At 37.7% G+C, this 269,232-nt stretch overlaps 4 protein-coding genes, 1 non-coding gene and 1 pseudogene across 13 annotated transcripts; 2 read left to right on the top strand and 4 right to left on the bottom strand.

The window, feature by feature from the left end:
* Positions 1 to 22,402: 22,402 nt before the first annotated feature.
* Positions 22,403 to 49,856, bottom strand: OGDHL (oxoglutarate dehydrogenase L). The gene is given in 24 exon segments (XM_016140959.2): positions 22,403 to 23,150; positions 23,610 to 23,764; positions 23,916 to 24,079; positions 25,437 to 25,509; positions 25,611 to 25,736; positions 25,821 to 25,898; positions 27,461 to 27,639; positions 28,563 to 28,690; positions 29,832 to 29,982; positions 31,029 to 31,157; positions 31,656 to 31,758; positions 32,325 to 32,477; positions 32,768 to 32,947; positions 33,850 to 33,978; positions 34,221 to 34,292; positions 34,295 to 34,411; positions 36,880 to 36,970; positions 38,981 to 39,127; positions 39,967 to 40,121; positions 40,269 to 40,384; positions 40,783 to 40,885; positions 44,454 to 44,624; positions 46,361 to 47,544; positions 49,752 to 49,856. Coding segments are annotated over 23 exon segments (3,129 nt in total). The 5' UTR covers positions 46,646 to 47,544; positions 49,752 to 49,856; the 3' UTR covers positions 22,403 to 23,026.
* A 9-nt stretch (positions 49,857 to 49,865) lies between these two features.
* LOC107508902 lies at positions 49,866 to 51,801 on the bottom strand (annotated as a pseudogene).
* A 27,291-nt stretch (positions 51,802 to 79,092) lies between these two features.
* On the bottom strand, positions 79,093 to 194,325 carry PARG (poly(ADP-ribose) glycohydrolase). Of its 3 annotated transcripts, none has more exons than XM_016140948.2 (18): positions 194,088 to 194,272; positions 188,422 to 188,488; positions 186,651 to 187,634; positions 185,561 to 185,744; positions 182,198 to 182,320; positions 182,000 to 182,083; positions 177,445 to 177,519; positions 149,125 to 149,217; positions 144,866 to 145,023; positions 133,845 to 133,924; positions 130,069 to 130,129; positions 125,945 to 126,020; positions 117,901 to 118,048; positions 104,769 to 104,847; positions 103,256 to 103,364; positions 93,149 to 93,254; positions 81,030 to 81,158; positions 79,093 to 80,408 (listed from the first exon to the last, which is right to left on the bottom strand). In XM_016140948.2, exons 1-18 carry the CDS (start codon positions 194,131 to 194,133, stop codon positions 80,254 to 80,256), a joined length of 2,757 nt encoding a protein of 918 aa, XP_015996434.2. In that variant the 5' UTR covers positions 194,134 to 194,272; the 3' UTR covers positions 79,093 to 80,253. The 3 variants fall into 3 exon arrangements, with proteins under 3 accessions (XP_015996434.2, XP_036079441.1, XP_015996433.2); XM_016140947.2 differs by having other exon boundaries at positions 79,206 to 80,408; positions 193,811 to 194,325; XM_036223548.1 differs by lacking the exon at positions 149,125 to 149,217 and having other exon boundaries at positions 193,811 to 194,275.
* A 38-nt stretch (positions 194,326 to 194,363) lies between these two features.
* On the top strand, positions 194,364 to 211,182 carry LOC107508919 (mitochondrial import inner membrane translocase subunit Tim23). Of its 2 annotated transcripts, none has more exons than XM_016140957.2 (7): positions 194,364 to 194,607; positions 196,490 to 196,548; positions 197,687 to 197,780; positions 197,995 to 198,079; positions 200,457 to 200,515; positions 202,327 to 202,437; positions 210,670 to 211,182. In XM_016140957.2, exons 1-7 carry the CDS (start codon positions 194,502 to 194,504, stop codon positions 210,783 to 210,785), a joined length of 630 nt encoding a protein of 209 aa, XP_015996443.1. In that variant the 5' UTR covers positions 194,364 to 194,501; the 3' UTR covers positions 210,786 to 211,182. The 2 variants fall into 2 exon arrangements, with proteins under 2 accessions (XP_015996443.1, XP_015996444.1); XM_016140958.2 differs by lacking the exon at positions 194,364 to 194,607 and adding an exon at positions 194,660 to 196,384.
* LOC118604423 lies at positions 199,720 to 199,923 on the top strand. The gene has a single exon (XR_004951731.1). It is a non-coding gene; the product is annotated as a small nucleolar RNA SNORA74 (small nucleolar RNA).
* Positions 211,183 to 211,947: 765 nt separating the features above from the next.
* NCOA4 (nuclear receptor coactivator 4) lies at positions 211,948 to 236,468 on the bottom strand. 6 transcript variants are annotated; one of them, XM_016140952.2, is made up of 11 exons: positions 236,359 to 236,468; positions 234,258 to 234,363; positions 219,711 to 219,862; positions 218,384 to 218,524; positions 218,109 to 218,197; positions 217,706 to 217,814; positions 217,083 to 217,172; positions 216,425 to 216,574; positions 214,384 to 215,391; positions 213,813 to 213,953; positions 211,948 to 213,459 (listed from the first exon to the last, which is right to left on the bottom strand). In XM_016140952.2, the coding sequence occupies exons 1-11, from the start codon at positions 236,359 to 236,361 to the stop codon at positions 213,454 to 213,456; spliced, it is 1,995 nt and encodes a 664-aa protein (XP_015996438.2). In that variant the 5' UTR covers positions 236,362 to 236,468; the 3' UTR covers positions 211,948 to 213,453. The 6 variants fall into 6 exon arrangements, with proteins under 6 accessions (XP_015996438.2, XP_015996437.2, XP_015996441.2 ...); XM_016140951.2 differs by lacking the exon at positions 236,359 to 236,468 and having other exon boundaries at positions 216,425 to 216,571; positions 234,258 to 234,357; XM_016140955.2 differs by lacking the exons at positions 234,258 to 234,363; positions 236,359 to 236,468 and adding an exon at positions 233,055 to 233,078.
* Between the last annotated feature and the right edge of the window lie 32,764 nt (positions 236,469 to 269,232).

Genomic DNA, 269,232 nt, shown 5'->3' with positions numbered 1-269,232 from the left:
TTTATGTCTAAACATTGTTAGATTCTGGGCCCTATTCCCATGCTCTGATTTAATGAGTCTAGGATGGGACCCAGGAATTCTTCATTTTAACGTGTGTCAGCTGATTCCAATCACATAGGCCATCTCACTCTGAGAAAAGTGGTGTTAGGGCAAGACTATGTCCCTATAGGGAGAGGTGGAGATTCCCCCATAAAGGTGATGTAGTTACCCTCCCTTGGTCAGCCTGGGCAGAGCTAGGAAGGCTGTGACTGCTGAGATGGGATATTTCTTCCCTCTGGGCCCCAGTGTTCTTGAGCCTGGATTCCAAGGAGTGTTGGAGGGCTTGGAAATCCCCCTGGGGCATGAGATAAACTGGTCTCCAGAGCATGGAGGTAGGTTGGAAGTTAAGCTGGGAAGTGTCTGTGGCTATTACCCCATGAGGGTGAACAGTTATCCTAGTGCTTCCAGCAAGCTCTTGACATCTGAATTATGATGTAAGGACTCAATGTGCCTACTCTTGGGTTAGAAGGAAGGACAAGGGGGAAGGAAATATGCCCACAAAGTGAGCAAAGAAGCAGCAGAGACCTTAGAAGGCAGTGGCCCTGGAAGCTGCTGGATTTGACTCCAGGCAATACAGACAAAAACTTCAAAGAGGCCCAGAACTGTGTGGGAGACCACAGAGGTGCACCTCCCCTTACACTCCTGTAAGGAGGAGGCGACACATGGAAGAGTGTAGACTTTTCCTTAACCGTGAGGGAAGACACTTCTGAATAAAATTTGGCTTTTGTTGCTAATCTTCCATTTGTACCCATGAACCCAGAACAGTCAGGCAGCATTTGGGTTATACATAGAAAAATTATTTGCCTTTCTATAAATATCTCTTTATTAAAAACATGCACTTATATTACTAGGTCTTCAACTTTGGACAAAAATCAATCATCCTTACTTGGCAGAATAGTCTGGCTGCAGCCAAGGGGGGTGATGGAGCAGTGAGAGAGGGCACAACTCCCCAAGGATAGATCAGTTTTGGGCCTTGTTCACTCTGCATGCACCTTCTGTGGTGACTGAGATATATTGTCCTTCCCTAGGGGAGTGAGCCTGCGGCTAAGTGAGCCGCTACTACTGATGTGAACATGAGTTGAATGGGGAAAACCAAGTTGAAAACCACAGCTATAAATTTTTTAGAAGCGCTTCTTTTTTCATTAACTTTTGTTTTAAACTTAGAAATATATTCCTAAACTACTATAACTACTGAACTAAATGTTGTTCCTCCAATTTATTATGTTTTTTTTCATTCTTTTTAAATCCTACCACTGACCTAGACCATATTCCGCATACATACAACCTGGTTACCCCAAATTTCTCACAGTTCCTCAAAATAAACCACCCTTTTCTTTCTTCTGCCTTCTCATGATGTTTTCTTCTCCTGAAATATCTGTGCTGTGTGCTCTAGCTGCCAAAATTTTGCTTAGCCATCAGGGCCCTACTCACCTGTCAGGCCCTTCTTGCAGCCTTCCCTGTCCCCACCCCACTCCTGCCTATAGCATTAGGTAGAATCAAATACAACTTTACCGGAGCTTCCTACCACATGGGGTTCCATACTAGGAATGCCAGCTTGCTGTTCTCTCCCACTCCTCTGCATGAGGAGCTCATCAATTAAGTCACTCTCTTTTCTCTGCCTGCATATTCTGCCTGAGTAGAATCACGTTCAGCAGCACATCAAAGGAAGATCCAAATAACAGGAATTGAAACCAATTAGAAATGCAAAGTTGTAATAATTAATTTTATGTGTCAACTTCACAGGGACACAGGGTGCCCAGATATTTGCTTAAACATTATTCTAGGTGTGTCTATGTGGATATTTCTGGATGAGATTAGATTTGCATAGATTAATCTCAGACTAAGGAAAGTAGATTGCTTTTCACAATGTGGTCCAGGGCCTAAATAGAACAAAAGTCAGGGTAAGGGAGAATTCACTGTCACTTAATATTCATTAGGGATCCAGCATCACTGGGAAAATGAGTTAAATGAGCTAAATATTACAATTCACAATGGAAAAGTGTATCTGAAACTGCTGTTGATTACTGTATTTCTGAAGCAACCAGTGGAGCGGCACTAAAGACAGGCAGCCCCGTGGCATTTGAATCTTATGTGCCTTTTTAGAAACTGTTTGCAGAGACAAATCTATTTTCCTTTGTTTTGAAAAATGCTTCCAAAACATCTAATAGTATCTCAGTGGTTTTTTGGAGAAATGAAAAAAAAAATGGTAGCCTTGTTGTGTTTTTAACTGTCTTAAATACAACTTTCTTAATGTGTTACAAACATTAGCACTGTATAAGAAGGGTCCCGGTACTAGTGCTGTGAAGTTATTTATAAGTGTTTCTAAATGTGTTTCTGTACCAGCACCCCCATATTGGTTCACTCTGTGGTTCTTTCCACAATCATCTTCTCCATGCACACTCTGAAGTCATATCCACAGCTTTAGCTGTAATTTCCCAACATTTTCTCCAGCCCTGATTTCTTTGCTAAGTTCTAGATTCTCAATCCCAATGTCCTAGTCATGAAATTTCCATCTTCAAGTAGCTTAAGCCAACTGCAACTGGCTAAGAAAATAAGAAATATATTGGTTCATCTAACTGAAAATTCTACTTACAGCTTCAAGCTTGGCTGGATACAGGTGCCCAGTCAATGATAGCAGAACTATCTCCATCTCTTGAAATTGAGTTCTTCTGTATTAGCTCACCAAATGTAGTGACAAGATGGCCACCAGTAGTTCTAGGCCCTGGTAGAAGGAAAGTTTTACCTTCCCAACAGTTCCACAAAAGTCCCAGGGCCTGATCTTCATTGGCCCAGATTGAGTCAAGTATCCTTTTCTGAATCGATCACTGTGATCTGGTTGGTCAGGCCTGGATGACATACTTACTTTTGGAATTGAGAGGAGGAAACCCAATCCTATTAGAACCAAAAGGACAGAGTATAAAACAGACATTAATTTCCCCAAAGGAAAATAGAGTATCTTTTTCCAGAATAAGGGAGAATAGATGCTGAGTTGCCAAAAACAACAGTTGTGCTGAATCTCCTGAACATCTCTAGTTGGCTGTCCCACAGACTACCCATGGGAAACCCCACATCTGCTCCCCATGTTAAAGTTGGGATCAATGGTCTACTTACACAGTTTGAAAACTTGGAGACAGCCTATCATTCCTTCACTATCTTTTCTTGTTTTTCCCTCTAAAATATTGCTAATCTGACCTTTCTTAGTGAGGTATTTCAACATGTCTTGCCTAGAGTATTTCATTGGATTCCTATCTTGTTACTCTGTCTCCATTAATTCCTCCTGCAAACCACTCTCTACATTGCTACTAAAATAATCTTTCTAAAGTATAAGTGGAGCCTTGTTTCTTCTTCCCTGTGCATTTGTTGTTTATCAGTTGTCTTCATCATGTTATTCTTGGGGACCTTCCCACATCACAGGTCTTGATGGAAGCTGAGTCAAGGAATCCACACTTGGTCTGTTGCACCTGCTCCAGAGGCTGACTCTTGAGCTATTGGTCCAAAAATAACCAAAGAATGGAAAACGTGTTCTCTGGCTCCAGCTATGGCAGCTATATCCAGTATCTGTGGGCAGCCAGGGCAAACTCACCAGCTCTGGCATTCAGTATCCAATGAAGCTAGTAGTACATCTGCTATTTCAGCAGCCATGACCATAGGGTCCTTCCAGGCCTGGTTTTGTGGTGTGACTTAGGCTCTTCCTCTGGCTTCAGAGCCATTGTCCCCATCTTTTATCTAGCCTGCTTCCCCAAACTTCCTGTCAGTTCTTTGAGTTCTCTGGTTTCCCTTCAAACCATTTCTTTTTAGCCTATCTCAGCCAATCGGCTCTGTTGCTCACAGCTATGGACCCTGACATGCTTCAGGGTGAAGTCTAATCTCTTCAGCCAAGCATCTGAGGCCTTTTATGATCTGGGTCTCATTCACCTCTCCACTTGCTTACTGTCTATTCTGTAGCCTTAAGTGATCAAAGTGGCCCTTCACATTTACAGGCCTGTGCCCTCCTGTCATGCCCTACTTCACCTGGTAAAGTACTGTCCAACTCATTTGGCTCCTCTGGACATAGTCTTTACTCATCTTTTTTTTCCCCAATGGAACAGTTGACCTGCTGGAGAAAATTGTCTCCCTAGGTGCTTGGGGGCTGGAAAATCTCTGGAACTCTAGAGCAGAGAAGACTTGGTTCTCTTCTGGCCATTGTGGTGGACAGTGGTTGTTCACTTCTGCTGCCTCCTTTCCATCTTCTTCTAGGAACAGTGCTGTTGTCTTAGGGACCCTTCCCCCTGCTCTGAGTCTATCTATGTGGTCCAACTGGGCGGCCATGCTCTGCCCCTGCGGAAGCTGAAACTCATGTCTGTCTAATTAGAGCACAACACTCCCCAGACACAGTGATTGGCTTTTCTAAGGCAGTATGAGTTAGGTTTCCTATCAGTTGGAACCAAAATGTTTTTCACTATAGCAGCCACCAAACAACAGTGGTGCTCATCAAGTTAAATCTGCCACTGAGAGCAGCTGCGGGGTCTGGGCCACCCCTCACACCAGGAGAGCTGGGACACCTCCCTGCAGCTTCCGGCATACCTGCTCCAGTCTGGGACTTGAACCACCCACCCACCCTTGCAGGACCTGACTGTTGTCACTCACCCCCCAATAAACACACTCATCTAGAGGCAGCCCTGCATAAAGTAGAATTTATAGAAGCTTCCCTAGGGAATGAGGAGAGGGCTTTTATAACATACTCCACAGCAAAGGCTTTGAAAGTCCTCATATTTGTCTCTTCTTCTCAAGTCTCTTTGTCTCATCTGGCCTAGCACAGCTGTGCTTCCTCCTCCTCATTCCCCCAGGGGCTCCAACTCCTCCCCACTCCTTTTGCAGAACCAAACACTTTCATATTTTCTCAAGCAGCAAACTCCTCACCCTTGTCTCAATTCCAGGCAAAAATGGACCACAGGCTGCAAGTCTTCAAAACAGTATTACCTGTTTTGAGCAAGGAAGCTATGACGCACACTTCATGTATCTTAATAAGTTCTTAACAACCTGTGAGCTAACAAGCCACAGTAGCTGAATTCTTGAAAACTGTGTTTCAGAGAGTGAAACAATTTGCCCCTGGCCACAAGACTGGCTGGGAGTTGAGTCAGGACTCAAATCCAGTCAGCCTTCGTGACCCAGATTAAGGGAAGAACCAGTGAGGACAAGTTGTGTGCTGATGGATAAGGGAGAGAGGCAGCGGAGGTGGACAAGAATGCTTGGATTCACTTCATTAGATGTAAAGAAGTTGTCAGAACATGTTAGGGCTTTTGGCAAAAGAAAAGAAATATATATTATAAAGTTTTTCCTGAGAAAAATGATTGTAACGGTGATATGTTTAAGAAAATCACCCTGTTTCCCTATTTGTTGTTCAGCTGTCACTGCGATTGTTTTTCAGAACATGAGTTATGCCTACCCTTGTGTACAGAGTCACAGCATGCATGGTACCTTTGCTGTTCAGAGCACGCATTTCAATAGGCAAACGTGCCTCTCAACTCCCTTTCCTGAGCAAGACAAACTTGGGCATATGTACGCCTGAGAAAATGTTTTGAAGGTTGCTCAAATAGAAGCAAGTGTGTCAATTTATGGACAGGGGTCATAGAAAAAAAAAGATCAGCATCGCAATATGAACAGTTCAGAGTGGAGATTCAGAACTGGGGTTTAAATGCTAGCCCCTTTCCGCAATCTGTACAGCTGAAAAATTACTCAATCTCCCAATTCTCAGTTTTCCCATCTGTAAAATAGGGGTGGTAATAACAGCTTCCTCATGCCATTATTATGAGAATAAAAATGAAGCAATATAATGAGCAGAGCCCAGATCCTGGGACACTGTTAAGCCATCAATAACTGTTCATGATTATTATGCTTTACTGTTATCCTGAGTGTCTCATTTTTACGTAAAGGACATATATTACATTTCCAGTAAAGAAAAATATGAAGTTTGGTTTTTATGATCCTCTACAATAAAGCAACAACATCTATTTTCTTTGATCTTTCTTTGGGTCTGGTGGTTCTGAGAAGGAAATGACCATGGGATATTTCCATTTTGTACTTTGACTGAAAGGAGAGGTGAAAAACATCATGGGGAAGCAGTTAATTTGTAACACAGTTCAACTCTGACCTCTAAGGTTTAATAGTCCCCTCTTATTTATGAAAGTTTCCTTAGGTATTCAAAGGAAAAATAGTTCAAATCACTTCTCACTCCCCACATATGGAGAAAATCCAGTGAGCCCAAATCAGATCCATATTGACCAACCTAGCCAGACACTGAATGATCACCATGGCTGGAGCGCTATGTCAGGTACTCTCCCTGAACTACCTCACCAATTCTCAGTCAACATAAAAGAGAAACACTTGAGTCCAGGAGCAGTGTGACTCAGTGGCTCAGGATAAAAACCCTACACCCCAACCAAGTGGATGTGAATCCCAGCTATGTGACTTTAGGAAAGTGTGAGGCTCTACCCTCTGAGCCTCAACATCTTAATCAGTAGCATGAAAGTAACACATGTTTCATGGGGTATGGTGAGGATTTAGAGGTGTTATTAGGTAAAAGAGTATGCAATTGAAAGTACTTGAAAAATATTGTTATTATTGTTCTTTACTTAGCATCAGAGTGTGTAGAATGGACATTTATAGTTTTTTTCTGCCCAACATGCATGTTCCCATCTTCTGGAAACAACACCCCAATTTTCTTTTGGGGTTCTCTTCCATTTATCACACAGTCTTGGATAGTCTATCAATCAGATTACTACAAGAAAGACATGAATGGCCCAAGAAATGCCAGTCAGATATTCCTTCCTGGAATTTGACTATTAAAGACAGTGACAAAATGACTGAACACAATTAGAAATTTAGGAATTAATCTTAGGAACAGCTCTCCATTAGTTCCTGCTGTCCAGATCCCCAGATCTATTCTGGTCATGTCCCTGCACCCCACGAGCTGCCTCCCAGGTTTCCTATATACAAATTCTAGACATCATTTCTGTGGCTTGCAATGAAAGAACTCTGAGACATTCTTCAAGAAATTGCCCTACTTTAGCACAGCCCTCTGCTCCAAATACATAACAATGACAGGTAAAATTTTGAAAGAGGAGCATTCTAACATATTTATTGAGTAGGCTCAAAAAAAAAAAAAAAAGATAAATCTGTTTGGCACCAGAAATGGAAGAGTAATGCAACATTGTAGATGGCACAATGCTGAGCATTAGAGTCCAAAGCAGGCAGTATTCCTGGGAGCTTGGTTTTTTCACAGGTAAGAGGACTAAAAATATTCCATGTGAGGTGGAGGACTGGCTCCAATATCTCTGCTTAAAGTCATGTGTTGATTGGATTCTCTGGTGGTGAAATAGGAAAATGCAGTGCTTGTCTCCTCCCATGACCACATCAAAATTACAACTAAATTATAGAATAACTACCCTTGAGAACCACCTGCAGACTAGCTGAAAAGAACTCTTATAACTAAGGATATAAGGAAGAAACCAAGTTGAGACTGGTAAGAGGGGCAGAGATGTGGAATGGGTTGGTCCCACATCTATGTGTAGTGGTTAAGAATTGGTAGGATATTTTGGCTGCAGCAGTCTCTCCTGAGAAGCAAGAGGTTCCAACTCCACATGGGGCTCTCCAGCCCAGACCAGCAGGGCTAGGAAGAGGAGTCCCAAAGACATATAACTGTTAAAATCAGTAGAAATTGTGGCTGAGTGAGATGGAGGGCTGCTGGAGTCCCCAAGATTCCTCCTAAAGGGCCCATGAATGGACTTGCTCACTGATAGACCTACTCACTCTTACCTCCAGCACCTCCAGCAACTTGAAAGATGCCAGGAACATACAGGGAGAAACTAAATTGTCTGGCTTCAGGTGTAAGGGCTGGAAGGGCAGCTTTCTCCCAGATGGAAGTGCGGGCAGAAGCCAAGTTCCTTCATTGAGCCCTTCTCCCTCCTGGAATGCAGACGCAAGAGGCCATCATATCTGAATCTCCATCAAACTGGCTAACATTGTTTGCCCTGCCCTTATAATTCCCTGAGACACTGCCCCACCCAATTTGCAGGTCCACTCAAGCTGCTTCCAGGAGCTTTTCCACAGAAATGAGCTGTCTTGGCCCATGCTGTAGACTTTCCTAAAATCTCTCAAACGTTCACAAACCCCAAACAAGCAGCATCTGGCCTTGGGCATGCCTTGTACATCTTGCTAAGCAACTCCAAGCCCAGCTATAGTGGCAGCCAGCCTTAGTTCACGGCTTAACCTCTCTCAGACACCTCCAAGTCCAGCACAAGTGGCAAGCATCTGCAGATTGCTTTATAGCAAAGTGATCCCAGGCAGGGCACAGGCAGCAGCTGAACTTGGCCTGCAACACAACCCCTCCAAAGAGGCCCCAGAACCAACACACCTGGTAGCCAGCTTCAGAAAACATGACACACCACTTCCACAAATGACACACCCAAAGGGCAAACTGGGAAGGCACCAGAACCCTGCTAAAGCAAATTCTGCTCTATGGAGTCAGCCCCTGAACAATAGTTCCTCCTCTGTAGTCACAGCCAGTCTTCACAACCAATCAGCCTGGGGTGTCAATCCTTCCCATTGATGTGCAAACAGCAACCAAGGCTCAACTACAACAGGAGGGTACACACAAACCACACAAGGGACATACCTGGAGCACCTGGCTCAAGTGACCAGGGAGACTCTGCCACTGGGCCCCACAGGACACCTATTATATAAGGCCACTCTACTAAGACTGAGAGACATAGCAGTTCTACCTAATACATAGAAACAAACACAGGGAGGCAGCCAAAAAGGGGAGACAAAGAAACATCCCAAATAAAAGAATAGAGATTCAGGAAAGAACTAAACAAAATGGAGACAAGCAATCTAGCAGATGCAGAGTTCAAAACACTGATTACAAGGATATTTAATGATTTCAGTGAGAATTTGTGCAAAGAAATAGGAAACATAAAAATTGAGATATAAAACATAAAAAAGAACCAGTCAGAAATGAAGAATATAATAACTGAAATAAAGAACACATTAGAGAGAATCAATAGCAGATTAGACAAAGCAGAGGATCGAATCAGCAATCTGAAGACAAGGCAGTAGAAAACACTCTATTGGAATGGCAAAAAGACAAAAGAAGTAAAAAATGAGGTTAGTTTAAGGAACCTCTGGGAAAACATCGAGTGTACAAATATTCACATCACAGGAATACCAGAAGGAGAGGAGAGAGAGCAAGGAATTGAAATCTATTTGAAGAAATAACGATGGAAAATTTCCCTAACTTGGAAAAGAGAAGAGACATACAAGCCCAGGAAGTGGACCCAAAGAGGCCCACACCAAGACATATCATAATTAAAATGGCAAAGAAAGGATCTTAAAAGCAGCAAGACAAAAACAGTTAGTTACAAGGGAGCTGTCAGCCGATTTTCAACAGAAACTTTATAGGTCAGTAGGAAATGGCACAAAATATTCAATGATGAAAAGCAAGGACCTACAACCAAGATTACTCTTCCCTTCAAAGCTATCTTTTAGAATCAAAGGATAGATAAAGAGCCTCTCAGACAAGAAAAAGCTAAAGGAGTTCATTACCACCACGCCTGTATTACAAGAAATGTCAAAGGGACTTCTTTAGGAAGAAGGGGGAAAAAAATTAAAAATATGAATAATATAATAGCAATAATTACATGTCTATCGACAATTACTTTAAATGTTAATGGATTAAATGCTCTAATCAAAAGTCTTAGGGTGGCTGAATGGATGAGAAAATAAGACTCTTACATATGCTGCCTATAGGAGACTTACTTCAGATTGAAAGATACAAAGACTGAAAGTAAAGGGATATAAAAGATATTTTATGAAAATAGAAATGGAAAAAACAGCTGAGGTAGCAGTACGTATACCAGACAAAATAGATTCGAAAACAAAGGCTATTAAAAGAGACAAAAAAAGACCCAGTAATCACACTTCTGGGTACTTATCTGAAGAAACCCAAAACACTACTTCTAAGAGACATGTGCATTTAATGTTCCTTGCAGCATTATTTATAATAGCCAAGATACAGAGGCAACCTGGGTGTCCATCAATAGATGAATGGATAAAGAAGAAGTGGTATGTATATATAATGGACTATTAGCTGCACCAAAAAGAAAAAAGAAAAAAATTTTGCCATCTGCAACAACATGGATGGACCTAAAGGATATTGTGTTGAGTGGAGTAAGTCAGACAAAAAAAAGACAAATGTCATATGATTTCCCTTAATATGTGAAATCTAAAGGACAACATAAATTAACAAACAAAACAAACAAATTCATAGAGACAGAGAACATTTTGATGGTTGCCAGATGGGAGGGGGCTTGGGAGACCAGGTGAAAAAGGGGAAAGGATTAAGAAATACAAATTGGTACTTATGAAATAGCCATAGGAATGTAAAGTATAGCATAAGAAATATAGTCAACAATGTTGAAGTAATTATTTATGGCGTCAGGTGAGTGATCACTTTGTAAGTTATATAAATGTCTAATCACTGTATTGTACATCTGAAACTATATTAGTTTTAGAAACTGTAATTGAAAAATAAAAAATCATTTAAAAAATTTTGATAACATTATTCTATTAATAGTCTTTTTAAAAAAATTAAAAAGACTAGTCATTGAAATTTTTAAAATTCACTAGAGCCACTTTGGAAGATAGTTTGGCAGTTTCTTACAAAATTTAATATAATTTAGCCATACAATCCAGCAACTATGATCCTTGGTATTTAACCAAAGGAGTTGAAACTTATGTTCACACCAAAAAAATCTGCACATGGATGTTTATTGCAACTTTATTCATAATTGCCAAAACTTGGAAGCAACTAAGATGTCCTTCAGTGGGTGAATGGGTAAATAAACTGTAGTACATTCAGACAATGGAATATTATTCAGCACTAAAAAGAAATGAGGTATCAGGTCATGAAAAGACATGGAGGAACTGTAAATGCATATTACTAGGTGAAAGAAATTGAAAATTTGAAAAGGCAACATGCAGTGTGACTCCAACTATACAATGTTCTGGAAGAAGCAAAACTATAGAGACAGTTAAAAAATCATTGATTGCTTGGGGTTGGGGCAAGGAGTGGTGGAGAGAGAAGAATAGGCAAAGCACAGAGGATTTTTAGGGCAGTGAAATGTTCTGTATGATAGTGATAGGTCATGTCACTCACTATACATTTCTCCAAATTCATAAAATGTACAACACCAATAGTAAACTCTAATGTAAACTATGGACTTTGGGTGGTTATGGTGTGTCAGTGTAGGTTCATCAACTGTAACAAATATTCCACTCTAGTGGGCGATGTTGATAATGAAGGAAACCATGCACATGTGGGGGCAGGGAGTGTGTGGGAAATCTCTGTACCTTCCCCTCAATTACTGTAAACTTCAAACTGCTCTTTAAAAGTTTTAATTTTAAAAAAAAACTCACTAGACAGGACAAACTCTACATAGAAATTAACTCAGTCCATTAATGAATTGGAAGATAGTACTTAGGAATTCATCCCTAAGAAAGATACAGAGAAAAATAAATTTAAAAATATATTTGAAGAAAAAGAACAGTTATGAGACTTGAAGGCTACTCAAAGATATTCTGATGACTATCTAATAGGAGTTACATAACCAGAGAATGGAGAAAATAGCAGGAAATACGTATCTGAAGAAATAACGCATGAGATATTTCCAGAATTAAAGAAAGCATTCTCAGAGTGCACTATGTGTACCAACCAGACAGCATAAAGAAATATAAACCTACACCCAGATAGATTGTAGCAAAACTGCAGAACACCAAGGGTAAAAAGTTTCCAGAGAGAAAACACAAATTTCTATTAGAACAGCAATTAGACTAATGACAGATTTTAAATCAGCAATGGTGAGTGCCAAAAACAGCGGAGTATTATCTTCCAAAGGGCTGAGGGTAAATAACTCAAATTAGGATAAAGGGATTTTTATACACACAAAGACTAAGGGTTTACCACCTATAGAATTTCACTGAAGTAATTATTAAAGGTTTGTTTTAAGGGCACAGGGATTTGTTTTACGCAGGTGTGGTAAAACACAAAGACATGGAAATGAAAGTTATAAAGGAAGTTTTCATACTCACAGATCCCTAAAAACGAGGGGTCCTGGCACACCACATGGGTGGGCCACACTGGGAAGCACCAAAGTCAGTCAGGAGGCAAAGAGAGTGGGGAAAACAGGCAAGAGTCTTTACTGTGGTTTCTGCAGGAAACCACAAGGGAGAGTAAGCAGGTTTAGGATCAACTAGTTAGAATGATCTTGATGGACTCTGGGGCAAAGGGGCTGTCCCTAGTTGTCTGGTACCTGCTTGTTGAGTGATTAAGGCGAGGGGGGGGGTGTGGATAGTGGTTCAGAGTGGAAGAGTCCAATGAAGGAAGTAGCGTGGGTGTGGGTTCCTAACTGGTTGGTTTGCATACGAAAGTTATGTTTAAGGAGGAGTCATTTAACATCTCTATGAATTGGCTAGCCCTAGAAGAGGCAGTCCCTCCAGGGCAAGCAAGAAACCAGGTGTCAAAACATCAGAAAATACAAAAAGTAAAAACACAATAATGCAAGGTGTATTTTAGCCCAAATTAAAATGAACCCAGAGGGAAGTGCTGGATACAAAATATAATGCCGAACACAGGACGAATAAAACATAATTAAATTTAATTAACAAAAAATGGAAATATAGTTCTATTAAAATAATGTAATTTCTGTGTTTAACAATATTGTTTTTAGATAAGAAAACCAAAATGAAAGTTACTCATTGGGTAGTTAATTTTTTCGAAGTTCCTTTTTGATGAAGATGTTAGAAATACTAAATAACTCAAGTATTTTTTAAATAAAAGCATACCCTATAGAATGCATACTAAAATGAATAAAAATATATATGGCTGCCAAACCAGAGGAAGATAAATTGGATTTTTAACATTTTTAATGTTTATTCTACAAAAGATAGGATAAATGAAATGGAAAGATAAATTAAAATTTGGAAAAGGATATTTGTAACACATATGACTGCCAAGATTAGATTCCATAATTATAAACTCCTAAAACTTAAAAGAAAAAGAAAAACAAGTTTCAACTTTGTTAGGTTTTATTATCTTAAAAATACATAAAGCATGTATGACAAAACATTAGAATTTGATCAAGATAAGTGGTTGATGGGTATAGTGATGTCCGTTCTCATATTCTCTTTATTTTTCTGTGTATTTTAAATGTTTTTTTTTTTTTAAGAATTAGAACCATAAATGTTATAGCAGGATTAAATACATCCCCATTTTGATCTCCAAGTTTTTACCTTCACACTAGAAAGCAAATGCTCACTGTGCCCTCCCCAAAGCACTCTCGGCTGAGACCAGAAGTCTGGGATGGTGGAGGAAGGGAGGTTCTTGGACATGGCTCTGCCAAGTAGAGATCTTTGCCTCCCTGCTGAAGGGACTCCCTTTTTTCCCACTGTTCTGAAGAAGGTGAAGATTCCACGCGGATGACAGTTGCAGTCCCCCAGCTGGTCTTGCTCTGGAGAATCCAATCTCTTTTCGTGTGGTTTTTCCCACCAAGACTCCCATGTGGAGTCTGGCAACAAGGAACCACTGGCTACTCCACAGGGCTCACAAGGGGTGAAAGGACACTGCTGTCATTTCTGCTGCAGGAGCCTCATTTCCACTGACTCCTCAGGACTGCTCACTCCCCTGCATTTCAGGACTTTTGGAATAGGAATTTCAATACAAGAAAATCCAGTTTAGCAGTTAGAAAGATAAGTAAACTGGAGTAAGCATTCAAGCCATGGGATATTTCAGATGCCACATTCTACACATTTTCCAGAGAATTTAAACTTTGAAGATACAAATTTTATATAAGTTGCTCCTTAAGTGATAACTTAGGAGTCCCATGTAGCCAGAAACTCCAATTTAAAGTCAAAAAGCATGCCAGTACATTCCATTTTTTAACCCATAGTTGTCCAGTTTTCACTGATTACAAAGAACTTATCTCTTAGAGCAATCTCAAGGGCATTCTGCTAAAAAAAAAAAAAAAAAAAAAGCCAATCCCAAAAGGTGCCAAACTATATGAGTCCATTTATATGACATTCTGAAAATTACAAAATTATTAAGATGGAAAAGAGATTAATGGTTGTTGGGGGTTGCCAGGAGATTAATAGGGCGCAGGGACAGGAAGTGAAATTTGTTACTATAAATGAATAGCACAGGGGAGATCTTTGTGATGGAATAGCTCTGATTTTGAATGCAGTGGTAGTTACACAAGTCTATACCTGTGATAAAATAGCATAAAACTATCTATGCGCACACACACACACACACACACACACACACACACACACTATACCAACTGCATCTCCCGGGTTTTATATTGTACTATAGTTATGTACAACGTAACCACTGAGGAAATTGGGTGAAAGGTACACAGAAATTATCTACTATCTTTGCAACTTCTTGTGAATCTATAGTTATTTTAAAATTAAAAAAGAACTTACTCGGATATAGTTAAATCTATAGACTGAGGGCCAGTAAGCTATGAATCACAGGCCAAATCTTGCCTACCAACTGTTTCTGTGTGAAAAATCTATGTGTACATGTGTAGGAATATCTTCAGGATAAAAACTAAGAAATAGAGACATTTAAATTTTTAATAGACATTGTCAAATTGTTCTAGGGAACAGTTTCTGATAATGGGAAGGCGCGTATATCAAATTTTAAAATGCTGGCAAAATGTAAAAAGAACACTGGAGATCAACTAAAAGCTGGAAAAAATTGATGTGATATGACACTTATAAAAAGAGAATCAAATTGAGAGACACATTCAATCAGCTTTTCCTCCGAGGGTGCCCCCTTAGAGAATAGAGCCCAAGTACTGTCTTACAGAGCTGAGGAGTCAGAAATTAGAGTTTAGGGCTGCCTGCTAGTAAAGAACAGAGCTTTCTACAACTGCCTGGTATTGGGGAATTGGGAGTTTGGAGTTCAAATTCTACAACTTAGAGAAGCATAGTAAACTCAGAATTTCCACTGATATCTCAGAAGGATCACAACTTACTAAGGACTAAGTAAGGACTATACACAGAGAGTATTTCTCAGCTTTTTTTTTTATCATTATCTCCCTTTTTTGGCCCTGCTGAGGAGAAAATTAAATTTAAAGTTTCCCAATGAGAAAAATTAAATACGAAAAAATAATATTTTGTCAGGTAGAGCTGAGCTTTGGAGGACCAAAAACCATTGTGATATCTAAGATATTTTTCACCTGCACTGAGTACCAATTTTCACTCCTTTGGGGGAGATATTGCTCCTGTTCAGAATGCATGTCCTGGGGATAAGAAAAAACCTAAAAAATCTCAGTTAACTAAGCCTAAAGCCAAGCCTTCACTGGATCAAATTGATCCACCAAAAAACTAACTGCTTGGTAGATCAAAACTCAACCCTTCTTTATAGGAAGATAATAGAAATCAGTCTCTACAATATATCACCCATTATGTCCAGTAAACAATAACTTTTAAAACTTGCTAGACATCTGAAGAAGCAGGAAAAAAGAAATCTATGACCAAGAAGAAAAATAATTAAAAGAAGCACACTTATAAACAAGCCATTTTGGAATTAGCAGATGTAGACTTTAAAAGAACTCTTATAAATATGTTAACAAACTTATAGAAAAAGATAAAAATGACTGAAGTAATGTGAAATTTCAAGAGTATGAAAACTCACAAGAAAAAAAATGACAATTCTAGAACTGAAAAATACAATATCTGAAGTAAAAATTCATTAGAAAAGATTGTCGGCATGTTTGGACACTGCAGAAAAATGGATCAGTGAATCTGAAAGTCAATCAAAAATAATTCGTAAATATCTATGCATCCCTATGTTCATATATACAATGGAATATTACATTGTATATATGGTTCATATATACAATGGAATATTACTCAGCCATAAAAAAAATAAATCTTATCATTCACAACGACATGGATAGACCTAGAGGTTATTATGCTAAGTGAAGTAAGTCATAGAGAGATAAATACCATATGACTTCATTTATATGAGGACTCTAAGGAACAAAAAGAAGAAACTAATTCGAAAACAGACAAATATAGAAGAACAATCTGGTGATGGCCAGAGGGGCGGGGGGTTAAGGGACTGGGAGAATGTGTGGGAGGGTTAAAGAAATACAAATTAGTGGTTGATAGATGGTCACGGGGATGGGGAGCACAGCACAGCGAATGCAGTCAGCAGTAATGTAATGGCTAGGTGTAGACCAGAGGAGAGAAAGAGTAATCGGGGTATTATTTAATAAACTATTTAAATGTCTGACCAATGTACTGTAAATAAAATTTTTAAAAATTTTTTAAAATGATCCAAACAGAAATCTAAATAATAAAATGAAAAATGAAGTCTCAGTGTTTCAAGAAATGATATCAATTCATCTAGCAAGAGAGATGGATAGACCTTGAGGGCTTTATGCTAAGTGAAAAGTCAGAGAAAGACAAGTATTATATGTTCTCACTTATATGTGGAATCTAAAAAGCTTAACTCATAGAAACAGAAAACAGAATGGTGCCAGGGACTGCTGGGTGAGAGAAATGAGGAGATATTGGTGAAAGGGTATGAGCTTTCAGCTGTAAGTTTCAGGATCTAATATTCAGCATAGTGACTATAATTAACCAGTATTGCATTATATACTTGAAAGTTGTTGAGAGGAGATCTTAAATGTTATCACCATACACACACAAAGGTCATTATTTGAGGGGATGGAGATAGTAACCAACCTGATTCTGGTAATCATTTTATAATACATACATGTGTCAAATTATCACATTGTACACCTTAAACTTAAAATATATTAAATGTCGATGATACCTCAATAAACTTGGAATAAAATAAAAGCTAGAAATAAAAGGAGAGGAGAGAATATGGTAAGAGAAAATATTAGAAAAAATGTTGGGTAAAACTTCTGCAAATCTGATTTAAAACATCAACCAACAAGCCCCCCCAAAACCCCAGAAACTCCAAGCAAGATAAATGCAAAAAAGATCATACCTAACTTTAAATACAACTTTCACAAGTTGTATTTAAACTTGTGAAAACCAAAATATATATATATTGAAGGCAGACACAGAAAACAACTATTGACTTCTCATCAGAAACAATGGGAGCCTAAAGAAACGTCTTTCAAATCCTAAAGGAAAGAAATGTTAACAAAGAATTCTATGTCCAGTGAAAATTTCTTTCAGAAATTAAGATGAAATAAACACATTTTTAGACAAAGAAAGCTGAAAACTTGTCACCTTGTAGTATAAGAAATGTTAAAGGAGTACTTTATGCAGAAGGAATGTGTTAACAGATGGAAATTTGTATCCAAAGAAATAAGAATGCCAGAAATGATGAAGAGATGGGTAAATACAACACACATATTTAGTCCTTTTAAAACTATATAAAATAATTGAATGTTTAAAACAAAAAAATGACAACTATTAAAATGTTTGACCAAATCAGCACAAAGAATAGAAGGGGAAATGGAAGTATACTGTTGTAAGATAATTAAACTATGTCTGATGTGTTACAATACTATTTGATGGCAGACTATGAAAAGTTAAAGATATGTATGGTAAACCCTAAAGGTACTACTTACTAAAATAAAAACAAAAAAGTATATATAGTAAGTCAATAGTGAGGATAAAATGAAATATTAAAAAATAATTCAAAATAAGATAGATTAAGAGGAAAAGGGGAAGAAATGTTAGAAAGAAAACAAATAGTAAGATGACAGGTTTAAGCCCAACCACATCAATAACTACATTAAATATGAATGGTTTACCAGTGCTGCCCAATAGTATTTTCTATGTTGATAAAAATGTTCTGAATCATGCCATCCAATATGATAGCCGCTACTCATATGTGCCTGCTGAGCACTTGAAATGTGGCTAATATAACTGAGAAACTTAATTTTCAATTTATTTACTTTTAATTATTTTAAACTTGCTACTCTATTGACAATGAAGATCTAAACACTAATTTACAGGCAGAGAAAATCAGATTAATTAAAAATAAAAGTCCAACTATATGCTGTCTACAAGAAAAATCATTTTAAGTATATAATGATACAGATAGGTTAAAAATAAAAGACTAGAAAATGTATACAATTCAAACACAAAACAAAAAGAGCTAGAGTAGCTATATTAATATCACTCAAAGTAGAATTCAGAAGGAATCATAACAAGAATAAAGAAAGATACTGTGATGACAAAGGGATCAATTGATCAAAAATAACAAATTTAAATATGCATGCATTTAAGAGCAAAGTTTTAAAACATATAAAGGAAAAACTGATAGAATTGAAAGGAAAAATAAACTAAACCATAAATATATTTGGACATGTTGACACACATTTGTTAATTGATAGAACAGACCCCCAAAGTAAGTAAGGATCTTAAACACTTATCAATCAACCTGTCCCAACTGGTATTTCTGAAAAGCCCACAAAATAACAGAAAAACAAACATTATTTTCAAGTTCACATGGAACATAACTGAGATAAATTATATCCTGGGGTGTAAAACATGTCTCGGTAAACTTGAAAAGGATTGAAATAATAGAGCTCTATTCCCTGACCAAAAAAGAACTAAACTAAATATCACTAGCAGAAAGATATGAAAAAAATACCCAAATGTTTGGAAATTAAACCACATGTTCCTAAATAACCCATAAGTCAAATAAGAAATCACATAAGAAATTAGAAAATATTTTTCACTAAATTAAAATAAAAATACAATCTTAAAATTTGTGGGATGCAATTAAAGCATTCCTTAGATGGAAATGCATACCATTAAGTATTTATATTAGAAAACAATAAAGGTCTAAATGACATAGAAAATGAAAAAAAAAAAAAGAAATCAACGAAACCAAAGCATGTTCTTTGAAAAGATGTTTTTTAATTGAACTTTAGTCAGAAAAATAGGAGACACAAATTGCCAAAATCAAGAATAAGAAACATCACTACAGAGGCTACAGACATTGAAAGAATAAAGGTATACAATATTACAAATGTAATACCACTGCACTGTGCATAATTGTATTAACCAATGGTACTCCAATAAATTTAATTTTTAAAAAGTTTTTTTAAAAAAAGCACATGGATGAAAATTTCCTTAAAATATATAGTTATATAAAATAGGTATTGGGTTTTTCTTAGCCTGGCACGCATGCGCACACATACACAAACACAAACACACACACACACACACACACACACACACAAATAAAGACGATACTGTGAATAATTTTTTTCTTGTGGTGAAATACATATAACATACAGTTTACTATATTAACCATCTTTAAGTGTACTGTGCAGTGTTATTACATTTGTAATGTAGTACATTACTACCATCCATCTATACAGAACTCTGCTCATCTTGAAAAATTGAAACTCTATACCCATTAAACAATAATTCTCCCATTTCTCTTTCCCTCCAGCCTCAGGCAACCAACATTCTACTTCTGTCTCTTTGATTTTGACTATCCTAAGTACCTCGTATAAGTGGAATCATACAGTATTTATATTTTTGTGATCGGCTTATTTTACTTAGCATAATGTCCTCAAGGTTTATCCATGTTATAGTATATGTCAGAATTTCCTTCCTTTTCAAGGCTGAATATTCCATTGCATTTATATACCACATTTTTCTTATTCATCCATTGATGGACATTGAGTTGCTGTCATATTTTAGCTATTATAAATAATGCTCCTATGAAAATGGGTGTACAAATATCTCTTTGAGGCCCAGACTCCAGTTATTTTGAGTATGTACGCAGAAGTGGAATTGCTGGTTGGTTCTATTTTTAATTTTTTGAGGAATTGCCATACTGTTTCCCAAAGTGGCTATACTATTTCACAGTACCATCAGGAGTACACAAGGGTTCCAATTTCTCCACATCTCTACTGGCATTTGTTATTTTTTTTTTATAGTAGCCATCCTAATGAAAAAAAATTTCTATTAATTAAGCCACCCAGTCCATAGTACTTTGCTATGGTAGCCCTAGTAAATTAATAGAGCCTTTCAAAGAATTTATTCATTTCACTAAGTTGAATTTTGTGGCATAAAACTGTAAAGTTATAAGAATATCATATATTCAATGTACAGGTCTTATATATCTTTTCACATTGTTGATGCTATGCAATTGACTATATATACAAAACGTGCCAAGTTAATTCAATAAGAGGTAGTCTTTTTAACAAAACGTACAGGATCAATTTGGTATCATATAGAAAATGCTAAATTTTGACCCTTACCTCATACCACATGCAAAATAACTCAAAATGTATGTTTACATACGTAATCTTAAGAGTTAGAACTATAAACTGTCTAGAAGAAAACATAGGAGAAAATCTTTGTGCAATTATGTTAAGCAATAATTTTTTACTTAGGATACAAAAAAATTCAAACTATTAAAAATGATAAATTGGACTTCACGAGAATAAAAATCTTTCTTTTAGAAAAAAATTAAAATATAAGCCACAGACTGACAATATTTATAAAACATATACATAATGAAAGATTTATAACCAGATTATTTAATGGACTCTTACAACTCAGTAACAGGAAGTGAATGATTCATTTTTAATTAAAATTTTATATTTAATTGTATATTTACATGCAGTTGTAGGAAATATATCTCATGTTGCAGTTATCCAATTTCTCCCAATAATAACATCTTGCAAATGTCACAACCAGGATATTGACATTGATACAATCAAAAGACAAACTTCATAAAATTCCCTCATGTTTTCTCTTCCTGGGATTCCTGTTACAATGCATGTCACAACTGTGGTATCTATATGCCCTCCATGTCTCTTTAAAGAATTTTTTTAAATACATCTTTTCTCTTTGTTCTACTTTCTTAGAATTCCTAGGCCTTACGTCCAAATTTGTTATTTCACACTTCAGCTGTGTCCATTCTTCTATTCAGCTCATTTTTGAGGTTTTATTTTGGTAATATTTGGTATTTTCTAAATATCTTATTAATTTTTAGTCTGTTATTGTTTCATAGCAGCAATGTCCTTCTTGCCCTCTTAAAGTTATTAGAGTTCATTTAAAGTCCTTGCTCCATGAGCTCCATTTTACTTCCAGAGTTAGTTCTTATGTGTGTAGAGTTTGCAGCCATCTTTTCATGTGATTGGTTTTCCTCATTTTGGTGATCTCAGCAATTGGCCTCTACCAGCCCATCTGCAGCCTTCTTATATGAAAGTGAGGAAGGAGCAATATGTGCTATGGACAACCATTCAACTACAGAGCATGAGGGCTCTCTAGCCAGCCCAGGTGCCTGCTTCCCTGCCCACTGCCACAGCCCATCTTCAGGGTGAGCCCAGACAGCTAGCTCTTGACGGGGCCAGGAATGCATGAAATGGGAAGAGCTTATTTTCCAAAGGAAAGAGTATGGTCTTAGGGATAGAGGCCAAGTCCAGTTGGAGAGTGACTCTGGGCAAATAACATTATGTGAACCTTGATTTCTTCATTTATAAAATGGCCATATTTCCAGCATGCAAAGCTACAGTGAAGGTTAAATTGTATTCAGTAACGTATGCAAAACACCCAGCAGAGGGCCCAGGGCACAACAGACACACTGTAAAGGCAGCTGTAATTATTTCCATTTTATCTCACTTAGAACAAACACTCCTGGCCCTGTGATTCAAAGCGTACCCTAACAAGCTTTATTTGAGGCTGATGGAACTTAACACTGTTCTCCAACTTTAGGCTGATTTTTCCTTTAGGTTGCCTTATCCCAATCCTGTGGCCAGATTTCTGGGTCTGCTCCAAGGAAGGCTCATCTCTCCTGTGTTCTCCTGTACTACTCTTCTTCCTTCAAACACCACCTCCTCCAGGGCACCTTCCTGGACTTCCACAATCCTCTGCACTTACCTCCAACATAACTCATAATTCAATGAATAAATGTGTTTGCACATCTTCCCAGTTGGACTCCTGAAATGGAAGAGCCAGCACACAGATGCACATGCCTTTCACCCTGTGCCCCCATGTCTAGCACAGAAGAAATGCTCTGAGAAAGGGATAAATGAATAAATGATTGGCAAAAAGCGAAACATCCCTCCTGTGCCGCAGCTCCCCCAGCATCTTTGCAGGGAAGCAAAACCAACCAAAGGCTTGAGAGTGGAGATACCAACAGATCTGCAAACATTGCCTGGTGATCAAAAGAAAATCTGTCCAATAAAGGCAAATATTTTATTAACTACATATTTAGTTTTTTCTTCTCTCCCTTCCATAGCCTCTCTAAATTCTCTACGTCTCCTCCCAATTTTACAATAGGAAATGAAAACAGAAAATCTCTCTTAAACATTTTTTTTTATTTCTGTTATTTGGTTTTCTAGTTTGGTGTACATGAGCTGTGGCTGTATTTCACACAGAAGCTGACATATCTCATTATGAAACGCCCCATAAAAAAGAGCACATATGAATCACCTGACATGGTTTTGCTTCACCTGGTTGTTACTGCTGAAATCTCCATTTCTAAGAGCACAAAAGAGAAAATCCCTTGAATCAACAGATATAACAGGACAGGGTGAGGGGCAGCCTGATCTGCTAGAATAAGAGAGAACAACCAGGGGTCCTGGGTGGCTGTCTGCAGAGACATGAATGACACAGATTGAAAAGCCACACACAAATTCTAGAAAGACTAGGACAGCTGGGGAAACACTCCAGAATTAAATCCCATCTATCACCCCCTCTGGCTTTCTTGGTCGTAGCGGATTCTGAAATAAACACAACGGTCCAGGTAGCATAATACCAAAGCCAGCAGTGGCTACTCTATAGCCTCAATCACTGAATGAGTATGTTTTATCCTGGAGTCCCCAGTAGAACTCTACTGTGCAGGACCACTGCCCATCCCCTAACCAGATCCCTATATTTCCAGCTAACTCCATGGCCAGACCCAGGCAGGCACTGCCCAGCTCTAAAATGTCTTGCCTTCAAAAGCCTGGAAATTGAAGGCAGTATCCAGAAACTTCTTCAGAGACACCAGGTGAGTGTTCCTGTTTCCTGTGGCTGGTGCAGCTGCTGGGTCACGGCCAACATACCTGGGGGAGGAGAGACAAGATAAGGGGAGGGCTAGACCTGGCTTAGCCACTACCCCAGGATTGCACCTGGTCTAATCTTTATCATTGTCCTGCTGTAGAGATGAAGAGCCTGAGACTCCAGGAAGCTAAGTAACTAATTGGCCTAAGATCAAAATTAGGAGATTTAAGACATGCAGGAGGTTCTTTAGTTCTGTTGTGGCTACAGAATAAGAACAAAAGTTTGCTCTCATAAAGTGGTATTGACTGGAGCCCCTGATGGAGAAGGTGACCTGTCACTAATGGTCACAGAGCCAGTAGGGACTGTGGTTTCCAATGTGGCCCAGAGAAGGGTAGTGACCAGTTCCAGGTCATGCAACAATGGGGCAGGCAAAGGCAGAATGGGGCCTCAGGCCCCCAGAGCTCTCAGACCCTGCAAAGGCGAAGGGCAGATGACAGGCACCCCCACACTCAGCCTTGTACCATATGGGCCGTGCTCAACTCAAGATGGTCATGAAGCGCGGGCTGATGTAGTCATAGTAGCCCATGTTCTTGTGTTCCTCCTGGCACCACACCAGCTCTGCACTTGGGTACTTCTCTGCCTCTTGCTTGATCAGGTCAAAGGGGAATGGAGAGATCTGGGGCAAACAGGGAGAAAGGGGAGTGTAGCCAGGGGAAGGGGAACAACAAAGCTCCTCTTGCAGGCCCAAGACCTGGCCCTGCCTGGCACACTGCCCAGGGCCATGGGGCTGGCAATCTGACCTTGTCCATAATTCTGACAAGGCTTACCTGCTCCAGGCGTGTGATGGCCACTTGCTCCTCTAGGCCCTGGCTGCTCCACTCCTTCACCAGGTCATAGTATACTTTTCCTGTGCAGAAGATGAGCCGCCCCACCTGTTCAGGAGCTCGTGCCGCGGCCCCATCCTCAGGAATCACTCGCTGGAAGCTGGTTCCTAGGGAACCGACAGGGTATGGTAGAGGTATCGGCTCCTAGAGGAGCCAGAGAATCTTGGGAACCAGGCCTGCATCCTTGGCAACTCCAGGCTCTCCCTGGCCACTGAGACTTGCCCCGGGTTTAGATCTAGGCTGTACTGGGCATCTCCTGAGCCAAACGATATAGAAGGGGACAGATGAAACCTGAGATATCACAGGCAGAGAGTTAGAGTCAGGGGATAGAGCCAAGGGCAGAGCTCTGGGAGGATCAACATTCAAGGTAATGTGGAAATATGATAGGAAGAGCCCCTGGAAGAGCCCCTAGCAGGGACAGGGAAGGTGACATCACAGCCCCACCTGATGGCATCATTGTCTGTCCCAGTCCTGCTCCCCATACAGTTGCATCCACCTCCTTTGTACACTCTAGTCACCCAATCAAGCTGGAAGGGGAGCAGCTGTCTCAGAAGATCACTATACATTCCTCCCTCCCTCAGTCCCACAGTCAAGCCCCCATCTTCAGGTTCTACCCATTTTTCCTTCCTGAGCTCTCATCATATGCCAGGTGCCAGGCCAAGCATGCTGTAAAACTTCTGAGGAAGCTACTATAGTGTTCCCACATCCCAGGTGAAGACAGTGAAGCAGAGAGGGTAACAGGCTGCCAGTCTCCAACAGAGAAAAGCCAGCACCAGGCATCCAGCCCAGGCTGTCCGGCCCCAACACCAGAGCTCTGAACTGCCGGCTTTGCCACCTGCCCATACCCGAGGGACACCCAAACACACACAAGTGAAAGACAAACGCCTGCCCAAGCTGAGAAGGCCCTTCCTGGACAGACTTGCCCTTCTCCCAGGACCATTTTCTAAGACAGCTTTGCTTTGCCTCAGGGCCCCACACCCCTCACTCCCTGATCCTCCATTGACTAATGCCTCAATTCCAACACCTGGTGCTTTATCTGATTGACCCCTGAGTTCCAGGTAAATGAGACTGAGAGCTCCTGGAGTGAACACCATGTCCCCAGGGACAGTAATGTCTATTTGGCTCATGAGTTAAAAAACAAATGTATGACTGAAGAAATGATCATCAGTATCCTGAGAACTAGGCAGACCTCAAACAGACCTGCCGCCTCTACACTCCCCTGGCAAAGCCAGTCTGGCCCTGCTGGGGCCAGTACACTCCTCTGGCTCTGGCGCTCAGCCCATGACCCAACCTGGTCCAGGCCAGCTGGCTGCAATGCCAGCCTCCCAACCTAGACCAAGTGGGAGTTGCTGCATGGCCTGCAGAGCCACAGGCAGAGGCATGGATGGAAGAGTCCCAGGAGAGGCCAGGCCAAAAGTGACCAGGCCCCACATCAGCCACCCCCCAGCATGCCCAGGTACATACCATACACCATGTGGTCAAAGCTGGACTTGGCCTCTGGGTGCCTCAGTAGAGATTTGGGTGTGAAAATGATCAGCTGAAAGAGAAATGTGCCCAGCTGCCAGCTGTCCCTACCAGGCCAGGGCTCCCTGCATTTGGCCCCAGCACTACTAGTGGCAACCAGGGAGGGTGGCTCACCGGCTTGCGGAAGGGCAGCAGGATCTGCCGGTGCAGCACATGGAAGTAGCTGGCCGGAGTGGAGCAGTTGACCACAATCCAGTTGCATTCGTAGAGCTGGCTTACCTCGAAGTCCTCGGTGAATGCCTGGAGGGACGGCGTGTAGCTGAGAGATGGCCCACCTGTGGTACCCAAGCGGTGGCCTTACCTAGCACAGCAGATGCAGGCAGCACTCCCAGGGTAGGCATCTGAGTCATCATTGGTCATCTCCAGGAACCTCTCAGGCCTCGCTGAAGAGTGCTCCGGACCCTGAAAGCAAATGGCAGTTGGCCCAGGCTGGCCTGAGTAGGGAAGAGGGGTGGGACGTCACACAGGACAGACACCTGGCATTGCAGGGTCCCAGGTCTCAGGAAAGAGTAGGGACGGATTCTCAGAGAAGTTACCCTCCCTCTGAAGCCTGGAAAGAAGCAGGAACATGGGAGAAGAGTAGGGAGGGCATCCTCTGAGGGGGGTCCAGCCAGAGCCAGCACATTTGAACATGTGGAGTGGGAGTAAAAGGCAACCAGGACAAGCTGAGAGGCTCTTCCTCTATGTGCTCTGACCTACAGCAGCTGCTGTTCACTGAGTGCCTGCTGTGCCTGCTGTGCACAGTTCTACAGACCCCACACACAATATTTGCTGAGGTCTTGAAAGCAGCCCCGTGATGTAGACACACCCTTCCTCACTTCACAGATGAAGAAGAGATTAAGAAACAGCCCCAAGGTCACTCAGCCAGGGGCAGATGTAAACCCTGGAATGACTCTTCCTCCTGTCCTCGCCCACATGGGCTGCTATGTTCCACGAGAGCAGAAAATCCCATGCTGACCTCCAAACTGGCTCCCCGCGCAGCAGGGGTGACCTACCCCACAGCCACCACCTGCCCCTCCCAAGGACCCAGCACCACAGGCACCAGCCCAAACCTCCCCACTCAGCCTGGCTCAAGCTCCATCAGGGAGAAGGTTTTATAGCTGGTGACCCTGGGCAGGTCACGCTCCTTCTCTCCTCAGGTGTGAAATAAGAACAGGACCAATGCCCAGTTCTGTTACAAGGATTTCACCGCATGTAAAGTGTTTTACACATGTAAAGTGCTCAGCACAGAAAGTCCTGGCTCTGCAGTCATGACAGTGCTGGTCATTCCCTGACTAGATGACTATTCATAGCTGAGTGGCCTTCGGGGACATCTTTGGCAGCCCGACCACCCAGGGTGGGGAAAGCCTTGCCCCAGGTCACACAGACAAGCCCACCCTGCTCAGTGCTGACCCTGCAGCCAGCATAGCCCTGCCCAACCCCCCTTTGGTCAGGCTGCATGAACACTTGGGTGGCATCTCAGGATGCTCTGCTTCTCCTCTTCTCTCGCATACTGGCCTACATAACTCCCCTCCCTCCATATATATTGCAAATATTGCAAAGGTTGGTCATCCAGGAGGGGACTAGAGGACAAGCAGTACTACACAGATTACGTTTAAGTCCAAGATACTAGCTATGTGACCTTGGACAATCTAGTCTACCTCTTTGTGCCTCAGTTTCCTCATCTGGAAAATGGGAACTGGACTTACTTCATTAAGTTATTATAAAGATTAGAGGAGCTAATACACAGAGCCTGGCACATAGCAAGCTCTGAGACATGTCAGCTATTTCTATTGCTAGTAATAGTAGTGTCATCACCTTCAGCAGTGGCAACACAGACCTGTGCAGGTCCCACCCTAAGCAGACCCATGTGTTCCAGGGGCCCAGAAGATGCATATGTTCCAACCCTGCACATAGCCAAGGGTCCACCCACTCTTTCCCAGGCCAGACAGAGCCCCAGGCCCTGGTCACCAGGCAGCCCTCACCATGCCTTCCATGCCGTGGGGCAGCAGCAGCACAATGCCATTGTGTCGAACCCACTTGGCCTGACCGGTGCTGATAAACTGGTCAATGATGCACTGGGCCGTGTTGTGGAAGTCACCAAACTGAGCCTCCCAGAGGACCAGGGCATTGGGGCTGGCCATGGCATAGCCTAGCTCAAAGCCTACACAAAAGACATCAAGACAGAGCCTGCCACACACTGTCACCAAGTACCAGTGGCTCCAGTCAAACCCAACCCTTCCTCATACACACTCCCTGCTCTACTCATACCTCCCAGCAGGCCAGGAGAAGCCTGGGGACTCCTCGGGGCTCAAAGACCAGGATCTTCCTTCCTGGGAACTAACAACATGCCTGAAGAGGCCACCTCAGGCCTGACCGCATGTATGGCCAGCTTTGGCTTTATCCACATTAGGAGCCAAGTCCAAAGATACCCGGGGAGGCAGCAAAGACTGCCTTCCAAGAAGGGGCCCCAAAATATGTGCAGAGCTACTGAGTGGAAGGGGAAGGAACAGTTCTCTTGGGGTTGCTGCTTCTGGGAGGAGGCAGTAAGGGAGGACACAGGCCAGCAAAAGATCAAGGGAGTACAGCAAAAGAGGGAGAGAGTACAAAGGGACACAGTCCAGGTAGCTCTGAGCCTGGGGAAAGTATGTCAAGACGGGGATTCTGGGTGCAGAGTAGTGGAGGCAAGATAAGGGTCAGGAAAGTGAAGTGGGCCAGACCAGGCTTAGGACCACTTGGTGGCTGTGTCCACAGTGGATTCTATTAGAGTTTTCTGGGCCCACTGAAGCTAGTTCCCGGGGACAGGGTTCTGGTATCTCAAGAGCCCCTCTCAGGCAAGTTACCTGAGAGGCCAGATGAGACAAGACCTCATCTCACATGTAGCCTCAGGTTGGGGAAGCCCAGCTACCACCCCTCAAGACTCAGGTCTGCCCCAGGGGCCTCTGAGCCTCTTAGCCCCTGGCTCCCTCCCAGCCCAAGCCCAGTCTATGGTCAAAACAATAAAGACAGGACACCTTAGGATATAAGCCACTCTCCTGTCCTCAGGTGTCTCAGGCCCTGCCCGACATGTGGCAGAGTCTGACCTACCCGGAACTCCATATTCCGAGAGGGAGCTGTTGCACACAGTGTACGGGGCCTGGTCAGGCCAAAGATGGTTCATGGGGATGCATGTTCTCCGGTCAATCTCTTGGTCATGGAGAACATGGTGCCGGTGACTGGAGAGAGACAGACCAGGAAGGGATGGAGGGCAGGTGGACTGATACCTATTCACCCAGAGCAGGTGGGCCAAGTATCAGGAGGCAAGCAAACCCTCATCACTGTGCCAGGAATCCTGACAGAGTCCCAAAGGACACCAAGAAGGTCCTGAAAAGCCAGAGCAATCTCTTCCCTCCTTTAGACAGCCTCCCTCCCAGTGATACCCACACACCACACACTGGGGGTCTTGGAGCACAGACATGAGAGTCTCAGCTTCTCACCTGTTAGAAAGGAATCGACTAGACCTGCCTTGTTGACCCCCAAGTGCTGGGTAGAATCTGAGACCCTGAGAGCCCATATGCCTGGGGCACTGTCACCCTGCCCATCCTGCTAACCCCTTCACGACCTCACTTGCTCTGCCCAGGTTCACAGGAGGCAGGAACTGTAGAATGAGGGGGACCACCTGGTTACACCCCATGCCCAATGAGGACTGACATGCAGCTCAGTGTGCAATGGAACAGCCCCCTGTACCCCCAGTTGCAGCAGAGCCAGTAGTGATGAGAAAATGGGACTTGAGAAAGATGGCTTGTCAAATCCTGGATGCTATGGCACCATGACTCGCTAACATGGCAGTGACCAAGTCAGGATCCAAAACATTTGGGGTCCCAACCAGAGGAAACATGATGGAGATAACTGACAAGTATAAAGTCCTTCCTTCACTTGGACTCAAAAACTCAATGCAAACAAGAAAGATTTGGGAGGGCTGGCTTGACAGCGCGCGCGTGCACACACACACACACACGATCATGAGGACCACAAATGACCACAAGGCTTGATATCAATCAACAGCTTGGGCCTAGCAGTCGGTTCTGGATGCTTGTCCTGTGGAGGTGAGAGAGGTGGCCCAGTGGCCCTCTGATGGCTTGGCCCAAGGGTTGGGGCTAGAGATGCTTATGGGCTTACTTATGATTACCTCAGCCAGACAAGGGCCCTTCATGGGCTCTTCAGACAAGGGCTAGGAAGAGGAAAAAAAGGACAGCTCCATTCCAGAGCTCCTGAGCTAATTCTAGGAGAACCCAAGTCCAGCTAAGGCCTAGCTCCCCCTTGGGCTTTATAGGGGAAAGGTTAATGTGCACAGGGCCTGGAGTCCCTGATCCTCACCTGAACGTGCCCCTCTCCACATCCTGCCCACTGAGCCGCACATGGATACCCTTCTTGAGCAGGGAGCCAAAGGCCATGTATTCTGCCAGTGCCCAGTCTACGGTCCACTTCTTAGTCATGTCTGCACGGCTCCGAAGGATTCGAGAGAGGCCTATAGGAGGAAAGGGCCAGCTTGAGCGACCCAGGGGCTTGGCCACTACTCCCACCCCAGGACAGCCGTAGCCCCAGAGACCAGGGCCAGGTATGTATGTACTCAGTATACACCCTTCCCACAGAGCAGGACCCAGGCCAGATATCCCTCCTCCAGTATTGCCACTCTGGCCAATACAATGGGCTGGCCTGAGCCCACCATCCTCAGTGGCCTCCTTCCCTGTGAGAGGAAGGAGCAGGTACCACTGAGTAAGCACCTGCCATGTGCACACACTGTATGCACTGAGTTGGGTACGTTCCTTACAACCCCATGGAACAGACTGTTCCCACTCTCTAGATGAGAAGACTGATACTCAGAAGAGGGAAGTCATTTACTCACAATCACACATCTATAAAAATGCTTGGATCTAAACTCAGGCATCCAAGTCACGTTGGGCTGCTGTTGGCCCTACATCTGCACAGACCCCATGACACGCACACAGAGTAGGTGCCCCAGGACACATGAGTCTCCGTGCACACCACGGAGGATCCCCCGGGAATCCCCACAGGCTGGTAAGAAGGAGCACAAGTGCCCCACTCCCACCATGGGGGCTCTCGAGTCTGCCCAAACAGAGGTCACAGCCAAGATTTGCAGCCAGCAGCCATCCACTAGCCCAGACTCATCCAGGAGAAGCAGGGTCATCTACTCAGAATGCTGGCAAGCCCAGCACTCCTGTCCCACCCCCCCCCCACATTCTAGGCCCAACCACTTCCTCCATGAGAAGCCCTTGCTTCCCTGCTCTCCTTCTGCCTGATCCAGGGATACCATGTAAGCCTGGACTCCAGAATACAGTTGGAAGTGTGGTATACACATCTGCCCATCCTGAGAGGAGCTATTATCACAGTGACCTCATGGGGCACAAATGAGGCTCTGAGAGCTCAACTGACCCACCAATGACCAAGTGGAAATGTAGGCCAGGCCTCCCTGACCTCTGATGCCATCTCTCTTGGGGCACAATGTTGGATCAGAGAAAGTGGCCCATGCCGAAACCTGTACAGCAACCTCACCTGTGTGGATCCTGAAGTCCTCCAGGGGCACAGAGCTGGCCACATCGCCAATGTGGGTCAGCACATCCTCAGAAATGCCTGTGGCTGGGCACGTCATACTCTTGGGCTCTCCATCCACACTGAAAAAGCCTGAGAAGGCAGAGACTGTGTGTACTTTTGGTTGGTAGTGGGGCCTCAGATTCCTCATCAGTCTGCCTCCCCAGGACTCAGGGTCTACCCCTTCCTTGACCCTACCCAGCACTCAAAGCCTGAGTTCATCCTTGGGACCTGCGACAGCTGACAGCCACAGCCACAGCCCCAGCTCCTACACCTACCCAATATCCTTGCCTGGCCCCTTGCAAGAGCTACTTCCAGGGCCCAGGGTCAGAGCCATCTAGTTCTACCCCAGGGAGACCCTCTGAGCACCTCACCTCCCAGGCTCTCCCCACTTTGGTGTTCACCATGGCTCAACCCTCCTAGAAATCAACTGGTCACAGATGCTCTGAGGCTAATGCCATCTTCCCTCTATCCCAGACTATCCCAACCTACATAAATCAGCCCCCCACAGCCTCGGGGGTCTCAGAGATGGTCTGGAACCTCTCGGCAGGGCCCGGGTGAATCACTTGGAGCCACTTGCCACTTGCTCACCGGGCCAGGGGGAGTCCAGCCAGTGCTTTATATGCAGGATCTTTTTATCCTTGGACTTGCCATATGCTTCCTCACAGATCCGGTCATATTTGGCATTTTCTTCCTGAAATCAGGGTGAAGGCATAGTGGAGGCAGTAATGCCCTGGGCAACCAGAGGCGAGGTCAACCTGGGCTCATAAGTCCCGGTCGCCCTCACCATGTTCTAGTACTTGCTGTCTACTGGCCTTCAGGGACCTTGCAGCCAGAGACCAAAGTCTCAGGGTTCAGGGGGATCCTAGAAAGAATTCAGAGGGGATCCCACTCTACAAGAGACTTGGGGAAGGCTCAGGAAAGACTCAGAGTCCTTGGTTTCAGAACCCCATCAAGGTGGGAGGACAAATGCATCCACAGATAATTGTGAGGACAAAGGTAGCTGAGACCCACCTCCTATAGGAAGCCTTCCTGGACTCCTGCCTGAGCCTGGGCTTCCTCATCACAGTATTTGTTGCATCCCACAAGGCTTTAATTGACTTTGGTCTTCTGTCCCCCTTGATAGCTGGGGTCTATTGGGAATAAGGACCATAGAGACTATTTTAAATCCCAGCATTGGGCTGGCAACATCAGCAACCACCCCAGGGTCTTGGCTCTACAGAGATTTATCCCAGGTATTCATTAGGCCTGCCCACCCACCTCAAACTCCTGTAGGGTGACCGTGCCCTCAGAGATGAGCTTGTCTGCATACTTCTTCAGCACAGGCACTTGTCTGTGGATCTGCTTATACATGAGTGGCTGCGTGAACATGGGCTCATCCATCTCATTGTGGCCACGCCGGCGATAACAGACCTTCAGGGGCCATGGGGGAAGGGGACTCAGTGCAGGTGTAGTCACTGCGCAATTGGGGCACATCTGGCAGGGCACACCCTTTGAGGCCCCTGAAAGACCCCCACTACCACCTCTCACTGAATATACCACCATCCCCAAGCCTTTGTACAGATTGTTCTTGGTAGCACTAAACCTTCTGTCTAAGAAGGAGTCTAGCCTCGACTGTCAAAGACACTGCAGACCTGACATGCTCAACACAGCAGGGACAGGCCACACATACCCCTGCCCTGGCCTCAGCACTACAGACCCACCAAGTCCACAACAACGTCTTTATTGAAGGTGTTCCTCCACTCAGCTGCAACACTGCACACATATATCACAGCCTCTGGGTCATTTGCGTTTACATGGAAGATGGGAGCGTTGACCACACGGGCCACATCAGTGGGGTATGGTGAGGAGCGGGCCATTCGGGGGTCCGTAGTGAAGCCAATCTGCAGAAGTAGAAAGAACTGGCAGTGCCTGTTTACTCAGAGCTATAACTATGGATCAAGAATGGGGTGTGGGGGCATCTTTGCCTCGAGGTCCAGGTGGCATGTGGCACATGAAGGGAAAATGGATGAGTGGCCTCAAAATCAGACATAGCAGCAAGTCTCACAGGGATGGCAGCAGCGCCAGGAGATTGTGCCTGCTCCTTCTCCTACAATCACTTTACAGTGGTTGCGAGGAGCGCAAGTCAGTCTCAGTCCCAGTCCCATCAGTTACTCACTGTGAAATCTCGGGCAAGGCACTTAAATTTCCAAAGCCTCAGTTTCCTCATCTATCAAAGGACTCATTAAATTCCTAGCTTACAGGGTTATTCTGTGAAGATTAAATGACATAATGCAAATGAAGCAGTTAACCCAGGACTTCATAGGCTCAGAAGAAGGGCTGTTATTGACCACAGCTGCCTGAAAAGCAAAGGCCTGTAAGGGTTGTATTCTGAGACTGATTCACATGGAACTAAAGGCAGCAGCTAGTTACATGTTCAGCCTCTGTGCTAGTGACACCTGTACTCTGTCCTTACAACTTTCTCCATGATGATAGGTGATGGATGATTGATAATAGAGGGGGGGAGGGAGAGAGAGAAAGAGAGAGAGAGAGAGAGAGAGAGAGAGAGAGAGAGAGAGAGAGAGAGAGAGAGAGATTGAGAGAGAGAGAGACGTTTACATCTCCTGATATCACAGGCCAGGAGACTGAGGCTAGGAAGAGCAGGCATCTGGCCTGAGATCATGCACTGGGACATGGCAGAGCAGTGGGATTAGGATCAGGACCATTTCATTCTTCCCCTTAAAGTGCTGCCTGGATTTAAGGATTGGTTATGCTGACAAAACCTGGCATGCAGCCAGGTCCTCACCTGGTTGTTGACGATGACATGCACAGTGCCACTGGTGGTATAAGATGGCAGGGCACTCAGGTGGAAGGTCTCATAGACCACACCCTGGCCAGCGAAGGCAGCATCCCCATGGACTAGGATAGACATGACCTGCAGGGCAGGGTATGAGCCGGGAGGAGCCCCCATACCCTAGCCTATGCAGCCCGGCCCTGCTCCTTGCAGTGTGAGCCCACTCCTCAGAGCCCAGGTCCTCAGAGCTCAGGTCCTCAGATCCTGCCCTTCTGAGCTCACCCCTCAGGGCCCAGGCCCTCATAATTCACAATTCACCTTAGATCCAGGCCCTCAGAACTCAGCCCCTTGGGGCCCACCCCTCAGGGCCCAGGTGAGTTCACCTTCTTGCCCTGGGCATCCCCACAGTAGAACTGCTCAGCCTTGGTCTTCCCCTGCACCACAGTATAAATCAGTAAGATACAGCTTCCAGGTGGGAGGGGCTGGCCACAAGTGACAGAGCAATGTTTCTGTTCGTGACCCCATTGATCCTCTCATGGTACGTGCCGAGGTGATATTTGACGTCTCCAGAGCCCTGGAGATTGATGTGGGCTATGATAAACTTGGCCCTCCCATATCAGGCAGGAGGGCAGATGGGCAGAGAGATGCAAGCCCACAGTGGGGCTGGGGCAGACTCTGGATTCTGCCCCCTGGGAAGGCTTATGCTGCCCCTGACCTATCCCTTCTTTCAGCCACCCCTCACCCCTGCACACTGCCCCTCCTTGCCCTCCAGGCTGGCCTGAGAAAGGTTCAGAGGCCAGACCAGCTAACCCCTCATCAGAGCCCTTCTGCATTTCAATCACCCTCCTCTTGGCATGAATGATCAGAGTGGGAGAGGGGTAAGACACCAGTAGGAAGGGGCTAGCCAGTCAGCAGCAATGAAAGCAGAGAAATGAGGATGGCTCATGAGTGGTGTGGAGACCCCTGGCCAGGCCTCTAGGCAAGCACTGGAGCTGGGCCCCTCCTACCTCCTTACACCAAAGTAATGAAAAATGTACATGTAGCTGATGAAGCCATAATATCAGAGGAAAACATGGCATTTAATGATCTTGGAGTAGGGAAGGCCTTTCTAAACAATGTACAAACCTCAAAAGCCATAAAAAATAATATAGCTAAAATCTAATAAATTTGTCACAGAGGAAACAAATCCGTGCACAGTGTTAGGGGGGAAAAATCAAGCTGAGAAAAATATTTAGACATATGCAAAGGGCTAACTCCCTTAATATATAAAGCACTTTTATAAATCAGTAAGATACAGCCCAAAACTCCATAGAAAAATGTGCCAGAGCTATGAAGAGAAATGTACAGAAAAGAAAATACACTTGGCTTAAAAACATGGAGATATTCAAATTCATAACAATATGTTAAAATAATTTTGCACCAATCACATTCATAAAGATGAAAAGATTCGACGAAATAAGGGAGGACGAGGGCCCTCACACACACCATGAGTAGGCTTGCTGATGTCTGCAAGCTCTTTGTAGAGTAATTCAGTCCTACTTCCTTAGCTCCAGCCACAGAACCTCTCACATACCAGCTAACAATGCACTCGCACACTTGTGCAAAAATATTCATTCCAACAACCAATCTTAATGCCCATCAATAGATGGTGTAAACCAATGGGATGCTTGAAGCTCAAGCTCGGAGAGCTCTGAGTGCTACTGTGAAACAGTGACAACTTACTGAGAGGTAAAAACAGGGTATGCAAATTGCTCCTCTGGCCTTTTACAAATAAGGCTGTACTGGACAAATATGCGTATTTGTAGCTGCATGGAACATTTCTGGAAGTATACATCTTAACAAAACAAACACTGGCCACAGTGGAGCCTCTGGGAACAGAAAAAGGGGCTCACCAAGGAAACTTACTCTCATTATACAAGCTTTAAAAAAAAAAAAAAAATCCTCAAATTTCTTTCTTAGTGGGGGAAAAAAAGAAACTAGTAAATACTTTTTTAAGTATCTTTTGACCAGGCTTTACAGTTTACACACATCACCTCTGATTTCTTATAACCACCCTGGGGCAGGTGCTGCTATCTCCATTGAACAGAAGAACAAACTGAGGCTCAGAGAGATGAACATGACTGAGCAAAATGAACAGGACCACAGAACAATTCTGGGCTGGAAGCCAGCAGATGTGGATTCCAGTTTTGCTCTGGCCTAATGTGCTGGTGACCTTAGAGCAGTCATTTAATGTAATTCATTTTAACAAACCAAGCACCTGTGCTGGGTGCTAGGGCTTTGGGAATGAGGTCCCTGTCTTCGCCCTGCTACCAGCCTGAAGGGGAAAACAGATACACAAACATATACACATACATGTGCACAGACTGGAGAAGGCCAGAGTAGAGATGATCTGAGAACAAAGGGGGTCCAGAGAAAGGGGTGACAGGCTCACTGCCTGGAGGACCAGGAGAGTCACCAAACAGGGGAGGTAAGCAGCACTGTGAAAAAGGCAGGGAGTAGAGGAGAAAGGAAGGCCATTTGGACTGAGGCCTCGCATGGCAAAAGCATGGGGTATGAGGCATACATGACATACATGCATGCTAGGAATGGGGTGTGAGCAGAAAAAATGTTTCCTCTGCTCATCAATGGGCACAGGAAACTGTCCTGACCTCCTAAGGCTGCCCTGGTCAAACAAATGACTGACGCCCTTCTGGGCTGGTGAACAAAACTTTGGGCACAGAGGCATGGCCCACGCCAAAGTGAATGGTTCCAAGACTTCCCTGCACCTTTCTGGGGCTCAGTTTCCTGAAACTGAGTTAGCCGAAAACAGGAAGGCTGGCCTAGATTAACAGGGAGGGCTCTTCCAGCTATCAGAGACCACAGAAGTTGCTCCAAAATGCCTTAGTGGCTTCATGCAAATATCCCCAGCCTCTCTCCCACATTTCTGCAAGTCTGCCCATCTCAATGCCTATCCAAGCCTGGAAACTTTTGGATCAGTTCCTCCCCAGTTCACCTCCCAAATACCCTGCTCTCCAGGGGCTCTGACCTGGACTTGGTACTCACCTCATCCGCAGCCTCCAGCTTTGGGTCAAACTGGCAGAAGATCTGCTCCAGGTCCTTGCGGATGACATTAGCCAGCACATTCAGCCTGCCCCTGGAGCCAAAGGGGAGCAGGCTCTCATCTGGCACAGAGGCCACCTGCCATGACAGGGCCCAGCATCACCATGCTCCCTGCCTACCCGGGACCTATCAAAATCAGCATGGAGTCTGAGGGAACTAACCTTCTCCCTCAGTGTAGCCTAACAGAGGCCCCGCTCTCTCATCCTGTCTCAGTCTATAAGACATGTGAGCAATCCTGGCTGGTCAGTTCTCCCCAGACAGATATCCCCACACATCTCAGACTCAGGTGGTTTTCATGAGCAGGGAGCCATCACCCTCATGGCAGAGTGATCGCTCTCCCCACCTAAAAGTTGAGTGCAACCCAGTACCTTGGCCTCAGTCTGCTAATGCATCATAGCAGTTCACACACAACCTCCCACGTTAGCCCAACAGCATCTTGGAGCAAGATAGGGAGAAAGGAACTAGAACGACCCTAAGATCAGGAGTTACCAGAGGACCTGTCCAGGGGAACTGAGGTCTGAGGGACAGGGGGACAGGAAAGCAGCCAGGGGCCAGGGATTTTTCAGAGATTTTCCTGACCCTCCCATCATGAGGTGGTTTATTCAGGGGTGGGCACCAGCTGATAAGGGCACAGCCTATGACTCAGAACTCACCCCTCAAAGCCCACCAACAGATGTCAGCCCCAGGCACACACATACCCTGACCTGACCTCCAGTCTCACACAGCCCTGTGATGGAAGCGCAGCCCTTTTCCAGGTGGGCCTCTCTCTTGTTTGTGGGTCCATGGAAGCCAAATAAACAATCTTTAACTCCTTTGGGCAAAGCCCTCCAGCTTCAAAGACGCCTCCTTGACTATGGAGTCCTGGCCCAGAATATTCCTCAGCTCCCAGAGGCCTCCTAAGGTCCAGAGCCAGTCCAGCACTACCACACAGTCCCAGAGCTGCCCCTGACCACCCAATGCCATCCTATCTCACAGGTCCATGCATCTCAGACCATGGAGCCAGCTCTGCCTGACCCTCTGACCAGACATTGGGCATTTCCAAGCCCCTCACAGCATTAAGCCTCCAGCTCCTGGTAGTACAGCCCACAGGATGGGGACCCTCTTGCACTGCATGGACACCTGGACACTCCTCATGCTGATGCAGTCTGAGGGGCTGGCCTCACCATGAGCAACTAAAAATAGTCACAGAAAACGCTAGGGCTTTGCCAACCGCCAACTGCTCAGCACATCCTCTTATCAGGACCCCTGGCCACCTTCATTTGTCCTCGGGCTGTATTCCTCATTAGACCATAGGCTCTAGCTCAGAAGTAACTGCCCAGTTGCCAAGCCAGTCTCCTAAGTCTTTACCAAGGTCACAGGGAAATGTGCAGTCAGCTTGCAGCCAGAGGAAGAGACCCTCGGTTCACCTTCAGAGATCTCCTACTAGGGCACTGGTCTCAACCTTTTTGGCACCAGGGACTGGTGCTCCGATGAGAATCTAAAGCCTGATGATCTGAGATGGAGCTGAGGTGTTGATGCTAGGGATGGGGAGTGGCTGCAAATACATATAAAGCTTCACTCGCTCACAGCCACTCATCTCTTGCTGTGTGATCTGGGTTGCTAACAGGCCACGGACTCGTATCAGTCTGTGGCCCAGGTTTTGGGGACCCCTGCTCTAGGGGATGCCAACCAGGGGTCACCTGCCCAGGCCCTGCCTGCACTTCCCTAGCTTGTACCCCTTCACATCTCCTTGTCCACAGGAACCTCAAGAAGCATGATACAACCCTTTTCTCAAATCTTGACCCTCCTGGGGACAGCAGCAACATGGTAAGGGAGAAACTGAGTCTGAGAGACCCTTGTAGTCCCTGGTTCTATGTGGCTTTGGCCAAGTGCTTAGCTCTTTCTGTGATGGGCAAGCCAGGGCCCAGGGACTCTAAGGAATTTCTAGGCCACTCTCCCTCAACCCTCAGGTCCCACCAGCATCCCTGCTCTGATTTTGATTCTCTCCTTTCCCCCTAGTCTGCTAGGCCTGGAGGAAAATGGACAAGGCTGTGGAGGGGCCTACCTGTGTGGCATTCCCAGGATGACATTCTCAATCCCCATCTCACTGGATTTGTCAATGATGGTCTTAAGGGCAGGTATCATGACCTCACAGCCTTCCAGGCCACATCGCTTCTCTGAGGACCACTTCCTGGCTAGGAAGTCTTCAAACCTGCTTGGGGAAAGAAGGAAAAAGATGGAGAATGGAAAGGATGGAGAAGCTGGGGAAGTTAGTGAGGGCTCAGAGCAGGGTGCCCAGAACAGAGGATGTTGTAAATTCATCTCTCTCCACATGTCCAGGACCTTCCACGGATGCCATAATGTCCCCACCAGGTAGCAGCACAGGTCCAGGGGAAGTTGGGGTCCTCCTAGCTTAACCAAAACCTCTGTCTACACCTGTTCCCAGCTCCCATCTTCTCTCCACCTTCCAGTCAAACTGCTTCTAGGAGCCATCTCCCCTTCTCCCAGCCTACTGCCCTCTTGCACATGCACTGCACATAATTCTCTCACCATACCCCCAAAGACCTCCTCACAGCTCAACTCAAATTCCCGCTCACACCTCACTGTTCAGGGATCTACTCTGCACCCAATGGCTGTTGCAGGTGATCCTCCAGACCCTTGCAGCCCTGAGTAGACCTAGTTTTAGAGAAGTCAGTAGGCAGAGCCAGGTGTGTCCACCAAAGGAACCCTGCTATCCTCACTACACATGGATATCTTTCTGCTCAAACATTCCCACAGCAACTTTTTTCCACTTCTGTCCTTGCTCATTGTGGCCCTGCTGTCATGTCCTGGAGCACCATCCCTGCCCACCTGACTAGCTCTTTCTGAGCACATGGCCCCATTGCTCCTCATAAGGGCCTCCACAGGCCAAGGGGGGAGGCCCATCCAGCCCTGCCTTCCCTTGCCAGGCATCCTCCTAGTTTCTTAGCCAGGGCCAGGGACATCTTATACAGCCCTGGAGCAGGCCCCTCCAGCCGCTCGAGCTGTCCAGGGTGGTGCTGAGGACCTGACCTCATGGAGCGCACCAGCCGAGCCAACAGGGTCCGCTTCTCCTCACTGGAGAATCGCATCACACCAGGGGTCTCAAACTTCTGCCGGATCCACTGGCACTGCTCCACGTCATTGATGAACATAAACTCCAGGCCAATGTGCTGGCAGTAGGTGCTCTGGGGGGACAGGTGGGTACTCTTTGAGAAGCCAGGAAGAGCTACAACTGCTGTGGCATCTGTAACAGAAAAGGCAGTGCCCTCCCTCCCTCTAGGAGGCTCCAGAGAGCTCCATCACATATGCCCAACACACCTGCCTGTGCTCACCTCCAGGCCCCGAATGATCTCCCGCAGAGAAAGGGTGTGTTCAGAGCCCCCGATGAAGGTGGTTGTGGGCAACTGGAACTCCTTATCTAGGTCAGCCTCCCGCAAGTCATAGAAGGCTGAGAGGCACATACAGCAGAACCCATGCAGCAGAGAGGAGGGAGGGCTCAGGCCCAGGTGGGGATGGGCAGTATCCCCAGACCTCCCACCAGTCCCCCCAGCACCCTTCCACCAGGTCCAGCCTAAGCACAGGGACCCTATGTCTTCAGGGAACAGATGGTGGGAGTCAGAGTCCAGCCTGCTGCCACGAGAGCAGGCCTGGACAAGTCTCTCAAGCTTGGTTAGCATAGTGGTCCAGCTAGGGAAGATGGCGAGGCAGTGCAGTAAAAAAGGCCTCCTGGGCTGCTTGCAGGGCCAGAGTACCCAGAGGCACTGCTGTCTCAGAGCCCCTCACTGGGGGCAGGCACCAGCTGGCTCTGGCGTCACCAGAACAACAGGAAAGGGTACCGACTCTCACCCAATTTATCGATGGTTGTGATTAAGTCTGAGGGCACAAAGGAGTCCAAGTCTGCATCCAAAATGCCCAGGGGGTCCAGCTGCGCCACATGGTGGCCCCGGATCTAAGAGAAGGAGAAAAGGTCAGGGTAGGGCTAGGATGCAGCTGGACAGATCCTCACCAAGAGTGAGGTTCTGGGCCCCAGCTCCTCACTTCTCACTACAGAATTTCAAGTTCCCACATGTCTCCAGCACCTAGCCACTTTACAGGTCCCACCATGGCCACTGAGGCGGCAGGAGCTCAACTCTGTTTAAAAGTACAACATGCAGCTTTCAAAAACAAGAAAGGATAGATACATACACAAAAATAGTTACTACAGTACTATTAGGAATCACAAAATTCTAGAAACTTCCCAAATGTCTATCAACAGGAGACTAGCATATGAATATGGGAAATCCAAGCAGGGGAGTACTAGGGAGCTGCTAAAAGAAATGAAGAAAATCGCTATCAGCTACTATGAGGTAGTCTCAACAAACAAATTATAGAGAAATGTGTGCGGTAAACTACCATTGTCTATGAAAGGGGAGCTGCAAATAAATATATGCCCTTGCATATATTTCTAAATACACAAATAAATATATGCATTATAAGAATAAATAGTAAAATAAGGAAAACATAAAATATGGAAAATTATTTATGGGAAAAGGACAAAATAGGGCAGAGTGGCAAAGCTAGAAGCTAGACTTTTAAGAATATCTTGTTTTGAAGATTTGACTTTGGAATCCTGTAAATATTTCATATTATTATAAAACAAAAATAAATTTTAAAATTGAAAGTAAAACAAAACAAATGAATTAATGAATCTATTCAGGAGTATAACTCATAGAGAGGAATTATTCCAACTGACTAATAGAAAATTTTCTAAAGCAAACTGAACTGCAGGAGAAAAGTTCATAAATTCATTTCTATAACGAATCAGTAGTGCTAGTGTCAGAATTGTATTCTAAGATTGTTGTATGTGGATTATAGGCAAAATCAAATAGGTCATTGTATTGCTGTCTTGGAGAACCCCTGTTTTTAGCATCTTTAAAAAGAGGTGGTGACATAGATTGATGAGGTCAAGGATAAACCTTAAGAATCACATTTGACACATATAGAAGCATCAGTATAGACCCATAAAGTATGTCTGTCAGCTTTAAAAAAATACATACGTCCAGTCAATAGCAGTGAACACTGTCAGCACTCCCTGGAGAACTGGCTGGCCCCGAGGCTGAGCAGAAATGTACAAAGACAAGCTCGGAGCACCTTGTCATAGCAGATGGTAAAGGGGTGCTCAAACACAGCTGGGGCTGGGAGTGAGGGCACATTATGAGCAACGATGAGGATAATATCTGTAGCAGATTGAAACTCATCAAATATGTTTAAATTCGTGCATTCGCACCATAAAAAGAAAAACCTTCACTGGTCATCTTTGGATGCTGGAGAATCGACTCATAATTTTGAAAATTCATCAAGAAAAGGAAAAATCAAACAATGATCCTGTCTTTCCTGTACAATTTGTACCTCAGGATAAATGGAGCTGACAATGGGAAGTTTCTCCTGATAATTATTTCAGGTAATAAACAAAGAAGGATAGAATTAGAATATCACCATTTTTTTTTATCACCCCTAATGAATTAATGTATCCAAGAAGTAATCATCAATAGCTGCTAACTAATGAAGTGCCATCACCACCAGGAAGCTGATTTTGAAACAAACAAAAAACCCAAATCTATATTGAATAATGCTTCTAGATCTAACTACAGAAACTACATGGGACAAAGGGACAGATGAAGTGACACCATGGGGATGCAATCAGCAAAAGCCAGACTCAGGAAAATTCAACAGGACAAACAATCTGGTTTTTTCCACACAAAAATGAAAAGGAACAAAAAAAGAAATAGAGAAGAACCCACTGAGAACAAGAGATTTAAGAGTCACATCAACCTATCACAACCTGTGGCTTTATTTGGACAGGATCCAAACAATCAGTAAAAAGAAATCATAAGACAACTAGGCAAACATGAATACCAACTGGATGTTTGATGACATTAAGGGTTATTGTCATTATTTTAAGGTGTGATAATGCCATCGTGGTATATTTTTTAAAGACCCTTTACCTCTAGCAATACATGCTGAAATGATTGATGCATGATATGATGTCTGGGATTTGCTTCAAAATAATTGGTGGCCAGTGGGTAGAGCTGGAGGTGGGCAATAGATGAGTCAAGACCAGCCCTGTGTTGATAGGTGTAGGGGTTCACTACACAAATTTTCTACACTTCATGTTTGAAAATGTTCATAATAATAAGTTTGGTTTTCTTCAGTACTGTGTACAGATGAGTCAAACCAGAACCCTGCCTCCTACCGGCCTGTGAGGGGCTGCAGCCCCTCCACTGCCCACCCCCCTCCCCCCCCCCCAGGGGATGCTGACCATCAGGCACAACCTTTGGCGGATTTTTACCATGCAAATACAGAGTAATATGCCTGAATCCAGAGACTACCCTGCTGGAAGGCCTCTCTAGAGTTTAGTCTTACCTAGTTAAAGAACAAATAGAAGCTGAAGAGCTGAGAACTGTGCTTAGGAGATAAGTCCCTTAGGCAGCACTCTGAACTGTTAACTTGTATATAACATAGAGTTTTATATTCTTTGTCTTTGTTTTCAAAGTCAATGGTTAAGATCATCTTCTTCTTTCAGCCACCCAAGAAAACACAATTATAAACTGCCGTTTGCTCCCAGGTGGCCCAGAATCCATGAGACCTCAGGCCAGCAAAGGAGCCTAGTCTTGCTCGCATCCCTCTTTCATCTCAGCACAGCTGGTACACAAGGAATGCAGCTGCCATCCCACAGAGCGCCTCACTCAGAGGCCAGGCACCGTTTCCATTTGCTAAGGCCCCCCCACCCCTCAGCTCCTGCAGTGGCTTGCTGCTACTTCTCATGAAGTCTCTGCCAGGGGATCCGGGATGCCCTTGCCCTTCCTTCTGTGTGTCTGTAAGATGACTTTCTCTTATGAAATACCTTCTGCCACTGATTCCCAGAGAGATCCCAAATGACACACTTGTTTTAGAGTGAACACCCAGACAGCCCTCCAATTAGCCCTGTTCAGTCAAGACCAATAATGTGGAACATTACCAAGACTCTTTGGCAGGGCAGGGGCCCAGCCTAGGGACCCATTGGGAAGAACTTAAGTCTTCAGAACAGAGCAGCTGATAGAGAGAGAGCTGTTTAACAAAATATTCATTCATTCTATAAACACTAATTAAGCACTTGCTGTATATCAGTTCCTGTCCTCTTGGAATCCTTAGTCAAGAGAAGAAAACATTCTACTTGACTTTCATTCAACATTTGCTGATATTGATTATTTACTAAGTCCTCCTCTAGGTACCTGGGGCACAGTGCTGTGTGAGACAGATAACATTCCATGAGGAAGACCACATATAAAAAAGCCCAGGGGGTGGTAAGTGACACAGTAATGTGACAAAGAGTAGCAGGAGGAGTGAGAGCCACCTGACAGAGTGTCTGGAGAAGGGCTCTCTGAGGAGATGATGCTGGAGCTAAGCGAGTTCCCTGAGCGAGTTCCCTTTCCATCAACACCTGGACATATCCCAGGAGTCAGTCCAACCTCATAGCCTGTGCCCTCCCAGCTGCTCACCTGATAGGCCCGGATCAGGGACTGCACAGCCAGGTGGTCCTCCACCAACTTGCTGGTCTTAGTCTGGCTTGAGACTGCTGGCCTGCTCTCAGGGACAACAGAGGAGAGCAGTGGCTGAGCTGGGACACAAGAGCCTTCTTCACTGGCTTTCCGGAAGAAGTTGTCCCAGGACTGAGCAAGGCAGAAGCAAGAAAACAGCCAGGTCAAGGCCAGGGAGGAGTGGGGGATGGCTTTGGCTTGAGCCCCAAAGGGTGTCATATGTTCTTTCAACACCACAGTTCTCAGAGCCTACCCACGATCATGCCAAAGACCCCTCAAAACCAGTCCAGGACCCCCACCCAGAGCCAAGATCTCTCCAGGATCCAGCCTGGTAGTGGGTAGGGGAAGACTTCTAACTTGTGACCCAGAGGCTTCAGGTGTGAAAGGCGGGGTTTCTACCCCTGGGAGAAATATGCCCTCACACACAGTGGGTTGGAGGAGGCCTTTGTGGAGAGCAATTTGGTGGGCAAGCCATCAACATTTTCAATGCATGTATCTTTTGAACTAGGAATTCCATTGCTTATAATTTATTCTAGAAATATACTTGTACAGGTGTGTCCCCATGTATGTACGAGAATGTTCCCTGCAGGACTGTTTATGAAAACAACAACATAAAAACAATTTAAGTAGTAACCAGGAAGAAACTGGTTAAATAAAAAATAATTTAGATTCTGGAAGATTATGTAGTTTTTACAAAAAATATAGCACATTTGTTATTGTGGATGTAGATATATTGTAAACTGAATAAAGCAGAAGAGGGTGTATGGTTTGCTACTATTTGTGTAGAAGCAAAAAGCATACATGCTATATGCACAAGCCGTTCCATGTTCTAGCAGAACACATAACGGGGCTTTTTTCTATATACTCTCATATAGTACTGGTGGGAGAATAAGGTGGTACAAACCCTGTAGAAAGTAACTTGGCAAAAACCATCAATATTATATACACAAATACTCTTCGACACGACAATTCAACTTGAAGAATTTATCCTACAGAGAGCTGCACACGTGCAAGATGAGGAATGTACAAGACTGAGCACTGCAGCACTGATCATGACAGCCAGAGAATGGAAATGAGCCAGGCTGTATGGCTGTGGAACATCCATACGATGGAATATTATGTAACTGGAGGAAAAGAACAATGAGACTCTGGACATCCTAACATGAAAAGATCTTGGAGATAGATGTATACTAAGTGAAACAGCCTGGAGCAAAACAATGAACCTTAAGTGTTACTTTTGTATAAAGGGGAAATCTCGAGTTGTGTTTACAGTAAATTTACCTAAATAAATTCTCTGAAAGAATACAGAAGAAGCTGTGAATAAATTGGAGGACAAACAGGTGGGAACTGAGCAAACAGGTGGATTACTGTCTAACTTTATACTTTTTGTTTTGGATATGTGAATGTGGATGATCTTGGCTCTGGGTGGGGGTCCTGGACTGGTTTTGAGGGGTCTTTGGCATGATCGTGGGTAGGCTCTGAGAACTGTGGTGTTGAAAGAACATCTGACACCCTTTGGGGCTCCAGCCGAAGCCATCCCCCACTTTTACCCTGTCATCTAAATCATTAGCAGGTATTTATCAGTTCAATACATACATAAATACTTATGTGCCTTACTACTTAACAGAGGGCCACGTAGAAACAGCACAGCTTGACAAAGGCGGAAGGGGCAGGTCTCAGACCAGGTGTGGCTGAGCAGGGCATTGGCAGGGCTTCTCAGGCCAGCCTACCACCTGCTGGCTGGTTCAGCAACAGGAAAGCAACAGATGTTCTTCATCCAACATGAGGATAACTTCTCCTACTTCACTCTCCTCTGCTCAGCCCCAGGAGCTTCCCTCCCACACAGTAGGCAGGGTCGGGGTACTGACCTTGTGGACACTCTGGGGGTTTTTCAGCCAGGCAAAGTACATCTCCTCCACGTAACTGCAGCTGCCTCCACCTCTGCTGCTTGAGAAGGTGGCTGGTGGCCCAGATGACCCGCTGTGCCCACTGAACATCTGGACATTATGTGGGGTCAGAATCCTCATGGCCTGTGCCTCCAAGTGGAATGGCAGCAGCCTCAGCTGACTCATTCTGGACACAGGCAATGCGGGAGAGGCATAAACCACAGGACCAGGACAGAAGGAGGCTCTGGCAGCCAATCCTTTACTCATGTGGCATTTGTTGGCCCTACTAAGCAGTTGGCCCTAGGCAAGGCAGTGACAATACAAAGGAGAAGGGGAGAGTCTGCTAGCCCTCCTAGGTTCACTGCCTAGTGGCAGATCCTAGCTCAGATTCCTGTCCAGGCTGGACAGGAATGAGAACCTGAAGTTTATCTCACTCCCATTATGTCACCTGCTCTTACTCAGGGAAAATTTCTGAGTAACAACAGGGAGCTTCTTCCACTCTCCAGAGGATTTGAGTTCTAAAAGTTCCCTCCAATCCTGAAGAGCTCCCAGGGCTCCCTATTAAGGTAGGCTAAGGATTGACAGGGTCCACTGAGGTTCCTGCTGCCCCCAGACCTGGCCACCACATCCTACACAGGATGTATAGAGTAGAACCTCTGTTCTCCCCACCTCCACCACCATTATTGTGATCAGAGCCCTATCCTCTGCCCCAGCCCAGCAATACCTGGACACAGAACAGCTTCCACTGCATACTTACTAATGTTCTGCTGCCCAGAGAATCCCAGCCTGTGAGTGGGGTACAGAGCCAGAGAAGATACAGGCAGGATGGGGCCTGCTTCCCCTTGTATAACTCAGTCCCAGAAAATGTGCCTTCTGGAGCATAACTGGCTTCCAGGTCCTATCTGGGCCAGGCCCTGAGCCAATGCACCTGTGGCCTGGTGTGCTCAACCAATGGGACCCGTCCCCTACCCAATCAGTTCAACCAAGCCACCAAACCATCTGGCTGAGACTTCTATAATGTATCAGGTCCCCAAGGCAGGACAGAGCAGACCCCTCCCAGCCTGCCTACTCTCTCTGTCCCTCTAAACTCACGTGAAGTGAAAGGAAGGGGGGAATGGTCTCCTTAAGCCAGGGAAAGTGGACTCCTCAGGCAACCAGCAGCAAGTCTGAACAGAGAAAAGTTAAAAAACAAAACTACATTTCAGTGCAGAAAGGAAGGAGGTGGGTTCAGCTGGAACTTCAGCCCCAAGTGCCCCAAGCCTCTTTTCCACATGCTCAGAACCTGAAGTTTTTGGACTACATGCCCAGCCCTGCCAGTCAGTGATGATGCCAGGACTACTAGGAGCTGGCTCTCCCTTGAGCAGCCATCTCTCCAAGTGAGAGGTGGGGGCTCGAGGCATGGTCTCTGGTGTCAGAATGCCAGGGTTCCAACCCCTCCTCTGCCTCTGACTGGCCCAGAGGCCTATGCAAATACAGGGCTTCCTTGGCCCAGATAGCCACCAGGCCCAGGGCCTACTGTTCTGGGCTATCAGAAGAATCTAAACAACCCACGGAGCTCTACTATCCCCATTTTAAGGCAATAAAAACCAGATACCAAGACCATCCATCACAGGAATAAAAATAAGAGAATGCACAGCACTGATTCTGGGGCAGGCGCTGTGCTCATTTAACCCTCTCAACAATCTCTTGAGGTGGGTACTTGGATTAGCTCCACTTTATAAACAGGGAAACTGAGGCACAGAGAGTTTAAGCTGGTAAGTGATAGGGTTCTGTGTGGATTCAGAGCCTGTACTCTCTTCACTCTGGAGTCAAGATATAAACCCAGATTTCATTTAAACAATGCACTTTCCAACTACTGCCATCAGAGTTGTTCTTTGCCAGCACTACCCTCCATCCCCATGGGAAGGGGCCAATAAGAAAGCCTGGCTGTGTCCAGACTGGCTCGGTGCAGGGACACAGTTTTACACACACTGAACTGTCTGGCACAGCCACTGGGCACTACTGTGGCCTTCAACCAGCCTGGCAGGAAGTCAGTTAGCCAGCCATCCCTGCCCCCATCTCAGCAGAGCTTGAGGACCCAGGAACCCTGGAGGACTGGGGACAAAGCCAACCTCAGTATCTGGAGCCAGAGTCCCAGCTAGCTCTGCCAGGTGCTACCTACACGGGTAAAGACAGCAATGAAAAGTCAGAGTCAGGCACCCTGCACACCCCCTACCTAGCCCAGCCCCCAGGGCATTCCCAGGCAAGTTGCTCTGGGCAGCTCTTGGGAGGGTCTCCTCTCTAGTGACAAGGTCAGTACCATCTTCAGCCCCACCCCCAGAACCATAACATCCCTGGACACTAATCTTCCCACACACAATGAATGCCCTGTCTGGGCTGCCCTGGTAAGGGCTGTTCTGCAAAACACCCATTGTAAAAACCAGCTAACAGAGATCCCAAGAAAGGAAGGGCCCTCCCCAAAACCTAGAAGCTGGGCAGCTTCTGAGTCCCCACATTCTGAGAATTGGGTGAGCTTTTCTCAGGAATAAACCCTAATTCCAGATTGCTGAACCCAAGAGAAAGCCCCGGAGGCAAACTCCAAGGTGGAAAGCAGGATAGGGAGGGGATGTGCTTATTTATCTGGCAGAAATAAAGGGCCTGTAAGTGGGGCCTGTTCCAATATCCCGAGGAATGTGTGGGGAGGGAGCGCAAGGGTGGTCGGTGATGGAGGGGTGTCAGAGTGGGGCCCTTGGGATCCAGTCAATAGCCACTGCACCCTGCTCGAACCTCTGGTTTACCCGCACCTTCCTCCTCCCGCATCTCTCTGGGGGTGGGAGAAGCACTTCCCAGGCTGGCTGTAACCTCAGGCCAGTCTTGCCCCTCTCAATGCGTCAGTTACCCTATCTGTGAGTGGAGACAGTGTGGTTAAAACCATCTATAAGGGCTCTGCCTCTACGAGGTCCTGAGACACTGAAGCTGTCTGCGTGTCCCACCAGGCACAACACTGATCCTCCTCCTTCCCCAGTGCGGCTATCCGCAGCACCCACCCTGTGAGGGGGCGGCAACCAGCACGCCCCTCCCCAGACCACAAAAGATAGCTTTGACAGTCTGTAGTCTTCAGACTGGAGAACCCGGGTTGGTGCCAGAAACCCCACAGTTAGCGCTTCGCTTCTTTACGCAAAACACTGCCCTCGCAGGGTCGGACCTGCGCGAAGGGTTGGGGGCCAGCCAAGGGCGGAGCCAAGGTCACTTTCACTCCCCCTCCCATCTAGGCCCCGTTCTGGATTGTGGGCGGCGGCTCCCCAGGACCTGGGAATCCGGAGCAGAGGGGCAGCCACCAAGACGGTGGGAAAAGAGGCGCAAAGACCTGGAGGAGACGGGCTGCCGCGCTCACCCGGAGGGCGGGGTTCGGCGCCGCACGGTGGTCCACAGGCTGCAGGTCAAGGGTTGAGCGCTGGGGGCGTCCAGAGCGCTGTGCCAATTACCTAGGTCACGTGACACGATGGCGCTAGCGGCCGGTGAGCACGCGCCTCGGAGACTCCGCGCGTCGTGACGTGTCTATGGACGTCACGCCCCGCCCCTGCGCCCCGCTGGCGCTGTCCGCGGTGCTGACCGTCTGGGTCCGAGGCCCCTCAAACCAAGGGCAGACTATAACGCATGACGATTCTGTATAGCTGGGAGACTTGGCAAGCTGTTGAGCCCCGGAACCCCAGTGTCCTCGTCCGAACACTGAGGAGACGTACCAGAAATAAACAACAGTTCGTGTGTATGAGAGGACAGTCTCCGTTTTATCATCCGTAAAACGGGATGCTGTTAAAAGTCCCACTGTCTTAGGGCTATCTTGAAGAAAAGATGAGATAATGAATATAAAGTGCTTATTATAAAGCCTGTTATACATTTTACCCATCCATTGTCCCAGTAATGGAAACCTAGGCTGTCTTCATTTTTTTGTTGCCACAAACAATGCTGCAATAAACATCTTCCTACACATCCCACTATGAACGTGTGAGGAAATTTCTCTGTAATATATACCCAGGAACTGAATTGCTGGGTCATGGGTATTTGTATACAGTACTTGACTCAGAAGTGTCATATTGCCACTCAATTCTATACTCCCATAAACAGTACAAGAGGATTTTCAAGTCTTTATGTCCCAGTCAACAGTTGGCAGTGTTCAACTTTCTAACAGTTGCCAAAATAATGGATGCAATGTCAGGTTATTGCTTTAATCTGCATTTCTCTGATTATCAGCTATTCACATCTCATGTTCTTTGTTAGTTTGGGGAGGTTTCTGTTGTATTTCCATTGGGTTTTGGTTCATGTAGGAACATATTTATCTATGATTTAAACCACCATCAACTCTCCCATGGATTACTGCAACAGCCAACTAACTGGCCTTGCTTCCATACTTGCACCTCTGAATTTTATTTTATTTTATTTTATTTTATGTATTTCTTATTAATACAGTATTTACTTGTCTTCCCTCTGTCAAACCCTGAGCCAATTACTTTCCCCAGGCTGTCTGGGGTTGTATAGGAAAATGGACATACAATGCAGATGAAATGCTGGAGAAAGAACTCTAGGAAGTGAAGATGGCTCTTGCACATAGCGAAGAGGATGAGAAAGGCCACCATCAGGCAAAAAGCCCATGGCCTCTGAGACAGCAAAGCCCAGAATGGCATAGGAGAAGAGCTGTTGCTTCAGAGAAGGATTCCTGGCATAACTAATGATGAGGCTCCCAAACACAGTCCCAATTCCAGCCCCAGAGCCAGCCACCCCTACGGTGGCAGCCCCAGGCCCAATGAACTTCGCTACTGTGTCGAAGTCCCTTAAAATGGCTCTATTTTAGAAGCTGTGGCTAGAAATAAGTGACATCGGGGACATAGGGTTGTCAAGCTGCTGAGGCTCTCATCTGTCAGTGTCTCAGGTAGTTCCAGCACCACTGTAGACAGTGATTGGCTCAGCAGCTGAGAGGTACTCCTGACCAAGGAGGGGGCAGAGACAAACTTGGTGCAGGCATACATTTTCAAGGGATGAGGGACTATGACAGGACAGCTGCTCCTGGGGTAAAGAAGATAGAGTACACTCTTGAATTTTAATCTCAACATGGCAGGCAGAGTTTTCCTTGTAAAACACCAATTCAGATCATGTTGCCTCTTTGCTCAAAACCCTCGAATGACTTCCTATTCCACTCCAAGTAAAAGTCAAACTCCTTACATTTTCTTCTAAGGTCCTTTATCTCATTTCAACTACTTCAGGCAACCATGCTTAATGAAGACAATTAGGAAACCAAAATAAATGTGTAATGTAATACTCTTCATGTTAATTAAAAGCACATGCCCACAAAACTACAACATACATTTCACAAGAAAACATTTAAATAGATATCAAACACATTAATATGGTTGCCTATGGGGGGTATTGTGAGATGTAGAGGTAATTAATCGATTATCCATATCAATACTGATAAGGTGTCATGAATAGAGGAATATAATTAATTCTGCCCTTTACACCAAAGTCCCCTCCCCCAGAGTTGTTTATTTGGAGATATTTTAAAGTTTACATGGCTAAAAATTATCCTTGTTTAATTTACAATTGTATCTCCAGCACGTAGCATAGTGCCCAACTCATAGTATGTTTTCAGTAAATATCTGTTGAATTAATAAATAAATGAGTAACTTGGATCCAAAAAGATAAGTAAGAGTTTGTCTAATGCAGAAGGTTGGAGTTCATTGGGAGTACTTTGATTAAAAGCACAAGAAAATTACTTGGATAGCTTAAGCCAAAAAGGAGAGGACAGGTAGGTTGTCTATAGCACAACTCACAGAACCAGAGCAAAACTGAAGAATTACTCTCAGGAAGCAGGGCCAAACCAGAAACGGACTATCTATTAAAGGCTCTTATGATGTTCAAAATTCAAATTCCAGAAAAATAGAAGTGAAATAATCTGGTCTGGCCTGAAGCAGGAGAGAAGGGCATGGAACCACCCATTTGAAACATACTTAGACTGAGAAGCAAGGCAGATGATTTATAGGATGCTGGTACCACAAGAAATAGAAATGAACACTGGGGAGGAAAAATCAACATATGTGCACCAAAGACCTCCAGCAGGAAAGCATCATAGGCAAAGGCGGACTTGTATAAAGAGCTAGAGGAATGGAAACAGCCTGGATGTGTACAGGGGGCTGGTAGCCTAGGGCAGGTGGGACCCAGTTTTGTATACCATGTTAAGGGGTTTGGACTCTATCCAGTAGGCCATGGGACACCAGCAACATTTTAAACTGTGAAGGACATGTTCAAATTTGCTTTTTGGAAAGCTTTCTCTGGCAACTGGAGGGAGGACAGAGTGGTAACAGTTGAGAGCAAAGATGTATCCAGATGAGAGGCAAAAATACACTGGCAGTAGAGATAAAAGAGGATGTACACTTAGGAATCAGCTTTGTAGGGTTTTGTGGTTGACTAGGCAGAGTAGTGGGGCAATGATAACTCACAGATTTCTGGTTTCAGTGACTTTGGGGGATACTGAATAGAATCTCTTAGTGAACTGAGAAATAGGAAGAGAAGAAAGTTAAGAAAAACGACAGAAAAATTTACTAGTTGGAGCCCCGAATGAGCCACCTAACAAAGATGAAGTGTGTGACATGGAGCAGTAGGCAGGAAAAAAGCCCTAGCAAACCAAAAAGCCCCAGAGACTCCTGTTTGCCCATAGTAGTCTTTGGTCATGAGAGGAAACACGGGGCCATGGACAGAGAGAGAGAAAGCCACATTGGTTGAAGAAAATCTGAGTCACTGAAGGGACTGGGCAGGGCAGCCAAGGACAGAAGCCACAGCTGTGGGAGCCTGCAGGGCTGCCAGACCTTCCAACCTAATTGATGCTCTGCTAATTACACTGATTAAAGCAAACATTTAGGGCAATCAAGTCTCTCATGAGGTTAGCTGCCATTCTTAGAAGACTGAAGAGTTTGATGAATGACTGCAAAGATCTGCAAAAGATCTTCAGAAGCAGACACCTTTCTTTCCTTATGGGTGTGTGTCAGAACATGCAAGTTTGTGTTTATTCTAGTTGTCCAGAATTCAAGTTATACAGGACACAGAGCAAAAGGTGAAAAATCCCCCCTTCAAAATGCCCCAACTTCACCTTAGTTCTCCTCCAGTTGGTGGGGGACTACTGGCCAGATTGGCAAACATCTTCACAGAACTATGTGTATTTTATAAGTACACAGTTATAAAAACATATAATGAATCCACTAGAATATAGTCCTGCAATTTGCTTCTTTTATACCCTCATCTTGAAGATCTTTTTTTAAATCTCAGTATCTGTAGAAACACTCACTTTTTAATGGGTATATTGTATTTGTTTTATGTGTATAGGATTTGTATTTAACTTTTCTCCCGTGGAATAGACATTTAAATTCTTTTTGACATTTACAGGAGGAAAAAAGTCCTATTATGTATAGATCCTTTAGCACATGTGCAATTATTTTAGTAACATTGATTCCTAGAAGTTTAACACTGAGTTAAAAAATATGAATGTTGTAAAATTTTAATAGCTTTTGTTTTGGTAAGACCAATTTATGCTTCCCTGTTAGCATTTAAGAGTTCTCACTTCATTACATTCCTGCCAAGAGTTGTTATTATCAGTCTTTTTAATTTTTGCTAATCTGATAAATGAAAAAAAAATCTCATTTTGTTCCAGTTTGTGTAAAATTGATAAGTAAAGTTGAGAATCTTCTTACATATTGATTATTTTGTACTTCTTTTCTGTGAATTTCCTGTTCATGTTCTTTGCCCATTTTTCTATTGGGTTGTTTACATTTTTCTTATTGTTTATATAAACTCTATATATTATGGATAAAAATAATCTTTATATTGTAAATGTTGCAAATATTTATTTCTCTCAGTCTGTCACTTGTCTTTTAACTTTGTTTACAGATGCTTTAGCCATATGGTAATTTATGTTCTTCATGGGCTAAATTGTGTCCCGTCAAGTTTATGTGTTGATGTCCTAACACCCAGTCCACCAGAATGTGATCGTATTTTGAGATGAAGTCTTTAAAAAGATAATTAAGTTAAAATAAGGTCTTTTGGGTGGACTTAATCTAAAATGACTGGAGTACTTATAAGAAGAGAAAATTTGGACACAGACATCCACACACACAGAGAGCAGACAATGTGAAAACAGGGAAAGAAGACAAACTAAGGAGAGAGGCCTCAAAAGACACCAACCCTGATGACACTTTGATCTTTTCTTCTGGCCTCCAGAACTGTGAGGAAATAAATGTCTGTCGTTTAAGCCTCCCAGTCTGCAGTGCTTTGTTATGGCAGCCTGAGCAAATGACCCAGTGCTCTTGTTGGAGGCTTCATTCCTTGATTTGAGAACCATTCAGGACCCTAGGGTTTTCCCTCAATTCCAGCTTCTCCTGGGCTCAGGCTCCTATCCTCAGACAGTGTAAAACTGGTCCATTTTACTCTCTCAGACAGCTTCTCAAAAGGACTGTTTATAGTTTATGTGCACATTTTTTTTTTTGCTCTTTTCCTCTTCTATCTCATTATATTATTATTTTGAAGAAAGAGAGATCAAAGAAAGAGATCATCTTTCCAGAGACAAATACTGTTAGCTTTTGGAAAAATTTTATCTTCACTTTTTAAAATGAATCTTTTACACTTATAGTTGAGATAATACATTATTTACTTAACAGAATAATTTCTTATGTTATTAAATATTCACAAACCTGATTTTAATGACTGCAAGTGTATTTAATATACCTTTTTTGGTGCTTTCTCCAATATAATATTATTTACTTCTAACATGAGCTGTTCTTTCTCTGTGGCCTCTGACCAGACCTCACACTGTTGCTTAGCTACCATCAAGATTGCCACTCCCACCAAAGTGCCAGGTTGTGTGATAAGCACCTTATGTGTCTTCTCATTTAATCTTCACAACATTTAAGAGATGAGAAAACTGTCACTTGCAGAGGTCACTAGTAGGTGGAGGCAGGGTTATGCTCTATGAAAGAATAAAGAAATATCAAGGTAGAGCTCTGAGACTTCCGGCTCTAGTCTCAACACTCATTTAATGAAGTGGGAAGTTGAGCACCCATCAATGTCCTGATATTGGCATAGCAACACAGAAAAAAGCCAGATGCAGAAGACTGGCATCCTGCCTATCCATCCTGAATCTTTCCATACCCCAGTCTGCTTCTCATCTGCTTCATGTCCTCCTCTAGAGAAGGTACGACTCGGGAGACCTGAATCCTAAGGATTTCTGCAGACAAATCTCTGCCCCAGAAGAGTCCGAATTTCCATCTTCTCCAAACTATAGTTCTGGCATTTGGTGGGTGGTGATTTATAGCTGAAAGCTTCATTAATTCAGTTTCTAATAGATTAGAATCAGTCTATGACTGTTCAATCTCAAAATACATTCAAATTACCCTTAACAATCTATGCACATGGCAGTTTTAAAGCAAACATTAAAATCAGTGATATGGAAAGGGGATATTTTAAAAATTAAATTCTTATTTTTAGATGATTGTAAAAAAGAGAGAGAGAGATGATTGTATTTTCACTTGCAAATTGTTAGAAATAGAGATCCTGTGTACCCTATACCCAGTTTCCTCAGTGGTAACTTCTTGATACAGTTTTGATACATTGATATAGTCAAGATATATAACATTTCCATCACAACTAGAGTCCCTCATGCTGTCCTTTTGTAGCAACATTTGGTGTTATCACTTTTAAAAAAAATTTCAGCCACTTTATAGGTGAGTAGTGATATCTCGTTAAAGTTTTCATCAGTATTCCCAGTAGATAGCTAATGAGCATCTTTTCATGTGCTTATTTGCCATCTGTATATCTTCTTCAGTGAAATGTTTTCATATCTTTTAGCCCCTTTTCAATTTGAATTGCTTTTTAAATTTCTTTTAATGGGAGTTTTGAGAGTTCTTTATTTATTCTAGATACTAGTGCTTGGTCAAATATATTGGTTGTAAATATTTCCTCCTAGTCCGTAGCTTGTCTTTGCATCCTCTGAACAAGTTCTAGCACTAAACAAAAGTTTTTAATTCTAATGAAGTCCAACTTATCAATTTTCATTTTATGTCAGGCTTTTGGTTTCCAGTCTAAGAACTTTTTGGCTAAACATAGATCCTGAAGATTTTCTCCTTTGTTTTTTTTAAAGTTTTCTAGTTTCGACATTTTATATTTAAGCCCATCATCCATTTTGAGTTTATTTTTATACAAGGTGTGAGAATTAGGTTGAAGTTTCAGGGTTCACTCTTTCTTCTTCCTTCCTTCCTTCCTTCCTTCCTTCCTTCCTTCCTTCCTTCCTTCCTTCCTTTCTTTCTTTCTTTCTTTCTTTCTTTCTTTCTTTCTTTCTTTCTTTCTTTCTTTCTTTCTCTCCTTTCTTCCAACTATGCCCAATTTGCCAGCACCATTTGTTGAAAAAGCTCTCCTTCCTCCATTGAACCAGTTCTACATTTTTGTTACAACTTAGTTGGGCACATTTGTGTGGATCTATCTCTGAGTTGAGCTTTATTGAGATACAATTCACACACCATACAATTAATTCACTCATTAGAATGTACCATTAAATAGTTTTTAATATATTCCTAGAGTTGTGCAACCATCACCACAATCAATTTTAGAACATTTCATGACTCAAAAAATAAACCAAAAGGGGTAACTTTTACCATCTTAACAAGTTGTTCCAAGACCTATGGCATATTTAAAATTGTCTCTGGGTGCCCTGAAGGGAAGAACGATCTCCTCTGATAATCCTGTGATTTATCAGAAATCTGATCATAGGCCTGGCGTGGTCAGTTTCTTCAGAAGATCCCAGGAGTACTTTGACAAGCTCCACACAGTCACAGCTGCATCCCATAGGACTCACCTGCTCCTGGCATTGTACCTAGTCCCCAATCTCCAGAGTCAGGTGAGATTTCCATTCAGTAGATGGAACCCATGCTTCCAAGCATCTTCACTTCCAGCTGGACCTTTATACTCTGCCCCAGGCCAGGGGGGGGGCATGGAGCCTGTGGTGACCTCTCTTTGGAGGAGCAGGATCTAGATGAAAATTCAGCCCCCAACCCTCTGCAGCTTCCTCCCCTGAAGCAAATGAATAAGCCCACCTCCCAGAGCAAGCCACCAAGAGGGATCACAGTCCGACTGGTGGAATGAATGAAACGACAATCCAAGTGTTGCTCTCCCTCCATGCTCAGGCACCTGGGGGTGCCCTCACAGGTGGCTGTACCTCAGGCCCCTCTGCCCCAGTCCTCAGGCACTGAAGGATTTCTGCTCCTCTTGGACCTCTTCAACAAGGGAAGCTTCCCTCTGAGGAGGCCTGTGACAGTCCCCTTCGGGGGAGTGCAGAGAGGGCAAAGAGCTCATCAGCACCACAAGCAACAGCAGCAGCAGCAGCGTTTTCCTTTCCTGCTCCTCTGAGTGTGGACTCCACTCGACAGACATCCCGCGGGTGAACCCCGTGATCCCGAATGAGCGCACAGATACCGCTGTCTGCGAGCTGGCCTCGGGTGGGCCAGCCCATATCAATCGGTGAAATAGGGAGCTTGTCGGGTGGGGTGAAGATGGGCCTTCGGGCTGGGCCCTGAACCATGAGTAAGATTTTGCAGGCAGTGAACCAGGCGAGCGCAGGCGGAAGCAGCAAGAGGGAAAGCACTGGGGCGGTAACCTTGACTGTTTAAGGGATGCAGGGTCGTTTCCTGGGGAGCGTGTTTTGGAGGAAGTATAGAAGGGAGAAGAGGCTGCAAAGGTAGGTTGGAGCCAGACCCCCTCCCCCGAGGAATGTAGAGGGACCCGCTGCACGCGGGCGGAGCCGCGGGGATCTGCGCTCGCTGGGGCCGGCCTCGCCCCCTCCCCTGCCCCTACCCCGGTGGAGAGGTCCAGCCGTGCACTAGATCCTCCCCATCCCTCTGTTGGGTTTGAACCCAAGGTCTGGGCTAGAAAAGACCTCTCACGTATTTCCGCGTCCACACTTCCTCTTCCTGGCTCCACCTCCATCCAGCCCGCCTCGTGGGGAAGGCAGCTCTAGTGGGGCTCCAAGCCCAGGCCCCGTAATTACTAAGGGCGCGAAGCTGGGCAACTCACTCGGTTCCTGCCAGAGCTGGCTCGAAGCTGGAGGGCGGGAGCCACGCTGTTTGCAGGTGGAGAGTGAGGCGGAAAGGTGCCTATCGTTTGTGGAAATGGGCGCCTGGGAGGCAGACCCATGTCCACCCCTGATTGACTCCTTCAGAGAGTATCAGGGGACGATCCCATCCAGTCCCCTGATGTGGAGACACAAGGCCTGCGCTATGAGAAAGCTACCTCTCTCTTAAGAGGGGCCTGAGTTTCCTGTAAAATGGAGACACACAGCCTGATATCCCACACACCACTGAGCACTTTGGCATGGAGTCTCCTCCCAGGTAGGGTCAGGCAGCCTGACCCTCAAGCTTGCCCTCTTGGGCACTGGGGATGAGGACAGATGTATCAGGGAGGACTTCCTAGACAAGAAGAAAACGGCGTGGGAGTAAAGGGAGTGTTAGGGGCAGAAGCCAGGAGGGCAAGCAAGGGAAGAGGTTTCTCTGTGGCCAGGCATGGAGCGCTCCAGGGCAGGGCTTGGAGTTTTAGCATGGATACATCAGCCTGGCCCATAAAGGACCTCAGACATTCCACCTGACATTTGAGTCCTCAAAGCTCTGTGGAGCCTCTTTGGGATTTAAGTTGGGGACTTGTTCCGAGTTTATTTTAGACAAATCATTCTGGAGGTGGTGGAAGACTGGTAGGAAATAAGGCAGAGTCAGAGAGGAAGCTCACCATTTGAGGAAAAAGCCGATTGGGCCTACGTAAACTGCAATTGTATCAGTACGGCCGGGGGGGGGGGGGGGGGGGGGAGGGACCCACTGTAGAATGTTACAGAGGTGGGATCAGCTGGGATGGGGGCAGTTTGCTGGTGGTTCATGAGGGAAGAAGAGTCAAGGGTCCATTCCAGGCTCCTACAGACATGCCTAAGACACCTCATGCTTATCAAGGAGGTGGTTATCACCTTTAGGAAGTCCTACCTGGGGCAGAGCTTAACAATCTTTGAGGCCAAGAAAATTGTTTCCTCATTATCCTTGGAGAACTAATATGAGCTCAGTAGGGAGAGAGAGACCTAAGCAGTCTCTGCTTTCATGGTTTCATTACTTGCTAGGTTCAGCTTAGTTCCCGAGCCTTAAATTTCAGTGAATGAATCTGTAAATTTTGAATACAAACATCACTTGGTTTATTTGCCTTTTACATTATTACAGATGTTAAGAAACCTGGCTTCCTGACTTTTATTAATCCTTTTCTGCAGAATATTTAGGCAATCATATGTGCAGTGACTTAGAAACTACAGCAGTATAATTAACTTCCAGTGGGAGCAAAAAGGAAGTATGTGCTGAGGTTAGCTAATAAGATTGTTATAGTCTCCTGTATTAAATGGCAGCCTTTGGGAATAATCCATGTTATTTTTGTTGGGTTCAGATTGATTTCATAAGAAAGAACTGAGCTATTAAAAGATCATCGGATAGAGATGTTGTCTAATTATTTAAAATCCACCAAAAAAAAAATTTACATTATAGTCTCAGTGGTTGATCTAGGAGAGGGAAGAAGATATTCGTCATTATTCACACTGTGAATAATAATTAGGAAGAGGGTCTCTGCTGACCTCCAATGAAACCTTAGGAAGCAAGCCATGTGTTTTGAGCTCAGAGAACTGGAATATGGGTGCTTACATCGTCTAGAAACAGTTCCATCACTGTCTTTGTCTTGCTCTTCTGGCTGGGGTCCATAAACTATAAGAAGCGGCATTAGGCCCCTTGTTAACAAGCCCCACCTCAGACCTACTGAATGAGAATCTGTACTTAAACAGCATCCCCAAGTGATATGCATATTAAATCTGAGAAGAACTGTAACATTAAGAATCCTTCAGTCCTTTACCTTCAGAAAAATTATATGTTCAAGAATCTTTGCCACCCTGAACAAGCCGGATCCCATCTGATCTCGGAAGTTAAGCAGGGTTGGAAGTTAAGCAGGGTCGGGCCTGGTTAGTACTTGGATGGGAGACCACCTGGAAAGACCAGGTGCTGAAAAAAATTCCAATCTTTGAGAATGTATTTCCTTTTCCCCTTTCCAAGAGGCAATTATTTTTCTCTCAAGTGTTACTGGAGACTGTTTCCTACTATGACTTCTATGGAAGATACTAGGAATATGAAATTTGAGAGCCTTGCCTGTGTGTGAGTCACAGACCTGTCTTCTTAGGAAAGTTTGCATCATAATTTTGGTATATACGTTTTTAAAGTTTTTATTATTTTTGAGCATTTATGTCTGGTTCTATTTATTCTCTTTTGGTTCATATCATGGACGAGACCTCAACTCAAAAAAAGGAGCCCGGCTGCAGGTAGAGACATACAATCCCCTTGTTGAGGGCATGGGAAGAAACAAATCTCTGGAGAGGCTGATGAACTATGCTCTTAATTCCACGGAGTTAAAGATACACTGAACTTATCATCTCCAAAATATTAGAAGCCCACTTCTTTAACACAATTAATCAGTACCTTATTACTTTATCATAAGAGAAAAGCTACATAAAGGAGGTGACTGGAGACTTAAATCTAAAGCCCAGATTTGTCACAGAGTCATCCTGGTCAAGTCACATTCTCTAGAGTGTAAATTGTGGGTGAGACAGCCCAATGTGAAGTAATTGGCGTGCCTTGGGAGTGAGATAAAGGAGTGCGACAGTCTTATAAAGATATTATTTTTGGTCATTAAGATCTGATCACTTCTGCTATGAATAGCTGGCAGATTACAGTGGCTTTTACTTTGGTAAATTATGCTTTACTTTGCTATTTCTGAGAATATTATACCTTAGCTGCTTCTGAACACTAATACCAATTTACAAAATACATGAATAATCAAGAGACCAGAAGACAGAAAATAGAGCTTAATAAACTATTTCCTGGGTCAGAGCCTAATAGTATCCTTCTCCAAAAGGCCTTACTAAGCCTACAGCCCAACCTTAGTCAGTGACTATCAAAGAGGTCTGCATGTAAAATGCAAATACCACATGAGTACACTAAGGCTCTCCTATTCCTGACAAGTAGTTTCTCATGTTACTGAGCTCTGTTGAGTGCCAGATACTGTGCTGGGGACAGTGAACATGCTGTGATCCCTGCCCTCAAGAAACTTACAGTCTGTGTGATAGAGACAGAGAAAGAGATAAACAGGAAATTACAATGCAGTATGACCAGTCATGTCTGATAGAAAGTACAGGTCCAAGGGCCTGAAAAGAGAGAAGTTAAAGCTGAAGTTAAAGCTGGCATAATATGAATCAAGAGGAAGAACAACAATAGAAATCTTGAGTAAATACTAATATACCTAGAACCTAAAATAGGAAAAAAGAAAAATTATCTTGCAGAGGCCCAAAGGGGCCTCAAAGTCCCCCAGAAGAAGGAAGTATATTGCGGGGGACTGGCCTTTACTATAAGGTTCAGGAACAAGGGCTTCCAGATGCAAGAGAAGAGTCACTGATTTCTGGTCCTGTCTTGGATGTTCTTTTCCTATGATTTCTTTGACTTTAGTTTCCCTATCTGAAAATAGCTTTAAATCAGATGATCTCTGCAAGGTTTCCAAGTGGGACATCCTATGGTTGGTTAATATTTTAAAGTGGGGTAGAAGTATATCATCTCAAATACTCACTGCAACTCATCTGCCTGTATATGTTGCATCTTTTGATGATGTTATTTAGTTTCATTTATATACCTATTTTACATATTAGACAACAAAGGTGTGCATAAAAAAAAAGACAAGCCAGAGGAAAAGGGAAAAAAGAATGGTTTGGGGATGTGTTCTGGGTTGAAAAAATGAGACCTTTTTAACTCTTGAGTATTCATTATGCAAAGAGAATCCAAGACTGCCTTGGGGCAAAATGGATGAAGGCCACTCATCCTTCACAAACTTTATCCTTCTTCCACCATCTTCAAAGTATAACATCTAAAACTAGGATACGCATTAGTTAACTGGACTCTAATGAGAATGAAATCCAAGTATGACTTCCATTAAATCTTAGCCATAATCACTAAGCAATGACAAAAAACATAAAGTATGCAGAGTGAGAATAGAGCACATAAATGAGCACTGGAATCTTGAAGTCATACAGCAGAAGACGCTACAGACTCTTTACCTTAATAAAACCTGCTAGACCAGGTGATTTGGAACTTTTCTCTAAGTCCCTCTTTCCTGGGTTGAAAAGCAACCAACTTTTATTTACCTTAAAAGTAAAGTGAACACCAAAAATGAAAGTCCTGCCATAAAGAAAATGAAAAAAAAAAAAAAAAAGATAGTAGCTTCAAGTATCTATGAAGTGGTTGTAATGGTGGAGGAGGGAAAGCTGATGTGAGCAAGTGTCCCCATTCAACAAATACTCAGAGTAGTGCTGTTGGTTCTTCCCTTAGTGATCAACACTCAAAGGTGAAAGAGCCAGTCATACTGCTACAGCAGAAAGAGGAGACGCACAGAGACAAGAACAAACCACTGTGCTCAGAACTCTATATTCTTACCATTCTGATCTATGTTGCCATAGATCAGAAGCAGCAGAGTCACCTGGGATTTTGTTAGAAATGTTCCAGAATCAGAATATGCATTTTAACAGGAACTTCAAAGTTTTAGCAGCACTGATGAATATAGTGAGAGGTTGTGGGTAGCAGGGGTTTGGGAGGAGGAGAAATGACTCTGCCTGAAAAGATCAGGGAAAGCTTCCCAGAAGAAGTCACATTTGGGCTGTATCTTCAAAGATGAGTAGGAACTTGGGTAGGATATTCCAAGTAGAGGAAGGCAGCAGGCTGAGAGAGGTGAACTTGAACTAGCAACATGGGCTGGAACTTGAATTTAAAGATACTTATCCACTATATTAAGGAATTTATAGTTTTGTTTCCTAAGGGTGGAAATCAAGTAAAGAGGAAAAATATTCTCCAGGCCCCTGCTATTGTTTAATCAGTAGTAGTTCACTGCACATTACATGTATTTGATGACCTTGTTCACAGTGGGAATATGTTTTCAAGGGGAAAAAAATCAGGACAGACTTAGGTGGCTCACAGAGGGTACAAATGTCCACAAATTTGAAAGGAAACAGAAAATTTCCATCTAAGCATATTTTTTTCGGAAGGCAATAAAGGCAAGGAAATTATTGATTCCTCTAAATGGTATTAAACCAACACAGTGCCAAGAGACTATAAATTAATTTTTCTTAGAGGCACAGTAGCAAATATTTAATCTTTTAAACAACCTCATGAAAACCCAAAGCAGATAGAGAATGCTTGCCTTACTTTAGCTGAAACTTAGTTCTAACTCAGTACACAAAAATCTGTTGTTCTGATAACAACAGTCAGTCAATGTGCCAGATCAACTGAATGTTGAATCTTTGCCCAGGATCTTGGCTCTGGGTGTCATTGCCATCCCCAAGCATCCCCAGGCCTTCCTTCATTGTCCAACTGGCTGGATCCTCTCAGTGATGAACTACAAAAGGTCATAGGACTTTTTTTCCTACTCTGCTATTATAATGATTATTGATTTATTAAGTGGTCCTATGTATATGGAATAAAATAGTGCTTCAAACCTAGCATGGATAATTCAGACAGCTCCTGCTTTTATAGATAAACTTGTTCTGGCATCTAAAGGTGTCTTATTGTAGCAAAAGTCTTAGGGCCATTGGGGCTGTTAACTGAAGAGTAAAGTGCGTGAGAAATAAAAAAAAAAAAGGGCATTAACAGGTAGGACTAAATCATGCTGCAATGAGTAGAAGAGGCAATAAAAAAAAAGTGGAGACTTCGATTACTAGCACCCACTGTATACTGGCACTATGATGAGTGCTTTACAGTGTTCACCTATAATTTGTTCCATAGTCCTACAAGACAGCTGTCATCAACCCCAAATTCAAATGAGGAACTGAAGTTTCAGTGGAGGTGGTTGTTAGGGTCCCTACAGGAAGTCAGAGCTGTGATTCAAACCTAGGTCAGACTTATTGTTCTTATTGTTGACCACCACCCACTAATCTTCCACCTCTGGAGTGCACTACACTATCACTCAGAAGTCTCTAAGAGACCGCAAATTTGTTGAAAGTTTGTAAAGCCTTCAGAAAGTTCAAAAATACAAAACAGACAAAATCCACATATATAAAACAGATTATTGAGCAGTGATCGTTAAATGATATAACATTTTTAAACTGTATATACTCATATATAATGATAGTTTATTTTAAGAAGCTTCACTTTATAAAAGACTTCAGCATAAGTTTTATACATCCAACTTCTAAATGCACTTAAGATTATCTGTTTACAGATATTTCATGTGCAGTTTTTCCAGAAAACAGTTTTTCATGTCTCTGTTTTGTAGATGAATGGATATTTCACATAAATGCAAATCTGTAAGTCCATTTGGTTTTTTGAGGCACTAGTAACAGTAAATAAATAAACATTTATCTATCCCTTACTCCATTAAAGATGCTATGCAAAATCCTAGAAGAGAAAAAACTAAGCACACAGAGAGATACCTGTCCAGTAGGGGGATAAATCAAACAAGTAGAGAATTAAGTAAAAGAGTTGTTTTTAGTATTAGTAGCAATAGGGAAAAAAATTAAACACAAAGAGAGATAAAGTTTTAACAGACTAACATTCAGAAAATATTCAGAAAGGAGAAATGGGATCAGGGACAGGAGGGTTAGGGAAAGTTTTGCTGAGCCAAGACTTGTTGCTAGGTTTAGCAGGGAGATAAATGTTGAAAGGCAAAAAGATAATGTATTTATCAGGCCCAAACAAAAGTATAGAGGAAGATGTATTTAGGGAAAAGAAAGTGGTCTAATTTGAATTTGAAGAAACATTTGCAAATGGGCTTAAGATTGTTAAATTGGAAAAGGCAAGCTGGAGCCAGACTGTGAAGAGAACCTGAAAAGATCCATGCAGCAATTTGGGCTCTCTTTAGGTGTGGCAACCATCAAAGGTTTTTAAGCTGCTAAAACTCTTCTTTCCCAACAATTGGTGCTGACGCAACTGGATGTCAACATCCAAAAAAAACAACAAAAAAAATGAAGCTGGACCCCTACCTCATATCAAAATTAACTCAGAATCAATCACAGACCTAAATGCAATAAGACTATAAAACGCATAAGAAAAAAATAAAAGTAAATGTTTGTGATGTTGGGTTAAACAATTATTTCTTAAGTATGATGCCAAAAGCACAAATGATTTTTAAAAAATCAATAAACTGAATTTAACCAAAAATTTTTAATTTGTACTTCAAACAACACTATTAAGAAATAAAAAAGATACCCTACAGACTAGGAGAAAATATTTATAGTTATGCCTTGTTTTATCATGCTTCTCTTCACTACACATCAGAGACATTGCATTTTTTACAAATTGAAGGATTGTGGTGACCCTGTGCTAAGCAAGTCTATAGGTGTCATTTTTTCCTCAGGTGATGGTTAGCATTTTTTAGCAATAAGGTATTTTTTAATTAAGGTGTTTATATTTTTTAGATAATGCCATTGCATACAATAGACTATGTGATAGTGTAAACATAATTTTTTATGTACTGGGAAAGCAAAAAATTCATATGATTCACTTTATTGTGATATGCACTTTATTGGAGTGGTCTGGAATCGAACCTACAATGTCTCCAAGGTATGTTTGTATATGTATGTCATATATCCAATGAGGACCTTATATGTAGGAGATTTTTTTTTTAACTCTTACAACTTAATAATAATAATAAAAAATTTAAATAGTTAAAAGATTTGAAGAGACATTTCTTTAGTCATTAGAAAACTCATATCAAATCCACAGATGAGATACCACTTTACACACTAGAATGGCTATAATAGAAAAGAAAGTCAATAACAGCTGTTGGTGAGGATGTGGAGAAACTGAAATCCTCATATACTGCTTGTGGGATTCTAAAATGGTACAACCACTTTGAAAATTGGTTCCTCATAATGTTAAACATAGAGTTACCATATTTCTTAGAAAAATTATCTAAGAGAAAAAAAAATATGTTCATACAAAGACTTGAATGTGAATGTTCATAGCAGCATTATTTACAAGAGCCAAAATAGTGAAAACAAAACAAATGTCCATCAACTAGTAAATAGATAAACAAAATGTGATATATCCATACAATGGAATTTTATTCAGCCATGAAAGGGAAATAAGTAATAGACATGCTACGCCATGGATGAACCTCAAAAACATTATGTACAGTAAAAGAAGCCAAACGCAAATAGTATGTTTTGTATTATTTGATTTATATGAAATATCTAGAAAATACACATATTTAGAACTGGAGGTAAGAGTAAGTGGTCATGAAATTTCTTTTGGGGTGATGGGAATATTCTAAAATTAGACCGTAGTGATGGTTGCACACCTCAACAAATACACCAAAAATCATTGATGTGTACATTTAGAAGAGGTGAATTATGGTATATAAACTATACTTTAATAAAGCTATTTTATTAAAAAAAAAACTCTTCTTTCATTTCTCCTTTTCTCCCTTCCTTCCCTCTTTCCTATCTTTCTTTTCTTCCCTTCCCTTCCATTACTTTTCTTTTTCTCTTATTTATTTTTTTTGTGCAACTCATATATAAGTGAGAATTTAAAACATAAATGTTCAGCAAGCATCCATACTACCACTACTCAGGTCAATAAATTGAATATTTCTAGCTCCACAGAGGGCTCTCCCACACATACAGTTCCTCTTCTTAACCACATTCCGCTCCTTTACCTGTAAATAACAGCTACCCAAGCTTTTATAATAAACACTTTCTAACTTTTCTTTATAATTTTAACAATAAGTATGCATTTTTAGATACTTGATACTAGTTTTTTTAAAAAATATATATTCATATGATATGTGTACTTTTGTGTCCAGTTTCTTTCATTTAACATAATGTTTGTAAAAATAGAGTCCAGAAATAAAGTCACAAACCTTCATTGACTTTTGATGAAGTTGCCAAAGTAATTCAATGTAGAAAAAAATCTTTTCAACAAGTGATTGAAATCCACGAACATCTATGTACAAAAAAAGCTTAACCCTTATATAAAAATTAACCGGAAATCAATTGTGGACCTTAGTGTAAAATCGAAAATTCCAAACTTTTAGAAGAAAACAGGAGGAAAAATCTTTGTGAATTTTGATAAAGCAAAATTTTTCTCAATAGGTTACAAATAACACATACCCAGTGGCCAGCTTCAGACCACACCAGAGTTATCACGTAAATAGCTTCACGAATGACACACCCAAAGGGTAGACTCAGCAAGCACCAGAGCTTCACTACAGTGAATCCTAATTAGTAGAGTCAGCCCCCAGCATAGCAGCTCATCAGTGGTAGTCATGGCCAGTCCTCATAGCCAGTCAGCCTCAGGATCAAACCCACCCACGGATGTGTCAACAACAATCAAGGTTCAACTGTAACAGGGGGAGACACACAACCCACACAAAAGATACTCCTGGAGTACTCAGCTCAGGTGACTAGGGAGTCTGCGCCAACGGACCCCACAGGATATCTACTGTATAAGCCCACCCTGCCAAAATTGGGTGATGTAACAGATCTACCTCATTTATAGAAAAATACATAAAGAGGCAGCCACAATGAGGAAACAAAGAAACATGTCCCAAGTGAAAGAACAGGACGAAACTCTAGAAAAAGGACTAAATAAAACAGAGGCAAGCAATCCACCCAATGCAGAGTTCAAAATACTGGTTATAAGAATGTTCAAAAAAATCATCAGATTTGTATGGAATAAAGAAAGACCCCAAATTGCCTAAGCCATGCTGAGAAAAAAGAGTGAACCTGGAGGCATCACTCTGCCCAAGTTCAAATTATACTACAAAACAAAAGTAATTAAAATTTGATGGTATTGGCAGGAAAACAGATCCACAAACCAGTGGAACAGAATCAAGAGTCCAGAAGTAAACCCATATTTATATGGACAAATACTTTTCAATAACAACAACAACAACAACAACAACAACAACAACAACAACAACAAACATACAGTGGAGAAAGGAAAGCCTCTTCAATAAATGGTACTGGGAAAATTGGAAGGCCAACTGCAAAAGAATGAAACTAGACTTTTGTTTGTCACCACACACCAAAATTAACTCCAAATGGATTAAGGACCTGAATATAAGACCTGAAACAATAAACCTCATAGAAGAAAACTTAGGAACTAACACAAGGACCTTGGGCTTAAAGAGGATTTTATAAATTTGACCTCAAAGTAAGAGAAAAAATAAATGAATGGGACTACATCAAACCAAAAAGCTTCTGCTCAGCAAAAGAAATCATCAGCAAGGTAAAGAGACAACCATCTGAATGAGAAAATATATTTGCAAGCAACACCTCTGCTAAGGGCCTAATATCCAAAATATACAAAGAACTCACATGACTCAATAACAAGAAAAAACACAAACAATCTAATCAAAAAATGGGCAGAGGACCTGAACAGTCACTTCTCTCCAGAGGACATACAGATGGCCAAGAAATATATGAAAATATGCTTAACTTGCTAGGTACTAGGGAAATGGAAATCAAAACTACAATGAGATACCATCTAACACCTTTAGAATAGCTATAATCAACAAAACAAGTAATAACAAATGTTGGAGAGAATATGGAGCAAAAGGAACCCTCATACACCACTGGCGGGACTGCAAATTGATAAGGCCACTATGGAAAGCGATATAGAGGTTCCTCAAAAACTAAGAATTGATCTACCATATGACCCAGCAATCCCTCTACTGGGTATTTACCCCCAAAACTTGAAAACCCATATCCAAAAAGATATTTGTACACCGATGTTCATAGCAGCACTGTTCCCAGTGGGAGGGACATGGAAGCAACTGAAGTGTCCTACGATAGATGACTGGATAAAGAAGCTGTGGTACATATACACAATGGAATATTACTCAGCCATAAGAAGAGATGAAATACTGCCATTTGCGACAACCTGGATGGACCTCGGGATAATCATACTAAGCAAAATAAGCCAGACTGAAAAAGTCGAAAATCACATGATATCACATCAGTGGGGTATAAACCTAAAAGCAACAAATGAACAGGAAAAACAAACAGAGACTCAGGGACATGGACAATAGACTAGTGGTTATCAGAGGGTAGGAGGTGGGGGAGGAGGGAAGAGGTAGACAGGGTAAAGGGGGTCATATAAAAGGGGGTTGGGGGAGGGAAAAAGTGGGTTAAGGGGTTATGGTAGCTGAAAGAAACTGGACTCTGGGTGGTAATCACACAATAGACTATACAGATGTCAAATTATACTGTAACCTCAAAATTATATAATTGTATTAACCAATGTTACACCAATAAACTTAAAATAAAAATTAAATGATTTGTACTAAGTAATTTTTTTTAAAAAAAGGAATGTTCAGTGAACTTAGGGGAAGAATAGATGAAATCAGTGAGAATTTACACAAAGAGATAGGAACCATAAAAAAGAACCAGTCAAGAATGAATATTGTAATAACTGAAATGAAGAATACATTAGGTGGAATAAACAATAGATTAGATGAAGCAGAGAACAGAATCAGTGATTTTGAAGACAAGGTAGTAGAAAATGGCTAATTGGAACAGCAAAAAGAAAAAAGAATTTTAAAAAATGAGGATAGTTTTAAGGAGCCTCTGTGACAACATCTAGTGTAAAAACATTTGAATCATAAGGGGTCCGGAAAGAAAAGAGAAAGAGAGCAGGGATTGAAAATCTGCTTGAAGAAGTAATGACGGAAAACTTCCCTAACCTGGGGAAATAAATAGACATAAAAGTCTAGGAACCACAGAGAATCCCAAACAAGATGAACCCAAAGAGGCCCACAGCAAGACATATCATAATTAGAATGCCAAAGGTTAAAGATAAAGAGAGAATTGTTAAAGTAGCAAGAGAAACACAATTAGTTACCTACAAGGGAGCTCCCATAAGACCATCAGTTGATTTCTCAACAGAAACCTTTCAGGCCAGAAGAGACTGGCATGAAATATTTAAAGTGATGGAAAGCAAGGACCTTCAACCAAGATTACTTTACCCAGCAAAGCTATCACTTAGAGCAACAGTCCCCAATCTTTTTGACACCAAGAACCAGTGCTCCTATAAGAAGAAGCTAATGCCTGATGATCTGAGGGTAGAGCCGAGGTGGTGATGCTAGTGCTGGAGAGCAGTTGCAAATACAAATGAAGCTTCACTTGCTTGTCCCCCAGTTACATCCTGCTGTGCAGCCTGGTTCCTAGCAGGCTACGGACTGGTACTGGTCCATGGCCCAAGAGTTAGGGACCCTTGATTTAGGTGAACAGATAAGGAGCTTACCAGACAAGAAAAAGCTAAAAGAGTTAATCATAACCAAACCAGCATTACAAGAAATATTAAAGGGACTTCTTTAAGAAGTAAGGGAAGAAAGAGAAAAAAATATAAATAATAAAATGGTAATAACTTTCAATATTTACTTTATATGTAAATGGATTAAATGCTTCAATCAAAAGACATAGGGTGGCTGAATGGAAAAGAAAACAAGACCCTTACATATGCTGCCTACAAGAGACCCGCTTGATGAAGTTGCCAGGGTAAATGGAAATGAAAAAAAAAGCTGGGTTAGTAATATTTACATCAGATATAATAGACTTTAAAATATAAGCTATACCAAGAGATAAAGAAGAACATTTCATATACAATAACCAAGATATGGAAGCAACCGAAGTACCCTGTGATAGACAATTGGATAAAGAAGATATGGTATATGTATACAGTGGAATATTACTCAGCCATAAAAAGGAATAAATCTTACCATTGCAACAGTACAGATGGATCTAGAGGGTGTTATGCTAACTGAAATACATCAAAAAGAGGAAGACAAATACCATATTATTTACTTATGTGTGAAATCTAATAAACAAACAAACGAACAAACAAATAAATAATCCAAACAAAAACAAACTCATGGATACAGAGAACAAACTAATCATTGCCAGATGGGAGGGGGTTTAAGAGACTGGGTGAAAAAGGTGAAGGAATTAAGAAATACAAATTGGCAGTTACAAAATAATCATGGGCATGTAAAGTAAAGCATAGGGAATATTGTCAAAAATATTGTAATACATATGTATGGTGCCAGATGAGTACTAGACATGTGGGAGGATCATTTTGTAAGTTAAATAAATGTCTAACCACTGTACTGTATACCTGAAAATAATATAATATTAAATGCCAACTGTAATTGAAAAATAAAAATTGAGAGGGTATATTAGACTTCATTATACTTTGAAACTATTCTTGAAAGACACTATTAAGGAAAAAAAAAACAAGCCACAGAATGGAAGAAAATATTTGTAAAATACCTGATAAAGAACTTGTAACCAGAATCATAAAGAGTTCTCAAAATTCAATAATAATACCAACTAGTATGGCTAAAATTAAGAAATCTGACAGCACCATGTATTGGTGAGTATGCAGAACATATGCTACTCTCATATATTTCTGGTGGGAGGGGAAAATAGTCCAAATACTTTGGAAAACAGTTTGGAAGTTTCTTATAAAGCTGAACACATACTTACCATAGAACCCAGTGATCTCATTCCCAAGGACTTACCCAAGAGAATTGGAAAGATAGATCCACACAGAATCCAAATGTTTATAGGGCTTTTATCATAATCATGAAAAACTGGAAAATACCCAATGATCAGCAACTGGTGAAGGAATAAACAATATGGTATCTCCATACAAAGCATTACTACTTATCAGTAAAAAGTAGTGAGCTACTGATACACATGCTACAACATGGATGGTTCTTGGAAATATATACCAAGTGAAAAAAAGTCATATAAAAAAGGTTATATACTGAAAGATTTCATCATATTCTGGAAAAGGCAAAACTATAAGAACAGAAATCATTTCTTCAATTACCTTTTTCAATCTCCACCTTCTCTCCTTTCTGGAACTCCAGTGACATGAATGTTAGATCATTTCTTACAGTGTCAAATGTCCCTGAAATTCTAATTATTATTCTTCAGTCTATTTTCTCGCTGTTGTCTTAGATTGGCTAATTTCTACTGTTGTATCTTAAAGTTCACTAATTCTTTCACCTTTCCTCTCTATTCTGCTGCTGAGCTCATCCATGAAGGTTCCCCCCCCACCCACCCCCCGCCCCCGCCCCCCAGTTCTAAAATTTCCATTTGGTTTTTCTTGAATCTTCCATCTTTTTTTGTTGAGATTTTCTATATCCTTGTTGAGACTTTATTCCAAAAGAGTGTTCAAAATTGCTTGTTGAAGCATTTTTCTGATGGCTGCTTTAAAATTCTTGTTGAATAGTTCTAATATGTATGTCATCTCAGTGTTGCTATCTGTTGTCTTTTGTCATTCAGGTTGAAATTCTCCAGGTTCTTGGCATAAGTGATTTTTCATTGCAAATCAAACATTTTGGATATTACATTATGAGACTCTGGTGCAAGATACTGCCTCATTACAGCCAGGTGGAGATGGAAGTTCACGTTCTCCTCTATGCCTCAGTTGACATATAGAATGGCTCTTTGTCACTGCTGGGTAGTTCAGGCTCCACCTTAGGCTATGCTGATATAATACTGGCTAGGAAAAGGAGCACCCCATTACTCACTGACAATTCAGGATGAAAGTGTGTAAGTGGTCTCAGTTTGCTGAGTGATGTGAAAAGTTCTGAATCTGTTAGGCTACCCCTGATACCACCTAATGGGAAGGGGGAAGACATCTACTATGAAAAGGGAGCGGAGCCTCATTAATCCCAGGTGGAGGTAGAACAGTGTTCTCATGTATTCTCCACACACATTGGAGAAGAGAACCTCTTTACCACATGACTGATTGGGACACTTTGTTATAACCTGGAGAGGGTGGAAAGCTAGGCCCTACAAATTGTCTTTGCTGGAGGGGGCTATTTTTTTCTGCGGTATTTGGCTAGGTTAGAGAAGTTACTACATAAAAACTTTTTCGACTTGTTAGGTTGCCCCTTTCCTGGTCCATTGGCTAGAGAGAGCAAGTTCTCTTGGGCCTTTATCCGTACTTGGAATTTCTGAGTTGTCATCTTCTCTAGTAATCAGTATAGGATATATGAAGCAATAAGGAAATCCTGGGAACTCATACTGTATTGTTTTTTGGTTCTCCAAATCCTCCTAGCCAGTCTGCTTCTTTCTCTTCCAGCTTTGTCTTATGTTTGTTTTATATATCATGTTCAGAATTTTTAGCTGTACCTACCAGGTATAGGGAAAAGTCTGTCTACTCCATTTGGAATCAAGTCATTTCTCTATTTTAATGTGTGTGTTTATGTGTGTGTGTGTGCACATGTGTGTGTGTGTGTGTGTGTGTGTGTGTGTGTGAGATGATATTGTGGTAATGTCTTTTTCAGACATTTATTTACAGGTGGAATGAATTTCAAAATAATTTGGGGTGGCTAATGGGTAGGAATATAGAGCAAGCTATGAATTGATAATTGTTGAAGATTGGTGATCTTCAAATGGTGATACTTATATGGGGGTTCATAACCCTAATTTATCTTTGTCTATGTCTGAAATTCTTTAAAAGGAAACCATTTCCTGACTACCCACAGACTCTTTTCTGCGCTCTTCGTTATGAACTTGATAACAAGAACCCAGTCTATTTTCGTCATAATTACAGCTCCAAAGCTTAAAAGTGACTGGCATATAGTTAGTTGGCATTTAAATTGCCACGTCTCTCCAAATACGAGATGTATTTTATGTAGTTTTAAAAAAATTACTGTAAATTAGATTATGATGGACCATCAATTTTTAGAAGTATCTGGATTTCAGATGCCAATGTGAAAAAAATGTTGATTTTGGAATTAATGAAATACAGTATCTGTGGATTAAATGAACACTCTAAAATACTATGCTTCACACATGTTCAAGAATAGATTAGTGTAAATATTTTAGGCTATTAGCAATACTATAGTTAGTGTATTTTTTCCCAAATACTTAAGTTTTATGTCTAAATTTCAAGGTTGCTATTACAAACCTTAATAGAAAATGCAACATTCTAACATAATAGTCTCCACCTTTTTACCACAAGGACCCTTTTGTTTTATCCCTAAGTATATTTTGAAATACTTTGATACCAAGTAAAATTCATTTGTTAAGCTAATTTTCTTCACTTTTCATTGATTAAACATGTAGTGTTCAAGGCCAATATATTGCTAGCTAAAATAAAAGAAACTCGACTTTTTGCCAACTTTGTATGGATTCATCTGCAGGTATAAGTAATATTTCTATTAGTAAACCTACTTTTTTGTTTATAGTGCTACTTTCTCAGAATTCAAGAACCAGTGGAACTGAGATGGCGGGAACTCAAGGCAGGCATTGAGATGGCAGGAGCTGAATGCCAGCTGCTGTATTAACCCATTTCCCATTTGCCCCGAGAATACTCTCTGGCAGAACTTGCAGATGCAGCATTTACCGAGATAACTCATGGATTACAATCCTAACCTTACCACCCCTCCCCCCCAGGATGCCACAAAATATCCCACTTTTATTATTATTTTCATATCACGCTAGCATATAAATAGTATTTGGAAACAAATGGCATTATTCTATTTGTAGCATTCTGTTTTGAGTATTTCCATTTACAAAACATAGTAATTCTTAATCACTGAAAATGTCAAATCCTAGAAAATGTAGTATTCCTACACATGTTAAATTAACGCCGGCAGCAAGCTGCACTTTTTTTTTTTCCCTAAACAGGAAAACAGTTAAGTCAAGAAAGGGCATTTAGGTAGCCCATCTTAACATTATAAGTTAGGCTATTTGTTTACACTCTACAATAGAGGATGTTGTGTAAGGGAGTTCAATGCTATGGTGAACTGACATAGTGCAGGGATCTTTCAAGGTTTCTAAATTGATAGCATACAAATTCATCTGGTTTTTCTAGGCTGATTTGGAACAGTACAGTGGGGAAAAAAATGCTATTTGTAGGGTTTTAGATCTCTCTTTAGATCTTGGTTTAGGTCTGATTGCAGAGGACAAGTCACTCATCTTTGTATCCCTTGGCAGAGTTCAGTGATTGCCCAGAGAAGGCATTCATAAGTGTCTATGAATATGTGAATAGAAACAAGGACAGTGTCCTCAGAACCTTCAAGATACCTTCCCTGTCCCTGATTCGAACTCTCTTGAGGGCAGATGGAAATTAGGAAAAGGAATGACCATCAGGAAACATGACCTCAGGAACCTGGCCAGGAAGAAATACTAATGCAGTCAGAATTGTCTTTACCTTTGGAATATTCCTCATGCTGATGACCATCTCCACACACCTAATACCTAATATGGAATAACAAATCTGCATGTAAAAACTTTCACCAAATGCTAAAGTCAAACTCTAAATTTTTTAAATTAGAGCACGCACATGAAATCTCAAAAGTGGCATAATTATTTTGAGAAAAAAAGAGGTGGTGACAGGGGATCACAATTTCTTTATTCTCTTCCTATAAAACCATGTAAATATTAGCATAGAACTCTCCTTATCCCCAAGTTCAAAGTCATCTTGACATGCCAACGCTACATTTAAAATAAACTATCAGGAAAAATAAAACCAGTTTATCAGATGAACACAGTTTTGGTTGTCATGTTTGGGTAATCTTCTACTCTAAAGGCTCAGTAGATAGGTGTGTGATCTGGTGAGAGGGGGACTAAGGGTACACAAAACAACAGTGGGTCAGTGGATTTTAGTAGTTTGTTCTAATAATTATCACATTGTATCTAGCCTCGCCCCCAAAGAAGGATGGGATTAAATATTCTGAGCTCAAATTCCTGCAATAGCTAGCCTTCCCTTCCCTCTAGATAAAGGATTGAGGTTGATCCATAGGGTTGAGAGAAGAAAGTACAGGATCTCTAAATATTTATTTTTAAAGTGAACACACTAGGATTCAAGTCTTCCTTACATCAGAAAAAAAGCCATGAACATGCAAGCCACACAGATTGGATAAGACAGAAGACAACAGGTGAGAATCTGTACAACTGCTTCTCTTCAACCAATGAAGTCTTTGCTCCATCATTCTTGGAGTGGGGGAGCTTAATACTTGGTTTCTAAAACAACATATATTGGTTGAGTACCTGCACAGCAATCATGAAGCTTGGTTTTCTCCTTTCCAATCTCTTTGAAATACTGATTTGGGTCTGCCTGCCCTTAATGTCACTTCAACTAGCAAAAAAAGAGATCATTCTCTAAGAGATAATTTAATGTACCTTACTGATAACTAGTCATACATGATGAAGAATAAACTATACTAGGGATTTGGTAGAGAATAAGAGTATCAGACCCTTTGCTCTGTTAGATCCCCTACAGAGCAAGTCTTTCATAATGAGCTCCTGGAGGTTGAGATGGTATTCCGTAACCTCTGGGTGTCTATTAGCTCATTGAAAAAATGTGCTAAAATATGTAAAGCAACTTAGAACAGTAATTAATATATACTAGGTGCTTTATAAGTGTTTCCTGATCAACTATAATAGTTGACATTTATTGGGCAACAACTACGTACCAGACCCGATAATTGTTGCTTTATATACAGTATTTCCTGATGGGTGTTAATAGATGACTTAAGTAAGGCTCAGAAATTTAGTTGAGTTAGAGAAAATTAAAATGTTAGCTAGGGATGTGACCAGCATTTGAATCCAGTTTGTCTGTTTTAAAATCTCATTCCCTTTCCATTACTCCACATTGCTTCCTTAAACTGTTATTATACATTTGAGTGAGCTAGAAAGAGAAAAGCAAGTAAGCTATATTAGAAACTTAAGAATTCTAAACTAAAAATCTATTCATGCCTCAATAAATTAAAGGGAGGGGGAAACAATATGAAATAAAGCAATAAACCCCAAATGAAAGAGAATAAAAGGCACTGTTAAATGTCTTAGATACAAATGCTAGATATTTAATTTTTTTCCCCACTGAACAAGCTAATCATGTTCTCTCCACCTCCCTTCTCCAAAAAAAAATGGACATTAGTTCTCAATATGTTCCATCTGATTAAACTGTCCCGATCCCAGAATGTACTGGGACAGAGAACTAGGCAGGTTTTATTCTCGGAAAGTCCTCAACAGCAAGAGAAGCAGTCACTAAGTCTGTTCAGCATTGAGTTGAGTCTTAGATTCTATGTTCTGGAATATTAGGCTGGGTGGTCTTTGAACCTGGACCTAATGACTTGTCGACCATATGAACCATCCCTATACTTTTCATGCTGTTCACTTAGACTTGGGGCTGGGTAACTGGGAAAGAATGTGGAGATAAAAGAAATAAATGTAACCACAAATGTTTAACAAAACATAGAATGGGTTGGGAAGGATAGAAAAGACTTTAATACCAACAGAAATAAACCCAGACATAGGTTAATAAAATTATATAGGTTTAAAGTATAATTCAATAATTTGTCATATATATATTGCATTGGATGTTCACCACCCAGTTAAATTGCCTTCCATCACCATATATTTACCACCTTTACCCTTATCTACTTCGTCCTTTTCCCCCCTTTTCCTCTGGTAACCACTAAACTGTTCTCTGTGTCTATAAGTTTTTGTCTGTTTTGTTCATTTGTTGCTTTCAGTTTTATATTTCACATGAGTGAAATAATATGGTTCTCAACTTTTTCCGTCTGACTTACTTCACTCAGCATAATAATCTCAAGATCCATCCATTTTGTTGCAAATGGCAGTATTTCATCTCTTCTTATGGCTGAGTAATATTCCACTGTATATAGGTACCACATCTTTTTTTTTTTTTTTTTTTAAGGTGAGGTAACCCTTGGTTGACCTCACAGATTGCAAGGACCTTGTCAGCTTACAATCCCTTATTTTTTTATATTTTACACCTATAGCACCTGGTCTTCCTAGGCGGTCTTCCATCCAAGTCCTAACCAGGCCTGACCCTGCTTAGCTTCCAAAATCAGATGGGGTTGGGCTTGTTCAGTATGGCCGTAGCGATGTACCACATCTTATTAACCAATGTCACCCCAATAAATTAAAGAAAAATATGCTCAGTGAAAGAAGTCAGTGACAAAAGGCCACATATTGTATGATTCCATTTATATAAAATGTGCAGAACAGACAAATCCATAGACACACCAAAACAGATTAGTAGTTATAGGACTGAATGTAATGTAACTGCTAATGGGCATGGGTTTCATTTAGGAGAGTTTAAATGTTCGAAATAGATAGTGGTGATGGTTGCACACTCTGAATATACAAAAAACAAACAAACAAACAAAAACAACAAATACTTTAAAAGGGTGAATTTTATGCTTTGTAAATTATATCTCAAAAAGCTATTGTAAAAAGTCAAAAAAATAATAAGAAAAAAAAGTCAGACACCTCAGACTTTGATGATTAAAAATCTTAGTTACTTTGGTAAAGAAATTCATTAATAACTGGCTGCCTGCAGGTGCCAATTTCCATTAACCTCTCAATCTCTACACAAACAAAAAGAGTTATAGATGTTGGCCAAGCTGCCCATTTTTTACTGCCTATATTGATACCAGGAGTTTGGACCATCTACTCAAACTCCTTATTAATAGGATTTGACTTCCAATAGCTTTTCCTGTTAGTCGACTATAAACTAGAACTTAAACAATATGGTTTAGGATTATTTTAGAAATGTAAATAAACTTTTATGATTAAACTCAACTCTCCATTAACAAGAATTGGTATTGGCTTTCACTTTAACTTTCAAAAGACATTATTATTTATGTTTTTTGCCAGGTTTTAAATAGACACAATTGTAAATAAAGGATTTTAAACAGAGCTCCCGATAAAGCCTAAACCTACTCATTTTCCACACCTCCAATTTTATTTAGGTTTTATGTACTTCCACATAGACACACTTAAAGAACATATATTTACATATATAATATATAGATATGGGGATTTCTAAAAATGATTATTAATGAAAATTTATTAACTATATAACCTTTGAATACCAGATAAACTTCGACATGTACAAATCAGCATTCAGTTCCCAGTTCTTAAACTCTAGTTATATGAATATGCCTCAAGCACCAAGGAAGAAATAATGATCCTAATTTAAAAAGAAAAAAAAATCCCAAGAAACCAAAACTTTATAACTCTTTTGAATTTTTTTTTTTTTAACACTCTTTGGAGGAAAGTCTCTTTTATTCCACATTTCCTTCCATCTTATCAGTTTCCAAAAAACATTATCAATGAAAAAAGGCAGACAAACTGTAACAGATTAAGGGTGATGTCTTAAAAGAACTATTTCTGGAAATTTTTCTGTTAAAATACAAAACTGTTTTAACCTAGGAGATATGCATTATGTAACATGTTTGGGGGAAAAAAAAGCAACTCAATTTCAAAATTCAAAAAATCAAATGATGCAGTCATAACAAGAGTTGGGGCTGAAAAGGTCATAGGGAGTTCTTTAGCAAACCTAGTTGAAGAGTTTCTTGGATTTCAACTTCTTCCCTGGCATCAATGGCATCTGCTTGCTGCAGAGGCAATTTATATAATTTTATGGTATCAAAAAAGAGACCTGATGAGTTGAGCACAACCTTTTTCATGGAGTTTCACAAGAAAGCTGATGTTCGACCAAAGAAAGATCAAAGAATAAAGATGGAAATAGAAAAGAAAACAAAAAGAAAAACAGGAAAAAATATATCTAAGCCTATTAAGTCAGGATGGAGGGGGCTTAGATGTACAAACTGACAATTGCGTACGTGTGGAAGGGACTGTATCCTTGCATACAAGTGTGGATTATATACACATTTATATTAAGTTAAGTCAGTTCACATATCACACCTAACAATTCAAACAGGATGTTTCTGCTAAGAGGTGGAAGGAGTTCTATTCATTCTGCTCCTCAGGCCCCGGTCCTTTGTCCTGGCTGGTTGGTAGTCTCCTCACAGGACTCAACAGCATGGTAAATGAATGGGTAAAGCTTGATGTCTGGTCCAGGAGTGGAACAGTTTCTGCATTCTTCATTATAATATCGTAGCAATAGCTTATATACTTCTCCTGGAGAGTAAAAGGTCAGACCAATTTGCACATTTAGGAATGTAGATGGATAAAACCTTACACTAAGGAACATTTAGTTTAATCTCCTAAATAACATATGCTTAAATTTGACTTCTGAAAATTGCCTAGAAGGCTTTCCCCAAAAAGGTAAATTTTTAAAAAATACCTTGAAAAAACTACTTATTAACTTGATTAAAACAAGCTATATATAGTATATCATCCATGCATCTTTTTGGGAGTTTGTGGCACCTCTAATTCTACATTCAGTTCCCACAGTAGCAAGGCCTTTCATGTCCAACTGAAACACACTAGATAAACATGCTGGCATGTCTGAGAAATATGAGTCGGTGATGTCTCTAAAGTTTGAATTTACCCTCCTTACATCTTCCCTCTTTCAGATTTCTCTACACAAACATAAAAAGTTCAATTTATTGGCCTTACTTTAATAAGCTGACACACTCTTTCAAGACTGTGGATGACACTTTCCCAGAAAAAGTGATACTATAAATGTTGCCTAAGACTTTGTCTCCGATCCTCAAAATTCACACTTATTCACTGTGCTCCATCCAGATTTAGCAGGTGTTCCTTCTGCTAAATCCATCAAGACTATCTTCTACTTACCAACAGTCAGTTTCCTTTCAGTAAGGAAAGTGTGTATGCTATAAATGTCTCTCATCAGTTCTGAGTCCCCAAAGGTGAAATAAACCACATCTCGTTCAGCTACAGCAGCTGCCAGTATCTGTATTAAGGCTGTAGCAAAGAGAGAAAAAACACAGCTATATTATGACATTTTTCATCAAGACACCTTTAGTTCCTTAAGCCGGCTAAATTATAGCTGGTACACCACAGCTTTAATCCTACATTAAAGATTTATAAACCTAACATATACAGTATTAGAAATGGCAAATACAGGATGAGTATAAATTATCTAGTTTTATGACTTTTCAGACATACTACTGAGATCTCATTAGCGCACAGAATCCCCACTCAAGCACCTTTGTAGGAAAACAAAGGAAGGTGCTTTTGTGGTAGTACGGTCAAGGCACTAAGGTGGTATTTTCTTGCTTATATTAATCTGGAACTAAAATTTTGTGTTGGCTTACTTGATTTAATTATTTTATCTTATAATATAGTCACTGGTCTTTTGTATCACAGGAGTCTCTGTGACTTTCCCTGACCAATGTACTTACAGGGTTCTAATGGTCTCATTAAACCTACAGCAATGAGAAAGCTCAAAGTGGGTTAGACAGCACACCCTCATCCCTCTTGCACTCCCATCTCTACCCAATCATTGCAGCATGGAATGAATGCTACTGAAAACACTGGACAGTAACTCTGGTGTGCTGCAATGGGAAAATCATTTAGAATCATTGTCCCCAGGAATCTAAGTTACAAATCACTGAGCCTCAAGTATGTTTCCAAAAATTATTTTATAATCATCATCTGAATAGACAAAATGTATTTAACAAAACTGAACATAGGTACAATAAATGCCCTTTTGCTAGATGTATTTTTTTCCTCTATAAATACAGGGGGTAGTAGTCTAAATCAGGATAAGTTTTGTATAGTTTTTATTTTTGAGAGGATGTTAACATTCTACATATTCAAAAATAAAATTGAAACAATAAAAATGGAAGTGGGACGGAATCTACAACTGAAAGTAAACTAAAACAAATGAGCCCCATTTTATTTTAAAATAACAACATAAAAACACTGAAGGGGAAGGAAAAAGGAAAGGATGAAAGAAAGCAACTTATGAACACAGTATTTGACTAATGTACCCTTAGTCTTCGGCAAGAGGGAAAGAATTACAAACAAATCCCTGACCCTTTTTGCTAGGTTTTCTTACCAAAGCAATTCTGAAAGTATTTTTAACTATCTTTCAGGATTGAGCAAATGAGGCAATGTATTGATATTGTTGGGAGCTGGGGTTTGCTCTATGGGAGGACACACAAATATGGAACAGGAAAAGACAAAAAAACTCAAGGGGACGTATTGAAATGGAAGACACTGATGTATACTCTTGACATCTAAAATCTGTGTGTGTGTGTGTGTGTGTGTGTGTGTGTGTGTGTGTGTGAGAGACAGAGAGAGAGAGAGAGAAGAGAAGAGAGAGTGAGAGCGAGCAAGCTCTGAGGAAGATATTTTTATATTCTGTCTGCTGAAAAAACAAAAAAGAAGAGACATCCCAGTAGCAATGAACACACCTTGTGCCCAGATATTGGTATCTAATACTATTTTCCTTAACAGGAACTGGAACTCAGGGAGATGCCTGATTCCATGGTTTGGACAGGATAGGTACAAGACAAGCCCAAAATATTTTGCAATACCAGAGAGTAAAGAAATGCTAAAAGAAAAAAAAAGATGGGGGAAAAATTGATGGGAGCTTGTTACAAGGCTATACAGGAGGCAATTTGAAGAAGCTTCTACTAGCCAAATCTGGACAAGCTAAGTACCAAAATATTAAGTAAAATAATAAGTTACAAACCATTGAAAAAATATGAATTTCTGAATCCACACCAATAATACATAGTAAATAAATAAGAGGAGAGGAAAGAGGGCTCTTGCTCACAGAAAAAAGCCAAAAACTAACCAAGAATTGTGGAGGAAGTGTGAGAACGAGATAATTCTCTCTTTGCAACCATCATGGTAAAGATTGAATCAGGCAAAAATCATTAAAGGATGCTAAATCTAAGGGAAATTTTGCAAGTGTCTTTCCATAGACTACTTATTAGCTACAAGAAAAAAAAAAACTCACTGTCTATACAGTGGAGAGATCAGACAACTCCTTGACTGCGTGATCGAAATTAACATCACCAATGTGGTCAGATGGTCATAAAGTGCCTTTAAACACTATCCCCTATATAGTGCTCTAACCAACAATGCATAACCTCAACCTAATTATGAAGAAACAGCAGACAAACTCAAGGAACATTTTATTTTTCAAACATGTTGATGTCATAAAAGGCAAAGAATGCCTGTGGAAATACTCTAGATTCAGAAGGAGGCAAAAGACGTGACAATTAAATGCAAAACCTGATTCTAGACCCAGTACTGGAGGGCAAAAGGGCTATAAATGGTTTTATTAAGGCACCTAACAAAATTGGAACATAGATAATAAGAGTAGATAATATTCTATCGATGTATAATTATGAACATAATAACTATAATGTGTTTGTATAAGAAAATATTTTCTTCTTAAGAAACATTGAAGTATGTAGGAAATGGGCATAATGTTATAACTTAAGCTCAAATGGTTCAGAAAAAAATTGTGTGTATGTAGATACAGTATATGTATATACACAGAGGTGTTAATTTTATTTTTTGTAACTTTGATAAATTTGAAATTATTTGCAAATAAGAAGTTTATAAACTTATGTAAGAAAGGAAAAATATTTTTAAATTTAACTTGTAAATTTGACACGGTTGAGCATCCCCAGATTTGAGAAAGAATCTAAGACATTACACTACATGTGAGATCCTAAAATATCAAAGTCTGTCCTAATTTCCAAACTAATATTTATTGAGTACCCACAACATGTGAAGTACCATGACTAGGCCTCATTAATCTCAAAGTATTGAAAGTAATTAATCTCAAAATAGAGATATCTTAATTAAAACTGCTCAACCAACTTACGTATATATTAAAGCTTCAGTACACTAAATTTCAAAAGGTTCCTAATTAACTTAAACTACACATAAAAATGAAAACCAATGAATCGTCGCCTACCTTTACCAATCTTTTTGTTTGAATGAAAATTTGACTTTAAGTCAAATTTCCTATTTAAAAAAGGGGAGGGAGACCCAAGAAATGTCCTTATAGTCCTACTTCCTCCTTATATATAGAAATACTAGATAACTGGTCATTTGTAATTTATGAATATGAAATATTAATAAAAGCATTTAAAATTTATCTCCCAATTTATTTTTTAAATGTTTCCCAGGCAATTTTGTCCCTGTGGATATGCTCTTAGAGCTAAGCTAGACGGTGCTACCAAAAAAAGGCTAGATCCTAATAAGAGAAACCAATTCACATTACAATCTTAATTTCACATCTGTTTCTGTTTGGGTACACACTAACATAAGCATGCTGGAACTGGAGACAGGAGACCTAGTTCAGTGCTCACCCTTCTGCTAGCTATCTAGCTCTATGACTAGCCAAGTCACTTAACTCTCTTTCCGGAATTTCCCCCAGCTATGTAATGAAGTTCAATTGGATCCCTAAAGACTCTTTCGGAGTGTAGAATTCCATAATTTCTGCTATAATTTTCCCCTTGCTATAAATACATAAATAAAATTTTCAGAAATAGATATTACTCTTAAATCTAGATAAATCAGTAATCACACAAGATCATTTTAAACAGAACTGAATTCAGACCTCACTATCTGCATCTCCAAGACCTCTGTAAATCTAGAGAATTATGTCTTATGACTTAAGTGAACTCTCTTGTATCATAAATCTAATAGGTATTGTGGACTGACTCCAAGTATAATATAAAAGTATCAAATTCTAACATCAAACACAACTAGGTGCCAAAATAATTACTTAAATTAACCTGCAGGGAGCTTGGTTTTAATTTTCTTTCTGGCATCAATGTTAAGCTATGAAAGAAATTCAAATAAATATGAATAACATCAAAAAACAATTCACAGTGTCTTCCTGCAACAGATGAATCAAAAAAAAAATTAGTAAAATGATGGATACTCACACCACAGGTGTGGTTTAAGACCATTAACATATAAAATTAATAACAACTGCTAATACGGAATGCTTAACAGTTCTAGTAACTTTCTAAGCACAAACTCAAGATTTATGATTAACTCAATCCTTAGAGAAACTGAATGAGGTAAATATCAGTATTATCTATCTCCATTTTGAAAATAAAGAAATACAGGCACCAAAGGGGTAATTTATCTACAAGTACAGAGCCAGAAAACTATGGAGGTAAGATTCAAACCCCGGCAGTCTGATTGAAGGACTTGCACCCTCATCACTATGCTGAAAAGTTGAAATGCCAGTCAATCTGTTCTATTCCAAGCGAACTTACCATATGCCAATCAGATGAATCGCCTCGAATTTTTTATTTACATTATTTAAATGTAGGTCTGCAAGCAGGCTAAAATAGTATAGATTTGAAAGTACTACTGAAGTCTTTCTAATGAAACCCAACGTGTTTTGGGAGCTCTCATGCCCCCATTATCCTGAAAGTGTAAGCACTGCTGCCAGCCCCAAAAGCTTTTAGTTCACTCTTCCAGGCCAATCTTATTCCCTAATTATCTTGTGCTCTGGCTTCTGTTTTTAATATTGACACCACTTGCCTACCCCAGTCCCCACCCACCAAACCCACAGTAGATATTACCAAAGGCTCAATCTTTGGTCCTTTCATCTGCTTTGTTTCCCCCCTACAAGAATTCAACCACAATCTCTAGAATGCTAATTCTCAAATCTTCATCCAGATACAGTTTGTGGTCAATAAAGATTAGATTAAATAGCAAGAGCACATACACTGGGCTCTTGGGGATTAATCCTGGTTTGAATCCTAGCAGTGCCACTTGATATCCCCGTGATTCCAGGCTAGTTACTTATCTCTCTCTGTCTCAGTTATCCCACCTATAAAGGTAAAAATAAAACCTACCTAAAAGGCTGTTATAAGCTAATACATGTAAAGAAAAACATTTAGTATAATCCCTACAACACACACTGCATTGAACATGTTTAACAACAACATATATTGGTTTTTGAGGAAGTTAGGCCAAGTTTAAATGTGACTAGTAAGTGGTTCTCTTTGGGCAGGTTTATTAGCTTCTCTACAAACCTTGGTCTCTTCATCTTAAAAATGAGGCTATAAACTGAAGGATAATTATGCAAACTAAAAAGAGAATGTGGCGTTTATTACACACGGCTGAACACCAGCAACTCCCAGAGTTAAAAAAAATTCCCAAAGCCCTTTCCCAGATCCACTCATTCAGTGACATCTCCAAGGTGCTGATAACCATTCTGCTTACTAGACACTTTGAATGCACTACCATACAAGACTCCATTCTAGGCACTGGGCCCTACTGATGAGAACAAAGCAGAAATGTTAAGGAAGGGATATTTTACTCAAGTATGTAGAAGCAAAGCTGAGAAAAATAGAGACTGTTCTGACAGAAGGAAGCAAAGGAAAGAGGAACCTGTGGCAGACAAATTGGGGTAACCTGGCCTAATAATTCTATTCCTCTACCTTCTACTTTTTTTGAGTCACTCTTTCCCTGCTTCCACAACCGGACTTTCCACAAACCCCAAAACCAAAGTGATAAGCTAGGACAACCACAGCAAGGTAGAAAATGATTTATTAGCATTGTTCGGGTTCACATCTTCTCTAGAACAATGGTTTTTCTGGATTTTAGCTATCTTGATTGCACATAGCAAAATAACTAGTGAAAACATCATTTAGGTTTGATATAAATGGGACATAAGGTATAAAAGAAAGCTCATTTATAAATAAATTTCTATGATCTCAGAAAACTTTTTGTTGAATGTAAACATGTAATAAAAACCAACTAGAAATTCTATTGATCTCATTAGGAGATGTATCCAGTGTTTACTGACTCATGGGCTACAACGATTTGGTCCAAGTGATGGGAAAGTGATCTAAGTTGTTCAAATTAGAGTATTTCCACAGAAGTTTTAAACAAAGGAGTCCTGGTGTACACTTAGGGCAGGAGCCCACACCACTGTCTCTACTGAGATGAAATGAATAAAGTTGCAAAAAACAAACCTAAATCAAAACAAAACAAAAAACTCAAAACCAAAAAAACACTGCTTCTACCTTAACAATGAGAAAAGGAAAAGTGATCTATGGAATCGTAACTTTTCATGAGTCTACCAGGGAACTGAGTTTACAAGGCCACTTTGGCATGACAAGCCCCTCCAAGAGATGAAACAGAAACTATTATCTTCGAAAGAGCACAGGAGAAAGAGGTGGCCACCATACAAATGGGTGAGAATAAATTAGCTAAAACTAACAAAATTTTAAAAGCCAAGTGTGGACTAGGCGGTCACTTTGGAATAGTTAGGACCACAGAAATAAGTAAAGTTTACAATCACTCAGAAGCTTTTCCATGGGCCTCCACAGCATACTCAAAAAGATGGAAGGTCAGGAGGTCAGAGAGAGACCCTTTGTTAATACTGGTGTGCAGGAGGTAACCGGCTGCTGCTAGTGGACAGGCACCAAGCTCCTCCCTCTTCCTCATGTCTCTTCTATCCTACCTTTTGGTTCCTAGGGCCATTGGTTGCCTGGGGAAGAAAGTTGTTAATAAGCATCTGTTGTATGAATGAATGTATGGAAAGTATTCTATGAATAGCTATAAGTATAATATACAATGAAAGCAATTCAAAATTAAATTGTAATAAATTGTACAACTTATGCACAGTTAGACAACAAGCATATTAAAAATATTTAGCCTTATTTCTAAAGAAATACAAGTTTATGAATTTACACATTCCTGAGTTCTCCCTTCATAATTTTTAAAAAAACTATCCTCCCTTCCTTCTTTTATAAGGTAGGGATAGCAGCTGATAGCATTAGAAGAGTCTTCATGAGAAAGCTGGCCAGTAGAGAAAAAGTTACTATTGGCCCCGTGTTTATCTTCTCTCAGAGGGTTTTAGTTGTCCAACATTTGATCATCTATTGCTACACTGACTTGGACCATAGCCTCTGATTTTTCTTTATGCAACTGCTCTATCTCCTTAGTAGTGGTTTATTAGCAAACATCTTTCTTGGTTTTCTCTTCTTCTGGAAATTAATCTAGGATTTAAGTGCCCCTTTGCACATGTCTGCAATATAGCTAATGAGAAGGTAGTCTTGTAAAAGAGGGGCTTATACCAGTCAGATGGTTGACATTTTTAACTCATTTTTTTTTTTTAAAAAATTCAATTTATTGTGGTGACATTGGTTAAAAAATTATATAGGTTTCAAGTGTACAATTCAATAATGTGTCATATGTATACTGCATTGTGTGTTCACCACCCAAAGTTAAATTTCCTTTTGTCACCGTGTATTTAACCCCTTTTCTACTGCCTTGCTTCCTCCCTTTCCCTCTGGTAACCACCAAACTGTTGTCCGTGTTCATGAGTTTGTTCATCTGGTGCATTTGTTGCTTTCAGTTTTATATCCCATATATAAGTGAAATCATATGGTTCTCAACTGTTTCTGCCTGACTTATTTTGCTTAGCATAACACTCTCAAGATCCATCCATGTTGTGGCAAATGGTAGTGTTTCATTTTGTCTTATGGCTGAATAATATTCCATTGTATATACATACCACATTTTCTTTATACAATTATCTACCAAAGGGCATTTTAGTTGTTTCTATGTCTTGGCCACTGTGAATAATGCTGCAATGAACATCTTTTATGGGTAAGTGTTTTCAAGTTTTTTGCATAGACATCCAGAAAAAAGATTGCTGGGTCATAAGATAACTCTATACTGATTTTTTTGAGGAAGCTCCATACTGTTTTCCATAGTGGCTGTACCAATTTACATTCTCACCAGCAGTGTTTGAGGGTTCCTTTTTCTCCACCTCTCCGATACTTTTTATTATTTGTCCTGTTGATGTCAGCTATTCTAATAGGTGTGACATGGTATCTCATTGTGGTTTTGATTTGCATTTCCGTAATAGCTAATGAAACTGAGCATTGTTTTATATGTCCATTTATGTCTTCTTGGGAGAAGTGTCTGTTCAGGTGCTCTGACCACTTTTTAATTAAAGAGTTTGGTTTTTTAATTGTTGAATTCTTTGTATATTTGGATATTGGCTCCTTATTGGAAGCTGCAAATATCTTCTCCCATTCAGTTGGTTGCCTCTTTTGTTTGCTGATGGTTTCTTTTGCTGTGCAGTAGTTTTTTAATTTGATGTAGTCCTATTCGTTTAATTTTGTTTTTATTTCCCTTGCCTTTGAGGTCGAATTCACAAAAGCCTCTCTAAACCCAAGGACATGTTGTAAACAACTGAGATATGACATATTATATTATAATATTATGTTAGTTTTAGGTGTAAAACATAATGATTTGATATTTGAATATACTGAGAAATGATGACCACATTACATCTAGTTAACATTCATCACCATGCATAGTTACAAAAATTTTTTTCTCGGAATGAGAACTTTTAATGTCTACTCTTACCAACTTTCAAAAATACAATATGGTATTATTAACTATAGTTGCCATGTTATATTACATCCCCATGATTCATTCATTTTATAACTAGAAGTCTGTACCTTCTGACTCCCTTCACCAGTTTCACCCCAACCTCCAACCCCTGGCAACCACCAATCTGTTCTTTCTATCTACAAGTTTGGTGTTTTGTTTATTTTTTTTAGATTCCACATGTAAGTAAGATTATATGGTATCTGTCTTTCTATGTCTTACTCATTTCACTTAGCACAATGCTCCCAATGTCTGTTGCCAGAAGTTTTTTTGATTTTAACAAAAACAATGTATGCTTACAACAGAAAAATACAGATTAAAAAGAAAATAAAGAACATCTATATCCCTCACCTCAAGACCACAACTGACCTTTGCACATAAACAGATAAAACGTAGAGAATCTTAAATATGTGTATAAGATTTTATGCTCATAATTTAATTTTTAAAAGGTTTATATTACATAGATTGTGCATTTCCTCCCAATTTGGCAGATTCCAAAAACATCCTTCCATATCAGCAGTTATATTTCTGCAATAGTTAATAATAATGCCTGCATAATATTTCATTACAGAGATATACCAAACTTCTTTCTGTTCAAAATCACTTTTAGTAAACAATCCCCCACCCAAGGACATTATGACTGCTTACAATTTTTATGATTATTCAAGCAAATAAAGAAGACAAAATGGTCAAAAGTCACTCCAAAGTTTAAATCTCGATAATTGCAAAAATGAACTATACAATGCAAAGTTTTGTACTATGCTTGTTAGTCACCAGAGGAAGCAAAGTAGCAGTCTGAACTCTGTATCATAAAGAAAAGAAATAAAACAAACGCATTTATAAAGCTTCCCAAATTGTCCATCACAAATGACCAAGGCTTATGGCAGACCTGGTTTCTGGATTCATGACATGAACGTACTCATTCATTTTACTTAAGAGACAACAGAAAAAAGTGTCTGTCACAAGATCAATAAGTCCAGAGTGAAAAACAGGTTTCCTCAAACAAATTCAGGATGACAAAGAATTTCATAAAATAAAAACCAGAAATCCTTTTTCTATAGACTTTCAAAACACTGAAAATAGATGCAGTTTTTGTTTTTGAATATGAAGAAAATGTGGACAAAACTCTTAAGAATGAAGAAACAGAAAAGATTTTTTAAGCATACCACAAAAAATCTGAACACATAAAAATTAATTCCATATGACAATAACCCAACAGACTGAAATAAATGAAAGAACTGAGAAAAATACCTGCAACATGTGATAGTTAATAATTAATATTCCTTAATATACAAAGAGTTATTACCAGCCAATGAAAAATCAAAACAACTCTCTAAGAGCTAAATGGGCAGAAGATGGGAAAAAACAATTCACAAAACAAGTAAAAATGGCCAATAAACATATAAAAATTATTGAACCTCAGAGAAAGTAAAAAGTTCGACACTCCCTTCTTTGTGAGGTTGCCTATGCAAGGAAGACAATGGAATTCGATACAGTCTTTCAGGAGGACAATTTGCAACAAGTATCAAAATATAAAGTATATATATCCTTTGAATCATTAATCTTACTTCTAGTCTTAATCCTAAGAAAACGATTATATAAAACATGTAATTATATGCTATAGTATTGCTTAAAATATAAAGAAAATAAATCAATTATCTATGAATAGAGAATCAGTAAAATAAACTATGGTATATGTACATAAAACAGAAAGGCATGTAGCTATTTAAAAATGTCAACAGTAGATCTGCACTTATGGGTAATGAAAGCCATCCATGAGACTGTGTGATTTTCAAAGTGAGTAAGTTACAGCATAGAATATATGGTGTTATCCTATTAATGTTAAATGGTTACACAGATCGTGACATAGAATTGTCAGAAAAGATAGTCACCAGAAAGTTAACAGTGAATTCTGGTGATTTTCACATACTTAATGATAACTTTCTGGATTTAAAATATGATGTGTGATTTTTACAAAAATAAGACTCATAAATTAAGACAGACTCAACTATTCTATTTTCAACATGATGGAATTTATTTACATCCAGTTTGACTACCAAGGCCAGCTGGCTCTTTTACGTTTGCTTTGTTTTCTTGTTACGCTGATAAGTGTAATATAACAAAGAATTTGTCTGGTCTTAGTCCTGGGTTCCTGGCAGAAGCTTCGAAAACTCTTGGAATTCCCTGAGTGAGTGTCTTTATTATGATAATGAGGTGACTCCTAGTAGGCCCCTTGATAGCTTCAGCATTGAGATTTTCAGCTATTGACCTCCAAGGAGTAAAGGGAAGGCTGGAAATGAAGTTTACTGATGTGGCCAACAATCCAATGATGCCTATGCACAAAATCCTAATAAAAACTTTGGATACAAAAGGTCAAACAATCCAATGATGACTATGTACGAAGTCCCAATAATAACTTTGGACACCAAAGGTCAGTGGAGCTTCTTGGTTGGCAAACACATTGATGTGCTGTGAGAGTGACTGACCTGACATCACCAGGAGAGGACATGGATGCTTTGTAGTAGCTCTCAGATCTCACCCTATGTGTACCTTTATAATAAAATTGTAATAGCACCTTCCTGAGTTCTGTGAATCACTTTAGTAAATTATCAAACCTGAGGGGAATCATGTGAACTTGCCAAATTGGTAGCCAGTTGGTCAGATGCATGGGTGGCCAGGGGTAACACCTACCTCAACCCTAGACTTTTGGCTAGAGCCTGAAATAGGGGCAATCCTGTGGAGGACTCTGCCTTTAACCTGCGAGGTATATGCTAACTCTAGGTAGTTAGTATCAGGATTGTATTGCAGTTTGTGTCAGACCTGTAGCCATCCTAAGTAATGATATAATACTATTTTCTATAACTAATAATTTTGAGAATAGAGCAAATGTCATAAGGTAGCCCATAGCTTTGTTGATAAGGTTTTGTGATTTTTTAATACCACAAATAATAAAATTCAAGAAATGTTTATCCTTGGGTACCTAAAGGCCTTCTTATCTATGTCATTCATGCAGCTCTCTCAAGCTATACTCCCACACACTGTAAACTTCTATTACTGTGTGCTACATTTGCCTATGCCTCTCTTTCATATGCTAGACTATGAATTCCAAAGCAGGGACCACATCTTATTCATCTTTGTATTCTCAGAGCCAACCACAGTGCCCAGTGCACAGCTAATGCACAGTAAGTTTGATAAGCGAATGAGTCAACGAAATAGCTCTGTCCACAAAATCACTTATGTGAAGAAATGCACCTGAGTGGGTGTTTCGGTTTGAAACTTCAAAGTCATTTTGGACTCTTCCCTCTCTCTATTCTAAATACTGTGTCTGGTAGATCAGAGAAATAAGTGATCTCTGAAGGGAAATAGCAAATGAAAATAAGAATTTCTTTAAACACTAAGAAAAAGAGGATGGTGTCAAGTATTCTTTTTCTCTTATCTTAGATCTTTGTGGTTTTTTCTGATAAAACATTAGAATTCCAGTTTGTAGAACTAACTTTTCCACCAAATCAGAATGCTATTATCCTTATAACAATTTATCTACTCACCTTTTAATCTAGCATCACCCCCAAAGGCACCGCAGCCCCAGTTTCCTGTGGCCACTGCAGAAAGATTCTCTGAAGAAACTCCAGGACGGAGAAATCCACAGTAAGCCTGCAGGATGAAAGAAACATCAAAGCACATGAATGGCTAGACACTAACAGGCGTTTTTACTGATGTACTTGGATCACTATCCATGATCAAGCTTGTGTTATCTTTCCTTTCTTTCTTAGGGGCCAAAGTAGAGGGGGAAAGTAGAAAATTGTAGGATTATACATGGAGGACAGTAAGACATGATCAATTCTAATATTTATTTGCTTTGATGCTGGTCAAATCAAAGCTCTTGAACCAATACAGTCTGTTTCTTTTTTCTGATTCAAACACAGAAAGAGATATCAGAGATATTTCAAGAACTGATAGTACCACAATTACAAACTACCAGGAAAGACACTTAAGACACTGTTTTATTAGAATGCATCTGATCACCATTTTTTCATTAAGGTAAAGAATTATTACTATCATGCTTCCTCAGCACTCGCTCTTTGAATTATTGGGACTAGATTAATAACTAGGATTAGATTTAAATGTGCTTCCTGCCATTGAAATGCTTACCAATGAACAAGCAATTATATGCAAAAGGAATTCCTACACCTAGTTACAAAATAACCTTAGGATCCCTTCCAGCTCCAAGATTTTCTAGTTTCACAGCTCTGTTTTACAGAATATTTAAAAATTGGCCAGTAACCTGAGAAAATAACAATATATCCCAAGGATGCTAAGTATTAATTACATGAACAGTTCATTTTGTATATGAGAAGACTGCAGTTTAAGGCTCTAGAGTTTCTGATTTCCATTTCTTTGCTATCGGTCTAGTTGGTTTTTCTGCCTCTTAAGGGTTTTTAGTTTTTTAAAACTATCAGACTATATTTAGAAGTTGTATATAATAGCCAAGCAAATCTTCCCTTGGCTCTGTCAAGTACAACAGGAAGCCTAAAATATAGCTTATGAATAATAGTAAATAAAATAAAATAAAAGGAATGATCTGTGACAAATGTTCCCAAGGAAAAAGCAAGAATAAAGATGCTCTATGAAAACCACACAGAAATATAGCAAATTGCTCTCTGAAGTTTCCACAAAGGTATAAAAAATTTATACACTGTCTGGGTAAATTAACAAGGCTATTCCTTCCACCCTCTCCTAGGCTGTAAATCTTGACAGATATTAATTACAAGTCGTTACCAGACCATTACTCATAAATTACATGTATAACCAGATGTATGAAGCATCTGAAAAACTCTTTCAGGTAAAAAAATATCAAAGACCTCAACTTTTTTAGCAGGTTCTTGAAAGATACAACCTCTTTGCTTTATGCCAACAAAAGGGAGAACAAACTCACTGTTGGAATATATAACTCTGCCACTTGATTTCCTATCAAATTCTCCTACCATGCCAAAATCAGGAGGAAGATTTCTTAGCTTCCTAGTTTTGTGTCATTTCTGTTTTATACTGTCAGAATGGTTTAGTTTCTTCCTCACTGCTGTCTGGGCTAACTTTAATGAGCAAAAATAGCTTAGTGAAAATAAAGCCTAACAACAGAGAATTTGAAGTATTTAGATTATTAGAAGCAAAATCTAATATAAAGTATTAGCCAATTTTACCAAAAAAAGTCTATCTTAAAAAACAGCCATAACTAGAACAAACAATAAAAATGAAATTAACCTGCACTTGGTGTTTTCATCAAATAAAATCAAACTTTGAAAATTAGCAAGATAGAAATTAAATGATATAAAATAATTACATAGTAATTAGATATAAAGCATAACTTTTTATAATTAAATACAAAATTCTTTTATTTTTGTTAAAGGCAAGCATTTCCAAGGTCAGAAATAGGAAAAAAGCAGCAAGCTCGTATGAATCCCCTTTAGAGAGACAACCCATGCTTTTCTATTCTCCAGTAAGAAGGATCCCTCAAATGCTAGATATGAGGTCAGGGCCACTAATCAGGGAATCCCTTCCTTTTACAGGAGTAACTGAAAAAACAAAGACTGGATTAGGACAGAGACCTAAAAAGAGTTGCAAAGTTCTTAACTTCATAGGGTAAGGTACTAAGAGCTCTCAAGAGTTCCCCACAGGCAATACATACTTTTTCTCTGCCTAGAGTCAGAACACTTGAAGAGATTTCTCAGTACAGTAAGACTTCAAAGAAAGCCAGCTCAAGCTTTAGTTATGAACTGACATGACATTCCCCAATGACAGAGTTAGTTAAACAACTAACAACTTTAAACGGGGGGTAAAAAAGAAAGCATTTATACCTCAGGACAGTAAGTAGAAAATATCAATGAAAACTCATATCTCAGAATGAGTTTTGATGGAAAGAGAGGGAAGATAATTTTGGAGTCCTGAAAATTTCAAAAGAGAGCTTTAAGAAGCAAGAGGCAGGAGGAAAATATTGGTATCTAAAATTAAAACCTAGAGCCCAGCCAGGAAGAACTGAAGATAGTGATGTAGAAAGAAGCAAAGAAAACAGTTGCAAAATTCCAAGAGGCCCAGAACTGGGCCCAGGAAACAGCTAGTACTCAGGGGAATAGTCATAAACATCCATGCATGGACATGCATGAGCATATATAACCTTAAGTAAGAACTGAGTCTTCAACATTAATTTTAGCAGGCCCAAGGAGATGCAATTAAACTACATCTTCACATACTGTGAATATATTATACTGTTTGCTAGATTAATAATTTAACAAATACTGTTCTTAAAGAGTTGCTTAGTTAATATGAAGTCAATCTACAATAATTGTTTAACTTAAATTAATACGTAGCTGGTACTGATACTGATGTCCTGAGCTTTTAGAATATTGTAATTTCTTAAAAACAAAAATATTTTAAAAATCCTTAAGAATCTTGCGAATATAACCAATAATATTGTGTTAAGTTAGCATGATGACTAGAATTGGTGGTGTGATCACCGGTAAGGTATAAAAATGTCAAATTACTATATTATACACCTGAAACTAGTATAACTAATTTAATAATGTATACCAACTATATTTAAAATAAAAATAAACAAATTAAAAAAATCTTTAGACTATAATAAAATGATATTAATTAGGAGGCTTAAAATTATCTTCAGATTCAGTAATAACTTTGTAAATTACTTTCGATTAAATAGCAACAGTATAAATATGTTTATTACTATACTATGTATAATAGAGAAAAACTTGGAACTACCTAATTGTTCACAAAGTAATTGAGTATATCAATCCAACCAATTTCGTGAGTATTAAACACATTATGAAGATTATTAGAAAGTAATTAAAATATTTATAATACATGCTTAAATTAAATAAGTAAATACAAAATTGTAAGTAACTTTTGAACATTTTAATATGAAATGGACTGTTCATGTAGAAAGATCTTTACAAATGAAAACAACTATTTGAAAGGTAGAATTATGGGTGATATTTTTGTCTTTAAAAATAATTGTAACGTTAGTAAACCAATCTTGCTTTTTAAAAATGCAATATAAAATGAAAGAATTGAAAAAACAAATCACATAGGTAAAATAGGCTTTGTTCATCTCTCTTGCGACCAAATCAAAGTTGTGACCAAATCAAAGTTGTGACAGAAACACGGAGCAAAAAACAAGGAGAGTCACCTGGGATACAGACGACAGCACTATAACTAGGAAGAGAAATAATTAATCAACCTGCAATGGTAGAAGGTAGAAGGGGACGAAGACTGAAGGCTGCCTGGTCCCAAGCGACTGAGTGGAACAGAAGCTGCGGCAGCAGCAGCAGCAGCCAGCAGCTGTAGATGCCTCTAAAAGGGGCTGTGCCCACAAATGGACTTTCGTGGTGACGGACCTCTTGGCCCTGAGCATCAGTGCCCGGTTGGCTGCTTGGGGGGCACCAGAGACTTACAGAGGGGCATCGAGTTGTCGGAGTGAGGGATGGAGGTGAGGCTCTCTCCTGGGCAGAAGTGCAGGCAGTATTCATTGTTCCTCTGTTCAGCCCTCCCCCTCCCAGTGTGTGGACTCAATGCTGCCATAGCTAAAACAACATCATACTGGTTAACAGAGGTCACTCTGCCCAGGGGATTCCCTGAAACTCCGCCTCCCACAACTTGTGGCCACACCCAAGCCACGTCCAGGTGTGTCCTCAGCTAGTCAGGTGCACCTTGCTGAGCAGTGCCAAGACTCACACTGGTGGCAGCTGGCCTTGGTCTCTGGTGTGGTTTCTTGAGGCAACTATAAGCACGGCATCTGTGGATTGCTTGCTGAATCTTGACAGGTGGCCCTGGAGAGGCACAGGCTGGGGCTAAACTTGGCCTGCAGCTGAACTCTCCTCTCAGGACTGTGCCACTAGACACCTACTACACAAAGAGGCACTAATTAGACCGGGAGACTTAGGAGCTTTGCTTAGTACATAGAAGCAGACACAGAAGGCAGCCGAATGGGAAGACAAAGAAGCAGAAACCGTATGAGAGAACAAAACAGAGATCCAGGAATAATGGAGTCAAGCAATCTAACAGATGCAGAGTTCAAATCGCTGGTTGTAAAGGTGCTCCATGAACTTAGGGGAAGTGTAGATGAATTCAGTGATGACTTTAACAAAAAGATAAAAAGCATAAAAATGTAAATGGAAATTATAAAAGGGAATCTGTCAGAAATGAGGAATACATTATCTGAGATGAAGAGTATATTAGATGGAATAAACAGAGTGGATAAAAAAACAAAAAAGAGGATCAGAACACTGACATAGAGGATGGGAAGCCAAGGAGAATCAATCCGAATGGCAAGAAAAAGGAAGCCAAGACTATAATAATAATTTAAGGAGCCTATAAGACATTATTAAATGTCAAAATATCCATTCAAACTAGATGTTGAAGAGCTGTTTGAAGAAATAATGATGGAAAACTTCTCTCACCTGGTGAAGGAACTAGACATACAACCCCAGGAAGCTCAGAGAGTCCCAAGAAAGAAGAACCCAAAGAGGCCCACACCAAGACACATCATAACACAAATGCCAAAGGTTAACTACAAAGAGAGACTCTTAAAAGCAGCAGGAGAAAAGAAGTTAGTTGCCTACAAGGGGGCACCCATAAGACTGGCAGCTGATTTCTCAAAAGAAACCACGCAGGACAGAAGGGCTTGGCACAAAATATCTAAAGTGATGGAAACCCAGGATCTACGACCAAGAATTCTTTATCCAGCAAAGCTATCATTTAGAGTCGAAGGACAGATAAAGAGCTTCCCAGACAAAATAAGCTAATGGAATTTCAACACCAAGCCAGTATTATAGGAAATGTTGGAGGGACTTCTTTAAGAAGAAACAACATGTATCAAAAACGGGAATAAAGAATGGTTATAACTACATTCCTATCAACAAATACCTCAAATGGAAAAGAATTAAGTGCTCCAACCAAAAGACAGAGTAGCTGAAAGGATAAAAAAAAACAAGGCCCCTACATATGCTGCCTACAAGAGACTCAGTTCAGGTTAAAAGACACAGATAGACTAAAAGGAAGGGGGTGGAAAAATATTGCCTTGATGGACCTAGAGGGTATTGTGCTGAATGAAATGAGTTGGATAGAGAGAGACAAATATCACCTGATTTCACATACATGTGGCATCTAAAGAACAAAATCGACAACGAAAATGGAAATGAACTCATAAATACAGAGAATATTTTGAGGGCTGCTACATGGGAAGGGGGTTGGTTGGGGGGATGGCAAAAAAAAGGCAAATGGATTAAGAGGTACAAATGGATAGTGGCAGAGCAGACATGGAGATGTAGAGTGTAGCATGGGGAAGATGGTTAATAATGTTGTAATAAATATGTAAGGGTGAAGAGGGTACTAGATTTAGTGGGGTGATTGCTTTGCAAGTTATGTGGATCTCTGATCACTATGCTGTACAATTGAAATATTATTGTATGCCAACTATAACTGAAAAAAAAAAAACCTCACTGAATTGTACAAAGTAAATACGAGCAACTAATTGTCTATTATTATAATTCATTAAAGCCGGAAAAAAAAAATGAAAGAATTATGCAGACTTTGGTTTCCTCATGTATGAGATCAAGGATTAGATTAGATATCTCTCTGGTTATTCTGATTCTATATATTGAAAGACTTAATGGAAAACCCACTAAAAGTGATACATTTTGAAACATTGTTTAAAAAGTAAAATAATTCATACTTTAAGATTATAAATGATTAGATGTTGAACTTAGAAATAACTGGTTTTGTTATTCAAGCTCTAATTTAATAACAAACCCATTCCAAAAGCCTCTATGAAATATATTCATTATTTAATTTTACCTGAATGAATCTAACATGGCTAAACACAACTTTTCACAGATGATTTTCTTTCCTTTCTGAGCTATTTGCCACTTTTATAAACTGGAGTCAGAATCTTTCTGCCCACAAAAATAATTCTCTTCTAGAATGTCATCCAGTTGATCTCTCACAGGATTAAACATTACTTCTGAGTATCAGTTAGATAAAAGGAGACTAATTCTTCTTTTTAAAAACCAATTCTTCTTGCAGGATAGGTGGAGCCTGAATGGAGCAGACTATTTCCAGAGGTAATAAAGCACCTTGTAGGATTGCCCTTTCTACTATTATCTGGTGAGTAATGCCTAAAACTAGCAGATAGACCGCTTTGAGTTCAAAAATCCACACTGAATTTTGAAGATGCTCTGTTGCTTCATTTAGAAAAAATAAGTTTTTCTATTCCCACCAATTTTCTCTCTGGCATGTGAAAAAAAAAAAAAATTGCGCAAGTCATCTCTAAAGTGACTTAATACAGGCTTCTGCTTTAAACTGTGTGACAAAACACAGTGAAATGTAAAACATTTAATATTCTCTCCAAGTTGTGCTATTCATTTTATAGAAAACTTCCCATTGCTTGTACTAAAATTTGTAATTCTATTTTAATAGGTAAGTACAAATAATAAATGATGGAATGCTTTAATTCAGAAGGCCCAAAGTTATCTGGATTAGTTTTCTAACTAAGTTGTCAATGACATGTAATAAAATCATTTACTGCTTTCTTCATTTTCAATTAAAGAATTAGAAAACTAATTCTTTGTTAAAAGAGCAAATATTTCCAAATATAGTAGTGAATAAAAAAACATACATTTATCAAATGCTTTTCCATGTGCCAGGCCCTGAATTAGGTGCTCTCTCAAAGTGAGCCCAGGTGTTGATGGGCTACTTTATACCTGTGGTATTTCCTTGTTTCATGGGAATTTAATAAATAAACTAGGGGGAAAAAACTCAAATTTCCTTGAAAAAAAAAAATCACACAGAAAAGGATACTGTGAAAAGCATTCAAATGGCAGCTTGCTCACAGTACAGGATTATGACTAAAAGAGAAAGTTAAGCCATGCATACATACATGCTTGTAGAAGATCATCTATTAACCAAATACAGGGAGTATTCTTAATGACTTAAGACTGAAACAGGTAAAAAGTCTAGAAAGACAGATATAGTTATAGTAATTTCTATGTGGGAGGAGTTAAATTTTTAAAAAGTAATTTGAAGGAAGGAGAACCTGGATTCAAGTCCTAGCTTTCTCACTGCCTACCAGTGTGACCCGGAGCAAGTTAGTCAAATTCCTGAGGTTCAGTTCATTATCTCTAATTTAGAGATAAGACCACTGTCTACACCTCCCTAAGTGGTTAGGATTAAATTGGACATCGAATTTCAAATGCTAAGTAGAGTGCCTAGCAATCATTTAATGTTAGTGATTACTCTTACTATTGTTACCTATACAATTTCTAAAAAGTTTCTACATGCATTTGACTGAATCTTTTATGAAATATAAATCAGATTTAACTGCATAGTGACATAAATAATGGCAGGTTGAAAACAAAGAGAGAACTGCATTATTATATACTAAAAATCAATTCATCTGCTTCATACAGTTACACCTGTTTTCACACTTGAATTGACACTGGATTTACTGGGTTTTATTTAGCATTTTAAGAATATTTAGGAAATATTTATAAAGTTGTAACATTCTGAGTGATTTGAGATAATGTATTTATGTCTAAAAAGTTTATGTTAAAAAAAGACTGTATTAGTAATTTGTAAGAAGTTTAATTAAGCAGTAACTCACTCATTTACAAATATTTTTGAGAAGTTCCCATAAGCAAGGCAGTGTGCTAGCACTGACTAACTTGAATGGAATAAAATTTCTGTTTGAAGGTTAAAGACTCATTCTTTTGGTATAAAGTGTATCTATCTCATAAGAACACTACATTCTACAAATATTTTTCAGTGTTAGTAACACAACTAACAAACTATTTACATATACCAAGGTTTCACATTTTAAAAATTTCTGGTGTTTTTGAGGATGGGTAAACTGAAGGTTAGTGCTATACAAGTAAATGTAGAGAACATCAATTGGCCCTGGGGAATTTAAAAATGAAAAAACTTATGTATGACCAGGGTTATCTTTTAAAATCATATTTATTGATAATTTCTAAAAGTGAATGATCGAGCTTCTACAGAAGGTATTTGAGAATATAAACTTTATCCATAAAAAAGGAACCTTTAAATCTATGTTAATATAGGATCATACTTAAACACATTTCCTTTTCATATATTTCTCTCCAAACTATCTACTCCTTACGTAAATGTCTTCTAGTATCAATGACCATGTGAAAAATTTACATATACATGCTACATAAGTAACATCTGTTAGAAATCTAAAGATAAATCTTCTAATCCTATTTGATAACTACATAATAAAAACATGTGTTTGGAGACAACTGCTTTAAGACAAGAGTGAAGTAGGCTAACATTTTAAATTATCGAATATAATAAAAGATATTCTTCAGGCAAATCTCTTAACTTTCAGAGTCAGGTAAAAGGGAGAAATTATAACTATTGATATATCAAGTAACAGTCTTTCTGGTAGTAGAATTACTTTTAAAAAAAAGATAAACAATATCTTTATATTAAGTACAACTTTGGAAAACAGTGTATGTATTCTTCAATCTTTTTATGAGATCTCTTTGACAATGTTAAACATTAAAATAAACTAATAAGTTATAAATAAGAATACATGTCCAATAATAAATTAGATTCTCAAGTAGATTAGTATAGAAGATAATAAATGTAATTATATTCATAATATCTACTAAGTTATAAGTGAAGAAAAAGCCTTTTTGAATTATTTGGTTGTTTATTTCACTAACAATATGAAAGACAAGGTGGTTCAGATGGAATAAGTGGAGCATTGCAGAGAGAAAACTCAGGAGAAGATGCAAAGATGATATACTGAATGCCACGCATGCACTCCCAATCTCCTTGCAATGGTACATCCAGTCTGCTGTCATTATCAAAAGTCTGTGTAGGGATTGGCACATGTGTAACTATGCAGAACCACAAATCTCATTATCTTAAACAATCCCATAACTAAAACTTACTCGTGGGAGTTAAGAAACAAGTTTTCAGAATTGGGTTAGTCTTTTTGTTTTTGAGAGTAATCTGAGGAACTAAAGAAAATATCAACTGTTTTGGTCAGACCCTAAATCTGGAGAACAGTATTGACACTTTATTGTATGACAGAATTTGATATGGTTACCAGTAGCGAAAATTTGAACTAACAATAGGAATAAAAAAATAAAATGAGAGCACTGTTATAGAAAATCATAGATTCCATCATAATGTCAAATTACCCAATCGGTAAATAATTTACACATTATTCTTACCTATAATAGAACAATATTAATTTGACTTTTACAGCTTATCCATTTTAATTCTGACAGCATACCCTGCGGAGAAAACATCATTGGGTAGGTCTAAAAAAATTTTCAAGGCTCATTCATTCCATATGGTTTTACAATGATAATGCACTTGATGAGATAAATGCATGTGTGGGGCTTAATGTCAAGCAACAGTCTATCTGGCATCAGTAATCAAACAATTACGAAATGGAAAGTACATCTTGTACAAGCTGACAGATCCATTAAATCAGGAGAGCTGTGGCCAGATACACTGACATTGCAAGAATTACCAGAAAGCATTAATTTCAGCATTAATAAAATGGCAGTAAATAATGACAGCTGACAGATGAACTAAGAAATAAGGTTACTGACCTTGTTAAGCTCACGTCTCATTTTTTCAGGCACAAACTGGTCGAGGTAGCGTCTGAAGTGAAGGGCATCGATGGCGACAATTTCAGTGCTGCGCCGCTGCCAGTTGTCCCTAAGGCAGGACAGATGAGGGAAAGGTGAGAGATGGAGAAGGGCACTCACAAAGTAAAACCCTCACAGGGTCAGGTTTCTGAGATTTTGACAGGATTAAAATATTAAAAAGAAACAAACAAACCCATGACTATAGGTCTCAGCAAAACAGAAAGGCAGAAAACACTATTTCCTTTTAGATTCCAAGACATATACATATTGTGGATGGCCAGGCATTAACCAACAAAATGAAAAATTACAAAGCAACAACAAATATGACATATTGTAAATGGGTATATCATTTACAATGAGTCTCAGGGAGGTTAAAGGGCTTGGTGGCAAACAAAAGGAACTTAGTTCTTTGTTTTCCTCTAATACTTAAGACATTGCAGTTGTATTTCAACAAGAGCTTATTCATCCTTTGTTCTGCAAGACCTGCTCTAGGTCACTGGGTATGTAACATTACCATATACTATCCAAGTCAAGTGTTAACAAAAAATGTGTAACAATGCAGTATAACATTCTACCTACTGTGCTCAATTGCTGACTGTGTGAAATTATTTTTAAAAAGACAAAGACAGCAAAGCACAGTGCCTGTGGAAATAGAAAGGACTGGGTGAGAATAATTTTGGAAACATGAAATTCCAAATATTTCAGCTCTTACAAACTTGCATATATTAATATGTCAAACAACTTTCTACATTAAAGAATAGCAATAAAAACCTTCATGTCAGTCAGTAAACAATTATGAAGACTTCAACATCTACATAGATAATCACTGCAACCACATATTTTAACCAAAACAAAGGGAAAGAGACCCGAGGCAGGACTTGAGATTATTACAAAGAATAGATTAATATGGTTACATGGTTAACTACTGATTCTTTCTGCCACAATGGTTCTTTCACACACACACACACACACACACACACACACACACACACACACACATTTTTCAGGTACTATTTCTACAAAAATTCACCTCCAGCCAACCAATTTAGTGGGGAAGCAACGATGTTGACATGTAAAAATACATTTCAATAAAAAATAGACAGCAGCAGCAAAGTTCACTGTAAGTCCTGCTGTCAACTGTTCTGTGGCATTAGGCAAATTGTCCTATTCTTAAAAAGTTTGGCCTTGGAAGTTAACCACGACTGGCTGCTTACAATTGACAGCTGAGAGGTAAAAGAACTGTAGAAAGTGCTACCCTTCTTGTTCTTGATTTAGACTTTTGGCTTTTATTTCACTGTTCTTCCCTTTGGCATATGGTAATACTGTTTTAACTACTAATGAACCTATAATACTGAATTTTAAAGGAAAGCTAAATTTCTGAAATAAGAATAAATGGGAGGCAGAATATATGAGGCCACATTCCTTAGTTTCTGGCCATGTGATACTAAAGTCAGAAATTCAGAAACAAACTCACCTTTCACTCTCATCTTCATGGCTCCGAGCCCAACGATATGTTTCGGCATAACCTGTGTATTCACTGTACTGTTCAGTACCTGAAAAAAGTAATCTGCCAATATTATTTTTCAGAAATATTTTCTTAAAAGCTGTATCTTTTAAAAGGTCTTTATTAACAAATTTATTCCTCCTTTCTTTAAATATCTTATTGGCAAATGTCAACTAAGACACAAAAACAATAAAAAACCATTGGTCTTAATGACATGTTATTTTTTCCCATAAATAAAAAAAAGATGTCTCCTAAGGTGACCACAATGTTTATCATACATTGTCTCAATCAATACAGAAAACAAAATATGCTCTATAATACTCATTTCCTTCTTTTATAAGGAAAGCATACAGACTGTTTTATAAAAGTTCATTCTCTTCAATGTCAGTAACCTGATGGTAATATTTAGTTCATACTGTTGAGAAAATAAATTTTACATAAAGACATTCTCTGCTAAGAAAAGTGTCATTAAAATCAAATCTAGGATTTGTCTATCAACGGGCAAGGTACTTCAAAAATGCTTTGTAAAACCAGAATATTATAATATGAGAGAAAAAGGAGGGAAAAAAGCATAATTAATATTAATATGATGAAAATATACATCAAACTTGCCATATAACATAGATTTCTAATTCATCATATCTGAACACGTGTCAGGAGGAATGGTGTCAAAATTGCTCCTATTTAACTAAACTCATTCCAATTTCTACGGTCAACCCAATAATCACTTGATTTTTCAAGAATAAAAGAAAAACAGTAAAATGAAAAGCTGAAAACCCTGAGCAAGATAATACTCTGGCATACAAAATAGAGAAACAAAAAAAGATGAAGAAATAAAACAACATTGATAACTAAGATTAATGATTTTTTTAAGTACAACTGCCCTAATTTTGCCAGTAAATAAAATGCAAACAGACTAACTCAAGCAGCTGAACTATCATATAATAAAGGTCTGAGACTGAAAATATTTATGACAAAGACTTCATATTCAGGGAAAAAATATAAATTTATAAAAACAGAGAACATATTTAATAAAAACAAAAAACCCCACAAAATCAAATTATGACATGCTATTTATGAACTGTCAAAATTCATTTCCTTTTTAGGGCTGGGTTAATTTGTTACAAGTTTACTTAAACAACTCTGAGGCTTTTATACACAAAGAATGATAAATGTGATCAAGGTTACAAATGGCCTCTACATTTAACTATCAATTTACAGACAGAGAATAGAGGAACATATTAAATACCACCATGAAGTTGTAATCAGCAAAATTCAGAACCCTGGGAAACTCTACAGGACCAATCTGGACTGCTTATTAAAAAAAGGGTAAGAAAAGAAAAAGAGGGAGAAACTTATAAAGGAAAGAAACATGAAAACACTAATTATAAGAAAATGGGTATAGTTTTATTAATAATGGATAAAAATGACTTTGAGTCAGAGAGTATTATGAAAGATGAAGAGGAATATTTCATAATGATTCATTCATCATAAAGACATAACAACTGTACATTTATTTTGGTTTAACATTTGAAAAATCTATTAATGAAATTCATCATATTAACACATTAAAGAACTGCACGTAATCAAATCAAATTGCAAGAAAGATAAAATTCAATACCCACTCATGATTAAAACTCAGAAAAACAGAATAAAAAGAAACTTCCTCTACCTTATTAAGGATCACTACAAAAAAACTCACAGTTAACTTCATACTTATGGTGAAAACATTACAGCTAAGATTTATTAAAAAACAAAATTCAACTGAATAAATTTTAAGGATCTTATTGGCATTATTCAATGTGGTGGGGTGGTGGTGGATTAGGGTGCCACACTCTGAACAGTTGAAAAATCTGTGTATAAATCTGGACTCCGAAAACTTTAGTTGTCCCTTGGTATCTGTAGGGGATAACAAACATAAAACTAAAACTATGAAATTTCTAGAAGAAAACATAGGAGAATGGTTTTATGACATGAGGGTAGGTAAAAATTTCTTAGACAGGATAAAGAAAATAGTAACCTCAATAATTTTTTTTTAATAAACTAGATTAGATCAACATTAAAACACCTTTAGGAAAATGCTTAGGCAAGACCAGAGTAAAAATATTTGGCAAACAAATATCTAACAAAGATTTGTATTCAGAATATTTGAAGAACTTCTTTCTATAAGTCGATAATAAAAACAACAGGTGAAAGACTTGAACATAAACGTTACTGAGGAAGATAAACAATTGGCTAACGCTTATGTGAAATACTGGTCAACATAACTAGTCATCGGAGAAATACAAATCACGAGCACTGCGATATACCACTACATACCTACCTGAATGGCTAAAATCAAAAAGAATGACATTTAATGTTGACAAGGATGTAGAACAAGCAGAATTCTCATATATTGCTACTAGAACATAAAATGGACAAGAATTTTGGAAAATGATTCGGCAATTTCTTATAAAATTAAACATATATCTATCTTTAACCTAGAAATTCCATGAGTTAGGTATTTACCTAACAGAAATTGAAAATGCATGTCCACAAAAACTACATACAAGAATGTTAATGGCAGCTTTATTCATAATAGTCTTATAATGGTAAGGATTCAAGCAGAGAAAGAGAACCAGTAAGAGATACATATTAAGAGATTTATTGCAAGGAATTGGCTTATTCAATTGTTGAGGTTGACTAGGCAAGTCTTAAGAACTAGAAACCTCAGGCACAGGCTGCGGCTGCTGTTCACAGGAGGACTTTCTTCTTCAGTGAACTCTTAGCACTGCTCTTAAGAATTTTCGACTGAATCAGACCCTCCCAGATTCTATAGGATAATTTCCATTCCTTAAAGTCAGCTGATTATGGATTTTAATTATATCTACAAAATATCTTTAGAACACCTATATTAGTGTTTGACTGAGTAACTGGGGCCTCTAGCCTAGCTAAGTTGACATATAAAAAAGACCATCATGAGCATAAAAGTAGAAACAATCCAAATATCCATCAATAGGTAATTAGCAAGTGTTATAATCATACAAATACTACTAGTAATAAAAAGGAACGAACCAGTGATACACTCAAAAACATAGACAAATCTCATACACTATGCTGAGCAAAAGAAGTGAGGCATAGAAGAGTATACACTAAGTAATTTACATGAAATTATAAAAAGACAAACCTACTTTATGATTAAAAATAAAAATTGTTGTTGTTGCTGGGGCTGTCATGGAGATTAACCAGAAACTGAATGACAGTTTCTGGGGGTGATGGACATTTTGTTCTATGTCTTGATAGGGATGTGGGATATAAGGGTATATCTATTTGCCAAAATTTACCAAATTATACACTTAACATTGTGTTCTTTGGTGTGTATAAAATTTATCTCCGGAGGGCGTGAGGGAGATAAACAAATACTGAACTCTACCTAACAGGTTTTCTTTTTGCAGTGACATGGAAGTTATGATGTCACCTTTTGAGTATCTCGATTTAAGTAAATGAAAAAGTAAACTCAGGACACTGGGAGTCACATTTTACAGTGTCAGGGAAGTGAGTTTCAAATATGGAAAAGGGGAAGACGAGAATGTATGTTGTAATGTTGGATGGGAATTCATATCCATATGAATTCAGTTAGGTGCGTGTGTATGTATGTGTATGCATGTGTATGTATAATATGCATATCCTAGCTCTGTTTGCTGAGAGGGCATAGAAGCAAAGACACTCTTCGTAGCAATAAGCATGCTGAGCATTCAAATCTTGATTTCTAAAAACTAGCTAAAATCCAAAACTCCTTGGAGAAATGGCTGATTCCAGAGCGGGGGCAGGGAATATACAAGATGGGCCTAGAACATTATTGTGTGCCAAAAAAAGAAGGAAGGGCATTAAAGAATGATGGCATGTTCGAAGGGACACAATTGCTAACTTGAAGGGGCTCCCACTGATCAAATCTGGGACAATTTGCATCCTAATAGATAACAGTAATGGATTATAACCCACTGAATAAGAATCTATATACCTATACAAATATTTATAAACAAATATACATAAATGAGAGAGAAGGGAAAAATAGTTCCTTAAAGTAGTGCCAACTCCTAAATGTAAAAACAATGATGAAGCTAAAAAAATTATCAAGATCTGCTAAAATTACTGGGCGAACGTTTAATGAGGACACGATATTTACAGTTTCAAAGTATGTAAAAAACATAATTACAGATCAATTACAAAGGCAAAAAGAGTAACTTGACAGTAGAGAAACCAGGCAGATCCCACCTTAACCAAGTCATAACACCTAATATCACAAATACTGGGACAAGTTGTTATTATTTTCCTCCTTAAAACATATACTGAGTAGGACACATCACTTTAGAAGGAGTCTTACCAGAACGAATAAACTGAGTCTAGTTATGAAGAAACATTGGGCAAACTCCAAAATAACAGACATTCTATGAAGTAACTGGCTTATATACTTTAAAAATATCAAGGTTAACAAACCCAAGGAAAGGTTGGGAAACTGTCCAGTTTAAAAGATACATGACAACTATATTTAAGGTTTGATCCTGGACTGGATTGTAGACTTGGGCGGGGGTGGGGGGGCGGGGAGCGACAAAGTGTATAACAGAATAATTGACAGGATTAGAAGAATATTGACTAGAGATTAGCTAATGGTACTTTATCAATGTTAAATTTTCTAATTTTGATAACTGTGCTGTATTAATGAAGGAGCATATCCTAGTTCTTAGAAAAAATACAACAAACTACTTGGGTTAAAAAGGCACAATGTCTCCGATGTACTCTTAAACAGTTCAGGAAAAGAAAATAAAGAATGATAAAGTAGATGGAGCAAAAATGTAAACTGGTAAATCTGGGTGAAGACTATATGGAAACTCCTTGTATTATCCTTGAAATTTTTCTATAAGTCTGAAATTTCTCATACACACAAATATTCAAATATATATATAAATATTAAAGCTAAGAAAAATACTATTATATTTTCATATATGACTAAAATTTTCCATAATAAAACTTAAAAGACATGAAGTCAATACTATAGTTTCCAATCTATTACTTAGCACATTGCTTCATAAAAATAATTTTTAAAAGAATTAAAATATACTAAAATCCTATAAATTCATCTAGAATTCTGGATAAGAAACTCAGCTACAAATCAAAAAATAATTTAAAAATTCATGTTGTTTCTTGTGTTAGCCTTCCTTGACACTGTAAGTAGAGCTGGATTTTCCTTCTCTGTGCTCAACAGTACTCTGCACATAACACATTAAATTGAAATCTGAAAATCAATTACATTTCTATACAGTAGCAAGGAACAATCAGAAACTGAAATTTTAAAAATGTACTTAAAATAGCAACAAAAAGTATGAAATACTTAGGAATAAATCTGAGAATATGTAAAAGTATACAATGAAAAGCATAAAATATTACTGAATTTAAAGAAAACCTAAACATAGAGATATTTCATCTGTGTCAAACTAAAATGTCAATTCTTCCCAAATTGATCTATAGATTCAAAGCACTCTTAATTAAAATTCCAGCAAGTTTTTCTATAGACATTGACAAACTGATTCTAAAATTCACCAAAACAACTCTAAAGAAGAATAAGTTGGAGGGTTCATACTAACATGAATTATAAAACCACAGTAATCAAATTAGAAAATACAAAACCAAAAAGAACAATAAACTGAACTTCGAAATTGGAAACTTCTGATCTTCAAAAGTCACTGTTAAGATAATTAAAAGACACATAGCTGATATGCATCCAAAATATATAAAGTACATTCAAAACTCAACAACAAAAAACCACCCAATTAAAACATGGGCAAAAGGTGTATGTTAAAACTTACTTAATTGTATAATTGAAAATATACAATTTATTGTATGTCAGTTATACCTCAATAAAGCAGTTTAAAATGTAATCTAACTCCCTCACTAGACTTGGTTTTTCGAGGAAGAGAACTATAAATTATTAACATTTGTGTCTACATTAGCATCTTGTAATGCAAGAATATAGAAGCAGTTGAGTAAGTATTTGCCATATAAATAATAATTAACAAGCAAAACGGGAAGACTACTGTATTAACTGAGGTTAAAATAATGAGTCCAGAAATATTTAATCGAAATACTATATAACTGACACATATGAAAAAACCATTCTTACAAAGATAGCACAGTATGGTTAAAAGAACACTGCACTGAGATTAGGAGATGTAAAGAACCCAAAATGAATCCTTAAGCAATTCAATCTCATTGGTTCATTTTGTTATCTAAAAATCAAGCTTGTTAATAATTCTTATATTATTTACCTCATAGAGTTGCTTGGAAAACCAAATAAGATGAGTTTTAAAACTTTCAAAACCACAAAGCAGATAGTATTGGTGTCATTAGACATAACTTTGTAAGAGGATAGAAAAATCGAAGTTACGTGATTGCAGGTATGTGAAGTTTAAAAGTAACCTGGTCTACTAGCCTGACTGGGAATAAAGACAGTGAGGAACAATCTAGTTCTTTTTTATTTTCTGCCCTGTAATGGCCAAGCTTCATATTTCCTATTAAAAAAAAAAAAAAAGACAGATAGACACACACACACACACACACACACACACACACACACACACACACACACACCCTGCTACTTTGATCTCTTAACTATGAAAACAAATACCTGTTCCATCTTTTGAAAAAAAAGTGGTTGAAAAATACAAATATCAATGATCATATTTCTCTTTTAATTTAGGGTGGTTTTAGTCTTCTTTCCTAAGACAAACAAGGTTAGATTTAGTTCCTTCAGTTATGGGAAATAAAAATCACATATAGATATTTCTGCTTTAAACAAATTAAATCCTGGGTTTTCTAAGTAAACATCTTTCAAAATTATGTCAACTGTTCTGAAAAACAGATATCCTTAACATGTTTTAAATTTAAATTTATTGATAAACTATGATAATGCCAGGGTAAATACTGATAACAACAAACAAGAGTCAGAAAATTAAATAACTTTAATACAGCTCTCTCTAGCCTATAAGACTATAAGACGTCATGTCAAAGACAAACCTTCACTTAAGGAAAAAACTAGAACAAAGCCATTAAAATCTTTTCAAGAGTTCATGACAGCTTTATGAGTTTTTAGATTTAGCAGTAAGAAACATTGTTTTCCCTTACTGGTAATGAAAGTTTGTGATGGACAGAGGAAAAATATTTGGAGTTTAAAAATATTTTACTTAACAATGCGTTGTGCCCTTGGAAAGAAGGTTAATGTGAAAGCCACCTACATTGCTTCCATTAGTATCATTAATATAGTGGTAATTATACAGCAGATTATACAGCAGATAAAACACTCTTGCCTTTCATTAAGAAAAGCAAAACTCCAACTGAAATTGGATCTTTCCCAATAAGCTGCTGTCATTTAGTTAGTAATGGGATGTTTTTGTAGTGACAGGCACCTCTAGTGTTGTTATTCTATAAAAAGTACCAGTTCTAAAAGCAATGGTGTCCACTTTTGTCCTTTCTATCAGTTCTTCTGACACTCACAAAAGATATAAGGACTTGTGAGATGTCTGGGACAATCTGATTCACTAGAATATAGGTTTTATGTTAAATGTACTAACATTCTACTCAGTAAGTTTCAGGTCTTGGCTTTGTGTCCTCACAACACAGAAACAAACAAACAAACAAAACTAATTTCCCAAAATCACAGTAACACCCTTTGGTATTGAAGCTATTTGCTGCTGGATGTTGGAGAACAGAAGAGAGGAAGAAAAATAGAAAGTAAAAGGAGACTGGAGTTTTAATTCTTTCCCTCTATCTATATTTACTGAAACATTTTAACTCATAGCTGCCCCAAAGAGGATCATAGCAAACAGAGGGATAATACTGTCCGGATGAAAAGTATTTGCTTGTTTGCATGACCTGTTCCATATTCATTAAAAGTCTGAAACCAACCAGATACCCCACAATGATGATAAATTTAATTTATTTCCAATTTCTCAAATTCTTCTACAGATTCAGGCAGCACAGTCACAGCCATTAGCTCACTGAGCCTATATGAATCATTGAAAGAATGGAAGTGATCAGGCAGATAGATTACAGTACATGGTTAAGAGTCTCCTAAAAAGGGATGGCAGAAATCCAACATCAAATAGATGATGAAATGGCCATTTCCATTAAGGGAACATCACATCACAGATATTAATTAGGAGGCTCTATAATAGAGTTAAGTGTATATGGGGAAAAAGTGCTGAGTTAAAAGTCACCCCAGATGTCTTAGTCTGAGATAATTACAGATATGAAGGTGAGTCATGGATCTGCAACTTTCCATTCATTTACAAAACCTGCAGGTAAATTAGAGACTAGACATAACTCTACAGCGATGATCCTTTTATAGGTTGGGACAAACTATCTTTAAAAAAGAAAACAATTCTAATGTTTTCCTTTTACAAAGAAATCACTTTACAGCAACATTAATAGTAGATGACAAGAGGCTTACTACTTTCCTAGTATAAGAGAAATGAAGGAAATGAAACAAATTAGCTTTGAGTTTTCAATGATGTATAGTGACTCCTGAGCAATAGTGGGGTTAGTGGTACCAACCTCCAGCCCTGCAGTTGAAAATCCATGTATAACTCTGACTCCCCCAAAACTTAACTACTGATAGCTTACTGCTGACCAGAAGCCTTACCGACAACATAAACATTAACACATATTTTGTATGTTATATGTATTATATACAGTATTACATACTGAGTCTTACAATAAATTTAGAGAAAAGAAAATGTTATTTAGAAAATCATAAGAGAAAATACATTTATAGTCCTACACTGTATTTGCTGATACATTATGTTTATATCATATTTACAAAATGAATAATCTTTATGTCAGTACTGCCATCATGTTGTCTTATACAATAAAAAACACTGTAGAGGTGGCTCCATAGGGTAGTGGTTAGCATGTCTGCTTTACACACAGGTCCTGGGTTTGGAGCCACAGACCATACCCTGGGAGCACCAGGCCCCAGGTGAGCCAGGTCCCGGGTGCACCAGGCCCCAGGTGCGCACTGTGAGCACATGGGAGGAGATGCCCCACCTTCAGAAATCCAGTTCTTAAGGGGAGATGGCAACATCCGTAGGTCAGGGGTGGAAGTGAGGGGGAGAGGGGGGAATTAAAGAGAAAAAAAAACCTACTAGATGTTATATGTATTACTAACAAACACTACAAAAATGAAAAGATAATATGAAAAAAGTATAACGATTCATGCACTGATAGAAGCAGCAACATGATTGTTTTAAGGTAGCCTAATCAATACAATTGCTTCACAGTAGAAAGAAAATCTCCAAAATTTTTTCCAATATATTTTTAAAAATCCATGTATAAGTGGATCTTTGCAGTTCAAACCTGTGTTGTTCAAGTGTCCACTGTAAAGTCACCTTAATAATTGATGGAATATTTTGTTCTGCATCTTCAGTTCAAATTTGCTTATCTGCTAAAAATTAAAATTCTTTAAAAATATTTCATATGCTCAAATGCTGGAGACAGTCCCATTCCATACCTTCAGGGTTCTCTAAAACAGTATGAGACCAATATTAAAAGTCTTTATTTGCCCAACAATGGATTTATGAAAGTTTAATTTTTTTCTTCCATAATTCCTTGTATTCGCCTCTCCTCTCATACCTTCCAACTGCATTCTTCATATCTGTATACATATATAAACAAATGAATACAGCTAAAACAAAATGTGAATTGAGATAACACTGAGAACAAAAAGGTTTTATCTTTCCATTTCAGTACAATTTGGATCACAAACTCTTTTCAAGAAGAAATTCCTTTGCTGAAGTTCTATTCTTAATTTCCTATAAAAACTCATGCAATTAACAAATGTTATTTTTTTCCTTACCACACCAAAGTAGCAGACTCACAATTATATTATAAAAAATAACAAAGGATGTCTAAATTACATGGAATAACTTGTCAAAAGCCCTTTTACCAACAAGTACTTATAAAAGATAAAGACATATCAGCAAAAATAATGGAGTACGAACCTCTGGAAATTTTCTCCTCCATAAAAGCAATAAGAACACTAGTAAAATTGTGAGATTCAACTTTTTCTGAGCTGTGGCAGTTAACCAAAGGCTTGCAGCAGTCCAAGCAGTATTTATTAAAGTAAAATTGGCTGAATCTTGGTAAAAAGAATGAGTTTTCTGGCATTTTTAACTTGCCCTATTCCTATTCTGCTCACCCAAGCTTTGCAGTAGCCTTAAAAACCAACAGGCTATAATACAGTGAAAACCAGCAGCATGGTAGCCACCGGAGGTGGATGAAAAGGGCTAACACACTTTCATAGCCCCATTCTCAGAGAACTGTCATTATATGCCCTGCCTGGTGGTTTCCTGGAAGACCTCGCTTACAATGATATCTTTATTTCACCTGACTTGGAACTTTCTAGTTCGAAATCCTAATCTCCAGGGGTATTTGTTGAAAACAACTATAGGCAATTGTTCAACAGTGTGGCTGTCTGAGGCAGTAGGTAATAGCTGGGAATGGGGTGTGTGTGTGTGTGGGGGGGGGGGGTGCAATAGGCTAACCAAAAAGTTTCAAAGGAAAAGCTGAGGAATGAGATGTCCATAAGGGGCTTTAAAAAGTTTATTATCCTCAGGAATGTAGAAGGCTACACACATTCACATGGCTGTGCACATGCTCAAGAGAAGAAATGAGAAGGTCCTAAGATCTTCTGTCTGATCTTGGGTCTCTGTGCAAGCAGGAAGTAAAGTGTCAAGTACAAGCAAAAAGAAAGTGTTAACTGCCTGGTGGAGTGTTGAATGTGAGCTCCAATAGCACATTGAGCCATTTTGCAAAGACTTAGAGACTTATTACTTCTGGACACTTAAGGAAAGGTCTGTCCAATCATTAGCTGACCACTAATCTAACCAAGCACAGACTTTAGTGGCCACAGAAAAAAAAGAATACAGACTTTATAGAATTAGTTTAGGAAAGTCACTAAACAAACAATAACAAAGAGCATCAAAAACAAACTCTGGGGGAACAGGAAAATCTGATTTCAAGAATTTCCCCATTATTTAAAATGTCCAGTTTTCAACAAAAAAAAAAATTGAGGTACGCAAAGAAATGAGAGAGTAGGGTCCACACTTAGAAAAAAAGGTAGTCAAAATAGTAACTGTCCCTGAGGAACACAGATGTTGGACTTACTGAACAAAGGCATTAAATCAGCTATTTTAAATACGTTCAAAGAACTAAAGGAAATTATGTCTACGGAACTAAATGGATGTATAAGAATAATGCCTCACAAATAGACTCTCAACAAAAAGACAGATATTATTTTTTAACAAATACCAAACAGAAATTCAGAAGTTGAAAAGTACAATAACTGAAATAAAAATTTATCTGGAGAGATTCAAAAGCAGATTAAAGAAGAAAGAATTAGTGAACTTGAAATTATCCAGTCTGAAGAATGGAAAAAATAATGAACAGAGCTTCAGAAACTAATGGACACCACAAAATGTACCAACATATGCATAATGGGAGTCCCAGAAGGAAAGAGATAGAAATAATATTTGAAGAAATAATGGCCAAAAATTTATCAAATTTAAACATTCAGGAAGCTCAATAAATTCTAAGTAGCATAAAATCAAATAGATCCAAACCTAAATGTATCATAATCAAGCTGTTGAAAGACAATAAAAAAAAGAGAGAATTTTGAAAGCAAAACATTAAAAAAAACTTAGATACGCTCCTAAAGGTTATCTACAAATGTATCTGAAGCAGAGTGTGGCTTCAAGACAAGACCTCAAAGTCTCAGTTCTGTCATATACCTTGTTGTAAGTGAATTAGTGGAGTATACATTTGCTGTAACTATGGTTTTTTTCCCATTGTAATCATCGGGAATGATAATCAACCAAATTCTCCAATTTGGCTGAATCTTTATTCTCCTACACTAATCTCAAAGCAGAAATAGAGTCAGAAAGAAAATAAGAAGTCCTCCTTTGCAGAAAAAAGTATCAGCAATTAATGAATAATTATGACTTTTATGTGGGAATATTCTTTAAGGTACTTGAATAAAAGGCTTAACTTGAATAAGGTGGTTGATTAAGAGTTTCTTAAGAGCTATGCGTTAATCATTAATTTTTTTGGTAATTCACCGACAATAAAATACTGTGACAGAGTAGGATCTCAATCTAAAGAAACTTAAAAGAAAAAAATACCAAATCTCAATAATAGATCTAACATATAAATTTGACTATATTTCCCTCTCTCTTCCTCCTGTATTAACTTAAATCAAGAAGAGGTACTAAGGTCATCACATTTTTTCTCTTAGGATTAGAAATTAGGGAAACCATAAAGTTATCAGTTTACTTTTCTTTAAAGCTCACTGTTGTACTGACTCTCTCCAAACACCGTAACTGTACTTTTTACATTTATATAGTACCTCCATATTGCAATACTACAAATTGCTTTGGAAATATAATGGAAAAATAATAATGGAATACATACTCAAAGACATATTACTACCTTCTTTTCAAGGGCATTGTATCATAAAAATTAAAACTGGAGGATAACTAAATAGTTTTTACCCTTGCTTCTCAGATAATAATGCCATGGGAAAAAAGGATAAAATATCTTACTCAAGCTTAGGAAAATAAAACTATAGTTAACCCCTGAAAACACAGGTTTGAACTGCACAGTCTACTTATATGTGGATTTTTTTCAATAAGTGCCTGTACTGTTTTCAAGTCACATCCGGGAATCTGTGGATGGAGAGGGCTGAATGTATGCTTTGATCTATCCCATTTTATATAGGGGAGACTTGAGCATACTCAGATTTTGGTGTCCACAGGAGGTTCTGGAACTAGTAGCAAAGGACAACTTGAGATTTTCGGAGTCAAAAATTAAATGTGGATTTCAACTGCATAGAGGGTTGGTTGTTCAAGGGTCAACTACATAATAATTTCAAAATACCAAGTATAAATTAATGAATAAAAAGACTGGGACTAATACCAATGGCAGAGAAAGACTTATCTGGGTGGCCTCTAGTCTTCATGATAGCTACTCATAGATGGGGAAAACTTTCTCATTGTCCAGATTTCCCAAAACTAACCTGTGATGATAAGACATTCGTTGTGATCCAGCACCTCGGTAAAGAGTCGTGATACAATCAACTCAGGGTTGATTAAAAAGCGAATTTCTTCTTGCACAAGTCCTGCACTGGTTACACCACCTCCAACAAAACGGTTTGCAAAATCCACCTATTTTGGGAAAACATGGCACGTTCAGTAATGATCTAAAATACCTACATATATGATAAAAAAAATACATACTATTACTCTAAGCTCTAATCTCCCTTTCCTTTCCCATATAAATCAATCCCCAAATTAGTAATCTTCTCAGGGAGAAGATAGTTGATCGCATTCTTTCCATCTCACTGCAGTTAATATCTCTGTACATTTCTTTGGAGCCCCAAACCTTAGAAGGAACCTGGAAAATGGAGTTTTTAGACAAAAGATTCAATGTAATTATGTGAACTTTTGTTTAAAAACCCTTGTGCTTCAAGGCCAGAAATCAAGGGAGGTTTTATCTAGAAAAGTTTCAAGATCATTTCCCCATCATTTACTACTCAATTTCCTTTTATGTATTTCATAGACTTTAATATAATTATACCTTTCTTATATAATATGGCAATCAAATACGTGTCCTTAAAGAGCTGTAAATTTTAGTAATTGACCTTTTTTGAATAACCTTTTTCTTCTGTGGAAGAATAAAGGAATAGAAATTTCATCTTCTAAATTCAATCACAACACCCCCAACTGCATGAACATCACAAGCCTATTTTTTAAAAATATACCTAAGGGAAAAAAATAAAGACAGAGAAACTGGTTTAACAATAAAGATTCAATTAAATTAGTATTTCCGATTTACATAAACTTTCTGTGTAGTACTAATATGACAGTCCCAAGATCCTATTGATGATGAGTTACACAATTCTCATAAGAAAGCAAACTCAACTTGCCATTATTATTTATCTTAAAACTTAACTAAGCACTCCAGGGTGTCCAAAACTATGCTAGGCATTATGGGGCAATATGTTAGAAATAGTTTCTGATTTTGTCTTATTCTACCTGAAGAATTAGATCACACGTGTACTCAACTGTGAATATACACAGTCACACACATACCAAAGAAACAAAGTTTAGTAAGTAATGTAAGAGAGACTTATACACTGTATAAGAAAAACAGACTCCCATATCTCCTTTAATTTCACATTACTTTCAAACTCACAACACTTCTAACAACAGATACCTGTGGATTTCCCACATATCAATTCTGCAACACCACCTGGGTGTCCTATAATTCAATTCGGTTCTGATACTATCTATATGGAGTTTACATCAGTTTCTACACACTAATAGGTTCAGTCTCACAAGGCTGACTTCAGATGCCAATGGCAAGTCCCAAGTTGCCATGTGTACTTTTAGTTGGCCAACTGGGGTTCCCCATGACCCCCTCCTGCAGTTTGATAGTTTGCTAGAAGAACTCACATAACTCAGGGTAACACTTACTCACATTTACTGATTTTTTAAAAAAGATATAATAAAGGACACAGATAGATAGCGAGAGGAAGAGATACACAGGGCAAGGTATGTGGGAAGGGGCACAGAGCTTCCCAGTAAGTAGCTCTCCCTACAAGTCACTCTCTTAGCATCTCCACATGTTCATCAACCTAGAAGCTCTCTGAATTCTGTACTTTAGGTATTTTCAAGGAAGCTACAGCATATAGGCATGACCGATTATTAACTCAGTCTCCAGTCCACCTCCCTTTCCCAGAGGATGGGAGGTTGGGTGCAAAGTTCCAAGCTTCTAATCATGCTTTGTTTTTCAGGTGGCCCTATCCTGAAGCTATCAGGGAGCCCACCAAGTCACCTCAATAGAAAAAAAGAAACTCCTATCATCCAGGAAATTCCAAGGGATTTAGGAACTCTGGGTCAGGAATGAGAATCGAAAACCAAATATTAAAACAGATGATGTTTCTAGTACACTTATCACTTAGGAAATTACTAGGGTTTTAGAAACTCTATACCAAAAACTGGGGCCAGAGAACAATAAATGTATATATTTTTTTCTATTATTTCACATATACTTTCAGACTATTTTCAAATATGAGATTTCTTAATACTTGTTTATGTTCTCTATATCGATTATGATATTAAATGATAATCTGAAGCCCATTATTCTTGTTTTAAAAGAGTAAAACAAGAATAAGAATCTTTTGATAAAGAAAACTATATATGAAAAGACAGAAATTAATAGAAGGCAATGTCGTCTTCTTTCACTATAGAAGAACTTAGAAAATACTTGAAGCTATGACTGGATGAGTTCCTGAAATGAATTACCAGAGAATTATATCTATTTGGGTTTATATTCTGACATACTAAATCAATGGTAAAGAACAAAGTAACTCTTTAGTTTACATAGAAAAATAATTTTGGTTAAAGTAGTCCACCGATTACAATTAGTTACTTATGAAAAATTAAGGTTTTTATGAATTGTACTGAGAACCATGGGATACAAATATGAGTTACACATGGTTCCTAGCTTCACAATATTTACAATGTAGATAGGAGCTAGGCACATAAGCAGAACGATAAAATGATTATTAAAGAACTCATTCATATTTGATGCTAATACAAAATAATGTCCAAAAATACAACTGATTAAAATTAGAGCATGGGAGGAAGGACAGGGAGCATTATAAGAAGATACGTCATTCAATCTGGATTTTGCTGACATTCAGGTTGAGGGAATAGTTGCACAAGGACATAGGAAAATCCAAATGTAAAGTGCTGTCTGAGGAGAGCCATAAGCAGATTCCTCTTGCCTGCCTGAAATGTAGAATATATGGAGGGTTACAATTGGTGATGAGGTGGATTGGGGCCCAGGAAATTTTTACTTAATTCTAAGGTTCTGGTAAAGATTCTAAAAAGAAAACTAACAACAAAGGCTCTATGTTTGGAAGATAATTCAGGCTAGAATTTAAAGAATGAACTGGAAAACTATAAAATTAAAAGCAGAGAGGCTGATTAGGTGACCACTGAATAGTTTATATAAACACTACTGGGGCCTCAAATAGGTCAGTGGGAAAGAAAGCAAAGGAAAGAGAAATCTAGCAAAGAAATAAAATGGATAACACTTGAAAACTGAGAAACTGGCTAAGTATAATTGTATTGCAAATACAAATAAGAAACAAGGTTTGAGATCACCTAAACTTAATTTTTACTGGAATAAGGTACATAGCCAAAAGAGAAAGATAAGCCCTATCCAACTTATGGGCTACTTGGCAATGATAAATGAAATATATTTAATGTGTATGCTATTATTCATTTTTGAATAAAAGACGAACATTTATTAATTGAAAGGTATGCATAGAAAAAAATATGCTAAATTCAATTATGTCTTTCAAAGTAGGAGAAAACTTTTAAAAAATTAAAGTGTCTACTACTTAAGAAGTTCTTAATAAAAAGATATTACATGTGAGAAATCTGTTCTAGTACATGAAAACAAGCATGTGAGTGCTTCTTTATTTTTAGCCATTTTCTAACTTGCTTTGGATTGCTCAGTGTCTGAATTATAACTTGATGAAAAGAGAGAGATGTTAACACTCCTTAGAGAGGTTTCGTTGTTACTGCCATTCAGCATAATATAATTTATATGCTACGAAAGGAGCTTTGTGGCACTGCAATACAATATTCTCTGATCTCCTGGGGATATAAGGCATGAGTAGGGAGAATGATTATTGAAACCTTTATGGTATTCTTTTACTGTACCGAGGTTCACATTTCATTTATAATATATTCCAGGAAGTGGGGAGAATCTGAACCTTGAATGTTGTTAAATAATTCCCTGTTGAATTGAAAGGTCAGTATTCCTTTGGTGCTAACTAGCAACAGCTCTGTTGATTTCATGTGTGTTAAGACTCCTTCAGCAATCCAAGATTTTAATGTAGGAAAGAACATCATCACAATGGAAATGTGGGGAAAAAGTGGTATTCGCTTGAAAAAAATGTTAACCATATTTTTTGGAGGGGGTCAGAGGAGGAAAGTTGTAGATGATAGAGGCTTTGTTCATCCATCCCTTTTGCAACCAAATCAAAGTTGCGACAGAAACATAGAGCAAAAAACAAGGAGAGTCACCTGGGATACAGACGACAGCACTATAACTAGGAAGAGAAATAATTAATCAACCTGCAATGGTAGAAGGTAGAAGGGGACGAAGACTGAAGGCTGCCTGGTCCCAAGCGACTGAGTGGAACAGAAGCTGCGGCAGCAGCAGCAGCAGCCAGCAGCTGTAGATGCCTCTAAAAGGGGCTGTGCCCACAAATGGACTTTCGTGGTGACGGACCTCTTGGCCCTGAGCATCAGTGCCCGGTTGGCTGCTTGGGGGGCACCAGAGACTTACAGAGGGGCATCGAGTTGTCGGAGTGAGGGATGGAGGTGAGGCTCTCTCCTGGGCAGAAGTGCAGGCAGTATTCATTGTTCCTCTGTTCAGCCCTCCCCCTCCCAGTGTGTGGACTCAATGCTGCCATAGCTAAAACAACATCATACTGGTTAACAGAGGTCACTCTGCCCAGGGGATTCCCTGAAACTCCGCCTCCCACAACTTGTGGCCACACCCAAGCCACGTCCAGGTGTGTCCTCAGCTAGTCAGGTGCACCTTGCTGAGCAGTGCCAAGACTCACACTGGTGGCAGCTGGCCTTGGTCTCTGGTGTGGTTTCTTGAGGCAACTATAAGCACGGCATCTGTGGATTGCTTGCTGAATCTTGACAGGTGGCCCTGGAGAGGCACAGGCTGGGGCTAAACTTGGCCTGCAGCTGAACTCTCCTCTCAGGACTGTGCCACTAGACACCTACTACACAAAGAGGCACTAATTAGACCGGGAGACTTAGGAGCTTTGCTTAGTACATAGAAGCAGACACAGAAGGCAGCCGAATGGGAAGACAAAGAAGCAGAAACCGTATGAGAGAACAAAACAGAGATCCAGGAATAATGGAGTCAAGCAATCTAACAGATGCAGAGTTCAAATCGCTGGTTGTAAAGGTGCTCCATGAACTTAGGGGAAGTGTAGATGAATTCAGTGATGACTTTAACAAAAAGATAAAAAGCATAAAAATGTAAATGGAAATTATAAAAGGGAATCTGTCAGAAATGAGGAATACATTATCTGAGATGAAGAGTATATTAGATGGAATAAACAGAGTGGATAAAAAAACAAAAAAGAGGATCAGAACACTGACATAGAGGATGGGAAGCCAAGGAGAATCAATCCGAATGGCAAGAAAAAGGAAGCCAAGACTATAATAATAATTTAAGGAGCCTATAAGACATTATTAAATGTCAAAATATCCATTCAAACTAGATGTTGAAGAGCTGTTTGAAGAAATAATGATGGAAAACTTCTCTCACCTGGTGAAGGAACTAGACATACAACCCCAGGAAGCTCAGAGAGTCCCAAGAAAGAAGAACCCAAAGAGGCCCACACCAAGACACATCATAACACAAATGCCAAAGGTTAACTACAAAGAGAGACTCTTAAAAGCAGCAGGAGAAAAGAAGTTAGTTGCCTACAAGGGGGCACCCATAAGACTGGCAGCTGATTTCTCAAAAGAAACCACGCAGGACAGAAGGGCTTGGCACAAAATATCTAAAGTGATGGAAACCCAGGATCTACGACCAAGAATTCTTTATCCAGCAAAGCTATCATTTAGAGTCGAAGGACAGATAAAGAGCTTCCCAGACAAAATAAGCTAATGGAATTTCAACACCAAGCCAGTATTATAGGAAATGTTGGAGGGACTTCTTTAAGAAGAAACAACATGTATCAAAAACGGGAATAAAGAATGGTTATAACTACATTCCTATCAACAAATACCTCAAATGGAAAAGAATTAAGTGCTCCAACCAAAAGACAGAGTAGCTGAAAGGATAAAAAAAAACAAGGCCCCTACATATGCTGCCTACAAGAGACTCAGTTCAGGTTAAAAGACACAGATAGACTAAAAGGAAGGGGGTGGAAAAATATTGCCTTGATGGACCTAGAGGGTATTGTGCTGAATGAAATGAGTTGGATAGAGAGAGACAAATATCACCTGATTTCACATACATGTGGCATCTAAAGAACAAAATCGACAACGAAAATGGAAATGAACTCATAAATACAGAGAATATTTTGAGGGCTGCTACATGGGAAGGGGGTTGGTTGGGGGGATGGCAAAAAAAAGGCAAATGGATTAAGAGGTACAAATGGATAGTGGCAGAGCAGACATGGAGATGTAGAGTGTAGCATGGGGAAGATGGTTAATAATGTTGTAATAAATATGTAAGGGTGAAGAGGGTACTAGATTTAGTGAGGTGATTGCTTTGCAAGTTATGTGAATCTGATTATTATGCTGTACAACTGAAACTGGCATATTATTGTATGCCAAAGATTGAAAAAAAAAATCTCATTGAATTGTACAACATAAATACGTGCTACTGATTGTCTATTATATTTCAATAAAGCCGGAGGGAAAAAAATAAAGCCTTTGGAGCTCAGCCCAAAGGTTTCAATGGTGTTTTAGCTGTTCTCTTCCAGCTCCAGAAGGGCACTTGCTGTTATCATCAATGATCACTTCCATTCCAAGTTCTTTCTATGCAAGAGTGTGGGCTGCCTGGTCAACACTGGACTCACACCAACATAGTCATACTGGTCAGAAGACTGGCTACAGAGGTTTTGGAAAAAGAGTGCCTTGGTCCTAAGAGACTGTGCCTTAATAAATTCTAGATCTTTAAAAGAAAAAATAAATGTTAACTACATTTAAAAATTATTGTTTTAAATAGATTTAAAATTATTTTAAATCAAAGAAAAGGTACCGATTAAATACAAATTTAAAACAATTTTAAGTACAGGACAAATATTAATTCAGTTATCTGAAGTATTTTTGTTTATAATCTCAAATAATCACTGTGAGAAGCTGATTTAAAATAAAACAAAACTTTCTTATTTGAAGATTTCAAGTACAAATATGTCTAAATAAAAGGCAATTCTAAAAAGAATCTGTATTAGATACTTAGAGTATCATATAACTAGCTAAATGCAAATCAGTCTAGTCACTTGCCAATAAACATTGTTATTCAAACAAATCAGTCCATTCTCTGTCAAGTGCTTTGTTTAGCTTCTGATCTAATATATGCATCAAATAAGGATCGAAGAAGAAAAATCAGCTATTCCCAGTGTAAACGAAATAATGTACAAGAATCTTTCCAAGAAAACTGAGATTACAATGCTCTTATAAATGAGATAAGAACACAAATCACTAACATTTTCTTTCTGATTGATAATTTAAAGGAAAGATCACTATAAAGCAAAAGGAAAACACGTGTTCGGGTTATGTGTTACAACATTTTAAAGCTAGATATACAGCGTATTTTACTTGTAAATTCCTTTTTACAAATTATATATATATGTGTGTGTGTGTATGTATTTGTGTGTATATATATGTATATATATACATATATATATATAAAGGCAGTAACACAGATTAATAACAAAGTTTGGAGAGATGGACAAAATTAACCTGCTCTAAAACAGGAAAAAGACATCAAGTATAGTGTGCCTAAAATAATTATATATGAGAGAAAGGACTTTCTTATCAATCAGTTTTAGACATCTGCCTCCTAGTCCCAAACAAGGTTGGTGGCAGAAAAACATTTCAAGCTGGACATCATTTAGGGCAGAGCAAGATCCTTTAAAGAAAAAGAACAAAACTGTCTGGTGACAGCTTGTCAAGAGCATACCCTGGAAACTTCCTCCACTGTCAATCCACAATCTACACCTGAACCAAGAGGGCTGATGTTGTCCAGATCTTGGGATTTTCTGTCAAAGGCTTTTTAAAGAGGCACATGTAAGAAATAGAGAACATACACTGGGCAAGTAACAATATTAACAAGGCTGTCAAGATGATCTGTTTGGTGTTTTTCTCCATTCTGCTATCATGCTTCTTTGCATTAAATCAGCTTTAGAGATAAATAAACAGCTTTTCAAACTCCTTTTGCTGTCAAACACTTGACAAGAGAAAGTCCCAAACACACACACAATGCTGTGATTGACCTACCTGTAGCATGCCTTGACCATTTCCTTCTATGGTACCTTCATAAGTGACATGCAGTCGAGTCAGGGGTTTTTCACATCTATGATTTAAAAATATATTCCCTTATTTATTTTTTAATGATAAGTATTTCATTACAAAAAAATCTGAAAATATACATTAGCTACATAAAAAAAAATTGAAATCACTCCAAATCTCAAAAGCCAGAAATAGATTCCTACTATTAACTTTCTTGGTATATGTTCTATTTTCTTATTCTAATATAAAAAATATACATATTTAAATTAAAATGTGATAACATACTGTTTTGAAACCTATTTTTCACCTACAAAATATCAGTTTCTCCTCTTTAAGATTTGAAAAACTTCTCAAATTATAAAAAGATTAAGATCTGTAAAATTTTATTTTTATGTTAGATTGGCAACCTAAGGAAAAATATAGAAACACTTTAGAATAAATCATATGTGATTCTCAGATAGGCTTTATTTTCACTCATTGATAACTGTGTGTGTATGGGGAGGGGGTCTTAATGAAAATACATGACACAGAAATTCTGATCTATAGTATTTTTATATTAATAAAATTGACAGATGAACCTAGTACCTGTAAATCACAACTATTTTCTTTCATTTTATACACCATAGCAACTAAGTTGTTTATGGCGTACAAAACATGTCACCTCAAAATAAGGCACCTTGGCATATTGAATATTTTAAGCTGAAGAAGCCTGAGAGAATGACAGAAGCAGGATGGTCACCTGGATCCTCTGTGAGCAGTACCCTCCCTTTAGCCAAAGGTAAGGAGAAACCTCATCTTAGATTACAAAGAGATCCCAGGAAAGATCATAACGGGCCACCTAACAAACATGCCACACTGTCTCTCCCAGTTTACCTCAATAATTCATACTCCTTAACCTATTCTATTTCTCCATGATTGCTCTTCATCAAACCTAGCATAAAAGTACAGAGGTCTATTTCTTTGGGTATTCATTTCCTTATGAAGGCTCCCATGTCATGTAAAACTTATGTAAAATAAATTTGTATGCTTTTTTCCTGTTAATCTATCTGTCTTTGTCAGTTTAATTTTCATATCTAGCCAGGGACCCGAAAAGTGTTTATCTGGTTTACATTATATTAAAAAACCAATTCCATTTTATTAATAGCATTTGATAACATTTTTCCTTAGTAGATGTTTTCCCAATTACCTACTGAAAAAAATAGAAGTGATAACAGAAAATAACAGATGAGATACAAACCCTTAACTTATATAAGGATGGCACTAATTTGGAGGGGAGGGGAATTATATTTTTTAAATCAATTACGTACTGTTAAAAACAATTTAGCTAGGGAAGCACTATTTACTTACTGTGATTTGCTTTCTTCCTGGTTTCAGTACGTCCAAATACATTTCTGGTTAGGCTTCAATTCAACAGACTTACAGCCTTAAACTAGGAAGGTAATTTAGTATAATTTTTGTTCTAAGAACTTTGTTTGTATTAACTCATTTAATCCTCATAATAACCCTATCACTACCTCCTTTTACAGATGGGACAACAATGCAGAGGAAGCAGTTAACTAATCTGCCCAAGGCTAGTAAATATGAACCAATAAATATTTGAACTCAGTTAGCCTAAGTCAATGGTCCAAGCTCTTACTTAACCAGTATGCTATATTTTTAGAAAAATTACCTTCCAAATCCCACTTTCCTAGCCATTTTATTCCAAGGGAGGGAGACCACCTGTGAGGATACTACTGAAACGATAAAGCAGCATAAACCAGAAATCTCTGGTTTGTCAGTCAAGACTTCAAAACAGAAATCTCAACTGTTATCAATATTCTCCATGTCAAATTACAGCACAGCTCTCAATAAAATTATGAAATTGCTAGAATTTTTTTTTTTAATCATCTTCCAACTTCCTGAACAGGTCTCCCTTCTGGCCCCAGCAAATCTTCCATTCCACTGCCCCAGGAATCAAAGACATAGCCTGTTCTGGCTCTCTGTGATTAACTAAGTCGTCAGAGGTATTTACTAGTCATAAGGTATTTACTAATAATCACAGGGGTAACTAAAATATGCCAGAAACTTGGAAATCAGAAAAGGCTCCAACTTCCTGGGACCCGTTTAGCCCCTTACTCTTGGGAATACCAACAATCCTCATCTCTTCTTCACCTTCCCTCTTTAAGTGAATGCATGTTTCTGGTTCTCTGAAACCTGGGAGATTGAGTTTAGTTACATTCAACTCATTTATGAAGCAGCTAAAGCAAAACAGAGATCCAAAAATGTTTTTTTTTAAGTTAGAAAGGTTACCAAGTTAAATTCTGCCTATCAAAGTTAAAAGAAATATCTAGATCTTACTTAAGGGTGAAGTTATCAGACAGAACAGCCTCACAGATCTCCGTATTTTGATCCATCCCTTTTTCTCCCAGGTGGTAATATACAAATAAGTGTCCTTTCACACTACAACCAAATGAATGTCAGAGGCAGTTTACAGATCCTAAGCTGAATTAAAAACAAGCCCACTGAATGAATGATCTATAAAATCTATACCTAAATAATGTGAACAAAATACCTGTATTCCTATTAGGGACTAATAGAAGAGCTAAGAAAAGCAATCCTCTATATTCTGGTCTGGGCAAATAACATAGCAGATTGTTATTTTTAGTTCTAGGCACCATATTTTAATAGGAACCCATGGCCTGGGATGTGTAGAGAGCAGAGATAAAGGGCTTAGAATTTCTATTACATGTGAAATAAAAGAAATGAGTAATTTAGAAATTTTAGTATGTACCTATGTGCATTGTTAGAGGTGGGGTGAGTCAAAAAAGCATTAAGATACATGAAGGAGGGCTGAATGTTAAAAAAAAAAAAAAAAAAAAAAATTATTATAGTTCCAGAAGGAAGAACCAAGATTAGAGGTGGAATTATTAAGAAAGAATTTTTTAGTGAGTGAAAATATTAGATAATAATATAAGAAGCCAACTGAAGTGAAACAGTGAATTTCCCATCACTATCTAGTCTCTGTCATAAGTATTATCAAGTTGAATGATATTTTTAGTAGGCAGCTGGACCAGATGACTTCCTGGGGTCCCTTTCATCTCTAATATGCCATGATTCCAAAACACTGTACATGTTTTCTTCATTTCTGTTTCAATTTTGTTTTCATTTTTCTTTTATTTACTTCCCTCTATTAATAATCATCTCAGCCATGCAGTCAGCCTCCTAAATAAGTTTATTTTTCTTTCACTTCACAAATAAGCATCACTAATGAATGAAAACACCATGGGAATGCCACCTAAACAGATATGCCTTCTCAAGTTAACTCCCTTTAGAGTGAGTCCCTTTCATCACTAATTCCAAATAAAACAATTACAAACTACAATAAAAGTTATTAGCAAGTGAAAATGAGAGGTATGGTTAACACGAATGCACACCAAAAATATTGCATTTAGTATGTCTGATCATGTCTTCATGTACATTGAAAAAATTGATCCATTCTCCTTTAAGTGCTTTGGGGATTTGCTTTAGATTAGAAAATGTGTTAACTACTAAGAAATCTGAATCAACTGAGATTGGTTATTATTCTCCTCAGTAATTTTAGATAAATAATAAGAAAAAAAATGGCGAATCAGCAACTTCCACAGATATGCCAATAGCACACATGGACAACCAGACTTAGAAATTCTTGTCCCTCACACAAATTCTAGGTAATTATTATTTACATTTTAGTTTAATAATAATATTAAAAAACTTTTCCTAATCTTGTCTTCCAAGAAGAAAAGCCATAAAATACAAACACTAACCAAAAAAGGAGTAAGGAGGAGCATTATATATTGGTGTTCCACTTAATATTAGTATCTTCACACATAAAACTTCTTAATTCTAAATAGGACTTTGCTTCACAAGACAAAAATAAGGCAAAAAAAATAGACGTCTAAAGGTTGCAGACTTTTATTTAAACGGCACAAACTTTCTAGCAAGAGCTATCAATGGATTGCTTATAAGAAGAAATTCCCTAGCACTAGGGCAATTAAGAGGTTGGAAACCCATCTTTTCAGGCACTGTAAATTAAATCTTCTCGTGGTAAAAGTGTCCTTCTAATTCTAAGATTCCAGAATTATTTTTGTTATTACCTTTCCCACTCTGGAAAATCTTCAAGGCTCTGTCTTGTAAATGTCACCAACCCAGTAGGTTCTACAAAAGCAATTAAAAAAAAAAAACACACCCAGAATAAGTTTCAATTTTAAAAAGATTATAATAGTCAATAAAAGAATGGGTCTAACGATGGCTATAAAACTAATTAGGAAATACCAAATCTAGTGTTATAATACGACAGAAGATTGATTTAAAATAATATCCTTACAGTAGGAACTCTTTCTATGAAACGGCCTTCACACTAATACACAAAACTATACAAACAACAGCAAAACACTAAGAGAATTTGAGCACTGGTGCTTTTTGGTGACGTTTTCCAAACTGCATTTATTTTAAAGAAATAATTGGGGGTGGGGGAGGAAGGTGCATAATGGGTGTAGCTTATACGAAAACAAAACTAAATTTTAATCTGTAGACTCCTTCCTAAAGATAAACTTTAACCCTACACCTAAACATTGGTGAATGTAAATATATTTCTGTGTTTTATAATGAAATAAAATGTCTAGGATTAAAAGAGAAAATAGTTGGCATGACTTTTGAGATGACACAGCCAAATCCAGGGCTTAGATGATATGCAATTGGTCTACTTATAAAACTCCTTAGCCAGAAGGTGGAATTACTTTGAGAAGACAGATGACATAGTTTTCAAGGAGCAATAGGTATGAGAGGATAAAAACAGTATAATTTTAGAAGATCCTTTTTTTGTTTGTTTTCCTTTTAACCAGTGGTGAAAACAACAAATAAATCAGCTGGCCAAAAGTAATCTGTTTGATTCCAACCAAAGAACAAACTAAAAAGGCCAGACCCTTTGTTTTCTTCTGTTTAAAAGAAAAAAAGAAAGCATTAAGTAAAGAGAAATATGTCAGGAACTATTAGCGATAATGGTGGTAGAGTTCAAATGAAAACTGAGCAATCATTTCATTCCTCTGAATGATTCCATATTTCTCTGTTTTCAGTCAAAAGCAGTAACAACTCAAAAATCATATGGAGTAGTTATATGAGAAAACAGAATTTTGCTAACTTGGGTTATTAAGTATTCTTTAAAGCCTAACTTTCTTTAAAAGACAATTGGACAGCACATTTAAAACTCACAAGAGGTCAAACAATTCAAACACTAGTGAAGTAATTCCATTAATGGGAAACTAATGTCTGTATCACCATTCAGTAGCTTAGCAGAGAAGTAAGAACATTAAATATGCTTCATATACACCAGGAGAGACCAAAAGAAATTCATAAATAAACACGGCAAAGCAAAAGAAAAGGCAGAAAACCATGGCTCTTTAGATATAATTAATAATAAAAATACCTTGAGAGTATGCCTATTATCTTTCTTCCATGAAAAGGTATATTTCATGCCAGAATAGGTTGTTTAGGTTAATCAAATACTTCCTTTAATAAATCACAATATATACTGCATATGAATCATCAGTTTTTAAATACTCCATCTACAAGATACTTTGTCTAAAACTATACTGAAAATAATTTAATTCAGAAAGCTCTTTAAAATCTTTCAGCCTCAAGATCTTCATTATAAAAAAATATTGATGCTTGACAACAATGAACAGTTGGTCCTGATGGAATTATATTTTATCGATTCTAAAAAGCACATTTTTTCATGTATTAAATTTCTGAAAATAGGATATATCTTTCATAGTCAAAGATATCTAATCATTGCTATTGGTTTGGATTAAAGTTGAATTTTTCTGTAGAAGACATGCATCTGCTACTGCTGTCATTTGACAGCACCACTGACCTGAGATCAGTGTGAATTAAGTCTTCTGTTGCAGGTTTTTGTGGATCAAACTGGTAATATGACTTCAGACCCCAAACTTGGGCCTTGTGGTTCAAATTCTCATGGGAGATATTTTTGTCCCCTCTCTACCTAATTCCAAGGAAGACATTTTCAGTTTGTTTATAGTCCCTTTTCTGCAAGGCCAGGTTAATTTCTCATTTATCCCTAGATTAAGGGTACAGACCTTTGGTGTACCAGCTTTATAAGAAAAGCCTCCTATGACTCCTCATCCTGAGTTTTTTCCCTTCTTAATGGTACATAATATAATAGTACTTCCTATCATTTATGATGTCCTAGATTTGATGAAATATGTGGTACTTTTAAAACATTTATATATTTTTAATATAGTTTCTATTCAGTAGACTCCCCAACTTCTACATAAAGTAATCATTAAATTGCATATCTCTTTTATTCCACTTATTTTCTCCTTTACATCCTGAAAACCTACAGCATGTTCACTATATTTCCACAAAGAACTAAATTACCATGTATAGTGAAAAAGCCAGAAGATAAAATGTCTAATTGCAATATATTTCCCAGTGTGACTCATTCCTAATACTCATGATGGTTTATAAATTTCTAGTTGAAAAAACCAAAATTTTAGCTTTTTCCCTCAAATTATTTAAAATCCTGAAACATAGAAAAACAAGTTAGCCTTTAGAGAGGATATCATGATTTGATTCCAAGGACAGAAAAGTAAACTCTGAAAATTACGTAGGTATAATAATGGAATTCATTCTATTTAGATTTAGAATAGCAAAAAATATACTCATTTTTGTGATAAAGTATTACAAATTCTAATTTGGTTTAATGTATCATATGTTTCAATGAGCCTTCATTTTCCTTAATATTTCATTTAGTACAGAGCACAAAACTAAAAATTGATAAGCTGAGAAATAAATAACCCTCTGTTAAAAAAGCATGTCATTTTCCCCTTGAATTCCAAAATTCTGATAATTGATTCCTTTCAAAAAATCTGAACATTGTCCAATAGCAATACATTCAAGGGAGGGAAATGCCAAGTACACCATAATGGGAGATTACTTACTAAAGGAAGAATATGAGAACAAAAACCTTAAAATGATATAATGATGTAAGACAATCCTACAACCTGGATCACCAGAACCGAAAAGAAATCATTTCACTTGACCAGAGTTGACCTAGCAAAAAAAAACTTTCGAGATGTTCTGGTTTTCTTTATAACCATCTTGCAGGAAAGGTTACCCATTGATAATAGTTAACATTAATAAGCATGTAACTTCTCATTTAATATTTATAACTATCCTATAAATTATTATTATTCTTTTATTTTACAGATGAAGAAACTGAGAGTTAGATATGTTAAGAAACTTATCTCTGGCCACTCAGCTCCTAGGATAAGAGTGGGAATGCCAATCTAGTTGAATCTCTTGTCACCACCAACACTGGTTAGATATTTACCACCACTTCCTCAGTTGTTGTCATTAACCTCAGGGAAAACAAGATGGCTGAGATCCAACAGAGGAAGAAAGACATGTGAACGTTAAGTACAACACTGTTTTATAAGAACTCTACAAAGGGTTTAAAGGAGGCATAAAAGAGAGGGATCTGTAGGAAGGTAACAAATTGGTGGACCTCTACGAATAAACTAATTGCAAAAGTCAATGCTTCTCTAAATAAAGAACACCCAAAATGTATTTTCTGGTCAATATACTTTCTTTTGAAAGTATTAATTTATTGACTTTATTCATGCAAACCCATTAAGGTATGTTACACTGGTCTAATATCAGGGTATATAAAACCCACACACATTCATAGCTCATATTTATGTATATACTGAACGTATGCAAAAAAAAAAAAATCTAGATTAGAATACTGGATTATTTAGTTTGGGCAAGAAGGTGTACTTTGAACACAAAATATTCTTGATCTGAACTGTCTCCATCAGTGATAAAAATTATAGTAAGAATGAAAGAAATTTACTTTTCTCTGTGACTCTTCTGAAGTAGCAGAAAAGTGTTTTAAGTTTCTCAGGTTTTCTTGATGAACGTCCTTCAAACAACCTGAAAGAGACCAAAAATAAGAGGATGAAGGACGATTTTAAATGCCTTAATGATTCACAAAAAACTAAGTCTATAATGCTACTAGGTAATAAAAGAAGTAATTCTTCCAGAAGGTAATTCCGTAATGATAGAGAACTGGAAAACTGTATTCAAATGAGATCCAGAGAGAATTGAAACCAACTAGAAGCAGGCTTCTTAAAAGGTGTTCAAATCAGATGATGCTATCTAATAACCACGACTCTCCAATATATCTTACCCCAGGGAGAAGGCGCCATCTGGTCCCCCAAAGTCAATTAGGCCAGTGAGTTAATGCTCAATCATTTTCCCAGTGGCAAATACTACTTATAATTCACAAATTTACTAGGTAGTTACATGACTGAACAAAAATGGTATCTGAAAAAAACCCACGATTGTCTGTGTTGTGGGGGCAGTGGAGGATGTGACGACAACAACAACAACAACTAGCAGGATGTTGGGGGATTAACCAATCTTGGTTAAACAAATATACCCTTTTCGTGGCAATCAAAACAATACCAACCCTATGTCATCTAGTTTCCAGAAACCTAGACTTGCACTACTTAATTTAGTTTTTTTTGAAATGATGTGGCACTGTTAATGGTAACACATAATGCAATTTATCCTGAGGAAAGAAAAGCAGGGCTTTGGAAGCAAATGACTGAGTAAGTTCTTCACTAAAAGATTTCAAACACAAAAGCCTGCTTTTAGGCACAATATTTAGCTTTCCAAAGGCATTTAAAAATTATAGAGAAATTCTGTGGCTATAAATGATGTGGTATTATTCATCTGCCTCTAGTCATATACTCTGGCTTTAAAACCAGAAACTCTTCAAGTAAAAATTCACTTTAATAAATACCAAAATGGGGAAAAATTTTCATGATTAGAAAACCAAGCTTATGTAATGTAACTATGCAGAGAGGAAAAAGTTAATTCCATGAGAAAATTATATTGAGGAAATGAAATGAATTAGGAAAAGGGAAGGAAATTCAGATTTCGAATGACTAATTTTAGTGACCTGAAATTCTGAGAAAACAATTTATTTGAATACTTATTTCCTGAAAAGAATAATAACGTCAGAAAGTATTTTAACCAAATACAAAATCTAATTAATATTTTTAAAAATCAATTTTTAAATAATCCTTTGTAATATTTTTTTACTCATCTAAGGGATCTTCTTTATCTAAAATGTTTATTATAAATACTCTTAAAAATCTAGATGCCTACCAAAAGCAAGAATCTTTGAGAGTACAAGTTTCAGCTTAGTTCCTTTTGCAACACATCAACCAGAACAGTTTGTTTAAATCAAAATGGCAGTCAAAATGAAGAAGCCACTTGGCAGTTTAATTAAGCATCCCGTATGAAATAAATATGATTTACTAAATAAATATTGTGGGATCCACTGCAAAATTCTTTTCTAGGTTCACACTTAGTAAAGGAAAGCAGTATTAATATAAAAGACAGCCATCACCTTTTCTTAGAGATGAATCTATGTACTATACAATTCAATTTAGGGGGAAAAGTTCCTATTCCACATAACTGTTGTATTATGAGGAGAAAATGGCTGTTGCCCTAAGGAAATAATTCCCCCAAACATAAAAAATGTCTCTAGTTTCTACATGTGGTCAGCTCTGTGTAAAATCACATATAAGTTCGTATATTTCGTAATAACCATGAAGACAAATTACTAACCTTAGGAGCCTCTTGGGACTATAGACTTATTACTCTCATAATATCAACTTTCTTAAAGATTATATGGCTGTTATTATCACCCACTACAAATGAGCACCAGTGTTTATTTTTGAGGTCCAAACCTTAGAGGTACAAATCAAGGAGAATCTATTCACTGACCCCCAAACTAATTTCATATCACTATGTAACCAAATACGCTTTCCCATCTTCCTGATAGAGTACAGAAGTGTGCATAGGATGGAGGTGATGAGGGAAGGGGGAGGTATAGAGTAAGTCAGGGGATATGACATAGGTTTAAAACCTTTGTGTCAGTTCTCAGACTTTGCTGCTGTGAAACTTGATAGCATTATGCATAACCACCCAAATAAAATAAATTTTCCTAGTATGAAAACAAGTAAAAAATAACATAAAAACATAGGCAAACAGCATGAGTGAAAGTCATTACAAGAGTAATCTAAGGGACAGCTTTTGGGAGGGAGGAGGAAGACAAAGGAACTGAGGATGGTGCCCCAGAAAGAAGAGACAGAAAATAGAGCAGGGAAGACAGAGAAGAGATCGACAGAAATGGGGCTGGAGACAAAGAAAGGGTATGAGAAAAGGAAACTTACACAGAGAGAAGAAAGATAGATAATGAAAAAGAGACAAGAGACTCAAAGAGAATGATGTCTTCTCATAATTATAATAAAACACCATCCAATATTTTAACTTCTCAACATCATTTTTTGGTTTTTTTAATTGAGATTTTCAAGTCCTGGGTATGAATATTTGAAAGCATATTTTGAGTCAGCAAGTGTGTATGCACACATACGAACATAAACTAGGCCATAATAACCCCTCTTCACGTAGGGAAAACATTTTGGCATTTAACTGAATGATAATTACAGATTATTAAGGAACGCAAACAGAAAAAAGCTAGTCTGGCAACCTCTTTTTTTTCTAAACAAAAGTTTTTATTTTCAAGGGAATAAGTCAATCAAGGGTCAGATATTTATTAACTGGTCTTTTTCATTCCATATGCATAAAGAGCAACAGCGTTTAATAAAATCTTTCCCTAAATGGCATATTGATAACATTACTGGAATTGGATTCTAGACATACACCCACCATGTGATTTCAAGTTCAGGATTAATCCCATTAGTATGCAGTAAATCAAACCAAAGCACTATAACCTCCACTTTAAAATGGAAGCAAATGATAATCTGGAACTCAGCCAGAAAGTCATTCTTGGCTTTTCTGTGAAGCACTCTGCCATATGGCTCCAGCAGTATTTTCAATCCAGGGAAGAAGCAGATGTAAAAGCCTCCTGGGCTGACCATTGCTGCAGCCCACAATTAATCTCTGACCATCAGTTTCTAAGTAATCTTAGAAGCATCAATGCTAATCACATTGGAAGCCTTTATATGAATGTTTAGACCCTGAAAGGCAAGCAGGGGAAAAGGTCAATGGTATTTAACATAACTAAGCAGGGCTGGAAGAACACAACAATAAATTTAAAAAGGAAGACTTATTCAATTTATTGACGTCAGTATCCCGCCACATACTCTTAACCATTTTTCTTATTCAATCAACTAGCTTGTCATACCTTTTTTTGAGACTAAATACACACACACACACACACACACACATACACACACACAGAGCTAGCTCCCAACTGCCAGAAACTATAATCATAAATAGCAACCATGTAAAAAGAAAACACAACAACAAAATGTTCCATAATCACCTTAGCAAATGGCTCATCAAATTAGGTACTTGACCTTTCATAAGCCATATATAAAAAGGGTTGTTTTCCATTTCTGGAGTGCACTCAGAGCATTTTGCTCTTGAGAGGAAGTGAGACATAATGAAAGAGTACTGAGTTTGAAAACAGGACAATATTCAAGTCCCGGTTCTACTGATGAGTCATTTACTCACAGTGTACCAATTAGTATAGAAGCTTCTCCACCTAGAAATTTCCAAGGATAGATTCAAAGTGAGCTGTCAATTGGCTGCATCAATGATCATGTATAGTTGTCGTTCCTGTTGTAAACTAGTTTACACTTATTAAAACACGTATCATCTCAGTAAGAGGCAAGTACAGACATCCAGGCTGCTGAGGAGTACTTAAAACAGCTGTAGAGACTACCATAGGCTTTACCTGACTTAATTAATTTTTAATGTTCTGGTGACCAAAAAAACATCCATCGGCCAGGAAGACAAGAGTATGTCTAGTTTCAAATCTTCAACATACCTACTTAAATTCATATTTGGTGAAAATGCTACTGAATTTAAATCCCTTATGCTCACTCTGGACTGATAAATGGCTATGGTTCATTCTACAGATCAAGAATTATTTCTAAGGATAGTTCTAATTTCTGACTATAAAAAGTATTAATATGGTTCATGGAAAGGAAAGCTGTATAGTAGAATGATTAAGGGACATAGCTTCTGCAGGTTGCTTATATTTTCCCAAGTCTAAATCCCAATTATACCAGTTAACTTGGTGAAGTAAACGACCCCCTCTAAGCATCCGTTTCATTTGAAAAATGAGAAAAACAACAATACCTAATTTATAAGATTAACATGAGGATTAAATCTAGCATAGTGATAGGTACATGACAAGTACTTAATAAATATTAACTAATTTTAAGAGAGAATCTCATGCAAAAAAATATTTCAGATAATGTTGAGTAAGCAGAGGTACCTGTGCTGGAATAAGGCATTACATAATGTTCAGCAAAATAAAAAACACTCATTTACATAAAATGCATACACTGTTCTAACCCATATTCCCTTCATTAAGAAAAATGGCTCAGCCTCTTTTCCCATCAAACCTAACATGCTGACACTCAGAGCTAACCAGCTCAGTCTTTAGGATAAATGTACACGAACAATGAAAAAGATAAAGATGCTGTTGCCAAGAAGTCCCAGCGTACCCTGCAGAAGTTTAGCTGAAAAGCACACATGCTTTAAATGAAAACACATGCTAAAATTAACAAATTCTGGTAATTGGTGGCAGGAAATAGGAAGTTACAACAGACAAGCTTCCCAAGACTTGACTTCAAGCTGTCAATCATCCCAAACCTGCAGCCCATTTTACTGTTGAGAAAAGAAGGCTGTTAGTATTACAGGTGCCCTGCCCTCAGAAGGCCCTGTGGACTATCCTCTTCCATGCTGAATGGAATAGTTAGGGTGAAAGAGAGGTAATGATACTGTGTCTACAGGCCTATAAATAAGAAGCTCCCCACACTAGCTCTTTTGGAAAGACTCAAAAAATCTGTGACATTCCAAAAAATACAAAAATCATCCACTTTTTATTAACTTTGTCTTCTGCTCCATTTCTAGTAATTGACATGTTCCTTCTCTTAAGTAACTATTTTTTCTTCTGATTATAAAACTAATATATGCTCATTATAAACAGTTTGAAATATATAGAAAAGGATAAAGTAAATGTGTTAAATGTTTTATCTCACCACCAATGGTAATCATATTTTAATTCATTTTCTTGTCAGTCTAGTTCCATGCTCATACATACAGATGTGAATACAGCAGTACATTAATAGATAGATATTTTTAATTGAGATTGTATTCCATTTACAATTTTTTATTTCTTGTTAAAACCTACAATTACTGATTCTAATCGCGCTTAACCTTCTGCTCCCTTTCTTGTGCTTTTTCTTGTTTTAGTAATGAGGACTGTGTTATAGTTATCCACAGAGATCTTTAAGCTTTTCTGAGAAAAGTGCTATAAATACTTAATCAAGATACAGACTAAAGTTATCGCTGAGAAGTTTAAATATTGAATTTTTAATGAGTGAAACTTAACGTCTAGAATTTGCTTTAAAATATTAGAAAAAAACATGGGGTTGAATAGGTAAAAAAAAGAGTAAAAAAACACTGGTTAGTATTGCAGTTGGGTGATTATAATATGGATTCACTATACTGTTCTCTTTATTTTTAGTATGTTTGAAAATAGCCATAATGCAGTTTTTAAAAATAACTTTTTAAGAGAAGAGGCTTTCTGATACAAGCTTAACTTAGAGAACACACAGCTCTTATATTAAAAAAATTTTTTGAAAGTCTACAATTAAGTCAAAGAATCAATCTTCTGAGAAAGTTTGTAAGACAGCAAAGGATTATCTTAGGGACCATCAAGATATATGCAGTAGCTGATTACTCATTCCACAGAAACAAATTGTAAGTGGCCACTGAAACACTCATTTCAAAGCATTATTAATTAGATCTACTTTTTAACAAAGCCAAAAACGAGGGAAAAGACCCTAGAACCACTGAGATTGCCTTTAGAATTCTGAAAATAAATTTTATAATTTACAGCATCTCTGCAGATCCTACAGTTGATCAAATATTTATTCGAAATAAACAGAAAGACTACTTACTGTTCAATGAATCCTTACTATTAATATAACCAATACTCTTCATGGAAACAGATAATTGTATTTCTATAAAATTAAATTTCACTTTACTTACATACGAAATTTGACTATTTCCTTTTCTAAATTAAAATAGAAAACCTGCAAGAGATGTGCAGCCCTTAGCTACTAGTCTACTTATTTAGTAGATAAAATTATTTATTTTTCAAATTATTTAATAAATGGGTTCTTTATACAACTACGATTGCAGATTCTTATGCTCTTTGTTTTCTCTCACTTCTACCACAAATACTAAAGAAATCAAAGATTAAATGCTTAATTATATGTGGCTTACAAATAAAACACCTACTAATTCCTACGAATAAAATGCAGTTTGAAAAGTAAGACTGTAGACTGAGAACAAGGAGTCTAAGTTACAGTCCTAGCACTCAGCCACTAACCAGTCACCTGATTTCTCAAATGTTTCCTCTTCAAATTTATTTTCATTCACTAAACAAGAATTTACTGAAGACCTACCATGCATGAGATTTAATGAAAACAACAACAAAAAAAACAGGACAGGTAAGGTCCCTATTCCACAGAAAGAATTAAACAAGCAATTTATAAGAAAACAGGCTAGGTGGTACAGTAGGAAAAGTAGAGAAAAATGAAGGCACATTCCTGGTTATAGAAACCTAGAAGTACCCCTCTCTCTCTTCACTCATGGGCCAATATAGTCCATTATCATCACAATGACTTGCCCTTCGAATAACTCCATAGCTCCACCCCCAACACTACACTATCCCAGCTACCCTCCTCTCCTGGCAAACTGTAATAGCTTCTCCAACTATACTCTGGCACTTCTCATTGTAATCACAACAAACTTCTGAAAATATAGATCTGATCAGGTCCACCAGCCTCCCCCCTCTCCCGATATCAAATGCTCTAATGGCTCCCTATTGCCTCAGGATGGTCTACCAGACACAGTAGAATGGCTTATTGGCCCCCACCTACTTCTGCAGCCTCCCCTCTCTCCATGCTGCTGCCACACTTGTCTCTCAGTCCCAGGGCCTGTGTCCTTCTCGCCAAAGTGCATTTGTACATGTGGTTCCCCTTGCCTAGAAATCAATCGCCTCTCCTGTCCTCTTTGTTAAAAACTCCAACTTACTCTTTCATACTTCATTCAAAAGTTATTTTTCTCAAGGAAAGTTTCATTAATTAAATTATAGCCTTCTTTAATACAGTGTCATAATGCTGTGCACCTCTTCTTTTTATAATGGAGGTACATATGGGCTGTCAGAGAAACCCAGAGGAGTAGCAAAGCCACCCTGGCAAGATTAGAGCTATCAGACACAGTGATACATGAACTGACGCTTGAAGGAGGAATAAAAACCATATGGAAAAGAGAAAGACACAGAAATCAAAACGAGCTTGTCCCTCCTCTTGTAATCCCAAGGCACTTAACACAGTGGAGAATATTGTAATTGCTCACTGTATATCTGAACTAAACTAAATGACTAAATACTATTCTCTTAAAACAAACTTGGCTAAAGTATCTGTTTGAAAAAGATTAAAAACATGTCCCTGGTATTTAGCAAACAAAGCAGGTATGATACAAAATAGATACCATCGTTGGATTTAAAAAAAAATTATCTTACATGGATGATATTACTTTTCATTGTTTGTTGTCTTACTCTTTAGTGTTAATAATGGAGAATAACTGTATATAGTAACACTTTCATTGATATTGTAATGTTTGAAAGCCTTAAAAATATAGCCCAAGAATTATTAGTCTAAAAGTATTCTTAAACTTAAATCATCTGCTCCACTTTCATTTGCCAAACAGATATACATAAAATAAAATACGATAAATGTGATGAAGTGTATATGTCTTGGTTTTAATAAAAATTTATATTAGGTACTAACCAGCTAAATTCTAGAATTTTTCCCATCTTAAGAGAAGTATCTAAATTTCAAGAAGTTAAAAATAATGCCTTTGATGATAATTTTTCTTGTCACTGCAGAGAATCTGTGAACTCATTTTCCACTAACTTGTGGATCTGTCAGAAATCTCACTCATATAAAAGTAAGTGGCATTAGAAACAACATTCTAATAACAACGAACACCTAGGTTTTGGTTTCTTAATACCATTCTCCAATAAAACAAGAGTTTCTTGTTTGAAAAAATGATTGATTCCAGAGCTGGGTCATGGAAAATATAAGATGAGCCTGGAACATCTTGTGATGCCAGAAAGTAAAAAAAAAAAAAAAAGTTCAAAATAAAGGTTGGTGGCCTGTTAAAAGAACACAGAAGTCAATATGAAGGAGCCCTGATGGCCAAAGCTAGAACAATTTAAGAAGCAAAATAAATGATAATGTTAAATTTCAACTCATAGAATAAATATCTGTGAGTCCATTCTGACACAAAAAAAATGGGAAAGGGAAGGAATAGCTCTTCCTTACAACAGAATTCCAATTAATATAGAAAGAAAGAAGGAAATATAGAAGGAAAAATGGAATTAGAAAAATTACAATAGGCAAACACTATAGTAATAACTTGCACACAAGATCCACCGATGGAGGCTAAAATTAGTGAAGGGAAATGTAAGGCAAATTTTTGCATAGTGTCAACATATCTTCCCCAAGATATTTATTTATTAATCCCCAAGGGAAGGTGAGTAGCTGTAGAGTAGAAAACCAAGCAAAAACCACCTCAGTCAGGTGATTACTACTAGTAAGACATATCAACATGAGCCCACTGATATGATGCATTGAAGACATAACATCAGTTCTGTGGTATGTCTGCCAAAATGTATGACCTCATTCTATTTGTGAAAAAAATGTCGGCCAAAACTGGACTGAGAAACATTCTGAAAAATAACTATATGAGTAGTCTTCAAAAGTGTCAAAGTCACACATAGTAGAAAAACTGCTAGAATTCAAATAAGGCCTGTAGTTCAGTTAATAGTATGATGCCAATGTTAACTTCTTGGTTTTGATAATTTTACTAGTATGTTAATAGTATGTTACACAGTATTGTTACATAGTAATGTTAATGTAAACTGAAGCTGAGTGAGTTTTGTACAGGAATTCTCGGTACTATTTTTGCAATTTTTTACATGTCTAAAATTAACTCAATCTAAAAAGTTTTTAAAGAAACAACAAAAAGGTAAATTAAATAAGTGGCATTAATGCATCACTCAACTTTGAATAATAAAAGAGAATGGCATGATTTTGCTCCATGACTACACCTCCTGCTCTGCATTCTACCCACATAGGCATGAGGTGAGGATTAGAAGGAGGTAGTGGAGGAAGACATTACATACAGCCTACTGAGAAAGAGCATATATTGTAACAATTTTCTGAAGACCTATCTCTGATATTAGGGAAGGAAAATTACATTCTATACACAGATGCCATAAAGATAATTCTCAGACGAAAAAAGAAAGAAATAGGGGTTTGCTGGGAAAGGTGGGATGCGGGAGGGGGAAATTGGGGGTGAGGAGTTGGAAGGAAGAGAAACATGATATTCATTTGCCAAGAAGATTTTATAATGTTTTTATTTCTGTCAATGATGGAGAGAAGTCATTTAGGAAAATGGTTAGAATTTGAAACTTTATCAGTACATTCACAATGAATTGTTTTAGTCAAATAAAATAAGGATTGCTTTGTCTTCCTTTTAAAAATATTACATTAATAAATTAGTCATGTCTACAAAAAGTCAAAGTTAGCTTTCACTTTTGCTTTGCATCTTAACAAGTATATATTCCAAGTCTCATGAAGTCATCAGCCTCATGACTTTAAACTCACACTTCACAGAAAAGAGGACTTATACCCCAGATTTAACATTATTTCAGCACACAAAGAATATACTTTACAATAAATGTTCTTGTGTAATAATCACACTGAAGAGGCATAAAGAATCCAGGGCACTCAGAGGTGGAGGACAATCTGACAGGGTAGAAAGAACATGGGCCACAGAGCAAGACAGACCTGAGATTGAACCTCATCTCTGTTACTTATTGGCTCCTAGACCCTGTAGATAAAAAAGAGGCCATATAGTAAACCTGACAAGCTTAGGGGTGGCCTGCATGGTGTGCCTCACAAACTCAAGAGACTGAATGTAACCACATAGGATGATTTAAACATAAAAATCTTTAACTAAAAGTGAGTCATGGTAGGAAGCCACATCAGAGGCTTCCTCAACAAAAGTTAATCTTTACCTTAAATAAGCCCATTGTCTTTTTGCATTTACGATAATACATCCTTGGAATGTCAAAGTAATCTCTATTTTTGAGACCCCTCAGGGCACATCCATGTACCAGAGCATGAGATGACAGAGCCCCCCATTGTTATCTTGTTCCTTGAATACCATCTCTAATATGCTGTACATGTTAATTATTAGCTATCCGCTACCTACCAATGTAAAAGAAGTATATGCTTTACTTCTTATCCAATTAGAGATTTCCTGGCTTTGCTTTCTCCTGCCCCCTTAATCTACCACCAATGGACAGTGTAACCCACTTTACATCTCCTCGTTTGAGTCTAATGCATAAAATAAGCTGTACAACTGCCATTCTTTGGAGCATTTTCTCAATCGGTTGAGATTTTTCTTCCTGGCAAGTGTTGTTAGTATGGCTCAAAAATTCTTTATAGTTTGGACGTTTCTTACATCGACAACCCTAAGCAAGTTCTGTAATATCTATGAACTTTTAATTATCTTGCTTGCAAAATGGCAAAAATATAACAACTCACTTTACTGTAAAGAATAAATTAGTAAAGGTACTGTAAATGTTTGGCCTATAGCATATTACTCAATACATATTATTAGTCCCTTCCACTCTTCTCTATTTCACTGTTAAAGAGATGTTCTCTGAAAACATACCGATTGAAGTTAATATCTGGGTAACTAGAATACTCTGATTTCATCTTAGCATTTCGCCGTGGAAATGTGCAGAAGAAAGCATTAGCTAAAAGACTGGCAATCTGTTCTTGCGACATTGTGATGGAATGATTCATCTTCTGTTTCAAGAGTGGTATTGGCTGCCAGAGGAAACAAAAAATACAGACAAGAAGAGCAGTAATTAGTTTAGCAATTTTAAAAGCAGAGGCACCAAATTGCACTTGCTAAATTAAGGTAGGAATAATTTCGAGCCACTCTTGATTTCTTAAATCGACAATACTATTGAAGTCAAGGGTAGTTCATCAAGGATGATTGGAAAAATGTACCTATGTTTGATTAACTGCAGATTTCGAATCAATAATAATGACAGTGAAGAGAACACAAAACATTACATACTGGTTAAAAAAACAACAACAATATTGCCTTAGCAAGTAAGAATTTAAAACACATAACCCACCTAATGAAAAATTAAAACAAAAGATGAAATAGAAAACTATGATGTTGAGTTTAGCTATTACTGCATATGCTAAATTTTGTTTTCACTTATATTAAAAATTGTTAGAGCAACTTTTCTCTTTTAGTCCTAAATAAAATGACCTAAAGAAAATAATTTAATAAATAAGTCTTTTCCTTTGAATTCTGAATCGCAGTTCATGTTGACAATTTCTTTATGAGACCCAAACCTAATTTTATGACAGCAATTAATAGAATATATGTATACAGTCTCATGTATAATTTGTAAGAAGATAGGTATTTCCTATACAATTATTCAATTCAAGGAAAAAGCAGGACATTTTTTCTTTAAAATTCTAATGTCTGAATTGCCTTCTAGTTGTACCAAACCCAAATTCACTGACCTTTCGGTTTCGGCATAATCCACAGGACCTGAATATTGTATCCAGTGGGTTTTAGCCTATCTTAAATGTTTCAATAATATGTTTAAAACAAGATGGTAAAGCCAAAGACCAACTGCCAATTTACATATAAACTGCTAAGTTTCAAAATGCTCCAGTGGATGCTTTTCCTTCTTTCTTTCAATAAGACCCAGAACTAAGAATCTTGGATATTTTCATTAATCTCAAATCAGTATGCATAGACAACTGTTCTGCTCATATCTCAGGAATCAACACCCAAAATGAAACTGAGGATAGGCAGGCAAAATAAATCAAAACTGCAATGCTGTTAACAATTAACTTTTCTCCAAGTAACAGAAAACACACATCATTGCTAGAATAAGAATATGCTAGAAAAAGAAAAGGTTAAACTTGCAGTTCAACTATTTCTCTTGGAAAAATACAAAAAGAAACAAGGAAAACATAGAGAATTTATTTTCACTTTGGTATCCAAAATTCTTTCTTCTTTTAGGCCTTAGCAATCACCATTTCTAAGAATGAGGAAATAGTTCATATTGATCTCCGTTTCCCATCTTGTGCATTTATTTATAACCCAGCAATAAGTTTAGAAAAGGTGACGACAGTGTGTCAATGACTTAAGTAAACTGGTACTTGCTTTTAGTAAAAAATAAGTTAACTACCATATTTACAAAATTATCCACAAAAATGATTTTAAAAATTAATGGTGATATTTTAGGCTTAATGGAATTTAAACACAAATATTTCTTGACCTCCTAATAACCAAATACTACAATTTTAAATAGAATAAATGATTTCTGTTCTCTTGGTGAGGCCTGAAAGCTCATTTGGGGAAAACCAGAAGATGTAAATCTTATTATCAAGCGCTTAGGTATATTAAAATAAGGGACTAGTTAATATAAACAAAGATCTTTCAAAATGTTCATGTCCAAAATTTGTTTGCTTTAATTTTCTTTTTATAAATCTAAAATTTATCACTTAGATTTGGCCTAGAGAATGTTAATGTGATAACTCATTAAATAACAAGAAATGCAATTTGACTTGCCAAAGATATATTTTGATACCAAATCGAAATTTTAACTTTCCCAGCAGAGATTTTACTTTTCAGAAGACAGAGCACAGAATTAAAATGTTCTCCCCATTAACACACTAATAGAAGAACAAAGTTATTTTAAGCTGGGACAAAACATTAGAAAGCCACAAATCTGATTTTGGTTCTACCAAGTGACTTGTTAAAGCACCTACAAATTTAGGTGCTTTTTAATATATATATCTTAAAATATGGAAATGTTCTCTCCTAAGCATGAGGGGGAAAGAAGATTAAGTGATTCATGTCTAAAGGCGATATACTGTACTGTCAATTATAAACTATACACTGAATTCAAAAAGCATTTAATTAAGCACCATGTTAAACTCGAGAACATAAAGAGGATCTCCCTTCAAGGAGATCATAATCTAATAGGAGAAGATATATAAAGACATAAATTACAAAATAACGTGCTAAGTAAGATTGAAGTGCTATATGAGAGATTAACTTTGGGTGGAGGAGGTAGGAAGGCTTCGCAGGGGAAGTAAAAGTTTGAGCCTTTAAGGTAGCGAGAGATTTTACTAGGTACAGGAGAAAGCAAAGAAGGAAAGGATAAAGAATAAACTTGAAACATAAGCAAATAAATACAGGCAACCATTTTTTGATTGAGTTTTTTACATATTGAAGGTTTGTGGCAACTCTGCATCCAGCAAGTCTATTGGCACCATTTTTCCAATAGGTGTAGATGATTTTTAGCATTTTTTTAAGCAATAAAGTACATTGTTTTTATTTTTAAAGAAATAATGCTGCTGTACATTTAATAGACTACACAGTATAGTGTAAACGTAACTTTTACATGCAATGGGAAATTTACTGCAAAATGCATTTTATTGAGGTGGTCTGGAACCAAATCCGCACTATCCCCAAAGTATGCCTATAACTTCCAACATAAATAGCAAGATGAGTTTTAAAATATATTTTACCCTGCCCAATAGAAAAATCTTACTTCAGACACAATGCATTAAAATGAGGTAAAATTAAAGTTATGGTACACTGAAAAATATTCAGTGTTTCTCAACTGAAGGTGGTAGCATGGTCCTCAGGCCTTTGGAAATGGTTTTTGGTTGTCCCAATGGCTATACTGGTGGTTTTAGGGGTACCACAATGATAGACTATAATTTGTGAAACCATTCTACACATTCAGAAACTGTTCCACCTAAAATGTTCCCAGGGCCTCTGTGGAGCAACAGTGTTAGCAGAACCCTGGCTAGTAGCATCAATGCAGCAAGGGAGCTGGCCCTAGAAATTAAAGACAAAGGCAAATCCAAGCCACTATTGTGAAAAACATGAGAAGAAGCACATGAAGAACAAACCAACACCCTTTTATGGTGGTTTGAAAATATGTACCCAAATTCTTTGATACACCATCCTTTTAAGAAGTAGAGTCTAATTACTATCTCCTTGAATGCGGGCTGGATTACCAATCAACTACTAGTGAACAGAAGAACAGTAGAAATGATGCTGGATTTCTTCAGAAACTAGGTCAAAAAGGCACTGAAACTTCCTCGCTTCCTCCCTTGGGTCATCAGTTCTGGGGTACGATCATGTCATGAGGACATCCAATCATCTTATGGAGAGACCCATGGCAACAGCCATGTGTGTGAGCCAACTCAGAATTGGCTCCTCTAATCTCAATCAAACCTTCAGATGACTGCAGCCCCACATTCTGAGTGCAACCGCAAGAGAGATCCTAAGACAAACTACTCAGCTAAGCTACTCCCAAATTCTTGAACAAGAAAAACTCAGATAAATGTTTGCTGTTTTAAGCCACTAAATGTTGAGGTAATTTGTTATGTAGCAATAAACAATACAATCCAAACAAAACAGAATATTACCAGATTCATTTATTTTTAAAAGTTGAGAGAATACCACAAGATAATTTGTTATACATTTTACCACTTTGGGGATCGGGGAGGAATAAGTGGATAGCATTATGCCATTTGGAAGATAAAATGTTCTAAATCCATTAGTGTGTTTTGAAGTAATGACTACTGGTGGTTGTTTGTAAGTTAGAGACTGTTTAAATAAAAAGAGAAAAAGAAATTTGAGTAAGCAAACTTCAACAGTATAAACCAAAGCTCAGAAATTGAATTCTGTATTTTTAATGTCCTTTTGTAGCATTCTCTCTAGCCTCTAACCTTTTCTAGCAAAATCATAACATTCTTTGGCAAAAACTGTTTCCTACCTCTCTTCTGCCTCTTTGACTTTGGTCATTAGAGTTTAAGTAAAATTCAATTATGAGTCTCAAGAAAGCTACTGATGAAGAAGTTATTTCCACTAACCTGGGTACAAATATTTGGCAGACAGAGAGCAATTTTTACCATATCAGGCAAAATGGACTGATATAAATGTTGAGCTTCTGCTTCTTCAAGTACCTGAAAAGCAATAAAATGTTATCGGTGAATGAACAAATGTTTGTTATGAACTTAAATTACATACCTGCTTTTCACAAGACCCCATAATGCACATTATCAACAGGTGCAGTTAAGTGAACTTAGGTAAACTTACAAATTCATTTCCAAATATATGTAATTCACCTTAATGCCCTCTGAAAACTCCTAAATATCAAATATCTTTGATCAACATTCACAATTGAGTAAAACACTTGCCAAAACAAGTAAAAAAAACAAACAAAAAAACAGTATATTCTGCCCATCAACTAAAATCTGCTAGATCATCAAGAACTATCTCAGAAGTCCTCAAGGACCCATCTAGCTTCAATAGTCGATAACTTAAATCACCATAAAAACCACACTAATTATTTCAAAGCATATTATATGTGTCAAATCTAACCTACTAGGTACTAAACAATGAAGTTTCTGATGACCTTAGAATTTTCCTTTTCCAAGCACCCTTGGGAAGTTAAAACCACAATTCCTATAACATACTTTGAAGCACGACAAAGATAACATTCATGGCCTACTTTTGTCTTATAATTCCTCTCTGCAACACAGCTTTAGAAATTACTTTAGGCCTTTTAATCCAATTTCACTCTAAATATCAGGTTACTTCTTTAAAAGTACTGAAAATGACAAAACTCTTAATTTTGAGATATTACCTACAGTCAGGATTTTAAAAAATCATTTATCTACTTGAACTCACATTTGAACTAGAAGAGGTAGCATTTATAATCTAGTCTGATTCCTGTCATTATTACAGAGAAAAGAAAGGCGAAGGAGGTTCCCTGATTATCCTAGATAGAAAAGGTCAATTAAGCAATTAATCAGAACTAGAACCCAAGCATTCTCACCTCCACTCCACAGTTCTCCCTACTTCCCTATGTGACCAATGTTTGAGATTGATGAGGATACAGACTCTTCATAAATATCTATAGATTTCCTTTGCTATAAGCTGAAATAAAACAATATCCATTCATCTATCTGCAGCTGGACAGAAATAGAAAACATTTACATTGTGTGTAAATAGAAAAAAGTAACAAAGACAACTTATACTCACTCTGGTTTTATACAGAGTTTCTAACACTAAGAATTGTCTTTATACCAAAGCTCTAAACTCCAACCACTGCTTACTTAGCACTCTCTTTAAATTAAGATGGTGGAGAAACATATTCAGATGAACAGGAAGATATTTGCAATTCGGGGGTCAGAGATTCAATTAATCATAGGTATATAGAAAACTAAGCAAGTAAACAACACAATTATTAATTCTGGGGAAAACAAAAAGTTGTGTAAGAGTGGAAAAGCAATATCTTAAATACAGTGTTTTTACCATCCTACTGAAAAAACAAGATAGTGATCTTATTGAAATAAATATCACTATAGTGGAAAAAAGGGGAAGTAGAAATAAAGCTTGTGTTAATGGTGATGGGAGAAATGTGTGATAGCTGAATCCTAATCTTGAATAATTTTTTTTACTGGCTATTCTAGGCATTACATTACATATAACTTAACACAGTTTGCTGGTGTCAATATCTTACCAGCTCTAGTAAAGTGTAGCAATTTTACCTTATTTAAGTCCCTTTACCACCCCCATTTATAATTCCCTTCAAAATTTCCCTATATACATTCAGAACCATATTAAAGTTTTAATTTTTGAAAACAGTGAAAGAAAATGTCAAACACAATTTAGAATAGTCAAGAAAAGTCTATTATATTTACTATATTTTATCTATTATATCTATTACTATATTATATCTCTTTCTATTGTTCTTCCTTCCAGATGTTCTAAGATCCCTTTTTTTTTTATCATCTCCTTTCTGCTTCAAGAAATTCCTTTAGACATTCTTTTAGGATTGGTCAACTAGTAACAAATTCTCTTTTTCCTTCATCTAAGAATGTCATGGTTTCCCCTTCATTCATGAAGAATATTTTCACTGAATACACAAAATTCTGGGTTGATACTTCTCTTTTATCACTTCTTTCTGGCCTTTGTGTTTTCTGATAAGAAATCAACTGTCATTTAAATTGCTTTCCCTATAAGCAATGTATCATTTCTCTCTTGATGTTTTCCTTTCTTTGCCTTTAGTTTTAAGAAGTTTGAATATGATATGTCTTGGCATGGATTTTGGGGGTTTATGCTGTTTGGGGTTTGCTCACCTTCTTGAAGCTGTAGGTTTATGTCTTTTGTCAAACTTAGGGGGTTTTCGGCTATTATTTCTAGTTTTTGGCTACTATTTCTTTTAGTATTTTTATAGCCCTGCCCTCTTTCTCCTCTCCTTTCAGTACTAAAATGACATACATGTTAGATTTTGATATATATTTTTTTAATCTATTTTCTTTCTGCTGTTCAGAGTGAGTAATTCTATTATTCTTTTCCATGTTTGCCATTTGTCATTCCATTTCTCAATTGAGCCCATCCACTGCATTTAAAAAATTCAGTTATTGTATTTTTCCATTCTAAAATTTCCATTTGGTTCTTCTTTATAGCTTCTATTTCTCTGCTGGGACTATTTTTTTCATTTGTTTCAAGCAGGTTTGTAATTGCTAATTGAAGCCTTTTTGTGATGGTTGCTTTAAAATCTTCATCAGAAATGCTAACACCTGTCTTATATCAGGGTTGGTGTTTGTTGTCTCTCTTCATTTGAGATTTTCCTGGTTCTTGGAGATGAGTTATTTTTTATTGAAAATTGGATATTCTAAGTATTATGTTCTGGATCTTATTTAAATCTTGTTTTAGCAGGCCATCTATGACAGGAGAAGGGAGAGCCACACACTACCAGTTGGGAGTAGAAATTCAGGTTCTCTACTTAGCTTTAACTGACTCTCATAGCAAAGAGAGAGAGAGGCATCTTGGTATCACTGGCCTCTACTAACACCACCCTGGTATTGTACCTTTCAAAGGGCCCCACAGATCTGAGCAAGTCAGTCTTCTCTCCATATTTCAGAGAATTCTTATGTTTATATAGTGTCGAGGGTTTTTAGCTGTATTATGCAGAAAGGATAGAAAGAAGTGTCTAAACATTTTTAACCAAAACACATTTAACCTTAAGTGTCTAAATAGGGTGATGGTTTCTTCTCCTTTGGGTACCTGTCCTTGTCTTTTAAAACTGACATATGAGTAACTGCTGCCATGCTTTGCTAACTGTCACAAGCTTTAAAATATCACTTATTTATCTGATAAAGTATTATTGCACTGGACTTCTTCAAAACTGTCAACACTTCAGACTTACGTCTAATACTGCCTTGGAAACAAAAATGAGAACATAAATATGTCATTTGAGAATATGACCAACTCGACTAGTGTTTGAGATAAAATGCGTAATTTAAAAAATTAGCACAATCTATGCCTTCTCATATATTATTAGTATCTTTATGCAAATCTTACCTTCATGAATTATTATTTAATACTTGTTAATCTGTACAATGCAAACCAAGATATAAAAGTTTTTAAAATGTTAATAATTTTACTTCGATGGTAGCAAGAACCTTAAATAGTAAATAATACTTATTTATATGTCATATGTTGTAATATTATTTACTTATAATAATAATGATGATTATAAAGAAAAATAAACATTTACATTATGGTAAAAAGGAAAGCTTCATTAAATTCTCCCACAAGTAAAGTCCTGCCCTCTATTGAATAGTCTACAAAATTATGTGTAGAAAGTGTTTCTGCATATTTGTGTGGTTCCGTGTATATATGTGTACATATTTGTCTTTTTATTCTAGTCTCACAAATTGATTATGTATATGTCTCATTCAGAATTAAGTTTCAAAATTATAATGCTATTTTGCCCAACTCCTCTCTTTAGACTATAGATCTGTTTGTTCATTCAATTGGCCAGTAAACAAATATCTGAGTATTTATCATGTGCCATATGTGCCGACACTATGCCAGTAATAAAGACAGAACCGTAAATAACAGACATGATCACAGACCTCATGAATCTCACAGCAGAAAGCCCTATGCTCTTCATGTGACCCCTCAATAAGTCAGTTCTAACCTTGAAGGATAGTAATTACTGCAACCTTATAATAACTGTGGAGAGGCTATCTTTCTTTCTTCAGCAGACAGAAACATGGACAAACTACTAAAATGGAGTAATGATATTTGTCAAATGTCAAAACCATTATGGATGATTTAAATATTCATATTTATTTCTTCTTTCTTAGACTACTTGATCAACTAAAATGAAATCTGTGAACAGTGTTCTAACACTAAAGATATATTCATACATGACTAAGTTCAGTGCCTGGCAAACAAAAAGTAGTATATAAAAATTGACTACTGAACTTTGAATAAGTGAAATCTGTAGTTCGTAAAAATCAGAAAAAGTGTCATTTTACTAAAACAGAAAATTTCCATAGATCTACTTCTTCAAACAGTCTATAGCAAACAGCTTTTAAAAAATGACCAATCGCAAATCGATGAATGTAATAAACATCTCAAGTAATTCCCTTTTATCTGTTGGTCTAAATTTAGTTAGAGCCTAGTAAAAATTTTAAAAGTTACTAATAATCTTTAATGAAAATTCTCCAAAAATGTATATAAAGGTCTAAATTTTATTAAATAATTTTTAAATATTAAAAGTATGTCACCCCAAAACCTACAGAGGAAAAAACTCATAATTCTGTGATCTTGAATTAATATCCCACTTAACAGGGTGTGATTTTTCTTCTTATACATAAGAAATCACTTGAAATCATGTTGCTCAATTTTATGTTTTTCATCTGACAAAAAAGAATTTTATAATTTGCTATATATAGTCTTCCTAAATATCACTAGAAACAAATTTTTTGAAAGTCGTGCATTTTCACTGTAGAAATTAACATAAACAAAGAAACCACCCATAAACCCATTATTAAGGTATCCACTGCTAATATTTTGGGATATATCCTTCCTGGCTACTATCTATTAGAATTTGTGTTTTGTTTTCATTTACATAACGGGCATTTCCATGTAAATAAATATAACCCTGCATCACTACTTTTAATAGCTAGGTATTAATATACTATTTGAACACAGCATAATTTATTTCCCCATTTCTCTTATGATATTTACAGGTTGCTGCCAATTTTCCACTATTATAATTACTACTGTGATGAATATCCTTGTACATACATCTTTGTGCATCTACTTATTTAAGTCTCTACAAGTGAAAATGCTATGTCAAAAAGCAGAGGCTTTTTTTGAAGGCTTTTGGTATATGCATTTTGTCATGTCAAGATGCAGGACATTATCATCACCCTAGAAATCTTCCTCATGCCCCTTCCCAAGCAACTCCTGACCCCACAACCTGAGAAAGGAGACTACCATTTAATTCTTATGTCACTACCATACTATATTAGTTTTCTTGGGTGGCTGGAACTAAGAGAACTAAGTACCACAAACTGGGTGGCTTAAAATAACAAAAATTTCTTTTCTCAGTTTTGGAAGCTAGAAGTCTGGAATCAAGGTGTTGGTAGGGTCATTCTCCTTCTGAAGACTCTAGAGAAGAATCCTTTCTTGCCTCTTCCTAGCTTGTGGTGACTACCAGCAACTCTAGGGGTTCCCTGGCTTTTAGAAGCTTATAATAAGTATAGCTACTATTATGAAGATGATGTATATTTTACTCTCTGCCTTGTTTAACATTTTATACAGTTAAACAATGAATTATGCATCAAAATTTAATTCCTATCTCCCTATGAAGCCTTCCCTGACTTTCCTAATTGCTCCTTCCTCTGTGACTCATAGCCACACAAATGTACCTGGGATGAAGTAGCACTTATTACAATTTATTATAATTATTTATTTACATATTCTTCTCTCCTCTAATTTATGAAACACTGCAAAAACAGAAATTGTATTTTATATCTCTTGCATTTCAGTACCAAGTATTTGGTACTCATTATTATTTGCTAAACAAAGAGTTAATAAAAATAAAAAACATTACATTTCATCCTGAGAGTATCCCTGCAAAGTAAAAAGCACAGGATATCTAGAGAACTGAAGCTCAGAGAAAGTAAAGCAATCTCCTATATTCAAACTTAGTGGCATACATTGGGGCTAGATATCAGGACTTCTCTTCCCAGTTTTCCCAAGGAAGGGTATTTTAAAGAACAGAGTACTGGCCAAGAAACGAAAACTAGATACAGTTAGAGGCCCAGATCCATATTTACTATCTATATTTATTAACACAGAAAAAAACCCTAAATTCTTTATTCATACATAATAAAAATAATTCTAACTCTGTTAAACTTAGAGTTTTGAAGGGTCAGATACAACTGTTTTATGAATTCTACAGTTCCATATACAAATGCAAAGTATTATCTAGGGGGCCAGTAATTTCTGACCTTTCTGGAGCCTCCTCCTTCTTTCATCACCCCCATATCAATTAACTGCCAAGTCCTATTGACTGATCCAGCTGATCCAGCAGAGCCTTACATATTCATTACCTCTTTTTAATCACTACTAAACTACCCTGACTCAGCCCCTCATCCAATCTTACCAAGATTACTACAATAATCTAACTGCTGCCCTGCTGCTAGCCCACCTTCAGTTTCTGCCCAAGTACACCCTGGTGTGTCCCTGTTCCACTTAAAAGCTTTCACTGGCTTTTTGTTGCCTTTTCAATACAGTACAAACTCCATGAACTAATAATCAAGCTATCTCACTCTAGATGATTGTCTAGTCTTATTAAGCATACACACGAACACCACCTTCTATGCATTTTATATACTAGGCAATTCAACAATTTATTCTTTTCTAGCACCTACCTGTGTTTCCAGATACAATTTACACTACATCTGGAATATCTTTCCTACTTAGCTCTAAAACTTACCTAATCTTTTAATGTCTTGCTCAAGCAACACTGCTTTAAAGTCTATCCAAACTGAATTACCAGTTAGAAGGTAACTCTCCCTCTCATTATTTATCTGTACTTTATTTTCACAAGACACTTAAGATTTCCTGCTTTAGGTTCTACTTATTTATGGACATGCTTTCTGGTGCTTAAGACAAAATTTATCACCTAGGACAGTGATATCCATAAGTAACATTCTCAATAAGAATATGTCAAATCAACTAACACTTTCTATCACAGTTAGATCATTTTACGAAGTTCATCCTCTTCCTCCTCTCTACTGCCTATCAGAATTACCACTGTTTAGGACAAATACTAGAGTTGTTGTTGTTGTTGTTGTTGTTTTTTTAGAAAAGTAAATTCAACTGCCTATAGTCTGAGCTTTCTATGTCGTACCTTAAACTTCCTGGGGCTACCTCTAGAGCTTCCCATGTCCAACAGACAGGTTCATATTTCAAAAATTAAAAAGTATTAAACTAAGTCATTATTAAGATCTTACAGATCCATCTATTCTTCGGGAATGTTTTTAGACTACAAAAATTAAACATTAGAGGGAAAAAAAATAATTATTGCACTAAATTATTTATAGGTAAAAAAAAAAAAATCAACTGGAGAAGGTGAATATCTCTAACATTTATCTGTTCATGACTCAGGCTGACACTTTGAAGAGAATGTGACAACTTACAAGGAAACAAACTGACTCATTCCCCTTAATTTCTGAAGGCTCATGCAAGTCTGACAGGCCAACAACAGAATGATCTCTCATGTGTATCACCCATGACAATTATGTCTTCAATAAAAATGTTCTCTAAATTTTAATAAAGGCCAATTGGTTTTCAGGACATAGCCAGCCTAATATTTTTATATTTAAAAAGGCATATTTCACAAATCATTGAACTAATTCATAGACCTAAATAAAACTGTCCACAAATTTTATCTTATGGAATCAAAAAAAGGTACAAAATGAATGTGGTGGCAGAGGGCAAGGTGATACGAAAGGCTGAGTGCTAACAAGGTTAGCAGTGGTGACACAGGGAAAAAGACTGCTGAAAAGCCATCAAATCTCTCTACTATCTTTTGGTTTGGTTTGGTTTTTGTCTTCAAACAGCTATTAAGAGTTTCTCTATGAATTTTCAAAGTGCTATGACTCAAATCTGGGGAGCACTAATAAAAAATCACAGCTCATTATAAGCATTTGAAATAATCTGTTTTAAGGATAATTCAAAAGAGCCTTTTACAGTTGTCTGTCCTATAACTAACATGGGAAATAATCTTTGTCATCATATTTATCTGATAGTTGTTTAATATGGGATAAATCAGGCTGCTTTAGACTGCTCCTTTTCCTCCCCATCACTGATTGACAGCAAGAAGAGAAAAAAAGAGTGCCAAATGGCAGAATTTTCTTTTATTCTTTATCTCTAATCCCATAGCCAGTTCTTATTAGCCAGTACAGGAAAAAGGAAGGAAAAATGAAGTGAGAAAGAACCTTCCTGCTAATCCTCTCATCTCAAATTCTAATCTCTCCCAATCACTGTTTTGTTTCTCAAGACATAACTCTGCATTAGTTTCTCACTTCATTCAAAAAACAAGCCATCAATAGCTTAAAATTCACGGAGTTTTGCAGATGTGTGTGGAAATTTCGCCATCATGAACTCCTAAATCCAAATAATTAACAACTAATATGAGAACATAAGCAATTCAGGAAGAATATCTTCATCTAATTCTTGAAACAAAATGTCTCTAATCAAAAACAGTTACGCTATTACCCACAGAAATTTCATTAGACTATACATGAAGAATATAATTGCGAAGGTTTATGAAACATGAAGGAGGCTCTTCTCTAAACAGTACTTACTGATAATCTCTTTTTTCATGCTAATAATAAAATTCTCAGAATATTCTTACCTTAGAAAGGACAAAACATAATAATACACCTTCATTATCTTCTGCCTGCAAAGAATTTACTTCTCAATACTGTTATGGTAAATGATTGTCTTTAGGAGATAATCCCACACTAGTACAAGATGCTCTGATAGGTCTTTCTCATTTCTCATTTCTATTACTGTATGACGACATGTCCATCAATCACTTTGGCAAACACCACCAAACCACAATGCTATTACATACAAGCCAACAGATAGTTTCAATACTATATAGTCACACTATTATCCATCTTTTGTAGACAGCAATCAAACTCAACATGACAAGATTTTAGAGAAAAAGCTAATGGTAATGAAAGTTTTCTGGTCCTAAAAGCAAAATGGACTTAATTTGTCCAAGAAATATAAGTGAACAATAACTTCAATTTTTTTTATTATAGTTTATACTTTTAAATTTAATAAGAATATTTTTGAACTATAAGAAATACTTTTAAATTACTTATTTTTGCTTGTAAGTAATTTTTAAGACAGTTCAATGATAGCTTCTCATACACTAGGAAAATAATTTGCCATGAAAATTAATTAATGTGCATACATATATACTATAGTGATTAATTTAATTCTTAAATTATCCAGTATGAATTAATAATAAATATTACATCCGAACTTCACTCTTACAATAAGGCTGAAACACAATTTTTCCAAAAAGGTTTGAGGGCACCCCCTGGTGGCAGATTCTTTGGGGGGAAAAAATACAAATGAATTAATAATTAAATGCTATCACAATGAAAACATCTTTCTAAAAAAATTTACCAAGTTTTGTTCAGCAATTATTTCATGCAATACTCGAACATTCAAAATGTGACCAAAGAATGTTGATAAATCTCTAATGTTCCCTGTAAGAAGATATGACCAGCAGCAGCTTTTAGGTAGGAAGACCAGCAAGATATCAAACACAGAAGGACCCTTAGAGATATGACCTAATGCAATGCAGAACAAAACTTTCTGTTCTGTCCAAGACATGGCCACTAACCACATGTGTTTACTGAACATCTGAAATGTGGTTAGTGTAACCAAGCAACTGAATTTCAAATTTTATTTCATTTTACTTTACTTCAATTTAAATAACCATATATGGCTATTGGCCACTATCTAGTCCTACTTGCTACTCTATTCCAATAAAATAATCACCAGAACAATCCAAGGAAAATTTCAAAGGTTCCCAGACATACGTACAGCTAGATGGTACAAATACATAAGGCTTAATCTGTACTCTTTTTTTTTGGGGGGGGGGAGGGGAGTTAAATGCATCTAATTTTATTTAGGGGCTACTTTTGGTTAAGTGCAATGCATTTTAAAATACAGATGAGTTTAAAATGGTCAAATATTTCTTTTGAAATAACTCTAGCTTTATAGCCTACATAAAACCAAAGGCAAGTGATAACTGATACAGCATTTAGCTACATCGAATAAAACAGATTATGAGCTCAGCTCAATCTATCACCTGAATCATTCATTCTTTTCTTACTTGGAAAGAATAAAAATGTTAAATAGATCCCTGAACTGTGGATTAGCTGAGTTCAGGAATACAAGAAAGAGAACAGTCCGATAGGTCCAGCCTCTACTTTACACTTAACTCTAGTAGTATGCTGCTTTTTAATTCAAGCACATACTGAGCACCCACTTTTCTCAGGACATCATATTGAGCACTGTGAGGAATAAACACAAAGGTAAACAATGCAAGGTCTCTGTCCTTTAGAAATGTATTACTTTTGAGGGTAAAGATACAATATAAACAACCATGTGTAGTGGCCTACCTTTTCTACTGACCGCCAATCTCAAATGATCAACTATTACTTCATACACATAAGTAAGAGACTGTGGCTTAAGACTCACATTTCTGTGTGCTGACCTGCACTCCTTGAATACCTTGAAGTTAGTTTAAGACACATTCTGAGCGCTAGCCATAAGCTAGACAACACTAAGATGCCTGAAAAAGTTCAGCCTCATTAAGGATGCAGATATTTTTATAGGCAGATCATGCATTCTGCGGCAAGCACAGGTGCTATTGTGAGGATAGAGAGTTTTCAGAGGAGGCTAGGAGGACAGTAAAGAGTTTGCGGAAGAGATAAAGATTGAGTTGAGTCCGGAAGGATGAATTAAGAGCAAGCAAACAGCATACCAAAGAACCACAAGCAATTTAGAGTTATTAGAATATCAAGTTGGCAGCAAAACAAAACAAAACAAACAGATGGCAAGAAATGATGGTGGAGAAGTGGGCAAAGGCAAAGCCATATAATACCACATATATCACCCACTAGAGCTGAAAATAGATGAGGTACCGCGTAAAGTTTGAAAATATACAAATAATAGCTCACTGTGTGTGAGCAGCAGGAAGGATGGATTTGAAGGGAGCAACACTGAACATGGAGGTCAGCTGGATGACTGTTGCAATATACCATCTGAGCCATGTTGATGGCATAAATTAGACAAGTGTAATAGAAATAGAGGTGAGACTCAAAAGTGTTTGGGAAGTAAAATTTTTGTGTCTTTATATAAGAAGCTGACAGAGAAAAAGAGAATTGAAGATCGAAGATTTAAATGTGCCCAGCTCTTGGCACTATGTTAAGTGATAGGACATAACAGAAATCACAGCCTCCTTCAAGGAAGGGCATGGGAGATGAACAAGTAAAAAGTCAATATAGAAGTGACAGCTACACTGAACACTAAAGGACAAGCAAGGATAAGGCTTTGGGGGAAGAAAGATGAGGCCAGAAAAGATATGGTGACATATGTATCCTAAAGTGTAATTATGTTTTGGACATGCTAAGTTTTTTGGAATAGAATAAGACTGGCTTTTCCTTAGTGATATCAAGAAAGAGATGAAGAATACTGAACCTATAACAAAGAACTGAAAGAATTTCCCTTTTAGATGGTCTCAAATTTCTCAGAGGTGTGAGGTAGGAGCAGAGGAATAATAGAGTATGGGCAAAGATTAGAGAACAATGAAAAGGTTCAGAATCATAAATAATGAGGAACTAAAAGATGACAAAAACAACCAAAGGCCAAGTTAAGGTTCAAAAACATGAACTTTCAGTAAGGCCTACAGATAAAATTTATGGTTTATTTCTTGCCTTCCTGCCTCCCTGCCAAATATAACCTACTCGTTAAGAGCAAAGGATGCAAGTAGCTGGACGCTATCAAAGTTAAAAACTAGCATATACCAAAGGTCGAGGAGAATCTAGATGAAAAAGTAGACTACATGTACCAGACTCAGCAGAAAGAAATAGGAAGGCAGGAGAGAACCAATAGATTACTGTTTTTACAAGGTGTGTTCCACGGAATACTAGCTACAAGAGAAATCTCAAGCTGTTACACAGAAAAGAGTTTTGTTTGTAAATAGGTTTGGGGACAGTGTAACCCAAACTAAGCAGTTTCTTTAAGACTTCTCAGAACTATATCCCAGGATATAATATGCAGCATAATAACGTTTAACCCTTTATATACAAAGTATTTGAGCAACACAACCTGGGAAAGAGTGGCCTAGAAGAAAAGGAATAAAAGCAGTAGCCTTAAAAAGAGTGGAGAAGGAATGAGAGAGTAGAAAACTAGGAGGCTATGGTAGAATAGAAATTCAGAACTCATGATCTTAGAGAAGGAACTGACCCATCAGCTAACCAGGTCCAATTTGTGATCATATGTGGTCATATAGGTTAATACAGTAGACGGTTTCGAACATAAACTTCAGTCAGACTAACACATGGGTCATCAACATGAATACTAACCAAAGTTGCCCAAGTTGATGTCAGGTATCAGGGCTGAGAGGAAAAGCGGTATCAAAGGCTGGCAGAAAAGAATAGCAAGAGGGGATATACCAGATGGTTAAGGATCCAAAGGAACAAAAGGTTGTTAGATGTTGGCATGTGACCTCTCTAAGTCAGTGTTTTTAAATGATTCCAGATCTAAGGACATATGACACTAAAGCCACCTTTTCCCAGAAGATTCTTCTAAGCTCCTCTTCTTTCTACTAATATAGTCAAATCTTAGAATTACTGGGCCTCCCTAGCTTAGTTTCTGCCATAATTTGGCCTCTTTGCCCAAACACTTCCAGATGACCTAATGTTTGGACAGTATGTTTGACTGACTCATTTCCTCTCTAGGTGAGTTCTGATGGCATGCACCACAGTGCAAAAATAAAAGCTGAGACCCACCTCAACCCAGATCTACAAATATCACCCTATGTTTTCACAGATCTAGAACAGGGTTAAACAATTCAATATTGGACAGAAATTAGCATTGGAGACTAAGGAGAAAAATAACTCCTCTTCATTCTAACAAGTTCCATTTGAGAAGGAAAAACTGCCAATAGGAAAAGCTTCTTTAGCTAAGGTAAAACATGTAGGACAGATACTATTCAAGGAGTGGTATGGGAAACGCGATAGAGCAGAACAGTGGTTCTCAAATTTTTAAGTACATCAGAATTACCTGGGGGCTTGTGACCTTTTGGGCTGGATAATTCTCTGTCATATAAAGAGTAGCATCTTCTTCACTATAGGGTGTTTAATGGCATCCATGGCCTCTCCCCACCAGAAGCCAGTAGTACCTCCCTTCCAGTTGTGAGAACCAAAAATGTCACCAGATATTGCCAAATGTCCCCTGGAAAGCAGAATCACTCACAGGTGAGAAATACCACAACACAGTATTGTAGTTAAGAGCTAAGACTGGAATGAGAGGCACCTAAGTTGAAATACTGGCTTCATTACTTGAGCAAGTTAAACTCCCTAAGCCTCGGTATTCAGTTCTTCATTGGTAAAACAAAAATACTAATAGTGTCTACTTAATGGGGTAGTTGTGAGAATTAAATGATAAAAATACTGTTTACACTGTATTTAGCACATAGTAAACCTCCCAATAATAAGCACCACTATGGTCTCTATGACAGATTATCAAATAGGATGTTCCAGCAAATACTGAGGAGATTACCTACAAAGGTAGAAGTCTAGGAGGAGATAGGGCTAAGACCATAATTGATGACAATTTGCAAATTAATTGAAGCTGAAATGGTCTGCAACTTAAACAGTAGGCCAGGAAGAAGGAAAGGTAACAAAAGGAGACAGAAATCAACTTTGGGAAAGAAGCTGTTCAATACAGTGAGCTATAACAGCAAGTACTTTTAATATTCCACTTTCAATGGAAGATGCCCTTGTGCTATACATTGAATGTTTGTGTCCCCTGCCCCCCAAATTCATATGTTGAAACCTAATGCCCAATGTGATGGTATTAGGATGTGAGTCCTTTCAGAGGTGATTAGGTCATGAGGACGGGGTCCTCATGTGCTCTTCTAAAAGAGACCCCAGAAAGCTCCTTTCACCCCTACTGCTGTGTGCAGACACAGAGAGAAAACAGCCATCTACGAATTAAGAAGCATGTCCTCACCAGACACTGAAATTGCCAATGCCTGGTTCTTGGGTTTTGCCAGCCTCCAGAACTGTGAAAAATAAATATCTGTTGTTTGTCAGCTACCCATTTTATCATATTATGTCACAGCAGCCAGAATTAACTAACATATCTTGTTAATCTTTGATTTGGGCTTCCCAGGACAGAGGCAAATTAGACTAATAGCATCACTTGGGAGTTCATTTGAAAATATTCCATATTTCACTATACTGGAAATAGTTCTTGTTGCAGAAAAATGTCTTTTTATAGTGCTTTTCATGTAAAGAAAGAGTATCTGAGGCAACAAGGTATTATGCCACTCAGCTTATTGAAAACTTCTTTAATACTATAAGGAATAATTGCTCAGACAGCTTAGAATCTGACTGCCTCATGTAGTTAAGCATTACCTGTCATTACCATGGCTAAGTACCTTTCACAGCTAGTACCACCAGCAAAATATAGAGACTTTTGGCTCAGACCTCAGTAAATGCAGCTACCATGGCACTAATGGTGCACTCTCTGCATCAAGAAGACAATGGACCTATTTAAACTCTATGACTGAGTTTACTTCATTATTTATATAGGCTACACACTAAAGAGTATATAAATTTGAAAAAAAGATTTATATTCTGTTTTCATTTCTTCTTATAATTTTTATCTTCAAGATAACATATACAATAAAAATTCTTCTAGTGTTAAATATGAAATCTTACGTGTAGATAAAAATTTTAGGAGTTTACCCAAAAGGAATACAGAGTTTATTTTTAATGATTAGGACCATAAGAAGAGTAAATGTAAATTTAGCAGGAATTATAAATGCAGGCATCATGTCAAATTATGTTTTAAAAAGAAAAAAAACCTTAGAGCTAGTTAACAGACAGAAATCATGGAAGCGATTAAACACGGAATTATTATCACCCCTTTAACAGAGTAGATTTCTGAATAATGAAATCAATGCCACAGCAACATTTAAAAGTAATGGCTTCCATAGCTATATGAACCAAATCAATAAGTTGGAGTTAAAGGGCATTAATGTACCAGTTTAATTTCATTCTTAGAATACAGGAGGAATTCTACTGAATGGATTTCAACTTTTGGGTATCTGTAATTTCCAACCCCCTTTACACACATAAATACAATTCAGACAGTATTTCACAAACACAAAACAACTCTAATTTCATCACTGATCTAGTGCATGGTGGGCTCAGCTAAGATTGATTATCCATAATAACTTAGCAAGTTTATAAAGCAATTACTCCTATCGAATATGCACTATTTAAAAAAGAATCATGAGTATGAGACCCTCAACATATGCTACAATCCAAACATACATTAACCAAACGGGGGTGGCAGGGGTAGGAGGAATCCACATTATTTCATATGAATCTGAAATTTAATATTTTAGGGACTCTGATTAGCTCTTTTGGCTCCCACAGTTATCATAAATTAAATTAAGTCAAGCTGTAAAGCAATGCAGATCTTATTGATTCTAGACTGTGAGTCACCAAGGGAAGAAGTCCAAAAGGTTAAATTTACACTGACCTCCACATCAGAGGTTTGAAAGCTAGAGAGATAAAGACATTAGCTGTAGTCTTGTGAAACATTCAAGGCTTCTAGGCTGCTTTCATTTGATTAGGAATTTGCTACAGGCTCTTTATGACAAATATAACAAGGACACTTTAAATCTTTTAAGCTTTGAAGAAAGATCTGAAAAATAGATTAGCTATGAGGAATTCAATTTGGAATTGGAAGCTAAGGAGTGATGTTTTTGTACACATTCAGAAACTTATGTCTGCATTACCAAAAAAAAAAAAAAAAAGAAAAAAAAGAAAAAGAAAAGAAAAGCTATTTTACAACATGACAATCTTTACTAGTTATTAAAGAAACTTGTTGCTTTACTTCGGCTTTTCCCAAACTCTCCTAAAACACACTAATGTTTCATGAAATGTTTACAAATTCTGGTGATGGCAGGGGTGAGGGAGGTGAGGGTGAGGTGGGTGGAATGGAGAGAGAAAAAAATGATCCTCTTAATATTTTTGTTTTAAAATTTGTAATATACAAAAATACTATTTTGATATCATTATTGGATTAGCTGCCTATAATATTATGCCCTGTCCCAAAGGCCAGGAAGTCCACAGACACCACTTACATATGAATGCACTGATGGTTAAGTGATAAACAAACACACAACTATTATATTTTATGCTATTTAATGACAGGTGATTTATGCTGTGATTTTTGTCTAATTTCAACATATTATATTTTAACTTTTATCACATAATAAAGAGATGGATTAAAACCTGACAATTTCTTCTAGCTATCACTTTACATGCAATATGACTGTTTCGGTAATCTATTTTAATACAAGCTTATATTTGTTTTTTTTTCCTGAGTTTCTACTGATGTTCTGTCAATAATTATAATTTTAAAAGTTTCTCATGACCTCATGAGTTCAAAAATATTATTTTAAACACAACTATAAACGTACACACCTCAATTTTAGAAAAAATAAATCCTAATGTAACTGTTTTTAACATTTTAAACTACTCATAAAAAACTCTGAAGGAAAGACTTAGTACAGTAACTTGTTCCACTTAGTTTGCAATCTCCAAAACTCAATATGACTCTTAAAATTTAGTAGCACATAAGCAAGAATGCAGGTTCATTATAGATAGATTTACACACCATCATTTACAGGGAAAGAAGTTTTTACACAGTCTTTTTCTGTTAAATCATAGGACAACATATAGTCAATATTTTAATAACTATGGTAAGGGCAAAAGATGTACGATTTCTAAATTGCAATAATTTATTGTGTATGTATGATTTGAGGTTTAGACTTCATACCTTCATGTATTTACTAAAAAAAAAAAAAAAAAAAAAAAAATTGTGGCTTCCAAAGAGGAATATATTAATAGCCTAATAAAACCAACAAAACCTTTCTACTTTAAACTCTAAATTTTTCCATTTATTTTTAAATGTCCTCTCATTCCTGTATCCTAGCTCTTATTCTTCACTTTTAAAAGCCACAGATATAATTAAAACAAACAAAAACCTCACTCATTTATGGCCGCTTTTATGGCTAAATCAACATATGCAAGGAAATAAGAGGCCTAGTCATTCCTATCTTTCTCTATTCCAGATATAAAACTAAAGTTGGAAAGAAAGATAAAATAGTCACTAAAATTTTTGGTGTTCTTTGAACAACTAGCACATTTGCTAAAAAAAAAAAAAAAAGTTTGCTATACAATATACAAGTCAATTTTAGAATTTAAAGCTCTCCATATTGAATAAATTAACATTTACATTTATTGTGACATATATATTCAAAAAGTACATAAAATTTATATGTATGGTCTAATGAATAAATTATAAAGCAAACACCTATTTTTAAACTACCATCCAAGTCCAAAAATAGAAAGCAGGATCAAAAAAACAGAACTAACCTCTTATACCCCACCCCACCAAGCACATCCATCTTCAATCACTGTGGCTTTAATGTGCTATGTAAATTTCACAAGTTAATTCACTGAGAATGAAAAAGGAATAGTGCCACAGGTGTTGTAAGATGAGAGTATTTAAAATACTCATAAAATTCATTAATAAAGAAACTTTTCTAATATATAGGACACTCTGTTAAACTTTCCTGTGGAAAATGCCAGCAATAAGTATTATTGATATATTCAGAGTATAAATTATAGAAGTGTTTGAATTTAATTTTGTGGAATACCACACAGGAGAGCCATAAAACACAGATTATTTGTTCCTAGCCTTCCAACAGCTGGCAGTAAGGAAAACCAATATTAGCATTCAAGATGCAAAAAACACTAAATAACAGCCATTTCGACTCACCAACACCTAAATATTTAACGTTAAATTATAAAATAATGGATTGATCTTTGCAATCTTGGCTGGGCTCTGACAAAATAATAAAAGCTTAAGCAATACTCCTCACTTCTATCCCTAATAAGAATGTTCACATAACAGGTTTAGCAGGATTCTAGATCTTTTACTTCTAAATTAGATACTAGTATATAGGTAAATAACTGTAATATGGAATCACACTACATGACTATTGTTATTAGTGCCTCCTCTTTTAGGTACTTTTGGTTGCAAAATCTATTACACAATTAACTAAAGCAATGTTTTAAGGAGATATATATTAACAGCCTCAAAACAACATTAAAACTGATGTTAAATTTGAATTTCATTTTTTTTTTCTTAGCAAAGCAAGCCACTCAGAGCTCAAAGAACCCCTTTTTAAAAAGTATTCTGACTCCAATATGTGGACACAGACAATGTAAAACAAATACAATTCATTTATAATTTAAAAACTAGCCAAATAATTGTTGCCCTTGCACTAAAAGTCTGCTTTTCTTCCTCAATCCCACTCACATATATGTCTAACATCTACTAACCTTGCAACCTTGGGCAATGTTACTCCTGTGGGCTGTGATGTGGTAAAATTCCATATAATACCTCTGAATATTTGATGGACAGAAAAATACACCTGTATTAAACACCCAGGGTATTTTGTTAAGTACACTGAATTTGACAGAACAAAAAACAGTCACAGGGAAGAACATCCTTGAACCTCTAGGTATTATTTATAAATAGATTTCCTTAAACCTCTAACCGGAATGGCTGAGCAAATGATGCATCAATTTGATGGAATATTATGCAACCATTAAGGAAATGCTAAAGCTAGGTAACATAGATTTTATAATATATCATAAAATCTTTTAAACATACTTTTGTATCGAGATGTAACTATAAAATATTATAGATATGGGTAAAGACTTAAAAGAAATAATAAGAAATGAAAACATTACAGTTATGGGGACTCCTCTAATCTTCCATATGTTTGCAAAGTAAGTGAAAATCAGGTCAAAAATGCAATGATTCTATTCTCTAAAGAACTGTAAAACCATCATCAGCACCTCATATTTAGGATCTGCACTAAACACACCAAAATTGCTATAGATTACCCTTACTTCTAGGCAAAGTTACCAGATAAAAGGGAAACAAGGTCCTATCTGAGTAGTCTGATTAAGAAGAGGGTAATGGGGAAAGACTACTCTTCCTCACAGCAAGGTGACAGAGGTATTTTAACCAATGGAATGTTTTACTACCATCACAAGGTATCAAATTTAACATTCTTACAAAATTTACAACTATGTCCAATTTAAGCCCAGAAAATCACAAATGCAAAGAGATCATCTTTATTTTATAAGTGACATAGAAGAAAAGTTTAGCCAACTTTTCACTGTATCAAAAATTACACCTCTGTATGAGTGAAAAACATCTACATTCAAGAATATTCTGATGCAGGCATAATACTTCTACTACTTTAGGCCTACCTTTAAACACCACATGGGTCAAAAGCTCACAAAGGTGCCCTGAAATCACTGGTCCTATCTCAAGACACAGAATTAGTTTGGAGTCTATTAATATGATTATAACAATTGCCCTTCACAGCTAACATTTTGCAGAAATGAACAAGGTGACCCTAAAATTCACAAGAAAATGCAAGAGATCCAAAATTGCTAAAGCAAACTAGAAAAAGAACGAAGTTAGAAGACACACTTCCCAATTTAAACTTATTAAAAAGCTATAGTAATTAAGACTGTGTGTTAGTGACATAAAGATAGACACATATATCAATGGCACAGAATGAAGAGGCCAGAAATAAACCCTGAAGTTTATGGTCAATTGGGTTTTGAAATGGTGCCAAGACAATTCAAGAGGGATATAAAAGTCTTTTCAACAAATGGTGCTGGGATAACCAGAGATCCACATGCAAAATAATGAATTTGGACCTCTACCCCATACCATATATGAAAACAAACACGAAAAGGCTAGTCACATAAAATAAATAAATAAAGTTGGATCCCTAATTTACACCACATATAAAATTAACTTAAAATGGGTCATAAACCTAAGTATAAATAACTAAAACCATAAAATTCTTAGAAGAAAACATAGAAGTAAATCTTTGAGACCCTGGATTAGGTTCTTGAATATGACACCAAAAACAAAAACAAAACAAAAAAATAGATAAATTAGACTTCATCAAAATTAAAAACTTTTTTGCTTCAAAGCACATCATCAAGAAAATAAGAGGACAATTCACAAAATGAAAGAAAATATCTGGACATCCTATTTCTGAGAAGGAACTTACATCCAGAACATAAAAAGAACACTTACAACTCAATAATAAAAAGAAAAACAACCCAATTTTTAAAAAAGACAAAGTACATGAATGGATATTTCTCAAAAGAAGATACAAATGGCCAAAAGCACATGGAAAGATGTTAAACATCATTAGTCTTTAGAGAAATGCAATTCAAACCACAATGCAATACTACTGCACAAAAACTAGAATGGTTAAAATTAAAAGGACACACATTAACAAGTGAGGATGTGGATAAACTAGAACTCTTGTGCATTGCTGGTAGGACTGTAAAATGATGCAGCCACTCTGGAAGACAGTTTGGCTGCTCCTTAGAATATTAAATAATTACTACGTAATCCAGTAATTCCTAGGTATATATACCCAAGAGAATTGAAAACATATGCCCACACAAAAACCTGCACATGAAAGTTCATAGCAGCAGCATTGTTACTATCTGAATAGTGCAAACAACTCAAATGTCCGTTAACTGATGAATGGATAAATAATATGTGGTGTATTCACACAATGGGTATATTACTCAGCAATAAAAAGATATGACATATTGATATATTATATATTGATATATATTGTATATTTCCTTTCATTATTTCTCCTCTATCATCCAAATCCCATGTCCTCTATAACATTTGTCCTGTGATCCAAAATAAAACTCTTTTGCCTTTCCACAACTCACTAGACTATAAAAACATTTCTTCCACTCTGCCTTATTATCACAATCATGTACTGTGAAAGATATGAATTTATCAACAGTCTTATGCTCAGAACTGTTGATAAATTCATATCTTTCACAGTACAATGCCTTATATCTAAGGGTGTTCAGTGTTCTTTAAGGGATAAACATCATTATAACAAAAATAACATAGGGTCTGGAGTCTAATAGTCCTTTATGTATTCAATGAATAGTTATAGGTCACCTCTTTTGTGCTGGAACTGAATGAGCTCAACTCTAGATTCACCTGTTTAACACTGAGCACGTTATTTAACCTCTCTAAATCTATTTCCTTTTTCAATTGAATGTTCTACCTAAATTTCACAAAAGTATTTGAGGATTAAATTCAATAATATATTCCTTTTGGTACACATATGTCCTCAATAAATGACATTTCCTTTTTTCTCTCTTCAAAAGTAACTGAACATGTTTCTTTAGGTCTGTGAAAAAAACATAGCATATAGAAGATATACCCAGGAGAAAAATAATCTCAAACTTTTAAATCGAGTAATTTCAAATTTCAAATTTATATTATTAACCCCAGGTTTTATTAGTAAAATTATCTATTCTAAGTTGAGAACTAATGGCATTTAAATTGCAGAATTCTTTTACCTCACACTGATACTACACAGTAACTGGAAAATTACTTTTTTCTAAACAAAATTTGCTTTTCCAAGAGGCTTGAATATATTTGGTATACTTTCCTAAGCAACAAACTTATCAAATATATTAAGCCCTTACTCTGCAGAAGGTACTGTACAGAGTGCTTTATGTATTCATACACTTTGAAAGTAAATGTACTGAGGAGAGCATGGTGATGTAGGATTCACACACTGCTGGTGAGAACAGAAGACCAGCACAGCTTTCTAGGAAGGCAAATTGGCAGTATGTATCAAAGGCTTCAAAACCAATACATCTTTTGATCCAATAATTATATTCCTAGGAATCTATTCTCAGGAAATAATCAATGATACAAAAGATTCAAGCACCAAGATTTTTATTGTAAAATAATGACATTATTAAAAATCCACATTCAATGTGTACATGTGGATAGAATTACATTTTTTTAATGTTAAAGAATGTTCCAGAGTAGCAAAATCATGGGCAATTTCTGTCTTCCTTTTTTTGCATTTTTCAAGTTTTCTGTAATTCAAATATGTTAATGATAAAAAACCTTTTCAAGTGGCAAAACAAACTGTTTTTAGAGGTAAGACAGTAACAACGTATTTATCATGCCTGAATTTTAAAAGTGATATCCAGAAGGGATTAAAAAAATGGCATAGATAGAGGCTCTGTTCATCCCTCTGACGACCAAATCAAAGTTGTGATGGAAACAAGGAGGAAACAGCAAGGAAAAATCACCTGGGACCTAGATGAACAAACCATACAACTAGAGAGAAATCTAAGAAATCACCCTGCAACGGCAGAAGGCAAGGCGGCCTGTTCACAAGCAGCTGAGTGGGACAGAGGCTATGGAGGCAGCAGCCGGCAGCTACAGATGCCTAATAAAGGGGCCATGTCCATAAGTGGACTTTCACAGTGTCGGACCTGCTCGCTGAGCACCAGTGCAGGTTTGGCTCCACACAGGGGACACCACAGACTTACAGGGGGACACCGAGTTGCTGGAATGAGGGCTGAGAGGAGACTTGCTCTGCACAAAAGTACGGGCAGTATCCATTGTTCCCTGTTGAGCCCTCCCCCTTCCCAGTGCAAGGACAAAGCGCCACCAGAGCAGTGAAGTAATCACACTGGGTAACAGATGTCGCTTCGCCCAGAGGAGTCCCTGAAACCCTGCCTCCCCCAACTCACGGCCCCACCCAAGCCACATCTAGATATATCCTCAGAGAGTCAGGTGCTCCTTGCTGAGCAGCACCTAGACTCACAATGGAGGCAGCTGGCCTCAGTTTCTGATGTGGCCTTTTGAGCCAACTATAAGCACAACATCTGTGAATTGCTTGCTGAATCTTAACAGAGGCTTCAGTCAAATTTGGCTTCTAGCAGAGCCCTTCTCAGGACTGTGCCACTGAACACCTACTTCACAAATCCACACTAATGAGACCAGGAGACTTAGGAACTTTGCTTAGTATATAGAAAGACACAGAAAGGCAGCCAGACTGGGAAGACAAACAGAAACCATATGAGAGAGATCCGGAAACAATGGAGTCAAGCAATCTAACAGATGCGGAGTTCGAATAAAGATGCTCAGTGAACTTATGAGAAGGGTAGATGAATTCAGTGAGAACTTCAACAAAGAGATAAAAAACATAATAATGGAAATGGAAATTATAAAAGGGAACCAGTCAGAAATGAAGAACACATTCTCTGAGATGAGAAATATATTAAATGGAATAAACAAAGGAATAAACGAAGTAAATAAAGAAGAGGATCAAATGACCTATATAGAGGATGGGAAAGCCAAGGATAATCAATCGGAATGTCAAGAAAAAAGAAGCCAAGACTATAATAATAATTTAACAAGCCTATAGGACACTACTAAATATAAAAATATCCATGTCATAGGGGTAATTGAAGGAGAACAAGATGTTGAATATATATTTGAAGAAACAATGATGGAAAACTTCCCTCACCTGGTAAAGGAAATAGACATACAACCCTAGGAAGCTCAGAGTTCCAAAAACCAGGAATCCAAAGAGGCCCACGCCAAGACAAGTCATAATTCAAATGCCAAAGGTTAACTACAAAAAGAGAATCTTAAAAGCGGCAAGAGAAAAACAGTTAGTCTACCTATAAGGAAGCACCCATAAGAATGGTAGCTGCTTTCTTGAAAGAAACTATGCAGGACAGAAGGGCTTGGCACAAAATATTCGACATGATAAAAACCCAGGGTCTACAACCAAGAATACTTTATCCAGCAAAGCTATCATTTTGAGTCGAAGGACAGATAAAGAGCTTCCCAGATAAAATTAAGCTAATGGAATTTATCACCATCAAGCCAGTATTACAGGAAATTTTGGAGGAACTTCTTTAAGAAGAAAAAACATGTATCAAAAACAGAAATAAAGAATGGTAATAACTACATTGCTATCAACAAGTACCTCAAATGGAAAAGAATTAAGTTCTCCAACCAAAAGATAGAGTGGCTGAATGAATAAGAAAACAAGACCCCTACATACACTGCTTACAAGAGACTTGCTTCAGATTAAAAGACACACACAGACTAAAAGGAAGGGGATGGAAAAACATATTGCCTTGATAGACATACTAAGTACTGCCTGAATGAAATGGGTCGGATAAAGACAAATATCGCATGATTTCATGTACATGGGGACTCTAAAGAACAAAATCAACAACAATAACGAAAGTGGAAATAAATTCATATATACAAAGAATAATTAGAGGGCTCTTAGATGGGAGAAGGGGTTGGGGACCACAAAAAAAAAAGACAAGGGATTAAAAGATACAAATGGATAGTTGCAGAATAGACATGGAGATGTAGAATATAATATGGGGAAGACAATTAACGATGTTGTAATAAATATGTAAGGGGGCAAAGGGGTACTAGATTTAGTGGGGTAATTACTTTGCAATTTATGTGGATCTCTGATCACTATGCTATACATATGAAACTGGTATATTATTGTATGCCAACAATAAGTGAAAAAAAAAACTCATTGAATTGTAGAATGTAAACACAAGCAACTAATTGTCTATTATATTTCAATAAAGCCAAAAAAGTGATTTCCAATATGTTAGCAGAATCCTTAAAACATGCCATTTAGGTGAATAAAGTGGTTATTTTGTCCTTTTAACAAATGAGGAAACTAAATGAATTCATGTGATTTGTCCAAGGCTACACAGAGTTGAGACTAAGAACTCATGATTCTCATTTCTAATACTATGCTCTTTTCTCCACCAGTGGTTCTCAAAGTGTAGTACATGAACCAGCAGCAGAAGCATCACCTAGAAATGCATTAGAGATGCAAAGTCCTACCCCAGACCTACGGAATCAGAAACTCAGAGAGACTGGTGAGTAGCAATCTGTGTTTTAACATGCCCTCCACAAGATTCAGATACATGATAAATCTGAGTGCCACTGCTGTGCATCATGCTGCCTCACACACACTTTGTGACATAATCAGAGCATTTATGGAAAAAAGGGGGTGGTGGTGTTATTTATACTACTGTAATGGCATTTTCACATTTTCAGGCTCTTCCAAGTTAACAGGAAGTAATTATAAAGATTCACAATAATCTTAATGTCTGATTCCTGACAGTGTAATTAATCAACCACTTTCTTTTAAATCACCACTAGCAGTCCTAGAGAATAGACAAATCTCAAGTACAGTAATCTCACAGGAAATTAACCAATAAGAACACTGAAATGTCACTAACTAAAAATGCTCAGAGAAGAAAGAGTATGTTATATTTAGGTGTATTGTGTGCAGGGGCAGGAATGAGAAACATAACAAGTTTTATTAACATGAACCATTAATTCTAAATAATATTCTTCTGACCTTAGTAACCCTGAAAACCAATATGCTATTACCTGAGCTCCTGTGAAATTCAGTCCTTAACTACTCACAAAGTACTCGCTAAATGTAAGGCATTTTACTGGTGCTACAGGAAACACAAAGCTAAGAAAGACGGTCTTTGTCTCACAAAACTGTTAATAAGGTACTGGAGAATGTCCACATTTCATCAAGAATAAAACAAGGCAAAGTGAGAAAGTGTCATAAGATATATTTTAGAATTTGCCATGGAAATTCAAACAAAGGTGACACCTTGTTTTGGAGGGAAAATGTGAATCTGGGAAGACAGAATTTCAATAAAAAAAGAGGAAGAAGGGGGCATATCAGTCTCTTATTACAGAATGAGAAGGCAAGTACAAGAGGAAGGTGTATGCAGAGGGACAACACACTATGATTGCAGGCAATAGTAGAAAGAACACTGATGGGGTTACACTGCCCTGCCAGAGACAAATTATATTTCTGGCCAAGAAAGTCCATCTATAATTCACAAACACATATCTACCATAGGAATAATAATAATTCTTTTATTTTCCTCAGTTTTTATCTGGAAAAAATGCCAGAGAGGGAAAGGCCCCAATATAAAAAATATAGGACATGTGCAAAATTCAATAATTATTCTCTATCAGGTAAATCAAAATTATGTAATATTGAAAAAAATTTCAATTCAAAATGTTTCCATTTCAAAAATTAGTTTCTATTATTAGTAAATGAAGTATATATAATATAAATGACTAAAAATAATGTAAGAAAAGGATTGTACAAATTTTTAAAAATAGGTTTTATATAAAAGTATATTTTTTTAAGGGGGGGAAGTATACTACCAATTTCTTCTATAACTAAACCACACTCATCAAACAATTCAACAATAGTACTCTTAGGCATTTATCCTAGAGAAATAAAAACTAATGTTCATGCAAAACCTTGAACATGACAGTACACAGATTTGCTGTAACAGCCAAAAACTGGAAACAATCCAAATGTCCTGACATGTGTCTATGGTTAAACAAATTATGATATATCTATAACACAGAATACTACTCGGCAATAAAAAGGAACAAACTATTGGTGGATTTAAGGGAATTATGAGCGAGAAAGGCAATTTTAAAAGGTTACATAGTATAACCTTTCAAAATAAAATTATAGAGATGGAGAACAGATTAGGAATTGCCAGAAATTAGGAGGATGTTGGTGTGGCTATAATGAGCCATACCAGCAAGCTCTGTGGTGACGGAACACTTCTGTATCTTGTTTGTAGTGGTGGTTACATGAAGCTACGTTACATAAGTGCACACACAAATAAGTACAGGTATAACTGGTAAAATCTAAATAAGCTCTGATGTCAATTTTCTGGTTTGATATTGTATTACACTCATTTAAGGGATCAATATCGGGAAGGGAGAATTGAAGTGTGCATGGGACCTCCCTGTACATTTCTTTGCAACTTTTCTTGTGAACTACCATTATGTCAAAAGAAAATGTAAAAAAAAAAAAAAAAAAAAAAAAAAAAAAAAAAAAAGGTATATTGTATTTTTTCAAAATAGATGATGCCCATTCCTCTAACAGTATTATGAAAGTTATATTCTTACCCACTGCTGATGGCGTGCTAAATTGCTACAGTCTCCTGTGGAAAATTATTTTATAGCATATATCCAAAGCCATAAAATTTTGTGCCCTTTGTTTGACCTAGTCATCCAATTTCTGGATGTCACCTAAAGAACAATATCGATTTTGGGAAAACATATAGTCACGCACCACATTATAATATAACGGAAGCAAAAAGTTTTTACAGTCTAGTGACATCACAGCCATAGCTCAGCATATTATTCACGTGCTTATAATCGAGTCTACTACACTGCCAGTTATATAAAAGTATAGCACATACAATTATGTACACTATATAACACTTGATAATAAACAACTGGTTTATGTATTTACTATATTATACTTTTTATCATTATTTGAGTATACTCTTTCTACTTTTTAAGTTTGCTATAAAATAGATTCCCTGTTACACCAGCAGCCGCCTCATACATCTCATGTTACCATATCTCGAGTGCTTCATTTTCTCTTGTGCTTGATTTAATCTCATATTGTTTTACACAGTAACATGCTGTACAGGCTGTAGCCCAGGAGCAACAAGTTATTCCATATAGCCTAGGTGTGCAGTAGGCTATCCCATCTAGGTTTTTGGAAATGCACCCCATACAACAATGAAATACCTAATGATGCATTTCTCAGAATTTATCCTGGTTATTAAGTGACTCATGACTGTGTGTGTGTGTGGTGTGTGTATACACACATATATGTAAAGATTTTACTACAGTATAATTGATAACTGAGTAAAACTGGATGCGACCTAGATGTCTGAGAAAATAGGAATGTAAAATTCTCAAAATCTAGTTGTAAAATATCATGCAGCATTAATGTTGATAATGATATAACACTATAACAGAAAATGCATATTATGAGAGAATAAAGCAAAATTTAAAATTAGCTCCTAAAACATACATGTAACAGAAAATATTTTTCACAAAAATAAAAGACAATAATTGCATTATTGTGACTGAATTATGGGTATTTTTCTTTTCAACTCTGTTACAGAGTTGTCATATTATTTTCATAGTTAAAGAAATAAGCATACTTTTACCTTATCCCAGAAATCAACCAAAGCTGTAAAGTCCCATTTCTTAGAATATGCCACATTGTATTTTAGAATAGCATCCTATGGAAAAAGCATAAACAAAAAACCTCATGATATAGTCAAATAAATTATCTATGAATAGACTGTCTCTTTTATGAACTACTTCCAGTAAATTTCTTCATGCTGGACAAATTTCCTCTTACAATTAACTACTCCACATCAGTAGCTATGAACGAATAGAACACACACTAATTTATTATTCACTTAAGAAAAATGAGATTAGAAAGGTCAAGTAATAGGAGAAATAACATCATAATTATCTCATGCATTCTAAACAGAGGTGATACACTCTAAATGGACAAAAAAGTTGGATCTTGGGGATAAAAATAATTAAGTATTATGACTTCTGACCATCAAAAGGGTTACATTATATATACAAATACACACACACACACACATATACAGATATACAGTATATTTGTAGTATTAAAATTTCATGGGGATAGTAAATTAGGAAATATCCAAAAAGGCTTCCTAGTGGAGAAGGCAATAATGAAAATAAAATTGAGGCACACTGCCATAAAGCATAAAATGGTCTTTATGCCTTTATATCAGCTATTTTTATAAGCTACATATTAATGGTTATCTTCCCTCAGCAGTTCACATAAACTACAAATTTACATAGAATGAAAAGTCAAAATAGTACACCATCTACTGGTGTAACATTTAACTGTCAGAATAAGAGTACTTTATATCTGTTTATCAGTGTCAAAAACAAGACAACAGGACCAAAATGGAGTCACTTTGCTAAATTCCATGTTACCCAAATAGGATTTGATTAGTTTTAGTTTTCCCAGCTATAGACTCTTAAACCAATCAATCAGAAATCACCTGGTCAGCACTAGTGAGGTAATCTGCCTGCTAGACCTTAGCCATCTCCTAAAGGAAAGTGGCCTTGCCACAACCAATCCACCTTTTGATAGTATAACTTGCTTGTTCCCACTCCCTTCTTCTTAATTAAAGTCTTTATTTTGTACAGCTCTTCAGAGCTCTCTGCTAGATGGATGCTGCCCAAGTTCATGAATCATTGAAGAAAGCCAGTAAGATCTTTAAAATTTAATCAGTTGATTTTTTTTAAACAGTGGGGTATGCATAAGACAATCCATTAGTTATGCAGAAAGAACTATTAGTTACAAGTATATTTTATCGCATCCTTTAAATTTCTATTTTATTTTATAATGTAATAAATATACAGAATTTATAAACAATTGGTAATAGTTGTAATACACACCCTCAAATTTTTTGTGAAGGTATATTAAATCTGAAAAATACTGTTAGATTATCACTATAAATCTTCCAGGGGGTGGCTCCATAATGTAATGGTTAGCACATCTGCTTTGCACACAGAAGGTCTTGGGTTTGCACCCCAGGTAGAGCCACAGACCATACCTGGCATGAGCCAGGCCCCAGGTGCACACTAGAAGCATGTGGGAGGAGATGTCCTGCCTTCAGAGATCCAGTTCTTAAGGAGAAATGGCAACATCCACGGGTCAGGAGTGGAAGTGAGGAGGGGGGGAGGCGGGAATTAAAGGGTGGGGGAAGCTTCCAAATTTCCTTATCATTAAAAAAATTTCAAAAAATTAACACTCTGCCAGAGTTTCCTGATAAATACCTCATGAGACAGCAATAATCACCAAGCATCTAGGTTAAAAAATGAGCCAACAAAATGTGTATTTACTTGGAACTAGGGAATATCCAAGTTCCTTCAAAAAGGGGGGGGAAAAGCATCAACCATAAAATAACATGGCAAAAAATGCTTTTACTTTTCTCTCACGGCCATAATATAAAATTTCCCATTAGTAAAAAAAGATTTTAAGGATTTCTTTTTCTAATCACTTATAACTAATTTCGGAATCTCACATAAAGTATTGAATAGCAGTGTCAATCAACAGATAAATGTACAAATAATGCATATACTGGAGTAAACGACTGATACGAAGGGATAACGTGGTCAAATCTCGAAAATCTTTATTCTGAGTGAAAGAAGCCAGACATACTACCATACATACTATACGATTCCATTCATGTAAAATATAAACTAGTCTACAGTAAAAAAAAAAAAAAAAAAAAAATCTGATCAACAGTTGCCTGGGGCCAGTGCAGAAAGAACAATCAACTATAAAGGGGTAATAGTAATCTTTGGCAGTGACAGGTATCCTGATCTTAGTGGAGGCTTCACAGGAATGTTTTGTATCTTGATTGTAGTACAAGCTTCACTGGCATATGCAAATGTCAAGGCTTATCAAATTACATACTTTAAAAGGATGCACTTTCTTATATGTAAATTATTCTTCAAAACTGGTTAGGAAGAATATTTTAAATAGCATTTACACTAATTATTTAATGGGGTTTTATAATTAGCATTAACTCCTAATATTTACTTTTCCTTCAGTCTTCAAGTCTCAAAAGTTACTATGAGGTCTCTCCTATCATCAGAAAAACTGGATGCTGCTCTGTACCCTTAGCTATAACTACTGAGGGAGGTTTTTTAGTGCATAATTCATAATAGCACAATTAGAGAAAGCACAAAGAAGTCCTTTCATTGCATATTATGAGACATATCATTTATAGAAATATTACTGTGTAAATCTTTTGAGGACATTGCTCCTTTTAAAAAACTTTTTAACATCTTTAATCCCTCTTAAATTAACATCGAATGCATAAAAACAGCAAAAAAATTTTTTTCACTTATATATCTGAGGGATTTAATGTTTCCCCCCCTCCCTCTCATAGTGTTCTTTCAGCAAGCAACAATTACCATAAGCAGATTGAAGAAAATCTCAATGTATTACTCTACCATAAAATAAAAAGAAAGAGAAATTCAGATTAAAGCAATTATCCCTTTCTAAAGTAATCATGAAGCACTAAGGAACTGCTAAAGAGGTAAGCAGACAATGTAATTTAGAATACTATGATTATTCTGCATTTAAGCTTAAAGAAAAAAAAATGAAATTCTTATAAATAATCCTGTTATAAGGCCATAAAAGACCCTAAAACTGTTTCTCAAATGTAGTCTGGATAGTATTCTTGGGTGTCCTGCTTCTGTGTTTGAGTTTATAACTACTGTTTTAGAATACAAAGACCAAAAAACACACTATAGTAATAAAGGAAGGCTGGTACTTTAAACAGATAAAGATTGAGCCATCCTAAGACACACTGCAGTACAGGAATGTCAAATTCTAAAGAACCTGGACCAAAGTCACTATCATATTTACTTGCAAGCTGACATTCTGCATAGACGTCCCATCTTTGCAACTACCAATATCTACCAACTGTTTGTGATTACAAAGAAAAATAGTAAATACAAAATGAAAAATTTTGTATTTTTTTTATACAGCAGTTTTTAAAGTTTCTCAGCATGCTATTTTGGGGTTCAAATCAGTGGTTTAAAACTTCCGTGCGAAAAGGGAACATTGACTACAAATTGTTCTCACTGTGATAATGAACACAGCTCAAATGATTTTAATGCTTAAAATGGAAAAAAGTCAAATTGATACAGCTGTACACTGTAAGTATAAAGAGTTTATATTTAGTTTTATCTTTGTACATACGTAATTAACATTATACTAAAAATAAGTAAACTGGCAGATCCTGAGACTTTCTATCATTTAAAAGGAGAATAAGATTGAGAAACACTGTCCTTATGGAATGAAATTTTCAAAATATATTATGGTATAATATCAACATTTTTCATGTTAGGAAAGGAAAACAAGACCTACAGAAAGGTATAGAAAGTTTAAGAGTAACTTGTAAGTATAAATGGAAAAACAGTACAAAAACTGAGCAACTGTATACAGCAAGTCAAGTCTCTCAAAGAAAATGAAACCCATTTTCAAAGAAGTACAGAAATATGTTATTGTTAATAGTTACGAAAACTTTAAAGTTTACATGACTACAGTGCCAAAAATAAACTTATACTTACCCATATTTTAGCTACTAGAAAAACAATCTAGTGGTTGCTTAAATGAAATATTTAAAAATATCAAAAAAATAAATTATTGCCAAAATATAGTCAATAAATAACTAAACTACTAGAAGCTGTATTAAAAGCAATAAAAAACGAAATGCTTAATGAATACTTTAATCATTAGGAAATTCAACTTCCCTTTGGGCAAATATTGTTGGAGTCATAATTCTTTCCTTATTCATTCTTAAAGACATTTTAGAAACATGATAATTGTAAAACAAACATAAAAAAAGAGAAGTCTGTACCAAATGAAACTGAATGGGGAATCAAGAAACAAAGGTCTTATTCCCAGTTCTCCAAATTATTTTGTGTGGCTCCAGGCAAGTCATTTACAACTCTCAATACTTCTACTCATTTCTTAGTTATGGACTAGAAACCAAGAATGTCTACAGTTCCTCAGGAAGAAATCATGGTGCCTATAAATAATGCTATTACTTAAATCCACTAAAGAGCGAAAAATGTCTTTGAGGGAGGAGACACAGGGCCCGTCTCTAATAACTACATGTAAGAGGCAAGAACAGCAAAATAGCATACCTTCAGGTTTTGGGGTCTTGTAAATTTGTTGAGAAGTGCAGTCTGAATGAGCTCCCACCTGCTCCCCGCAGTTCGCTCACCATTCTTTGAGAAAAAAGAAAAACAAATGAGGAAACTAAGTTCTTTTGCATCATAAAATAGGAGTCAAACAAGAATGTACTAAATCAGAAACTAAAAGAACATCAGTTTTGTTCCTACCTCATCTTCCACAGGGTACAAGTTTTGTTCTGAACAAGGCATCTTAACATGCTTGTTGTCCCACAAATCTTTAAAATGTGTTGGAAAAGGTTTAGGAACTTCTCCTGCTCTCAAAAGATCTACCTGAAATGGAAGTTAACAATAAAACTGTAAGTGCATAAAAACTTGGTGTATCATCTACAAAAGAATCCAAATAAAGCGGCCAAAGCAAATGCTGTAAAATATAGACAAGCTCCTAGGCAAGAAATCTCCAAAATCTTCAGTTGTTTCCACTCCTTATCTCCATTTAATCAGTTTCCAAGTCACCATGTCCTGGGCATTCTATTTCCATTTCATCTAGGCACCTAGTCTTCATTATTCCTTGCCTGCATTTCTGCCAAGAGCCTTCTACCCCTTTCTCTAACTCCAACTACTCCCAGAACATTCATACTCCTTAAATTCCTCTGTTCACTAGGGAATAACCTTATCTTTCTGAAGTATTCCCAGACTTCTAATCCTATCATGGCTCCCCTCTGCCTATACTGATTCCAAATGACATTCCTGGTTTTTAACTTCCTCTCTTACCCAAATACTATCTGGTTAAACATTTATTCTGACCTTTAACATTTGGCCCAATTTTCGTTTCCTCTAAAGTCTTTGGAAACTTTTTAAGAAGCAGTTTATTCCCTCTTGTTTTATTAGAGTATTATACTAGAGCCGACTCGAAGTTCACAAGACTCTGAACTTCTTGAGAATAATAATCATATTTACTTTGTATTCTAAATATTTATGATAGAGCCTGACGTGTCTTTTACATGTCTATTTGTTTACGTATATATATGCAAATACACACATATATGTATACATAAACATATTCTATTTATAATAGCATTCAATAAATGTTTGAGGAAGGAGATATTTTAAAACATAAAAGTTTTACATATTGTATATTCTGGACATTTCACATAAATGGAATAATATAATACATGCTCATTTGTGTCTGGCCTCTTCACTTAGCAGAATGTTTTCAAGGTTCATCCATGCTGTCTCAGGAATCAGAACTTTATCGCAGACAATTAAATAATAACATTTGATATCTAACAATAAATAAACAGTAATTACAGAGATTAAATAATGATGGTATAGGATGGTATTGGATTATGGTGATGGTTGTCTAACTCGGTTTTGTGTGGTGGAAAAAAAAGAGGAAAAGTTGCAATATCACTAATCTACCCAATCAATCTTTTCTCCAAATCTTCACCACTAACCTCTTGCCAGTCATGCAGCTTTTTCTTAATTTTAAATGCACTTGCAATGCCCCCTTTTCCCTTATCACCAAAATTTAAGAATTCACCGTGTCCTATCAATTTTATCTTAAAATAATGCAATCACCTATTTTCTCTTTTTTATTGACACAATTACCCTATCTCAAATGTCTTAAAATAACATATCTTTTTTCTTTCAGAAATCTGACATGAAATTAAAATTAAAAAACTGTTTTTACAAAGAAAAGTTTTATAATAATATTTACTTATTCTAACATCAATAAATGAGAGCGACTATCTTAAGTACAAAATTTGAAACTGGAAGTTAGGAATGACACTAACTAAAGCTACTATTTAATTTATATTTGTATCTCTTACATATTATTTAAAAAATCCTACTCACACACCTACATAGTTGCAAATGGTAGTTGTATTTTTTTTAACTGTTATTTTGATGTTTAAGGAAGCTCTTCAGTTTAACAACAGGGGCAAGAGAACCTTGATTCTGTGGTCTGCACAAAAATGAGTTCTCTTGATAAATTTACTGATTAAAATATGGCTTTAGGCATTTTCAAGTTTTCAAATTTGAACTAACAAACACAATTCCAAATTGTTTATTAGTTCTTTTTATTATAGGTTTTTCATAGTTAAAATTAGAATTTAGAAAAGAACCTTGAGTCAAATTTCAAAAGAACTCCTGAACACTGCCATGCAGCACAATTTGATAATTACCATCTCCTTACTTTTCCTCTCTTATCTGAGTTTTTCATTACCCTTCCCTGTTTCCAATGGATCCGTATTTCAATTTTTTTTTTTTTTTTTACATATAGCAGTCTGATTAATCTTGCTATGGCACAACTATTGTCTGCACAGACATTTTATGATATCCGATACCTAGAGAGTCAAGTCCAGTTCCTGGTACATGAAGCCCTCTAAAATATGAACCCAATCCACTTTTCAAGTCTCCTCTTTTACCATTCCCCACCCAAATTCTAAGCTCTAGCAAACCAATTGCTTTCCATTCCTAAAACAAATATTTTTCAACTACACAGCCTTTTCTTATAAACATTATGTATCTGTCTAGAACTCACTTCCTCAGAAATTTCTGCTCATCTTCTGACTCAGCTCAAACCCCACCACCCTGCTAAAAGTCACTTCCCCCTCCAATTACATTAAAGAATTCTGTATTTCAAAATATTTGATCACATCTAGATTAAGCTGTACCATAAAAGGGTTTTTTTTTTTTTAAATCTATAACAGAGATTGACTAATAAATGAGATGACCCAAACTATCCAATGTGCGATATAAATCTTCTAAAATTAGATTATGGTGATGGTTGTCTAACTCGGTTAATTCACTAAATATTACTGAATTAAGCACTTAAAATAGGTAACTTTTACATACCTCAATAAAGTTGTATTTTTAAAAAGAACCAACAGAAAGTATAAAAGAGGTTACCAGAGGCTTGCAAAGAATGGGAAGTTACTGTTTAGTAGGTACCAAGTTTCTGTGTGGGATGATGAAAAATTTCTGAAAATGGATGTTGGTAATGGTTGTATAACATTCTGAATATACTAATGCTACTGAAACATACATTTAAAAATAGTTAAAATGGTAAATTTTATATTATGTATATTTAACCACAATAAAAAAAATGAGGTTGGTTTTAGGCATGTTAAGTTTGAGACACCAGTGAAACAGTGATGGAGATGTCTAGAAGAATCTAAAGCTCAGAAAAGAGGGCTAAACTGGAGAATGATTTGAGGATACTGAACCATATACAACTTTGAATTTTAGAAACCAATCCAATAACTAACAATGTAGTGGGTGCTCAATAAATATAGTCAATATTTTTAAAAAGAGAATCCAATGAATTTTCCTAAAAATAAAGACAAATTCAATTTCCTCATCAGCTGACAATGATTCATCTTATGGATTTGTTAAGTACCGCATTAAGTAAGCTATCATATTTCTCCATTTTGTAGACTTCTCAGTACTTTATATATGCAGAAAAGGGAAGCACTTTCTATGCCTTGGTCTGTTTTTCACGTTAATAAGTATTATAAGAAATAAAGACTTAAAAGTCTTCTCTTCTTACAGGTGACAGGTAATACCTACCCGAATAGTTACTGTGTGATTGGCAGAAGGTCTCAAAAAAGGCAGCTGGATCCCACATCTAGGCATTCTTCTCATCTCCTCAATAGGAGTTCCCAGCCATTTTTTATCTGGAGAAAGGTGAGGCGCAATGTATTTAGGAATCTTCCTGTCTGTTCTTTGATATTTGATTTCACATTGTTCTTTTCTAAGGTCAAAACAAAAGTATTTAGTCACAAACCACTTACCGTTTAAATTCATTTGGATACAAATATAAAACTTACCCAGACCGTTATTGTTTAAAATGTGTCAAGCTTGTTCTCTCCCCTTGATAATTACAAAAAAACAAACAAACAAAACAAAACAAAACAAAACTTATATAGCTTATAGTAAAACCCAAGAACTTAATTTCAATAGTCTGGCAGGAATTTCCAAACATACGTAAATCCCCTTCTGAAAAAAGAACCATGTAAGAATATGGGACTGCCAAATGAATCATGGTTCATAGTATCAGCTACTTCTTAGGACTCTAGAGAGTAATTTTCAATAAAAGGAAGTTACTATGACATACTTGCTAGAAAAAAAAATCACAGAAATTATATAGAGTGGGCTTTGAAAGATTCCATATAGGATAATTACAAAAATGTAATTAAAATTTTTTGTAATTAAACAAACCTAGATTTAAATCCCAAATTATATAACTTTAGTGAATTCTCTAACCTAAATTTCAGTTTCCTCATTTGTGAAGTGAGTGTAATACCATCTGCCTGCCCATCAGAGCATTAAAGAAAATGCAGTATACAATGCCTTAGGAAAATGACCAAATAGACAGTAGCTACTAACAATCAAATATTTTTATGTTCTCATAATTTACATAAATTTCAAAAGGAAATTCATGAAACTAAAAATCTAATTAACAGCATTTATTTGTTTTCTGTTTCTAGCCTTTTTAGAATTTAAAATTTTGAGTTCTAGATTTAAATTTAGCATAAATAGTTAACAAGAAACACAACTGTTTATTTGCTTCAGTGTAAACCATAAATTTGCTAACCCCCTTTACAAAATTATAAAACATATTACACTATTGGTAATACTCCTGACAGAAAAAAATTACCTTTTTTCCTCTGCTTTTGGCATTCTCATGAAATGATCTGTGATTTTAGAATCCTTTTTCCCATGTTGCTTGGAATTTCTGCATTCCACATTCAGGCCAGAAGTACTTCCAGGTAGTTTGACATTTAAATCATTCATTCCAGCATGACTCTCTCCTTCAAATTGGAAATGTAATCGAATTTCATCACCCTTAGCAGAGGACCGTTTCCTCAATTCAGTGTTAGCTTCTCTTGCTTGGAACCTTGAAGATTTATTTGTTGTATGGGAGGAACTGCTATCTTCCTGTTCATCAAAACCTGAACTTGTCTCTTCATCTGCTTCTGAGTCCTGACAACTATTTTTGGAATTATCTACATCCATTGGTGACTCAGGTTCACTTTCTTTCTCAAACAGAGGAGAATTTCCTAGGCTACTTTCTTGTCTATTCAATTTGTTGGCATTTTTCAGTCCAGTACTGACATCCTCAGAGCCAATGTCTGACAAGGGACTCTCTGGTACCACGTCTATCTTTTCCTGCTGACAACTTGCACAGTCTTCCACAAGATGGCAAGATTTTCTGCACTTCTGGTGGCTTCTGGCTTCTCTAGCCTGTTCATCTCCTACAGTCTGCTTTGCATTTGCAAGCTTCACAGGTATAAAAAATTGTTTATTATCACTACTTTCCTCACTATCTGTGTCACTGTGATCATCATTTTTGGGTGATTGATCAATGTTAGCATTACTGAACTGTTCTGGTACCAGAGTCACTGTTGCATGTTCATGTTCCAAAAGCTGTTCTGTATGTGTCCCTTCATTTTGCCACTTACGGATAGCTGAAGTCTGATGCTGGTTCAAAAACTGTACACTTTTTTCAACCGGTGATTTATCAATACTTAACTGAGAAACATTCTCTAATTTTTCCATGTTTTGTTGATAAAAGTTATCTTTTTGTACAGAACTCATCACGGATTCTACTTTTGTATTGTTGTTTTCTTTACTATGCAAACTATAAGGAAACAGAAAGAACTAATGATACAGTAGAACTTACGAGAGAAAGAACTTATGATTCAGTAAAACCACATATTCAACCACACTCCACAATGTCACAGCAATTATTAAACTACTTATGATTACCTTAGCTTACAGCATTCTCTTTCATGACTCCATGACTTTGCACATATGCCTATAATGCCCTTTCCCCAACTATATGCCTAGCGAATACCTGCTAGAGTAAAATGTTAAATTTACTCACTTCCTGTGCAGTCTTTCCTGCAAAGGTAAAGTGGATTGCTTTTTCTATAGGCTAATCACCATTGTTCCTTATTTATACCTTCACTGTTATATTTACTACACTATGTAATACAACAGGTCCTCAAACAACATTTCGTTCAATGTTGTTTTGTTATAACATTGATAAGATGCAATAGGAACCTAACTCTTGGTTATTATCAATTAGCCTATTAAAACTGGTTTCGTTACGTGTCATTTCACTTAAGAATACAGAACCTATCAACAACTTTAAGTGAGGACTTACTGTAATCATGTGTTTTAGTATCTGTCACCACCACTACACTGTAAGTATCTTAAAGATAGAGATGAGGTCTCCTTCATCTCTGTATCTCAAGTATAAAGGAGAGTCCCTGGCATATAGGAGACTAAAAATTTATTATTTATAAACTAAAAGAATAAATGTAGATAAAGAAAAATGGAAAAGCAAAGAGAGAAAACAGCATGAAGCAAAACAAAATATCCATTTATCATGTTATTTTCTCTATATTGGCATATTTCTATACCTTTCTGATTCAGCTGTCTTGATTCCTTTAGTGTCCATCCAACTAGTAATAGTCTTTTGTTTGAAAACTGTAAAAAAAAAACACAAAACAAAACAAAACAACAATGTATATGCATACATACCTTCAAAAAGAAAATACCTATAGCAGCATATATACATGTAGGACATTATGCTAGGTTCTGTGGGTTAAATGAAGATTAGTCACTCCTTTCCACACTTAAGCAATGGGAGATAATACAGAAACATAAATATAAATACATTTGGCACAGAGTAGAAAGTAACCAGCCTCTAAAAGAGTTGGTATCACATAATGAGTAAGAAATCCTGGACCTCCCACTGGATTCCTACATGACTTTGTGAGGGATCATTTCTCTGTATCTTAGATTCCTTATCTGTAGACATGTAAATTAATAGTAACTTTCCTGGGATTACAAGAAAGTATCAAAAGTCATATAAGAGCTGTAATTCCAGAATTCAAATCTAGAAAGTTCCCAGTCATGCACAATACATGTAGCCTGGAGGGCAAATCTGAAGGGCCGAGATGAAAGAGCCCATTTGCAGAAACCAGAGAGAAAGCTATTGGTCTATGTCAGTGGTTCCCAAACTATCTAAATCATCGGGAGGCTGGTAATAAATCCCAGAGCCACACTCAGATCTACTAAATCAGAGTCTACATGTATAATGATGGAGGAGGCGTGAGGAGCTACTATCTGCACTTTTTTCAAAAAGTGATTTTGATGATCAACTAGGTTCGAGAACTACTGACTAAGGACCAAAACTAATCCTTGTGAGAATTGAGAGTAAAAGTTGAGGAGAGTCATTACAGACTTCACAATCATAGAAGTTAAAGGTGACACTTAGTTTTAAGCCTGAGAGACTTGAAGGATGGTGACCACATTAAACAGAAATGTGAAAGATTAAGAGAACTGGATTTACGGGAAAAATATGTTTAGGTCAATTCTGAACATACTGAAATGAGATGTCAAAGAGATAACTAGATAGAAATGACCAGCAGCCAATAGCAAAAGTAGAACTGATGGCTCAGTTGAGGGAGATGCAACATGATGAGAGCCACAATTTATATAAGCATTAGAAATAAGCATGTTTTTGAAAGTCAATGTACTATATATAGATTAAATGTATGTAATATTTTAGTATAAAGAAACACAAAATCTTGAACATTCTCAGCTACTGTCTAAATTGCACTGTAAGAATCTAGGCCCCTTAAGTCATAGATTCATTCATTCTCATCTCCCTGTGTCACCTCAAACACGATACCATAAGCAAATAGACGCTGTCCCAAATATATGAAAAGCAACAGCTTATTTACCCTAATTGTGAGCCACATAATTTGTACCTTCCACAAAAAAAACTAACATTCCTACTAATAAAAATCTTTTAGTTTTCTTAAAAGTTTCTCTCAAAAATGTAAATACATATATTTGATATTTCTTGTTAAACACCACCACTTTAGCAATTTTGTTAAGTTAGCACTTCTACAGCAAATCAGGCTTCAGAGAAAAAAGTAGTTTAAGTTAGAAAGCAGTGAGAAGACTAACCACTTCATTCTGAGACTTTTTCTATAGTTCCATCTTCTCCATTTAATTTCATTATATCAAATACAGAAAGTATAGAAAATCCTCAAATTACAAACCAGCTATGAGCCAAAAAATGTTCATTTTTTGAGTCAATGTAAAATTTAAAACACTTTTTTCCATAAATGTAAGGATTAAATAGTATGCAATAGATAGGTTCCGGGAACACACATGAAACATAGTACTCCAATGACAAGTCTGTGGAACCTAAAGACTGCATACAGATCACTTCATAAAAAACTATGAAGTGTTTCAGTGTAGTTTAAAGGAGCAGTCTCTCCTGAAGTTCTAATACTGAGCCTGTATTCCCTCTCTAGCTTCAAGCTTCCTATTACCATTCCTAAACCTGAAACAGGATGAAGGAGAAAAGGCAACAGGTGAGGAACCAGTATTTCCTACTAATAAAACTTTCCTCAGTCCTTCTGAGGAACCCAGAGAAACGTGTGTCTAGTTTTCTTTCCAATACCAGTACTTCTGGCTTCCACAGGTTTCTTTTGAAACATAATCACAGGACTGTTTCAGTTTTATCCCTCTTATTCCTGAAGTAAGCATAAAATGATGCTCCCCAGGACTTCTGGGAATTTTCTTCTTTTAACTAGAAATAATCCCTGGAAACTAAAAGGGAGGCAACAGGAGGTAATGAAAAAGATAAAGACCTGGAGTCAAACAAGATCTTAGATTGAGATCTTTGCTCAATCACTTACTAGTACTTCATTTCTTTGAGCCTCTATTTTCTCACCTATAAAATGAGTTTACGATCCCTTCTTCCAAGGCTTATGTAGAGAAACTCAACAAATGAATTCTCTTCTAACACTTTCATCCAATCTCTTTTTTTCACTGATATCGGTTCTCCAACTTTATTCTGACTTTGCACCATTTCCACATAATTTCATTTGTAACATCACTCAGTAACCACCATGTTTCAATGAGCAAATCATTCAATTAGGTGTTATACATATAAGCAAAAGGCACACAAAATCAGTAAAATTCACCCGCATTTCAAAGGAACATCCCATCTCCACAAAAAGTGTCTTTCCTCCAGCAGCAGCAAGATAAGACATGGGAAGGATGGGGTGAGAGCAAAGATCAATGGACAGTAAGTTTTTGAGATGAGGAAAGAGGTCTGAAGATGCTTTTGACAGCATCGAGACTGAAAGAATAACAGGAGATAGGGGACAAGCTAGCTCTAGTCCCCCATTCACCAATACACTTGGATCATCTCTGGCATGGGGAGAGAAACTCTAGGCAGTTTTAACAGGCAGAAAAGGGGAGCTCGAGTAGCAATGCAACTAAATAAACCATTTCCCATCAGAATGTGAATAGCATGCTGAGTTCTGCCTACATGCAGGTTTGCAGATTTCAATCAATATGAGAAATAATCCGAGGCAGATGAATAATACAAAATTTAAGGATACTGAATAAATATCCACTTCCCTATCTCATCTACTTCTCCTATATATAAACTGACTATATATAAACATTTTAAATACCAAGGTCCTTAAAAAATTCCAAAATTTGAAACAAGTTTATGACACAAATTTAGACTTTGAACATTGTATTAATTGGTGTCCTGTGCCAGGTACACTGAAAATATTTACATAAACTACAGCTCAAGTATTGATCTGATTCCTCTTGTGTAGAAAATCTTTCTGCAGAAAATCAGAAGATACAACCCATGAAGACTGACTGCCCAACCATCATCTGCAACTAACTCCTCCTCCTTTATATGTGAATAAAAGTTAATGGATGACAAATTAGCCCATCACAGAATTCAGACATGATACCTAGAGGTCATCTTTATTTCCCTCTCCCCTCCACTCTCCTTCAAGTCCTCTGAAATCTACAACCCAAATCTTAAAACCACCTCCTACTCTCCATCTTCAAAACAACACTAACATTAAAAGAACAGGTACATCACTTATTGGACAACTGCACTTGTTTCTTGCAACTGGTCACCTTGTCTACAGTCTTGACTTTCTCTAACCCAGTGATTTACAAAATACAAATGACCATTTTTTAATGAAATAATTCAGACAACATAAAAATGTATCATACATAGTAAGGGTACTATTTCATGAAACATTTCTTATAAATATGGCATATTTACCAGTTTACATATTTTTCTTACTCTGTGTACCAGGTGAAATCTAAACTGGGTTGTAGTCAGAAAAGTCCAAAGGCCATTGCCTAAGCCATCTTTTCTAAAATATTAACCAAATGGTATAACCCTTCATAAAAGCTTTTTAGTGGTTCCCCCATTAACAAAAGAATAAAGTCCAAACGCCTTGAAATGGCACTTGTCTATAGTAAGCTCTTGTCTTCCTTCTCTGCCACATTTGTCACTGTCATTCTGTGCTCCAGTCCTACCACCTTTTACACATGCTATTCTCTCTTCCCATATAATCTGTTCTTTCTTTGATTTATACAACAAATTCTGCTCATCCTTCAATACTTAATTTAAGTCTGCTCCCCACTGCCTCTAAGTCCTGAGAGAACTTAGTGCACTATTCATTCACTTGAGGACTGCCTGACCTTTGTCCAGCCTATTCTCTAAAGCCAGGCTTTCCTTCTACTTCTCTGGCTGCTTCTCTTCAGTCTTCTTTTAAATGGTAGTGCTCCTAAAGTTTCTGTTCTTACTTAGGTTGCCTTTATTTACTCTACATGCTTTACATGATCTAATCTACTTCCATAGCATCAATTACATTTATACCAAGAACTCTCAAATCTATATTTACAGCACAGAAAAACTTTTTATGCTGTACAAACCCACATACCTCATTCTCTCCTGACTCCAACCACTTCTCCCTCTCCCTACTGGCCACAGCCAAGTATAAACCATCTTTATCTCCCACCTAGACTAACTCCTTAAGAAGTCTTGGGCCTGCACTTCTGTTCACTTTCAATCCATTCTCTATTTTCACATACCAGTCACAGGGACCTTCGGCCCCTCCCCCTGAAAAAATGATAAAGATATATATATTTGATCAAGCCACCCCCTTACAGAAAATCCTTTAATAGCTTTTCATTGCCCTTGAAGTTCAAAACCCTAAGCACTGCCTACATGTCCCCACATGATCTGATCTTTGCCTACCTCTCAGTCCCTTATCTCTCTTGACAATATGCATCGGCTGCTCTTCCTTACTTCCTCTTCATCTAGTTAACTCATCATTCTTCAGTCCTCAGACTAAGCATCTCATCTTCTAGATTATCTTTGATCCCACTAGATTAGGTACTCCCGACTCCCACCATGATGATCTGTCTGTCCCTCATCTATCAATACGTCCGTCACCCTTTATATTGGCTTCTGTAATTGTCTACCTCTCCTGATAAGTTTAGGGTATGAAAACAGGTCAAGTTATTCTCGTTCAACACTGTATGCGAGTCAAGTATAATGCCAGAGAAGACTAACAGCTTTGCACCCAGGGACCTGGAATCTGAACTGAGGAAATTGTGACTTTCTTTTTATCTGGCTTTCGATCAAGAGGCTGAAGCTTCACATACACAAACTTATGTTAATGGCTACGATAATTTCTCAGTCAAACCCAAGGAAAGCAAACAGGTGGAATTTCCTGCCATTTTCCTTCCCGTGAGTGATTGCTCATCAGGGTTTCTCACGCCATCAATCGCAACGGGAAAAATAAGTTCCCATTCCCCCCGATAGCCTTGGTGGCTCAGCAAGGGGACCTTATACTGGTGCACACTAGACCAGAAGGCAACTGGAGTCCCTGGGTTCTCAAAGATCAAAAAGAGGTTTGGGCCGAGACGAAGGACAAAGACCTTTATTTCCCCACGTACCAAGCGAGGTGGTGCTGCCTCTGTGCGGTCCCGCCCGCCCCGGGACGCAGCCTGACGAGGGTGGGACCCTGAACTGCACCGGAGCGTCCTTGGGATGGAGAACGCGTCTCTGCCTGCTGGGGAAGCTCGGGGCGTCTGAGGCGGCCGGCGGAGAAGTTGCAGAGGCACCCCAGCGAGGTCGTTTGGCGCAGGGCTCACAGCCGGGGCCTGCACTCATGCTGGGACCCGCAGCGAACAGTCCCCGGGCCGGCCCGGGCGGAGAGCCTCATTCACTAACCCTGAGGGGCGGACCGCGCCTCCTTCTCGGCGCCTCCAGGCACCATTCCCTCTTTGCCGCTGCCTGCTTCTGCAGTTGCTGCTCCGCCGCTCTCCCGAGCCAGGCCCTACCCAGTCGACTGCCTTCCCTCTTGCACAGGTATCCCGCCAGCCTCACGACGCGCCGCTCCGATTCTGGCTTGGTTCACTTTCCCACCACCGGAAAGCTGCCGTCAGGCGCTTCCGGCTTCCGGGGCCGTACACTGTCGCAAAGTGGAAGTGCGAGGTTTAGCGGGCACCGGTCCCCGGAAGGTCAGCGTGTGGAGGAGTCGGCGGTAATTCCCGTCTCCCCGCTGTTACTAAGGAGCAACAGCGGTATAGACGACCCCGGCCTGAGGCGGCGGTGAGAAACTGACGGGCAGTTTGCTGCGACACCATGGAGGGCGGCGGGGGAAGCGGCAACAAAACCACGGGAGGGCTCGCCGGCTTTTTCGGAGCCGGCGGAGCCGGTTACTCGCACGCGGATTTGGCTGGCGTCCCGCGTAAGTATCGGGCTTAGGTTGCGAACATTCCTTACTGATCCTTGCGACTACACCACAAGTCCAGCGTGCCCTGTCCCTCTACCCCTCCCCCCCCCTCATTTTTTTTGGCTGGCGTTCACAGCCTACATACAGTATCGGTGGTGGGGTTAGTGTGTCTGCACTGCTACTGTCAAGATTGAAACGAGTTTTTGAAGCCATGGATCCCCAAGAACCTCTCTGGTTGACCTGGACTCAGGAAACGTTGTATGTTTTCTTCCTTTTATATTCAAGCTTTGTGTCTATCTTTCTCTTCACACATTCCTGCGTGCTGGGCACTAGGTTAAGAGGAGAACGCAACTCTGCAGGTAAATGCACTTCAAATAGCGATTCTGTAGAAAACATTTTAGCTTGAAGTCGTATATTCTAAACCACGAAGTAGCCGTCAGATCACAACACCATATGTAGGCAAGAAAGCAATATGAGTCGAGACAGCTGTAGAACTGGTAAGTGAGCTGCACTTTAAAGGGCACAGACATGAAGAAAGAATTTTAGGAAAGGAAATAATGCAAGATGGAGGGTGCAGAAGCATGAAAACCATATCTGTGCCCTCTCCTCAATCCTATGAATATGTATTCCGGATCTTTCAGACTATGGGTCTTCTACTGGATGAACAGAACTTGAACTTAAAGATAGTAGGAAATTGAAGGATAAGTGCTGTATAAAACTATTTTCTTTTTTGAGAATTCCTGTGCTGTTTCTCTAGGTTCCTTATGTTCAACAAAAAAAGCCCTTTCAAGTTCCTACTGTCACGTGTGTCAAAAAAACGCAGTTAATTACAAATCTTAGGAGCTGCCTTAATATGGCAAAGCATTGTTACATTAATTTGATTAAGATTTGAAGGTAAAATGAGAGGTCAAGGGGTGAACACCATTGAGCACCTACAATGGGCCAGTGGCTTTTCTGAGTGCAGGACTACAGCAATTAAATTAAAAAAAAAAAAAAGAAAGAAAGATGGCTGCTGCTTTCATGAGAGTTTACTTATTGAAGTGAGCCATGTAACAAAAACATTTCAGTTAGTTATGAGTGTCTATAGGCAATAAAACAAGATCACGAAATGGTGATGGGAGCAGAAAGCCATTTTAGAATAGGTCAGACAAAGCTACTCAGAAGTATTGGCATTTGAGCTGTGACCTGAATATACTACAAATGCCAGGGAGGAGGCAAGTATACTAGGGAAAATGGCTAGTACAAATGTCCTTGGAAAAAAAACAACTTGGCATGTTTGAGAAACAGCTGTTAGGTCAATGTATCTATAGCCTTTCAAGGGACTTGGAGTGGTAGCAGATAATGAGATCATCAGGGCAAAGAATGGCAGCTGATGTGTTTTGTAAGCCATAGTAAGGAGTTTGAATTTGTATAAGTATAAATGACAGCTATTAAGGCTCAATTCCTTTTCTTAAATCACTTTAGTTGCTATGTAGAAAGTGAACTGAAGAGACTAGAGCAAGTGAGGAGACCAGTTAGGTAGGACATTGTTACTGTAGTCTTATTTGCAGTTTTTGTACAGTTGTGGAGCTCTTTTAGCAAAGTAGAAAGAAAGTAGCTTTATAATGGAGCTAGGCTATGCCTCCTGGTACGTTGATTATTTGATCCATGTTACTGCCAATATCATCTTTGCATGAGAGCCTCAGCCACCAGTGCAAGACCTGGTTTGGGATCGAGGACCCCAGGAGAAAGAACCCCAGAACTGCCAGATAAGAAGGAAAATATGGAAAAGTGGGAGAAAATTTCACATTCAGTAAGCCTGTAAATCAAAATTTCAAGACACGTAAAACAAAAGCAGAATTAACATGAAATAACTTTAACATTTTTGTTGTAATATGATGCTTTGTTTTCTCTGTAGTGACTGGTATGAACCCTCTGTCACCTTATTTAAATGTGGATCCACGATATCTTGTGCAGGTAAGATTAAGACTAGGCCTTTTATAATTTTACTGGTGAGATGCTTTAACTTCCCATTAAAAACATTTTAAATGCCAGATATTTTTGGAGGCACCAAGTTTCTCATATATGTTTACCCTTTTTTTCTCACAAACTGGCGATTTGGCTTGCATTTCTCTCTAACACTAGTCGATTAAATCCCTTTAAAGGGTTTGGGATTTGGTTCTTTTCCATTTTCTAAAATTATGATAAAATACACTAACATAAAATTTACCATCTTAAATCATTAAGTGTACTGTTCAGTGTTACAAAATACATTTGTAATATTGTACAGCTATTACCACCTACTATATCCATAACTACTATATTCATAACCCCATATAACTGAAACTATACAGTCACCCCACCCTTACCCATGGTTTTGCTTTTGGTCCTTTCAGTTACCTGTGGTCAACCATGCTCTGAAAATATAAAATGGAAAATTCATAAATTTTAAATTGTATATTAATCATATTGTGCTTATAGTGGTATTTTTCAACCTAAGATTCTTAGGTGAGCTTCAAGGGGTTCAAATTTCGTGTATGCATTTACTGGAAAGAGGGTTTATAGCTTTCTAAGATTAACAAAGGAATAATTATTAAGAAGATAATTTTATTCTTGCATAACTGAACCAAACTGCTGTGCTTTTATAGTTTTTTTTAATGAACATTTGGCCTTATAGTAAAATTTTGCTTATAAATAGTAGCTACAGAATCAAAGTTATTTTTTCTTTCCAGACTTTGATTCTATCAACTGTTACTTCTCATAGCTTTCAGTTTACTTTTCTCTAGAGGTGTTCTTCCTAAACTCTGTTGCACTATTGCTTCAAATTTATCATTAAATAAGGCAAATTATGTACAGTCTGTCAAACTTACATTGAAAAACACAGTTTGGAGCAAGAATCCCTCAACTAATTTATCCTAACAACACATGAGCATAACAATATATGTTATATATTTCATTTCACTTTGATTTAGGTGTTGCTATTGCAGAAAGTTTTGTTTGAGCATAGTTGACTTTTAGTTTTACTTCCTGAGAAAAACTACCTCAACAAATTTAAAAACTTCAAAGTACTCTGTCTTGAGGGGAGCTCAGCATAGTTTTCATTTTATCCCTTTAGGATACAGATGAGTTTATTTTACCAACTGGAGCTAATAAAACTCGGGGCAGATTTGAACTGGCCTTCTTTACCATTGGAGGATGTTGTATGACAGGTGGGTATAATACTTACTTTTTAAGCGTCCTCAATCCAAGAAGTCAAAGATGTTTATAATCAAAAGCAATTTGAATATTGCTTCCACTATTGTTTTAAGAATCATTAACATTTTTCATATTTTTTTATTAAATAAGAAAAAAAATCAGAAGCACAGTTTTTTTTATATATATAAAATTGTATTATTTGGATGAATTGTTACTGTGATTTACTAGGGGCTGCATTTGGGGCAATGAATGGTCTACGGCTAGGATTGAAGGAAACCCAGAACATGGCCTGGTCCAAACCAAGAAACGTACAGTAAGTCTCATGTAATCATCTGATGTAGTGATGTTTGAATATTAACCTCTCCTCTGTTGGCTTGATGAGCACAGCGTTAAGATTTTAAATATTTAGAGTACTGATATACTTTTCGGTCATTTTATTATTTTTTTAACTCAAGGAATGAAAGAATCAGGTTACTGAGTCGTAAGTGTTTGAAAGGAGTGATTTTTGAGTCAGTGTCCTTCAGTCAGCTGGTGCTACCCCAATCGAACTTCTCAGCTGTCCCATTCTCAGGCAAATACATTATTCGGATTGTTCAGGAGCATGCCATAGGAAATGGTAGTGAAGAAATAAGTACATAAGAGTGATTGCCAGATCTGCTATTATTTGTCTTTTGACTTGAACTTAAACTTTACACTCCATTTCTGAAATGGAAACCTGCAGAAAGTTTAAATGAAACTCCTAGAACTTAGAGATTGTTTCAAAAAGAGTAAGACAGTCTTCGAGGAAATTGATTTGCAGAGAAGGGAAAGTGTAATTAAAAAGGTCGGAAAGTGTATATAATGCATATCTTCATCCTGCTTAAGAAATAAACATGATCAGTCCCTGTTGGTATGCTCTTAGTAATATGTTGTTTAGTTTTGCATGTTTTTATACTTTATATGAGTGGAATCACAGTACGTCTTTGATGGCTCATGGTTTTGTTTTAGGACATTTTAAACTACATCTTCATTGTTTGTTGTTTAACCAGCAGATGGCAGCAGGTGTGTTAAAATTAGACCTTGGGAATCCTGAAGGCAATGTTAAGTTTTCCATATTGTCACTATGTGAAAGCGCTTGCTTTACTAGCCCAGATCCTTGAGTATTCTTACATTTATGTTCTTAATATTTTTCCTTTCCTGTAGTAATTTTTTTACTTTTTGTATTATGGAGAATTTTGAATATAAACAAAAATAGACAAAATAGTACAGCATACACGTATGAACCATAACCCATCATCAACATCTATCAACCAGAATCAATGTGTCCCATCTCCTTCCTGTCTTCCATATTATTCTGAAACAAGTCCCCAATGTTATATCTTTAAATACCAATTTGAAAGTGTGGAAGGTCTTCTAAAAAAGATAACCTTTGTTTCTTAAAACAGTAATGGTTATTAATTTTTTGGAGAATGAAATTGGTGTACAATTTTTTAAAATTTTTATGTCGTTTTTTTTCTATATAATCATTCTGATCTTCCTAGATAGGAAGACAACATTTAAAAATGGAAAGAAGATAGGGTTTGGGGCCAGACAGATCTATATAGCTTTAAAGTCTAGTTTTATTACTTACTGGTTTTGATCTTGGGTAAGCTTTCTATACTCTCTGCCTTTCAAGGTTGTTGAGAGATGATTAAAGTGAAAAGTAGGTAAAGGCCCAGTAAATGGAGGTATGTTGCATCCCAAAGAATTTTACCGATATATAGTGCTATCAACAATACAAGAATGAAAATTAGTTTTAAAAGCTTGTTAAAAATGAAAAAACGTGTTGAACTTAACATAGTAAATATGTAACATAATTGGAAACAATATACTTCATAAACAACCTTTTAGAGGTAATAAAATTTTTATTATTGAGCATTAATTTAAATGAATTAAATGAGTTCTTTTTCTGTTTGTTACTGTAATTCCATAGTCTCCAGCAGTAGTCAGCCATCTGGACAGAACCATTCCTGTGATGGTGTTACACTGCTGGAAGAGGAATGTCTTGTCTTCTTCCTCCAGTGGCCTCTGTCACTGTTCTGGTGGCGTCTGACACTGGTGCAAGGCAGAACTATGCTTCCTTAAGAGTTGGCTAAGCATTCACTTTGGCTGCTTAGTTCTAGTCTGGAAGCAGACACAGGGTATGCTTTTTTGTGTATTCTAGTTTGCTTTCTTCCTCTCTTTGAGTATTTATTTTTAACACTACTTTATATTCTCTAATACTTTATATTCTCCATACTTTAAATCTAGTTATTATTCAAAATATATACTCCCCCCCCCAAAAAAAAAATAGAACTTAATAATCGTAAGCTAGTTCATTGGTTATAATGACTTTTTTTACACAGATCAATTTCTGTAAACTTTACAAAATATATTGCAAGCTGTCATTCAAAGCCTTTATATGGTTGATATGTATTTAATAATTATAAAAATATACAAGAATCTTTCTTACTCATTTCCCAAAAAGATTGGAGATTTCAACCTACCTTCATGTATTTTTCTATAAAACAAAAGCCAGTCTTAACTGAACTCTGAGGACGTGTTAAGTTTTTAAATTAAGGAACCTTTGGGCATTGGGTTTATATTTTTTAAATAGCTGCAATTATGGTTTTTCAAATTACTAGAGAAATATTGATTCTAAATACGGATTCTTTCTGTTTCTGCCCTTGTAGGATTTTGAACATGGTGACCAGGCAAGGGGCACTTTGGGCTAATACTCTAGGTTCTCTGGGTAAGTTGAGATTTCACTTGATAATAAATTATTAATGCAAAGAAAGAATGTACACATAACATGAATAATTTGATCAAAATTCTGGTCCACTCGAGTAGTGCAGATGCTACTTAAGATTATAAACTACACAACAAAATAATGCCAGGTGCTAATACCATCTTGAGTACTATTTCTGAATATTTTAAACATTTTTAAATACTAAATATTCTTCTGCCCAAGCAAGATACCAAATAAAATTGTGTTTTAACTAAATTAAATTCAAATAATTTAGGTCCAGAGCAAATGGCTTTGTATGTTAAAAAGGGTCAAAGTCCTGTAGTTAGATATGATCGGTTAATCTAGCCATCTTGCTATGTTTTTCTAATAGCCCATTCATCATTCTGTTTATCTGAGTAGATTTCCTAGACTTAAGTTCCAGTGTTGCAGTAGGGCCTTTGTAGATAATGAAAACATTTCTAAGATAATGAAAGCAGTTCTAAGCAATGGGTGATTTAGTAGTGGTTAGTCAGGGCCAAATGGTTTTATACTATATTGTGTGTGAATGATTGACTCTTTTGATTACTCACGACTTAAACCTGCTCGAGGCACTTAGAACCTAACATCCAAGGTTTTCCTTATAACTTAGTTGAAAGTCTGAAAATCATTTAAATGTGGCAAATTAAGTAAGGAATGGGCATTTTGATGGGCATTTATTTGTTGCCAGGCTTTTGCTATTTATCACCGAAAACTAGAAGAAGCCCTTGTTGACACAATAAGCTCCTAGCTTTGTCATGGGATTTGGAAGTAGTACGTTTTCACTCTGTAAAGTCAGACTCATATTTGGGATCCTCCTAATGGCCACCTCCATATGCCACTCATGCTCCAGTTGCCTCCACCCCCATACATAGTCCCCTTCCTTTCTTCCTGTTTGATTGCTTATTTACCTAGAGTGATCGGCCATTCTGTTCTGCCCAAGACTCTTAGTTTTAGCACTGTATGTTTTGTGTTCCAGGAAACCCTCTGTCCTGAGCAGATAGGGATAGCCAGTCACCTGGCGTGTTCCCTTTGCAATATTATTAATCATAGTGTTCTGCCCAAGTTCAGTTTTAGTTAAATAAGTTGAAATAAGAAGAACTTTTGTAAAACTATAAAAACATCACAACAGAGGAGTTGTAAGCCTGAGAGCTTTGTATAATGTTTAGGGGTCAAATGTGGCAATTTTCAAAGAGGGTAAGGAAAAATAATGCATTCATGGCTGGTAGTAATCTTTATAGGCATAGGAGAAGAAGGGTGGGTTAGAGGAAGATCTTGTTAAAACTAAATAGTGCCATTATTATAGTATTTACAAGTGCAAAGACCATACCTCACCTTTCTTTGTTGTATTTTTCTTAAAATAGAAGTAGATATGTTTTGTTTTTGTTTCTAAATCCAAAGTACAGCTATTATAAATAAAAGTGAAAATTAAGATTCTTCCTGGGACTCCCCAGTGGTACTTTCTACTATTTGTTTCTTCTGAATCTTTCCAAACTTCTTTTTTACATAAGTAGGGTTGTACACATCTGCCTGCTTTACATATTAGTAAATGTAGCTCTTACTCTTTTTTATTATTTTAAGTGAGTATGTAGTATCCCATTATATGGAAAGTCTGTTTCTGCATCAATCCCCCTTTAATGGGCATTTATTTGTTGCCAGGCTTTTGATATACAATGTTTGAGCGATATATCTTTGAATACCTACAGAGTGATGTCTGTAGGATACACTTATCTAAATATAATTGTCATACTGACTTTCAGTCACTTTTTTATTACTGATCAGTTCTATTTTCCCTGTAGCTTTACTCTATAGTGCATTTGGTGTCATCATTGAGAAAACACGAGGTGCTGAAGATGACCTCAATACAGTAGCAGCTGGAACTATGACGGGCATGTTGTATAAATGTACAGGTACTGTTGGAGAGCTGTCTCTTAATACACTTGAAATACGCTTTTTATCCATAGTTTTCAAAGGAAACTCTACTATACTTTTTTGTTTTGCTTTTGCAGTGTAACCTAGTGTTTTCTGAAACTTTGTGGTTGTTTTGGTTTTGTTTTTGATTTTTTGGGGAGTGTAAACTACACATAATATAAAATTGACCATTCGAATCATTTATATCAAGTATATTTACATTGTTAGGCAACCAATCTCCAGAACTTTTCTTCATCTTGCAAAACTGAAACTCTACCCATTAAACAATGTTCCATTTCTTGCTTCCTTCAGCCCCTGGCAACCACCATTCTGCTTTCTCTCTCTATGAAATTGACTACTTTAGGTATCTCATGTAAGTGGAATCATAGAGTCTTTGTCTTTTTGTGACCAGCTTATTTCATTTAGCTTAACGTCCCCAAGGTTTATCCATGTTGTAGCATGTGTCACAATTTCTTTTCTTTCTAAGACTAATAGTACTCTGTTGTACATACATGTGCATTTTGTTTCTCTGTGTCTCTATGGACACTTAGGTTGCTTCCCCTTTGGCTACTGTGAATAATACTGTTATGAATGAACATAAGTAAACTAATACCATTCAGTTTTGAAAAAAATAATCAGAGCTCTAAGAATTGAACCAAAACGATCAGGGTGAAGATCAAATATCAGATTCTCCTCTAAAATGGAAAGAAAATTAACATTCACTGAGTTATGATTGTACTTTTAGCAATAAGCACTTAATATAACTTGTTTCATATAAAACTCTATGAAGTGATAATCACACCCCAATGTTATAGATGAACACACTATTAAGACTTTTTTCAAAATGTCATGTAACTAGTGACAGCTCCACATTTTTCATCATATTTCTGTTTTAAATGATTTAATTCAACTGCATACGTCCCATATGCCTGCCTCTGAAAAGTATTTGATTGCTTTATTATGTATTAGACATTGATTAATTCTGTTTTTTAGTAAGTCATCTATCATTTATATCAGGTAGCATTTTTGCTTCATTTTTACTAGAAATGAGAAGTCTCCATAGTAGGTCCATATTCCTGACATATATGAGAGTAAGAGGCTTTTTCTATATTGAAAATAGATTGCATTTGGAATTTTATCCCTAAGAGATCACAAAACTTCTAGCAGCGCATTTGGGTATGTTTACAAACAGAGCTCCTAGGTAGAATAAAATGGTAAATACCTTTTCTGTCCATGAAAATGTTACTTTGGTATAGAAAAACCTTACTAAAACCCAAAAATACTTTCACATTGAAAATCTATAGAGTCAGACAAAAGAATTTAAAACTTTAATTGGCAGCACAAGGGTGACACTTAGCCAGGAAGAGTTTAATTGTCCCAAACTATGTTTAAAAAGATCAAATTAATATTTAAAAACCAGATTTCACACAAAAATCTGGAATTCAAGCTTCTTTTGAATAAATGAAAAACACCAAGCTCACATTGCATGGTGGCAAATGGCTGGAGCTGAGTGGGAGCTGAGTGGGAGTGCCCACCCCAGTGGATGGGCACTGAAGTTCTAGCTCAATCTCCACCATTCCGTTTTCTTAGGGTAAGCCATTGTGGCATTTCTTGTATTAAGAGCAGTCCTGGATATAAGAAGGTTCTGAATTACCGAATTTAAGACATTATGCATATTTAAAAGACAGAAAGGAAAAGGCCGAACACTCAATATCATCAAAAGAAATGGGAGCCTATATAACAAGGAATTTTTTGCAGGATATAGCATTTATGGCACAGCCTGGGACATTTCCAACATAAGTTACGGAACAGAAAGTCCTTGGCTAAGCAGAGATAAAAAGCAAAAAGAATATCCATTAATTCTGTGTCTGGTGACAAGTGGATTGCAGTTTTCATTGCAGTTGTGGAACACAGAGGAAGTAAATAATCTCATGACTCAGATTCCAGCTTCACAGTTCCTAGCTCAGCATATCAAAATCAGCCTAACAAAAGCAATTCAGTGTCTTTTATTGATTTCTGGTTAGGAATAAACTTAAGACAAAGCACAGAATTATAAATTTTGTATAGCAGGAATACAAATATAACTTCTATTTCCGGATTTGGAAAAGAGTTTAGGCACTCTTAGTCTAGAGCTAGCATAAACTTTTGAGGAATAATAAAGTTTTCATTCAGGGAATGGCTAATTCCTACTGACCTAAAATCTTTCCAATCCTCAATGTACTCTTAAAAAATAGATTTTTTTTTTTTTTTTTTTTAAGAAAAGTTTAGAATAAAAGCAGTCTGACTCAGGTATGCAGCTACTTTAGTAGAAAGAAAAGTCATTAGGAAAACTACATAAGAAAATGAATAGCTGTCCATTTTAACCAAAAAATTAAACCAAAAAGGAGTTAATTTTTAAAGTAATAATTCTGATGGTGTGATTTTAGTTCAGGCCTAATGCTTACTTAACGAACTATATAAATATTTTCAAGAAGGTGTGAAATGTCATTATTCTATTTCCTCGGGCATATGAAAATCTGTTTAATAATTACCGGTGTTCTACCAGAACAAGACCAGCGGTAGTTTTATCATCCTTAGGAATGTTTAAGAGGCCTGATCACTTATCTTCAGAAAATAAGGCCTCAGAAACCAGGACATGGGTGCTCCCTTCCCACTTGCAGAAAATTCCTGACCTGCTAATCCTATTCCTTCTATAAGGAAGTCAGTCATCTTATAAAAGAAAACTAAATAAAAGTAAAAAGATATACAAATCCAGTTTATCAAATTAAGCATTTATGATCAGGGTTATTGTTAAAAGGTATTATTTATCCATGAATGCCAGACCTTCAAAATTAAATTTTATATGCTGAAAGGAATTTCTTGATAACTTTATTTCTATTACTGGCATCAACATTCTTCTAGTAAATAAAAATGCATGTAATGTATATAATATGCAAGGAACTAATTGTCATAGTGTATAAAACATTTCAACAAATCACTTACACCAGTAACCCCCCAAAAATGGAGTAGGAATATGACAAAACACTTGAGGAAAATACAAATGACTATTAAACAGCAGAAGTTGCTCAATCTCCAGGCAACTAGGAAAAAAAAACAACACATTGATATAATATTTTTCACCAACTGGCTTAAAGTGATAGTCATGACACAATATTGGCAAAAGGTAAGCAAATACTTTGAAAGGCAATTTGACATTATTAATATTTTATGTAAATCCTTTTGCTCAAGTAATCTCACATTTAGCAATTTATTTTACAGCAAACTAAGGCATACATGCGAAATTACATGTACAAGGTGTTTGAGATAACTTCAAGGAGAAGGTGATATTTTGAACAAAGACAGATGAGGCAGCTTGTGAGTTGGATGTCTGGAGGGAGTGAGTTAGGTAAAGGTAACAGCAAGAACAAAGCCCCTGAGTGGGAGTTCAAAGACAGTGGGAAGAGTACTAGAATCTGGAGTCATAAAAGTGGCAAGGGGCCAAATCATGGAAAAGATAGAGTTTTGTAGGCCATTGTAAAGAATTTGGCTTAAGTGGACATCGGTTAATTCTTACCTTCTAAAGACGAGCATTTCCATTTACGTATAAGCCTTAAATTGTTTATCGTCACTTCCAGAGTTAAACTTTCACCTTTCTTCTGAGTATAGCATGTATACCAGGAGATGTTCACTCAGGATTGATAAACCCTCTGAAACTTCCATAAGATTTTCAAAGGGACCCGGGATACTCCCTACCACCCGCAGAAAGGCAACCACCAAAAAGACTAAGAATCTGCTGAAAAATAGTCCTAAAAGGACACAGTAATGTGGGGAGTGAGAAACAACCGAGATATATTTGTTCATTTAGTCTTACATGGAAGATCTGGGATCGCAAGGAAAAAAAGATGGATGGGGGCAGTGATGAGGGAAGCCCAGCAAAGTTAGCTGCTGTGCTGTTCAAAGGCACACATTGCTTCCACTATGTAACAAAACAAAGAAAAAACAAGGAAATAGGAAACAGCCTTCTAGTGACCCAGTCACCTTAATTTCTACCTTTCTCTCATCATACTCTCATTTCATCATTTGTGAAGTTCATCACCTTTCACCTGAGTTGAGACCCTTATCACACACCCTTAACTTCAACAGTATTTTTCATTGACCATTTTTGACTTTAGGCTTCTACCTCAATTCTATCTTATCTACTCACTGTTTCTAGCTTAATATTACTCAAGGATGGTTTTCATTTTAATACTCCTGCCCAGAAACCTTTGGTGACACACTGCCTTTCAACCTAAATTTAAACTTCTCACCTAGTCTTTCATGCTGTGATCCTCTTTCCAAACTTTTCTCCCATGCCTCCCTTATTCATATGGCCAAACTGATAAATTTGAAATTCAGTACATCCTTAAGCCCCAACTCAGCTGTTTATTAACCAGTTTCAAGAAATTTCCCTGATTTCTCTTTTCACTATCCTGGAGGCAATTTGTTATGATGAGAAAGACAGTGGCCTTTGGATCAGACTGGGTTTGACAAGCACTAGATTATTAAAAAGCTGTGTGAACAAGACAGTAACTTGTCTGAATGTCAGTTTCTTTGTCTATAAAACAAGGGTGACCTCTATTCTCTTCATAGACTTGTAAATGAGATAACCTATGTAAATCAAGTGTCCTTCTTTCTGCCATAAGCACATTTTGTATAATTCTTGTAAGACTTAACACAGTTTTCCTAGTAGGAAGTCAATAGACAATATCTAAGTTTGAAAAATCTAGAAATAACAGAATAATGTTCATTAAAAGAAATGTGAAAGTAAAGAGCAAAGAATTAAAGTTAATTGCCTTTGGGAACTGGGAATTAGAGTTAGGATGGGGATTGCACCAGACTTTTGAGCAGCACTAAAATCTTTTAATACTATCTTGACTTTAAAAATTATGTATGTGGGCTACTTTGATAAAAAATAAAAATTAAAAGTTAGCAAAGATGTATCAACATAATAAAAATTAAATTAGGCATTAGGCTGGGACTGGGAAGAAGTGGGAAATTATTGTTTCATTGGGTACAAAGTTCCAGTTTTAGTAGATGAAAAAGGTTCAGGATGAATGGTGGTGATAGTACCACAGCAATGCCAGTGTACTTAATGCTACTGAACCGTACACTTAAAAAATGGTAAACTGTATGTGTATTTTACCACAATTTTTAAAAACAAGCAACAAAAATTTTTGAAGTTAATTATTGCAAAAAATTTTGAGTGGTTTTTAAGTAAGGCCATTCATCTAAAGCAGGGGTTACCAGCCCTTGCTGGCCAGATGCCTGTTCACTGTCTGCAGGCTAAGAATGGTTTACATTTTTTAAGTTACATTTTAAATGGTTATATAAGTACCTCCATAATAGGTTTTGGTCCCTCAAAGCCTGAAATACTGATTTTTCTGGCCATTTTAAGAAAAATTTGCTGAGTAATTGTTAATTCAGTGTGTATTCTCTGCCACTAACCAGCTCTCTGCCCCACAAACAAGGCATTTCAATACTCTGGGCTTCATTTCTCCATGTTTAGAAAAAGTAATATTTGCCCTTTCTGGAAGAGTCTGTGTGAGGATTGAAAAGATAAACCTGTGAAACACACGTCTCACATTTGTTGTGCTTTACAGAGACTGACCATTGGTCTTATTTGGTTACTCTGTGTTCAAAGTGGGTGTATTTGCTAATCAACTTCCTGTGCTTAGTTAAGGAGTTGTTTCATTACAGAAAGCCTAAAGCCAAGGTCCTCAAATTTTAACAGATCAACTAGTTGGAAAACCCTGGAGTTAATGGAAAGAGTTAAAACTAAAATATGGCTGATATGTGATAAAAGGCTACCCTTGAGTCAGGATTAACTGTCTTAGTAAATCAAATACTGCATATTTTTGGTGTCTTCTTGCTGGAAATAACTTTCCTAGCCTTCTAAAAGTAACTTGAGTTTGTTTCATTTTGGTCAGAAAGTAGAAAGCTTTCTGGGAAATAAGTTGTTACTAATGAACACTGATGTCCCAAAGATCTGAAAGCCTCATAGTTCCCAGTTTCATTTTGTTATCCCAGTGCCTATGCCTAGGAGGCCTATTATTTGATAGCTGAAAACTAGTGTGAAAATCCTTCCAAAAGGGTCAAGTATAATACATGTTCTTAGGACACTCAAAGCAAAGGACCAACCAACAGAAACGTTTTGCAGCTATTTCCAAACCAATAGGCAGACTTCAGAGTCCTGTAGATCAGTAATTTACTAAAGGCCCAGGTGAGTTGGTCTGAAGTTGAATGTTTTATTCCAGGAAACAGTATCTAAAAAAACAGTGTACTTTCAATTACATACCTGCCATCATTTTCCTAATAAACAGCAGTGAGGCCACCTTAGCTTTTGCTTTGTTGATTCAGAATAGGTTAGAGTATTAAATTTTTGTAACCTGATTGAAAGAACCCTCATTATACTCAAAGGGTAGGTCTTACTGAGCCATAGTAATGCTATTGCAGATAGCTTAGCATTTATTCTGTACTTCATAGTTTATTTTTACCATTTTAGGAATTTGGTCTAATTATAGTTTACTTTCTGCCCATACAACTTTTTGTTGACTTACTGGTCAAAGATATGAGGTAGATCCTTATGAAATTGAGCAGACTGTTTTAAATTAACTGATTGAGGATACATTGCTTTTATAATGTCTCAACCACATTGACTACAGTTGCAAATTCAACTGCCTTGCCTAGTCTATGGCAAGGTGATAAAGAGATGATGTCAATTTCAAGGAGATATCTCCCATTTACTTTAAATACTTTTAATGTTTCTGATCCCCCTCCCACATATTTGACAGAAACTGCATACATCATCTATGTATAACTGTTTGTGTCTGTTTAAGAAAGATAATTAGGGCATTTCATAGTGGAAGCCTAAGCAGGTCAGCTATCAGAACTCTTCAGACTAGAGAGGCTCCTGGAAGGATTGGCCCTTTATTCTATCAGCTGAAGCCACCTGGCAGGACAGTCATTGGAGAAATGGTTGGTCTGAAGTGTTTTAACTAGGCAACATCACTGAATTTCACAAAATTTACTGATTTTTTAAAACAGTAATTTAAAACATCTAACTTAAGTCTGCTCAGTTTAATAAGGATCTACTGGTTTATAACGAAAAGGCCCCTAGTAAGGTAACCACTGGACCACAGCGCCATTTTACCTTTTAATACTCACTCATAGGTACAATGTAGGCTGTCTGGTTTATAGTCTGTACTTATGAAACTCTTAAGAGAAACCAGACACTTCTTAAAAGCTTCTTTGGGTACCCCCATTCCTCTTATTAGACTTGGGAACCATTTTAAGTTAACTGATTAAACATTTTTGTTTCTGCATTTCAAATAAAATATCTATTGCTCATCGTTTTCCACATGAAAAATTTTTTCATTAAGCAAAAATAGTTGTCTAATCATTGAATATTTTTCAACTATTTGGATGATTCTAAGTGCCTTATTGCTCATTAGTTGTAGATTGCTGCACCTCACTTAAAGCTTGATTATAGCCATCTTATCAGCACTACTTCTTGAGTCTTCAAAGTTAGTAGTTGCAGGACCTGTGCAGAGGCCAAAAGCTGCTTTCAAAGAGGGTGTCTCCTTATTTATATTATTGCCTTAAATCAATTGACAGTGCCAGTGAAATCTAAACCAGGGGTCCCCAACCCTTAGGCCACAGACTGGTATCCATCCTTGGCCTCTTAGGAATGTGGCTACACAGCCGAAGGTGAGCAGTGGACCAGCAAACAAAGCTTCATCTGTATTTGCAGCCACTCCCCAATGCTAGCATTACCGCCTCAGCTTCAACTCACATCACCAAGCATTTGAGTCTCCTAAGAGCACTGATCCCTGTTGCCAAAAAGGTTGGAGATCGCTGGTCTTAACTATATGACTAGCAGGAAATTATTGATCTGGTTGAGATTTCAATGAGCATAAGATATTTTCTAAGTGTTATAGGAACAAGTCAGATTGAGAAATATCAAAAAATTGTTAAGTATACTGAAAGTTTAAAAAAAAAGGTTTTAAATATGAAAATTGTATAAACAAGTGATTCAGAGAATTTATCTCCTGAACTTGTCTTGGTTTCGGATATTACATTTAAAACTTTGATTCTCCTGTTTGGGATGATTTATTTATATACACGAATGTATGTCTCAATTTTATGAGACTCATTTAATCCTCTGATGCTAGGACATTTGCAATACAAATCTTTTCTTGTCCTCCCTCCCCTAGGTGGTCTTCGAGGGGTAGCACGAGGTGGCCTAGCAGGACTAACACTTACTAGCCTCTATGCATTATATAATAACTGGGAGCACATGAAAGGCTCCTTACTCCAACAGTCACTCTGAAGATTTTGCCAACCTGTGAATGGAGGACACTAGTAGTTATACAGATCAATTAATGTCAGTATGAAGTTTTTCTCTCTTCTGCCTACAATTAGTTTGAAAATTTGTGGCGATTCCGATTTGCTGTGAAGATGATGGATGGTTGACCAGGACTGGCTCTCCTTCCAGCCATTAATGAGTTGAAGCCAAAACCTTTTGGTGACCGAATAATGTGGTTCTCTTCTTGGAAGATCTTGCACCTGTTCTCTCCTACTCCCTGAAGTGGGAAACCACTTATTCTCATAATTCAGGTCATGCTCGTCAATACTGTATCACCACATTTGTTCATTTAATGATCCAAAACTCTACTGCTCTGTATTCCCAATAAAGAAAACAGAACCAAAGTCAACTCCAATGTAAACATAGTAGATGTCTCCATTTAAAAGAATCTTTCTGAGTAGAAAATGGTATATTTTTTGCCTCAACTAATCTAAAACATGTTTTCAATGTTTAAAATGAAGGGCTATGGCAGCATTAACAGCTAGGTTAAGATTTTTCTCCAACAGATCTGCCAAAAATCCTCAAGAGATTTCAGATTAACCATTATACCATTAGTGTGCTAGAACAATCTGTCCAACAATCATGCTTAATACTGTGTATGTTAACTCATCTCTTTACTGAGGATAATTAGAAAAGAGATGAAATAGACACAAGCTTTAAGTTTTTAAGGAAGCCTTGGAAAGCAAAGGAAATAAGGGCAAGTTATTTGAGTTTGTTTACTTATTTATGAAATAAAGTTAAATAAAATTGTGCTGCAGGTTACACATATAAATCAATACTAAATAATGTGGTTATTATGATTGGAAAAAATAAAGTAGGGCCTTTCTGCATGCATCTGCTAACAAAGACCGGCAGAAAAGTACTGAATCTTAGCTGAAGTCCTCTAGTAAAAAGAGTTTAACAATTCATCAGTAACATAACATATAAAAAATTAAAAGGTGAAAAGTTTGCAGGAAAAGACTGAAAAAGTAATATACCTATTTGCTAATTTAAGATTCATAAAATACACTAATTTTATTGAATATAAAATTTTTTTATGTTCTAAGCTGTACTAACAAAAGGTCATCAATTCACATAATGTGGTTGAATATTTTGTGACAAAGTAGTCTCATAAATACACAGGACAACTGGCTGTTATGCTTTTAATGGAGGAAAGGTACAAAATGCATCAATGCAACAGACTTTCACATACTCAGCAGTGATTAATGTAAGTTTAGGAATACACAGTGTTTAACCTCAAAAACTAGTTTCCTGCAACCTAAGATAATGGAAGAGCTCCTTCAGTTTTTACCCACTACCTCTACTACTAAAGATCTAAACGGTGTCTAGGGAGACTAAAAAATAATAAGGCTTTTTTCAGCAGTGCTTTAAGAATTCTAATGAAGCTGTGTTTCCCCAAAAGGGCTTTCTAGATGACCACATTACAAATACTTTTAAATATTTTAAAAGTATTTCCAATACCATATAGGCAAGCTGAGTGGCTTAATAGTTTAAAGGCCTGGAAAGCAGATATGGTATCTCAGAAAATTTAAACATTATAAATCCCATTTTTAACCTACAGAGAAACTTTTTAAAGCATGGACATGACTTGAAGGATATTGAGAAAACATCAATAGTTTTCATAAAGGTTCAATAAACACCCCAAGGCACAAGTATTCAAAATGGCCTATTCACTAAAATGTTCACTGTATTATACTTTTAGAGGTATAGGTATGCTATGCTTGCAGTGAAAAGACATTTAATTTACTTCTAGTTAAAAGCACCATGTGTCAAGCTAAGCTTCCATATACACAGGATGCACCAGTAACCCTTAGGATAGTGAATAGTTCAAGTACTGCATTTCCAACATGTCGCCTTCTGCTCTTTGATTAGTTGGCACTGGGGCTCTTTTGCCTGCAGTTCTTCAAAATATATTGAAAGGTTAGGACTACAAGAATATCATCTTGAAGTAATACAGAGCCCTTCTAAAAGAGCTCACTAACCATCAGAGAAAACATTTCAAGCAGCTGAATTTCAAAATACAGAATCTGACATGTAGGCTAAGATGTTTTGTAATTCAAAAAAACTGCTAAAATTGTTGATACACATTTTGGTTAAGAAAAAAATCACTATATTCTCAAGGTTAATTATTTGTGTGAAATATACTATATATTAAACTGAAGAATCATTTCTACTACCAATGGAAGAAAACCCACAGCAAGGAAAGCATCTAAAGAAGGGTAATCAAAAAGTTAGGGAAGTCAACTAGCTTTAGAATATATCAACACACTTTCATTATAGAACTATTTCATTTTTAAAACTACAGTGTTTTAATGTACTATAGTAACAACCCAATCTAAGGAGTCATGGAGGCTTATGAAAAAGACCTATACAAGATGCTGTGTTTCTAGTGTTGTGGTGAACTAATACTTCTGTAAGAAGGAACCAAATCACCTCAGCATCAACAGCCTTTTTCTCTTACACAGTAACTCAATTCGATGACATTTCTCTTCACTAGTTCAAAATCAGGCAAGGAAAGGAACTAAGCTAACTGGTCAGGCCCAGAAACAAAATGATTTGGCAAGCTGTAGTCACTTGGCTCATGGAAATGATAATCTGCAGAAAAGTTGCTTGACTCGAGTACTCCATTCCTTCACATCTGTAAAGAAAAGTCCAAAGATAAAGAGTCACGTAGGATAAAAAATTTCTTCCTACCTTAAAGCACTGACTCATTTCTTAGTATGCTACTAGAATCCACACACCAGGCTCCGAAAATTCCCGATAGCTACATCATCTTGAAAGGTCACTTTCAAGTATGTCCTACTTATTTCATAAAGCAAGTTCAAGTGAAAGACATGAAATTTTATGATCTCCCTCTCTCCCACTCATTTGCCTAATATACATCCCATTATTAGGAATATGGTTCAGTGGGCAAAGTATGAATTCATATAGAAGACAAAATATTTATAAGCAGTCAAATCTGTAATATTTACACTCGTGGCATGTACTCACCTGTAGAGGAGTTCGATACAACCACTTTTCTTTATCAACTTTAAGCTGCATACAGGCAAAGAGATCGCAAACTGCTGGGAGGCCATAACAGTCTGGGCGAAAGTTATGTTCCTCCTGTAGTGGTGAGTTAAGTAATACTTCCTGTAAAAAGACAAAAAGGGTGGGTTGCTACAACTGGGAGGCATGAGACCAACTTAACTCATCTTTCAAATAACTCTCCAATTAGTGTAGTGTCTTAAAGAATAATGTAAATGTTTAGCATTCTAAGAATCCAGAGCAAAGGTGACAACTATTTTCTCTACCCCTAAATCTTTTCCATAAATAGCAATAAAACTGGCTGGCTTTTTTTCCTTCCTGCAGATAGGGATTGGGGACCTGAAATATGCATAAAAATTTCAGTCTAAACATAAATCCAACATTCTGTTGCTAACATGGCACCAAAATTAATACTTGAGCCAAATTTAACATTTAATGTACTTAAGGATCCAGGCCATTTGCAGGGTTTGGGATTAAGGAAGTAAAAATCTATTAAATGTATTTCAAATGGTGGTGTTTTGATGTCTGTGCCCACCTTAGCCTTCTTTCGAAGTAGCCACTTGTCTTCTAAGGATAACTGGCTGAGGTTGCCTGTATTCTTTCCTGGCAAGACCCAGTCAGCTGTGTTAAAGGGATACCAGGAAGTAGCCACGGGGCTTGTAAGATTTTGTTTGCCAGCTCTGTCCTCAGCATTAGGCACTTCTTTAGGTCGTCCTTCTTTGCATGAGGGTATGATGAGCCACTCTGACAAGGGACTGGTCCTTATGACTTGGAAAGAATCAGCAATTCTAGAAGAAGCCATTGCCTTTGGTGCCTTAACTTGTTCTGTTGCCTCTTTTCTGGACGGACAGAGCCACATATTCAGGGAATCTATACGCTTCTCCGATTCAGGTTTTGGTTCCACAAGTATACCATTTTTATCTTTTCCTTCTTTCTCCAGCAGCCATTTACAGAGAGCTTCCTTCTCACAATTTTCATCACACACACATTCTGCAAAGCTTGTACAGGGCTCATTGGCTTTGCATACCTCCTCTACTTTATATGGGTCTTGATGGTTCTGAACAAGCCAATCCTCAATAATCATGCTGGGAGTGGACAAAGGTTTCTTGGCCTCCATGTGATCATTCAGGCACTTCAGATTGCCCAGGTTTTCAATTTCCACACCTTTGGGCTGGTTGCCCCGACAATTGGTACAAGAATCGGGCTTGACAAGCCAATCATTCACACTATAGGACTCCTGGAACACCTGGAACAAGAGCTTAAACTTCTCAGTGGTTTCACAGCTGCCATTCCCAGGCTTCTCTAGGTTATGGGATTCCTGGGGAGTCACCAGCCAATCGGAAAGGTCCATCTCATCTTGATTAAGAAGCTCCAGATCTCCAACATTTTCAATATCAATGGAATAAGGACTGGTAGTAGAAGAGCTATTACACTTTTGGTAACTTGGTTTTTCAGGAACTTGTTGACTCTTGTGGAGCCAATTTTCCAAGCCATTTAGGTTGCCCCACACATTACTAAAGAAATTAAAGGCTCTGGCAGAAGCCTGTGCACAAAATACACAATATTAGTTCACCAGAACATTATGACTGCTTTGGAATTCAACAATGAAAATTCTATTTACATGTTTACTGCATTGCTCTCAGTGTTTCTAAATGTTAAGTATACAAAGCTAAGAGACAAGGGATTTCTCTGTTGCAATATTAAAATATATATTTGAGTACATAAAAAGTAATTTTCTGCAGTTTTAAACTGAAAAATATTAGAGACAAACTAAGGAAAAGTATATGTAGCATATTTGATAAAACAGGAAAGAGATGTTAGTTCCACATAATATGCTTCTATGAATAAAGAAGACAAAAATGAGCAAGGGATATTAAGTCATCCAAAAAGGCTAATAAAAATGAGAAATACTCAACGTCCTTAGTAACCAAAGAAACTCAAAAGTAAAATTGTTACTTTGTGTCAAATTAAGAGAAAAAAACTTATGACAACCACTATAACAGAAGTTTCAGGTAAGCAAGTACCCTCAATACTCTCCTGGTGGGAATATAAATTGGTATCACTTTCCTGGAAAGCCACATATGTATCAGAAGTCACTAAGGGTACGTAGAACTGTAACATAGAAGTGCAATTTCTAGGAATTTACTCCTAAGGAACTAATCAAGAATGTACACAAATGATTAGCTCCTGGATGTTTAAAGGAATTTTGTTTACATCCAGAAAAACTGGAGTTTAAGTTATAACCAATCAATGAAATACTATATACTATTAAGGATTTTATGGAAGAAATATATTCATGCTCTATTAGTGAAAAAAATCTGCTAACCAAAAAATGAAATACATAAACAAAAATGTTAATAATGGTTGTCTCTGCACATTGAGATTATGGGTTTGTATTTTCTTTACATAGTTCTTTGTTTTCTAAATTTTCCATAGAGAAGAGGTGTTGCTATAGTACTAGTTATTTAAAATACATATTTCCAGACTAGAACTAAAAACTAAATAAAGACATACTCTCAGTAACTAATCCCATCTGCTACTATATCTACCTCAGAAACAATAAAGCAGCAACACACCTGATTATTCTCCAAGGTCTGCTTTTGGGTAAGCCAGTCCTGTAGGTTGGTGCTGGGTGTGTAAGGAGCCTCACGACCACAGGCAGGTTTGCTTCCAAGAAGCCATTCACTGAGAGGGACAGCTGTGGTGGTGCTGGATGCTGACTTCTGCTAATCGCATAATATTGTGCTGCTTAACAATGCAGGTCAAATGTAGTACAAAGTTCACCAAAAAAGCAGGGGACCTAAGCTCTCTAATCTTGCCTTGCCACTGAATCTGCAAAAGTCACGTGACTTTACAAAGCCTCCATTTTCACAATTATAAAACAAGGACTATTATTTATCTCCAGGGTTCTTAAAACACCTAGAAACCTATAATTGCATTGCCTTTAGAAGTAAATCATCTCTATGAATTATAAGAATCCCCAAGAGAAAACCAACCCAAACAGAGAGCTAATGAAAATTTCTGATGAATTAACTGGTAACAATTACTTGTGCTCTTACTCAAAACTTATAAAACCTCTATTCTGACACTCAATCTCAAGGGAAACTTTTAATTGCATAAACTAACTCATTACCACTGGTGCCTTTTTTACAAAAAAAACAAAATTTAGTCAAAACCCAAAAGAAATATAAGCCAAGTAATAAGTCAATTGTCAGAAACAAAATGACATCTTACCTTCTCTGGCAATGGGATATAGCCTCTTTTCTCCAGGTAGGGCCCAACATTTGATGAACTAGCATGAGCCATTAAGTGTTCAGGAATTTGCTATAAAAGTAAATTAATCGTGTTTATTAACGTTATACTTTTATACCAAAAAAGTTAAACTGTAATTCCTAAATTTTAAAAGTATTAAGCAAAACATTACCATTTCATTTGAATATTATTTACACTAAATTCAATGACCTACAAAGTGGTTATCAAATTTGAGAATTCTCTCTACTGTCCAATTTTCATCACATAAGAAATCTTCACCAGAATTGGTCTTACTACTTTTAATAAGACCCCAAATGAAATCAGGTTTGGTTATTTATTAAGGACTATTCAAGCTATAGATTTTATGTCAAAGGTATTTAAAGATATATAAGATGAATTCTAGAGATTATCCCTCAGTCAATACCACACTACAAGAACTACCAGTGTAATAGTCTAATGACTTAATCAGAATTTGAAATTTCTAAAGTTTATCAACTTCTCAAGAAAGCCACTATTCACAGTAAAAATGTCATGCTTTTACTCCCACCTGTGAGGCTACGACCTCAGAAGCGCACTGTGAACCGTCTGAGATCTATATTACTCACAATGGTCTTAAGGGACCCAAAAGTGGTGATGGCCTGGCGCAGAGCAGTTGTGTCTGCTTCAAAGAGTAGGACAGACGAATCTTCAGGTTTGAGGGACAAACTGCCCAGTCTGGAGAAAATAAAACCTGGCTATAATCTTAAGGACTATCTATTTCAAGTTCATACAAAACAAAAGCCAAATTGTGAATTATTTAAAATGTTTATACTTTTCTAAGAACCTCTGCCAAAGGTAGATAACTTAACCACGCACCAAGTATAACATTAAATACGTAAAGCAAAATGATCCTATCACAGGAACACAGAAGTCATGTTAAATCTAACACATGCAACAGGATACAAAATTGACTTTTCAGACTATTCCAAAGTCAAAGCCAAAAATCAAAACAAACAAAAGGGTCTTTACCTCTCCAGGCACACGGAGACTTGATTGGCTAGATCTTTGTTTTGGGTGCACTCCAACTGGTGAATAAGACAACTGAACTGGCCCAGTAACTATAAGAAAAATGAAATCATCTAGCCACAATGATACTAAAAGCACTAAGTGTATCCAAGTTAATAGAAAATAGCACTTGAAATTAAACTTTTAGCTGATTTATATTAATGCTACATTACAAGAAAGATATTCTCTGCAAACCAGAAACCATACTCCAACACATTAGAGCCTTGTAGCCACCTTACCCAGTAGAGCTGTTGGGCCTGCTGTTGAAGTGTCTCCTCTTTAAGCTGATAGATGAGATCTACCTGTTCATACAACCACACCTCACGGCTTCGAAGGCATTCCAGGTGACGGCTTATGCAGCTGTGAATCTGGGCTTTGACCTAGGAAACACATGTATTAGCTTTACTAGTGTTATAAAACCAAAGAATGATGTTTCCCACAGAACAGTGAGGTTCTTAAACTTTTGGAGGTCACAAATCCTTTGGTTATCCAATGACATCTACAAAGCATCTCCCAGAAAAATGTATATACTCAAAATGTTGCCTAAAATTTCAGGGTTTAGTATCCCAAAGCCCACCCATGGAACCAGCAAAGTCCCATGGACCCAGTTTAAGAATTCCAGCCATAAAGGCATACCTAAACTGTAACATCCTCTTTTAATATCTCTTCTTCCTAAAGCGATCGAGTTTATTTTGGGTATCATAAGTAATCATGAGAAAATACAAGGATATGCCATGTAAACTGATCCCCCTCAGTTTTCCATATAATTTGAAAAACTATAATTTTATAAATTTCTAAGTATAATAAGACAAGAGTGTTAATTTAATAGCTTGTATCTCTTTTCTCAGTAGAGCAATGTACCACTACATGTCAATAACCAGAGACCACTAGGATAGAAGGTTTAAGTATATACTAAATTTTCTGGAAGCATAAACTGTGATTCAAAAGGGGGATAAATACAAAAATCCTAAGAAAAAAAATCAAAACAGCTATAAATTACCCATGAGAATTCACATAAGACACTATTTTAATATGTATCTTTCTATATAATAAAGTTGTATTTCAAAGTCGTGTGATACCACTTGGTCTACTCACTCACCAACAGAATACTATTAAACCAATGGAATAAACATATTTCATTCTGGCTTGCTCTAATAGACGAACATTTACAACTATGCCACTACCAAAACCATGCCACTACTAAGTTAGAAGATGGTAGGGAACAGGCTACAGTGCCGTCCTTTAAGCATCAAGGACACTAAGCACTAATAGCAGTATACTGCTCATTGGTTTTGTTATATTTTTACTGATGGCAGTGCTTGGCATACAGACCATACAGAAGAGCAATCAAAAATGTGTACTGAACTCTAAGAGGATACAAGGTTTTCCAAACTTCTCTAACAAGTGCTTTGTTTCCCTCTGGAATCAAAGGCATCAACATTTCAGGCAGACCATGTGAAACATGGGGTGAAACTTCTTGGTTGGCACTGAGAAGCCAAGCCCTTGGCCATGCTCTAACCATGTGCTAAGAGTCTAGACAAGACAAAAGAAAAGCACATGTCACACCTCTTGCAAATTATCTTTAATTTGCTGTTCAGCCCGGAGAACTCCACCAATAGCAAGCTCCAAGTCCCTCCGTGCATCACAACACCTTAAAAGGGGTTCTCTGCTACTGGAGCCATTCTGGTCCTGTGAGGTACTCATCCTGCTCGCTGTTCCTTTAAAAGAAGAAAAAGAAAAGAGAGAACAATCCAAATTGCACTATAATTACAACCAAAAACGACCTTTTAATCATCCCCCAAATGATTATTCCAACGAACTCTCAGTTACAAATTACTTAGATTACTTCCAACCCAGACTCTGGCACACATACTCTTAATATTGCCTCCTCCCTGCCCACCACTATTGTATTCCTGCCATAAAATTCTATGCATCTATTTTAGTGCCTTCTTTTTCATACTGTAAGCCACCTGTTTTAAGTATAGGCAATACTGTATACTTGGTGCACACTGTAGGGACTTTGAAAAATGCTTGCATAACACCAGTGTTGGCTCAGATTGAGAGAGCTGGGGTGACATATTACAAGCTGATTCACTCTGCACTTCCATTAGTTATATAACCAAGGCATGTTTAGCTGTCCTTCAAATGTATTAGCCAAATCTCACTTGTGTCAAACTTCCCACTCTTAGGTCCTCACCATTGTTTGAAATGCCACAATGCCTGGCACAGTGTAAAATTTAATAAATAAAATTAAATTAAAAAGTTGCTTCATAATGTCAAAAACCCCAGAGCTCTAGAATATATGGGAGACATTATTATTCTAATAATGCAGTGCTGACTGCATCATTAGATCCCTCGAGTAACTTCACAATTCAATTGCAAGCACTATACAACTGCCAAATAAGACCAGAATATGGCAGCAAAAGTACACAAACTGGAATTTCCTCTTATCGGCTATGAACAGAAGGTAGGATTAGATTTAAAAGTTACAAAACTGATTCCCCCCACACACATACTTGTTGCATGTTTTCAAATTAAAATGAGTGTTATCCTTAAAAACAGTCATCTTGTTAAAGGTTTTTACAGCCCATCTGTCAGTCACTAAGAAAATGTGTTTCATTTCTTTATGGCCAGTCCCAGGGTGCTTGTCCCTTTGCTGCCCTTGGCTCTGCCCCTTCTCCTCTTCCATATGGGGCAGTTTCCACTGCCTAGATCCCAACTAGAGAACTGTGGGATGCTTTGTCCTCTTGTACTGCAGTGAGAAGGAAACCCTCAGCTAAAATCAAGAACTCCACCACAGGGGTGAACTCAAAGCACAGTGAGCTAGCTTTATGAAATGCCACATCAAAAGAGACCTCTTTAAGCTAACTAGTTCATATGGCCATTTTCAACAATTCACCATTTGTTTCAGGTTCAAGCGCCAGTGTACCAAGCATGATGGTTAATATACTCTGGGGTCTGACAAACTAGAGTTCCAGCTGCATTTGCATGCCTGACACCCATGAGCTATTTACTTCTTCAGCCTCAATTTCCACTGGTTAAAAAAAAATGGAAAAAATGACGGTAGCTGCAAAAGGCTGCCGTGAAATTAAAGTTAAGGTCTTATCTGCCATTAAGTACCTAACCCAGCCTCTGCTCACTGAACTTTTTAATACTGCAGTTGTTATCGTTATTAGGTTTAGCTGAGTTAAAGGGACCTCAGGAACCTCCACCTTTGGACTACAGAAAGCAGCACTGATGATTTGAAGTGAGGAGGCTCTGACTTACAATCATTTAGCCATTTATTAACCAAGTAGGCACACTTTTGCCAGTTTTCTTATCTGTAATAAGAATGTACCACATCAGTTCTAATTCTAAAATTCAAATCAAGAAAGACTAAATATGTCTTTTTGTATTCACCTTTACAATCCAAACTACTGTCCTACCACTTTCCAAAGAGGACTGACTGCCTTAAAGATATATTTTTTGGGACAAAGTTAAGTTTAAGTGCTTTCTAAAACTTCCCTGTTCTAGGGTTCCTGTACTAGGTATTGGGGGGGGGGGAAGAAGGAGGGAGAAACACACATATTCCTCAAAAAAATAAAGCTCCAAGAACCTGGAGCTGTCCTCAAAGAAGAGTTCTACAAACTACGTATGTCGTATGTGCACCAAGCTCTGCACAAATCTAGTTGTCAAGTCTGAAGACCATGGAACTCAGAATTGAGCAAAAAAGAATTGTGCAATTTACCACAGATGAAGCTAAGTCATTATTATATGGTTTAACCATAAAATTTCCAGAGCTATGACCCTCTTGTGACCAAAAGAAACCACAATTTGAAGTTGAAAAACACTTCGCCATCTCTTTAGTACCCTACTCTCATTTTATAGATGAAGCCATAAAGACCCAGATAGTTTAAATGATGCACCTAAAGGCCCACAGCCTTAACAGGTGGATTTGGGTTCTTAAGGTCTAGTTCTGGATTTTCCCACTCTGACCAGTTCTTCCACTAGTGTATTATCACCCATAAATTATTTTTATTTGTCAGCACTAGTGTTTCAAATTAACATTCCAAAATAATCATTCCAATTAACATTCAAATAGTAGCCTCTGGATTACTATTGGGATAACCTTTATTAAGATTCTCAGACCATTTTCATAGTTCTCAATAAATTATGACAATTTTTTAGGCCCTTCTTCTTTGGATAATGCTAACAAAATAAATAGTACCTTTGCATGTCAGAGTAATCAAAACACTTCTAAGCACCCGTGCCAAGAATGAAGGACAGGAACAAGAGCCGTGGGCTCTGATCTCACATCTGTATGTTGACCACTCATAGTTCCATTTGTGTGTCTGAATGAAGGCAGGTAGATCATCTCTAACTGCATTTGAGCTCTCACTGTTTGTCCCCCTTCCCATCTGTCCCTCCTCTCCAAAAAAAAAAAAAAAAAAGGATGTCCACTTTTTATTTATTTTGTGGCAACCAAATCATTGCTAGAAGCCCAAGCCTTTAAAAAAACAATTCAAAGGATAAGTATGTGTTCTGTGGATTACTCAATTGGAAATACTAAGCGCCAATGTGGTTATCTTTGATGAGGCGCTACATATTTACATACATACGTGTATAGATACAGATACACACATATATATTAAACCATTTACAAATTTTCAGAAAAAAATTGTAAAATAATTCCGCAATTTTACCTTGAGACATTTACTTCATACATTTCTTCAATTAAAAAAGTTCATTTTTTTCATTATTGTAAAGAATATGTATATCTTATCTCAGCCCACTTTTAATTCTTTATCAAGACTAGTTTCTAAAATGCAGGATCTGATTCTCCGTCATTTTTTTGAAAACCACGCAAAGATAATGCCTGAAGAGACTTAAAATAAGACAATAATAGATTCATGACAGCATATTTTTAGATTGTTTAACACGTCAGAGCTTACTGCGCTCAGATTTATCCACTTTATACAAGTAACCCCAAGCAATTCCAGCACATCAACTTTCAAGCAGTAACTAAAAAATGAACACGAAATTGGCCTTTACCATCTAATACTAGCTAAGGCTTTATAATTCAAAAGCAAGTGACTCATGAGACTTTCCAGGTTCCCCAACACTTTCTAAGAGCGCAGTCACCCTACGAAGCCTTCTGCGGTCGCTGGAAGCGGAAGCCGCAGCCGCGCATTCACGCTGAGCTTTCGAGCTGGCACGGTCACCGCAAAGCACGCATGCGCACAGAACGGCCGCAAGGCCAGACGGCCTTCAAGGATCCCCTTGCGGTCCTGGGCTGCCAGTCGTACCTCGAAGGCCAGGTCCACGTCGCCCGACTGCTCGGCAACCCCGAGGCTACTGGAGACAGGATCTAGGTGAGGAATGTCCCGGAGCCCCCGGGTTACACCCCGCTTACAGGACTGGCTATGGCCACCGGCTGCAGGGAGCGCGCACGTCGAGGGCGGGGTGGAAAGTTCCACCCACAGGGCACGCACTCAGCCCTCCCAGCAGGCCAAGGTTCCCTAGCCTCCGGCGCGGCGCGGGCGTGGCTTCAACGCAGACTGGGTTCGGGGCTGAGCGCCTGAAACCACCGCCCGGCAGCTCCTCGATAAAGCCAGCTCGCAAAGCCCCGACAGGTGCCAGCAACTCCTCTCCAGCCTCTCCTCGGCCCACCTGCTCCAGCGTTTAGCCTGTGTCCATCCCCCTCTGTGCCCCAAATCGTCAAGACGTCTATGATTTAAGGATTTGGGGGCTCTTCACTACAGAGGAATAACAAACGAGGAACAGTCAGAGACTTATCGAGTTCTTATTGGAATGTCACTGGCCAATACCTTACGACTCCCTCTTAGATTACCACTGTGAGCCCAGCTGGGATTCAGCCCTCGGATTTTTAGGCTCTCAGACATTTTCTCAAATCTGTGCCACACCTCTACCTGTTGCTTCCCCCCTACCCCCCACCCCCGGCCCCGTCTCTGTCTGCCTGTCTGCCTGCCTGCGTCTCTGGCACGCACGCACACGCCACAGGGCCTCACTCCAGTGCTGCTTTAACATTCATGGATGCTTTTCATTCAACTAGTTAGCTGAACACCTAACAGATGCCAAGCACTATACTAGGTGCTGAGACTATACAAGTGAAATTGAGAGCCCTACCTGTAGAGGCAGTAATACTTAGAAGAGGATGGACTCAGGAACTAGACCATCTGGGTACAAAACCTGGTTCTGCCACTTAGAAGCTGTGTAACCTTAGGCAAGTCACTTAACCAATTTGTGCCTGTTTCTCATCTGTAAAATGGGTACAATAATAATGGAACCAACTCAACGATTATATGAATTAATATATGTAAAATGTTTAGGGCAGTGCCTGGCACACAGTAATTGCTGTCTGATGATTATCATACTTGTGGTACTTCTTGTTTGGTGCCCTTTCTCCAAAAATAATCCTTATAGCCTGCATATCCAATCTGGACAGAAGACAAATTATAGACATCACTGTCATTCCCTTTCAATTAATTTTTTAAATGTAAAACACTTGCTCTTGTCTATGCATATGAAGCTAGTTTGTATATAGTAAGTTAAGCAAAACCACACGACAAGAAACAAAGTGAACACTCAAGGCCATCACCCTCAATCACCCTTCAGATTTAAGATGAACAGTTTGTGAAGATGCCTATTTTATATGTACAGTTTCTGGGATCCGTTTCAGATATTTCTTATCAAAAATAATGAGAAAACAATTTCTTAATTCAAAATACTTTCATTGGATAACACATTTTAAGATACAAAAAAAACCCACAAGACATACTTCAATAATAAAAAGTAAATATTTTATGGACCCATTTGTACTTCAAGTCAATGGCTAGAAAGGAAGAATTTTCAGTATATTAAAATATACTAATGCCATGAACTTTCATCTCTCTTTTATGTGCCCTTATAAAATAGTCACAATAGAAATCAGCTGAAATTTTGTTGACCATCACCTACATAACCAATGGTCTCTATGCCTTCTTTAAAAGACCTTGAGCAATGCTTCAGCACACAAAATGCTCCAGCTCTCTCTCATTTGAATTTCCAGAGTTGTACAATTACCGGGTCAGCTTATGCCAACTTTAGCTCTTACAATAATGATGTAATTTATTAAATATGACATAAATAGTTTTGGCCAAGAGAGTTAGCTGCTGCTTCCTCTGGGCCCACTGCAATCATAAAAAATCTTTTAGAATTCTGCATTCAGACCACTTTGCAGGCACATGTTTACTTCCTCAAGCTGCATTATTTGCCACTGGATCCTTATAAAATGTTTAAGTTCTAAAGGGGAAAATTTCATAAAGCATTTTACCTCTCTTCTGCTTCAAGATTTCTATGCTGTCTCAAAACAAGAGAGCCATCCATTTCCTAGTAGATCATCTCATCTAAAGAAAGCATAAAAAACTCTCCAATGACTCCACCCTTGCCTAACAGGATACAGTCCAAATTTCTTATAAGAGCAATAAAGTTCTCTACTTTCTGGCTTTAGCCAGACTCTCCCACAGTCTCCCCAGAGTAGCCCCCAAACCATGATCTGCCAGACACTAGCTGTTCCATGCATAGTCAAAGCTGGTTCACCTTGTACAGCTTGGCATTCCCAGCTGTCTCTGCCAGCAATGCCAGTTCCTTTCCTGCCCCCCAGCTGTCCACTTCTCTGGCTATGCTCAAGTCACAGCCACTACTAAGCCTTTACTGACCAAGCACTCCATCCCTCAATAGTTTTGGCCAAGAGAGTTAGCTGCTGCTTCCTCTGGGCCCACTGCAATCTCTCCATGTTTCCAGTATGACCCATGTAACAAATGTTACCTATAACATGTTACCCTGTTACATGTCTTCCTCCTCAGCCTGAGAGCTCCCCAAGAGAAGGAGCCATATCTTATTTGGCTTTGTAGACCCTAACACTAAGCAGACAGCCTGGTATCAGTATCCGAGCAATCCTCTGCACATGTGCTCTACTGAATTGACATAGAGAACGGTGTCCCTGGAGTTGTGCAATTCTGTGGCCCTAAACTCAACAGAGGCTTAATACATCTTTGATAAGTGGATGAACAAATGAGAAATGCTTAAATTAAGTAAGACCAGCCACAATAAGTATGGTATAGTTCTGCTTTAAACATAATCAACTTGCTGTCCCACTAAGGCCTGCAGTAATTCAGGAAGGTTTTTCAGAAGTGGAAATGTTTCTAACATAACTATTACTTTTAGTTTTTTCAAACAAGACAAAACTGGCAAGGGTGTTGCCACCGAAACCATGATTCCAGGATAGACACTGAGAAGTCTGTCTTGATGCTAGACTGGTCAAGGTTCAGCTAAACAGATCCACAAGCACCTGCAAGTTTTGTCAATTAAAGGGAAAACATTACTGCATCTACAGCGGCAGATTTTTCTCAGATTTTGCAGTGCCACATAAATTCCAGCTGATATCACAGAAGTTTGGTAGGCTTTCAGAACTGGGACCCTGCCCTATCTGCAACTTGAAACTTCTCATCGTAATATAGTCAAGTATAGAAAAATATTTACCATCACAGTAATATCATTTTATCCCTGATTTTATATAATAAACATCTTGTGGTTTTCCCCATGTAAGTAAACGATAAAATATTTTCCCTCCTCTAAAGCAATAATGCCAAAATAAAAGTCAACATATACCGAACATTATGTTTTTATGAAATCTGTACTCGTCCAAGTATTAAAAGGCTTAACTTCTTATCTATGACCAAACAGACAAGAAAAATGTTTTAACCTATTTTGTCCGCTATTCACTGCTTCAATGAATCAAACTGCTACATTTAGTTACAAGGATTTTATGTATTCATTCAACAAATATTTTTGGAGTACCTAAGCTGACACATACTGTGATTGTCCCTAAGGACATACTGGTGAACTTGGCATCTAGAGAATTTGTGCTGATTCACCAAAAAATTAGCAGACAATACTATTTATTGTAGGTAGAATGAATCAATGAATGAGCAAGCATCGCTACTCTTATCTGTAAAAAGGAGATGATCAAGCCACCGCCAGGGACTGCTGGGAGAATTACATGAGGCTATGTTGGCATACAGAGGGCGGAAAACACATTGTCTTTGCGTTTCCACCTAACAGGCTAGGAATGCATACATTCTCGGGCCGTTCTGAAAAACAGTCCCCTCCTTGCTCCAAGAGACGCTGCTGGAAGCAATCAGAAACAACGAGCTGTTACACCCGAGGCCAGAGGAAGGTGGACAGGCAGAAGGAGGTGGCCCCGGAACGAGAAGGTCGATGGCCAGAGAGAGGGCAAGAAGATGGGCCCCGGGCCAGGCGGGTCAAGAGAGACGCCGGCCCCGCAGCGCAGGCCCAAGCCCGTCAGGCAAGCAGTTACGATGCCTCAGTCAAGCCCGCGGCGTGAAAGCCAAAGGAGGTGCACCCGCGGATTCTTACCAGCTCCAAACGCAACTCCAGGGGATCAGAGGAGACCGTACGTGAAGAGACACCACCAAATCAAAGGCCGAAAAGCCGAGCTCTCGCGAGAGCACAACCTTCCTCCCACATCCCACACCACACGTCTAACAATCTCGCGAGATCTCCTCCAGGGGTCAGCCCAATGCCCCGCCTGCCTTTCAAAGGGTGCGAACGCAGGTGCGCACTTTCTCCTAGGCTGTAGGTCACTGTCCTTTTGCCCTTGCTGAATGAATCAGATTAAAGAAAACAAACATTTGTTGAAAGCAGATACTGTAATGAGGAATATCCTAAGTGATTCTCTCACACCAAATGCCCTCACAAGGTAGATATTATTTAGCCTTAAAGTACAGAAGCAAAAATAAATGTCAGAAGATACAAAAGGACAAACACTACATGATTCCTCTTCTACAAGTTACAGAGTATTCAGATTTATAGAAACAGAAAATAGAAGGGTGGTTACCACAGGTCTGGGGAAGGAGAATTATTGTTTAATGGGTATGAAGTTTCATTTAGGGATAATGGAAAGTTCTGGTTTATGGTTGGTAATGTTTCACAGCAGTGTGAATACACTTAGTAGCACTCAATTGGTAAATTGGTAATTTGTTTTTAAAAAATGGTAAAATGGTATATTTTATAATATTTTTTTTTAATTCAGTAAATAAATATCAGAGCCCACATTTCAAGCCACAACATCTGACTCCAAAGCACATGTTTGTTTGCACCACATCACAGGACACAGATTTCTACACTCCACATCTCACCACTCTGTACCTCCCCCTCACAGTCTGCCCAGTGTGGCATTGTCTACATTGGAGTTTTATTTGTGTCATGACCATATGTTAAAATAGGACTCTTTCTGTCTCCATTTTGACAGAGGCCCCCATACTCAGTGCTGACTGCATTCTATGTTTTCCAGCAAGGTGAAGGCTATCTAAGTAGGATTTACAGAGGAGATGATAATGATAGAGTTTTATGACTCCCACCTAAGACTGACTACCATAAGGAAGAAGGTGAGCTCAGGTGAAAGCGATAGGATACATGGATTTCAATGTAGAAGCTAAGAAGGCAGTCATAGCCTATGAGTGGAAGGGGAGCTATGGAGAAAGAGGAACAGGAGGAAATGTTGGAGAGACCCACAAAAGCCCCATGAAGAAGTAATCACCCTAAACACTGCCACAAGTTGAAGGAGCCAAACTGCATCATACCCTTAACTCACCTGTCCTCCATTCCCTTTTCTACTCAGAAGGAGATTCACTAAAAGTGACCAAAGCACATTTTTATTATCTTAGAGTGACCCAAAAAATTAACAGACCTGACTAGAATTGCTCAACTAGTCCAATAGCATGTTTGAACAGATAGGATTAGAGGACGGAGGAGAAATGAAGTTCTTTACCAACTGCCCACAGATTGTTCAACAGAGAACTGTTTGCTTGTTTGTAATCTGTCACATACACAAACACCCAACTCCAAGCCCCAGGAGAGCAGGGACCTCATCCCTCTGGTTCATTACTGTATCCCCAGGCCCAGAGTACTAACTGGCCCAGGCACTCTGTAAAGACCTATTGAGTGAACAAATGTTCTCTAACACAGAGACAAGAAATGATCTGCACTGTCACTGTTTTAAGTTCACAAGCTTTGGGGTGGTCTGTATGCAATAGGAGACAACTGATACTGGAACCCCACATCCAAGCCATTCTCTATCCACATGCCAGAGCACCTGGCCTTTAAATACCCCATCAGGCTGCATGTGGTCTCAGAGCTACTTCCAGGCTGTCCTACTCTAACCTGAAGAGTTATATAAGGGGCACAGCATGGATGGACAGTTTCTGAAGAAGAGGAAGGAAAGTTAAGCATGTAAACCTCAAAGAATATAAGAGATCTGATTTCATTTTGAAGACACATTTATTTTTTGAATTGTTCACTAGATAAAGGGACACCAGGGTATCAGAGACCAGATATATCAGAAGCCATAGAAAGAGCAGAACCTGAGTAGACACTCAGATGCATAATCATCTACTGGAGTGTAGGGAAAATAGTATAACTTTTATTCATATTTATTTTTTGTCTCCTCCATTAAATGTTTGCATCTTTTATAATGTGTATTATGTTGATGCATATATAATTTATAAGTTAAAAGTATACACATATTCAAGTGTTTGCTCAATAGTTTTTTACTGAGATCCAAGGTTATACAATCATAGACTATTAGAAGTCATAGGAGAATGAGGTCTATCTGGGTCGCCTCCAAATGGGGGCCTGGGGCCCACCAGAAGCACATTACAGCCCCCAGCCACCAACAAAACAAGTCTTTCCTGGGTCCTTTCGCTCCACCACTGTATAGCTGCAGGTCTTCTTGTTGAAGATTTTCTGGCACTTGATTTTGTCATAATTCATAGGTATAGCAGCGCTGTCATTGAGACAAAAGCAAGGCCTATTAGAAGAAATAGGATACCCAGCCTCCTCAGGGCCAGCTGTGTGCTGGAAGCAGCCCACACTCTAGCTGCCTCTCACCAATTTAAGGTCACCCCTTGGCTTGCAACCTCAAAATGCTGTCTTCAGGAACTGGGACTTGAACACACAGAACCTGGGCTAGGAACACGTAGATCATCCTTGACATCATTCCTAAGTTCCATCCTTCATGCACAGAAGGACAACGGCAAGTTCTAAGAGGCCCAGAAGCAGGTGGGGATATGCTGGGGCCAGGGAGCTTGTCCCAGCCTGATTCTTCTTGCCCTCCCTGCTCAGTAATTAGCCAGCAATACTGCTCCTTTAATGTGGGAAGAGAACAGTTGTCTCATCCCTGTCATGGAGAGCTATTAGTCTCAGAGTTAGCTTAGCCAACAGGAACAAAGTCACTCTAGGCCAGGATCATGGAACTCAGGGAGATGAAAACTGGGAACTATCTCCCCAAGAATGTCTACCCACACATTCAGTAGTGCAAACAATGTTAGGGCTCATCGCTCTCTTGGAATCCATCAATAAACCCCAGATTTACATTACCTTGCCCAAAATATACACAGAAGCAGCCATCCTCAGAGCTCTTTTTGACAATGTTCCATTTTGAAAGGTAGCCTATGACTTATTTTAACAAAAGGGTGCATTTCAATCTTCCTCCCAAAGAGTAATCTGGAAACCAAAGTGAGGACTGGAAAAAGATTTTCCCAGGGCAGTGGGGAGGCTACTGGGCAGCAGTGTCCCCTAGAGAGTGAAATGTATCAAAAAATTTTCCCAGAGAAAATTTAATCAAAACCTGCATTTTACTAGAGAAAAAAAAATCATGAGAAAAACTTGGTAGATGGTGAGGACAATTACAGGGAAAAAGGATTTGGCTTTGAATAGTAGGGATAAATGTGCACATTTCTTCCATGTGGAGCAGTGTGCCAAAAAAGATAGGCACATAGAAGGAAAGAGGGTAGGGGCACCTTGAGCCCTAAGTAAGTGTCAGTTTTACTGTCCCAGGCTCAGGAGACACAGAACTGGCATAGAGAAGGCATTAAATATTTGTTGAGTCAATGAATTTCTGCAGAATCTCATTTAATTTTCATATATGCCTGATTATCCTTAATTTACAGTGAAGAAACTGAGTCTCAGAGAGTAAGAAATATATGCATGGGCACACAGCAGGTATAAAAGGGAATGGAGATTCAGACTCTGTTATTCTTTAGGCAACGCCAAGGCTCTTCCCACTTCACTCTTTTCTATACTAGGTCCACAGGAATGCTAGAAGAGAGTTATATTGACAAGGCTGTGGTGATGCAGCACTGACCAGGGTGGGGGTTGTCAAATCCTGGTAATATGGAAGCTTTGGCCACTTTAGAGGTGTGCTGCAATCTAAGGAGGAACAGTTCACTAGCTGTTACAATTACGGTTCAGAGTCACATTTATACATGATAAAAAGATAATGTTAAATTTCTGGAGCCACAAAATCAAGGTTCAACTGTAATATGCAGTGACCTAGCTGAGGCAGTACCTGAGAACCTGCTTTGGGCAGCCAGCCAGAAAGTCTCCTGATCTGATATCCCTCTTGTTCCATTAAGCACTTACCATGGAGCATGCTCAATAAATGTGTTTGGAACTTCCTGGACACTTAAACTTTAGTGGCACTCAGATGCTCTGATTTAAGTCAAGTGCTTACTGCTCCACTCACTGGTGGTGTCACAAGACTCTCTCAGGTTCCTTAAACCCCATAGTTTCTGATTCAATAGGTTCTGGGGTGGGCCCCAGGAACCCATATTTCAAAAAGCTTCCCAGATGACTCTGTGATCAGACAAGTTTGGGAAATACTACTTTATGCCAATGTTTCATTTATCAAAGCCACTCCTATTCTTGCAAAACACTATAGGCCAAGGCTGAAGTGAAGACATCAAAAGGACTCTGCAAGAAGTGAGAGAACAGAGTGGGGAGGAAGGGAGTGGAATGGCTGTATGGATGTAGTTGCTAAACAGGAAAATTAGGACTACACTGCAGGTGCTCTGTTCTATCAGCCCAAGTACTAGACATCTGGCATCCAGAGAAACCCAGCAAAAAACATCTGTATGATCTTTGGGCTGACTCAAGTTAAACTTAAGCAGTGAAGAAACTATGATTTAGAGTGCAAGGTACACTACAGGTCACCCTTTACACATCACACCCATTCCCTCTGCCTGTGTTCAGACCCACTCCTGTTCTTGCGAATCGCCGCTGGCCAAAGCTGAAGCAAAGATCAGCTACTTCTAGAAATGCTTCAGACCATTAAATACCCTTTCCTATCTTCAGCAAACCATCTGGATATAGGTATTTAATAATAAAGGTATTTACCAAGTTTCAAAAACAACTTAAAAGAAATGACCAAGGTGGAAGAAACCAAAATGTCTATCAACTGATAAATGAATAAACAAATGTTGTATGCACATGTAATGAAACATTATTCAGCCTTAAAAAGGAAGGAAATTGTGAGACATGCTATAACACGGATGATCCTTGAGGACATTTTACTGAAATAAGCCAGTTACAAAAGGATAAATCCTGTACTATTCCACTTAAGAGTTTTCAGATTCAAAGAGACAGAGAGTAGGATGGTGGTTGCCAGGGACTGGGGAGAGAAAGAAATGGAGAGTTGTTATTTATTGGGTAAAGAGTTTCAGTCTGGAATGAAAAAGTTCTAGAAATGGATGGTGGAGATGGTTGCACCAAAAATGTGACATGTGCTTAATGCCACTGAATTTTACACTTAAAAATGGTTAAAATGCTAAATTTTATGTTATGTATATTTTACCACACAAGAAAGAAAGAAAGAAAGAAAGAAAGAAAGAAAGAAAGAAAGAAAGAAAGAAAGAAAGAAAGAAAGAAAGGAGGGAAGAAAGGAAGGAAGGAAGAAGAATAAAAACTAAACCCCCTTCAGGATGAAATATTGAAAGTGGAAGTAGCTATACCTCAGAGAGTAGCCCAACAGCAGCTGCATCCCCCTTTTGGGCCTGCTGACTTGGGACTTACATGTTGCAACAGGAAATTCCATCTTGGCCACATGAACACTCCTCACAGTTCTTAGTCTTCCACTTTGAGCTCAGTGGGTGTGCGACTCCATCGAGATCCTTACATTCTAAAATTATACACGTGGCATCATCAGTGGGGTCCCCAAGTTATGTAACCAGGACAAGGCCTGTAGGACACTGGGGCCAGCCCCTACAATCTGCACCCCTCCTGGAGAGGGAGAATCTCATCAATTAAAAAGGCATCGAAAAGAGTGCTTCTGTGTTCACCCACAGCTAAATTCTGGTACTGTCCAGTTCATATCACTGATCATGTTTATCTACAGCAAGCTTATTAAATCCTTCCAGATTTTATTTCAGAACAGCCATTTGAAGAAAAAAAAAGTAAGGTTCTCCTCTTTAATCAGGTAATTGTTATGATCCTAAAGGTACTTGGGGCCAAGTTTTTTCTTCTGGATTTTCTCTCAGTGCATGTCTCATTTTTCCACTTCCCTTTTGCTTTGCTTCTCAACCCCAATGTGCATGTAGAACCTCTTCTATATATATATATATATATATATATTTTTTTTTTTTTTTTTTTAATTCTATGCCTGGTCTCACCCCAGAACAATGAAATCAGAATCTCTAGGCATGAGGCCCAGGCTGCCACATTTTTAGAAAGCTCCCCAAGTAATACAAATATTCAGCCAAGAGTGAGAACCACTGCTTTAATCCTTGGTGGTTCAAGAGTGCTTTAGAGACTAGTAATATCGGTATCACCTGAGGCCGTGTTTGATATGCAAACTCTCACCCTCCTTCCAGGCCCACAAAATCAGAACCTGTATTTTCACAAGATCCTCAGGGGGCTTACACACACATTAAAGTTTGAGAAGTACTGCTTTGGAATAATTGATGATTCTCTGGCCGCATGCAGGCATTAACTGAGAAGCTTTTAAATGTGCAGCTTTTACCTCAGAGATTCTGATTTACCTGGTCTTGGATAGGAACCGAGTATTGATAAGTTTCAAAAACTCTCCAGGCAATTCTCATATAGCCAGGGTTGGGAATCATTGTCTTATATAAATGGCAAACTGAAGTCCCTCATTTTACTCCATTCCTATAACTGCCTTAATCCCCCATCTCTTATAGACTTAAAGGCCATCATCTGCCAAAAGTTTATATCTATCAGGCTGCAGTAAAATAATAAACTTGAAAAGCCAAGACTTACCATTAGATAAATCACCTGGAGTGTTTTCGTTAAGCATGAAATAGCACTGGGCATTGCATAAAGTTACAAAGGTGGACCAAACCATGAGGCTACACAGAAGAGCTTTCTGTAATATAAAATAGAATGACGAAAGGAGAATGAATAGATTCAGGTGGTAGTCATTGACTGAGCATTCTATATGGGGATCTCTTCTGGGCTCTGGCAGGTGGTTTAAAGGTGGAGCTTCTACCCTCAGGAAATCCAGCAAAAGAATAAGACCTATACAAGTTTCTAAAATAAACTGGAATAAAATGAGAAGTCTAAAATTAATTATGAACTGCTGCTACTTGAAGTGCATTACTGATATAAAAATAAAATGGCAAGTAAAGTGAACAACATAGAAACCCCAGAAAGTACATCTATAAATACATATAAAAGTTTATTATAAAAGAAACAGTCTTCGAATGACCCAAGGATGGAGTCCAAACATGTTGAGTGGTGAGAGCAAAGTATTCAGTTTTGAGATTAACCAGTTGACAATATCTTACATATAGCCTGCCATTGGCTCCCTGCTCCTTGCTTTGGCTTCAGCTTCTCTTCTGTAAAAAGAGAGATTCTCCCACTTGGTTGGAGAGGCTACTGATAGCTAATATACAGCCTTAAGCTCATTGAAGGACAAGGCCAAGTCCTTTGCATCTTTACCAAGTACCCCAGGAGAGGAGCACAAGAAACAGGATCAAAAACAGTGCTGCTTTAATGTGGATATGAATCTCTGGGAGATCTTGTTAAGTAAAATGCAGATTCTTATTTGGTGGGATTCAAGAGTTCACATTTCTGGCAAGCTCCTAGGTGATGCATATACTGCTGGTCTAAGGACAACCTGAGTAGAGAGGCTCTAAAGTCCCTTTTTGCTTCCATATTCAATTCCTCCACCTCCCCTTCTTTCTTTCTTTGTTTCCTTTCTTGCATTCAGTAAAGTTGGCCACCTGATATGTGCAGGCATAGAAGGTAGTATAGCCACGAGACAGAAATTTGTTTTGCTTTCTAAATGGTGTGGCTTCATGCCAGGTTTGGGGTGAAGTAGGCTGGCAGTGCCCCTAGAAATTGTCTCTCTGGGTAAGTTGCTGCTCCTTGTGTCTTTGCCACATGAATAAGAGTGAGGCATCTTCAAGGGTCTTAACTTAAGCAGGGCAGGGGCATTACCAGATCTGCAGCTTACAAAGTTCATTCTGAGGCTGGAGGAGGGGTCTGAGTGGAGCAGAAGGATCCCACCTCACCTCTTTTCTACTATTCCAAGCTTCATCTTTCTGAGACAGTTTCTGAGGTGTTGTCTGAGGGATGCTCAGAGTCCATTTCTGAAGATCCTCAAAACTCACTTATCTACTCTTGTCCGTTAGCCACTTCCTTTCTCTTCTTCTTTGCACCCCTAGAGCAGCCCAGTTCATTCCCTTTTACTGGCTCTAGCAAGGGATATTTTTAAAAGATCAAGTTTGAATTAAAGACAGGAAGGAGGCCTAAATGAGTTTTTATAGATTTTGGTGCAAAATTCTTTTGTAATACAACATGATACACTGCAAAGGGTGATAGTTTCCAAATTTTGCTTAACATTAAAATCACCTGGGCAGCTTTAGAAATCCAATTCTCAAGGCTACACAGTCCAGTTTGGGAGTCACTATCCTACAGAGGGGGACATGTGGGTTCCCACCTTAGCTCCCCACTGGCTCATAATAAGACCCCCATGGCAGCGTCTTCCCCTCCCCAGGCTCAAGTTCTCATCTGTAAAATGATGCAGTGTTGTAGCTCTGAAATGATATTTAATTTCACAAGATTTAGAAACACATATAAACCCTAACTGAATGCTAAAATTACTGGAAGAAACAACAGCTTTGATCTTAGAGAATAGAAATAGTGCTAGATTCATTAAAATTTTCACAAGCTCCCAGTTTCTCATTACATTCTACACATTGAATTGCAGGTAATCTATAGAAGATTCATAACTAGGTCACAGTAAACATTAAATTGTATTTAATAGAAACATGCATCATGACATATTAAAATAAAGAATATACTATATACACTTTTTTTTCTTTTCTGACCTTTATATATGAAGCCAGTTACCTACCATTGTGACAAGCAGGAGTCCTTATAGGCATGTGCATCCAGGGAAAGTCACAGTAAACTTATATAGGAGAGGGCAACCACATATCTGGCATCATTAGGAAAGCTAATGTGCCAAGGACACACAGTGTTTACAGAGGGTTGACTATCAACAGGAAACAGGTTTCAGATGACTTATGAGTTACTCATAAATTGGATCTCCACCCCGATTATGTTTACTCTTGCCATCTCCACCCCTGAATATGTATTTTCTCTTGACATGAAAGGGCAGAGAAAAAGAGAACTCCCCTTTCCTGAGATACTTCAGACTGGGAAGCTTAAACAACAAATATTAATTTTCTATAATTCTGGAGGCCAGAAGTCTGAGATCAAGGTGATGGCAGGGTTGTTTTCTTCTGAGGTCTCTCTCTTTCATTTACAGATAGTTGCCTTCTCCCTGTGCCTTTACCGGGAGTCCCTGTGTGTGCATCTGTGTCCTAATCTCTTCTTCCTATGAGAACACCTGTCATATTGGATTCTGAGCTCACCTTAATGGCCTCATTTTAACTTAATTACCGTTTTAAAGAGCCTATCTCCAAATACAGCTACATTCTGAAGTATTAGGGGTTTATAACTTCAACATATGAATTTGGGGGGACACAATTCAGTCCATAACACCATTTTATCCCAAAACGCTCCCCACAGCTTGCTACAGTGCCTGAAATTTTACGTTGTGTTCACTCTATCCACAGATGAGAGCTCAGGCCTCAAAGAACTAAACTGTTTCTCAAAGTTCTTCAGAGTTGGCCACAGTGATCCTTTTTTGTGCCATCTTCTCCCACTCCTAAAAACAGTCTTGCCACCACCCTGTGCCATGTGGGTTAGCTTTCTCGATCCCTTGAAGGGCTGCCTCCCCACACACCAGGGACACCACAGGCTCCTGCACACTTCTGCTTTCACCTGCATATGTTTAAGCTGCCCAGGGACTCAGCTCCTCAAAGTCGGGGCACATTCGTCGTGGTTGGTGGCCCTTCAATTTCTTTTGAAACACCAAATTTGAAGAATTTCTCACCGTGTGAGTCTCACCTTATCTAGGACTTTAAGTCCTAATGTCCTTGTCACGGGCATGTGACCTAAGTTCCACAATCAGACACATAGCAAGACTCCCTTAAAGAGGATTAATGGAAACTGGCAACGTGTAGAGTCCTTTGCAATGATGGCAAACAAGGTGGTGCCTATGACAAGGGTTTTTGCAGTCCAGTATGCTGTGATAGTTGTGCAAGGGGTAATGACTATGAGCAGTAGCAGAGGTCTTGCTGGAGCCATCAGCAGTGGGGTTTTGGGTGACTCGTCTGGTTTTGTGGCAATCAAATCTGTGTCTCTAGCTTTCCACAAAGCCTATAAGCTGACTGATATCTTTAGTAAATTCCTTTTCTGCTCACGCAGACTGGGGCAGGTTTTGTTGAAGCAGGTCACCGCTAAGAACTTTGTGATGAAGACAGTGTCCATAACTTATTCCTGTCTATGTCCTTCTCGAAGACTGGTACAGTCTTTGGTGCAGTGCAGCCACACAGAGTAGAACTACACCTGGTTTTATGCATATGTTCCACATGCCGATCAGTGCCATAGCTAGAAAGAGTTCATCTGCCTCTCACTAGGTGCTGGCAAGAAGACTGTCCTATCTGCCCTCACCCAGGAGCTTGAATTGTGGTTTGTGATGGGGAAAGAATGTTGTGAACAGGTATGGGTGCCGCTCCTTGATTTTGACCTTATTTCAACTTTCATCTTAACAGACTGAATAAGCCTTATTGTCCCCTTAATTAATTAACTAATTGATTAATTAAAGATGTGCATGTGTATGTACACACATACACACATACACTCCATACGCGTGGCCAAAAAAGAGTGAACAGAGAGAAGCAAAAAGAAAAATGCTGTGGTTGTACTGTCTCAAGAGAGCCATTGTCAGAATTTTGGAGATTTTCCTTTAAGAACATCCTAGGTATATTTTCATTCAGGAGAGACAAAATTACATCCACTTTTCCCTAAGCTGGAACATTGTACCTACTGTTATACACAGATTATAGCATAGTTATACAATCTGCTTTATTCATTTAGTAATGATACGACCATTCTTGCATATCAATAAATAGAGGTCTGATCTCTATTTTAATGGCTACATTTTACTACATGGAATGGCTAAGCCCTCATTTATTTCATCAATCACCTTTTGTTGAACACTCTTGTTGTTTCCGACTTTTCTTTTAATTAGAATTTTGACTTTTAGATAAAATTTTCCACACTCATGTTAATTTCCTCAGGACAAATTTGTAGAGATAGAATTTCTGGGTAAAAGAGATTATTATTTCATTATTTGGTAATCTGATAGGTTGGAAATGTTATTGTTTTTTTAATTTACTTTTCTTTGAAGTCGGGCAAGAGTAGATATTTTTGGGTATACTTATTGGCCAACTATATTCCTTCTTCCATGAGTAGCCCCTTCACTTGTATCCTTTTCTTACTTTTTTTTTTCTTTTGGGGTGTTTATATTTTCCTTCCAGATTAGTAAATAGGCTCTTAATATTTTAAAGCTACTAATCTTCAATTGTTGCAAAACCCACAAATATTTTCCTCACTTTTTCGTATAACATTGACTCTGGAGTTAGACCTGAGGAATGAGAAATTTTCTTCCATTCTATTTTTACCTTTAAAGTGATATGTTTTGACATATAGATCTATCAAACATTTATTATATGGTTCCTTGCCTTAATTTTATATGCTTAATAGCTAGAAAGGTCTTAAGGCTTCTTTTGGGGCTTTGTCACATTTTAAAACATTTTACTTTTAAAAAATAAGTCTCTCCTACTTGTCTCTCAGTCTCTCAGTTCCTCTCGCTAGAACTCATGCTATTTGGAACACAGTCCTTGATGTGTTGTTCACACTGTTCCATGTTTTGCTTTCTTCTTTTTGTGTTCTAGTCTTTCTAATGGCTGCCTAATATCTTACTGTATGAATGTACTAAAATTTACATAACCAGTCTCCTATCAACGAGATGGTTATTTAAGTTGATTCCAAGTTTTGCTATTACCAACCATGCTACTACCTCTATGTGCTCATATGCCTTTGAGCCCCATTCCCATTTTTTTTTTAACTTTTTATCTTGGAATAATTTGAGACTCACAAGAAGTTGCAAATAGTACAGAGAGTTCCTGTGTACCCATCTTCTGCAATGATAACATCTTAAATAACCATAGTCCATTTTCAAAACCAAGAAATTGGCATTGGTACAATATTACAACATTATAATTGAACGATAGACTGTACTCTGATTTCATCAGTTTTTATATGTACTTTCTGATCTGTCCAGTTCCCATTTAATACAATTCCACTTGGCTTTCTGGATCTTTTTCACCTATGTTACTTTAGAAGCAGTGTTGAATAACTGGAGGTTCACCAATACATGTGATATGTCACACTGGCCCTGTCACTTGCACAAAGTAACACTGGGTCATGGTCTAAACTCTTCATAATTGACAACCTCCACTAAATAGCTTTTATAAAGGTCCTTGATACATTTTCTTTTTATCTTTGTGTGTGTGTATATGTGTGCACTGTATCTGGTGGAGCAAGAAAAGCCTATGATTCACACCACTTTTAAAATGCTTTATGTATTTGTCCATACTTATTCCTGTAAAGGTGGAAATTATGAAATATTAACAAGCATGAAATATCACTCCAAGAATAAAAGATTTCAAATAGGCCAACTGCTCCATGGCTTCCTGGGTGTGGGATCCTGGGCAACATACTTAAAACAAGTAGCACAGTTTCCTGAAGCTTGAAAGTTGGTACCATTTAGGGAAGCCTTAGGATTGTGGGCTATGCAGACAGACAAACCAGAGCTGGGATCCTGGTTCCAAAATGTTTATTTTGTGATCCTGAGCAAGTTATTTAACCTCTCTGTACCTAATTATTGATCTAATATGGGGATTATGATAGCACCTATCTTGTGGAGTTGTTCTGAAAATTAAGAGATAAAATGTGCTAGAAGTAAAGTCAGACCAGATTTCTCCTCCAGAGGCTTCTCATCTTGCTCAGAGTTGCTTTATTTTTCTATAAGGCCCTGATCATCACCCAGCTTAAGACATAGTTACCTGTTGATTTGTAATTGTCTCCCTGCCCACAACTAGAATATCAGCTCCTCTAGGGAAAGCACTTTCATTCCTTTGTTTGTGGCTTTATACCCAACACTCTGACAATTGCCTTGCACAGAGCAGGGGCTCAAAAAATAGTGTTGAGTGAATGAATGAATGAATGAATTACAAAAAAAATGTGTGAATAATTCCTGACACCCAACATGAATTCTACAAATGGGAGCCATATTTGTTCTGCTGCTGCTGCTGCTGCTGCTGCTGCTGCTGCTTTTGCTGCTGTATAAACTGAGAACATGATAACAGCCTGCAGTGAGATTCAAAATGAAGCCATATACGTGGAATAGGTTGTAGAAACTGTAAAGTGATATGCAAATAGGTGGGTGAGAGTTATTATTACATGGCTGTTTATCAATAACCTTTTTTACTCACTAGAGACTTTGTTCATTGTTTGGACTAGTTCCTGTGTCTCAACCGAAATATCAGCCTGTCACAGAATAACTATGAGATTAATAGATTAGTTCATCCTGGACAGAATGCAAATCTTCTGCTTCGTGTTCTGCCCCACCAGCTTGTCACTATAAACACTGGTGGAGGAGCACGTGTGCTCTCCACATTGTACCAGGAGACTATGCACTCTATGCCAGCCTCTTCCTCCACTCAAGTCACTAATGCATCTGGGGGTGGTTGCCAGGCCAACCCAGGCTCCAAGAAAATATTCCATCACTCTCCTTTGAAATGGACTTTCAAGGCAATGACTATTGTACCAGTGTACTTAGTATTGCTGTAGTTAAAAAAGACAAAGTGAAGAAACTCTCCTGGGCAATTGTCTTGCTTGGCTGCCAGGTCTTTATGAAGAATAGTGTTCTGGTGGGGTTACAGTGTTCTAGGCTGTGATACTTGACATCTGAGTATATGAACAAAGTCACTGCTTATTTTGATCTGTGACCCCACGGGGTTGTACCAAACTCCCAAGAAGACTGTATATGAATGTTGACACTAGGGAGGGAAAGGGAAAAGGAACAACATGTATGGAGAGGCTGCCCTGAAGTAGACTGTAAAAGAGGTTTTCATGATGAGGTCTCTAAGTATTCTCACTCTACAGAGAGGAAACAGACGACCCTCTCACTATCGCACAGCTTGTAAATAAGAGTACCTACCTGCATTGGAACTCAGATCTGCTGGCTTCCAATCTTCACTCTCTCCTGTACCTCACTGTATCTGATGTCCACAGTCTCTTTCTTTAGAAAACACTGTCTGAGTTAGTGGGTAACTGCAGAATAAGAATAAGGAGATTTAATGTAGAGGTTAGGATAGAAGTAGGTTCTAATCCAAGTTCTTCCCCCTCATAGCTGTGTGACCTTGGGCAGATTTCTTAACACCTCTGGCCCTCATTTTACTTGTTTATTAGATAAGAATGATGATCTCCCTGTCAAAGGATTTGCATAAAAAATAAATGAGAAATGTCTCTAAAGCGTTCAGCCAATTCTGGATAAAGGGTGATGTCATCATTTTTTAAGATGGTGGCACCTTCGAGCAACAACAGTTTGCTGCATCTTTCTCTCCTGTGAGTCTGGTGGCTGAAGTCTCCTCTACTTTGAAAAGTGTTAGTGATACCCTGCCCAGTTCTGTCTCTGTAATATGCCATCTGCCTTCACACTGGGGACATTTCCATGAGCCACGAGCATGAGTGCACATTTCAGTAGGAATGTACCCTTCCCATTGTGTGGTCTGCAGCTGGTGATTCTGGTGAAGAGGGAAGATGGGAGAAGCTGCCTTCTGTAGGTGGGTGATCTTGGTACATGTAGGTTTTTATTTGCTAATTTCCTCTCAGAAGTAGCTTCAACTTTACATTTTATGAGATACCTTGTGACATCCCATCATATCTGGGGAGTAAACACCTTTTCTGTTGATCCTCCCGCCTCACTTTCTTGTAATTTGGTCCTCTTCTATAATTTCACAGGTGAGCCTTCTGAAAAAAAGATAGATCAAGTATTGGCATATGCAAGAGTTTTGATGCATTTGTTTGACAAATATTTGTTGTGTGCCCATTCAAGGCCTTCTGATTGCATAGCAAATCCTTTGAATCTCAATCCAGGATTATCTTATTTTCAGAAACATAGCTTTCCTAACTTGCCCAGGGGAATTCATTTTTGCTAAATTGATAGGTAGCTGGTATTTTAATGAAATTAACATAGATTCCTGCCTCCCATGGGAGACAGATGCTACAGAAAAACATTTCTGGCCCTTTATATGTACCTACATTTTTTACTGACTTGATTTTACAAGTGAGCTTCTAAAACAGTTTCACTAACAAACCCTATTAAATCTGTTAAACAGCAACTGTTTTAATCTGTAGCATCTCAGAGCTGAAGGAGCCAGTGGAGGATTGTATACTCAGACCTTATGGACCAGGACTGAGCTTGAGAAAATCCAGTGACTAGCTAGTAAATTGTAGAGTCCCATACATTGTCAGAGGGAAATGACTATGGTTGCAGGCAGCAGGGCAAAGGACAGATGAAGAATGAAAGTAGGTGTCTCAAGTGCTTCCCTCTAGGACTATTGCGAAGACCAGGCTTTTCTCTCTATACTTTTTCTTTCTAAAGTAGGATTTTCTTGCTATAATTATGACAAAGAATGTTCAGAAGTTCCTGGTGGACACCATTGGTCTAACTTCTAATCTTTTGGGATGAGCTGTTTTTGAAATGGGAAATACTATTTTACTAGCAGAAGCTTAGACCTGCTGATACTTGATTGATTAGGTGACAATGGGAGAGAATATTCCATTCTCTATCACTACCTAAAACCTAATAAGCTGCTGTAAGATGGTTTTTGGAAGCCAGGTTTGGAATTTTCATAATGGATATTGTTTCTGTTGGTTACTTTCTCTGGGAATTTTGGCTACTGTGGTCAGAAGTGTTATCTCACTTGACTGCAGTTTGCTGTACAAGGGAAGGTGGATTCCAGTAGGATGTCAGCCAAAGGGTGAGTTCCTCAGCATCCCACCTCCTACTGTCCCACCCTATCCCCACCTGCAGATTGACCCTACAGGTTCCTTCCCCTGCTCTACCCCACAGAGCCACTTATCACCTAGAGCCACACGGCTCTTGGTGAAGCCAATGAAGAGTTGGGTTCCCAGGATCAGTGGGGGCCTCATGCACCAGTCTTCAAGCTGATTACTTGTATCCCATCTGTCATGCTCTAGTCATTCTCCAGAACCTTTCCAAGCTATCATCACATCTCTTAAACCTCTCACCCATGCAGACTTCCTTCACACCCTAAAGATAATCTCACTACTTATCTCACAGAGACCAGAGCTGAGAACTGCCCCATCTGTCCTCTACACATTGATCTGCACCTTCTCCTATCCATTCAACTGTCTCTCTAGGTCCCTTCCCTGTCCCAGATGTACCATCTGGATCCCAGTTCCCTGTTCCACACGTACCTTCCCAGGGACTTCCTCCACCCTTTCTGGTGACAAGTGGGCTAAAGGGGCAGATGGAAAGTATCTAGCATGTGTGAATTGCTGAGTTTCAATCAGAAAAAAAAGAGACCCTCAGTGGAGATCCAACCCCCTGTCAGTTTTTCATTTTAGAATCTGGTACTTGTGATACCACACCTCAGGACCACTTTCTACAATTGTTAAAATATTGTCAGCCATATTAGAAAAATGAACTTAAACTAGCATAGGCAAAAAGATACATTTTGGGTTCAAGTGTTCAGTCCAGAGGCGAACTAGCTTCTAGATTTACAGGCTCAGACTGTGTCAGACCTTATGATAGAGTTTTCACTTTCCAGCAACCAGAAAGATGGAGGCTGATGCTATCATATGTATTCATTTATGCAAAATAAATATGCCCATCTATTTCAACAATAAGAAAAAATCCAAGTTCATATGCCAATAGATGCTGCAGAAGGTCTTTGATAGCATCAGGGATGCACTAAGGTGAACAAACCCCTACTGGGAAAGGGTGACAATGGGACACAGATTCCGCAGTTCCAAGGAAAACTTATAATGAGACTCTAAAGCCACTAATAGAACAGTAAGCACTGTAGTAGGTATGGGTCTCCTGAGCCATCCAGGGACACTGTCTACTTTGTCTAACCTGGGGAAATATTAAAAGAATATGCTTGAAGCTAGGAAGTCAGGGACCAGGCAGATTGCAAGACAATTATCTGGAAGAGTGTGAAAACAACAAACGAAACACTAAAATGAAGAAGTAGAGCTAGAGCAAACATGTCTGGAATTAACCACTGAGGAACCTAACCAGATTTTATCCTAGAGAAAGGGCAGACCCAGGCATCCCCAAAAAGGCTCAGAATCTTATTTGTCAAGTGGATTAAAGGCTATTTGGTCAAGGATCATGTGTTTACAGCTTAGAGCAATTATGCAAAGAACCCAGAAATCATTGCTTCCCTGACCTTAATGTACTCTTTGTGAAGTGAATGCTTGCTTTCTTTTGAAAATAAGGTGATGACAATAAGGCTTTGGTTGGTGACAGTTTCTTTCTTCTTTCTGGAGTGGTAGTCAAATGTTGAACAACCGGCATGACTCAACGACTGACCCATTAGTACATTTGCCAGTAGTCTGTCTGAGAGCCCCTTCTGTGCCAGATGTTGCCTCTTTCATTTCTGTGTCTGGTGAGGTATAAAGGTGCTGGGATATTCAGCATGGTGAGTGGAGACCCTCTGAGGTCTCAGAGCAGTGGCCATTTATCCACCAATACCTCTGAACTGATGCACAACAGCACCACCAACCCTGATCCTCTTTCGTCATAGAGCACCTGCAAAGTAAATGTGGCCACCAGAATCAGAGAGAAAAAAGTCAGCCAGCAATCTTCATAGCTCACTAGTAGCAGTGCCTTCCAAAAGCCCCTCGGGATTGAGGGCTAAGAGGCAGGAGTAGAGTAGGAGAGTTTTGTGGAAGACAGCAGAAGATATGTTCAGAGATTGAATTGTCTTTACCAGAATTTAATTAGCACAGATTTGTTGTGGGATTATGATAAATTTATAATCCAATAGTATATTGGATAATATCTCTTAATAAGCCAATTAAGAAATAACATACTCCAAACCAATAACAGATTAATCACACTATTGTTCCAGGCAAGGGGAGGTGTACTGTTTTATATGAGAAGGCACTCGGGAGAGTTGGCTATCAACCGAAATGCTGATTTCAGCTGCCTGCACAAAAGTACAAGTCCCCTGTCGCTAGAGAATGAAGACACCAGGTGGGCCTGCTGATCTCTTACACTGGCCACTATTCCATTGATCACCACTGTCCAGGAGTGTCTTGCCAAGACAGGCGCAAATGCCCCAAAGCTCTTCTTAGAGTTTTTAAGTTAGTGAAAAGTTGCCTCACACCCCCAAAATTTGTTATACCAGACTTTTGTTAAAAAATAGAAAGACAGGTTTTATTCAGATGACTGCAATGGGGGAGGCTCTCTAGTATAAACTGAGCTCAACTCCACCAAAACAAAGGCAGGAGGCTTTTTAAATGCTGAGCTGTGTTAAAGGAAAAGTACTGAAGGACATTGGGGTGGAGAGAGATTCAGTTAGTGTAATTAGGTCATCTGTGTTACTAACTGGTGTTTATAGAAGTTAGGCTCCTATCCTTCCACAGAGATTGTAAGACTCTATCCTCGATGATTACTTTACAAAGGATTAGTTCTCAGGTCCTAGAGAAAGAAATTTCTGGGGTGATAAAAGCTATATCTCAAAGAGACAGAGAAATTATGTTTTACAATTACAAGTTTTCTGTAGTAAACACTCTAAAAAAAGAGAGGTCAGGGGCCTATAGTCAGGTTTTGACTGGAACAAACAGTGAATTCTTTTGGCAGTGTTGAGTTTTCTCAGGGGTTATCATTCTAGGTATATAGCCTTGAGCTGTTAGAAACTGTGCTAGTGTTTGTTCAAGTCTCTTAGTGTTAGGGAATGGACAAAATTGTGCCGAGTCTACAATTCTCTTATACTAAGGCTGAAGTCCAGTCGAGAAGAAGGCTCAGAGGCAGCTGACTAAAGTTTGGTCAAGAAGTGAATTTTTGTCACTAAAAACTCACTGTAATCAAGGTGGTGTGGCACTGGCATAAGAACAGACTTAAAGATCAATGAGATAGAATTGAGAGTTCCGAAATAAACCCTTTATATGTAGTCAGCTGATTTTAACATCCAGTAAATATTTATCTCAAACCAAGCATGATGCTAAATTCTGGGATTATTGAGATACTAATTATGGGCTGCTCTTGAATAACTCTCCATTTTGTGAAGAGAATATTTTGTGTTAAGGGATATGGCAGAAACACAAGGGAAGTAACAAGCAACCATCAATCTGCTTTGTTTTCTCACTTATAAAATATGGTGGTTGGACCAGTTGTTATTCTCAGACTTTAGAGTATATAAGAATCACCAAGAAACCCCTAGAAATATAGGTTCCTAGGACCCCCACCCTGAAGGGTATAATTTCATAGGTCTGGGGCTCAGGGATATTCATTTTTAGTTAGCCTGCTCCCCCACCCCCAGCTGATTCTGACACAGGGAGCACATGTAAGAAATATTGACCTAAAATATCTTTAATTTTTATATTGTGAAAATGTATAAATTTACCTTTTGGTTGCATTGGCAAAAGTCTGACAAATATATAAGCAATAAAATGTTCATTATAGCACTGTTTCTTCTAGGAAGACACATACAGAGAGACAGAAAGACAGACAGAGAGACAAAGAGAGACAGAAACAGAGACAGAGACAGAGACAGAGACAGAGAGAAGGACGGGAGGGAATCCAAATACCCATCTATAGAGAACTCATAAAGAAACTATCATAGTTATAAAGGATGACTAATGAGCTGTTAAAAAAGGATGAGGTTGTTCTCTATGTACTGATATATTAAAGAACTCTAAAAATACTTTTAAAGAGTAAAAAGGGAGATATCAAACACTGAGCATGGCAAATTATGCTTTCCAAAAACGGCCATAATATCTGCTCTTCTGCAATGTAATCTTGTCTCCCCACTATTAAGCATTAAGTCTATTTCCCCTTCCCTTGAATCTGCTTAGCAAATGGAGTATGGCAGCTGGGATGTTCTGAGACTTCCAAGTCTAGGTCATACGAAAGCTTGTAGCATCTGCCTTGGTCACTCTTGGGACAGTCCTCCTCAGAATCCACTGATAATATTATGAGAAGCCCAAGCCTCGTGAAAAGATCATATGCTAACACTCCCTTGCCCAGTGTAGGGGTTTACCTTACTGCATCCCTGATGCTAACAAAGACCTTCTGCAGCATCTATTGGTATATGAACTTGGATTTTTCTTATTGTTGAAATAGATGGGCATATTTATTTTGCATAAATGAATACATATGATAGCATCAGCCTCCATCTTTCTGGTTGCTGGAAAGTGAAAACTCTATCATAAGGTCTGACACAGTCTGAGCCTGTAAATCTAGAAGCTAGTTCGCCTCTGGACTGAACACTTGAACCCAAAATGTATCTTTTTGCCTATGCTAGTTTAAGTTCATTTTTCTAATATGGCTGACAATATCTTAACAACTGCGGAAACTTGTCACAATATTATTGACTATATTTACTTTCACCCTTTTCACCTATCCCCACTATCTACTTCTCCTCTGGCAACTAACCCTTTGGTCTCTATTTCTATGAGTATGTTTTTGTTTTGTTTTGTTTGTTCGTTCTTTTTTTTTTCTTTTAGGTTCCACATATAAATGAAACCATACAGTATCTGTCTTTATCCACTTGACTTATTTCACTTAGCATGAGACTCTCTAGCTCTATCTACGTTGTTACAAATGACAAGATTTCACTTTTTATTGCTGTGTAATATTCCATTGTGTGATACATACATACATATATATACACACATACATATATATACACCCACATACACACATATATGTATATCACATATTCTTTATTCATCTATCGAGGTTGCTTCCATATATTTATTGTAAATAATGTTGCAATGAACATTGGGTACAGATATCTTTTCAAATTGGTGTTTTTATTTTTCTTGGTTAAATACCCAGGCAAGATTACATGGTGGTTCTAAGTTTTAGTTTTTGAAAAACATCTATACTCTTTTCCATAGTGGTGGCATCAACTTAAATTCCCACCAACAGTGCACAAAGTTTCCTTCTCTTTTCTCCACATCCTCACGAAATCTTATTTCTTTTCTTTTTGATGAGCCACTCTAACAGGTAACATCTCACTGTTTTGATTTTCATTTTGCTGATGATTAGTGACGTTGAACATCTTTTCTTCCCCCCCACCCCCCGGGAAAGCTCAGTATTTATTTTTGTCTTAAAGGCTTTTCTATTAAAATATAACTGACATGCAATATTATGTACACCACAGTTATTCAACATTTATATGCCTAAGAAAGCGATCACTATGATAAGCCTAGTAACAATATGATACCTACGATACTATTGACTGTATTCTCTATGCTATGTATCCACATGACTCATTTATTTTATAACTATAAACTAGAACCTCTTATTCCCCTTCACCTTCAACCTTAAAAATTTTTTTTTCCATTACAGTTCATAATCAATATTATTTTTTATTAGTTTCAGGTATACAGCATAGTGGTTAGAGATTAGTACCCACCTGGAACTATATATAGTTTTTACAATATTATTAACTATAATCCCTATGCTGTGTTTTACATCCCTGTGACTCTTTTGTAACTATCATTTTGTTCTTAATCCTTTTACCTTTTTCACACAGCTTCCCAACCCAACTCCCATCCATTTGTTTGTTCATCAGTTTGTTCTCTTTATCTATGAATCTGTTTTTTTGTGTGTGTTTGTTCATTTACTTTGTTCTTTAGATTCCACATACAAATGAGATCATATGGTATTTGTTTTTTTCTATTTGACTTATTCCACTTAGAATAATACCCTACAGGTTCATCTGTAGTAAGTCTATTTTTAAGCTTTATTTATGTTTAAAGTAATTAATAATAACTACACTTTAAGAACCACTAAAATCTTCTAGACAGTCCTATTTCATGATTTCTCTTAATTAGCTGGTCATGGTTCATAATTTCTGACAAAATTTAAAGTTTTGATTTTAGAGAGTTTTTGCCTTTACATTAAATGTCAGAAAAATACAGCAGAGGAAATGTTGCCACTTATAATAAACTGGAGTCAAGCTTAGTCTTAAGCCTTGTCTTAACTTGATTAGTTAGTAAATAAAAACTTTCTGCTTAGCTTCCCGGATTTAAATATTCTGTATTGAAATATTACTGGTTGAGCCAGAAGAAGTGATCCACAACACAGTAAAAATACTTTCAGATACAAATGATGTACTTTATATTCTTTTATTAAACCTTTCTTAAGATTTCATTTATAGTTTTTGTTTTCAAAGACAGAGCAATTAAAATTTTTCCCAAATATTTATTGAATACTCGCTTCAAGGCTGACACTTTCTTTTTCATTATATATATCAAGCCCATTAAATACTCATAAATCTTTCATTATAGTCTCTACTCTACAGACAGGGAGACTGAGGCAGTTTGCTCAAGGTCACATTTCTAGTGTGTGATGGAGTCAATATTTAAACTCATAAACTAATCCCGCCGTCCAAGTTCTTAGCCACTCTACTGCTTCTTGACAAATTTATAGACTACTCCTTGCCCTTATTACTCTCTGCCATTGTTCTTGCCATCACACAAAAACCTTCTTTCTCTACTTTGACACCTCTGCTTGCTCAAGTGCTCCAAAATGTGGACTGACCTCAGTGACAGGAGGGTGCAAGCTTGTGTCCCTGTCTTTCACCAGTCCTCCAATCCTTAAAAAGCAATGTTGCATAAGGTAGATACATAATATAAATGTATGTTCCATGAATGGTTGGATTAAAATGAATAAACAATATTCACATAACCCAATTTTCTCTTTTATTTTTCTCAAAGTAATTTCTTTGGAGTCATTAGATCTTGAGTATCTTCTATGTGAGCCCAATTAGAGAGTTTACAAGTTGTTTAATGATGCATATAAAAGTGGACAGATTGGTAGGGAAGGTATTATTTTACTGAGAAAATAGTCTTAGAGAGAAAGTGAAAGTTACCCAAGTTTAGTTATCTAGGTAGTTAGCATTCAGAAGTATAAAGAGAATAGGCTAAATGCATCAGACACACCTGGGCTCAAATTTTGGTTCTGCCATGTGAACTTGGACAGATAACTTAATGTTTTTGAGCCCATTTCTTCATTTTTAAAATATGTGCATTTATGACTTTTTAGAATTGTTGGGAAGGTTAAGGTAATACAGGTATAACTCCCACTAATTGCCTTCATAAATGTCACATTTCTTTTCTTTTATTCTAAATCTTTATACTTTTTCAGAGTATAAAGAGGCCTCTCTTATGGATGTGTCTAGCAGGTTCCATCAAATGGAAGCTTGTGTATATCAATAGTTGTAAAACTTTGAATGCCAAGTGTTTTTAACAGGTATGTAAAAGCAAACAGACACACATAAAAACAAGGGTGTGCATCTTTGTGTGGGCAAGAGTATACAAGGAGATGGCAGATGGAGGTAGTATTCACTCTCAAAAGCTTTATGCAACCTAAAGCAGAATGTTAAGTATAGAAGGGAATGTGGGAGACAATTTCAAGCTTGTGAAGCACTTGACTAGCTTAAATAGCAAAAAGAGTTAAATCTATGCAGTGCTTTATAATTTCCTTTACATATTTGTTTGTTTGTTTGGGTTTAGTTTTGTAGTCCAGTTATGCTCACTCTGTTGATGGACATGCTGAAAGACCTTTAAGGTGCCTAGAAAATTAGGGACTCAAATCCAGTTCTAACTTTTCCAGAGTTAGATCTCCTCTCAAATTCCATGCTGCCTCTCATCTGTTATATCCAAGTGTACAGAGATCCCTTTCCCTCATACTGTTTAAAGCAATGCCTCAAATCTCACCACATAGAAATGAAGATGTCACAGTCACTAGAATCATTATAATCAAGCTCACACTCCTGAGGTCTGGGATGAACACCAAAAAACCATCCATAATTCTGAAAGACATGAAAATGGTGTTAGTTTTAACATATTTATAAACATGTTATATTCATTGTACAATAAACATGCCTAGGTTGAGCTGCAGTTTGAGGACATGGCCTCCTTTTCTCCCCAGTTAGCTTCACATTGCGTGGTCAGCACTTGCACCATCTTCCACACTGTTGGGAAAGGCCTTTCCTTTTCTCTTCATGTCCGGGCACTCTGTTCTACAAAGCCCAGACTCATGCCCTATCATAGGATCTAATCTTGTATTACTTTTCCAGTCATCTTTACTTTACCTTTGTCTCCCTCCTACCTGCAACAATAACCAGAAAAGAAAAATAAAAAGTAAAAAAGCATATTTCCTTATCTGGTTTATTCTAAAGTCAAAAGGAGGAGGGACTAAGATAAATATTTAATAAGTATTTAATTTGCCTTAGAGTCAAAAGGAGAAGGATAAATAATGATAACATCTAAGGTAGATAAACATGAAGTCCTGTTTATTTTCCTAAATTAACTGTACAATAATGGAGTGGTATTGACAAATATTAGCCAAAGAAGTTTGCCCTTTGTTCTCACCCTACTCTACTTTCTGGTACCCCTGTACTGAGAGTAGGGTGTTACCTAAAGTAATTTAGAAAGAAGAGACTCAGTGCTCGACTTTTAATTTCAGAATAGACTTCCACAGCCCATGGTAGAGAAAAAAGCTTTGGGGGCATTGATAAATTCAATTCTTAGTCTGAACACTTAGCAAAAAAAAATACTTAACACCTGCCCAGATTAGATGAAAATCCCATAAGCCCGGGGAAAAGAGAGAGTTTGAGAGGGGAGCAGTACAGTGAGTCACTGATGTGGGTCCCTAAAAGGGAATTCTGTGTCTTTCCCATTGTCCCACCCAGGGTGGACAGCAGAGGAAAGAGTAGAGATAACAGAGCCCTCAGTAAGTGGGAGGATCTTCAAGTGGGGAAAGGAAAGCTGTGCTCATTTCTTGTGGGGCACAGGGAGAGCAAGAGAGGTCTTTGAATATCCCTATACTGTAGGACGGTGACAGCAGCATTGTGGAGCAACATCTTCTGTCTCCTGGGCTTCCAGGGTGGTGAGGGAACACATCTAAAAGTGCCCCTGTGTTCTCTGAGAAGCCGTGGGGGTCCACAAAAGCCTTTGCAATGACAAGTAAGAGTCTAGTGTGTGATTGGATACTTTGGACATATTTCCAAGTATGTCATCACACCCTGTAAGTCCTGTTGCCTCAAGGCCTCCCATCCATTGAGTCAGGGAGGAGGCAGGTGCCACTCTGAACAAAGGGGTCGTCATTCTGCTTTGGGCTTCTGTTCTGAGTTTCTTCCAAGACAATGCTCTTGAAGGTTTTGGACTGATTCAGAAAGAGATTCACACTTCCTTAAGATTAGGACAGCCCATGTCTATGTTTATGCCTGTTGTCCCACATTACTAAGGACCCCCTTATAGCCTCTTTTTGTAGTGAGGAAAATGTTCTAAATTTCTGTTATGGTAGTGGTTATATGGATGAAAAATGGGTTCTACAGAAAGTTATCTCACAGGGTATCTGATCATAAATTCCTAACTGGCAGGTCATAGTGGATTGTCACGCCCAAGCATGTAACTTCTTTAGTAAAAGGCTTAACTTTGCCTTAAACAAGCCCTGTCTATTGTTCTTGTGCATCTGGGTTAACACACTTTTGGAATGTCTCCTTTTCAGACCCCTCAGAAGTTAAGCCACCCTCAAAGGAGGACATAATCTTGTTAACTATCCTGTAATCCAATCCCTGCCTTGCTTTCTCCCACTTTCATGTAATCTTCCTTAGATTAGATTCTCTCCTTAATTTCAGATGTATAAAAGAAACTGAAAACTGTCATTCTCGGGAGCATTTGAGACCTTGCTCCCTGGCATGTGTCACAGTTTGGCTCAAATTAACTCATAAGAATTCTTTACAGGTTAGGATGTTTCTTCGTTGACAGTTACACATCTCTACACATTTGTCAAAACTTTTCCAACTGGACATTTAAAATAGATGAATTTTATTGTGTGTAAATTAAATCTCAAAAGTGATTTTTTAAAAAGACAGGATGCTGAAACTAGTGAATGGAAGTTTAATGAGGGACAGAATGTGGACAGAAAAGGGGCCACATAATAAACCTGAGGAGTTCAGGGGAGGCCCTCAGAGGCTGAAAGTAACCACACAGGGTGATTTGAATGTAACGATTTCTAACTAAAAGAGGGTCATGGTAGGTAGTCATATCCTAGGCCTGTGGCTTCCTTAACAAAGGTCAATCTTTATCTTTGAAATTGTCTATTGTCTTTGTTTATCTAAGATAACATAACTTTGGAATGTTAGAGTAATTTTCTTTCCCAGACCCCCTAAAGGCACAACCACGGACACCAGAGCACAACTACATTGTTATCTTGTTACCCACATACCATCTCTATGCTGTAAATATTAACTATCTGTACCCACCAATGTAAGAGAAGTATGTGTCTCTCTGTTTTACTTTTCATCCACTCTCAGAGATTCCCCAACTTTGCTTTCTTCTCCCTCCCAAATCTACCACTACTGAATTTCATGCAGCCCTCCTATGTCTCTTCCTTTGATTCTAATGTCTAAAATAAGTTGCAAAACTGCCATTCCCCAGAGCATTTTCTCAATCTATAGAGATTTTGCTACTTGGCAATTGTTATCAATTTAGCTCAAATAAACTCTTAGAAGACTTTTTTATAGGATGCACATCTTTCATCAACAAGAATATTATATTGTCTCAAAGCTTCCCCTCCAAATTGCTTACCAAGTACCAAAGGAAAGTAGTAATTTTCAATGGAGACTAAGTGGTATCACTTAGTCTCCATTGAAAATTCCTTTTCCCCTCCCTTTGTCAATGGTTCCCTTGCCCCATCCCTTCGCCTATAAAAAACTTACATTTTGTAAAACTCCTCTGAACTCCCTTCCAGTTGCTAGATGGGATGCTGCCCAATTCATGAATCATTCAATAAAGTCAATTAGTACTTCAAATTTGTTTGGCTGAATTTTGTTCTTTAACAGTACATACCCAGGGGACTTGAAGACAGGTATTCAAATATGTACATCAAAGTTTATAGCAGCATTATACACAAAGCCGAAAGGTGGAAGCTACCTGAATATTCATGAATAGATGAATGGATAAATATAATGTGGTATATCCATAAACTGGAATATTATTCAGCAATAAAAAGACTAGAGAACTGAAAAGTTACAGCTAAAGGCACAAGGTGTCATTTTGGGGGTGACAAAATGTTCTAAAATTGATCGTGGAGATGGTTGTACAACTACAAATATATTTAAAACTATTGAATTGCAAACTTGAAATAGTTGAATTGTATGGTATATGAATTCTATTTCAGCAAAGCTGTAAAAAAGGCATTCTTTTTTGTTCTCTGACATGTTCCAGTTTGTATGACCACCCTACTTAAGATTTATGTGGAATTCAAAACAAGCATGACTTGATCATAGAGTATTGCTCTTGCAGTAGAAAAACTTAGGATATATAATAGGAGAAGTTTCTGTAGAGGAGAAATAGAAAGCCTGTCCCTCTGGCATGGAAGAATAAAGAAAGGGAAAAAGTAGTGTTAATAATAATAATTTCCATAATAATAGCAGTAATAATAATAATATCTAACACCTATTGAGTGTTGTTTGTATTGTTCCAGGTATTATGTTAAGTGTTTATATAGATAATTTTCTTTAATCTTTACAACATTCATATGAGGAAATTAAGCCTACCATTCTCCCTTATTGTCCATACAGTGGTCAAACATACAGTTCCCAACCTTCCCTTTCTACTCCAAAGTTTCAGAGCGGAAACTGGGTATATGACATTTTGGGTGATTTCTCCCCATGTATTCCCATCTCACTTCTCCCTGTCAATCTTCTCTTGGGGAAGCTAGAAAGCCAAATACTCTCTTTTCCAGCTTCCTTTGAAACTAGAAGTAGGCATTTGACTTTATTTTGGCTAATGAGACACAAGTATAAGTTTCCTCTCAAGCTTCTAAGAAAGATATTTTGTTTTCAGATAAAAAGACCAGCACAAGAGGAGAGATGCGGGTGCTTTTTGGTCCCACTTATTTCTTCCTTGAAAAATGACTGTGCTGTCTGAGGCTTAGACAGCCATGTTATGATGATTAGATGACAAGCATTGAAAAAAATTATGCTAAGGATAAAATTATGCTAAGGATAAAAAGAAAAGACCTGGGCTCTCAATGACGTCACTGAATTCCCAAATCATTCCTGATACTACCTGTTCCTAGACCTTGTGAATAATCTTGTGATTTATGTCATTGTTAGCTGGAGTTTCCATTACTTGCAGCCAAAAATATTTCCAGTTATTACAATATGTTAGATTAAGGAAAAAACAAAAGCAGAGGAGCTTAGTCTATTTGAAGTCTTGGCAGAATGTTGTTGCCTGGGGTGCAGTTGTAAAGCGGTTTGTAACACAGCAATGTCAGAGAAAACTGACTGAATACCATAGTGTATGTGTGAAGTGCTAGAGATTTTGATGTTCCATGCTCCAGGAGAGGTGGCAACACAGAATGCAGTTGTTCTATTGGGGGTGACAGGGACCTTGCTGAACGGGAATAACAATAAGGACTTTAAGAAAGCAGCATCCACGAGGCCACAGTGAAGCCAATCTAGTCAGGGAAAACTACCAACCTGGATTAGTCAAGAGAACAAATCACTAATTCACCAACCACACCTAATAGACAAGGGGATCAGGAACCCCAACATACATATATGACTATGTAGTAGAGAACTGTGAAGATGCTGAAGAAAGTTCCAGGGCCCCTCTCCTATGGATAGCAGGTATCGTGAACTTCTCACCTCTCTCCCTAGCCTATATTCTTGAAATTAGACAGAGAAAGAGGAGAGCAAAGAATTATGAACAACTGTGTATTTCCCTGGAAAAGCCTGAGTCACCCTGAAGAGGCTATCTGAATCAAAATAGAATGAGAATGGCAGGTTTAATGTTCACCTTCACTCCTACACCTGCTCTGTTTTGCATCTGGATAGAGGCTCATAACGAAGATTAAACCCACTTTACAGGCATAAAGAAGTGTTTTGATGGGTGTGGAAGAGCACATGTGTAAATTTGGGGCCTGCTATAGTCTTAGTAGATTTCCATGAGTGCAGCCAGGCCAGAGGAGGAAAACGTTTTTCCCATGGGTCTTTCTGTTTGGGCTTTCTGTTACAAGTGAGCTAGAAGCCTAGGTTAGAATCACAATAGCTTCAATTCAAACTCTTGCACCCGTACACTGTGCCAGTTACTTTACATGAATAGTCTTATTCTAATCATCACACTGATCCAAGGAAAGAGTTATAACTATCCCATTTTACAAATGAGGAAACAGAGGCTCAGAGAGGTAAGTTAGTTGCTAAGAGTACATAGATAATATGTGATGGGATTTGGACACTAATCTTCCAGATTCCACAATATAACAGAAACCATGTTAGATGAGGAATGATGAAGGCCATAGTGCTATGAACCTGGAGGGAAGACCTACCTGTTGGGCTTGTATACATCACTTATCATTCCATAGAAGGCCTGCAAGGAGGAGGTATGTGTTAGGAACCCGAGCCTTTCTTTTCAGTAAGGGGAGGTAAAAGGACCCTAGAGAGGAATGGTTGAGGGATGATGAGACTAGAAGCCCCAGATCTCTCCTACTCAAAGGATTTTCTTTGAGTCACTAAATTCGAAGGGACCACATGGCCAGAGACAATGGATATCTTTTTAGAAACATGGGGGAGAAGGAGACCGAAGACCACATATGCACACCCTCCAAAATCTTGACTCCATGATCCCCATAATCCTGATATGTGCAAGAGAAAACTCTTAAAAAGGGCTGAGATGGAATTCTCTATCATCCCAGTGGGATGGGGATATGAAATCAAAATTAAGTTGATGTACAGAAAGTAATCTAATTTGCTTCTCATTTTGGATGCTATAATATTGACACTTGTGATAAACATATATTTGGTTTTTATCCCTATTCCTGGCACAGAGTTCCTAAAGCCCTTGGAATTTTCTAAGTGATTAGCGGTGTAAAGGTGTCTTTTGTTTTTCATAACAAGCCTGGTTCCATCGAGCCTAAGTTTATGTTAATGAAGCGACTTTTAGAATGTCCCTAAGAATGGGCATTGATTCCTAGGGGAACCAACCCTATTGTTAGAGGGTTGGAGCTTTCAGTCTCACCCCTTGATCTTAGGGGAGTGGGAAAGGGCTGAGGGTTGAACTGATCACAAGTGACCCATGATTTAATCAATCATGACTATGTAATAATAAAACCTCTATAATAGACCAAAAGGATGGGGTTCTGAGAGCTTCCCAGTTGGTGAACACAGGGAGGTGCTGGGAGAGTGGTGCCCAGAGAGGGCACAAAAGCTCCATGCCCCTTCCCACATACCTTGCCCTATCTTTCCCTTCCATCTGGCTATTCCTGAATCATATCCTATTATAATAAACCTATAATCTAGTAAATAAAATGTTCTCCTGAGTTCTGTGAGCTCTCTAGCAAATTAATAGTCTTCTAGGAGAAGGTGATGGAAACCTCCAATTTATATACCTGTTAGAAGCACAGGTAACAACCTAGACTTGCCACTGACATTGAATTGGGGGGACGGAGCAGTCTTGAGAAACTGAGCCTTTAATTTGTGGTATTTAATGCTATCTCTAGGTAGATAATGTCAGAATTGAGTTAAACTATAAGACACCTAACTGGAGTCTGGAGAATCAGAGAATTACTCAGTGAGTAGAACGCCCTATCCCAAACACACCCACATTTGGTGACCAGAAGAAAAATGAAAAGTCCTAGGGCTCCTTTAGCTCTGGATAGAATATGTTAAGGAAGGCTATAGTTCTAATTTTACTAAAAGATTTTTTTATTAAAAATAGATTTTGTACTTTTTCACATCTTTTTTCCTTTGGCAGTTATTGAGATGATTACATGGTTTTTCTCTGAGACTTTTATTTCTTTTTTTTAATCCCCTTTACCCGTTTCACAACCCTCCACTCTTAGCTCCTCTCCCCAACTTCTAGCTATCATTCATCTATTTTCCCTATTAGTTTAGTTTTGTTTTGTTTATATTCCACATATAAGTGAGGTAATATGATATTTGTCTTTGTCTGACATATTTTGCTTAGCATAATGTCCTCATGTTCCATCCATGCTGTTGCAAATGTCAATATTTCATTTTTTTAATGACTGAATAATATCCACATTTTTTTTTCATTCATACACTGATGGACACTTAGGTTGTTTCCATATCTTGGCTATTGTAAATAATGCTTCAATGAACAGAGGGGTGCATATATCTTTATGAATTACTGTTTTCATTTTCTTCAGATAAATACCCAGAAGTAGGATTACTGGATAACCAATAATTCTATTTTTAAGTTTTTAAGGAACCTCCATACTGCTTTCTATCAACAGTGCACAAGGGTTCTCATTTCTCTATATCTTCACTAACAGTAACATTCGTTTCTTATCTTTTTGTTAACAGCCAGTCTAACAGGTGTGAGGTGATGCTGCAGGTTTGATTTGCATTTCCCTGATAATTAGTGATGTTGAGCATCTTTTCATGTACCTATTGGCCATCTATATATTTTAGATTCAGTTCTAGCCTTTTAAAAATCAGATTATTTGTTTATTTGATTGTTTGCTCTTGAGTTGTATGAGTTCTTTCTATATTTGGATATTAACCCCTTATCATACATATGATTTGCAAGTATTTTCTCCCATTCTATAGTTTGCCTTTTCATTTTGTTGATGGTTTCCTTTATTGTGTATATGCTTTTTGCTTGATATAGTCTTATTTATTTTTGCTTTTGTCAAATCCAAAAATCACTGCCAAGACTATCGTCAAGGAGCTTACCATTTATATATTCTTCTAGTTTTATAATTTCAGGTCTTACATGCAAGTGTTTAATCCATTTTGAATTAATTTTTGCATGTGGTATAAAATAATAGTCCAGCTTCTTTGACTTTTTAAGATGTCAGATTATGTTATTAGATTCCCTTTCATCGGATGACTGTAGCATACTTTAAAAAAGATATGTTACTGGCATATTGTTACTTTAACGTGGTCTGGATTCTGTTTCCTAATAATAAGATATCCACTTTAATATTCTTAAATGTTGCCTTCTGGTGTGTTGTTATTGCTTTTGTCATTTCCGTGCTATATTTCTCTGTTTGGCATAGTCCTCCAAGGGTTGAGTTCCTGGTTGCTCTGCTTCAGGGTGAAGACATGGGGATGTTGTGATTAGAAGGACCCCAGCCTAGACAAAAAAGGGCTGGGATAGGTTTGCATTGAAATAAAGCTATAATGAAGAGCAACCAGGCAGAATGTACAGATCATCTGTACGTATTTAAAAACTATAGAGATGATTGTGGGGAGGAGAAAGCAGCGTCAAGCTTAACGGTAAAACAATGAAAGAATATCCACTTAAATCAGGAACAATACAAGAATGCTCATACTCACCACTATTAGCATGCCATGGAAGTATTGTATGTATTTAAATAAGAAAAGATATATAATACTGGAGGGGAAAAAAGATGGTAAAGAGTATCATTATTTGTAGAAAACAACTTTGTTTGCCTGGAAATTCATGAGAACCAACAGCAAATAAACTATTATAAACAATACAAAAATTCATCAAAAATGAAATAGTAGAACAAGAATCTCCAAATATCCATTCCTTCATAAAAGCAATGATAACTCTGGCAAAAATGGTCACACTCAACTTTTTCAGAACTCTGAAAATGAACCAAAGGCTTGCAACAATCCAATAGACAATGTGTTCAAGAAAAATGGCTGTATTTTAGTAAGATCAAGGAGCTTTCAGGTAATGTAACTTACTCTATTCTGATCTCCTTCCTTCTGTCTCTGCAATAGCCTTGAAAACCGATAGCTTCACTAACATGGTAGCTGGGGAACCCAACAGCTTAGCAGACACTGGAGAAAAGTACAGGTTTGGAGGCTCCTGAAAACTTACATAGGCCTCATCATTATTTTTCTCACTTAGAGCTTACTCACTGTGAAAAAGTCTTCCTGGGGTATTTGCTTAAAAAATTAGTGATGACTGTTTAATATTGCAGTTACCTGAAACAGGGATAACAGTTGTGGCAAAGAAGAAGCTGATCAAAAACTTAAAAGGAGGAATTTTGGGATTAGAGGTACATAGAGGATTTTGAAAAGCTCCAACATATTCCTGGGTAGCTAGAGGCTATGTGCATGTGCAAGGCAGTGCCCAGGAAATGCCTGAGAAAGCCCTACTCTCCCACTCTTGGATAATGTTGAGGCTCTGTGTAAATAGAAAGTGAAGGCTAAGGCTGAATTATAACCTGACAGAGCATTTAAGGTGTGCCATAACACATAGACCGAGGCCTGTTGCCAAAGGCTGGGAGTCTTATCGGTTCCACACATTTAAGGAATCTCTGTGCAATCACTGGCTGACCAAATGAGAAAAAACTTCAGTGACCACACATGACAAAGAAAACAGACTTTGCAGAAGTAGTACAGGAAAGTCACAAATAATATCTACAAGAAACATTAATTAAAATAAATCCTGGATCGTAAATATCTGACTTACAAAACTGCCCAATTATTTCATTTGAAGTGTCTAGTTTTCAGTAAGAAATGATGAGATATGCAAGGAAAGGGGATAGTATGCTGCATATATAGGAAAAAAGAGAAGTCAGTAGAAACTATCCCCGAGGAAGCTGAGACATTGGATTTATTTGACAAAGACTTTAAAAGAGCTGTTATAAACATAGTCAAGAAACTAAAGATGATCCTAAAAATGTATAAAGAGCTAAAAAAAAAGTAGAGAAGAATGCCTCACCAAATATAGAATATCACTAAAGATAATGAAATATTAATATAATATTAATATAAACCTAAATAGAAATTCTGAAGCATTCAGAAATTCTGAAATATTTACTAGGAAGACTCAACATCACATTTGAGCCAACAAAAAACAGAATCAGTGAAGTTGTAGATAAATTGAAATTATCTAGGTTGAGGAACAGAAAGAAAAAAGACTGAATAAAAATAAACAGAGCCTAGAGAACTATGTAATACTACCAAGAATACCAACATATGCATAATGAGAATCCAAGAAGGAAAGGAGAGAGAGGGAAGCAGAAACAATGATTAAAGAAATAGTACCTGAAAACATTCCAGATTTAATAAAAAAACATCAATCTAAACCTCCAAGCTCAGGGAATTCCAAATAAAATAACTTCAATAAGACATACATGTTGCCATATTATAACCAAACCATTGAAAAGCAAAGTCAAAGAAAGAATCTTGAAAGCAGCAAGAGACAAGTGATGAAGTGATTAATTTTACTGAAGGATAATATTAAAAGTTGAGAACTCTGGTTTCTGGTTCAATATATAAAGAGCTTGAAAGTCATCACTCTTGTCCCCACAACAAGAAAAAAGCCGAATGAACTAAAAATCAACAACTGTTCTCATATTCATCATGAAATGAGGTCACAGGACACACTATTGCCTCAAAAACTGAAGAGACAGAAAACATACAGAGACTTGCAACTAACTGTGAGCAACAACAGTAGCAGCAGCCCTCAGCCGGAGCCAATATGGACAGGAATACTTTAAACAATAATTGATAAATTGATGAAGGCTCAGTGTAGACTAGCCTGAGAGTTAAACATCCCAAGGGGGGCCCAGTTTGGGGGGAGCCCCCACACTTTTGAAGAGTTTTAACCCCAGAAGCCCCACCAAGTTCTCACTGTGAAAATTAGAGAAAAAAAATATCCCCACTTCTTGTAGAAGAGGAAGAGAAAAGGTAACCATTTTCAAATAACCCCAGAGCTCTTTGTTTTCTTTAATAAGGCATGCTCTTAAGGAAAACTATTTTACCAGAGCCTAACCACCTAGAGAGGAAATGTCCAGCTCAGGCTCACTGAAAGACTGAAACCTAATCATAAGATTACGAATGCTTCTCTTCCTCCCATACTTTTTACCACCACATCAGTAGGGCTCCTATATAATAACAGAGGTGACAGCTGAAAGAATTGCATGCCTCAGACCCTATTAAGAAGCCATTAGGAAAACTTGAAGAGAACAGAAAAGATGAGCATAAATAATATAAGAAAGAAGCATGAGAACAACACAAATTGACTAAATATTAAAAGTGGTTATATTCAAAGCCTGCCACAAGCTGCTAGACACAGGAACCTGGCTGATCAGCATACAGCCAGACCATGGGGAACCTACAGGAAGATTTCTGCTGAGATTATTCACAACCACTTCCCTCTGCCTTTAACCCTGAATACACATACCCTGAAAGGATAGCATATAAACCCAATTTCTCAAATACTTAGGATCATATTCTCTTTGAGAGAAGACCACATCTCTATCTGTGGAGTGCTATTCCTTCTCTAATAAACTTTCCTTTTGTCTCTAACTCTAGTTTGCACCTGAATTCTTTCCTGCATGGAGTCGAGGGCCCTTTCTCAGCCAGCATGGGACTGGAATTCCAACTTGGAGGAATTTGCCCCATCCTGCATCGCAAGGGCACTAAAGGAAATTTTAGCTTCTGACATCTATAGCAAACAGTAAACATAGCTTCACTACTAGCCAGATAAACATTAACTCTCATGCTAAAGCCTTACCTACTCTGGTTCTTTTTATTAGTATGTCATGTTTTCAACAAAAAATTACAAGGCATGTTAAAGCAAAAAACACAGTCTGAAGAAACAAAGCAAGCATCAGAACCAGCCCCATAGATAGCAGAGATTTTGGAATTATCAGACTGGAATCTAAAATAACAATGATAAATATGCTATGGGCTCTAATGGAAAAAGTAGACAACATGGAAGAACAGATGAATAATATAAACAGGGAGGTGGAAGTTCTACAAAAGAATAAAAAAATATTAGAAATCAAAAATACTAATGAAAATGAAGAATGCCTTTAATGGGCTCATTAATAGCCTGGACACAGATAAGGAAAGAATCTCTGAGCTTCAAGATATGTCACTATAAACCTCGAAAACTAATATGCAAAAAAGAAAATGTAACAAAAAAATGGAACAGAATTTTTAAAAACTGCGAGACAACTGCAGAAAGAATAATATATGCTCCCAGAGGAAAAAAGAAATGAACGAAGGATATATTTGAAATAACAATGGTTAATAATTTACAAAAATTAATAGCACATACTAAACCAAGAGTATAAGAATCTCAGAGAGCACCAAGTATGATAAACATCAAAACATCTACAGCTAGGCATATTATATTTGAACTTCAGAAAGTCTAAGAGAAAGATAAAATCTTGAAAGGAAAGGATAAGAATTACATTGGACTTCTCTTCAGAAACCATAACAGCAAGAAAAGAGTGAAGAGAAATATTTAAAATGTTTAAACAATCAAATGACCTGGAATTCTGCAGCCAGTGAAAATGTCCTTCAAAATTGAAGGGCAGATGAAGACTTTCTCGAACAAACAAGAATTGAAAGAATTTGTCACCAGTAGACCTGCCTTTTAAGAAATGTTAGTTCTTCAGAGACAAGGAAAATACTACAGGTTAGAAACTTGAATCTAACCAAAGAAAGAAAGAAAAGTAGAATAAAATCCTGTATTTTTCTTATTCTTAATTGATCTAACAGATAACAGTTTGTTCAAAATAATAATGGCAATCATGTGTTCTATGGTTATAGATAAGAGAAATGAATGATACAATATTATAAGGGGTAGGAAGGAGATTGTGGGAAATACTTTGCTATAAGTCACTTGCACTCCCCATGAAGCATTATAATGTTGTTTGAAAAGGGACTTGGATTAGTTGTAAACATATATTAAAAACTCTAGGACAACACTGAAAAATATTAGAATTGGTAAACAAGTTTATCTTGCATTATTCATTATCTCTATACAGTAGCAATGAACAAATTGAAAAAAATGATGATAGCATCAAAAAGAATAAAGTACTTAGGATAAATTAGCAAAAAGTGTAAAACAGCAGTAAAAATTCAATAACTCAAAGAAAAGCAAATTACTTGAACAGACATTTCAAAGAAGACATGAAAATGGTCAATAAACACATGAAAAGATGGTCAACGTCAGTAGTCATTAAAGAAATGCAAATCAGAATCACTAAAGATATCACTTCTCACCCACTCAGATGGCTAAATCAAAATTACAGAGAATAACAAGTGTTGGTAAAAAAAAATTAGAGAAATTAGAACCTTCATACATTGCTAATAGAAATGTAAAATGGTACAGCCTCTTTAGAAAACAGTTTAGCAGTTCCTCAAAATGTTAAATATAAAGTTAAGTGACCCAGTAATTTCACTCCTAGTTATATATGCAAAAAAAAATTGAAAACAGGTACTCAAACAAATGCTTTTACACAAATATTCATAGCAGTGTTATGCACAATGGTTATAGGTACTTTTTCTGTGAGCATCTTTGTTGTAGACATCTTTGCCACAAGCATTTTTGTGGCATAACTAATTGGCTGTAAGGCAATTATGTTGTTAAAAAAAGATAAAATTGTGAAAATAAAAGAGGAACATTAAAAAGAACATAACAGTTGATGGCCATACCACCCTGAACAAGTCCGATACCATCTGATCTCAGAAACTAAACAGTGTCACGGTTGGTCAGCACTTTGATGGGACACCACCTAGGAAGACCGGGTGCTGTAGGTATAAAAAGTAAAAAGATAAGGGATTGTAAGCTGACAAGGTCTTTGCAATCTGTGAGGTCAACCAAGAGTTGCCTTGCCTAAAAAAAATAAGTAAAAAGAACAAGAGGGCCTTACTATGAAATACAAAATATTTAAGTATATTTAAAATATGTATAGACTTATGGCTATTCTGCACAAATAACTGATTTTATTTTGTGAATTGTAAGCACTTGTCTTCATTCTATGGAAATGATGGGTTTAACTCTGTACCCTAAAGAGGGCCCTTGGACTCTCTTTCTCCTCTCTTTGTAGTGTGTTTAAAAATAGGAAACCAACTCTTGAAGCAAACCACTGGTAGAAATGCCCATTAGTTTAAGACCACCACCACCACATCTGCTTGTCACTGTATAGACCATTAGAGGACTAGCTGAGATTTATCTATAATATAAAAATGAGAGTAACTGTGAGAATTTCATCAATGGAGAAATGAAACCAAATTGACAACTAGCTTAAATACATTAATCTGCTGGACATGGTTGATTTGTCAACAGAAATGAAACCAAAAAAAGTCCTCAATTGTAAGCCAGTTATTTTATCTTTTTCATGGCAGTTGATTGATTCATCAATGGAGAAATGCAATAAACCAACCAACCAACCATATGATCAAACAAAAAACTGTCAACCAGTTATTTTATCTTTCATTTGGAAAAATTGCCTTACAGCTAGTTAGTTTTGTAGTGAAAATGCAGCAAAAAGTGTTATGGCAAAAGTATCGGACATGATTCATAATAGCTAAAATGTAGAAACAATCCAATGTCCAACAACTGTTAAATGGATAAAAAAAGATGTGTGATATCCATTAAATGAAATATAATTAGTCATAAAAAGGAATGAAGTACTGATCAATATAATAAGACTTAAGCTTTGAAACATTATATTAAATGGAAGAAGGCAGTAACAAAAGGCCATGTGTGTATAATTTCATCTATATGAAATATTTAAAGTAAGAAAATTCATAGAGAGAAAGTAGATTAATGGTTACTAGGGGATAATAGAATGGGAAACTGAGGAGTTATAGCTAAAGGGTATGGTGTTGTTTTTGAGGTCTTGAAAAGTTTCAAAATTGATCGTGGTGATACTTGGACAACTCTGTGACTATAGTAAAAGCCAGTAAATTGTACAGTTTAAGATGATGCATTTTGTGATATTTGAATTATATCCCAATAATTTTTTTTAAAATTTAGAATTCATTCTACCAAACTAAAAATAGATAACTTGGGTAAATGGAAAGGTGTATTCTGCTCTTGAATGGGAACATTCAAAATCATAAAGATGTCCATTCTTCCTAAGTTAATCTATAAATATCTTTTAAAATACCTACAGTATATTTTTGGTATACGCAAGCTGATTATAATGTACATGAGGGAAAATAAAACAAGCAACAGTAGCCAAAATAATTCTGAAAAAGAGCAAGAAGAGACTTACCAGGCATCAAAAGAAAGTATAAAATAATTAGACATTTGGAAAAGCGAAGTTGAAATGGAATGCATACTAAACTGAGAAGAGCCTTGCTCCTCTACTGGCCAAATGGGCCAGATTTTTGGGTCCCTAGATGTTTAAATCACCTAAGAGTAATTTTTTATGTTGAACCATTTAAATATTTGTTGGTTTTATATGGTTCAACTTAACATTTGGAGAGACCAAATGAGAGAAAAATCAGAGCAGAGAATCTAAGTCAAAGTATTTTGCCAATGATCAAAGACAAGGAAGCCAAGAATCACACCATATTCAGGGCCTTAAAACTGGTTCCAAACTCATAGATGCAATTAAAGGGTGGTAGCTGATGCAATTAAAATGGAACTGAAGCAGGCTAGGCATAAAGTGAGGAAAACCCAAAGTAACAGCTGCAGAAGACCCTGGGTTTTTGGGGGGTTTCCTTGATTGGCCCAGAGGGGTAAAACCCAGAGGGATTTTCCCCTCTGGATGGGAATGGTGGTGATGAAGTACCAAGAAGAATGATGGGTATAGCTTGAAGATGCAGGGTCATGGTTGATTACAGTGATCCATGTGGAAAAGTAGAATTATAGTGATTATGAGATGTAGCTGTCATCAGGAAATTTACAAGGTTCAGTTCTTTATTTGCAAGCCGAGCAAGTCATTACCAGGAATCCTGACACATAAATGAAATGCATGATCCTTGATTGTATACAGAATTAGAGGGAAAAAAGCTATGAAAAATGTTATTGGGAAAATTGAGCAATTTTGAATAAGGACAATATGCTAAGAAATAGTATTGCATCAATATTAAATAGACTGAATGTGATAATTATATTATGGTTCTGTAAGAGACTATCCTTGTTTTTGGTATTTTGGGGTTAAGTGACAAGATATTTACATCCAAATGCTTCCAAAAAAATAGTCACAAAGCAAATATAGCAAAATATTAACAACCAGTGAATCTAGATAACATATGTTTGCTATTTACAAAAATAAAACTTGGTTGGAAAAAAATAATATTAGCATGCATTGGTCTACTGGATTTATATTTCTTTGTCATATGGGGAAACAAAAAAAAATAGAAATAGGTACATGATCACTGATGAATGCTTTTAAAAGTAGATGTTACAATGCAACTGATGCAAGCAATACTAGATCTCCTAAGTGTCAGAAATCTGCTCTCACCTTGAGGCCACATATTTTTCATTGTTCCCCAATTCTCTAAAGGCTCACATCAAGGTAGAGAGCACGCCTATTTTTTGACTTAGTGCCTAGTTAAATAACTAAAGCTGTGGTTATTCATCTTGCCTATGCAGAATGTAAAGTGAGTACTTGTTTTAGATATAGTCAATGTCGAGAAAAAGACATGTGGATTTCAGTAGCATTTTAAAAAACTCACTTGGAGTTTCTAAACACTTGGAGCAGCAGAAACTGTTAGAAAGCTAACTGGTAAGTGACAGAAACCACAAAATGACAAGTATTCACAAGACAAAGAAAAAGCTAACATCAAAACAGAAAAGGCTTCCTTTCTGCCTCTCTTGATAACCATCCTATCTGCTTATTTATGGGATATGGGCTATCAAGATGATAAAAGGAGCCTAATACTGGGAGAGATATTGAGATATGGATGGACATATTCTATACGAATCTTCACAAATGTTTACACCTATGAGCTGCTCCTACTTCGCCATGAAGCTGGTGAACATCATAAGGCCAGTGAAACTTCCCAAGATTTTGTGAACCCAATATTCTGACATTCTCTTTGATATCGAATACCCTAAAGAGGCAATGGCCACTAATAGTGACTATCAGTTAAAGAGACGATGGCTGCTGTCACTGGTAACAATAATTAATAGGATAATAATAGTTACTGAATGGGGTTCCCGGACCCAATTTCCAACACTAATAAGCAGTCTTTGGACACCAGCAGGGTTCAACTCAATTCTAACACTCTCTACCTGGAGATGGCATCAAATTTCATAGATTAAAGGTTCAGTCCTACAAGGCTACCCTCACAGCGCGCGCGCACACACACACACACACCCCTTAGACACCAGCCACCAACCCAAGCCCTTACTTGTGCTTCTGACCAACAAGCTGTAGATTGGAGGTTCCAATGATCCCCTTCTTGAATTCAATTAATTTGCTAGAACATCTCACAGAACTCAGGAAAACCTGTTTACTCACTAGAGTACCAATTTATTAAAAAGGATATTAAGGAATACAAGTCACCAGCCAGATGAAGAAATATATGTGGTGAGGTCCCAAACAAAGAAGATTTTGAGACCCTGCTCAATGACACATGAAAGCATTCTGGTTCTCCAACATCAAAGTCACCCCTCCACCCAGACCAAACACCAATGAGCTGCACTCCTGGGTTTTTATGACGACTTCATTACATAGTCATGATTAACTAAGTCACTGGCAACTAGGGGTTCATTTAATCTCCAACTCTCTTCCTTTCCTCTGCAAATCAGAGAGTGAGGCTGAAAGATCCAATCTTCTAATCATGTGGCTTGTTCTCCTATCACAAATCTTCCACTCTTT

Source organism: Rousettus aegyptiacus, unplaced genomic scaffold (genome assembly GCF_014176215.1).
Source record: "Rousettus aegyptiacus isolate mRouAeg1 unplaced genomic scaffold, mRouAeg1.p scaffold_m13_p_6, whole genome shotgun sequence".
NCBI lineage: Eukaryota > Metazoa > Chordata > Mammalia > Chiroptera > Pteropodidae > Rousettus > Rousettus aegyptiacus.
The sequence above is the reverse complement of the archived record's forward strand: the minus strand, read 5'-3'. Positions and strand labels throughout refer to the sequence as shown.

Bases quoted from the DNA above. Each gene is read 5' to 3' on its own strand.
- PARG (XM_016140947.2), bottom strand. From the start codon at position 194,027: ATGAGTGCAGGCCCCGGCTGTGAGCCCTGCGCCAAACGACCTCGCTGG. The intron at 145,024-149,124 runs GTTAGTGGAAAT...TTCCTCTGGCAG, and splicing joins TGCCAAATATTTGTACCCAG to CCAATACCACTCTTGAAACA. The intron at 133,925-144,865 runs GTATGTTTTCAG...GGTCTCTTTCAG, and splicing joins CCAGATATTAACTTCAATCG to GTTGTTTGAAGGACGTTCAT.
- NCOA4 (XM_016140952.2), bottom strand. The intron at 219,863-234,257 runs GTAAGTCTTGGC...CTTCTTTTAAAG, and splicing joins TCCAGGTGATTTATCTAATG to GAACAGCGAGCAGGATGAGT. The intron at 215,392-216,424 runs GTGTGTTGCTGC...TTTTGTGCACAG, and splicing joins AGACCTTGGAGAATAATCAG to GCTTCTGCCAGAGCCTTTAA.
- LOC107508919 (XM_016140957.2), top strand. From the start codon at position 194,502: ATGGAGGGCGGCGGGGGAAGCGGCAACAAAACCACGGGAGGGCTCGCC. The intron at 194,608-196,489 runs GTAAGTATCGGG...TTTTCTCTGTAG, and splicing joins GGATTTGGCTGGCGTCCCGC to TGACTGGTATGAACCCTCTG. The intron at 202,438-210,669 runs GTACTGTTGGAG...TCCCTCCCCTAG, and splicing joins CATGTTGTATAAATGTACAG to GTGGTCTTCGAGGGGTAGCA.